Here is a 237654-nt window from a genome sequence, read left to right as displayed (position 1 = left end):
GACCAAACTGCTGATGCGGCCCCCGGTGAATTTTAGTTTGACACCCCTGCTCTGGATGTATACATGTGTAACTAAAACCATGTATTCTAAGGACACCACAGTCTGCACTGACCTTCATTCCAAGGAAACCGAACCCTGGGTATGTACAAACATCCCTGGAGTCTCTTGCTGCTCAAAGACTGAGGTGTGTGCAACACTGTTTAAGGGTTACAAGATCATTCAAGTTACGCATCATAGAGCGAGAATTCAAAGCAGGGTTTGTCATGGAATAAGCAATATGATGTATATAAATTAAACCTTGGTTCTCTGCGGTGCATACTGGGAAGTTCTGCAGAGGAGCCTGGGAGTGGGCTGGAGAAACCTGCATTCCTGAGAAGCTGTCCTTTTGCCCTTTAAAGGGGGGATTTCTCTCCTGTCAGCCCCCTCCCTCTTGATTTACATGCTAATTGGAGATCTGCTTTGGCTGTGAAAGGATGTCTGTTTTGAGAAGCGTTAGAATCACAAAAGGGCTGTGCCTTAATTGCTCGCACCCTCCCAAGCCAACTTTTTGTCTGAATCACCCTAGGGGTGTTCAGTGGTGACAGCGATACCGAGAATTCTGTGTATTGTAAAATAGAAGTGTGGGAGAGTGCACTTCGTCCTGCCTGCGGAGTCCAGCGGCACCTTGGATGGAGCAGGGAGAGACAAGAGAGGTGACTCCCCAACTTCATGACAGGGTTGCTCAGCTATGAAAGCAGCCCTGATACACATGGTTGAGAGCAGCACACAGGGCCGGCCCTACGGCCAGGCTGGGGCGCTGGCCCGCCAGGAGGGCGCATCGCAGCTGCAGCAGCCCGCCCGCTGGCCGCTCTTGCGCACAGTAGCGCCCTCGGCAGTAGCGCTGCACACTGAGCCCGCCCGGCGTGCAGCAGCGCCCTCGGCAGCCGCACTGCGCCTGCCCACTCGTCGTCATGCTGGGAAACGGGGCGGGGGGCGCCGGAGGGATCCGTCGCACCACAGCGCCAGAGGTGCTTAAGACGGCCCTGGCAGCACAGGTGGGCACAGCTCTCTCAAAGCACTCTTGCCTCAATTCTGATGGCAGGGCCAGCCCCCCATGGCCTAGCCTTGTTTCCCTCGCTTATGGGTGACCTCTTCACCTGTTCCCAAAAGCTTTCCCCAAACCACAAGCCCTGGACTTGTGGAACGAGTAAGGAATGAGACAGGAAAATGCACTGGAAACCATGGAACAATCACCACTTGATTCTTCATTTAAGCTGGCACCTTCTGGGCCACCTTTTAAACATGGGCTGAAAACCTGCCTATTCAGGCATTTAATAATACCTTCCACAATGGTTAATTGATGTCTTGTTTTAAATGCTTTTACATGGTGTTTATTGTTTAAAGATAGCATTGTGGTATAGAGGCAACTCCCTGTTTCTGCAGGGGTTGTGCTCCGCATCAAAGTGTGTGTCTGTGGAGCATCATAAGCCCCCCTCCCTCTTCTGCATCCAAAAGGACCCGTGTCTGTGGTTGCATGTCAATTGGATGTGCCTAAAATGGCTGACACCTGCATACATTTTTTAAAAAGAATAAACAACCTCCATGTACACAGATCAGCATGAAGTCTCCATGAATAGGTTGCCTGGAAGAGCCCAGTGCTAGTTGACTAAGATATCTTTCTTTCCCAGCTTTGGGACAGAATTGACAGACAGCAGCTGGTGAGAGTACAGATGTATGTCTAAGAAAAAAGAGAGGCCGTGCCATCAAAAGTTTTATTTATGGTAAATACAAAACAGTTTTGTGGGCCAGATAAATAGTGTACATACAGTGTAACATCAAGACGGAGTGTGCACTCCCTTGGTGCTTTTCCTTGCACAGGCGACCTTGCACAGGTGAACAGGAGCACATTGTCTCTGTCACCATACAAGTGTCTGAATCATTCAGAAGATCTTCGGTGCTCACACCAACATTCAGAGTTTGGCAATGTCAATAGTGGTTTTGTTGAAGAACAGAAACAAGGCTGGCAAGCAAGTCTTGAATCCCAATGGTTTGCAAATGAGAAATTTAACACTCTTCCAATGGGAGCAGGGGCGAGGCTTGGATTTGGGTCATTTACTGGAGGCAGGGGACTTTAAAGGCAAAGGCGGCGGTTCCTCGTGGAAAGATGCTCAGTTGCTAAACAGGCGTTTGCCACGTCACAATTCTCTTTAGAGATTCTTAGAGCACTTTGGGGGGGGGGGAATTTAATTGCCCAAGAAGAGCCATGCAAGGAGATCAGGTGATGGGGTGTCTGTGGAAATTTTTCCAAGTCTGCTTCGCTTTCTTGTTACCGCTGCAGGTGATAAAAGCCCAAGATGTTAAAACTCTTAATGTCAAGGTCACCTCTTCGCCAAGGCATTTGGGGGCTGGAGGCAGAGAACCAAAAGGGTCCTCTGTGCACAGCAACACTATCTATCCAGATGCTCTCCTCCTGTGCAAGCCTTTCTGAAGCCTCCCCTTCAATTCAGTGGGGCTTGTGTGCAGGTGACCCTCCTGATTCTTTGCCCTGCCTGCCTGCATGGAGGGCAATGGGTGTTTTCTTCCCACAGGCCCCAAATGCCTTGTGCTCGTTCTGCTCACTTTCATAAACATGCTTTCTGCAAGCTGAAGTTAAAACAACTCGCCCCCCCTCCAAACATGGCATTTTGAGTGGTTGCAGTTGCACCTCAAATTTTAAACACGCAGGGGCAAATGGACAGCATTCTGAGAGCCTCAGCTTTCAATTGTTAAGGAAAGCAAGTTTCCAGCCCTGAGAAAATATGCTTGGGAGTGTATGGAACATGTTTGCTGAAAGATCGGAAGCTGCAGAGGGGGTGAGGGTAGCTGAATAAGCTTCTCAGTGGCTGGGAGTGTAACAATGATGTTCCACAGAGTTCTTGGACCCTTCTCCATGATTTGGAGAAACAGAATAAATTATGGAAAGGAATTAAGCTCACAGAATGAATTATGAAATGCACTCAATCTGTTGCAGACTTTCAATAACGTTTTAAAATACATTGCCCTGGACAAAACCTTCAGAGATTGACAGTGGGGCCTCCCTCAAAGAGGGGTCCAAATCTGCCAGTACCCCAAACTTTGCTAAAGTTTTCTATATTTGCCAAGGATTCTGCAGTCTGACAAGACCTTAAAATCCTTCAGCATCAGAGATGAGACAAAGTCTTGAGAAAAAAAATCAACTGCTGGCATGATGCCATTTCCTAAGGAGAGGCTAAGATATTTTAAGTAATAAAACTTCAAATTATGTGCATTTCAGGCAAGGAAGTTTAAATACTTGTTAGCAAAATTGTACCACAAATTATAGCCTAGGCTTACAGCAAGTTGTTGGCAACTAGAATCCTGTCAAGGCTTGAAGTAGACTGTGGATTTGGAAGGGGAAACATCAGCCCCCTTTTTGTATTCCACCACCAACAAATCAATTTCCTGCCTCTCCCACAGTCATTTGGTCAGCCCTTGGAGAACAATAAATGAAACATGATGCACCCATTTTCAAGAGAGTGATAAGATGATAAAGATGCTCTGCCAGACTGTAGCTCATCAGGCTGCATTTGGAGGAACAGCCTATATTAAGGAAAAAGTAAAAAGAAAACCACCACTCACTTCTGTGGACTTGGAAAGCCATTTTTTTAGGGTGGGGAAGAAGAGCCCTCATTCAGCTTCCTTCCTGCTTAGTCAGCAACTGTCTTCATGGGGCTGATACCTACCCACAACTTCCCACCTGCTGTCTGAAATAATCCTGCCCACAGGCAGCTCTACCATTTCTTCCAGAGCTTTCTGTCAACCAGGCAACACAACCCCCATTTCTTCAGGCCCAGCCTGCATCTCACCACAGGCAGGCAAGGCCTCCGTGGAGCTTTTCATATCCCACCTGGCGCCCAATGCCCAAGATTTCAACTGTGTTCGGAGAGCATTATTTCTGCAAAAAGTTTAACTAAGCCAGGAAGCCTGCTTGATGCAATTTGGAGTAGGTGAGCTAACTTCATGGCATCCAGGAGGACTTGGGAAGGAAATCATTTTCCAGCCAGTAGACTGGGAGGCTTGTTCTAAAGAGTTTTGCCACAGTCTGAGCATGATAGATACTTATGATGATTCACAACCTCCAGTTTAGTTTCCCCTTTTTCAGTTATGTGGCAAAGTCTGTTTGTATGAGAAACATAACAAATGTAATGGTATCTTGTCTGAGGATTTATGCCACATTGGGTGAAGAGCATTGCAATACCTTTGAAATAGCATTTTCTTAAGTTTATTTTTTTATAGAATGCTGTTCCTTGGATAGCAACACAACGTTCATCTCCCAGAAAAATACTATTTTACTGGCCAGCCGTTAAATTTCCAGATATTTTTCTTCACAGTTGATAAAAGCAGCTTTTGATTTCCCCTGCAAAATGTAACATTTGTAAAAGTATGGGGAAGGGAGCAGTGGGTAGGAGAGATTCCACAGAAGTGGCATCCTCTCTGATATTACACCTCATGGATCACATCTAGGGATGTTCAAGCACAAATTCATAATATAAGCCAGTTCTTCACTAAAATGAGCGAGAAAAGCTGTTGAGATTAAGATTGAGATGTGTTTTGTATTAACAGACTGGTACTGGCTAGGGCTGATGGGAATTGTAGTCTCAAACATCCAGAGGGCAACAGGTTAGCAAAGGCTGATTTAAGCGAGAGGTATACTTAAACAAAAAGGCATTTTCCTTCATGAACCTGCTACTCTGCACTTTTTTAAAAAATGCACGTCGGTTTGTCTTTCTTGGGTTACTTTATTCCCACCAAAAGGATAAGTATTCTAATTCCTTGTGGGCTAGAAACCTGAATCCACGCCCCCCCCCCAAGAAAAAAAAAACCACTGCACAAAGAATGGGGTGACGCGTGGCAATGTGCCGATATGGATACTTGTAGTGCAAACAGTTACCGAGAAAGTTCCCCCAACATTTAGAGCGAAGCAGCCCTATATGACACTGGAGAGGACAAATACTTTCCCTCCATGAAGCCAACACATTCAAATGTCTGGTTTCTCTGGGACATGGCTGCTGCCTCAGTCTTGGAAGGAAAGAGGACACAAGAAAAAGAAAGAAAGAAAGAAAGGGAGGAAAAGAGGAAGAAGAAAAAGAAGAAAACTCAACAGCAGTTCCATTTGGGAAGCTTATTTGAATCATGGACTTCTAAACACCGTCTTCCTACATATTATAATACCAAAGTCCTTAACGCTAGTCAAAGAGAATAATAAATAGATCAAAACTTCTGATTATGATATAATACTGACTTTATAACCCTTGTGTAAAAAAAGTGAGGCTCTCTCTCCTGAGATACAGCAAATAAGGGCAGGATGGGGGGACGGGACCGGACCATAACACTGTACCATCAGACCAGTGCACCGTAGCTGAAGAGTCGAGAAACAACAGCCCACCCTCTGCTTCTCTCCTGCCCCAAAACCTATTTCAGGAAGTGCCTGGTAATTTCTTCATCTTCTTCCCCTTCAGTTCAGGTTTCTTTCAAGCAAAACCACCAGGGAAAGGTTAGCCTTCATCTTCCCGCAGTTCAGTAGGGAGAAATTTGTATTGCTGCTGACGAATCTGGGCTAGCTTTTTCCTCGCCTCTTCCAGCTCCCGTTCCTTCTTCAGCATCTCCTCCTGTGCTGCAATGATCTAGAAGAATAAAGGACAGTGATGGTGCCACAGAAATAAATCAAGGATGACATAAATAAAATACAGTATTTTACCCAAGGGTTCCACATATACCTGAAAACGTGTGTACTCAAAGCCATGTAAACGCCTCCACATGAGCATGCCTAGGACTCCAAAGCTGGAAAACCTGGTGCAAAAAGAGCTCTTAAGCTCTCTGCTTTGCTTACTGGGCAAGGCCCCACACAGCACACCAGGTCTGGGATGCTCTCATGAGATCTCATGGGGCTATCTGAGAGATCTCACACAACCACCACCAGGCTTCCAGAGATGGCGTGCTGAGAGGGCCTTGCATGGTAAGCAAGGCAGAGAACTCAAAGCTCTTTTCACACCAGGAAAACCTTGCAGGCATTTAATTCCTGCAATTTCAATTGGATGGCCTTCAAACGTGCAAGGTTGGAATTGCACAAGTTATATGTGCGTTAGATGTGATCATACTGTATGTTGAAGCTGATTGCAGTCGCTCTGCACATGCAGGGAACTGAAACCCAGCAGATTTCAGAATGTCATGCAGAGTCTCATTTACTTTCAGAGTCTTATTTTTCATAGAACCCAAGGTGGCAGGCAGGCATGAGGTCCTCCCTCCAGGCAGTGACCAGGCCCAGTGGGACACATTCAGCCCCTGGTCCTTAGGTTATCACTTTTGCCATCACATAACCTACTGTATTATATGGACTCTTCTCAACACGAGACCATGTTGAGAGAAAAGATGAAAATGACGGACAGGTGAAAGATTGTTGCTGACCTGTGCAATGCCTCCGACGAACTTTGTTTTCACCACGACATCGTCATCATCAGCCTTACCAAACGCCGCCTTCTGGGCTGCCCTGACCAGATTATCCGATGCACGTTTGACAGCATTCCCTGCGGCCTACAGAAGGAACAGATAAAGAAGTGAGCAGTATCAATGGCCAGGGATGATGACAGTTTCATTTCAGCAACATCTGGAGGGCCAAAAGTCCCCACACCTGGTATAAGTCAACCTTCTCCCACCTGACATGCTCCAGATGTTTCTGGACTCCCACCATCTGATGAAAGTCCAACAACATCTGAAAGACAACCGCTTGGGGAAGGCGGCTCTAAGCTTTCTTTGGGGGGGGGGGGCGTCCGGAAGGGCCTCATGCTCCTGCCTCATCTCTTCAGGTCATCTTTGGAGCCTTATCTCTGCACCCTTTCAAATCTAAAACCAGGCAGGGGTACTATATGAAAGCTGGTAACAGGGCCGTCTTAAGCACCCCTGGCGCCGTGGAGCGACGGATCCCTCTGGCGCCCCCGCCCCGTTTCCCAGCGCAGTGGGCGGGCGGGCAGGCACAGCGCGGTTGTTGGACCGGCCGGCCAGCGGGCGGGCGCAGCTCGCGCCGCCCTCCTGGCGAGCCGGCGCCGTGGTGCCCTGCGCCACCGGGGGTCTACCTAGAGCCGGCCCTGGCTGGTAACCAGATCCTAAGCCATTTCTGCCTTTACAGATAAGAATGAGGACCAAAAACTGAGCCTGGATAGGAATAGCAAATAAACCTACTGGAGTTCCACATAAAAAAGGGTCTCTTACAGGGGTCCCCAGACTTACCGGCGTTTGGGCCGGTTCCCACCGCGCCGATCGCGCGGCGGGCCGGAGGACGGGGGAGCGCGCGCCCATGTGCATGCACACGGGCGCTTACTGGCGCGGTAGCGCGCTTCCAGGATGGAAAAAGCGCCGAAAATCCGTTGTGTGCATGCGTATGGGCCTCCCCCGACCCGGAAGTGCACCAGAAATGACCTCTTCCGGGTCGGGAGAGGCCCATACGCATGCGCACAAAGGATTTTCGGCGCTTTTTTCCCGACCCGGAGGAGCGCTGCCGTGCTGCGCGCCGTAAGAGCGGGCGGCGGCGGGGGTCGTCGCGGGCCGGATTGGCAGGCCAATTGGGCCGCATCCGGCCCCCGGGCCGTAGTTTGGGACCCCCTGGACTTTACACTTGAGCCTGCTGACCATTAATGCCACAAAGCATCCAGTTCATTTAATGAACTTTCACAGCGAGGCCATTGCCACTTATAACGAGCTTTAGAGGAGCATTTGGAGCTACCATTAGAGGGCATAATGTAGTGCAACTCAAGTGTGATGTGGCAGTTCCCTTATTCAGGCATCACTCCAGCCATGAACTTGCTAGTTGGCCTTACGGTAGGCAATAGGTGGGAACCTTTTTGCCCCTGTGGGTTAGATCTTTATCTCACCTCAACTTTTCATCATTATGAAATCAGATGATTGACAGGTGGGTGGTCCTATCTACTTGGACAAGTGGGCAGGACCACATACCTATCAATCATCTGATGTCAAAATGATGTGAGGTGATTTGTTAGGGCAGCTGTCTCCCCAACCCATCTAAATTTGGGGGAAGATAGTGACCAAGCAGGACCAACCTCCCCATGGATCAGTTGATGGACAGGGAGTTCAATCCTGTCTTCTGCAGGCTCACCTATCTAGTTGCATCTCTACCTGCCCCATGTGTGATGTCTAGAAGGGGCAGGTACAGTGAGGGAAAAAAGTATTTGATCCCCTGCTAAATTTGCCCGTTTGCCCCCTGACAAAGAAATGACCAGTCCATAATTTTAATGTTAGGTTTATTGTAGCTGTGAGAGGCAGAATAACAACAGGAAAACCCCCAGAAACCCAGAAGACAGAAGTCAGAGATTGATGTGCATTGTAATGAGTGAAATAAGTATTTGATCCCTTTCCAAAAGATGACTTAGTACTTGGTGGTAAAGCCCTTGTTGGCAATTACAGAGGCCAGATGTTTCTTGTAGGTGGCCACCAGATTTGCACACATCTCAGAAGGTATTTTGTCCCACTCCTCTTTGCAGATCCTCTCCAAGTCAGTAGGATTTCGAGGCTGATGTGTAGCTACTCGAACCTTCAGCTCCCTCCACAGATTTTTGATGGGATTAAGGTCTGGAGACTGGCTAGGCCACTCCAGGACCTCAATGTGCTTCTTCTTGAGCCACTCCTTTGTTGCCTTGGCTGTGTGTTTTGGGTCATTGTCATGCTGGAATACCCATCCTTGACCCATTTTCAATGGCTGAGGGAAGGAGGTGCTCACCCAAGATTTGACGATACATGGTCCCATCTATCGTCCCTTCGATGTGGTGAAGGTGTCCTGTCCCCTTAGCAGAAAAACACCCCCAAAGCATAATGTCCCCCTCCATGTTTGACGGTGGGGATGGTGTTCTTGGGGTCGTAGGCAGCATTCCTCCTCCTCCTCCAAAAATGGCAAGTTGAGTTGATGCCAAAGAGCTCGATTTTGGTGTCATCTGACCATAACACTTTCACCCAGTCCTCCTCTGGGTCATTCAGATGTGCATTGGCAAACTGCAGACATACATGTGCTGTCTTGAGCAAGGGGACCTTGCGGGCTCTGCAAGATCTCAGTCCTTCACGGCATAGTATATTACCAACTGTTTTCATGGTAACTATGGTCCCAGCTGCCCTGAGATCATTGACAAGTCCCCCCCCCCCGTGTAGTTCTGGGCTGCTTCATCACCGTTCTCCTGATCATTGCAACTCTACAAGATGAGATCTTGCATGGAGCCTCAGACCGAGGGAGGTTGACAGTTATTTTGTGTTTCTTCCATTTGCGAATTATTGCACCAACTGTTGTCACCTTCTCACCAAGCTGCTTGGTCTTGTAGCCCAGTCTAGGCTTGTGCAGGTCTGCAATCTTGTCGCTGACATCCTTGGACAGTCAAGGTGGCTATTTTGGAATCTGCTGGATTGATTGCTTCTGTCGACAGGTGTCTTTTGTATAGGTACTGTAATGAGCTGGGATTATAGGTAAGACCTCTCCCTTACAGCAGGTGCTTCTGATCTCAGCTCCTTACATATAGTGAAAATACCAGGTAGCCCGACATCTGGCTGGTTGATAGGGGATCAAATACCGTATGTTCCGGCGTATAAGACGACTGGGCGTATAAGACGACCCCCCAACTTTTCCAGTTAAAATATAGAGTTTGGGATATACTGATGATGAGTATATCCAATTCACACCAAATAAAAATTAAAGAAAAAACATCAGATTTGAATTCAGTATGGTAATTTTAATTCAAATGCTTATGACATGCAGGTACTTAGCAGGGAAACTGTCACTTATAAACATAAGGCTGTTTGTCATCAAACATGTAAACATAAAACAGTGCAAGTGGATTAAACTTTTCCTAATTCACTCTAAAGCTGAAAGGAAGGATAAGACAATAAACCCATGGGAGCTGCTATGCTGTTTGTTTTCTAATCTGTCAACCAATCTGGAACTGATGATGATAGGAGGAAGGTAACAAACAATAGAGAGAGAGCAAGTGCCGGGCAAGTCCCTGGCGAGTTAGCAACGCCCATCATAACTGCAAGCTATGGTATTTTTACAGGTTTTGCTGGCGTGACGGTTTCCCTTTAAAAGCCTTCAAAATCCTCCTGTTCGTCATCTGATATCATAAGTACATCAATGACATCTTGTGGTACATTTGTAAGGCAGTCATCGTATGGATCGAATTCCGTATCAGATGATGTGGTCTCAGCTTCGGCTTCCTCTTCATCTTGCCCCAAGTAGTCGTCCTCCATACCATCTAATGAATTTGATATGCCACACTTCTTGAAAGACTTGATTACTGTTTCTGCATCAATATCATTCCAGGCTTTTATGACAAACTTGCACAAAACCTCCAACCGTGGAGCACGCATGTTTCCTCCTTTTGTGAATGGCATTTTGCCGTTAACCATCCATTCATTCCACTGTTCTCGAATGCGATCTTTAAATGGCTTGTTTAGGCACACATCCAGTGGCTGTACAAACGATGTCAATCCTGCAGGAATAACTGCCGCATCTGTGTTTAGTCTTGCAAGCCTTTGCTTGGTGCTGGGAGTTAAATGAGCCCTGAACATATCCCACACCAGTAGACTACGTTTTTTTAATAAGTCCACATGGTCGCCTGCTCCATACATTATCAAACCATAGCTTTATCCCTTCTTCATCCATCCAGCCTTTTTCATTCAATGTACAAAACAACCAACAGGGAACTTGAGTTTTTGCGTTGTTTTTCTTTTAAAAATAATCATTGGTCTCAGTTTGGCACCATCAGCTGTGCATCCTAGTACCACTGTAAAACTGGACTTCTCATGTCCTGTTGTTTTAATTAAAATGGTTTTTTCACCTTTTTGATGGACAGTTTTATTTCCAACCATATCAAAGTTCATTGGAGTTTCATCCATATTTCCAATACTACTTAACACATAGCCATGTTTAGTGCGCTGTTGTATTACGTATCGAAGGAAACTATCTACTTTGCTATCAAGATCTGCAGGTAATTTTTGGGCAATTTTTGTCTTTTGCCTCAGTACCATATTATGCCTTCCCATGAATCTAGTACACCAGGAAACAGTGGCCTTAAATCTGTTGCTGTGATCTGGGTTAGATTTGGCCCACTGAAGTGCAAATAAACGCAAATAACTGTTTTGGTGATGCTCATTCACCATGTCTGCTACATGTTTTTCGAGTTCTGGCCAATGTGGGGTGCCTCTTCTTCATGCACACTTACCCCTTGGCATACTCTTTAATGCTTTTTCATTTGCTTTCCAGTCCCGAACCATCTTTTCTGTTACTCCATATTGTTATTTTGCCTCTCACAGCTACAATAAACCTACCATTAAAATTATGGACTGGTCATTTCTTCGTCAGAGGGCAAATGGGCAAATTTAGCAGGGGATCAAATACTTTCCCTCACTGTAGGCGTGATAGGCTAAACCGCGCCTTAGGCTCCCCACCTCTGCAAGATGGAGGTAACAATACTGGCCTACATTGCAAGGCTGTTGCGCTGAATCAATGCAAGGCATGGTGAGGATACCAAATCTGACCTCCTGCATCAAGCTAAGCAGCTTTCACAAAAGGTGAGAGATTTGAGCCATGCAACCTTCCTTACCTGCAGCCTCCTCATGGCCTCCGAGTCCTGATCTGCTTTCACTTTACAAGCCACCAGCAACTGTGCTGTGGACGCTGCCACTTGCTTGGCAGAGGAGATCAGTTTCTCCTCGCTGGCGTGGCCTTGGACTGAAGCATTGGCAGCTTCGCAGAGGTTGCTGGTGGCAGCCGCCACCATTCGGGCCTGGAAGGGGCGACAACAGAATATCAGGCCTAGCTTTATTTCTGGGTCAGGCCAATGGTCCCCTAGGCTCAGGCAGGGTCAGATGGAAATAAAATCTAAAATGCCTGCCAACTAGTACATGGGATATGATGCAGTGGGTTGTTCTACTACTGAAATGGACAGGATCTGCGCTGGAATCATGTCCAGCAGCAAAATCCATCTTCTGGTCTTCTGCTTCCCTTGACCCCCAGTGAGACCCTGTCTGATCCCAGGGCCTCAAGATCTGTTGAGAAGGGTGGGCAGGAGAGAGAGGCAAAAAGTGTGTGACACTCTCTGCCTTTATACAGTATGCTGTATTCCAGTCAAACAAAACCCAGAGGTTTCTATTTCATAATCCCCCCTTAAATTTATATCCCACTTGATTGTAAAAACAAGCCAACCGTCAAGACAGTTTACAAAGGCTTCACACCTACCCACCCTTATCTCTATCCACAGAAGCAAGAGGCATTATCACAGTTCAAGAGAGCCAGAGTGGTGTAGTCAGTAAGGGTGTTGGACCATTTCAAATCCCCACTTTGCCACAACTGCCCCTCAGCCTAGGCTCCAGCCTAGTGGGCTGCTCTTAGTAGGCTGCTGTGAGGATGGAATAGGGTGTGGAGAACCATGTACACCACCTTGAGCTCCTTCCCGGAAAAGGTGGGATATTAATATTAATACAATAAATAACAGGTAGCACATCATTGAGAGTCCCATGGACTGCAAGAAGATCAAACCTATCCATTCTTCAGGAAATCAGCCCTGAGTGCTCACTGGAAGGACAGATCCTGAAGATGAGGCTCCAAGACTTTGGCCACCTCATGAGAAGAGAAGACTCCCTGGAAAAGACCCTGATGTTGGGAAAGATGGAGGGCACAAGGAGAAGGGGACGACAGAGGACGAGATGGTTGGACAGTGTTCTCGAAGCTACCAACATGAGTCTGACCAAACTGCGGGAGGCAGTGGAAGACAGGAGTGCCTGGCGTGCTCCGGTCCATGGGGTCACGAAGAGTAGGACACGACTAAACGACTAAACAACAACAACAAGCACATCAGAAAAGCCAAGCAGGGCCTGGTATGGTTTCAAATTGGGTGGGGGACCGTGTGCTGATATTCTTGCATTGCAGGGAGTTGGACTAGGTGGTTCTGATTCTATGAAAATAAAAAAGGGCACAATCCAGCCAGGCAAAAGTGCTCAAGGGCCCCCCAAAGCAGGGGTAGCAAGGGCCATGGCATATGAGGGAGTCCGAGGGAGGCTTGGTAGGCTGCATCCAGCCCCCTACCCTCAGCTTCAACAGGAAATATGAGGGCCTGCAATGCTTCTGTCCCAACTGCAAAGCGACAGGGGGTTGGGAGCATCGTATCAGACCAGCAGAGAGCAGGCTACCTTTGAAAAGGTGGAAGGAGAAAAATCTGGAATAACTCACGGCAGAAATAAGTCCCTGAGACCACTGTCCATCATCAGCTGCATTGGCAGGGCTGGCTCCAACCTAGAAACACAGTTCAGATAAAATTAATTAGCAGGAATTATTAATTACTTATGTGTGCTCTGTGGTGGGATAGCATTAAAGCAACGTTTCATAAAACATTTAGATGGCTTTTGGCCTTGCATCAACATTTGGGGGAAATGGGACATGGGACATGAGCAGCAGCTGCCTTATGACAAACGGCTGGGCAGCATTATGGACTTGCCCTCAAATGGGACTGGGAGGTTTAACCAATATGCATCTGGAAATCTGCTCAGGAGCTCTTGGTGCTTTTCACTACAGGAAAGGCTCCCCCAGATCCACCTGATGGCAGTTAAAAGTTACACCACAAAGCACTACAAGGCACCTTGGGGCACTTAGCTTAACTGTAAGGCCACAAGGAAATTGTCTCACAGATGCAGGGACCATAAGGGCTGCTGCATTAGTGTGTAAAGCTGCAAGAAAGGAAAGACGGCAAGCTATGTTGCACCTGAACAGTATCGGGAGACAGGCAGATGATGGGACAGCTGCCCCGGCATCTGTTCCCTGAACTCCACCAGCCGATGTGTCATCTCATAGTTAAGTGGTGACTTATATTTTCATGGAAGGAGACTTGCTCACTAACCTTGCCCTGGGCAACCAGCTCCCTCTGAGCTGCAGACGCGGACTTGACAAGCGCGCTGGTGGCAGCTGCAATGGATTTAGCTGCTTCGAGGATCTGCTCTTCAAAATCCAGGGTCTCGTCTGCCTGCTGTAACCAGAAGAGGAGACTGTCACCTACAGTTCTCTTGAAATTTCAGCCGTTTTGCCCTTGCCTTTGCTGGGGGGGTTGGACCAGAAGACCCTTTGAGTCCCTTCCAACTCTATAGCTCTATTCTATGATACCATTAAAATAATAATAATAAAGGAGCAGGAAGAGACACATTCCACACAAAGCTCGCTCAGTGTTCCTGTGCCAGAAGAAGAATGCAATAAGAGAGGAGGATTACGCAAAATACTAGCTTTATTTGAAAGAAACGTGGCAGGCATATTTCTGCTGATTTGCTGCTTGGTTAGTCCAGCGGTGACTTGTGCCCCAGGTCTAGGGCAGGGATCATGCTCAAAAGGCATCCCAGGCCAGAGGTCATGTTCTCACCATGTTACTTAGGTGCAAATGGACACCAGTAGTAGAAGAAGCTACCAGCATGTAGCCTGTAAGGCGCTGGGGTTCAAGTGGGGGGTTGGGATGCTCTATGGGGCCACAGCCTGATCCAAGGGCAACAGCAATACCACCACATACCAGAACATGTGTGTGTGTGGTTTTTTTAAAAAGTTCCAGAAACATGTCTCCAAATGCTTGGGGTAAAGGTGGGTCTGACATCTAAAAGGTAAAGGTAAAGAGGCCCCTGACCATCAGGTCCAGTTGTGTCCGACTCTGGGGTTACGGCACTCATATTGCTCTATAGGCCAAGGGAGCCGGCATTTGTCAACAGACAGCTTCCGGGTCATGTGGCCAGCATGACAAAGCTGCTTCTGGTGAACCAGAGCAGCGCACAGAAACACCGTTTACCTTCCCGCCGGAGCGGTCCCTATTTATCTACTTGCACTTTGATGTGCTTTCGAACTGCTAGGTGGGCAGGAGCTGGGACCAAGCAACGGGAGCTCACCCTGTTGCAGGGATTCGAACCGCTGACCTTCTGATCAGCAAGCCCTAGACTCTGTGGTTTAACCCACAGCGCCACCTGGGTCCCGGTCTGACATCTACTGATGACTATTGCAGCAAGTGATTTGATGGGGTTGGGTGGTGAAGCTCTGGAGCAGGCAGGAGAAACCTGTGGGCCATTCAGAGTGGACTGGCTCAAGTCATTCTGCTGCAGAGGGCAAATTTATTCCAGAAGCCAACTGGACTGGCTGCTGAATCTCACTTCAGCACTGGCAGCGGAACACTTGGGACAGCTTCCTCCACTGCACCCAAGGACAGCAGGCTTGTTTGGAGGGAGACCAGGTTCCTTACATATGCAGTGCAGAGGGGCTGGGGACAAAAGGCCCCGGAAAGAGGGAAGCAGGACCTGAAAGGGCAGAAGGCCAAAGAGGGCCGGAAGGAAGAGCCCTTGGAGGGGAAGGTGCAGGACTTGGGAGATAGAGGGTGCAATTAAAAGAGGGGAGAGAGAGGGGGAAAGAATCATCAGTAGTAAGAGCGGCCTCTGGCCAAGAGCTACTGATACAAGGACCTGTTTTTTTTTGTATACTGTATAGGATCAGCAGAGATTAGCACACAAAGAAAGCTGAGTTCAGCACTGTTAAGTCACCCCTGTTCTCTGTAAGCTTGCTGCCCATTACGTGTAGCTCAAGAGCAAAGTCATGTTAAGATCTTTTTGGCTGGGCCAGACCAAAGGTACCAGTATCATGTGCCTGGCCACGATCTGCCATGCGCCTCCAGATGCTTCCAAGCAAGGCAGGTAAGTGATGGATTTCCCTTCTTATTTCTCCCAGGAGGCTGCACTCAAGGGTATACTGCCTCTGTATGTGGGGGTTCCAGCGGACAGTAACAGCTGTTAAGCCGTAAAAGGGCCTATCTCTCCACCACAGTTTTTCTTATTCTTTTGGTTTATTTTACAAAGCCAGCTATGCTACAGAAGCCACCACTACTACCATGTCAGGTGGCAGGGAGTTCCAAGTCCGCCATCTTCCCACGATGCTTGAAAGAGGGAGCTTGGTTTTCTCCACTGTATGTATCCTCTTAACCAGATCAAAAGAAGCAGCAGAATCGGCAGGCAGTTCTTCTAAACCTTTAACAAGCCTCTTTGCAAATTCCGTATTGCCTCCTGCTACATTTTCTATATATTTATATATCTCTCATCTAAAAACTCCCCGGAGACAGAGCGGGACACTGTAGGAATGTTTGATATATAGTTGGACTAAATAACAACCTAATATATCAAACATATCACACAGAGTCCTGCAGAAAAAAGGCATCCAGGTTTGGACTCAGCTTGAAATACGGATTAGACTCAACAGCAGGAAGTCACAAGGGGGGGCTAGATCTCGATAAAACCTCCCCCTGCCCCTCCTCAAACACGGTCCTCCTCCTTCAAATATTGAAGCCAGCAGGGCAAGCTAGATGGGAACCTCAGGGGCACCAGGCTGCGTGCTTGCGGGAAGGCGGTCTGAAGGGGTGGCTGGGTGGGCAGCCCATCGCCAGAGCAGAGCATCACTGCCCTCTACCTGCATCCTAGCAGAAATTGTGGAAAGCCATTTATATCCCTATCGCAGAACACAAAGCAGAGACAAACTGATTTCATTTACTCAACATGAATAACTTCCTATAAGACTGTCATATCAGGAAGCATCTTGATAAATGAAGAATCGTATCGTAGCACCAACAGGCAATGCAGTAGCCCTCCACCGCCTCCCCTCCTCTCAACCTTGCTGTGCAAAATACTTTGACATTCAACAGAGGAGGTGATCTGCTGTGATGCAGACTTTGTGTACAACACAAAGTGCAATATAGAGTATAGAATATCCTATACTTCTGCAGTGAGGAGTCTGTGATGTGGAAATCATCCCTTTCAAACCAGCATGCTTTTCCCCTGATATTTTTACACAATGTTTTCTGATTTAGCTAGGTCTGGGGCAGGGGGGGGGACCTGCCTCTGATCACCAGGAAATCCTTCCCGGCCACTCCTCTTGGGTTTTGCCAAATGTCCCCCCCTAAAATGTTCTACGCAAAATCGACAATTTTGTCCCTCAAATCTCTTCTTTATTTTAAGCCTTTGCTGATAATATTGTGAGGATAATCTTTCCTTCTGGAGGGGCCTAATTTTCTTTATATATTTCCAGGACAGAATGGTTCTCTGGAGTCCCTGGACCACAAGAAGGATCAACTTTGCTAGGGGAGTTTTGAAGAGATGCAAAAAAAGGTGAGTCACCCTTGTACTTAAGATCTTCTGATGCGACCCTACTCCAGATTCCACCAGGTTTCAGTGATGCCTATTATGTCGTATTTAGTTTGCTGTACCAAGAGCTCAAGTTCATCTTGTTTATTTCCCATGCTCTGTGCATTAGTATACAGACATTGAAGACCATTGATCATCCCCCCATGTCTCTGGGAGCCATTTTGGACTCACAGCTGCCCATGGAGGTGCAGGTCAATTCTGTGTCCAGGGCAGCTGTCTACCAGCTCCATCTGGTATGCAGGCTTAGACCCTACCTGCCCGTGCACTGTCTCGCCAGAGTGGTGCATGCTCTAGTTATCTCTTGCTTGGACTACTGCAATGTGCTCTACATGGGGCTACCTTTGAAGGTGACCTGGAAACTACAACAATTCCAGAATGCGGCAGCTAGACTGGTGACTGGGAGCAGCCGCCGAGACCACATAACACCGGTCCTGAAAGACCTACATTGGCTCCCAGTACGTTTCCGAGCACAATTCAAAGTGTTGGTGCTGACCTTGAAAGCCCTAAATTGCCTCGGTCCAGTATACCTGAAGGAGCGTCTGCCCCCCCATTGTTCTGCCCGGACACTGAGGTCCAACGGCGAGGGCCTTCTGGCAGTTCCCTCACTGTGAGAAGCAAAGCTACAGGGAACCAGTCAGAGGGTCTTCTCAGTAGTGGTGCCCACCCTGTGGAATGCACTCTCACCAGATGTCAAAGAGATAAACAACTACCTGACATTTAGAAGACATCTGAAGGCAGCCCTGTTTAGGGAAGTTTTTAATGTGTGACCTTTTAATGTATTTTTAATCTTTGTTGGACGTCGCCAAGAGTGGCTGGGGAGACCCAGCCAGATGGGTGGGGTACAAATAATAAATTATTATTATTATTATTATTATTATTATTATTATTATTATTATTTGGGTGAAGTGAGCTGGACCTGTCTCTTGCTCACCTTAGGCTTGGCTCTTGGCTTTAACTGCTCCAACTTCTTTGCAGCAGCTTCAATCGATGCAGCAGCTCCCAACAACTCTGTCTCGGCAATGACTGTGGGGTCCTCTGGATCTACCCATTCGGTGCCTGCAGGGAGGTTTGGTTTTTTTTAAAAAAAGAGAAGAACCATCACACCAGTTACTGTAGCAGCAGAAGCTGGAACAGACCATGGCTCCTGCCTCCATGCCCCAAACATGATGTTAGAAGTAAAAAGGAAAAGGTGGAGTCAGGAGGGACCTCTCCACCCCACCCAACCCCCCTCTTGCTTATTAGGGGTTTGGACTGTGCTGTAAGTATGCATGCTGCATGTCACCTGGTTAAATAAATATTAGTTGATTAATTGTATGAGGCTGAGTTGAATTGTATGCAAACTTTTTATCATCTTTATGCATTTTCAGTAGTAAATATAGCCGAATCACATGCAAACTTGATTAATTAAAAACAATAATGTTGAAGCAGACACACATATTTGTTGCTTTTAGATGATGCATTTGGTTGTCCTGGCAAGTGCCATCTACCCCCCCCCCAAAAAAAGTGTGTGTGTGTATGTGTGTGTGAGTGTGAGAGATATCTTCTAAAATGCTGCTCATAGCTGCCACATTTTATACTTTTGTTAACTGGAAAGAAACCTCAAACTCAGCCTATCAGAGCACCATATCAAAACCGATTAATCTAAGAGACTAAGCCTTGCAGCCATACTTCTTATTAACCCCTGTGCTTATAAGGCCCAGTGAAATGAATGTGGTTGACAGGAGATTTCTATCTCTGAGCCCAGAAGGTGAGATCATTTGCATGTTATGACAGCAGAACAGCCAAACTCACCTTTCATTGCTTCGGCTGACTGTATGAGCTCTGTGACAGCACTAGCGACCCTCTTTGACAAGGCAGCCAACTGATGCTTCAGTTCTGGGGTGGGCTTCTGGAGAATCTGGAGGTGCAAATTAGAGTGGAGACTAACATTTTAGTCCTGTGCCAGAAGTTTGCAGATGTTCAATCTTGGTCTGCTACCCAAACAACAGCTGCTTAGGCACCATTGCTCTTTCTTTTGCAGAACAAGTCCTCCTTCCTGGGTACTTGAGCCCAGCCAATCAGGGTCCACAGAAGCATTGCTACTTCAGTGTCAATTCAGAGTGAGGGCAACCCTTGCTGGAGCAGTTCCTAATTATTTCAAATGGAGCTTCCATCAAATACTTAGTTGTATTTTCCTCTAAAATAAAAAAAGCTCCATATGTTTTAACCTCTCCTTATAAGGAAGGGGGTCCAACCTCCTCTTGATACAACAGCAAGTAAGGTTGTTGAGAGTGAATGAGTAGACCCACAACCTGGGAATCCTGGTATTCTGGGCAAGGACTTGCCCAGCCCTCGACTCCTAAACTGGCAAGGGAACTCATTGCTAGTTTGGAACGTAAGATGCTTTTCTCACCCTATAATTAACCTGACCTTAGGTATGATTCAATGGCAAATGCCGCACAGAACGCTAAGCCACAATTTGTTCTAACCAGAGTTTTGTCAACAAACCATAAATTATGTCAGAGATAAGCAGACAAGTTGGGGTTTGTTTCTCCAAAGCTTAGTTCATTCCCCAACTGTTCTTGCCTTGTGCCTTGTGCCTCTTGGTGAGAGTCTGGGGTGGTGTGGTGAAACAAACCATGGCTAAGCTGGGTCTGGACATAATGTCAAGCCATTGTTAAAGTGAGATATGGTTTTTAAGTCATTGCAATTTGATGCCAGAAAACAAACCATGGTTAGTCTATTGGACTGAGTTGGGATATTCGAATAAACTACACTTTGGTGAAACCAACCAAGTTATATGTGAACTGAGCAACAGGAATCTCATAAAATGCATTTGTATCCTTAAGGTCCAAATCAGTTTTTGGTTATGTCCCAGCGCTGAGGCAGAAAGGGAAATTACTGAAGGCTGGTTTTAAAAATATCTAGCAAATCCCTTTTGAGCAATCAAGCTCCTGAATATAAATGATTCTGCTGAGTAGGTTCCTATAATGATATTAAAAAGGTTTCATTCTTCTCACACTGTTTGCCTTGTTAGTGACAGGTGATAACGCAACTGTGCCTTTTGTTTCTGCTTTATCTCTATTCCAACACATGCCTGTTAATTCAATTTAACAGGAAGCTTTACAATACATTTAAAGCAAAATACAAAATACATGGTCCGCTTGTGCTCATCATTGTGCGGGCAATGCAGACGTTTCTATTCAGACGGCTTAACAGCCAAGAGGGAGCTTCTGGCAATTCACTGGCGTGATTGGACTCACAAATTACTTAGCTGCAGCTGTTTGGAACCCACACCCTGTATTGCTAAGAGTCAGAATGTCAATGGAAGACCACAATGTTCCGGGGGGGGGGGGATGGCAGAGGTGACCTTAGCTAAGAGATAAGCCAATGTGCTCACTTCAGTTGTGAGATCCTGGGCGCCACTGGGGATGGGGCAGTGTGGGAGTCAGGCACAGCCAGCTCATCAAGTCTATCAGGACCGGCCCAAGACATTTTGCTGCTTGGGGCAAAACAGAAAATTGTGCCTTCCCTGCTGGGCTCCTCCTCTGCCGCTGCCTGAGGCTACTAACTGGGAAGCCATGGAGTGAAGGCAGTGGGGGATAAAAAAAGGAGGCTGAAGAACAGCAGATGGTAGTGGCAGCAGTGGTCCTGCTCTTCCCAGGCAGTGTGAGGGCAACAAATGCAGGAGGTAGTGAATAATAATAATAATAATAATAATAATAATAATAATAATAATTTGTACCGACCGCCCAACTGGCTGGGTTTCCCCAGCCACTCTGGGCAGCTCCCAACAAAGATTAAAAATACATTAAAATGTCACACATTAAAAACTTCCCTAAACACTCTTGTGCTCCCTGGATCTGCCACCCCTCCCAGCTTCCCCCAATCTGCCTGAGGTGACTGCCTCACAGAGCCTAATAATAACAATAGTAATAATAATAATTTATTATTTATACCCCGCCCATCTGGCTGGGTCTCCCCAGCCACTCTGGGCGGCTTCCAACAGAAAAATGAAATAAAATATTCTATTAAACGTTAAAATCCTCCCTAAACAGGGCTGCTGCCTTCAGATGGGCCAGTCTTGGAACTTAAACCCTCTGCTGCTCCACAACACCTGGGTTTGTTTTAATAAAGCTTATACAGAAGGTTTCCTGCACCCATACTAGTTGTTACATGGTGCTACTGCTTGAAGTTTCATCCACACACACCAAAAATATCTTTGAGCAGCCGTAGAACATAGAAATGTAGAAATTGCCCTTGTTCTGAGTCAGGTCACTGATGGCTAGAACAGCATTTTACAAGCTTGGACTGGTGTTGCCAACTGCAGCCCTATCTGGAGAGGTAATCCATTCTCATCGCATCCGGTCTTGACTACTGTAGTGCACTCAACTACTTAGAGGCAGTCTAGACATGTTACCAGCTACAAAATGCAGCCATTCAAGTCCTGGTGGGCTGTGTGACACCATTATCGCATCAGCTGCATTGGTGGCCACATTTAAAGTGCTGGTTTTAACCTTTAAATCCTTGAATAGTTCGGGTTATTTGAAGGACGACCTGCAATCCTATCAAACTGCCTGAATGTTAAGATAAACAATGAAGGCCCTCCCTGGCTGCCACCCAGCAATGTCAGTGAGGCAGTGAGGGTGGCCCCACAACTCTGCAACTCACTGCTAGCTGACCTCAGCAAAGCTACCACTCTCCAGGCTTTTAGAAACCCCCCCAAAGACCTCTATCATTTGAGGTGCCCTATGTAAGAGAACTCTTGGGAGTGACTTCTGGTTGATGGCCTTGTTAAAATTTGCCGTAATTCATATTGTGGCCATTTCTTCTGGAAGCGTTTGTAACTTAACTGTTTTATTACTGTTTCAATTTGTATTTCAAAAATTCACCTTGAGTGAATTTTATTCAGGAAGACAGCAGACAAATATTTCAAAGTTAATTAAGAAATCAAATTTATAAATAAACAACAAATCTAGAACATTCCCCCCACTCTGACAGGCAGTGGCTCCCCAGCAGATGAGGCTTTTTCTGTCACCTGTTACCTGATCCATTTTAACTGGAGATGAAGAGGACCTGGAACCTTCTGCATGCAAAGCAGATGTTCTGCCACGTCCTCCCCTGCACAATGTACAAAGATGAGGAAGAACACAATGCTTCCAGGTTGGTACCTTCTGACCAAGAGTCATCACAAACTAGCTTCAACATACCTTTGCTGTCCTTTGGCAAAGGTGTAGAGCAGGCATCCCCAAACTGCAGCCCTCCAGATGTTTTGGCCTACAACTCCCATGATCCCTAGCTAACAGGACCAGTGGTTGGGGAAGATGGGAATTGTAGGCCAAAACATCTGGAGGACCAAAGTTTGGGGATGCCTGGTGTAGAGGGGTTTTTCCCCTTGTCCCTTACCATGAGAACATGTTCCAGCAGCTCCAGGTATCCCAGGGTGCACTCAGTTCCATAGTGGAGAGCTCTTGTCCGGACATCTTCGCTTACGTCGTGGTGGTACGAAGCTTGCTAAGGAGGCAAAAGAACATGCTTAGGCAAGAGAGAGGCAGTGGTGATGCTATGTTAAAACTCTTCATTTAACAAGACAACACAATCAAAAAGAAAAGCCGGTATCTGAAAACATAACTACTCTAGCAGCACTGGCTATAGTCAGCTAATTGGTCCATCTGGCTCAATACAGTCTGCTATGCTGACTGGCGGAGGAGATTTCCCCAACCCTACCTGGCTATGCCAGAAATCAAGCCTGGGACCTTCCTCATTCTCTGTCACTGAGCTATGGGCCCTTCTTCAGATAGGGCAATCTGTGAGGTCTTTTCTGTGGATAAATCTGCCAAAGACTCACTTTACAACCACCAACAGGCAGCCAGGCAGGATATTCTTGTGATAACTCACCTGCCTCTTAACAGACACTTCTGAAAAGCAAAGTTACATAAAGGAGGAGGCCTTTCAATTTTACCTGATTTAATTGCAACTCATTAGCTAAAATTCAATCAGTTGATTAAACTTATTTGCATATTGCCCAAACGGCAGCATGTAGATGTTTTTCCCTACATTTTGAAGGAAGTGCAAGATTGTGGCTGCCTTTGGACCTCGCGCTAAGCCATAAACTGCAAGCCAACTGGTGCCTCTCTACTAGTGCTGGGAAGAAACGAACCACGATTCCTAGCTAGCATTATGTCTGAAAACAGGGAATATGTTTTTGTTCTGCTCCAAACCACAATGATAAGCCTTCCCATGATGGGCCCCTAGTTGGCCCTTGCAAGAACTGGATGCTGGGCTAGCTAGATGACCCCCAGCTGCAGCCAGGTTCTTATTGAGGCCAGTTAGTGAGCTGGTGGCACGAGGCAAAATTCAATCTGGCAGCTTCCTGATCCTTGGGCTCAGCTTCTTAGCCACCAACAGTACAGCAGCTCTCCCTGTCCTATGCCACTTCAAGAAAAACAGCATTATAATAATAATAATAATAATTTATTATTTATACCCCGCCCATCTGGCCGGGTTCCCCCAGCCACTCTGTGAAAGTCTCCTTCTGCCCTCTCCATTTATCCCTTGAAAGAGAAATCAGAATTGGCCACTTGGGTCTGTGATACCTGAGAGTCAGGGCAACATACAAAAGCAGGAGAGGGAAATGTGGTCATCATAATGCGCAATTCACCACACAGGCTATGATCAGCTCAAAGGAGTGACTTAAAAGTGCATTCCCTATGTGTGTCTGCTCAGAAGTAAGCCCCACTGAGTTTAAAGGGTGTACAAGACTATTGCAATTCCACACAATAACTTTCCCCAACCTGGTGCCCTCCAGATGTTTTGAAATATAACTCCCAGTAACCCTAATCATCATGTCTGTTCGGCAGGCTGAGGAAGGCTGGAATACACACTTACCTGAAAGTAAATTGTAGCTTAGTCTTGGGGTAGACATGCATAAGATTGCACAGTCAATAGACAGGTAGATTAAAAAGAGAAGCCTGTTTTTTGAAGCAATGTACAGGAACGTTGTCAGTGTTCCCAATGCAGGCACATACAGAGAGCATCCACTGAAATAATTTAAGAATACTGCTGCTAAGTATTTATGTAGCACTTTGGAGTATTCAAAGCACTTTCCACACATTATCTTGCTGTAATCCAGAGCTTCCCAAACTTTTCATGTTGGTGACACACTTTTCAGACATGCATCATTTCGCGACGCAGTAATTCAGTTTTACTGGCAAACCGGAGGTTAAACTAACCTGGGAAGAGCACAGGGAGCATTTGTGTGACACACCTACCACACTGCAGCCGACACACTAACGTGTCACAACACACAGTGTGAAAAGCTCTGTTGCAATCCTTATAAATAATCCTGTAACAAAGTGTCAGCATTACAATTCCCTGGTTGCAATATTAAATGTGAGATTAAAAATTAAAATCTAAATTAAAATAATGTTCTATCTATCTATCTATCTATCTATCTATCTATCTATCTATCTCACCAATGACCTCGTTTCAACTTTCAGCCTTAAAAGCAGAAAGAAAACATCCAAAAGGGGTCAACAAACAACAAAAACTTATTTTCACTACCAAGGTTATTTAAATACAAATCTGTTTTGCAAGAACAAAACCCTTTCATTCAGGTATTGTCCATAAAGATCAACCCAAGCAACCCAGACTAACATACCAGTACCAGGATTTTTTGGGGGGAGAGGTGTTCAAAGAGCAAAGCTCCCATCCAGCTCAGCGATGCGCCTGTACCTTGCAAGCTGCCAGCATATCAGCTACAGCTTTGCGGCTCAGGTTGGCTGTAGCAATCACGTCCTCCTGTCGGCATGAGTTCCCAGCTGCTACGGCTTTGGCTGTCGCCATGGTGATGCCTTTCGTCATCCGGATCGATTCTTCAGGTGATGAGTTCTTTTCAGGAATATCTTTTGACTGAAACACCTACAAGCAAGGCCCCCCCGTCCCAAACACGATTGGTTTGGAAGGGTTCAACTCTGGAGTGGAAACAGCCTCCAAAATGTCAAAAAGCAAGGCTTTTAAAGTGGAAAACAGCTGGACCCCCCCCCCAAACAAAACCAGCTCCCAGCAAAGAGGTTTATGTTCCTGATATTCTTTGGACAGAACCACACATGCCTCCACTTGGACACAGGAACCAGCCGCTTCCTTCATTACCAGTCTATTTTACCCTGTTCTTTGCTCCCACTTAAATCTGGTTACCAGAAGGGGGTCTTCTCTTCCTCCAATGTTAGAGAGTGCATCCATTCAGCAGTATACCTGACTTACACCCCAACATGATAGCATATAATGTACCAAGATGGGAATCTCATGTAGAGGCTGAAGAAAGCCACTCCTAAATCAGAGTAATATTAGACATGGACCAATGACAGCCTACTATCTCTACTTGCCACCCACAGGGGCCTCCAGTTCTATGGACGGAAGGAAGCCAGTCTGCACACTGTGGCAACCAGATTTACAGTACAGTATTTCTTTAATGAAATGTTAATGCCTCCCTCTACCCCAACAACTTTGCATAATGATTTATATCAGGGATGGGGGATCTGTGGCTCTCATAATCCCTGACCACTAACAATGCTGGCTAGAGTTGACTTGCTCACATGCATCATTTAAAAATAAAAATAAAATCACAGCCTCTGAAGCAGCCTTTGCTGAGTAGGTGCCTTTTCAATTAGAATTGCAAATGGCCATACAAACAAATTTAGTTACAATAAAACAGCAATTAAGTACAACAAAAAACATGCAGACCTAACTATTTTGCACCATAATGCTACGCATGTCTGCTCAGAAGTTAAGTATCAATGAATTAAATGAGACTTACTTCCAATTAACTGTTCTAGGATTGTAGTTTAAACATTTTAACATTGTGCTGAACACGGCTTTAATTTACTGGTTGTTTTTATTACTTAAAAAAAAATAGTTATTGATATGTTAATTTTGTAAATTGCCTGGAACTAAATATGGTGGTGGGGCGCACATATTTTTATAATGTAGACATGCACAGCATTGCACTGCAAATTTTACAAAAGCTGAACTGCACTATATGAGGACAGAATAGGAGCTGGCCTGAAAAATAGATGCTGTAATCCCCAGTTTATTTGTTTTTAATGCAGGCACCCCCAAACTTCGGCCCTCCAGATGTTTTGGGCTACAATTCCCATCATCCCTGACCACTGGTCCTGTTAGCTAGGGATCATGGGAGTTGTAGGCCAAAACATCTGGAGGGCCGCAGTTTGGGGATGCCTGTTTTAATGTATTGGATTGGGGACGTAGAGTTTGCTTGCTACTTCTAGAGATTTCACAAGCATCATTATACAAAGCCTTTACCGTGAGTTCTTGCTTGATGTACTCAATCGTAGCCTCAAGCGCTCTTGTCCCTCGCGTTGCTTCATCTTCTACGGCTTTCACAGTCTTCAGTAGTGATGTGACGTTTGTTACCATTACCTGGAAAGTCAGGAGAAGGAAACTGCTCAGCTGCCAGCTCTCATCACAGAATGCTCAAGCAGCCATCCTGCCTTTGTAAATTATCCCAACAGTACCAAACTAAGCTTCAATAAACAAGTGGGGGAAACTCAAGAGAAGCAGGCGCAGATCTCAGAACACTCCAAGCAGCCTTTGGAAGGCACAGCCTATAGAATGATTCCTGCCACTCCCCAGAGGAGGAAGAGACAAGTGGTGGTGGTGATAGGTGACTCCCTACTGAGTGTGTGGATGTAATTTCAGAGCCTTTGTCTACGACCTTTGAGAATTCTTGGAGAACAGGTGAGGTCCTTACCGAGCTCAGATGGCCAGGTGTGGAACTTGCAAATGGAAAGCCAACACATTTCTTACCTTTGCTGCTCCCTTGAGCTGGTACATGGATGGGTCATCTGCAGGCTTGCTGGCGGCTCCTTTGGTTGCGCCTATGAGGTCAGACAAGGCCTTTGCCACATCCTTAATAGCATTGATCAGCACAACCTGGAAGGATGGGAAGTAAAGAACGTTGAGATACTGTGGCACTTTGCAAGCTTCAGAAGAGATGAAATGAAAGTGGGGTGTACATCTCAAGATGCACACAAATGAACATGGAAGTGGTACTCCTGTTGTTGTATTCACACAAGCTTCTCAAGCCTTGGCTTCTGTCTGAATTGCTGGTGTTATGTGGTCCCAGCGGCCACTTCCAGTCACCAGTCTAGCTGCTGCATTCTGGATTAATTGCAGTTTCTGGGTCACCTTCAAAGGTAGCCCCACGTAGAGCAGATTGCAGTAGTCCAAGCAGGAAATAACTAGAGCATACAGCACTCTGGCGACACAGTCCACGGGCAGGTAGGGTCTAAGCCTGCATACCAGATGGAGCTGATAAACAGCTGCCCTGGACATAGAATTAACCTGTGCCTCCATGGACAGCTGTGAGTCCAAAACGACTCCCAGGCTGCACACCTGGTCCTTCAGGGGCACAGTTACCCCATTCAGGACCAGGGAGTCTCCTACACCCGTCCCCCCCTGCCCCCCAAAAACAGTACTTCTGTCTTGTCAGGATTCAACCAAGCTGCACCTGGATGAAGTAGTGTCGTTCCGAGAGCCTGTCTGCAACCCGCGCTCTCTCGCTGCCTCTGGGGGCTAGCGGGAAGCGGGGAGACTCTTCCTAGCTCTGCCGGACCCACGTCCCCAACCAGCCCAGGCTGGGGTTTCTTCTGGGTTTTTTTTTAGCTTCCACCCCCCTATCTCCTCCAGGCAGGGGTCTCAAAACTCAGAGACCCCTTTGGAACGACTTTTTCCCCCAATGGCGACAACCGGAAGTCCCTGATGGGATGAAATCTGTCTTTGAAGTACCATAAAGCCTCTTGCTTGCCTGGACTGATGATGGAAGTGTGTATGTGTGTGTGTCACTTCTGACGTTTATGTGGCTGGGCTGATGTCTACACCTGTTGCTTCATCCATTTTTGCCTTTGGCCCTGTTTGCTACTGGCATGTGGTCCCTCAAGAGGATACTTGGCTCTCATACTAAAGAAAAAAGGTCCCCTTGTCATAAGAACAAAAGAACAGCCTGCTGGATCAGGGCAGTGGCCCACCTAGTCCAGCACCCTGTTCTCCCAGTGGCCAACAAGATGCCTGTGGGAAACCCACAAGCAGGATTCAAGCATAAGAGCCCTCTCTCCTCCTGCAGTTTCCAGAAACTGGTATTGAGAAGCATTGCTGTCTCCAACTATGGAGGCAGAACATGGCCATCATGGCTAGGAGCCATCAACAGCTCTCTCCTCCACTGTCCAGGTCCAAGGTAATATATGTTTTTTACCTTGGATCAAAAATGGAGCATCTCAGGAAGCTGAAAACTGCCAGCGCTGGACCATCTCACCTGTGTTTCTGGGTCACTTGATCCCAGGCTGGCTGCTCCCAGTTTCACAACCTCAGCCAGTTGAGTGATGGTGCTTGCGGATGACTGAGCTGCTTGAGCAAGCTTGTCCTGGCTTGAGGCAGCCCCAGATACCAACAGCTTTGTGTCTTCAACCAAAGCTTTTGCTGTCTTCAGAATATTTTCCCTGGAAAAAGACAAGAGGGAGGTGGGGTGGAAGAAAGAAAGAGAAGACTCAATTGGTACTCATCTGCACTGTTGCAGAGGACCTGCAAGAGCTTTTAAGTTAACCCTCCCAAAGAAAAGGTTGCAAAGTTAAGTTTGAGCAGATGGATTCGCTTTCTGAGCTTTGAACACAAGTTGCCAATATGGGAAAAGCTTCAGCTAGAAGGGAAACCTTGCCAAACCTGGAATGTGCTGTACCTATAAAGTGTGTAGAGCAGGTGGAGAACCTTTGGCTCATCAGCTGCTGCTTAACTACAGCTCCCATCGTCCTCCCCAACCTTTTGGGCATGCAGGTGTTGACAGGAGCAGAGTCCCAACAACATCTGGAGGTGTGCCCCACCATTCTTCTTTGTTGACTAAATAGTCTGGTATGAGACACTCTGACATGGACCAAGGAAAGATCTGTATTGCTTCATATCTGCACCATCCATTTAAAGCCCTCTTATACTACTATATACTACTATAACAGGACCCAGGTGGCGCTGTGGTTAAACCACTGAGCCTAGGGCTTGCTGATCAGAAGGTCGGTGGTTCGAATCCCTGTGACGGGGTGAGCTCCCGTTGCTTGGTCCCAGCTCCTGCCAACCTAGCAGTTCGAAAGCACGTCAAAATGCAAGTAGATAAATAGGAACCGCTACAGCGGGAAGGTAAACGGCGTTTCCATGTGCTGCTCTGGTTTGCCAGAAGCGGCTTTGTCATGCTGGCCACATGACCTGGAAGCTATACGCCGGCTCCCTCGGCCAATATTGCGAGATGAGCGCGCAACCCCAGAGTCGGTCACGACTGGACCTAATGGTCAGGGGTACCTTTACCTTTATACTACTATAACAGTCATGGCTCCCCCTAAAGTTCATGGGAACCGTTGTTTCTTAGGGGTCTTGGTCTCCTAACGAATCTCAGCAATCTTACCAAACTACAGTTCCCAGGATTCTTTCTGGGAAGCCACAGCTGTTAAAATGGCATAAGAAGGCTTTAAATGGACTGTGTGGATGGTCATTCAATACATACCATATGTTTTGTAAGTATGTAAGAAATGGGAGTTCCTGATCACCTCATCTGTCTCCTGAGAAATCTCTATGTGGGACAAGAAGCTGCAGTTAGAACTGGATATGGAACAACTGATTGGTTCAAAATTGGGAAGGGAGTATGGCAAGGCTGTATATTGTCTCCCTGCTTATTTAACTTAGAAGCAGAATTCATCATGTGAAAGGCTGGACTGGATGAATCCCAAACTGGATTTAAGATTGCCGGAAGAAATATCAACAACCACAGATATGCAGATGACACAACCTTGATGGCAGAAAGTGAGGAGGAATTAAAGAACCTTTAAATGAGGGTGAAAGAGGAGAGTGCAAAATATCGTCTGAAGCTCAACATCAAAAAAACTAAGATCATGGCCACTGGTCCCATCACCTCCTGGCAAATAGAAGGGGAAGAAATGGAGGCAGTGAGAGATTTTACTTTCTTGGGCTCCATGATGACTGCAGATGGTGACAGCAGCCACAAAATTAAAAGACGCCTGCTTCTCGGGAGAAAAGCAATGACAAACCTAGACAGCATCTTAAAAAACAGAGACATCACCTTGCTGACAAAGGTGCATATAGTTAAAGCTATGGTTTCCCCAATAGTGATGTATGCAAGTGAGAGCTGGACCATAAAGAAGGCTGATCGCCGAAGAATTGATGCTTTTGAATTATGGTGCTGGAGAAGACTCTTGAGAGTCCCATGGACTGCAAGAAGATCAAACCTATCAATTCTGAAGGAAATCAGCCCTGAGTGCTCACTGGAAGGACAGATCATGAAGCTGAGGCTCCAATACTTTGGACACCTCATGAGAAGATAAGACTCCCTGGAAAAGAGCCTGATGTTGGGAAAGATGGAGGGCACAAGGAGAAGGGGACGACAGAGGACGAGATGGTTGGACAGTGTTCTCGAAGCCACCAACATGAGTCTGACCAAACTGTGGGAGGCAGTGGAAGACAGGAGTGCCTGGCGTGCTCTGGTCCATGGGGTCACGAAGAGTCAGACACAACTAAACGACTAAACAATAAGGAAACGAAACAATGGAGCCAGATGTTATATGAAAGAAACTGGGATCCAGGGGAAGTTTCTGCCATTTCCCCCTGTGGCCCATCTCATGCTGCTCTGGATGGTTCTCCATCCCTCTGGAGCAGGTTTTTGAGGAGTAAAAGGGCCTGAGGGCGAAGGGCTGATCAGCGAAATGTGTGGCCTTCTGCACTGACTGGTGGGAGTGTTCCGTTACCTCCTGGCCAGCCAAGTCTGAGGATGAGATGTGATTGAAATGCCTATGTTGTTGCTGTTTAGTCGTTTAGTCGTGTCCGACTCTTCCGTGACCCCATGGACCATAGCACGCCATATCTTATGTCATATTTTGTAGAAAAAAATCCCTTGGGGAGGGGGCCATTTGCTCTGAAAGGCAGCATTAAAATATTTTAAAGAAAATGAAGAAAATATAAATGCTGCCCTAGCAGCACCTTGTTTGCCAGGTGGGTTACTGGTGTTCTACTATTTTTTTACTCCTTAGCAATTGATCATTAGCCAATTGATTGTGTTGTTTTACACGTAAAATGATAAAGTCCCTCCTGCTGCAACATTCACTAGACTCTACTGTGTCCTTAGCATATTAACTTCATTTGTAGGCTGCCAATAACTAAAACTTTTTCATATGCAATTGCGTCCATTACACCCAGTGGAAGGATGCATAGCAGCCCTCAAGATTTTGCTCACACACTTCAAAGCACACATTTGCAACAGCAAGGACTAATAGCATGCTCTTAAAATAAGCAAGGTGCTGAGATTCTCAGGAAGCTGAGTCTTATGTCTCTGAAAAACTCATGGTTCACATAATAAACTAGTTCTTGAGTGAAATGCTGTAACTTTCAAACAACAGTTTCCAGGATCAATGTAGATTAGCTGACAGGTGGGCGGGGGGGGGGAGTTCTGGCCTGCTTTCTGACATGGAAATGGGTGGAACTGGTAACACAACATTAAAAACCATCAGGTCCCGCCATTTCTCAGCTCATCGCCATGAGTGTGCTGCCACCGTCTGGTGAATGTGAAGAGTGGGAGAGATTTCATGTGAACTTTGAAGTTGCAGAGGTGGGCAGGAAGCATTTTGACAGCAGTGAGAGCATGACCACCTCTCACCGATTCCAAGAGAAGGGGCTGGCCATTTGCTGAGGTTCCATGGGTGCCTGAGCATGGCCAAAGTAGAAACCCCACCACCAAACATTCCTGGAAGACAGGCAGGGAGGCAGGACACTGCTGTACAGGGCAAAACGGGGTCCTAGCCAATGGACCAGAAGCTCCAACTAGCAGGACACATCAAAGTTCTGTGAACAAGAAGACACTGTCCCTGTTATGATATGAGCTCTGAACACCACTGCTTTACTGGTTTATTGAGTTGTGCGAATTCTGTGAGCAACTTTGCATTATAGGGAGCCAAGGAAAAAAATGTATTGACCCCAGGGACATATAAATACTGTTCTCCCCCAAATAGATACAGAACTGCCAAGAGAATCATTCTAAAAGGAGTTCTCTGGAATTATAATGCTCTGTAGGATGAAAATGTGAAGAAATTAACCAAATTCTTTTCAGGGATCTCAGCATGACAACAAGGGCTAGAGGAATGTTTCAAAAGTCAAAACAAAGGTTCCTGACATTTTGAAAATGCTATTACTGTATACAGTGATACCTCTAGTTACAGACTCAATCTGTTCTGGGGTGCCGTTCACACCCCAAAAAGTCTGTAACTAGAGCGCTGCTTCTGCGCATGGCGCAGAACGCTTCTGTGCACGGTAAAACCCGGAAATATACACTTCTGGGTTTGCCGTGTTCGCAAGCTGAAAAGATGCAACATGAACCTAACGCAACACAAGATATGACTGTATTCTGCACTGTGGACCATACACCCCCACATGAGAGCAACAGAATAGTCATACCTCATGTTACGTCTGCTTCAGGATGTGTCTTTTTGGGATACGGACACGCCGAACCTGGAAGTCTCGGAACAGGATATTTCCAGGTTCGACACACACACATGCACAGAAACGCTGAATTATGTCATTCGCCTGTGCAGATGCAGGGCTTCAGGATGCGGCCTTTTAATGTTGCGAATGGGCCTTCGGGAATGGATCCCGTTCGCAACCAGAGATACCACTGCACTAGACTCATTTCACAGATTGGGTGGATATTCAAGTTATCCTTACAGCCAAGGCACCAGCTGTTCAAGTAGTATAAAAACCTCATAAAATATGTGTATTGGGGTGGGGACCCTAACTTAGGCAAAAGGAGATTAAAACATCTTCCTCACTTTACTGGTTAAATGTAACTGTAGCTTCAGTTTTCTCTAGCCCATATTTATCCTATCAAAAAAACAATGCTGCTGCTAGCCTGATCTTGTTTTGTGCCTGGAACAGAATCAGTTTATTATTCTGAAACCAATGGCTTGGAACATGTTTTTCAAAAACAGCAACAAAGCTTTATTGAGTCCTTTTCCATTGAAAAGTACAATTTCAGAATGATCCAAAAAGCTGAGGAAGTTTCAGAATCCCCCAAATGTCCTTCAAGGCTTTCTGTAGAAAGCTTTCATTAAAGTGGAATTATGCATTGAAGGGAAATAAATAGAGAGGATATTTTAGAACTGTCTTTCCTAATAGGTTTTTGAAGCCATTTGCTTATTGGGCTCTGTCCCAAAGAGGCTTTTTCATCCCAGAGACAATACAGTTTTGTGTTTTTCAGAATCACTATGGATTTATTATTATTTCTGGAGTAAAAGTAATGGAAAGCAATTTGAAAACCAGAGGTACTTTTTCATCAAGGAACTGCTGTTTGGAGCTTGAAACAGACAATGGTTTATAAGAGCTCTGGGAGAGACTTCATTTCTCCTGGCAAATGCAGATGCTTCATCTGTTCCACCCTTTTAGGTTAGACAGATTTGGAACGCTTCTGAATAAAAACCTGTACAACTTATTTGAAAAATGGGATAGGCCTAAACACTAGCCATTCTTGAGCTACCGACCATGCTGGCTGGTGCAGACGGGAATGGGGAATCCAGCTTCTCAAGAGTCAAAGGCTGGCCACCCTGATATGTACAAAAATCCATGGTAACATATTGGTCTACTCAGAACAAGGTTCGTTTGCACTTCCAAATGTGCATTTGGCTGTGGTGCCCCAGGAGCAGAGTGCAGATTTGCTGTGGGGGGTGGGGCAGCTGAACTGAGAGCTAATGCATGGAGAGGGTGACTGAGCTGAGGTTAAGAGTGGAGAGGCCTTGTAGCCTTATTAGCTTCCAAGGGTCCTTTAAGTTGCGCCCAGGCAGGGACAGAGACAGCCAATAATGACACCAGGGGTTGAATCAAGAGAAAGAATTTAATTCTTAAATATTTAAGAGACTCTTGGTGGTCAGCTCCATGACAAGAGTAAAGAAACACAAATTTGCAAACATTCTTATACACTTCTTGGGCTCCTTCCCTCCCTCCTCTGTAAATGTGCGCACGCAAGGGGGTCACAAGTACATATAAGGATCTTCCTGTGTCTGGTTCTTCTTGTAAACACAAGCACATGCTGACTCAACAAAGCCTTCAGTAAGACTATGCGTCAAGCGTAGCAGCTTCCAGCATCAGGCTGGCAGTGCATCCGCTGATAAAGCCTCTCTCTGCCTCTCATTCTGTGTTCCAGACAAGGTCAGCTCTTAGCAAGCTGGGCACCCTGTCTTGCTATCAAATGTTTTTTTACACTTTGGCCTACTTTGATACAGAGACGCAGAGGCACTGAGAGCATCCACGGAATTTTGGGGGGGGAGGGGGCTCAACCATACACTCAGAATTATACAATGCAGGCAATGCAAACTATATGGTCAGATTTAGCTCAATAACGCAATTGGCAAATCTCTCCCTTCAGCCTCACTCTGACCAGGAAGCCATTCACTGGCTGCATCTTTTCAGTCTAGTTGGGATCCCTTTTGAACTCCATTTTCCATTTCATGTCAGAACACCTTACATCCTCCCTGAAAACTCTTCCAGGGTTCCTGCCAGCCCATGGTTCAGTTTTGCCTCTGACATCCCTGCCCCCCTTTGGACGTGCCCCTGATCTGAAATCCTGCGGCCACACTGACCTGTGGTCTGCAAAGGATTCGTTGTTCTCAGCATTCAGTGTTCCGGCCGTTGCGAACATGATGGTGGTGTCCAGGTCGGCGATGATGCCTGAGACGGCGCTAGCAGCCGTGATGCATGCCTGTGTGCCTTTGTTGCCTGCCTGCAGGGCTGACAGAACTAAGGACACCTGTCAAGAGGAACAAGCAAAATCCTACTCAGAGCAGACCCAGTGAAATTAATGAGCACAATTAACCTAGGTTCGTTCACTTCACTTTCACTGGGACACAACCCATAATAGCAATAAATAAACATCCCAGCAGGATGTCATGATAGCAAGAGATTTCATCCTGCCCTTAATATTGAGGAGGTTCCCTTTTAGAAGTCTCTACGGATGACTTCCAAGTATTTTAGGATGCCTCCAAAGCACCCATTATAAAAAGGGGGCCTTGATACCTGACTTAGCAGATGATGGCGGCGGCGGCAGCAGCGGCAAAGTGAGATTACTGGGGTGCTTTGGTGTGGGCAGGCTGCCCCTGAACCCTGTTTCTGATCAAAGATTGCTACAACCCTGTTGTAGAAGAGGACATTATTCTCAGTCTCGCACTGGGGACCAGGAGGGGTCTAAGCTTACACCACTGAAGTGGAGGGTACCCACCTTCTCGCTGACTGCCCGAGCACACTCTATCAGCTCCCTCTTGGTGTAGCTATCTGTGGGACATATCTGTAGAGCACCAGCCTTCTGGACCAGGAAGATGCAGCTGTGGCCAAGTTCCTGAACCCGTGTTCTGATCTGGAAGCCTATCTGGATAGCCAAGTGGTTGGTGTGGAAAGGAACAGAGGGGAGGAAAAGGAAAAGAAAGTGTTGCAAGTTATTTGTAAAGGAGGTAAAGGCAGCAGTGTTTGGCAAACCTTGGCACACCACTTTGATGCTTTCCCCTACTTATGGAACTGTTCCTGGACAGGTTTATAAGATGCCCTAATGACAAACCTGATGAATATTATTTGAGGGACAGGGCCTTCTCACTGGCAGCATCCTTTTTATAGAACTCCCTCCCAGTGCAGATCCAATTGTCTGCCACTTTTAATTGCTTTAGGAAACAGCTGAGCACTCAATTATTTTTCCAGGCGTTCAGTACCTAGCAGGAGTGGCCCCATCTTTTTAGCAGTTGCACCGTTCTACACTGAGAATAATAATAATAATAATAATAATACCCTGCCAAGTGAGGAATGGCTAAAAGAAGGTATAGGGATGCCATGATGAATTGATGGCAGTCAAAATCAAAGCTGCTGGTCTTCATGGGTCTCTTACCTTCAATTGGTTAACTGCAAGTGCGCTGAAAAGTGCGTCTTTCCACAGGTCTGAGAGACTCTGAAGGTTCCTGCTTGCAGAATTGCTATTACTGCTACTTATACCCACTACCTGAATTACAGGATGGGGCACAGGTTCAGAGGGCCCCCACACCCTTTCCACTGACTCCCTCTAGCTACTGCTTGTTAGCAGGACATGGGGTACTGCACTTTGATTAAAATTAGCACAATTTGGTTTGCTTACAGGCCATTCTACTTTTCCTACCCAGAAAGCCAGTGTGGGTGCAGTGGTTAGGACAGGCTTCCTCAACCTCGGCCCTCCAAGTGTTTTTGGCCTACAACTCCCATGATCCCTAGCTAGCAGTGTTAGGATCTCTTACTCTCGAGTAGGACCCTGGTAGAGACACATGCCTGACTGCCATGTTCCCTCCCTCCTGGTAGATCGTTTGGGAGCTTCAAAAGCAACTGCAACTGATGCCAACCGACATCAGCACACTTACGGATCCGCAGAGTTTGCGCAATTGCGTAACAGATCTCAGTAGCACAGCATTTGGCTAATCTATGTTCATTTACATATAAACACACATGGAGCACTGCAACATGGCTACCTGCCTCCCTAGCATCAGGCAGCAAAGAGAAAGAACAAAGGACAATAGTCCCACTTCAGGAAACACAGTAACACAAACATCCTGTCTTCGTCACTTCCGACTCTGTGGAATGAAAACATACACCATCATGTGATTGACAACAATCCCATGACAGTAGACACGGGGAATGAATCTTCAACAAGCAGGACCAGTGGTCAGGGATGGTGGGAATTGTAGTCTCAAAACAACTGGAGGGTCGAGGTTGAGGAAGCCTGGGTTAGAGTGTCTGATTAGGACCTGGGAGACTAGAGTTCAAATCCCTGCTTAGCCATAAATGTCACTGGGTGGCCTTGGGCAAGCCACCGCCTCTCAGCCTAACCTACCTCACAACGTTGTTGTGGGGATTAAATGAAGAGAACCATGTATGGCACCTTGAGCTCCTTGGAGAAAAAGGAGGCATGTATATGTGACAAAAAACAACAACAAATGAACAGATAATAAATAAATTCAAGCACTGCTTAAATTTATATTCTGCCTTTCTATTGGCTTGCTCAAGACAGCAGGCAAACCCCCAACTTTGCACAAATCAATGATACCAAATCAGTACAGAGATAATCAAGAGGCAGAGGATTTTTCTGCACAAGCAGTAAAGTTCCAATGGGGGGGCTAGTTTCTTTGGGGCATCAATTTAAGAACAGAGCGCATGAAAGGGGGGGGCAGGAGAAATCTGATGTTGCCTGGGCCCTCTCCCCAAAGTTGGTCCCATCACTGCATGCTTCTTAACCCCAAACAAGACCAAGGGCTCAATACCTCCTCCGGTTCTGCTGTAGTGGCTGCCATCCGTCCCTGAAATGCCAAGTGACCGTAGTCTGTGGTCATTTGCGAAGCGAGTCCTCCCAGCTCCTCTGGATTAGTAACCGCCTTCGTCATCTGAAGGAATGTGAAGAAAGAAGAGGTGAATGTGCCTCACTTGTGCAACATTGTGAGAAACAGGATACTGCACTAGATTATCCTTTGGTCTGATCCAGCAGATGGATCTTCTTGGGTTCCCCAAGGCTTCTGCTGGCCGTCACTTAAGTTGCACCTCAACGCATTTTGCTGCCATCAACAGATCTTACCATTTCTTGGGCTGTTACTGCAATGGCTTTGGAGTATTTGACTACGGTGGTCTGATAGTCAACGTAAGTTCCATTGGGTTCTGGTGGTGTGCCCTCGTCCAGCTGTGATGGGGGTTGAAGAGGAAGAAGAAAGGTGATCAAAATGGCAGGAAATCTAGACCCTGTTCCCATAAGTGGAAAAGGTCTACTGTAACCAGAAAACCCACAATGACTGGCCCAAATTATGCAAAATAGGAAAGGTATCATTAGTGTCTGGGACTGAATCTGCTTGTGTCTCCCCTCTCCCCCCAAGTCCTTGGAATCACAGACACCTCTATCTGTTATAAGGCTACCAAGGAAGGAAATTATTGATATAATCAACAACACGTTTGTGATAGCTGCAACCTCAATTTGAGTCTTGCTGGGTGCTTTGGGATAATCACATATTCCAGGGGCCTTGGGAAACAGCAACAATAAGGGATCCCAGGAGACTCTTACAGACCTTGCTCATGGCTTCAGCTATCGAGTCCACCATGTTTCCCACCATCCCTACTTCGCTGGCAGCTTCATTCAAGGTAACCATGATATCATCCACCGCTTCCTTCATCAGCTGGGCAGCTTCCGTGATGGCATCGTGAGTGTGTGACGCCTGAAATAAGTTGATGGAGAAAACAGGAAACATTGCATCTCCTTCTTTGTTTGACACAACTGCAACACATCCCAGTGTCCCTTCTGTTGAAAAACACAACTTTTGTGTGATGGTCGGCATGGAGACTTAAAAAAATAAATAAATAAATCTTCACTTTCCTACCTGAAAAATGGTTTTCCACGTGGGAACACAGAAAATAGGAGTTGACACCCACAGCTTTGTCTGCTCTGTCCGCCTTCACGGCATACATTTATGCAATACCACTTTAAACAGTACAATACCACTTTAAACAGTCATGGCTTCCCACAAAGAATTATGGGAGCTGCAATCTGTTAAGGGTGCCAAGAGTTGTTAGAAGGAGGCTCCCATTCCCCTCACAGAGATACAACCCCTAGAGTTTCCTGCAAAGAGGGACTGACAGTTAAACCACCCTGGGAACTGTAGTTCTGTGAGAGGGAATAGGGGGTCATCGAACAACTCTCAGCAGCCTCAACAAGCTGCAACTTCCTGAATTCTTTGGGGATAAGCCAAGGCTGTTTAAAGTGGTATCATCATGCTTTAAATGTATGGTGTGAATGTGGCCTCTGTGCCCCTCAACATTTGCCTCCTGAGGAGGCCAGCTCAATAGTAGGGCTGGTGCTGAATGACAGAAGGGATGAGAGCCTTGGTGTGTTAAAGAAAAAGGAGCCTAGTTTTAAAAGTAAAAAGCAATTCTTTAAAAAAGGTTCCATTCCCCTTCCAGCCTCCACTCCCCTGATTTGAGACTTTAAAACTAGACTTCCTACGGACACATTTAGCTTTTTCTTAAGGCAATTACAGTGTTTGCTTCATGATCTCATTGCGGGAGACGATTGTCAGACAGGGGTGATTACCGAAGGCAGGATTTTTTAATTACACACGTTTGTCTAAGGGCCATTAAAGAATATCTCCCAAGTCTCTCATCATCCATCACCATTCATGCTTGATTGCTCACAAGGACTGTATTTTTAGACCCCCAGACATGCAAATCACCTCTTCTTCTCTGAAAGCATCTTCTGACAAAATAAAAGTACTGTATATTCCTGCGTATAAGACTACTTTTTAACCCAGGAAAATCTTCTCAAAAGTCGGGGGTCGTCTTATACACCAGGTCGTATTTTTTATAGGGCGAGTATATCCCAAACTCTATATTTTAACTGGAAAAGTTGGGGGTCGTCTTATACGCCCAGTGGTCTTATACGCTGGAATATACGTATTTGAGGGAAACATGAGTGGCTGATCTACACAGGCAGGAGAATGAGGTGGTAAAACTGCTGAAATCCCTGACTGCTCCCCTGAAAACAGAAAACTAGCTCAGTAAGACAAAGGGCTAGCCTGGAACCTGTCTCCCTGACATGCTAGCTTTCCATTTCTGGGAGTTTGTTATATAGGGTAGCTTTCAAAAATGGGATTCCCTCCTCACTGCCATTCTCATAGTCTGGAATGGCACAGTTCATTCTACCTCCTCAAGAGACTTAGATGCAAACTACAGAACTTATCCTTTAAGAAAAACAACAGCACACTAAGCCACAATGCCAATGGGCCTGCTTAATCAGTGTGATTAGCAGGACAACATTTTTGTGTAATTAAAATCTCCCCACCAATTAAAATCAACAGGAAGGGCCATAGCTCAGTAGCAGGGCCTTTGCAATGTTGAAGCTTCTGGTTCTCGTGACTGCAGAAGGTCCCAGATTCAATTCCTGGCAAAGTCTCCAACTAAGATGCGAAGGAATAGACTCTTCTCTGTCAGACACTTTTGGAAGCTGTTGACTATCAGAGGGGACAATACTGAGGTAGACAGACAAATGCTTCATAAAGGTGGCTTCTTATGTTGCCATTGGGACAATTTTAAACACACTGTGTTTCCAACCTTGGCTCTCCTTTTCTGGCATCAGCAGGGAGAGATGGCAGAGCTTTTGAGGGAAGTTGAACAGGAAGATGCTTATGGGCAAGGAGTTCAAAATTAATTGACTGGAAAAGCTGAAACCAGTCTATTTTTACTCTCATAGACATTTGTGTTAGGAATTCAGAGGGCAGGATTAACTGTTTTGCTGAACATGCTGTAGTTTAACAGCCCAGGAAACTGGAAGCCCTCCTAGGCAATAATTATTGAGTGCCCTGTGGAAAGGAAAGAAGGGCAATCTTGAGCTGTCTGGTGGTTCTTAATCTTCCTCTGATGCCGGAATGTGGCAACTTTGCCACTGATCCCATGACATGGCCTCTGCCAAACAGGAACAGTCTAATGGCTTGAAATGTTGTGCAACCGTCTTATCCATATTGCCTAGTTACAGGTAGGTAGCTGTGTTGGTCTGCCGTAGTCCAAACAAAATTTAAAAATTCAGCTCCCTATATTGGACAAACAGGCCAAACCCTACACCAAAGGATAAATGGACATAAATCTGACATCAGGAATCACAAGACAGAGAAATTGGTAGGAGAACACTTCAATCTCCCAGGACATTCTATACAAGATCTCAAAGTAGCTGTCTTATTACAAAAGAATTTCAGAAATAGACTGGAAAGAGAAGTTGCTGAATTGCAACTTATTACCAAACTTAAAACCATGGAGAGACCTGGTCTGAATAGAGACATTGGATACTTATCTCATTATACATGATAAAGCTATTTTTAGCCATCTCACCCCTTGCTTTTTCCTAAGACAAATTGCAGTTGTTAACAGTTATCAACAGGTTTACCACACCTATTAGCCATCACCCATTCCCACCACCATTCTGAGTAACACCCCTCCCCACACTCTCACTATATATAAGGGTCTGGTGACTTCTGTTTCAGTGTATCTGAAGAAATGTGCATGCACACGAAAGTTCATACCAATAAAAAACTGAGTTGGTCTCTATGGTGCTACCATATTGCCTAGTTCAGGCAGAACTCTCCTCTGCTTATACTCACAAGTTTCTCTCTTTTTTAAACTAAGGTATGCAAGCTTAAAGCCCTTAAAATCCACCATTCAAATCTGATAAAATGATGACACTTTGAACTGGAGAGACCCAGGTTAAAATTCTGCTGCAAAGCTGGCTGTTCACTTACTCAACTGGACTTGGGAAACTTGTATGATCATCCATTGCTGTGATCCATCAAATCAGATCACCACCACCACACAATTTACCGGTATCAAATTAGTCTACAGCAGGCACCCCCAAACTGCGGCCCTCCAGATGTTTTGGCCTACAACTCCTATGATCCCTAGCTAACAGGACCAGTGGTCGGGGAAGATGGGAATTGTAGTCCAAAACATCTGGAGGGCCGAAGTTTGGGGATGCCTGGTCTACAGGAGTAGTCAATGTGCTTCCCTTCAAATATAATTAGACACGGAGCTGCCTTATACAGAGTCCATCTAGCTCAGCAATGGCTATAATGACTGGCAGTGGCTCTCTAAGTCTTTCACAGACCTACTGGAGGTAGCAGGGATTCAACTTGGGACCATCTACATGTAAATATGTGCTCCATCACTGAGCTATGGACCTTCCCCATCTATCATATGCCTGATCACTGGCCATCCTGGCTGTGGCTGATGGGAGTTGGAGTCCTACAACAATTGGAAGGTAACACATTTGCTATCCCTGAGAGTAAAAGGGAATACTTTTGCGGCTTGATGAACAATGCAATAGAGAACATGTAGGACCCTCTCTTAGGACACCACCTCTAAATATCAACATTCAATTAGTCATCCTGAGGGTGGCCTACCTTGGGGTTTCCTCCCCCTTCTTTGGCTGCGTAGAGCATCTGGAGGGCAGATTCCGCCAGAGTCTTGGTCTGGTCCAATAAGGTCATTTGTTGCTGGTGGCTCATCAACTTGGATACCACACCGACAGCAGCAAGAACTAGTGGTTCAAAATAGCTGGCTACTTGCGTCACCTAAGGGAGGAAAGGAAAGAAGGCAACAGAATCCATTCAATGTGGCTGTGCAAAGACCTCATTTGTTTCATCATGCATTCATTCACAACCCCCCCCCACCATGCATCTGTTTACCATTTGTCATCCATTTGTCATCCACATTCATATATTTAATTTGCTTATTTAAGCATTTCTGTGCTGCCCAATGAGCCATGTCCTCAGGGTGGTTAGAGTGCTGCTGTTTATGATTTGGGCAGCTGCCATTTTGTTTTCCCAGAAGGTCTCAGACATTATGTACTTCAAGAGCACCAACAAGCTGCACTAACAAGCACAAAACAACCCCTCCGCAGTGCCACAAATCCAACTTAATGGTGTAACATTGGAAAGTGTCGATCACTTTTCCTACCTGGGCAGTTATCTTTCCACTAGGGCCAAGATTGATGCCAAAATCCAGCACCCCCTGAGTGCAGCTTTCTCCCAATTGAAGTGCAGAGTGTTTGAGGACCAGGGCATTCACAGGGAAACCAAAATGCTTGTTTGTTGTACTACCAACTTTACTATACGCTTATGAAACATGGATCACTTATAAACGCCATCTCCAACCCCTTTAAAGATTCCATCAATGGTGTCTCAAGAAATTTTTACACATCACTTGAGAAGACAGGCGAATTAATATCAGCGTACTGGAAGAAGCAAAGATCACCACTGTCGAACCAATGATTCTTCAACATCAACTTCATTGGACTGGTCATGTTGTTCAGATGCCTGATTATCGCCTTCCAAAGCAACTACTCTATTCCCAACTTAAGGATGGAAAGCGAAATACTGATGGACAACAAAAGAGATTTAAACACACTCTCAAGGCAAATCTAAAAAATGTAGTTTAAGCACTGATAACTAACTCAACACATTTGCAACGTTGTCAGGTCTGCAAGTAAACTTTACAAAATCAGAAGCCATGTACTTCAACACCCCTCCTCACACCCAGAAAGAACTCACTAATATCACCAAGATAAAACTCTGTCACACCAAGTTCAGATACCTAGGGGTACAAATAACCAAAAACCTCAACAAATTATACCTACACAACTACAAGCCCCTGTGGCGACAAATAAACAAAGACCTAAAGAGATGGAACAATATGAATTTCACTCTCTCAGACAAAATGGTCATGATCAAAACATAGCTGCCAAGTTTTCGCTTTTCTCACGAGGAAGCCTATTCAGCATAAGGGAAAATCCCTGTAAAAAAGGGATAACTTGGCAGCTATGGATCAAAATGATCACCATCCCAAAATTAACCTACCTATTCCAAACCCTCCCAATCTGGATTCCCCCAACCCAACTTTGCAGATGGCAGAGAAAACTACACTCTTTTATCTTCTCACATAAAAAACCAAGAATAAGCACCAAATACCTGCACCTCCCTACCTCACAAGGAGGATAGGGAATCCCCAACATAGAAACATATTATAGAGCCAACCAAATCCGACATATAATCCCATATATACTGAAGAATGAGACAAAACAATGGATACACCTAGAGAGGGACTCAGTCGAAAGTATCTGCACCATAGCATACCCATTCCTCCCAAACAAACTAAGGAAAATCCCCACAACACTTAATAGGTACACACAAGCCATGTTCAAAGAATGGAAAACAGAAACAGGCAAACTATCCCCAACCCCATCCCCACTAACCCCCCTGGCTTACCACCCATTATTCCACCTCGCAGCACAAAATCTCCAGATAAAAACCTGGCAAACCAAAGGCTTATATCGCCTAATAGACTTTTATAAAAATAACAAACCTTTGTCAACACAAGAAATACAGGATAAACTAGAAGACACCCAAATACCCTGTTTAGCACAACACCAACCACATACCCTCTTAAACAATCCAGCAGTAAAATCAGCAGCAACTAGGCCCCTGACAACCTTCGAAAACCTCCTCCTAACGACAAAGGGACACGGCAATATATAAAATACTACTCCAAAATCTCACAAATCCCCTAGACACAATCAAAAGACAATGGGAAGATGACATAGGCTACGAGATTAACCCCACTCAATGGAGCAGAATGTGGTCTAAACCCCCTTTAAATCCATATCAAGAAAAAGGAAAGAACTCACTCTCTACAGGTGGTACCTAACACCAAGAAAACTAGTGCTAATACGCCCAGGAACCTCACCAAAATGCTGGAAAGGGAGCACCTCAACAGGCACATATTTCCACATGTGGTGGGAGTGCCCCCAAATCCAACTATTCTGGACTACAACCATAAGAGAAATATGCAAAATAACCAAGCAAATATTAGAAAAAAACCCAGAATTGGCTTACTTCAATAGAAGAAGATGCCTTCACCCCGGTATGGCTCCCCTTTATCACATACACAGCCCAACAAGACAATGACAAAAATCCACCAACAGCATACAAGTCAATATGGCTAACCTGATCCAAAACACTCACCCACCCCACTCACCCACAAAACAAAGACCACCACAGCCAACCACAAATGAACAACCATATCCTAGGCCAACCCCAACATCTCTCACCACCAAAGGAACACAAGCGAACAGCAGAGAACCTACACAAGCGACACTGACAATAAACCCCACATATATTAAGCAAAATAGAAACATCATCACCCGACCCCACCCACCATCCCCCCATCTACCTCTTTTCCCCTTTTCTTCCCAATGTCTCAACAAATGAAACTGGTATGTAAAAATGTTATGAGAGACATTGCACATATCTTTGTAAACCAAGAAAACCTTTAATAATAATAATAATAATAATAATAATAATAATAATAATAATAATATAAGCACTGATAAAGGGACCCAGGTGGTGCTGTGGGTTAAACCACAGAGTCTAGGGCTTGCTGATCAGAAGGTCGGTGGTTCGAATCCTTGCAACGGGGTGAGCTCCTGTTGCTCGGTCCCAGCTCCTGCCAACCTAGCAGTTCGAAAGCACATCAAAGTGCAAGTAGATAAATTGGGACCGCTCTGGCGGGAAGGTAAACAGTGTTTCCGTGTGCTGCTCTGGTTCACCAGAAGCAGCTTTGTCATGCTGGCCACATGACCCAGAAGCTGTCTGCGGACAAACGCCGGCTCCTTCGGCCTATAGAGCGAGATGAGCGCTGCAACCCCAGAGTCGGACACGACTGGACCTGATGGTCAGGGGCCCCTTTACCTTTACCTTTAAACACTGATAACTGGGAAACACTAGTCTACTTGGAGTTAGATACCATCTGTGTATCATTTTCATATAATTACATTTTTTCCACCTTTAGCTTTGGCACAGGATCGTAAGATAATAAAAATACAGAAGCGAATGACCCAATAATGAATAGAATTAATTGCTCTAAAACACTTGGGCTAAACAAAGTAGTTTTCTGCAATCAGCAGAACTTCAAAATGGCTGCCTGGTTGTGTCTCACAGGCCCTCTGTTCCCCTCAGTGGATCCCAAAGTTGCCTCCCCAAGTCCTCCTCCGTGGATCCCATATGGCTGCTTCCCCAAGTCAGAGTTCTTTTCATGAACCTGCCTTGGGCCAAAAGTCAGCAACATCACTTTTTCCCAGAGTGGCCATTTTGTGGCTTCCTACCTTGTGGCCCAGCTGAGCGGCTTCGCCTCGAGCGGCTGTAGCAATGGGGTCAATCAGATGCCCAATTTCCTGGACGACCGACGTCAGCTGCTCCTGCAAGGCCTGAGAAACAAACAAAATGGACATGTCGGACCACAGACAGAAATGTAATGACAATGGAGAGGTGCTTGGTGACATGAAAGACACACAGAGGCACTATTTTGAAAAGCACATTTGTTCTCTCTGTGGGGTGAGGGGGAACTGTAGCCCTATTGTTATATCTATATACTGTATATAAAAATGTAAACTGGCCATGTCTGTTAGTATCCACATTTCACCAAAACCGCTTGACCGATTGCATTCAAATTTTGACACAATGCCGCATGTGAATATGAGAGCAAGCCCATACCATTTTCAAAGACAGATGTCACACCTGTGCCATGTAAAAACCCCAAAACCCTGTGTTTCAAAACACATCACTCAGACGAAAATGTATTCTGGGAAAAGAACCAGGTTGCAAACCACCGCCCTCTAGCGGCGGCTACACTGGTACTACACCTATAGAACCTTCCCTCTCAACAGCATCTCAACTGCTGTTTACATACTAGGCTGAAGCCTTTACAGACTAGGCCGAATGGAGGTACTGACTCACCTAGGTGGGGGTTGGGGGGAGGAGGGGACGGGATACATCAGGACACGGTGGGGCCAGCCACAGGGATGACCCGGGGGGGGAGGGGGCGGGATACGTCATGGATCAACACAGGGTGGTGGCAGTCACAGGGATTAGCCATGGCAATGCGGGGCAGGGCCAGCTAGTATATATATAAATATATTTATTTATGTGGGATGTGGTGGGCTCTCCTTCCCTGGTGGTTTTTAAACAAAGGTTGGATGACCATCTGTCAGGGATACTTTAGCTCTGATTCTTGCATTGCAGGGGGTTGGACTAGGTGACCCTTTGAGCTCCCTACTAAACTTCAATTATCTGACGTATTAGCATGATTTTGATGTTTGGTTTTGGAAATATGAATAAAAACAGGAAAACAGGAAAACATATTTATTTTGCCATTTCTGTCCCTCCTATGATTGGCTCCCATATGCCAGGACAAGTTCTTTGCCCACCCAGTCCTAGTTATCTTCCTTGGGGGTGAGGAAACTTTGGCCCTCTAGATCAGGCACCCCCAAACTGTGGCCCTCCAGATGTTTTGGCCTACAACTCCCATGATCCCTAGCTAGCAGGACCAGTGGTCAAGGATGATGGGAATTGTAGTCCAAAACATCTGGAGGGCTGAAGTTTGGGGATGTCTGCTCTAGATGTTGCTGAGCCTAAGGAAAGCCTGTTGGATCAGGCCCTAAGCGGCCCCGATAGTTCCGCACCCTGTTTTCACAGGGGCCACCCAGATGCCCGTGGGAAAGCAGCAAGCAGGAGCTGAGCACAAGCGTCAGTCTCCCCTCCTGGGGTTTCCAGCAACTGGTATTCAGAAGCATTAATGCCTCCATCTGTGGAGGCAGAGCACAGTCATTATAGCTATGAGCCGCAGTTAGCCTTCCCTTCCATGAATTTCTCCAGTCCTCTTTAAAGCCATCCCAGTTGCTGGCCATTATTGCCTCCTGAGGGAGTGAGTTCCATAGTTTAACTACAGTGGTGCCTCGCTAGACGAAATTAATTCGTTCCACGGGTATTTTCTTATAGCAAAAAATTCGTCTAGCGAATCCCATAGGAACACACTGAATTTTTTTTGAATTTTTTTTTGCCCATATTAATTGAATTTCAATGCATTCCTATGGGAAACTGAGATTCGCTAAACGAATTTTTCGCAAAACGCATTCGTCTAGTGAGGCAAGCTCTGCTCGAAAAATCATTTTGTTAAGCGGAAATTTCGTTAAGCAGGGCATTCATTAAGTGAGGCACCACTGTATATGCTGCATTGGCCACACTTTCTGGGGTTGATGGGGGTTGCAACATTTGGAGGGCCAAAGGCCAGCCTCCGATCTACTCTGATGGTTAGCAGACTTCAGGGGGTCAGGCAGAGATGACTCCCCCCCCCATTACCTGCTGCAATCTTATCTTTTTTCAACTGAAGGTCCCAAGTTTGAACCTGGGACCTTCTGAATTACAGCAAATGCAGATGGCCAGATTTTTTTAACACAAAACTTAACTTCATGTTAACCTCTCTCTGTAAAAACAAGAGAAATAAGTTTGTGAAAACTTGTTATCTTTTCCTCCAAGTAGGATTCTAGTTTCCTGCTAGAATGAGGGAATGAAGCTGAGCTGCTTATGGTTGTTCGAAGGTGCTTCTTTTCTCCCCTGGGCTAAACTTAAGAGCCTCACCCTGTCATTTTGCAAATAAACCTATGCCAGTTTACCACCTGTGTTGTTGTACCAGGTTCACTCACCTGGAAGAGAGTTAGCAAGAGGAATGCAATGCATCATGGGAAAAATCTTCTGGTCAGTTTATAGCAGAAGATTTATTGGTGTGTTTCCTGTACAGTTTCCCCTCACACTGCACTGCCAACTACATTAATTTGATTCAGAGCTCTCTCTCTCTCTCTCTCTCTCTCTCTCTCTCTCTCTCTCTCTCTCTCTCTCTCTCTCTCTCTCTCCTCTCTCCTCTCTCCTCTCTCCTCTCTCCCTCGCACACAGACACACTCCTGGCTGAGAAGGAGGGTCAGCTTTTCCTTCATTGGCAATGCACAGCTTTGCTTACCTCAACAGAAATGTCATCCCTCGTGGCCAAGTTCTGACTGACAGCTGCAAGCGAGGCCTGCTCAATGTCCCTGATGCATCTATTGATCCCATCTATGGAGTAGTCACACTCCCGCTGGCCGGGGGCTTTGTCTCTGGATAATGTAGGGCAGATTGTTATGTCAAGTCGGAACTGCAACAAAATATTAAAGAACAGAGGATTCCAGCCCCTCCCCTCGCCCTGTCCCTGGTTTTCCATCTCTCTTCCCCCCCCATCCTTGCCCCCCCTCATCAGTCTGCATTCTGAGCATGCTCCATACACATCCAATAACTCCCCCCTCACAGATTCTTTTGCACTTCTTCAATCTTTAGGATATTCCCTAGCCGGCTGATACCTCTTTCCTGAACATGGTTGGCACCAATTTGCCTATAACAGGGAACGGCACTCACACCTCAAACGCTGGAAATAAAGGGACTGACAATCATTCACTTTTACCCCCCTCTTCTACTAATGAGCACTGAACAGTGTACATGAGAACAATAATCATAAGATATAATACAAAGAAGCAATTAAAACAAACACAACATAAAACATACATTAACATAGTACAGTACAGATCACACAGGAAAAGACCTGAAAAAAGGGGGGGACATACCTCAAAGAGGGGCCTGATTGAGAGAGTATTCTAGAGGGGGGGGAGGTCTTGACCCCTGAAGTCAGCCTGTAGTTATTGCAAAACTGGAAGCTTGGGAGCTTCTCTCACCCCACACACTTCCCACCATCCCTGATCCTTGCACCTCTCAAGTGCTTTTGCCTGGCTGGGCTGCATACTTGGAACTGTGTTACTGCCTCTTGCTTGCCTGAACAGAGGGCTGCGCATGTGCAGAAACACCTGACTTTTGCAGCGTTCGAATGTAGCCTACTGTATAAAAGGCAACTGTCACCTCTGCTGCTCTGCCTGCTTTTGCCTCTGGAGCTGCTGCCCACCGCTGAGACGTTGCCTCTGGAAGGTTGTCCAGGAGGGAAAGCAGGCCTTGGGTTGAGAAAGGTTCCCTATACAGTGGTACCTCGCAAGACCAATGCCCTGCAAGACGAATTTTTCGCAAGACGAATGCGTCTTGCGATCTGATGGTGACTTGCAAGACGCATTCGTTTTGCGAAAAATTCGTCTTGCGAATCGCGGTTTCCCATAGGAATGCATTGAAATTCAATTAATGCGTTCCTATGGGCAAAAAAAGAAATTTCAATGCCAGGGGCGTCTTAAGCATGCCTGGCGCCCTGGCACGACGGATCCCTCCGGCGCCCTGCCCTGTTTCCCGGTGTGGCGGGCGGGCACAGTGCGGCTGCCGACTGGAGGGCCGGCGCCCTGCGCCATCCAGCCTGGCTACCCTCTGTTGCGACACCCCTGCGCACAGCAGAGGCAGCCCCAGGCCCGCGTGCCTCCGGAGAGCGGCCTGAACAGCTGAGAGATGCGCCTAGGGCTGCATCCGGCGCGCCTGGGGCGGCCTCTGCCGCGCCTCTCAGCGGGCGCAGCGGCGCCCCTGGTGGCCTGGTGCCCCGCGCCACCGGACCCGAAGCTAGAGACGGCCCTGTTCAATGCATTCCTATGGGAAACCGCGATTCGCAAGACGAATTTTTTGCAAAACGAATTGACTCACGGAACGAATTAAATTTGTCTTGCGAGGCACCACTGTACTTGTTTTTACATATTCCAGCTTGCTGAAATAATAAGCATGAGCAGGGTGTGTTTTCCTGCATAATGGGGGAACGTGATATGGAGAGAGGGGCAAAGGTATCCACACTGCAAGTGCTTATAAAAACGAAAGGACTCACCTGATGGATGTGATGAGGCTCTTAATGGACTCGGACACAGTGTGTGAGTGCCCAGCGAGAATGGACCACGTGGGAGGGTCTTTGGGGTTGATTGCCAGTGAGCGAGCAGTTTTGATTAAAGAGGACGAGCTCTCTAGCATAGTCCGGGCGGAAGTCAGGATTGGTTCCTGTGCCCGAGAACCCTGCAAAGAGGGAAGCAGCTGGTTTTTATTTCCACAGCAACTCCCAGGTTGGGTTCAGGTGTAACAACCCCAGAGTAAACCATGTGAACCCATTTGCTGCTCCTTCTCTTCCTACCTTTTCTAGCATGCCTCAATTCAATTCTTAAGGTTCCAAACCAAGAGACTATGGTTTGAGTAATCCCTGTAAACCTAGGATCAGATCATAGCTTGTTGACCTGTTTTGTCCAGACTTTGCCAATGTAGTGCCCTCCAGGGGTTTTGGACTCCCATCAGCCTCAGCATCCTACAATTGTAATAGCCGAGGCTGATCCTCACCTGCTCCAAATTGCATGTGGAAGAACCCCTGGAGTGGGCTATAGTTTTACAGTGGTACCTCGCAAGACGAATGCCTCGCGCAACGACAAACTCTCAAGACGAAATACTTTTGCATTGCGCGTGGCATTCGCAAGACGACGAGGTTTCGTCTTGTGAAGTGCGGCTATAGAATGTAGCGCGGGAAGGTGGCAAAGGAAGATCAGCTGTCAGCACGGGAAGCTGACAGCTGATCTTCCTTTGCAGCCTTCCCGTGCTACAGCTGGCTTTCTGGGGTTTGCCAAGCAGGCTGCGACAAGCCCTGGCAAGCAGCGCCCGGAGCCGAAGCGCAGCGGGCGCTGCTTGTCGGGGCTTGCTTGTCGCCACCGGCCTTGGCAAGCCCTGGCAAGCAGCGCACGCCATGCTTCGGCACTGGGGGACGGAGCTGAAGTGCGGCAGTGCGGGGGCTGCCCCCGTCTGCTTTCCCCAAGCCAAGGGGAAGACAGGAGGCGTCAGCCTCTGCAAGCAGCGCCCACCGCACTTTGGCTCCGTCCTCTGGAGCCGAAGCGTGGTGGTGCAGGGGCTGCCCCTGCCTGTCTTCCCCTTGGCTCGGGGAAGACAGGAAGTGGCAGTCCCGGGAAGCAGCGCCTGCCGAGCTTCGGCTCCATCCCCCCGGAGCCGAAGTGCGGTGGTGCGGGGGCTGCCCACGTCTGTCTTCCCCTCGCCCTCGGGCTGCCTCAGCGCTGCCACCGCCTGGCTTCTCCGAGCCAAGCAACCAAGTGCCACCGCCGCCAGTCCCCCGGAGCCCATAGGAACGCATTAATTAAATATCAATGCGTTCCTATGGGAAACGGTGCTTCACAAGACGAATTTTTCGTAAAACGAATTGACCGGTGGAACGAATTAAATTCGTCTTGCGAGACACCACTGTACTTACAAGAGTTTCACAGGAAAGGGGAGGGAGGGAGTTAAATAAAACCAATGTGAGGTTACCATGTAGCTGACATGGCAATTGCGACGTAGATCAAGTAGGCAGCTTGCTTCTCTAAAGCATAGAAAAGGTGAGCTAAATTGTTGCAAACAAACATCCAAAATGCTTTGTAACATCCTCAAAGACCAGAAAACTGGAGATCAGATTGTAGTAATGTCACGGTGGCCGGAGAAGGCTACTTCAGAGTAACGACTCTACACAGCTCTGCATTTTGTCTTTTATTGGTGTCGAGTATTTACAGTGCTAATGGCAGTGCTATTTACAAAGACACATCTGTTCAGCTTGAATCAGAACCTCCAAGTGGCTTTTGGCGCGTCTTGCGCCAGCATAACAACTTGGGGAGACCCATCCTCTTCCCCCGACGCTTTCTGCGAAGTTCCGGAGTTGGGGGGACTGGCCTGCCCCCCTTCCTTCCCCCTTCCTGTCCCACCTGGGACGATGGCTCTTCTACCCTGCCAGAGCCTTGGACACCACTTCCTGTTTCCCCACTTGAGCTGGAGCTTTCCCTCTCTTCAGCCTCGCTCGGGGCTGGGCTGGAACTCAGGAGGGGAGGGGCTTCGCGATATCCCTTGCCCCTCACAAGTAAGTTAAAGACAAGCTCTGCATCGTTATGAAGTTAATTTAATACAGCACTTCTCTTACCTCGGCACTGATCTGGGCCGGGATGCTGACAAACTCCGGGTTTGATGCAAAGGCTGTTAGGTTTTCCACAGCTTCAATCAATGGAGCAGTTGCAATCCGGCACTTATTCCGGTTATCTTCTGAGAAGTCACCATCCAAGGCCTAGTGAATAAAAATAAAAACGGGTTCAAGAAGTTATTGTATACACAAAACATTGAAAGATGCTGCCAGGATCCCCCACCCGTTAAGTGCTGTGGTGTACTGGAGAGAGGGTGTCAGATTTAGATGTGGGAATCCTGGGCTTGAATCTTCCACACATCTGTGAAGTTCACTGGATGACACATCCCAGCCTAATTCCATCTCACAATACATTAAAATCGGATAACCCAGATCTTCCCATTCAGTCAGCTCGACCCCAGATTTCTGTATGATGCTTACAAGGGCCTGTCAGGTTTCCAGCTCATCGCCAGAACCATTCATGAGTTCTCTGTCTATGTTTTCCCAGGAACATATCCTGCAGGTTTTTGGCTGGCTCCTGAATTCCGTGACACCCATGCAAAGCGGAGATTATGTCAGCTCCTCATAGAGGCAAGTCCTGCATCTTCATGAAACAGCTTTTGGTGAATGCAGAAGATAAATCTCTTTACAACTTTGACAGCTGAGATGTGTGTTTTAAGGACCCACGCTGTTCTTGTGAATGCAATATGTTTTAACAGTTTTTAATTCTGGATTTTAAATTGTTGTCACCAGCCCCAAAACCTGCTGGTAAAGGGAGGTGGGTAATAAATTTAATAATACAAATACAAATAACATACAGATGAGTGTGAGAGGGGATCTGTTGAGATCCAAGAGATTCATGGCTGGCTCTTTACTTATCTTCACTTTTTAAAAGTCACACAAATAACTCATTTTCATATTTTCAATCAGACAATAATTATCTACTTTGCTACAATTTGCAGCAGGGATTGAGAAAGATATATTCTAATAACATTACACTTGAGATGTAAATTTTCAGGACTCACCTTATTTTTATAATTTTAAGTTTACATTTTTGTAAGTTTAAGTTTTTAATATTGTGTTATTAATGATGTTTGTAAATTACTGAAACCTGTCCTGGAACCTTGGGTTAAGGGTGGGTAAATAATAATAATAATAAATAAATAAATAAATAAATAATATGCTCTCTCAAATAAATGTTGGGAAATCCAAACTCCTGAACAGTTTTCTCCTTCCTCATTTTTGAAACCCGCACTTTCCCAAGAGCAAGGTCTTTTTTCTCCTGTAATGAAGACAGGAGGAACCTCCAGATGAAACAACAGAATTAAAATGTAACTCCCTAATCACAAATACATTAGGTTAATTGCAGTCTAGCAGTACAGCTGTTCTCAAGCATTCCAGGAATGAGGCGGATAATGGCTCCCTAAGAGATTCAAAATGGCAGTTTTAAAAAAGGAGCCAGAGATTAACAGTATTTAAGCCTTTGTCTGACTGAGGCTGTCTTAACAGTACAGCGGCAGGAGACTCTCATACCTTGATAGTTTTAACCAGGTTGGCAGTGCTGTTTGCCACTTCCTTTGCAGACTGGACAAAGTGCCTCTTTGCAACGGGGTTGGCTGTCTTGGACGAAGCAATGCGGCATGCATTACACAGTGCAGAAGTGTGCTTTGCCACAATTGTAGCTGCTGACAAGACCTGGAAAACAAAAGACAAACACATGGCCGAGGGGGCAGAAATAGAACCATAGACAGGGCCAGCCCTACCATGAGGCAGAGTGAGGCAGCCAATTCAGGCGGCAGTTGTAGAGGGGTGGGGAGTGCATAGAGCTGCATATGCCATGAGGCCTGCCCCTCAGGTGTACAGAGGAGGATGCTGTTCCACTGTCAGTGTCAAAATAGGATTCAACAGTTTGGTGAGCTTTTGCAGGCTCCATCTTCTCCCTTTGCCTCAGGCAGCCAAATGTCTTGGGCTGGCCCTGACATAGCTCAGCGATGGAATGGCTGCTCTGCCAATTCTCCACCTGTGTTCTGAAGCACCAGTGTGTTAGGAAGAAAGGAACTTGAGCTCTTTTGGACACTGTATTTTGGCCCTACGATGCGGCATAGACCAGGGTTTCCCAACCTTGGGCCTCCAGCTGTTTTCGGACTACAATTCCCATCATTCCTGACCACTGGTCTTGCTAGCTAGGGATGATGGGAGTTGTAGTCCAAAAACAGCTGGCGGCCCAAGGTTGGGAAACGCTGGCATAGACAGTAGACACATTTTAAAGAGCCATTTGGTTACAGTGTATTCCGGCGTATAAGACAACTGGGTGTGTAAGACGACCCCCAACTTTCCAGTTAAAATATAGAGTTTGGGATATACTCGCTGTATAAGGAACATGACCCGGCGTATAAGACGACACCCGACTTTTGAGATTTTCCTGGGTTAAAAAGTAGTCTTATACGTATTTAAATGTTTGGCAAGATCCTTAGCAGCTCTCAGGCATGGACTGTTTCAGAGCAAACAAAATACAGGTAGGGCTGGTCCAGGTCTCATTGCTGATTACCTGGACGCTGAGAGATCTAGGGAGATACCAGCAAGCTTTTTTTCCTCCTTGTAGCTCAGTCCTATTCATGTCTACTCAGATGTAAGTCCCATTCAGTTTAATGGGGCTCACTCCCAGGTAAGTTGGTAGAGAATTGCTGCTTTGATTACAGATCAAAATAAGATAAAGAGAAGATACAAATGGCCACTGACATATTGACAAGAGTTTTAAAAATGTTGGTTGTTCACATGCTTTATATATTTCTGTTAATGACTGAAGGAAATGCATCTTTATATTTTGGAAATTGACAAAAAAAGAGAGGAAAACGCATTCATTCACCTGTAAAGTACAAACATAACATTCCCAAACGCAACTCAGTCCAAACACATTTTAAACCTCTGAATTGGTATTCACAAATCCTTATTCTTCCCCCCCCCCAAAAAAAATCAAATAATAATCAGTGAAATAGATACTTGGAGAGGGAAAATTTTCCTCTGATAAATAAACTAGTGATTTTCTCCATAGGAAACAGTTGTTAATTTTTCTCTGTTATGTAACAGAGTCTGGTGCAACTGCTTGCTTCTATACTTTAGCAGTAGCAATAGAAATTTTTGTGCTGCAAGCTTAGTAAGAAACAGACCATAGCTGAGAGGGCAAAGCTCATGCCTTGCATATAAAAGTTCCCAAGTTCACACCCAAATAAAATATGAAGTGCACCCCTATTTTCAGGCCACTTGCAACCCAAGACTGCAACAAAGATGGACCTCTTATAGGCTGTGGAGCATGAGCCAGCAAAATGCCTCTGGCAACCTTGATGAAAGTTACCTGGGATGGGCTGCTTCCTGGGTCCACCAAGTTCTGACATGCCATTTGGATAGCTTGATTGGCCCTGGCAAACTGGATAGGATCAACAAGCCCCTGCTGACCGGCCTGGCTGTTGGGATCCGAGATGCCAACCAGGTAAGCAGCCTAGGCAAAAACCAAAGGCATTGTGACTACTCAGAGGTGGTTTTCAAGAAGCACACAATGAACGCCTATTAGTTCACTTGACATCATGCAAAACCGAGAGTGGAAGGAGAGAGTCATTTTTTCATCCAATGTTCTTCCTAGACAAGGCAGGTCTTGCATTCCAATTACAGGCACGGAAAAATGCAAAGAAGCCATTTAAGTATTATTTGCAAAACTGGCCTAATGCTAATGCCCACAGCTAAAGTCATTCACAGGTAAATCAGCCACTGCTGTGGTCATTCAGTGGGCCAGCAGCAAACTAGATAACTAGAAGGTTATTTATAAGTACATAATAAGCAGTCTAGCAGAAACTCCATCAAGACAGTGCTCCAAACACTCAAAAAGACCACCGAAGGTCCCTCCATCCTCACACTTTGCAAGGAGTTGAAACACCTTCATGTCCTTGCAGAAGCTTAACCATACCATCACCCACCAATGCACAAACCTTGCTTAGTATATTAGTCACCTGAAACTCACCTGAGCTGCTGCTTCAGTGAGGCCACAAAGGGCCTTGGAAGCCACCCCAACACACTCGCCAAAGACTGGGAGGTCCCCTGTCTTGGCATTCTGAGAAATTCCAGCCATCGCCTCTCCCAGAACCTGGGGGGGGGGCAATTCAAGACTTTCAATTCAATCCTTGCTTTAGAAATCACAACACCACTTAATAACCATATGCTAATATCTACTAATAGTAGGGACCCAGGTGGCGCTGTGGTTAAACCACTGAGCCTAGGACTTGCTGATCAGAAGGTCGGCGGTTCGAATCCCTGTGACGGGGTGAGCTCCCGTTGCTTGGTCCCAGCTCCTGCCAACCTAGCAGTTCGAAAGCACGTCAAAATGCAAGTAGATAAATAGGAACCGCTACAGCGGGAAGGTAAACGGCGTTTCCATGTGCTGCTCTGGTTTGCCAGAAGCGGCTTTGTCATGCTGGCCACATGACCTGGAAGCTATACGCCGGCTCCCTCGGCCAATAATGCGAGATGAGCGCGCAACCCCAGAGTCGGTCACGACTGGACCTAATGGTCAGGGGTCCCTTTACCTTTACCTAATATCTACTAATACTTCATACTTCTAATAAGCCTTATTTATTAGTATCAATACTTAGTAATAGGCAAGTCTATTAATATAGTTATTTATTTATTTATTTATTTTCTACAATGCTCTTCATCAGAGGAACACAGAGTGGTTGACAGTATAAAAACACAAAAATACATAACATAGTAACAAACAAAAACAAAACCACCCCCCCACCTAGAAGGCACATCAGATTGCTCAAAGCAATTCACATGTATTATCTCCGTAATACAATCACCTTCCTACTGGTTTTATCTCCAAACTGTGGATCAGGAGCAACATCATCAGGTGACTGACAGGTGGGCATCCCCCACCTGCCCAAGTGGCCCACTGAAGATTGGGGTGGGGTGGGGGCGGGAAGACACCAGGATCTGGCCTGCTGGCTGGAAAAGGTCCCCCTTCCCTGCTCTAGATTTTTTGAGGTTAGTTTTATGAAGATTTTCACTGCAGGTACTTTAGCGCTGCTAAAGTGTTGTTTTACACTGTTTTCCTATATACAGTTTTACACTGTTTTCCTATATATTTTCTTGAGGAAAATAAATATAAGACGGTGTCTTATTTTAGGGGAAACACAGTAGTGTTTTGACTACTATTAGCAGCCTGGACTCTCTTTGGGGAGGGAGGGTGGACTGTACTTTTGACATAACTACTAAAAAAATCTCCTTGTTTTTGGATGCTGGAGAAAGCTGTAGCTCCAGGATTTTGCTCCCCACCTCCCACTCCCCTGCCAGAAGGCTCCAGGACCCCACTTCAGGGAGTGCTGAATATGACTTTGTACAAATGTTCATGAAACTGAACACACAGATGGAAAGAAAATACAATGGCTACCTTGGAGTTTTCCATAACACCTTCAATGCAGTCAAAATAAGAGAGGTCGCTAACAGGTTCATTGGGGTTTTCCAGCATTTCTTTAACCGTCTGAAAATAAGAGGGGCACAAGTGATGGTTGGCAATGCAGTAAAAATCCTAGCAAAGCCCTTCTTGGAATGGGAATGAATCCATTTTAAATCTACTACTTTGAAATGAAAACCAGCTTTATGTGTCTGGCTTGTTATATTGATTAGAATGTTGAATTGCAATTTTATGGATTGATTGATTTTAGTTTTGTACACTGCTTTGTATGACACCCCCCTCCCAATAAAAGCAGCATATGTGTATTTATACCCTTCTTTTGTCTGTATATCTCTGGGTGGGTTGCGGGAAAAAATACAATTATCACATATGGGGTCAACAATATGAACACTTTTGAAACTTTGATCAGGCCCCTTCTCTGGCTGGAAGAATACACGCAAGGAGACTCATATCTTCCAGGCAGTTACCCAGGAAAAAGCAACTCACTGGCTCACTTCAGTCTCCAGTGTGTTATGTTACAAGGAATACCTGAAGTTTGTTGAATGTCAACAATCCCAAATGAATCTGGCAAACATTGAGAAATTCAGAAATGCGCCAAATGTATCTTGACAATAAATGCTCACTGGAATATGCCCCCAAAGTGGAGAAAAGTAAAGCTAATTTCAGAAATTAACAATAATGCCAACAACCATTGGTATTAACACATGAATCTGCACATGTGAATGACAATCATCTCAAAAACTGAGAACAGGCACTGTAATGAATATATAAATATCCAAGAACTTAACAAATAGAAGATTTTATCTGTTTCATCCAGGGGAAAGGGCATCAGGTCAACCCAGCCTTGAGTTCCCAGAGGCAGATGGGACAAAAACTCCTAGCAGTCCCAGCAAACATGGTGGCCAGGGGTCAGGGATAATGGGACTTGGAGTCCAGCAACATTAGGGGCTCAAGGACGGGGAAGGTTGATGTCAACAATAGTGTGGCCACTATCACAAATCAATGGAAACAAAACAGAGATTTTTGAATGATACTAGTTGGGAACAAAGCTATGCAGCTAATACAGTTTAGTATTCACTGTCTACGGAAGTAAGAGATGTAAGGTTCCCTGGGTTGTAAGCCATCAAAAAATCATGGCAGCCAAGCTTTGATGTTTTATCACTTGATCCACCAGGACTCTTGTTTAGACAGTTAGCATGGCAGACTCAAGTACCAGTCTGCTGAGCATTCAGTCAGCTGACCAGCAAGCAACTCTCCAAGTCCTGATGGGGCAAGATTTGAGGATAGCCACAAACACCCTTAATCATGACAGCATGCTTTGCCAGTCACATCCCCCAAGAACAGTGAGCCTGTGGAGATCTACCTCCAGTTCCCGGAGAGCGTTGTCACACTCTTTTTGGCCCGGCGCTTGCTGAGTACACAAAGTGATGAGCTGATTTATACTCTCAGTCACAGCCCTAGAAGACAAGAGACATGCACATCTCAGACACCAACAACATGGGTTTTATGTTCATTTGGAAAACAGAAGCTACTCCGAGAGGTGAACTGCACTTCTGCCTTGGCCCTTACCTTGCAGCCGCTGCCAAGAGGTTCTTGGCATTGGGAGCACCGGGATCCACCGAGAGAGACTTGGCAGCCAGAAGCAACTTGCTGGAAGCCATGGAGATGTTCTTGAGGTTCCCAACGACTTGAATTTGGTCCTCCTTTGTCTGTAAGGCCAAAGAGGCAAATCATGGCATGGATTTAGGGCATGGGAAGGCAGCAAAGAGGCTAAGCACTGCATCTGCAGCTCTGAAGAGTGTCTTCATGGAAGGCCCCGGCTTGCTTAGGACTGAAAATGGAGACTTACACTGGGCTACTCTCCATGCAAAGACAAAAGGAGTCGCATCCAAGTGTCTGATGCTCTGACAAGAGGGGGCCTTTGCGGAAAAAGTGGTGGTTGGGGTGGGTGGGGGAGAGAGGGAGGGAAGTGATTTAAAATCAACTTGTTGAACAAGGCAACTTGTTTGGCGAGCAGCAGAGGCCAGCTCACTCTGCACCACAGGCTACACCGATAATTCTAGCAAGTGCTAAAAGGGCTGCAGCTAATTTGCATGACTTGACTGCAAGGGATTAATTAGCATATCATTTCCATGAGCACGACAAGATGTCAAGCGACCATGGGTGGGTGCGCTGCTGTTAATGTTGGCAGGCCTGCTAGACAGGGCGGTCTTTGCTTAATACACAGGGAGGTTTTGCCCGACTCAGCGCTCGGAGCAGGTGGCCCTAGGTGAACCAAGACACACATTGTCACCCAGCTGCCCGCCCAGACAATAGCAGAGCGAATGAGGGCTGCGCTGATGAAGCAACACCTTTGAGATCTGCAGTGTAGCCTAATTTGGACTGGAGTTCTCAAGCAGACAAGCAAAGGCAGAGGACAGGCTAATTGCTCTCATGCTGCCCTTTGCTGAGAAGAACTTCCCTTGATGCTGCTGATCCTTAGGGAAAAGGCAGGTACAGATATTCATAGGGAAAAGGTTCAGAAAAGGGCAACCAAAATGATCAAGGGGGTGGAGCAACTCCCTATGAGGAAAGGTCGCAGCATACGGGACTTTCTAGTTCAGAGAAAAGACGCGACACATTTAGAAGTTTAGAAAGTTATGCACGGTACAGAGAAAGTGAAAAGAGAAAAGTCTTTCTCCCTCTCTCATAACACTAGGACTCAAGGACATCCAAAGAGGCTGAATGTTGGAAGATTCGGGACAGGCGAAAAAACGACCCCTTCATGCAGCATGTAGTTAAGCTATGGAACTCGCTCCCACAGGAGGCAGTGATGGCCACCAACTTAAATAGCTTTAAAGGAGGATTAGAGAACTTCATGTAGGAGAAGGCTATCAATGGCTACTCGCCACGTGGCTCTGCCTTGTCTCCACAGCTGGAGGCAGCAATGCTTCTGAATAAGTTGCTGGAAACTGCAGGAGGGGAGAGGGTTTCCCATCTGGTTGGCCACTGTCAGAACAGGAGTTCTGGGCATGATGGGCCACTGGTCAGATCCAGCAAGCTCTTCTTAGGTGGTTGTAATGGACATGCTGATTCCCTGCTAAGTGATAGCAAACGAGCCAGGGGGGTGGGAGTTGGACAGAGTGAGATGTGACAGGGTCATACACCATGCATAGAATCATAAACACTGTAGGAGGCTGTGGAGGTCATATAGTCCAGTGCAGGGAATTTAGAACTAGAGCAGGGGTCAGCAAACTTTTTCAGCAGGGGGCCGGTCCACTGTCCCTCAGACCTTGTGGGGGGCCGGACTATATTTTGAAAAAATATATGAATGAATTCCTATGCCCCACAAATAACCCAGAGATGCATTTTAAATAAAAGGACACAGTCTACTCATGTAAAAACATGCTGATCCCTGGACTGTCCGCGGGCCAAATTTAGAAGGTGATTGGGCCGTATCCGGCCCCCGGGCCTTAGTTTGGGGACCCCTGAACTAGAGCATCCTCCATCCCCAACCCCTTTAGCTTTCAGACAGCCCACCCACCACCCCTCTAGTAAATGGGTCTCTTTGCCCCACTGCTCTGTCAAGAGGTTTCTCTTAATGTTTGACCCAAGTCTAGCTTACTCCAACATGATCCCATGAGATCTAGTTCTGGAAGAGCATCAGAGAACAACGACTATGCCTTCTCCTACGTGGCAACCTTCAGGTGTATGAAAAGAGCTATTGTCTTCTCCTCTCCTGTTCCTTTGGACATTCCTTTCATTTCAACATTTACACCCCACTGTTCCTTTCTGAGGAAAGCTGACAAAGTAGCTGACAAACACCCCACCCCAACAACCACGACCAATCGCTTCCCCCCTCACCGCATCCTGCCCAGCCAGAGAGCAAACTGGCAGAGGAAGACGCCTCACCTGAGCTTGCCCAGCCATTTCAATCCCAGCATCAAGGAACTCGTCAAAGTCTTCACTGAATTTTCCGGAAGCAGCTGCCAGCTCCCCGCTCTGGCCCCGCGTGGCATGGACAACCTCCCCCGCTGACTGGTTCAGGTCAGCTGCAGCCTGGTTGAGTTCACTCTGTGCTTCTTGGAATGATTTTGAACTGGGAGGCAGCTACCAGGCAGGGGCAGGGAAAGAGAAAGAGAAAGAGGGGTTGTGGGTAAGTAACCTCAGTGCACGGCACTTTGCAAAGTCCCTGGCTCCATGGAACTCACAGTCTAAAAACTGTAGCACACAGAAGGGATGGAACAGAGGGAAATGTGCAATTGCTTTGGTCATGTGCACCTGGGTTTAGTTGCAGTAGGGGACAGGAATTACAGCAGTTCCTGTATCCCAACCCGGTGCCTTCCAGATGTTTTTGGCCTCCAATTCCCAACAGCCTCAGCTAGCATTGGCCCATGGCCACGGATGATGGGAGTTGTAGTAGTCCAGCAACATTGAAAGGGCACCAGGCTGGTTATCCAAGGACTAACCAAGGGTTATGCCAACTGTCCCAACCAAAGTGAGGCCAGGCTGCTCAAACTCTCTTGCAGTGAGCCTTCTGAAAGCTTGGTTACACATGAGGTGGAGTGAGGTGATGGAATGTACCACCAAATTACCACAGGTTTCTATGTAAGACGTAAGTCTACAAACAAGCAACTCTTTTGAGAGTAATGCTCTGCTTCTTGGAGGTTGCAGTAACCATTTTAAAGGCCAGCTTTGCATTAAATACAAAAACCTACCACCACCACCTTAACAACAACAACAATATACAAATATTAAAAAGTATCTCACCGATTCCACAAGCAATTTTTTGCTGGATTCACCAATGCTTTTCAATGCTACATCCACATCCTTTTGGCCAGGAAGGCAGTTCACACAGTTGTTCAAAGAATGGGAGACAGCTTTGGCCACCTTCAGGGGGAAAACATGGCAAAGAGAATCCAAATTAATGCAGCCCACAATCTCTGAGAATGTGTGCAGTGCATTCCCCACAAGCCAGTAGCTCCAACATTCCAGGAGGATGTGGGAAAGGGATGAAGCTTTCAGAGGCTGAAATTATTCCAGAATGATGGTGGAGACACATGGCAAGAACACATGACCCCATTGTTAAAACATCTGCACTGGCTGCCCATCTACTACCAAGCTAAGTTCAAGGTCATTGCATTAAATTACAAAGCCTTGATGCCTGCTTCTTGGGAGAAAAGCAAGGACAAACCTAGACAGCATCTTAAAAAGCAGAGACATCACCTTGCCTACAAAGGTCCGTATATAGTTAAAGCTATGGTTTTCCCAGTAGTGATGTATGGAAGTGAGAGCTGGACCATAAAGAAGGCTGATCGCCGAAGAATGGATGCTTTTGAATTATGGTGCTGGAGGAGACTCTTGAGAGTCCCATGGGATGCAAGAAGATCAAACCTATCCATTCTGAAGGAAATCAGCCCTGAGTGCTCACTGGAAGGACAGATCGTGAAGCTGAGGCTCCAATACTTTGGCCACCTCATGAGAAGAGAAGACTCCCTGGAAAAGACCCTGATGTTGGGAAAGATTGAGGGCACTAGGAGAAGGGGACGACAAGAGGACAAGATGGTTGGACAGTGTTCTCGAAGCTACGAACATGAGTTTGACCAAACTGCGGGAGGCAGTGCAAGACAGGAGTGCCTGGCGTGCTCTGGTCCCTGGGGTCACGAAGAGTTGGACACGACTAAATGACTAAACAACAACAACACAAAGTCCTGACCAACTTAGGTCAGGGTACCTTGGGGACCACCTGAACCCTTATATCCTAGCTCCTTTATTGAGATCATCTGCAGGAGCTTTGTTGGTTGTTCCCAAAGCTGGTGAAGCTCATGTAACAACAAGAAACCAAGCCTTTTGGCGTCATCGGCCCAGTCCTGTGGAATACTCTGCCAAGAGAGATTCATCAGATGCCTTCTGTGACAATTCTGCCAGGCTTATGGTTAGTTGATGGTCTCTGGTTTTAAATGTTTATTATACATATAGACATTACTGTAAACCACTCTGATTTTTTTTATGATATAGTGTAATATATATAGGGGTTGGGAGCTGGGGGCACTGTCATACAGTGGTTCCGCTCCTTCCTCCTGAGCAGTGTTCAGAAAGTGGTGGTGGGGGGGTGAGTGTTCAGACCCCTGGGCTCTCACTTGTGGGGTGCCTCAGGGTTCTGTCCTCTCCCCCATGCTTTTTAACATCTACATGCAGCCGCTGGGAGAGATCATCAGGGGGTTTGGGCTGGATGTTCATCAGTATGCGGATGATACCCAGCTCTACCTCTCTTTCAAATCAGAACCAGTGGAGGCGGTTGGAGGATGGATGGTGGCTAACAGATTGAGGTTGAATCCTGACAAGACAGAAGTACTGTTTTGGGGGGACAGGAGGCGGGCAGGTGTGGAGGACTCCATGGTCCTGAATGGGGTAACTGTGCCCCTGAAGGATCAGGTGCGCAGCCTGGGAGTCATTCTGGACTCACAGCTGTCCATGAAGGCGCAGGTCAATTCTGTGTCCAGGGCAGCTGTCTACCAGCTCCATCTGGTACACAGGCTGAGACCCTACCTGCCCACAGACTGTCTCGCCAGAGTTGTGCATGCTCTAGTTATCTCTCACTTGGACTACTGCAATGTGCTCTACATGGGGCTACCTTTGAAGGTGACCCGGAAACTACAACTAATCCAGAATGCGGCAGCTAGACTAGTGACTGGGAACGGCCGCCAAGACCACATGACACCGGTCTTGAAAGATCTACATTGGCTCCCAGTACGTTTCCGAGCACAATTCCAAGTGTTGGTGCTGACCTTGAAAGCCCTAAATGGCCTCGGTCCAGTATACCTGAAGATACGTCTCCACCCCCATTGTTCTGCCTGGACACTGAGGTCCAGTACCGAGGGCCTTCTGGCGGTTCCCTCGTTGCGAGAAGCCAAGTTGCAGGGAACCAGGCAGAGGGCCTTCTCGGTAGTGGCGCCCTCCCTGTGGAATGCCCTCCCATCAGATGTCAAAGAGAAAAACAGCTACCAGATTTTTAGAAGACATCTGAAGGCATTTATACCAGATGGGCGGGGTATAAATAATAATAATAATTATATATATATAGAGAGAGAGAGAGAGTGTGTGTGTGTATGTGTACACACACACACACACAGAGAGAGAGAGAGAGAGAGAGAGAGAGAGAGAGAGAGAGAGAGAGAGAGAGAGAGAGTATATATAAAAAAGACGTGGGTGGCACTATGGTCTAAACCGCTGAGCCCCTTGGGCTTGGCCATCAGAAGATCAGCAGTTTGAATCTGCACAATGGGGTGAGCTCCCATTGCTCTGTCCCAGCTTCTGGCAACCTAGCAGTTCGAAAGTACACCAGTGCAAGTAAATAAATAGGTAGCGCTGCGGCGGGAAGGTAAATAGTGTTTCCATGCGCTCTGGCTTCTGTCACGGTGTCCTGTTGTGCCAGAAGTGGTTTAGTTATGCTAGCCACATGACCAGCTCCCTTGGCCTGAAAAGCGAGATGAGCGCTGCACCCCATAGATCCCTATCTATCTCCTTGGAAGGCTGAACCAGAAACTGAGTTCCTTCTCAGCTAGTGACAGCTGGAACCTGTAGGCAGGGGGCTGTCTGGCTGTCTTCATCCATCGGGTATAAAGAATCTTTTAAATGAATAATAATCAAAGTAGGTTGTGGTACTCGCATATTAGATAGGCATCAGCAGTCAGAAATCCCTGCTGTCATGTTGCTTACAATCTAAATTTTGACAACGGAGGAGAGGCAAAGACCGGGAGAGAACAATGCAGAAGCCACACGGCACCCAGATGGACAGAGGAAGGAGCATTTCATTGGACCAGATTTTCAAGCCAACTGACCTAATTTGCAGTTCTTGGACTAATTTATGAATCAGAACACAATTCTCCTTTGATTTTCACACTTCTCTGAATTTCTTAGCTCAAAAAGATAATAATTTGGGTTAACAACCCCCACCATATTACAGTGGTGCCTCGCAAAATGAATTTAATTCGTTCTGTGAGTCAATTCGTTTTGCGAAAAATTCGTCTAGCAAATCCCATTGGAATGCATTGAATTTTTTTCTTTTTCTTTTTTTGCCCATAGGAACGCATTAATTGAATTTCAATGAATTCCTATGAGAAACCGCAATTCACTAGACGAATTCTTCACAAAACGAATTCGTCTTGCGAGGCAACCTCTGGTCACAAAACCCATTCGTCTAGCGAAAAATTCGTCTAGCAGGGCATTCGTCTAGCGAGGTACCACTGTATATGGTAAAAAAAACTTTAAGTAAGATGTACACTGAGATAAAACACGTGTTAAAAGCATATCTCTGCAACAACGTGCATATTTAAATATTAATATTTCACCAAATAATGTAGAAATCCTAGAATCATAGAACTACAAAGCTGGAAGGTATCCAGAGGATCATCTAGTCCAACCCCATGCAATGCAAGAATCACGGTTCCTGGGCCTTTTTTTATTGACTTCTACAGACTTCTTCTTGCCTTGTGCCAAGCACCTGTCTCTGAGCAGCTACTGACAGACCATCCATAAGAGCTCTCCTCCCCGACACCAGAGGGAGGCCTCCAGTTGAGAGGTGCAGAGGACACACGGAATGGGGACAGCAGTCACCTTGTCCTGCAGAACTGTGTCTTTAGCCACTTGAACCACATTCTTGGCCTTCAACACCAACAGGGTGTGGGCGTTGGCAACCGCTTTGGCAAGATGGAAGTGGCATGGACCACAAGAAACTCATCCATCCATCCCTACCCTGGTGTAGGTACAGATGGAGATCAACTTTGAAGGAGCTAAGACAAATGCTTCATGGGAATGAGACAGGTTGGAGAAAGAATGAGCCATTTGCCTTGGGTGGCAGATTCTAGGCACCGTTAAGGGCAGCAGAAGGAAAAAAGGATGGATGGGTGTCACAGGACACAAGCCACTGAGACAGTCTCCTGCACAAACTTTGCTGCAGTGAATGGGGGCTGAACAAGAGCACAGTGGGGGGCCCCAAATCCCTCTCCATTTCACCCAGCCTCACCTGGGCCAGCCTCTGTTGGCTTTCTGCATCGCCAGGAGCCACCAAAGCCTGCTTTGCTTCCTGGATTAGCATTGCTGAGCCTTCCATGACATCCCGCGCCGAGTCCAACATTGCGTGGGCTGCTGTTGGGTCACTGGTGGATGCAGAAACACCTCGGGCCGCCTGAGCCAAAGTCTTCAAGGCATGTGCCGTCTCTCTGGCAGCAACCCCTAAATTAAAAATCACATTGAGCATATTAGTAATACTCAGCTCCGGCCAGCTAACTTCTTATTTTAATTCACATTTCATGAAAACAACAAGAACCAAAACACAGCTAGTCTTTGAAATTTGCACTGTTCTGGATTTTGTGGTGTATTCTCCAGCCGAAAAAGGTCTACAAAAATGTAGTGAAAAATAATGCAGAGAACTCCATTAGGAAAAACTGCTTGCAAAAATGCAAGTTATGAGAAATGTGCATGAAAACTATTTTCATGTGGATGCAGAAAATAGGGGAAACTGGACTTAAACTTTGAAAAATGAGGAACTGAGACAGAAACTTATATTGACAGATTGGTCCACCCCTCTTCATGACGTCCTTTCAAGATCACAGAAAACAAATTTCCCCATTAGCAAGTGGGACAACCTCATTTTCAATTAGAATTCCTCACCAGCATCTACGAGGACAGAAACCCCTTGGGGATGTGGACTGATTGTTTATACATGCCCTTTCACCTTTTGACGCAAAAGTATTCATTTTTCATATATTTTCATATACTCAAGGCACCAAATGGGATTTGATGAGTTTGAAATGTGATAAAATCCAGCGACTCAGCTAGGTTCAATTCTTCCACAGCCTGGAGCACTCCAGATGTTTTGGGCTGCAACTTCCAGAAGCCTCGGCTGGCAAAACCTGTTTCCACTGATTCAGTCACCAACACAGAAAAAAAATCCCACCTTCCCTGCCAATCTGCCATACTCAATGTTGGGAGTAACACAGAGAGCAGACCTCAGCAGACTCTTAGTGGTTGACCAGGCTCATATAACATGGTCAGTGTTAGACTCAGTAGGGACTCAAAGCTTGTTCCCTGTTCCACTTCAGTTGCTGAACAGAGAAAGGAACAGCAAGTCCTTCAAGCCAGGCCACAGTCACCACAGCCGAGACTCCTTCTGGTCACCAGGAGATGCCACAGAGCCAATCCCATGCCCCCCCCCACTGCTATAAATCTCCAAGGTCAGTTGGATCCAACCCAGTGCAGAGGCAGCAGGGACACCAGGATTAGGACCACCTGTATTCTACCTGCCTACAGCCTGATCCTGGTGCTTGCCAATCCTTGGAATTGAGCTTCCCCAACAGCAAGCTTCTGGGTTAAACAGGATTCTTCAACCACCCAGCTTGACAGTAGTTTCTGTTTCACTGAAAAGCTTGCCTAACTACCACAACATCACAGACTGAAAAGTGATGAGCTAAAGATACTGGTAGCCTGCTTTGTTGGGGCTCTGATCCACAGAGTGCCCGAGATTTTGTGGAAGCTTCGACGCTCCACTCATCACACCCCCATAACCCTGTGTTAACCAGTCAGGGCCCTTGACATTGTAAACAGCTTTTTGAATCTCTTGTCCTGTTTCAAAAGCAGTTTGCAACATGGCACAGAGGAACAGCTATTTGGGAAAAATCTAACGGAAGGCTCCTTTGGGGCCATGGCATTGTTTCTTGGGACCCTGGCTGTTATAGCACTGAGCAACCACCAGGGACACTGGGAAAATTCGCTTCCAATTGCCCAGCTTTCCCCAATTTGGAGGTGAGCTTTCACAGGGAAGAGAACGCGAAAAGGAGGAGGAGGGAAGAAAGAAAGAAGGGGAAATGCTTCCTTTGCAGAGAGGAGGAAGGTGACAAAACAACATGGACTGTTTTGGTACATTTTTGCTTTCCAGATGATAAATATCTACACAGTTATAAACCCTTTAAGCTTGCAGCCTAACAAACACAAGAGCTGTCCTCTCCCAAGTGGAGAGCATTCAAACCACGTGGGAGCCTTACTGCTGCAATCCTGCACCAACACTGTGAGACTTACTACCAACTGGCTTTTCTCCAAGCTGAGCATTTCTGCTTACAAAAACAAACGTGCTCCCTGACCTGGATCACAACAAATAAAAAAATTCATAGCAGTGATAGCGAACAGCTTTTAGCCAGAGGGCCAACCCTCCGAGGACTTTATACCCCCCACATGCATGTGTGCGCACACACAGAGAGGGTCCACAGCCTCTCCTTCTCACCAGAGCTGTGCAAATCACCCTCTCTGCTGGTAAAATATGTTGAATGGAGAGGGAGCAATTTCCAGCTGCATCAGGGCACTGGAGTTTGCCCGCCTAAACTACATGCCTCCTTTAAAATCAGGTAAGTTTTCCTGCTGCTGTCGTAATTGGTGAGGTCACTGGGGTAGCAAAAAAAAAAAAAATTGCTGGGGGGGGGGGAATCAAGCCCCCAAGCTGGGAATTAACCATCCTTGATTAAGAGACAGCAAAGCATAGGTGTTAGGCCAAGCCAATGCTCCCAAAATGGAGGGGTCACTTAATGCCATATATATATTTAAACTGTTTCTTTATCTTTCACAGGTGATTCAGAACAAGAAATAAAAAAGCTATATAGGGTCCCTCCCCTTCCAGAATTAATTCCATATTTTAGGAATTGTTACTGATGCACAAATGTCAGCTCCCATGTGCCAAGAAGACTCTGCATCTGAAATGAAACACACAGCCATCTTAATCCAATTATATCCACTTCAAAGCCAAAGTGCAACCGAAATCTGTTCAGTCCCATTAACAGAAAGAAAGTTGCTCTAATGAGTTTTATCAGCTGGATTCAGAAATCCCCAACTGGACTAAGCACTGAAGACAGCATGTAATTGACACAAGAGCATTTTAATGGCTACAAGAGCCTTTTTGCCATTGAGCCAGCAATTCCCCAAGGGCAATTCCCCAAGCCTTTCATATACTGAAGGAGACGCTTTGGTATCGAATGCATTTTCATTTCTTGATACAGGGACACGACTAGCGTCCTTTAAGGGAGCAAGGTACATGGATATTCATGTCACATTGGAACCACACACGAGTCTTCTTGAGAATGCATATTTTTACCCCTGCCAGAAACTTGTTCCCAGTAATTAAAATGAAGGGTTTCGAAAAGAGGATAGTTAGCTAACCGAAGTCAGGAGCTGGACTTGTTGCTGAGGTAGCCAAATGTGGTTTCCTCCAGATGTTTTTGGATTACAAATCCCACCATCCTTGCTGGTGCTGATGGGAGCTGGAGCCCAGCGACATCTAGAGGACACGATCCTGACTACCTCTGATGTAGATCAACACAGTAAATCAGAGATGAGGCTACATTCAGAGCAGAAAAGTAACTGAGGGAGCACACGGGCTGCCTATACCGCCAGATCGTCAGAAGAACCACCCCTTCCACCCTAAGGCTCTTGGCGCAAACAGATGAGAACAGCTGGGCAGCCAGTTATCCTCCTTGAGATAATGTGCAGGATAATTTGCTGGGCAGTGCTATAAAATATTATTTGGAAACTTTAGGAATAATAGCTGCCAAGTCTCCCATATTCCCCGGGAAACCCCCCCCCCTTTTCCAGCTGTCCCCAGCCAAAAAAACGGATTTTTTTTGTCCCCCCCCCCCCGGTTTATTCTGGCGCGGTGGCCATTTTGGAACTGGGCGGAGCATGCTCAGAAGCGACTTTTGATGCTGCTTTGCCCAGTTCCAAAATGGTTGCAGCATGACTTCTGGTGCGACGGCCATTTTGGAACAGGGCAGAGCAGCATCAAAAGTAGCTTCTGAGCATGCTCCGCCCAGTTCCAAAATGGCGGCAGCGCTACTTCCGGTCTGCTACTTCCGGTCCAGTCCCTTATTTCTCAGGCCCGAACTTGGCAGCTATGCATGGCTGGAGGCAGCCATGCTTCTGAATGCCTGTTGATAGAAACCACAAGAGAGGAGAAGGGCTCGTGCTCTGGCCCTGCTTGTGGGTTCCCCACAGGCATCTGGTTAACCACTGTTCTTATAATATTGCTATTTATTTATACAAACACTGCTATGCCACTTTTCATCCCTACAAGCCCCCCCCCAAAGCAAGAAAGGGAAAAAAAAATTAGGAACCATCTTGTGCAATAACACCAGTACATTTGCCATAGTCAATGAGCTGCTGATATAAATAATGTGTGTTTTCTTCTGCCTACCTGTATAGTGTTCATTGCCTTGTGCTGCACAAGTCAGCAGTTGGGCCATTGAAGAACCGACTGCTTTGGAGGTGCTTCCCAGGTCCTGAGCACATTTTTCAAGCTGAATGCAAAAAAAGCAATGCTAACATTAAGCAAAGGTAACATCACGACCCACCACAACACACACATTCCTATCCCTCAGCCCATGGAACATTGCAGTCTCTGACCACACAGAAGTCTTCTTCATAGCAGTGCTTTCTAGGGGATGTGCCCATGCCATGGGATACAGTTCAGTTTTCAAGTTATCTTGGTTATTAGCTCTTTCAAATAAAATAGCCAAAAGGAACACAGAAATGGATCTAAGGAAACTATTCCACAGCCTAAGCTCCACTGCCGAGAAAGCCCATGTAACCTGCAAAGATGGGAGCCATCCAGATTACAACCTCAGTAAATGGATGGTCTCAGCAAAGGGCTGTTGTTTGAAGGAAGCATAGATCAGGGGTCAGCAAACTTTTTCAGCAGGGGGGCGGTCCACTGTCCTTCAGACCTTGTGGGGGGCCAGACTATATTTTTGGGGGGGGGGGACGACGAACGAATTCCCATGCCCCACAAATAACCCAGAGATGCATTTTAAATAAAAGCACACATTCTACTCATGTAAAAACATGCTGATTCCCGGACTGTCTGCGGGCCGGATTTAGAAGGTGATTGGGCCAGATCCGGCCCCCGGCCTTAGTTTGCCTACCCATGGCATAGATGGACCAATGGTCTGAATGAAAATAAGGCAACTCTGCATGCAAATATCTCAGTCTGACACTTTGGAGATGCACTATCTGGCAGAGCGGGCCATTCTGGGTGATCATTTATTTATTACTCCTCCTCCTGCTCCTCTAGGGGGAGGTGGTAATCATATCTGGCCTGGTCTAGGAATGGCTGTAGCTGGAAATATTTTATGTACAGTATATATTTTTGTGTTTTTGATATTGTAAACTGCCCTGTGATAAATTGTAAACTGCCCTGTTATCCTTGGTTGAAGGGTGGCAATTAAATTTAATAAATAACCACCCCTTGTCACTGAAGCCATTTGGGACTCAGGAGACAGCTTAGAATCCGGCAGAAGTCACAAGTCACAACATATTAGCAATCTGACTCAGGAAAGGGCTGTCCATAAAAAATGAGGAAAATGAAGACCCTTTTGTCCTATGGCTACTCGTTTGTTTCATTTACCATATTCTGTTTTAAGCACACTTGAAATTGTTCAACAATCTAGCACCCCCTTTAAATAAAATATATGTATGTGTGGTTGGAAGGGATTTTTTTTTGTTCTTGCTTTTATTATTTTTGTGTTTTTATTTTGTATTTTCATGCTGTGAATTGCCCTAAACTCTTCAGATGAGGGTGGTTTACAAATTCAACAAACTAACAAGCAATAAATGCTGTCCTGTTTACCGTTTCTCCTGGAAGTGGTTTCAACTGCCCATCAACGGCTGCCATCTTTGCATCCTGCAGCTCATTTTTGAGTGTTTGAACAGTGTTCAAGGCAGAGTCAATTTCCATGGGTCCACAGGCTTCATGCGCCTATGCAGGAGAAAGATGAAGCGGAAAATAGGCTTATTATCAAAGCTGTTCTCCAACCATTCTGACTAAGAGTCCTCCTCACCCTGTCCACACGTGACTTTCAAGAGTTGCCGCATTATAACAGAGACACATGTTGGAAATAAAGAATCACAGATCAAATGCTTCAGCTAGACACTTCCTCAGTTTTATCTTCATCAATGGACCCAGTTCTGGTGTTCAGCTACAATCCATGAGTTGTTGAATACGTGAAGAGTGAGCAATGGAAAAGAGGCACATTCAAGACATTTCAGCACAAGACTAATAATCAAAAGCCTGGCTGGAATGTTTCCATGAACTGGGATAATGTTTGCCTGGATGGAGAGAGAGAGTGTGTGTGTGTGTATGTCTGTACATAAAACATTTGTGTGGCTAAGATGTACCCTATGATATAAAAGTAAGAGACACACCTGTTGCTCTACTCACTTCTGCACCTGGACCCACCCACCTTTTCACCTCTGATCCCCCCTCTCACAGGAATGTGGCCCTCAGTAGGCTGTTTCTAAAAGAATGTGGCCCTTGGGCTTAAAAAGTTCCACCCTCTATCTAAAGTGACCTGTCCAAGCCTTCAAAGGGCCAATTACTTTGGGAATTAAGAGTCACAGGGATGGGGAACCTGTGGCTTGTTGGGATTTTTCCATTCCACCTTTAGTTGCAGACATGGGATTCTTGTGTGTCACATGTCTGTTTACATTCCAGCACAGTTTGCTGGTGTGAGCGGTACATCCGTTGTGGTGTTGTTACTTTTGCTTTACTCTCTCTCTCTAACTTGGAAGAGACAGCAAGGAGAGAGACGAACATGTTTCTTTGGTTCTGATTTATGATAATGAATCCGTAGTTTGCTAGTATGTCTTCACAAGCCTCAAGGCTCTTTTGTTGCGCAGGCTGGCCGTTGGACCCCCGGATGCCGACATGGCTTTCCAGTTGTTACGAAACTCCCGCCATCTTGATTACCGGTATTGAATGATGGCTGGGAATGATGGGAGGTGGGGTCAAAGCATCATCTAGAGGGCTACAGGTGCCCTATCCCGCCTGTAAATGCTTTACGTGAGAGTTGGGGTCCCTACATACCTTTTGGGAGGCAGTCCTTAGCTCGGCAAGGCTGGTGGCAAGATTCTTGGCACACTGGCTCAATTGCATCGCCGCAGCCTGGTCTGCCACTGTAGGCACAGCTGCTTTAGCGGAGGCCACCATTTTGCTCCCTGGCTATTTAAAGAATGACAGAAGAGAAGGCAGAGTAGCTATTGGCCATTTGTCCACAGAGCTTACGCATGCAACATCACCAGGGAGACAAACATTTCAAAGAATCCAGATTAGACCTGGCACCTGATTAAAAAAGCCTAAAAGTGCAATCCTATTTGCCCACCCTCAATCCAACTGAACACAGTGGGTTTATTTCCAGGTAAGCAGGTATAGGATTGCAACCTCTGTGAATTAAATTACTGTTTCAAAATGAAAAAAACTATTTCTGAATGATAAAGTATATTTTCTTGGTTTCTATACTACTACTACTAAATGTTTAGTCCACCTCCCTCCACCCACAAAAAATCCTCCAAGCACCTTACAAAAATGAACATAAAACCACCTAAAACATCCGTGTCAGATCCAGCTACACCCACCCCACTAGAAGGCAAGCAGAAGATTAAGAGCCAAAGCTCTGAGAAAATATAAATGTTTTTTCCTGGCACCTAAAAACACAGAGAGTGATGGTGCCAGGTGAGCCTCCCTAGGGAGAGCACTCCATAAGCTGGGAGCCACCAGTAAGAAGGCCCGCTCTCGTGTCGACATCTTCTGCGCCATCCTCAGAAAGGGTGCCCAGAGGAGGGCTTCAGGTGAAGAATGTTGGGTCTGGGTAGATTGACGTGGGGAGAGGCGTACTGGGTACCTGAGCTCAGAAGGACTCACAAGTCAAACCAGTACTTCGAATTGGGCCCAGAAACGAACTGGTAGCTAAGTACACTCAGGCTGGGGTTAGCGTTCTGTGCTCTTGTTGGCTGTACCTGGAGGAAGATTTGGCTGGAGTTTATCAGTGCAAGTTGAGCACTCAAGTCTTCTGCCTGGGCCTGGCTTCCACGCACACCCTGGACAAGCTGTGGAATGTGATCTGCAACATTCTGCAGGGAACAGAAAGAGGGAGGAAACGTTCAGGATCCAACAGGACCCCCAGCCACAAGGATGTTCCAAATAGTTATTTAAGATCCCACCATAAAATTCACCAGTAAAAAAATAAATTAATGGTTCCTTCAAAACATAGTCAACATAATTGAAACAAATAAACAAAGTTAAAATAGAATTGCGTACTCAGAAGAAGAAGCTTGAGGACAAATTGGGTTTGTTTCTTTTTACTACCACTCAGTGTCCTCTTAATTTTGCTCCAAAAGCTCCAGAGGAACTCTTCTGCAAATAAGTCAAAACTCTGCCTATAATGGTCCAGTCCAGTGAGGGGATATGCATGCACCACTGAATAGAGAACGATGCGCACAGGTACATCTGTTACACATTATGCCTTCCCCAGTGCTCAACCGCCCCTCAAAAAAGCGACACTGGGACCGATCTGCTAAGGACGAGATTTAGTCTTCCCCTCCCCACTTCCTGGACAGCTGATAGGGACTATCAGCAGTTTTGAGACTGGGGCTTTGTGTGTGCAGTCCTGACAGCTGTGTTTGTGTAAGATGGATTGGGCAAAGATGTGGCACATCGCCAGCACAGCATGTGTCCTTCTTTCTGCACCTCTGCAATGATCAGTTCTGGCCTCAGGATTTTCTTTAATTGCCCAGGCAACCATCGCCAGAAAAGGGAAAAATGCTACCCTTGGAGTGCGCTATGAGCTCATTTCACAGATTTGTTTGGATACAGCAGTGCTATCGTACCACCCAGGGATCTGAGATAAATGCAGAGCTGTCCTGTGCTGTCAGAGCATTAAGCCCTGGGATTATAAATATGCATCCAGCATGTTTCACATTCTCCCACTTTGCCTCAATTCCACCATGAGCTATTTGTTTGGAACGAAGACAGACCTCTAGCAGTAGAAAAACCAAATCTCTTATGCACAATGATCAACAGCATCTCAGAATTTCCATACTGTAACTCCTTGGAAAAAGAAGTCTAAGAAAACCACATGCAATGATTATTGGGGGGCGGGAGAGAGAGAGAGAGAGAGAGAGAGAGAGAGAGAGAGAGAGAGAGAGAGAGAGAGAGAGAGCGAGCTGGTGGGGTTTCCCTAATTCACAAGACCAGCCTTGATGGCACAGGCCTTTTCAGCAGCGGAAACCTAATTTTTTTGGGGGGGGGGTGACCCTCCTTAAAGAGACACACCTGGTGCAATCCTTTCAGCACTAGGTAAAGACTCCCTTGGGTACCGTGGCATTTTATGAGATATGTTTATGCCTTCCACTGCTCTTTCATTTTCTGATTTTGAGCTTAGCTCATATCTTTATGTTTGCTTGTTGGTTTCACAATAATGTATTTTTATGACATAAGTACTGTAGTTTATAGCATTAAAACATGAAACCGCACAATGAAAACCATTAGAAAGTTATGACATAAATTGATTAACCATTGTGGAAGGATGTATTCTTCATTGCCTGCATAGGCCTGGCGGCACAGAAACCTTTTCATTAGGTGTTTAAAAGTTGGCACAGAAGGCGCCTGCCAAATCTTTAGTGGCAGAGCATTCCACAGGACTGGGCAGGTGACACTAACGGCTCAATTTCTTGTTATTGTCAAATGAGCCTCACCAACTTGGGAAATGACCAACGATGCTCCTACAAATGATCTCAGTGATCAAACTGGGATAGAAGGGGTTCAGGTGGACCCTGGACCCAAGTTATTTAGAGCTTTGTAAATTAATACAAGAAACTTGAACCTGGCTCAGAAGTAGATAGTCCATCAGTGCAGCTGTTTTAACAATGATGTCACATGTTCTCAACCAGAAGCTCCCATCACCCACTTGATCTTAGCCAAAAGGCCGAGAAGCTCCCATCTGGCTGCCACGTTCAGCATCAGCTGGAGCTTCCAAACCAGGACCAAGGACCACCCCACATAGAGCACCTTACAGTAACCTAACCTCAAGGCTACCAGCACATGGACTACAGTAGTCACCCAGTAAATTGGGTGTGAATAATTTAATCCACATTTTGGTGTGCTGCCCTGGAAACTTTTGATGAAGAGCAGATTACAAACATTTACACATGGTACAAACAATGGTGTGAGGTTGCAAGTAGCAAGGGAAAAAATAGTGTCCATGCTCAATTGTGAATCAAGAACCAAAGTTGTGCAGATGTCTCCCCTAGTTCAGCTTAAGCCAGCTTTTTCCAACCTGTGCTGGCCAGGGCTGACAGGAGTTGCAGTCCAAAACATTGAGAGGACACCAGGTTTGGGGAACACTGACCTGGGCAGCACCCTCTTGCCCTGATTCCCTTAGACCAGGGATGGGGAAACTGTGACCCTTAAAAAAATGTTGCTGAACTCCAACTCTGAGCTCTGGTCATTCTGGTTGGGGAGGGGGAAAGTGGTGCTTAAGAGTATTTTGCCATCTCAAGCTAGCCTACCTTACAGCTCTGGACAAGTTGCTGGTGGGCTGCCGTGTTCTTATTTGAAATGGCTGCATTCTGTGAGGCTGCAATGGTCTGAGTTGCAGCAGCTGCTGCTTGCTTAGCAGCAACCTGAAAAAAGGAAATGCAATTAAACAGAGGGTAAGAGAGACTGAGAGCAATGGGAAAAATGGGTGATCTGCTGTAGATCAGTTTCTGTAAACACACCTGTAAGTTTCTGTCTTGCAACATATACAGTGGTACCGTGTTTCTCATATTATAAGACATGTCTTATATTTATTTTTTCCTCAAAAAAACACACTATGGCTTATTTTCAAGGGATGTCTTATTTTTTTCTTCCTCCTCCTGCCGCAGCCGGCATTGCTGCTGCGCCTATCACTATGGCTTATTTTCGGGGTATGGCTTATATTCATTGAATGCTTAAAAATCCTGCTATGGCTTATTTTATGGGTATGTCTTAAAATATGAGAAACAGGGTACCTCTACTTACGAATAACTCTACTTACGAATGTTTCTACTTACGAACGGAGCTCCGTCCGCCATCTTGGATGCAGTTTAGATAGGATTTTTTCTACTTACGAATTTTTAGATAGGGTTGCTTCGACTTACGATTTTTTTCTCCCAATGCATTCCTATGGGATTCGACTTGCATTTTTTTTTTACTTACGAATGTGCCTTCGGAACGCTTTAAATTTGTAAGTAGAGGTACCACTGTATGCATACATATATTTATTTGTCAAAATGAAGAAACCCCTGGAGGCGTTTATTTTTGTGCAAAAGGACAGAGAGTCTGTTATTGAAAAAGACAGAGAGCATATAGTGTACCTGATCACGGCTGAAAGTAGCATGGAAGGGTAAGGTGCCAAATTCAAGGCAAAGCCATTGACACAAAGGCATGTTCCTTTGCAGCTGCCGCTTGAATTCAGCGCTGTTTGCAGCTGTGGCTTTACCTGTCATGTGCCTGACATCAAGGGGTGGATGGGGAAGAGTGCTATGGCCAAAATAGCCTCACAGGTTAAGCAGGAAAGGGTGGAGGCCTAATCAGCCCCGCAGTGTGCAGTTAAACACATCTGGAGGCCACCAGGCTGGTGAAAGTTGGGATATGCCTGATTGGAAAAGGTAAACAAGGAGAGGTTCCCAGGCTGTATTCTGACCTCTAATCTGTTGACGATTTTCTTCTTGATGGCATTCTGAGCAGCTGCATTAGTGGCCACTCGCAGACCTTCAGCTGCTTCGCGAAGCCTCTGCTGCTGGTCCTCATTGTCTGGGTTTGCTGCAGCTCCCTGGCAGAATTGATCACATGCACATACACAGAGGAAATAGAAGAGAGAGAGAAAGAGAAAGAGAGAGTTTTAAGTGCTGCCACTTACAGTATTGAAAAGGAACACTTCCGATGCTCTACTTCAAACCAGTTAATGTTTTGCAGGGATTTCTACTTAGATGCTGCATGCAAATGTCATCTAAATGTATATGTCTATCTAATCCAGCCATCCCTCTAACTCATCAATCCATAATTCCCCTTCAACCTGGCAATAATTGTGCTGAGTACCTTTGCAGCTTCAACCATCCGGGCTGTTGAGTCAGCCAGAAGTTTCGCAGCTGCCAGAAGTTTCTTGGAGTTTTCCATGTCTATCTCTGCCTCAGCATCCGACCTCATGGCGTTCACGAGATCCGAAGTTGCTTGAGCGAGGACCCTGGCCTGCCGTACCATTTCACCTACAACAGTATCGAGTTAAAAATCTGCTTTTTATCTCTCCTTTATCCCTCAGTGTTCAGTTCAGACATATCCCTGTCCTTCCTGACCAAAGTGCTGCATCCTGATGGGATGTTTGGAACACACTGGAAAAGCTCCACAGGCTGTTTTAGTCACATCTATTTGTTTATGAAAACATTTTTGTAGCTCCTCCTCGCAACCATCTTTAGATTACAAGGTACAAAGACACATCTATAGGTGCAAATTCAAAGTGTTGCCAAGATAAGATGAAAATGCAACTAATAACTTAGGCAGAGAAAAGTGAATTAGAAGCACCTACATAAATAATAATAATAATAATAATAATAATAATAATTTATTTATACCCCGCCCATTTTCCAACAGAAAAATAAAACACAGTAATCTATTAAACATTAAAAGCCTCCCTGAACAGGGCTGCCTTTCGATGTCTTCTAAAAGTCTGGTAGTTGTTTTCCTCTTTGACATCTGTTGGGAGGGTGTTCCACAGGGCAGGCGCCACCACCGAGAAGGCCCTCTGCCTGGTTCCCTGCAACTTGGCTTCTCGCAACGAGGGAACCACCAGAAGGACCTTGGTGCTGGACCTCAGTGTCCGGGCAGAAAGATGGAGGTGGAGACGCTCCTTCAGGTATACTGGACCGAGGCCATTTAGGGCTTTAAAGGTCAGCACCAACACTTTGAAACTCCAGCAAAGGCATGGGAATGCAAGAGTGTGCCAAGATGTCATCCGGGGCAGGGCCAGACTGTGCTCTGAGGGGAAACAATCCCAGGGAAAGGGTGGGCCACCACAGAAAAGGCCCTACCTCCACAGGCTGTGGCAGCACCACCTGGAGGCACCCCCAGCTGATGGTGTGGCTTTTCACAAGAACCTCCCAAGAGCTCGTAAAACTCCCATCAGATCAACTTGCCATAATAGGATCCTTTCGTTTCCGTTTAAATTGTGCAAAGTTTTGATTTTCATATTAACCAATATCTAACCGTTACTCAAACTTTCACCATTCTAGACACGCTATATTTTCTCCCTCTCTCATAATACTCGAACCCAGCTGGGACCACCCAATGAAGCCAAATGTTGGAAGATTTAGGGAGGATGAAACATAGTGGTCAAGTTCTCCCTTTTTAAAAGGGAAATTCCCTTATGCTGAATAGGCTTCCTCGCGAGAAATGGGAAAACTTGACAGTTATGATGAAAGGAGCATAGCTGCCAAGTTTTCCCTTTTCGTGCGAGGAAGCCTATTCAGCATAAGGGAAAATCCCTTAAAAAAGGGATAACTTGGCAGCTATGGAAAGGAGGTGCTCCTTCACATGTAGCAATAGCTTTAAAAGAGGACTAGACAAATTCATGAAGCTATTGGTTGCCAAGTGGTTTTGTACTACTTCCAGATATCGCCTGCAAATATCACTTGCTGGGAGGAATCACAAGTGGGGAGAGGCCCTGTTCTTTTGTTCGGGTCCTACTGGGGGCTCCCCATAATGGCAACTGGTGGGCCACTGTGGAAAGCACAGTTGGATCCAGCTGCAGGGCTCTTTGTAAGCTCTTTGAGCATGGATCTATTTCCCTAAGGTCAGGGATGTAGTGCTTCCAAATAAATAACATCCCTGAATGTACTGTAACAAACATTGCTCTCGACTTTACACTCATTTAGCGCTGTATATACAGTATTTATCATTGTGTGCATACAATACTTGTATTCTAGCAGGCATTTTAAGTAAGTTGTACTAGGTCAACTTCACGTTCTTGTTGTTGTTGTTTAGTCATGTCCGACTCTTCGTGACCCCATGGATCAGAGCACACCAGGCACTCCTGTCTTCCACTGCCTCCCGCAGTTTGGTCAGACTTTGAGAACACTGTCCAACTGGTGGCTTCGAGAACACTGTCCAACCATCTCGTCCTCTGTCGTCCCCTTCTCCTTGTGCCCTCAATCTTTCCCAACATCAGGGTCTTTTCCAGGGAGTCTTCTCTTCTCATGAGGTGGCCAAAGTATTGTAGTCTCAGCTTCAGGATCTGTCCTTCCAGTGATGTCTGAGGGCTGATTTCCTTCAGAATGGATACTCTCTCAAGAGTCTCCTCCAGCACCATAATTCAAAAGCATCAAATCTTCGGCAATAAGTAGCACTGTATATAATCCTTACAACAACCTTGCGAGGGAGGTCAAGGGCAATACTAAAACTAACCCCCACCCCTTTGGCCCCAATCAAGGCTGACCTGGCACATTCAAGCAGCTTACCAGCATCCCCCATGGAACTGAAGATGCTCTCGGTGACACACATGATGGTGTCCGTGGCCTGGTCGTAGCGCCCAATGGGCTCCCCCCGGCTGGCAAATTGGCGGACATGCTGCAGGAGATCGTTCAAGGCCTGGCTCACCACACTGGCGGCTGCGCTGACCTGCTTGAGCAGCTCAGAGTCGTCTGTGGCCGCCTGGCAGGCTCGGACACAGTTTTCCACAGAACGATCCACCAGCTTCCCGGCCTCTATCAGCTGCTCCTGACACACAGGGGAACTGATGGTCGGGCTCACAACCTGTAACGGAAGCACAGCCGCCATGTTTGACACAGGAGAGCTGTCTGTCCTGCCCTCACTTACTCTTGACGACAACTCTGTGTGGGAATTTGGGCCGAGAGACGGACTGAATGTCCCAAGGACGCCCAATGAATTTTATTTATTAGATTTATATCCCATCCTTCATCAACAGATCTCAGGGTGGTTCACAAGATAAGAATACAAGATAAAAGCACAAATAAATAGAAACAATAACTCCCCTCCCACAAACACATTTAAAAGGCTGTAGAGTAGAATATTGATCAGCCCAAGGCCTGGTCGAAGAGGAACCAGGCCCGGCTCTAGGTGTAGTCCCGGTGGTGCGGGGCGCCGGGCCGGCAGGGGGGCCCTCGCGGCAAAGCTGCGCGGAAGCCGTGTTGCGCGCTGCGAGGGCGCCGGAGCGATCTCTGCGCCTCAGCGCCAGGGCGCCCGACCTGGTTGAGACGGCCCTGAGAGGAACGTTTTTGTATGGCGCCTCAAAATATATAATGAAGGCGCCAGATGAACGACCCTGGGGAGAGAATTCCACAAATGGGGAGCCATGGCAGAAAAGGCCTGTGTGTCTACTCGATTTGAGGGATGGGATCAATAGCATAAAACTCTGCTACACAGGATACACAGGTGGCGGTGGGAGGTCTTGGGCCTACTGCTGTCTTGCAGCCTAACCCAGAGGGAGCCAATAGGGGCCTCCAGATGTTGCTGGACTGCAACTCCCATCCGCCTCATTCAGCAGGTCCAATGACTGCAGTCCACATTAGGACGGCATCAGAATGTTGAAGGCTGTGCTAGATATTGTCAACGTCCATTGAGAAAACAGTTTGCACTCTCCGATGATGCTTATATTTTAAATAAAAGAGCACAGCCCCAGATGGGTTCATGGAATCATAGAACAATAGAGGTGGAAGGGATCCTGAGGGCCAATTAGTCCAACCCTCTGCAATGCAGTTATCACAACTCCTGGGGCCTTTTTTTATCAACTTCTCTGAGCCTCTTCCTGTCTTGTGCCAAACTCCTGTCTATGAGGAGCTACTGACAGACTATTCTGCAAGGGTTCCAACCTCCCACCGATACCAGAGTCGCACCTTTGCACAGGCCACCAGTTGAGAAGTGGAGAGGGCACACTGCGTGGCAGCAGCGATCACCCTGTTCTGCAGAACCGCGTCTTCGGCCACCTGGGCCACATTCTTGGCCTTCAACACCAACATGGCGGCGGCATTGGCGACGGCTTTGGCAAGACTCATCAACACATCCTGGAGAAGGCGGAGGGTCAAGGAAGAGATTCGTGCTCATTTCAGTTTTATCTCCAACACAAACACCTCATTTTATCATCACAAAGACTATGACAATGATAACACAGGAACCAAAGAAAGGGTTGCCATATTTTGAAGAGCATAAAATAGGACACATTTGCCGACTTCTGCTTTTAACTATGGGTCGCTATGGCGACTCTAGCCATGGAAAAAGGGGATGTGTCTTGAAAAAAGAGGACATATAGTCACCCTGAGTTCCATTGGTCAGTTGAGCTCCATACTGTCTACACTGACTGGCAGTGGCTCTCTAGGATTTCAGGCAGGAGACTTTTCACAGGCCTATCTGGAGATGCCGGGAATTGAACCCGAAACCTTCTGCATTCAAAGCAGATGCACAACCACTGAGCTACAGCCCGTCTCCTGTTCTGAAAGCTAAAAGCCAAAACACTCTTTTTAAAATAATAACGACAGAAGTTAGGAATAATTGTGGTGGTGGTGGTGGTGGTGATGATGATATAAAGCCAGGGGTCCCCAGACTTACCAGCGTTTGGGCCGGTTCCCACCGCGCTGATCGCGCAGCGGGCCGGTGAGCGGGGGAGTGCGCGCTTCCCGGGTGGAAAAAACGCCGAAAATCCGTTGTGCGCATGCGTATGGGCCTCCCCTGACCCGGAAGTGCACCAGAAATGACCTCTTCCGGGTCGGGAGAGGCCCATACGCATGCGCACAAAAGATTTTCAGCGCTTTTTTCCCGACCCGGAAGAGCGCTGCCGCGCTGCGCGTCGTAAGAGCGGGCAGCGGTGGCAGGCGGCGGGGGTCGTCGCGGGCCGGATTGGCAGGCCAATTGGGCCGCATCCGGCCCCCGGGCCGTAGTCTGGGGACCCCTGTATAAAGCTAAAGGTAAGAACAGAAAATGTACTTATGGTACTGAAAACATTTATATTGGGGCCACAATATTTAATTGATTAATTGGTTACATTAACCATTTTTAATTGACTAATTTTGCCCATATACAAATTTAAATCAACAGAGTAATGGAATAATAAGCTAAAATTCAAAGGAGTAACCAACTGAAAACTTATTCAGGGGAGCTGTGGCTCTGAGTTATACATGGTCACAGCAATGTTCTACTCAGATCCAAGCTGGAGAGGGAACAGCACAGGAGATGCCCTCACCTGGAATCGTTCATCGGTTTCATTTTCTCCGATCTGTCTGAGAAGCTCGCCGCTGGCTTGCCCTATGCTCCCGGCTGCTGTCAAGACCGTCTGGCGGGGCTAGTTATGGGGAAGAGAAAGAGATTATGAGGTTAAGCTACTAGGCTAATACAAGGAGGTGAGGTTCTTAGATCCCTTGTTTTCCAGAAGATCGACAGAGCATGTTGCTGCACAGAGGAGACCTCTTATCCAAAATGAGCTGATCCAACTACAGTATAGTCTAAATACACAAGGCATCATCATCAGCCAGGAAATTCTTTCTTCAAGTCTCAATCTTCATCTACCCATCCTCAGTCTGTTATTAACTTTACACCTTTTATTCGGTCTCTTTTCCTCTGAGCTTCCTTGTCCCATTAATGCCCCTACATCACTTCTTAGGTCTTCAATCTATAAATGTGCAAGGTTTTAATCCCAGCTGAACGGACAGCTTCCCCTTCCCTCATAGAAACCAGACTGCAAAACTGTTTGGTTCTTTGCACAACGGAACATGACTCTAGCCAGTCAGCACCAGAGACTTCACTGCCATAAGTGTGAGACATTATCAATTTTCAGGAAAGCAAGAGAAAACTATCGTTGTGTAGAGGTAGGTACTCAGTACTCATTCCAAACACCTTATCCCTGCAATACCTTTATTAGGTGAACCAAAATGTCACAAAACAATGTGTAAGCTTTCAGGTTCTCAGTAACTCTTCCCAGAACTCTTGCAGAGAACTCCAAAGCTTGCACACGATCTGTGAAGTCTTGGTTGGCCTAAAAGGCAAATTCATGGAGGAGAAGGCTATTAGTGCCTCTGCCTCCACTGTTGGAGACAGCAATGCTTCTGAATGCCAGCTGCTGGAACCCACAGGAGGGGAGAATGACTCTTGTGCTCAGACCCTGCTTGTGAGTGTCCCACAAGCATCTGGTTGGCCAATAATAGTACTACAGTGGTACCTCTTACGAATTTAATGCGTTCCGAACGCACATTCGTAAGTCGAAAAAATTTGTAAGTCGAATCCCATAGGAATGCATTGGGAGAAAAAATTTGTAAGCCGAAGCAACCCTATCTAAAAATTCGTAAGTAGAAAAAATCCTATCTAAACCGCATCCAAGATGGCGGATGGAGCTCCATTCGTAAGTAGAAACATTCGTAAGTAGAGGTACCACTGTACCTTAATATGGCACTTCCTGTTTTGATTATTAGCCTTACATCCTTCAGAATAGCGAACATGAAACAAAATTTCGGGAAAGGAATTATCAATGTGCACATAACCTGCATGAAATCGTGATACACATACAGGACTCAGGATTTGAGTTCCAGCAGGGAAAATACAGCTCAGGCCATCTGTAGCTTTACAGAAGCCTTGCTGGGTTGCATGCGTGGGCCCCTGTGCTGAAGTGAGAGCATGAGCAAATTCTGAGCATGCCCCAGTTGGTGAAATTCTGGAGAGCTCCATGGGAGAGGCAGAATGTGTGTTAACAGCTGATAAGTCATTTGGGGGATTGAGAGAAAGAGAAAGGCACACACAGCAGCACAGATTATTGGTTTCAAGACAAGATCTAGTAAGATGAAAATCCAAGGAAAGCCATTCCAAAGGGATGGGCTAAGGAGAAGGCAGGAAAGCACTAGTCAGGGCCAAAACCCTATCTACCCCAGGAGTAGTCAATGTGGAAAATAAGAACCCAAGAAGAGCCTGCTGGATCAGGCCAATGCTCCATCCATTCCAACATCCTGCTTTCACAGTCGCCAACCAGATGCCTGTGGGAAACCAGCAAGCAAGACCCGAGCACGAGAGCTCTCTGCCCTCCTTTGGTTTCCAGTTGGACCACAACTGCCATCAGCTCCTGCCAGCGTGGGCAATGGTGAGGGAAGGTGATGCAAGCTGAGGTCCAATGACGATTAGAGGGCACCAGGCTGGGGACATTTGACAAGAAGCACACCACATTGACTAACTCTGCTCTACCCAACCATTTAATAAGGAGCTACATCATCTTGCCATTGGGAAGTACCCTTGAAAAATGCAATTGTGCAATTTTTCACAGATTTCAACATATCTTTCCCCCAGTATCTAGTGTCAAAACTCTGTGCTTATGAGTCAGTTCACCTCTCCTGACGTTGGCTCCACAGCCTTCAGCAAGTCCGACACAGCTCCTGCAAGGGTGCGGGCGGCTTTCAGTAGGTCCTCCCCACTTCCAACGTCATCATCCATTAGCGCAGCAAGAAGCTTGACACCTTTGGACATCTCAGTGAGGTTTGAAGAGATGGTGGTGATCGCACACCCCACAGCAGTATAGTCCGTGTCAACTGGGTCACCTGCCAAACAAGAAGGATCAGCCACGGATGGGTCAGTAAATGAATAGCCCCTAAAGTCAACAGAGAGACCAGCAGTTAACAATGTTTTCTTTCTTTTTTGTTTACTAAGTCACAGTTTGGGAACTTGCTGCCTTCCAAATGTTGTCAGACTCCAACTCCGATCATTCCTGATAGCTGAACACACTGGCTGGGGCTGATGGGTGTTGGACTCCAACAAACACTTGGAGGTCCACAGGTTCCATGTCCCTAGCTTATATTTTTTAGAAGCCTTACTAAACCTGGTGCCCTGCTGTACTATGACTCCCATTGTCCCTCCTCACTGACCATGCTGCCTGAGGCTGATGAAACTGCAGTCCCAACAACTTCTGAATGGCCTTCAGGTCTCCATCTCTGCGCTAAGGTTTTAGTGCTACTGCCCTGACACTTTATTATTATTATAGTTGTATACCACTCTTCATCCAAAGATCTCAGGGTGGTGCACAGCATAAAATTACAGAATAAAACCACAAAGTACCGTACATAATAAAAACAAGGAGAAAACAAAACAAACCAGCTCCCCTTTATTACATAAACAGCCCAACAACAAGAACCCGCCGAAAGCATACTGTCACAGGGTGCTCGTTGCGACTACTCTAGAGTAACGACGCTGCACGTTCTGGCCTTTTCATGCTTTTATTAAGTGCAGTCTATTTACAGTGATAGAGCTATACAGGAGACATCCGTCTAGTCTGAACCAGAACCCTGGAATGGCGCGCTCCGCGTCTTCTTCCAGCATAAGAGCCTGGGCACGCCAAATCGCCTTCCGCGTTTCCTCCTGCGTAATTCCGGAACCGGAGGGAAAAAGGGCCTCCTTTCCCTGTTTTCCTTCTCCCCCTTTCCCCCCCCTTCCTCTCCCACGTGTAGCAGGGGCTCTCCTATGCTGCCAGAGCCCCGTCTCCTCCCTTCTCTTTCCTCACTAGACTCTTCCCCCTCCCCGCTGGCACCACTGCTGGTGGAGGAGCTGCTCCTCAGGATGGGAGGGGGCTCTCTGTACTGTTTGCCCCTTACACATACGAATCAACTTGGCTAACCTGACCCTACAATCCCCCCACATGCAAACAACTCTAGCTGCAGTCAACTAAAAACAACCAACCATGGCCTGCCCCCCCATCTTTCTCACTGCCAAGGGAAAATAATAAATGAATAGAAAGAGAACTTACCCACGTGACACTGACACAAAAACCTTGTGCACACACTTAAGTAAAAGAATATAAGCTTTACCACCCCACTCCCTCTCCCCCTTCCCCACCTTATACAGTAATACCTCGGGTTACGAATGCGATCCGTTCCGGATCGCAGTTCGTAACCCGAATAGTTCGTAACCCGAACGCGATGGGCGCCGCCATTTTGCGCATGCGCAAAGCGCGAGTTCCGCGCTTTGCGCATGCGCAGATCGCGCAATCGTGCGCGCGCCGCTTCTGCGCACACGCACGCGGCGAAAACACTTCCGGGGTTGCGCAGTTCGTAACCCGAACTGTTCGCAAACCGAGGTGGTCGTAACCCGAGGTACGACTGTACTGTACACAACACTAATGTCTCACATCAAATGTAACTGATCTGTAGAAAAGACTCTACAACCTGAAAAAGAGGCAATGCACATATTTTTGTAAACCAAGAAAATATATTGTATTTTATATTTTTAACTATGCGCTGCCAGTGGTGAACGGTGCCACTTGGCTACCTGGGGCGGCACCCCCTGGGAGCGGGGCGTTGCTCCGCAGCGCGCATGCGTTGTGAAGTCATGACGCATGCGCCAGGATGGACTGCGCATGTCCATACATGCACAATCCATCCAGGTGGCTGGCGCGCTCTGAAGCAGAGCACGCTACGGAGCGGTTTGCTGGCACCGCAGCCCGGCAACCCGCTCCGTAGCACGCTCTGCTTCTTCCTGCTCTGGCAGAGGAGGCGAGGGGCAGATCAGGGGCTGGGGGTGCTGCCCCTGCCAGAGTGGAGCTAGTGGCGACCCGCCCCCTATGCCCCTCCCTTCCTATGCGCCTGTGCGCTGCCTGAATAAGGCCAATGTCCAGCTTCATTGGATGACCATACATTCTAGTGTTATGAGACAGGGACAAAAACTTTTCTTTCTGCACTTTCTCCAAATCTGCAATGAGAAAGATTCTTTTCTGCCTGTGACCCTGGAGAGCTGCTGCCAGTCAGAGTAAATAACAATCTGGACTAATTGTCTGACCTGCTCTAAGGCAGCTTCCTACGTTCCTTAGGGTTGTTTGTACAGTTCCAAATGATGTTTTAGCATTGCCCTCTGAATCCACCCATAGTCTCCCATTTCTCCTGCATTAAGGTCTGCAGCCACCTGCAGAAGGGAAGGCTCTTGAATGACCCATAAGCCAGCATGACACTGCAGAGGAACCTGCACACCAGCGACTGCCAACTCACCTGCTGTAAGGTTCACAACAGAAGCCGTTCCTGCAGTGATGGCATCAACCTGAGAGTGTATTTCATGTTTGGATTCATCCACTTTGTTCTGAACCCAAACTCTGGAAGCCTAGAAAGCAATGGAAAAGGTCGGCTTCAATATGCATAGCCACCTGAAAGAAGCACCCATGAGACAGGGAAAGTGAGTATGCTCAAGTCAGAGGCGGGGATTGGGTAGGAATCCGTTCAGTCTGCTTTTGTAGTGCGTAGACCTGATTCGGTAGTCCAAATTAGCTCAAGGATCAAACACAACTGATGATGCATTTCTCCAGATTTAGGGTATGCAAAACAGTATTTATTTTACAGGAAAAATGTTTTATTTTATTTATTTTACAGGAAAGATGTGTATCTTAGGGGAAACTGTGTACAATCTAAATGTGGACCATTTGTGTGCATTCTGCCAGAAAATCTACACAGACGGGGTGGAGCAGACCTAGGACTTGAGCGCCAGTGAGACTGTTAACAAGAGCTGACAAAGGGCTTGTTCACAGATTGATGGATCTGGTTGTTTCCTACAGGGAGGGGCACCCAACTGCATGCTGCAAATTGCCAAAGAACATTTTCTTGAAAGTCCTGCCAAAATGCAGCACGGGCACCCGGATGCATGGGGAAATGAGCAAACTATCACACAGCCCACCTCCATTAGGTTTCTGCCTGGCCAGCCCAAGACATTTTGCTGTCTGAGGCAAAGGGCAATACTATGAGACCCTCCCCTGACACCCCTCAATTTCATGCTCAGAATGAGGTTGGCGTGGCAGCTGATTCCTCTTTCAGTAATGGCAATGGGATGAGATGGCATCCTCCACTGCAGGTTATTGTTTTGGGTGCATCACCTACCATGTGCAAAAACAGAGGGGAATGGCAGGTGCGTGTTGCCCCCCCTCCCTCTCCCTTCCCCTCCTCCACATCTGCCACCTGAAGCAACAACTTTGCTCTGCTTAACTGGCCCCAGATTCTTGAACTGCGTGCGTCTTGCATCTCCTCACTGCTTTGCTGGGCAGCCAAACTTACCATGTCGTTTCCTAATGGTGGGAGGCTGTCCACCTCGGTCAGGTCAGCCTGGGCCTGCTGAACCGCATGCATGCTGGTGTTGATCGTTCCCATCAGGGCCTGCTGGGCAGAAGTCTAGGGAGGAGGAAGGTGGGGGGAGAAAGTTGCCAGGGGCAGTTCACAGGCAGCTCTGAGCTCTTGGGAGAGATTTCCAGAAAAAGACACCTCATCCCCAATGACGAGTCGTGCGCAGCAAACATAATGAGGTCAAACAATCAAGAGCAACAAAGATCAGCCAAGCATGCTCTGAGGGATCCGTCCTGGGCAGTTCGAGGAGGAAGAGTCAAGGGAGGTTATTTTCGCTGGGGATTCTACCACAAATAAATCTGTCAACAACTGTTAGAGCAAGAGATAATATCTGCATCGGGGTGGGAAGATGGGTGGATGGGAGCGGCTTGTCATCCCCAGCACTATTCATTGGGTCACATCTAAAGCTGCCTCAATTAGAGACTGTCACATCCTACTCAGGCAGAAGCAGGGCTGGTGAGGGTTGTGACCGGGGCGGGGGCATGTTTGGCACAAGGGTCCAAGGCTCCCCCCCCCCACTGCTGGCTTTTCCTCTTTCTGAATAAATTTGGGGAAAGCTGAGGTGGGTCACCACCTTCCAGTACAAAGGCTGTTTGTGATGGATGAGCCTGATGATTGTTCACAGACGATGGACACCAACTCGGCTTTGAATCTCTTCTGGGATAAGTGACCGGAATCCTCCCAGAGTCCTGACACTGCACCAGGTTCATCAGCAAATGCTTTTCAATTGCTGATTGACATCTGCATTAAAAGGTTTTACTGAGGGAAAACTAAACGGAGGAAACACCCTGATGTTTCAATGTACCACTCAGCTGGGAATAATGATCCTTGGCTGGCAGTGGCAGTAAGAAACTGTGAACTTATAAGTCTGTTCCTTTACAGTTCTGTCTTCAGCTTCTTAGCTTTCGGAAGCATGACATGACAGGGATGTTTCCTTGTAAGAAGCAAGTAATAGGGTGGGAAAATAAGCCTATTCAGAGTTTTAACTCCTCTGCCCCACTAACCCAAAGCACAGTCGACCTTTACAGGACATTCTACAGCCAGTATCCCCAACTGAGGCACAACTCAAGCCATGGAGCTAGCCAGATGGACAAATGGATGGCCTGGCCCGTTATGAGGGTGGTTCCTGTGCTCCTAGCACCCTTCTGCCTGTGGTATGACTGCCCCCCCCCAAAAAAAATTGTGTCTTGAAGCTCTGAAAGAGCATTTTCAGAAGGGTGAAAACCCCAGGTAAAAACCAGGAAGTGGCTACGTATTGGTGAGGAGGATAACAAAAGACCAGAGGGTTGCTTACCAAGGGAGGCATGTGCCCTCTGTGCATTTGGCCGACTGTCACCTGCTGCTGCGGAGAAGGCATGCTGCCAACGTTGAAGGTCTCTGGCCCCATGGAGCCTGAACGCATGACAGCTGGCAGGGCGACAGAGCCATGCTCTACTTTCCCCGTTCGGTTGAACTGCTGCTGCAAGATGGTCGATCTGCAAAGGAAAGCATGGGACGCGACTGCAAAAAGTTGTGGATTTCCCCCCAGTTTGTTTTTACCTTGCTCCAAGAAGCTCAAGGCAGAAAAATCGTTCTCTTGCCCCTTTTTTCCTTGCAACAATCCTGTGAAGCAGGTTAGGCTGAAAACCTTTGTGGTTTAGTGGGGGGCTGGAACCCAGAGTTTCCAGCCAGATTGGGTGGGGTACACTGCATTCCAGCAATCAAAAGCCAGAGGTACTACACATATGCCCCTCCTTCCAAGCAAGCAAGAGGCATCTCCATTCCAGCCCAGCGAAAGCACTTGAGAAGGATGCAAAGCAGGGCCAGGGAGGGGCATGGCCTAGGGAGAAGCCTGAGGGTCTCAACCAAAATGCCTGAGGGGGCCACATGGACCCCAGGGGCCTAAGGTTACCCACCTCAGTCAATACTGAAGAGTTGGGCCTCTTTGGAAGCTCCAGTCAGTGCAGAAGCAGTGGCCAAACTGCTGATGGGGGCATCTGGCGGAGAGCCTGTGACCCCATTGTTTAAGCCCATCTACTACCAAGCCATGATCAAGGTCCCTGCATTAATTTACAAAGCCCTGAACAACTTAGGTCCAGGGTACCTCAGGGACCACCCAAACATTTACATCCCAGCCAGATCACGAATATCATCTGCAGGAATGTCACCGGCAGGGCTCATCTGACAACAAAAAGAAACCGAGCTTTCAGTGTCATGGGCCAAGCCTTGTGGAATGCCCTGCCAAGAGAGATTCAGCAGGGGCCTTCTGTGCCAACTTTTAAATGCCTGATGAAAATTCTTCTGTTCTGCCAGGCCTGTGCAGACAATTTGGAATACCTATATGTCTTTCCACAACACTTAGCTGATTTCTGATTTTAACTTGTTCATATGGTTTTCATTGTATGGTTTTATGCAAAATTGTTGTAAACATCGTCCAGCCTGGACACTGAGGTCCAGCTCCAACGGACTTCTGACTGCTCCCTTACTGTGAGAAGTGAGGTTACAGGGAACCAGGCAGAGGGCCTTCTCAATAGTGGTGCCCGCCCTGTGGAACGTTCTCCCACCAGGTGTCAAGGAAATAAATAACTATCCGACTTATAGAAGACAAGTGAAGGCAGCCCTGTTTAGGGACGTTTTTAATGTTTGAAATTTTATTCTGTTTTTAATGTTCTGTTGAAAGCTGCCCAGAGTGGGGTGGGGGTGGGGTAAAAATAACAAATTTATTATTATTATTATTATTATTATTATTATTATTATTATTATTATTAACCATGCTGATTTTTAAATGAAGGTATGCAAATACTTCTATAAATAAAAGTGCATTCCTTGTACTGTACTTTTGGAGCTCAGCTACACATTGAAGGGAAGATTGACAGCATCCCACTTTTTGTTCTCATTTTTAAACAAAGCAAATAAAAAGTGGTACCCCAAATATTTCATCCGCCTGCCTCTTTTGAGGGCGCTTCACCCGCCTGCAACTAATGACCTTCTAAATGAGGAATTTTTGTTAAGTTTCCAAGGAATTCCGAATTTCCATGGAACTATCTCAGAAAAGGGTTTTTGCTTGGTTTTGTGTTAGCTGGGACAATGCAATAGAGAGATAAGCTCCATGACCAACGGCTGCTCCTTGATGGCTGACACATTCACACAGCCTGGGGCAGTTACAGGATAGAAGTTATATAATTCAACACAGCAAGATTAAAGATTTTCATTTGAAATTGTGTTATGTTATGCAGAACAACATACTTTTTAGGCGATACAGATTCTTCCAACATTGTGGATTCCTCATCCCCTTCCAGTCCAAAACGGTCCTTACTTTGCTTCTGCAGAACAGGAGACACCAGAGAGGACTTCAGCTGTCACCTCCTCTTCGTAAATGCAGCCCATTTTGCAAGCTAAGGGTTGCTTGTCCTGAAACACTGGCATCCACCCCTGGCTGCAGACTCCACACTATGTGACTCTGAGAGTCACTTTGCCCACAGACGTTAATTGTCCTGTTTGTTTTAACTGTTCCTCTCCAACTGCACAGAGGCGTCTGCCTGCCCACATTCTGGCCAATTCCTCATGATCGACTGCACAGAAGCATGGCTGGCTGGGATTTTAAGGCCCAATTTTTGGTTGATGGCTGTTAGCTCCAACCGCTCTGCTCACTTCTTGCTCTCCATACCAGACCCCACTCAAGAGACAAAAAGTCACATGGGAAAGAGTATCCACTCATTCAACTTCCTCCTTCAGCTGTGTGCAGTTTTCAAGGGAGAAAAGAAGCAAACTCTCCTAGGGAGTTTGCGGTGGGGTCAAGGTTTGGCCAGCATCTTAATGGATGCCACACTGGCAACCTCTGGGCGACAGCTACACACCTGGAACCAGAATTGGGACCAAGATCCAGGTTGCCCCTGGACAGTTTTTCCGGGTTATGTAGCCAGCATGACAAAGCCGCTTCTGGCGAACCAGAGCAGCACACGGAAACACCGTTTACCTTCCCGCTTGGAGCGGTACCTATTTATCTACTTGCACTTTGACGTGCTTTTGAACTGCTAGGTTGGCAGGAGCTGGGACCGAGCAACAGGAGCTCACCCCGCCGCGGGGATTCGAACCGCTGACCTTCTAATCCAGGCATCCCCAAACTTCGGCCCTCCAGATGTTTTGGACTACAATTCCCATCATCCCTGGCCACTGGTCCTGTTAGCTAGGGATCATGGGAGTTGTAGGTCAAAACATCTGGAGGGCCGCAGTTTGGGGACGCCTGTTCGAATCGGCAAGCCCTAGGCTCAGTGGCTTAACCCACAGCGCCACCCATGTCCCTTTTAAATAAATACACCACTGTATTTATACCACTGCAATACCACTGACCCAGCTTCACACCCAGAAATCTTTCAACAAAACCGCATGACATAGTTTCTTTCCCGACAGTCATCAGAGCATTTACCTTCTTGAGGATGATATCAATGTAACCTGCAATTAGTTGAGAGATCTGCTCCCCTTCAGTGGTTTGCACCGAGTAGTAACTTTCTTGATACTCCCCAAAATCCTAAGGAAATGAGACATTTATTACTTCTAAAGTAATTTGCCCTGAGTAAGGTAAAATGGTAAAAGTAAATGACGCCTGGACAGTCAAGTCCAGTCAAAGGCGACTATGGGGTGCGGTGCTCATCTCACTTCAGACTGAGGGAGCTGAGATTTGTCCACAGGCAGCTTTCTGGGTCACTTATCTACTTTCACTGGTATGCTTTCGAACGGCTAGGTTGGCAGAAGCTGGGACAGAGCAATGGGAGCTCACCGCCATTGTACAGATTTGAACTGCTGACCTTCCGATTAGCAAGCCCAAGAGGCTCAGAGGTTTAGACCCCAGAGCCACCCACGTCCCACTTCACTATTAGTACCATTCGACAGATGATAAACAGAAGCAGAGTGTAATAGCCTAAAGATGGACAACGGAGGCAGAACAGGGTCCTCCAGAGTAACTGCCCACTCTGTTTTCACGAACTTGGCTTAATCAGACCAGGTTGCAATTTTATTTTCTATTGGGGGCTCAATACCAAGCACATCAGATTCCCATCTAGTGGGGTGTGGGAAGGGGCCACAGCTTGTTGGGCAGAAGAACACCTGCTCTGCATGCAGAAGGTACCAGGTCCAATCCCTGGAAGTGTCTCCGGTTCAAAGGACCGGGTAACTGGTGACAGGGAAGACCCTTGTGCCTGAGACTCCCGGGAACAGACCCCTGGGAGTGACCTGCTTCAGGGAGAGATGAAGGCAGGAATTGGCATCTGAATGATATGACAGGGCTTTTTAGAAAGAGTTGTCTGTGGGTGTTCTTGAAACTGGCCTACGCTGGCTATCCCTAGCCAAATGGGTTTGAAAAACTGGGACAGTATTGGCCTTGTTTCTGAAGTTTCTGAATCGTCTTCGGAGGCAGCCCCTCATAGAAAGTGTTGCAGTAATCTAAATTTGTTGGAGTTGGAGTCCAATGACACCTGGATAACCACAGGTTCCACATCCTTCCTGGAGGCCTCAAGACCTCGCTTGAGAGGAGACTGACTGACCATCAAGGTGAAAGCTTTGTCACCATGACGAGGTAACGCCTCCCACCCATCTCACATCCCCCTCACGAAGGGATTACCAGAGTGAAGCTTTTTGGCGAGGCCGCCCAGCGCTTGACAGTGGTCAGCGGCCACTCCTGGAGGACCTCCTTGGTCTTTTCATCCACCCGCATCACTGACTCCTTTGTGATGCCCAGCAGACGAGGGACCAGCTTGTTCTTCCCCTTCATTTTCTCCTGTGAAGGAAGAATGGATGAAGAACTGAGCAGCTGGTCCAAGTCTCCATTCAGAGTTTGGGGGGGGGAGGGGACCGGGACCTGTGGCCTGAGCTTTCGGTAGGCAAAATAAACATAACAATCTAAGCCTGCAGTTTCGTTTGCTCTGTTAGTAAGTATCACTGTTTTAAAATTACAAATTCCATTCTCTATTTCATAAATAGAAACTTGGTTTTAATCTCTGCTTTCATTTGTGTGTTTTTTTTTAATAAAAAATGTTCTACATTGTCTTTTGCAAAGCACTTAGGGGTCTTTTATTTGAGTCAGCAGCATATATTTTTTGTGAAATAAGTTAAAAATAAACAAACCCACAAACACTCGGAAAAACTAACCAACAGCTTTAGCTGTTCACCATTGTCTCCGCATGCTGCCTCTCTGCAAAGACTTATGCTCACAGTGGCTTACGACGTTTGAGAAATCATAAAAATTAATAACTGCAGGAATAATTTCTTAATAATGGCAATAAAAAAGCAATATACAGGAAACGTTGTAGCAGACAAAGAACAACATTCCATACTCTAAAGGTTGCAACACTACATCTCCTGGCAGTAGCAAAAACAACAAGGAAGTCTAGTCAGTTTCAACTTGGTCCTAGATGTTCAAGCCACAAATGAGCCTAGCAGGGCCGGATTTAGGTTTGATGAGGCCCTAAGCTCCTGAAGGTAATGGGGCCCTTTATATGTCCAGCTGTCCTTTCTCAACAACAAATTGTTGCTGTTTTTCATGTTGAATATATGCTATATGCTAATTTATGGACCTAATAGGTATCTAGAGCCATTTGCCCATGTTGCCATGCAACCAGTCCATGCAGAATGTAGGCACCTTATATACAGAAATGAGCAAATCAGTGATACTTTAGGGAGCAGGCTAGCAGGCGGGACCCATGACTTACATCATAAGAGCCTACACAACACAAAACACTGTTGCTGTATGTAGGTTTTATTTTATTTGTTTTTTATCTTATATTTTGGAAATGTACATCCAGTATTTGTTTTCCTTTCATTTTTTGGGGGGCCCCCAAGACAGTGGGGCCCTAAACTATAGCTTGTTTAGCTTATACATAAATCCGGCACTGGAGCCAAGGATCAAGTTAATTGGATCAAATGTCTGCCTCAGTTTCCCTAAGAGCCAATTAGACAGAACCCCCCCCCATAGTGTTACACACAGCCCTTCTCCTGCAGCAGCTCCTTACAAGGCTCCCAGAGGCAGGGAAGGCTACTAGCCATGATGGGTCTGCTGTGCCTCCATGATCGGAGGCAGTAATCTTCTGAATACCAGTTGCTGGAAACTGCTGGAGGGGAGAGGTCCTGCTTGTAGGTCTCACTGAAGCATCTGATTGGCCCCCGTGAGACCAGGAGGCTGGACTCTTTGGGCCTTTGGCCCAATCCAACAGGCTCTTATTGTGTTCTAAGGGGGCGGGATAGTTGGGAGTTCTAAGATGGGGTGGCCACCTATCGGGGTGCAGAAGCCGCAGATACCTGCGCTCTCAAGGGACTGGATTGCGCTTCGGTAACTCAAGCTCCAGATACTGTCATGGCCTTCCTTCACACATTTATCACAGCTATACAACTTGCAGCATGGCTACTGAAACAACTGGATGACAAATTGCTTTTGTCAGGACTAAAACAAGTTTAAGGAATTTAATAGGCATTTTTTAATTTAACACACCCCAGCATGTCACTGCAGACAAGTAATTATCCAAATGGTTGTGTTCCTACTGCCTGGGATGGTGCTGGCCTGAAGCCACCTATCATGAGGACCTCTAAGAAATCTCAGTATTTGAAAGAAGCATCACTTAATTAAGTCACAATACTGAGCATCTTCTTTGTGTATAAATCTTCCCTTTGCAGGCTGGTTTGAAAGAACATAGTGAATAATGTTCAAATGCCTCCTGTGAAATATGCTGCTATTTGAAATTCCTAGTGACTTTTCAGCTTTTAGGGAGAATATATCCTAATATTTGTAAATAAAACACATCTTTTAAAAAAAAGTTACCACTCACCCCCAGCAGTAATAGGGTGGAGTCTTTTTTGGGGGGGAATGTGAATGAAATGGCCCAAATTTATACGTGTGTGTGTTTAATTTTCATTCAGTTGTATTGCTTTTATTCATTTCTTTATTCTTGTATGTTATTGAAGTATATGTTCTTGTTTAAATAAATAAAAAGCGCCTTTTAATTAAAAAGCAATGTCAGCAGCTGCTGTTGAAGTGCCAAAGGAACCTCTGTCTGTCCGTTAATTTAAATGTTGAGTAGTTAAAAAAAATCATATTCTTCCTCCAATGAGCTCAGGACAGCGTGCAGGATCCTCACCCCACCCTGCTTTTATCCCCAAATCACACCTTAAAGGTAGATCTGGTAGAGAACATATGAGTGGCTCAGAAGCAGCCCACAAGCTTTGAGCAGAACCTGGCCATAGGCCAATATTCTAGAACTGCTTCCTCTCACCTGGTGCCTTCCAGATATTTTGGACTGCAAATCCCATCAGCTCCAGCACCATAAGGTTGTGCTGGGAATTGTAGTTCAAAACACCTGGAAGGCACCAGGTTGGCAAAGGCTGGGTTAGATATAAAATTATCCCCCAAATATTCTAATTTAAAAAAATAAATTACCACAATGTTTAAGGACCACCGCCATGATTTATTTTAACCTCTTTGCAAAAAACAATTCATTTTTTAACACACACACACACACACACACACATTCTTCCCTGCTTCAGTGACAACCCTACCTATTAATTAAACTTCATTAATTCTTATATCTTACATACACAACCATTTCTACATGTGCAAAATGAGAATTTGAGGTTTTCAGGGAACCATAAGTCTTCTGACTTGGGAAAAATTGTGCACCAGCTTCTTGTATGGGTAAGCCTTTCATTATAAGCAATAAAAACTGAATTGAAAACAAGCCCCTCCTACCTTAACAAGGAAAAAAGAGACTCCGTACGTCCTCAGAGACCGAGCCAACTTCACGTATTTCACCTTAGCTTCGATTTCTGTCATCTCCCCACAGTTTTTGTGTTCCTGCAAAGAGCCGCCAATTGATTATTTTGTTGTCATCAAAAAAACTATGAGGAAAAATAAGTCACATTCACTTTTTGTTGTTGTTAAGCCATGATGTCCTCTTAGCCTTCCTCCAAAGGTTTGGAAACAGAAAGTTTTCAAAACAACAATCATCCATGGGAATGCCCAACCTCTTGACATTTTTATTTATTCATTCGCAATCTTTTGCCTCCTCTGTCCCCCAAGAGATCAGGGCTGGCTGGGGTTTTATACAAAATAGAAAAAATAATTCTACCTGCCCAGCTTCCAATAGCAAACAGAACGGCCCAGCCCAAGTCATTTTGTAGCCAGAGGCAGAATAGCACATTTCCCTATCGTCATACTGAAGGCTGGCTGCTATTTTAGCACCCGTAGCAGAAAACCCCACAAAACACCTCCTCCTGGGAGTAAAAATGCAAACGCTGCAAGTCAAATGTCAATTTAATTTCACGACACTCAAAGCCAGCTGCCTGAGGCACTTGCCTCATTCTGCCTTATGGTAGGGCTGGCCCAGAAGAGGGACAAGAAAAACTATGAAACACCTTCCGATTTATTAGATGTAGCCTTACTGCTTCCACCATGATGGCAAACCAGCCATTCCTACAATTTAGTTCCACTGAAGGCTGGACGAAACCTTCCCTGCCCCTCCAGGGGGAATCTCTTCCTATCCCAACCCCCAGTGTGCCCTCAATCAAACTCACAATCCCCATTCCACCTTTACCTCTAAGCCTCCCCACTTCTGCACAATTTAAACTCACCTGTCTGAACTCCACACTTGCGTCTCTCTGTTCCAAGTGTCGGTTTTGCTCCATCCATCCACATTTCTGGAAGCTCTTCTGCCCCCCAGTCCACAATTCCTATACCACCCTTGGACCCTTTTCCTTCTTCTACCAATGTCAGAGAGAAAGACCCAGCAAAAATATTTGCCTTTTCTTATCCTAACAGAAATGAAACAATTGGGGGGGGGGGAAGCCCAGCTGTTTCCACTGAATTGCCCTTTTCTTTTCAAAAGCACAGCCATAATCTGTGAAAAAGTGTGTGTGTTTGTGTCAACCTTCATTACTCTCTGGGATTCCCGAGACATTCCAATGCTGAGATATTAGCATGTGCAATGACATTTTCTCACGCTAGCAGGATCACGCTCACGTTCTGCTGTTGGCTCTTTCCAAAACGGGCTGCAATAAATTAAACTGACACTGGGCATCTTCCTGGATGCCACTAACCAAAGGTGGATGATGTCTGTGCCGATTGAGAAGCAGAAAAAAGGATATAGGAACATTAGGGAGCGGGCTTACACTGAGTCCGACTGTTGTGTCCATCTAGCTCAAGTATCGGCTACACTGACTGGCAGCATCTCTCCTGGGTCACCCCCCCCCCCCAAAAAAAGCTGTATCTGGATATGTCATTGAGGATTGAAAGTGGGACCCTCTCCATGCAAAGCTGGTGTTCTACTGCAGAGCTATGACCCTTCCCAATATATATGCCAATGCTGATCTATACAGTTCTGATACCTTTCCCCCCTTTCTGCTCTGGATCTCTCAGGAATGTATGCCTAGATTTGCAGAAAACCTCTTTTATTAGGGTAATGTTACAGCAGTTAAGCTCCATAGCTCCATAGGCTCTGAGCTTTCCCAAAGGGTCTATAGCAGTCAAGCCACTTGGGTTGCGGTTGCTGCCATTCCTTTTTGGACAGTTCTAACTCCCGTTTCTCCACCCAGGGTCATTCCCAGTCTGCTCCTGGTTATGAAGCTTCACAGACAGAAGTTCTAAGATCAGCCCCCTTTGGAACTAAAATGTCCTTTGACACTGGCAAATTAGGGCTTTGCTAACCAGATCTGCCCCACCACCACTTATTATAGAAGTTTACTATTTGAACGAGCGTCTTTTGAGCCCTACCACCTAAACGTCCTCAATGAGCCAACAGAACTCACTAGGAGAGAAGACACAGGGCATGTAGGGTTCAGCAAGTGGGCAATCACAGAGGGGGCTATGTGGACAAAAGGACCACAAAAGCCCTTACATAACCATCTTTCCCTCCTTCAAACACTCTGCTTTTTGTATTCTACATTATAACTGAGAACTGCTAAAACATGCTCATTTCTTGGAGAACACACTATAAAAAGCAAGGAAATCTTCCAACCACACACAAAATCTGAATTAGGAGAGCAAGTTTGCCAAAGGGGGAAAAGCCGTCTGCTTCTTTTACACTTGAGTTGGTGCTAGTTTATTGCCAAAGAGAACACACAGGGTTATGAAAGCAAAAGAGAAATACCACATATCTATACAAAGCATTCTTAATCACCTGAAATATCCTCTTTTCAGCTCCTCTTTGCTTGATGTATTCTTTCGGAAGGAATTCTTTTAGGCTGGAAAAAACAAAGAGTCACAGTTTAATGAAGAGACAACCGCCTCTGCCTCGTTTTCAAGCGAAGTGGACGTCAACCATTCGTTAATATGGCTTCTAGACTCCTTAGCAGCCTCCCTCTTTCCTGATTGGCTCCTCCTCCCCTCCCCTTTGAAGACAGCCATTCAGGGGAATCCACCTCAGAAACCTAACTGAGTTGGGGAAGAGAGCAAGCAGCCAATAGGGAGCTCACCCACCCAGGCCCTCAGTGGGCACCTGACACCTCTCAAAGTCACCACCACCAAGTCAGCCATGCGCGAGGAGCCCATAGGAAAGATTCAGATCCATTCTGTTCCAGTGCCATGAGGCACTGAAAATCCACCTGCCCATTGAAGTTTCAGCAGATTCTGTTCTCCCATGGCCTCAATATCATCATTATTATTTAATTGCGCAGGTGGCCCCCCCTCCCCCTTGAGGTTCCAGGGGGAAGCTGAAGGACAGTAATTGTTGTTGTTTAGTCGTTTAGTCGTGTCCGACTCTTCATGACCCCATGGACCAGAGCACGCCAGGCACTCCTATCTTGCACTGCCTCCCGCAGTTTGGTCAAACTCATGTTCCTAGCTTCGAGAACACTGTCCAACCATCTCGTCCTCTGTCGTCCCCTTCTCCTAGTGCCCTCAATCCCCTTCATGGATCAATGCCTTGTCGTGGCGAAGGGGCTTGAATAACTCAGAGAAGCTATGAGCTATGCCATGCAGGGCCACCCAAGATGGACAGGTCATAGTGGAGAGTTTTGACTAAACGTGATCCACCTGGAAAAGGAACTGGCAAGCCACTCCAGTATCCCTGCCAAGAAAACTCCATGGACAAAGACAACAGGACAGCAATTAGAAAATGTCAAAGAACCTGAACGAGTATTGTTATTTTGAGATGCATGTAACATACTTCATTTTCCACAATGCAACATTTATTTCTTAGTATTGTTTTCATACCATTTTAAAAACAATTTTATTCACTTGTTTAGTCATTAAAAGTCTTCTCCTCCAGTATGGAGCACAGGGCACCTTCACATAATAAATCACTAAAACAACTGTCTAAAGGAAAACTGTTAAACTACATTAAATTACAGTAGAGCAGCAGTGTAGATACCTAAAGGGACCTCACCCCAAAGAAATTATGAACCAAATGCCTGGATAAACAAAATGTTTCCAATTGGCATGTAAATGGATCCACTGTGGAGGCATATAGAATATCCTCTGGGAGGACATCCATAAGTGGGGTGCCACTACCAAGAAGGCCCTGTCTTGTGCTATTATGTGCCTAGCTTCCGCTGAGGATGGATTCCCAGGCAAGGCATCTCCTGCTGATCATAACAAAGGAGGTCAGCTGGAAACAGGGAAGGGGCTCTCTCAGGTACTTTTCCTGTTTATGGGCTGTTACATTAGAAACTTCACAATTAAGACCAAAACAGGACAGCAACTTCACTGGATGGATGTACGTATTTTGGCATGATTGCTAGGATTTCCATCAACATTTGACCAGAATTCTTAAACTGCTGAATTTTAGTGGCAAGTCTTCAGTAAAGCATGACAGTTCTTGAGGTCAAACATGCAAAGTACATCTTCCTTCCACTTATAAGCCTGCACAAGACACGTGAAAATGAAGCAGAGCTGTGTGACAGGACGGTGTCATGGCCCTGCCTTGAACTCAAGAATAAGATGTGATAGAGTTGGCCAAGTCTGGGGCTGCTCCATCACCAGTTATGGAATTGGGGTAGGGCTTCTGATGCTGGTGGTTCATACCCAACAGTGCCTGAGGCCAGTGATTTGGAGTCCATGGAGGCTGAGGCTGGCAGCCCAGAGCCTGCAGAGTCTGAGACACAATCTTTGTAGATGCTGTCCTTTGAACCCAACCCACAAGAGCCACATGCCTCCCATACCTGCCCATCAGTGCAGAGGCCATATAATGGAGCTCATCTTCAGGCCTGGGGTTAATCCTGTAAGATCCAGTCTTCAGACCAAGTGGGTAGAGCTTGGGAAAATGGACTGGAGGAAGGAGACTCCACAGGCTTCAGTTAATCTCCAGGCTTTGTTGCTCAGCTGGAGCTAGCCGTGGTGCTGCACCCAGAAACCTGCCTTGCCCATGTGTGTGTACCTGACGTGCATGAGTGAGAATCGATTCTGCGGCAGGCTGGAGCGCGCAGGAACGCGCGCCCATACACAAGCGCACACGAGGTTTTCGGCGCACTTCCAGGTTGCTGGAGCATCGGAAATAGCTTGTGCGCATGCACCAGAGTCTTTTCCGGCGCACTTCCGGGTCGCCGGAACACCGGAAATAACTTGTGCGCATGCACATGGGCCTCCTCCAACCCGGAAGTGCACCGGAAATGATGCTTGCGCATGCGCACAAGCTATTTCCGATGCTCCAGCGACCAGGAGGTGGGCAGCCGCGCCACGCCAATAAGAGCGGGCAGCAGCAGCGGGCGGCGGGGGTTGCCAGGGGCCGGGTAAATGAGCCTCATGGGCCATATCCAGGCCTCTGGCCATAGTCTGGGGCCCCTGCTGTAGACATTCACTGCCCATAAATGACTGGTAAGAAAGCTGTGAAAGGGACCCTTCTTGACACTGTCTCTTGTTGCTTTGCCTTAACTCAGGCATCCCCAAACTGCGGCCCTCCAGATGTTTTGGCCTACAACTCCCATGATTCCTAGCTATCAGGACCAGTGGTCAGGGAAGATGGGAATTGTAGTCCAAAACATCTGGACGGCCGAAGTTTGGGGATGCCTGTCTTAACTCAAGGCTTCATTACTTACTGTTCATACCTGAAAGGGATGTATGAAAAACCCAGGGAGACACCTTCATTAACTAAAATGACTCCGCAGAAAAGCACAATGAACTGCCTTCTGTTCCTTTGGAAATGATGGTTAAGTATAACATCGGCCTTCAGAAGAGACTCCATCCAATTAAAAGGAAATCATTTGTACAGAGTGGGGAAAGGGCGGAGAGAAAACCCCCGCCCCCAAGAAATCATCCATCAGCTCTTTCTAATTTGAACTCTGAGCAGAATGGTTATGCCACTGAAGGGACTGGGAACCACTTCTGTTCAGAGAGATACAAAAATTCAATTATGATGCAATTACATTATTTAAATGTATTTAAATACAAAGACAATCTATGACATCATCTTTTGTTCCTTCCTATGTTGAGAGAGTGTTTTAACATCTGTAGCAGCCCTATGAATTATTCTGCTGTTGAAGCGCAACCATCAAAATTAAAAAGGTGACACAGGGCAGCAACAGCCCACTACCACTGCTAGGTACCTGGAGCTCCACTACGAGTTAAGGCTGGCCTCATATTTGCAAGGTCACACACATGCATTTTGTTATTATATCACTAGCCTGTGTATTGTTTGCTGAAGTACTCATATTTGCATGTTAGGGAAGACTCTGGGTGTGCAAAGGAGCATTCACCAGCTACAGAAAGAAAGGCTACTTGCCAGTACCTTGATTTTACTTTTCCCACTGATTGTGGAAGCTATCAAGGCATTTCTCTATTTGCTGCAGCCGGCAAAATTCTTGCAACGATCTTAGCAAACCGTCTGGTAACAATATCCAAGGTGACCCTTCCTGAATCCCAAAACGGTTTTCGGCCTTCTAGGGTGACAGTGGACATGAGTTTCACCGCTTGACAGCTTCAAGAAAAATGCAGAGAGCAAAACCAACTCCTGTATATGCCGTTTATTGACCTGACTAAGGCTTTCGACACTGTAAATCGTAATGCCCTGTGGACTGTCCTTCTGAAAATTGGCTGCCCAGATAAATTTGTAAACATCATTTGGCTCCTCCATGATAATTTGACAGCAACAATCACAGATACCGTGTTTCTCCGAAAATAAGACACCGTCTTATATTTATTTTTCCTCAAAAAAAACACACTATGGCTTATTTTCAGGGGATGTCTTATTTTTTCCTCCTCCTGCTGCTGCTGCTGCGGCCGGCATTGCTGCTGTGCCTATCACTATGTCTTATTTTTGGGGTATGGCTTATATTCATTGAATGCTTAAAAATCCTGCTAAGGCTTATTTTATGGCTACGTCTTATTTTCGGAGAAACGAGGTAACAATGGCTCTCAAAGTGAACCATTCACAGTGGGATCAGGTGTTAAACAGGGTTGTGTTATTGCCCCAACTCTATTCATTATTTTCATTGCCATGATCCTACACTTTGTCGATGGGAAACTCCCCACTGGAGTAGAAATCATATATCAAACAGATGGAAAGCTCTTCAATCTGAGCAGGCCGAAAGCAAAAAGTAAGGTTACTGTAACTTTCGTCATAGAGCTTCAGTATGCTGATGACAACGTAGTGTGCACACGCTCGGAGGATGACCTCCAAACCATCCTAAATATCTTTGCAGAAGCTTACGAAAAGCTTGGCCTATCACTCAACATCAAAAAAACCAAAGTGCTGCACCAACAAGTACAAAACAACCGCTCTGCAGCGCCACAAATCCAACTCACTGGTGTAACGTTGGAAAACGTTGATCACTTCTCCTACCTAGGCAGTTACCTTTCCACAAGGGCCAACACTGATGCCAAAATCCAGCATCGCCTGAGCTCTGCAAGTGCGGCTTTCTCCCGTTTGAAGTGCAGAATATTTGAGGACCGGGACATTCCCAGGGATCAACTCCCCACTGTGGAAGGATGTGTGGATCCAGAATTGGCCTCCACAGTCACTTACGGACCCATTGTTAAAACCGTGTTAAGGAAGACAATCTTACTTGGCTACGAGTGATCGCCAAAGAAGATTTTCTTTTTCAGAAAAACAATAACAACCCAACCCACAGATCCTGCAAAAACACTGCTTTAGCCCTTGAATAGTTGCACTGGGGGAAAAGGCATAGGCAAGGTGTTCTGGACAAATCCCCACCCATGGCTCATGAAGGCTCCCTGCTTCATCAGCAGAAACCCTTTGGTTTTTCTTTCTGGGCTGTCTACCACCACTGGCAGAGCACAGTTCAAAGTGTTGGTGTTGACCTTTAAAGCCCTAAACGGCCTTAGTCCAGTATACCTGAAGGAGCATCTCCACCCCCACCGTTCAGCCCGGACACTGAGATCCAGCGCTGAGGGCCTTCTCGGTAGTGGCACCCGCCCTGTGGAATGCCCTTCCATCAGATGTCAAGGAAATAAGCAGTTATCCTAATTTTAAAAGACATCTGAAGGCAGCCCTGTTTAGGGAAGCTTTTAATATTTAATGTTGTATTGTTTTAATATTCAATTGGGAGCTGCCCAGAGTGGCTGGGGAGACTCAGCCAGATGGGCGGGGTATAAATAATAAATAATGATGATGATGATGATGATGATTATTATTATTATTATTGCTGTGAATATTATTCTTGCTGCAGATGCTTGGCTGAGAGCCACAGTGTCCCCCTTGGTGGGAAGGAAGATTTCCAGCAATTCCACTGAAATATTTTCTACAGAAACTGTACGCAACTGCACAGAAGCTTGACGGGTAAAACTAAAGCAAGGAATTCCCAGCAAGAAGAGAAATTACCACATGAAGGATCAAGGTTCTAGATTTAGTCTATCCCTCTCTCCTTGCCATGCTAGTGTTCTGTTCAGAGCAGCCTTCACCAATCTGCTGCCCACTGGATGTTGTTGGACTACAACTCCCATAATCCTCGGTAAGCATGGCTATATTCCTATCAAGCACAGCAACGTAAGTTTATGCTGGCTGGGGCTGATGAGAGCTGTAATCCAAAGCAGCTGGAGGGAGGCCAGTGTTCTTCAATCCTGGGTTCCTGGATGTACATAAGGTGGTCTTCAGTCTAAACTGATATGGTCTTCTCCACTACCACAGGTCTCCAGCCCCTCACTTTACTGGGTGCATAGGTCTAGACTGTGAAGGAGCAGTGGCAACTACTGGCCTTTGGTGAAATTCTCAGAGAGCTTTGTAACACCATTATACCTGCTTTCTCAACAAGAAAGCCCAGATCTGCTTTTGTGGGATCTTCCACCGACTTCTCAGAACACAGCCTGAAAACCACTGGGCTGGAAGAGTTGTCGAAGCAGCACAAAACAGTTTAACCCAATGTGTAAAGATCGTTGGACCAACTTACTCTAAAAATCCAGGTTTGTGCTTGTGCTCAACGTGAGGCCCAAACTGGATCTGCGCTTGGAAACCTCCAAATTCACACGCTTTCTCAAACGACACTGGATGGGAACCATTCAGAATATCATCACGAGCCTGGAAAGCAAGTGAAGAAAGAGACCATGTTATGTGTCTGCTTCATCACCTGAAGAGAATGCTGACTCCTGACCTCTGACACCTGGATACCAAAGGTCCGCTAGTCATAGCAAATGTGATGGAGCTAGATATTGGCCTCAATGGACAAACAGTCTCTCCTGGAATAAGGCACCTTCTAATGGTTCTTGGTTACAGGTAAGTTCTGCTACAGAAACCCCACTGAAATACAGGAGATGTGCAAAAGCACTGTGGCTTGGTATTGCATCATCTGATGATGTCACTTGATGGCTCACATCTGAATGCACCACTGAAAGACATGTAGTAAAAAGCAACTTTTTAGTAGTTTCTGGGGAAACAGCAGAGCTGAACACAGCTTTGTACAGTAGAATCATAGAATCACAGAGTTGGAAGAGACCACAAGGGCCATCCAATCCAACCCCCTGCCAAGCAGGAAATACCATCAAAGCATTCTTGACATATGCCCATCAAGCCTCTGTTTAAAGACCTCCAAAGAAGGAGACTCCACCACACTCCTTGGTAGCAAATTCCATTTGTAAATACTGTACAAAAAGCATTAGGTGTTATCTGGAATATTTCTGATTTAATTAGATTATTTAATTTCTATACCACTTAATATATTTAAAATATATCTAAGTGGAGTACAAAAAACAAAAGCAACAACAGACAATTTAAATAAAATATTACAAAAAATGTAAAAATGCATTAATACTAAATTACTTGTGTGTGTGTGTGTGTGTGTGTGTGTGTGTGTGTGTGTGTATATACATACAGTGGTACCTCTACTTACGAATTTAATGTGTTCCAAATGCACATTTGTAAGTAGAAAAAAATTGTAAGTCGAATCCCGTAGGAATGCATTGGGAGAAAAAATTCGTAAGTAGAAAAAATCCTATCTAAAAATTCGTAAGTAGAAAAAATCCTATCTAAACTGCATCCAAGATGGCGGACGGAGCTCCATTCGTAAGTAGAAACATTCGTAAGTAGAGTTATTCGTAAGTAGAGGTACCACTGTATACAGTGGTGCCGCGCTTAACGAATGCCCTGCTTAACGAAATTTCCGCTTAACGAAAGGATTTTTCAAGCGGAGGTTGCCTCGCTAGACGAATGCGTTTTACAAAAAAATTGACTAGCGAATCGCGGTTTCCCATAGGAATGCATTGAAATTCAATTAATGCGTTCCTATGGGCAAAAAAAAAAATACAAAAAAATTTCAATGCATTCCTATGGGATTTGCTAGACGAATTTTTCGCTATAAGAAAAGACCCGTGGAACGAATTAATTTCGTCTAGCGAGGCACCACTGTATATGTGTGTGTGTGTGTGTGTGTGTATATCAGTTCATTTTTCTTCAGGCACACCCTCCCTCTCAGCCTCTCGGTTCTCACCAAGGGTCCAAACAAACTCTCATCTCACTCACAAAAATCTCACAATGAGAAGAGTTCCTGGAAACAGCGGACATCACCCTAGTCTCCCACACTAGACTTGCTTTTGATGGACAGGCCCAAGGTGGATGGCACTTCTTCAGGCTGCCCACAGCTGTGGCCCATTCAGCTGCACTCTCCACACCCAGTTCCAGGGGCAGCAGGTTTGCTGAGCTTCCCAGGGGGTCCAAAGCATGGGGAAATAGTACTATGCCGTACTATTAAATATGGACTCTCGCTTAGCACACTCACTTCCCCCAGTGAGCTTTCGCTTTTCTCTTTGTGTGCCCCACTGTAACATCTTAATAAAATATAAAGAGGAAACAACAACAAAAACAATGGCTTTGTGGTTCAGGGGATAAGAGAGGAAATGCGCGCAGGGTGAGTGTGTGCATGAGGAAATGCTATCTGTACTTGATTTGGGACAGCATGTTCACACATCCATGCAGTCGTCAAGTCTTGTTGTCTATACCCAACAGACATTACGATATAAACATAAAGTGTTTATGTGCAAAACACAGAGGGCAAAAAAGTTGGTCCAATATGGCAGGGATAAACCCTCAGAATACAAATACAGTAGACAGGATTTAGAAAATTCCTTTAGTTTAACACTTCCCCCTAACATTTAGCATTAATAATGATTCAAAAAGGCCCCTTCATCTTATTTTGCAGCTAACAGGAATAAAGGTACCTTATTAGCTGAAGAACTTATCTATACCAGCCAACAGCCAACTTATCTTAAAATTGTCTGATTTGCCTCCTAGGAAGGTCTGAATTGGAAGAATGAACTTAACCCTTCATGGATTACCTAAAGGACAGAAAGATACCGTATAGTGCAGTACACCTTCCATTTGACGTGTTCTACAGAAACAAAGAACATTCCTTTACTGGCCTATTAGAAAATCCATCCCCATGGTATTCACACTTGTAAGTCACCCCTGGATGTTGCTGCCAACAAGTGATAAACGTGTATGTCTGAACTGTAACTCAAAGGCTTCTTTCTGTTCTGAAGCTGGGATAGCGGGTAAGGAGAATAGGGCTTGGCTTGATGCACAGCTGGAGAGGGATTTCTTGATTCCAGCTCTAGCACACCTGAACATAAAGCAGATTTAGTTGAACAGGGTCTCTCGAGTCCACATTCTGGTCCGAGTAGAAGAATTTGCGTCTCAGCAGCAGCGTCTCGTTCTCGTCCACTCCTTGCTCCCGAAACGTTCGACTGTGATCTAACCAGTTTACTAAGCGGAGAAAGAAAAAAAGACTCACAATATGCACGTTACTATCGCTCAGTCTCTGCCAACCTGATCCCCTTTGGACTACAATTCCCATCAGCTGTGCTAGCTGGGGCTGGTGGGAGTTGTAGTCCAAAACATCTGGAGGGCATCAGGTGGGCACCCTTCTTTCTCCCTCTTCTTGCAAATGCAAGAGCCAGGCATTCCAACACACACACACACACACACACACACACACACAGGCATAACCTTTTCAAACGGGCTGAGAAGTCAGTATTTCAATAACATAGCCTTCCCCCACCAGGTACCCCAGGTGTAGCTTGCCTCCAACTTCCATCAGTCCCAACCAGCATGGCCAGCAATCGAAGAGGGGGGTCTGGAGCTATAGTCCAGCAACATCTAGAGGGTACCCACTTTCAAGAACATGAAATGAAGTGGCAAATGCCTTGTCTATAATTCGAAGTATATACTAATGATTGCTATATTAAAAAAGGTAAAGGGCCCCTGACAGTTACGGAAAGTCCAGTCGCAGATGACTCTGGGGTTGCAGCGCTCATCTCGCTTTACAGGCCAAGGGAGCCAGAGTTTGTCTGCAGTTTTTCTGGGTCATGTGGCCAGCATGACTTCTGGCGCAACAGAACACCGAAACCAGAGCAGCACACGGAAACGCCGTTTACCTTCCCGCCGGAGCGATACCTATTTATCTACTTGCACCTTTTGATGTGCTTTTGAACTGCTAGGTGGGCAGGAGCTGGGACCGAGCAACGGGAGCTCACCCCGTCGCGGGGATTCGAACTGCCGACCTTCCGATCGGCAAGGCCTAGGCTCTGTGGTTTAACCCACAGCGCCACCTGCATCCCTTATAACGATCAATATACAATTATGTAAACCTCTAAAAGAGTCCAAATTGTAGGTACAATTCCTGATAACTCCTCAAAAGGAAGCAAACTTCATTGTCTGCATCCATCTGTCTCAAGACGGTGCCTCTGGAGGTGAAGCATGAGCAAAGCGACCTCTCTGGGGAGCAAGCCTGGGCAGTGTGCATGGAGGTCCTGCGCTGCCCAGATGACAAGGCCCCACTCCTGGCTCTGATGTAGTCCAAAGGAAAGCAGAGCAATATGTTTGGCACCAGCTTGGCTGCAGGAGGTGCTGGAAGGAAGCGTACAAGGCGCCATCCAACCGTCTTAGGAACTCCACTCAGATTTGTGTAGGGTTTACTCCTTGGCCGTTTCTCCTCCTGAAGATAACCTGCAAGGCAGCGGAGGTTGAGGATCATAGCTTTCCTTCTCCTAGATGGGCTCCCTTCCCAGGTCGATGAGCCTCAGCCGCCCCTTACTTCCATCTACAGCACATGCAGAAACTGCCTGCTTATCTATTGGACCCACTATTGGTCTTGTCCGCTCAATCTGCCGCAGCCTGTCTTCACATGCAGGAGAAGTCATTAACTCACTGAAGGTTTGAGATGGGCCAGTTGAAGCCACTTCTGGGGTGCAGTCACTGTCGCTAAATATACAGTACAGTGGTACCTTGGGCTCTCAAACGCCTTGGTACTCAAACAACTTGGAACCCAAACACTGCAAAACTAGAAGTAAGTGTTCCGGTTTGTGAACCTTTTTCAGAAGCCGAACGTGCTCCGCTTTGAGTGTTACGCTTCCATTTGGAGTGTCACGCTGAGGTCTGTCTGTTTTTGCTATTTATTTTGCATTTTTGTGGCTTTTTTGTTTAGTTTTTGTGACTGTGTAGAGCCCAGTTCAGCTACTGATTGATTGACTGATTGTGTGACTGCAGTACATTGTTTATTGCTTTCATTTTATGGATCAGTGGTCTCGTTAGACAGTAAAATTCATATTAAATTGCTGTTTTAGGGATTGTTTTTAAAAGCCTGGAACGGATTAATTTTGCATTATTTTCTATGGGAAAGCATCGTATATAATCCTCACAACAACCTTGTGAGGTAGGTCAAAGGCAATACAAAAACTAACTCCCAGCCCCAATCAAAACTGAATCTGTTTTAATCAAATACCTGAGCAAATTCTTTTTATAGCACGTTCGCGGCAGCTTGTGGCCATGTGTGATGGCACATTACATATAAGCACACATGTATGCCTGTGTATTGGAACACACGTGTAATGAAATCTTTAGCTTGAAGTCGCACTGTTCTATGAGGATATTACACTGGGCGCTTTATACAGGTGTAGCCCTCCAGGTGGGTTGAACTTCATCTCTCATCATCCCTGGATGGGGCTAATGGGTGTTGGAGTCCAACAACAGATGCTGGAGCAGGGAAGGGGGGTGTATCAGGCTGAACACCCTGCATGGAGGAATTGGTCCTCAGATGCCAGACCAGAGAGTAATATGAAAGAACGTGCATTTTTATTATGATGTAGAAAGATTGTTTATTATGCAGATTGTTGCATAATGAAAAAGAATTCATTAAAATAAGACAGTTTTCAAAATGAACCAGCAGCAGAATTACAGCTGGGGCAGTCTGAGGTGGAAAGAGCAGGGGCAGACTTTGAGCTCTCACATTTCGGTGGTGCCCTGAGAGATGCTAAAATTCAGCACCCCCATGGCTCTTGAGCTCCATTCTACAGCATTGCTGTGGCAGCCGCTGCAGCACGGTGCTCAGTGCAGCTGAGCCGGTCACGCTACCATAAAACCGCCCCTGGAAAGCGTCACCTACGAAATACAGAGAAAAGACAGCATGCAAAGGAGGCAGCAGACAAACAAGCAGAGCCTAATTGGTAGACGGAGGGGGAATAATTATATAAGTGCCCCCCCCCGCAAGGATCAGCATGACTAAACTTAGAAATGAGAAAGCTAAAGGGGAAGGGGAAGCAACAATATTTCCTCTCCCAGGCCTGATAGAAAAATTCAAGGGCCCAATCCAGAGACCCTTCTTGGCACCAGGCTGACAAGAGTTCCCAGGCCTGGTTGCGAAGGGAGAGGTGGGCTATGTGGACTCTGCAGGTCCCTGAAAGCCTGTGAGGTTGCGAAGCTTCTTTGAACGGAGCGTAGGAGGGAATGCAGGCAATGGTGTACTTGCTCGCAAGGGTCTCTAACTGAACTGAGCTTGCGATGAGAAAAATGGAGAAGAGAAAGGAATGCCAGGGAGCCTGTAAGGAAGGGTGGGCAGGGGGTTGAGGCAGCCCAAGTGTCCTACAATGTAATCCTCCTCCTGGACCTGCAAAATAGAACTGGGGGAAGTGTGCCCCAAATCTAGCTAGGGAACTGCATTATAGGTCAATCATAGCTAAAGAGTCGCCCCCCCCCCCCCGCATAGCAAAGGAGAGCAGGGCTTTGATGGGCTCCTAAGAGTTGCCACAGGTGTGCGAGGAGCAGGGCGTGGTCAATTTCTTGTGTATACCTCCAGTGGGAGGTTCCTATCCTTAATCAATTCTAATAGTTACTAACAGATTGACAGTCAGAGCCAATGCTCTACAGGGGGTGTTTTGTTGCCCCTGGGCTCCAAGAGGGCTGGATCCAGAGTTCTGGATCCTTTGATTAAGTTAGGAGTTAGATGATTAAGAAAGATAATTTGCATCCCCAGGGTTCTCCTGGTATGCCTACGTCTTTAGAGCGCCCCATTAACCAATATGAAACTGAGGTCAGCAAATACTTTTGTGACCTTCTGCTTTGTCAGCCTTTCACAGACAAAACTGAATCAACTGAATCAAAAATGTCAAGGCATTTAAAGGGAGTTACTCAGAATGCCAGCAAGGTTGAGCACCTTGGTAACAAGTTTTATCACCACCAGAGAGCATGTTATTAGCCTACAGATACTTTACAGGAGCATTTTAAAGAGCATTCAGAGTTCATATTTTGGCAGGTGGGTGTTTATTTATTTATTTATTTATTTATTTCATATGGTGCAGTTTAAACTAAGGCCCGGGGGCCAGATGCGGCCCAATTGCCTTCTCAAACCGGCCCGTGGACAGTCCGGGAATCAGCATGTTTTTACATGAGTATAATGTGTCCTTTTATTTAAAATGCATCTCTGGGTTATTTGTGGGGCATAGGAATTAGTTCATTCCCACCCCCCCAAAAAAAACAGTCCGGCCCCCCACAAGGTCTGAAGGACAGTGGACCGGCCCCCTGCTGAAAAAAGTTTGATGACCCCTGGTTTATACACTGCTTGATTGTGAAAAACCTTAAAGCAGCTTACAAAAGGAATAAACCAATAACACCATTGTTAAAAACAACTGTTTTAAACTTTAGCGTTTTGAACAATAAACAAAAACCAGATTAAAACTGGTTTTGTAACTGGATTTGTAGCCAATGTTAGTTCTACTTAGAGCAGATCCATTGAAATGTATGGGCATGACTAGCTTAAGTACATTGATTTCAATGGGTCTCCCCTGAGTAGAACTTGGTTGGAAAACAACCCATAATTTCTACCATCCAACTGTAGGGGTGTTTTTTTTTCCTGTTGTGAGGAATGTTGCCACACCCGAGACTCATAACTACATATTGATCTATGCAATCCTCATGATTACGGCATTTGTCTAGAAAATGGAATTGGGCCAGTATCCTGTCCAGGAACTATCAAGACTGCAAAGTTTATTGTCATTGCGCCTAGGTATTCTGCACGTGCTAAGAATTACAGTACAGTATAGGGAAATGGATTTGGCCTTCAGAAGCCCTTTTAAAAAATTAAACCAAGAGGTGATTAAACGCCGCAGTCTCACTCTGCAATCATCAAGCTCCTTTGGCCTGAGGCCTGAGCACTCAAAGCCTCACAACACTTTCTCCACATTCCCACAGAACTGCATGACGCCTCGTTCTCCCTGGCTGGAAGGTATCCAGTTATGTGGGGAAAACACTCGGCCCTGACTGATTGAGCACGGCAGTCGCCTGTCAATGATGGGAAGGACCCTTCTGAGTCCCTGATCCTGGAGAGCAGCTGCTGCCAGTCAAAGCAACCAATACTGGGCCGGCCGGCCAGTCTGAATGGACATAAGGCAGCTTCCAAACTTCCTTGAAAGCAGCTGAATTGTTGCCACGAACGATGCAGCTAGTTCTAACCTTTAGATAATGCTTATTTATTTAGTTGGTTCATAAAACTTATATACTGCTTGACTGTAAAAAACAACAACCCAGCCTCGAAGCGGTTTACAAAATGAATGAAACAATGAAATTATCAGTAAAAAGAGAGTTAAAAACAGCTGTTCGAAACATTAATATTTTTTTTAATTTAAAAAATCCAACGGTACGCTAAAAACCAGATAAAAACACATGACAAACTTCTGCTTATCTGTATAGGCTTGCCTGAACAAAAATGTTTTTAACAAGTGCAAAAAATGTGTACAGTGAAAGTGCTTGCCTGGTGTCCATAGGCAGGGAGTTCCAAAGTGTAGGTGCTGCAACACTAGAAGATCAATTTCTTACAAATGTGCAATGAGTATTATGTGGGACTTGTACCAGGGCCAGTTCTGCAGACTGAAGCAGTTGAGTGGGCATCTATGGGGGTAAGGAGATCTAGCAGAATGTGGGGCTGTGCTATACATCATATATGCAGCTCATGCTGAATTAAAGTTAAAAATGAACAGGATCACTGCAGAAGCCTTGTTTTGGTCTCATTTGACCTCTTATAAATTTGCTTTGTTTCTCCTTTCCTCAGTTTTGATTTTTAACTGAAAAGCAACTTTAAAACCTGCATGGGAGGTGAAGCCAGGATACACCTATGAAATTAAAATAAAATCAATTAAATCAAAAAGTCCTTGCCCCTGCCAAGTTGTGCATGGTGAGCTTTCACCTTGGATCGCTGTCAGAGTTACAAAACAAAGCGAGGATTGTTTTAGCTTCCTTTGCAAACACTATTGATATTTTGGACTGCAGATTCCTGCGTATGAAAGCAGTTCACTGCATTGACCTCCAGCATCTAAGGTGAATAAGGTCACACACACACACAGAGAGAGAGAGAGAGAGAGAGAGAGAGAGAGAGAGAGAGAGAGAGAGAGAGAACCCACACCTAAATAGCACTCCTTACTCTAGTAAGAGAAGTGGGCAGCAAGAGACTCCAGGCTGGTCAAAAGCCAATTCTAGCAAGAAGGGGGGAAAGGAAGCGGGGGAGGCAAGGAGAGAGGAAAGGAGGAGGATAAAGAATATGTGAAGTTTTTGATGTAAAGAATTGAAATATATTAAGGTGAAAAATGTTTAAGGTGATGATTATGAAACTGCTAGTGATGATTGGAAATGGAAATCAGATAGGGGGGACTTGGGGAAGTCCCAAAGACAATGGTTAGAGAAGTTAAGGAAAAGTGAAAATGATTTTATATTTTGTTACTGTTTGTATTTGTTCTTTGATTTGTTATGTTGTTGTTTTCTGTGTTTATAATATTATAAAAGTAAGAAAAAATTCCTAAAAAAAGAAAGAAAAAAGAATAAGTGTAGTTGTTGCCTAGGAACTTCTATTGTTCCATTGCAATATATCAGGCATCCCCAAACTGCGGCCCACCAGATGTTTTGGCTTACAACTCCCATGATCCGTAGCTAAGAGGACCAGTGGTCAGGGAAGATGGGAATTGTAGTCCAAAACATCTGGAGGGCCGAAGTTTGGGGGTGCCTCCAATATATAAAGGATCCTATCCTTGCATGCCGTACGTTTTATCAAATCAAACAGCTGATTCTGGACTCTCATTCACTAACCTAGTTTAGTGCACACTTATAGGCACACACCAAATACTGTAGGTGGGGAAACTTCTCTGTATTTTTATGCTCAGAGTTAAGAGCACATGTGAAAGACGAAAGGATGATGTGATCTTGGCTGTGCAATTATATTTATATGGTGTCATCAGGGTGTCAGTGGCGGAGCAACGGGTGGGTGGGGCTGGAGCATGTCCTGGGGGCGGGGGGCGCTGCCTGTGGGGGCGGGCAGGGGGGCAGTCGTGATGGCACCCTGCCAGGATTGCGCTGCCGGGGGCGGGGCACCCCCCGCACTCCTTTTCCTCTGCCAGTGCATGGTGTGCCTAGTGCGTTGTAAAAAATGGAAGAGGATATTACCCTCAACCATGTTGCCCACCCACCCACCCACCCACTGCAAAGCTCGGAGGATAAACCTGGGCAAGGTGTCACCAACTCCTGCAACAGGTCCTTCTGGGCCAGAAGTCATAGCTTTGCTAGAATCTGAATCTGGAAAGAACCAGTCCTACGGACAGTCCTTATCACCCACCTACAGCTGCAGAACAGCTAGCTCTTTGGAGGGTAATGGGGGTCACACAAAGCCCAGGCCAGCCATCTTCCATAACAGCCTCAGCAAGGCTTCTGCAACTTGCTGAAGCAACAGTTCCCTTCTAGGCAGGGCTCTGTCCAGGGTCCTGACCTCACCTAGCTCAAATGGGGCTCTGCCGCATCAGCTGCTATGTTAAGAGGCATCACAACCACAGAACCTGCTCCCTGGGCAGGGCAGGACAAAGGATAAGTCCCAAACCCAAGGAGCACGCAGGGTAAAATATCAGAGAAAGCGATGAAGGCAGGGGTAAAATGATGGAAGCAATGGGCTGTTGTTTCTGCTGGATGGACTTTGGGGGCTTAGGATGGCGATTAGGGGGGTTGTGCAAAAGGCTTAATGGAAGCAACAGTCAGAAGCAGGGCTTACTGTACAGCAGGACCAATATTTATAAATAAAGTTAAAGTATTTTCCAGTCTCCCAACACAGTCAAACATCCATGTTCTTCAACACTGGACATTCTTCAACATTTATGCACTTAGGGAGACACAGGCCTGGTTCACACACAGGGTTCACCTGTGGTTTAGCAAACTGGTTTAATAAACCATAGCTTGCTTGCTTATCTGAATACAAAAAATGATATGGAGCCACGGTTTCTTGTTAGGTTTAATGAACCTTGATTTGTTTTAACTATGCCTTGGTATTGCAGATGAACAAAGCACCCTTCTTTAACAATGGTTCCTCAAAACCCAGCTTTTCTTGTAGACACATTCATCTCCTGGATGAACTGTTGAGGGCCAAGAGGAGCAAATTTCTCCTTTGTAGGAAATTGGGACTTTTCAAGGACCTTGGTCCATTATTTCCCCAATGCTTCCACTCCGTGATCTGACAACAAATCTAATCAAACATTCTTCTAAGTAGCTACAAATGGTATCAAGAAACAAGCTAAACAGGCAGGCACTTCCCCAACCTGGTGCCCTCCTGGGCTGATGAGAGTTAGCTGAGGAAGCCTGCAGGACTGCAGTGACCAAAGAGAGGCTCTGTTTGGATGTTACAGCATCACACTGCCATTCAAACCCTGGACTAACTACATGCTTAGTTGGCTGCCCGGTATCAACAGCTTTTTATATACAGTGGTACCTTGGTTTAACAGCCTTACTAGAAAAGCTAACCAACACACAGAAATTGATACGGGGATAAGTAGAAGAGGACACCTTCACCCCAGTATGGCTCCCCTTTATCACATATCACAGCCCAACAAGACAGCAAGTAACCACCAACAGCAGAAGAATCAATTTGGCATACTTGACCCAACAAGCCCTCCTCCCCTCCCAATTGCAACCGAACCACCCTGCAGGCAACCACAGACAACCAACCACACCCTGCCCCCCCCAATCCCTCTCATTACCAAGGAAATGTAATAAGCAAATAGAAACAGAACATATCCAGTTGACGCTGGCACAATCCCCCCCCCACTAAGTAGAAGAATATAAGCTTCTCCACCCCACCCACAGCCCCTTCTCTTCCCAGCCTTATACTGTACTGCAAAAAACACTAATGTCTCACAACAAATGTAACTGATCTGTAGAAAACACAACCTGAAAACGAGACAATGTGCATATTTTTGTAAACTAGGAAAACCTTTAATAAGAATTATTAAACACACACAAGTCTGACTTTCTCTAAGTCAGAGCTACTATTAATTCACTTCTGTTTTCAGGGACTTTCACCACCTTCAGATTCTATTTATTCCGACAAGTCATAGGTTGGGAACATGTTGAGTATCCTATGCAGGACCACAGTTGCCACCATTCCTGGCTGCTGGGCACACTGCCTAGGGCTGATGGGAGTTGGAGTCCAGCAAAATATGAAAGGCCACAGAGCTTCACTGGGGAACACAACTCACGGTCATCATCCGTGTGCAGCTTGGCCTTTAATTTCTCCATTTTTTTTTCATCTCGCAGCAGCGTCCGATCTTTCTTCAGGGTCCCTGTGCCCTCCTCTTTCTTTTCTTCGGTGCTCTCTTGAATTAAGGAGTATTCTTCGTAGTTGGTTATTCCTGGAATTGCAAGAGCAAGCTAAGTCTGCTTATTCAACGCAGCTATTTGGTCCCAAACCACATCCTCATCTAAACCAAGCAAGAAAACACCAAACACCGTTCTTCTAGAACACTGCTGCTCTGCCATGGGGAACTCCATGGCCTAGTTTGGATGTAATGCTAGCAGCGTTTCTCAAACTTGGGTCCTACAACTCCCATCATCCCTAGCTAGCAAGACCAGCGGTCAGGGGTAATGGGAGTTGTAGTCCAACAACAGATGGGAACGCAAGTTTGAGAAACACCATCCTAAAGTCTGTTTAAAAAAGAAAAGGCCTCACAGGCCAATTTAGAACGTGAGACTGGGCCCAGGTGCCTCACAAGGCCTGCATGCCCATCCCTTCTCCTCCTTTCTCCAGTACAGCCACGAGGAGGAGTTTGGTAGCTTTCACTTCTGTTTTACAAGCAAGCCATGGTTTATGAAGCTCACTTAGTTTTTACTAACCACAGTGCTTGGGGTGTGGCTTAGCTCATTATCATGCTAAGCCATAGTTCAGTCCATGGCATCACTAGGGAAGGGATCTTACCAGTCACAGAGCTGGGAAAGGCAGCCCCTGTGGCACAAAAACTCTCTCTCAGCCTGCAGGCATTCTTTCAGGCTGTGACAGTGGGAGATGTGGGAAGCAAGGCCCTTGCCATCAGCTCTGCTGAAAGACCAGCTCCATCAGGTGCATCCCACCCCTGAGCAGTTCCCATTCCAGCTGCTCATTATAATAACTAATATTTAACTTTAAGAATTGGCTCCTGAGTTGGCTCCTGCCTCCCTCTCCCCTGCCCATCCCTTTCCCCTTTTGTGCTGTGTCTTTTGGACTGTAATCTTACAGGCAGGAGCAACGTTGTTTTAATTGACCGTGCATAAGCTTCTGCAAGAGGCTTTGGGGCTGGAGAGTTGGGTACAGGTGCTCTAAAGAAACAACTAAGAGCACACCCCAGTAACATCCAGAGTGACCTAGGGAGTCACAGGTTGGCCAACATGCTGGCTGCAAATGTTCCACCTGGTAACACATCTTGGGGTAGTTAGTGGGCAGTTGTTAAGAACGGGAAAATGAAGCCATTTGTGGCACAAGTGGGGAACGTAAGTTCCAAGGGCCAGACGTGGCCCCCCAGGCTTGCCAATCTGGGCCCCAGAACTGCCTGCAGGCCATGCCCCTCCTCCAACCTGCTCTGCATATCTTCAAGGCCCTTTGCCTGGCTGGAATGCAACCCTGGACCATGGCAATGCCTCTTCCTTGTATGGACGGACTGTGGAGGTGCATGTGGATATAGAAAGTTTTGTGTGACTTGTGTGCTTTTAACTTGGGCATGTGGCAAAAATAAAATTGAGGTGGAAAGGGGCCAGGGTTGTGGGAGAAATGACTTGGGCTTTGATTATATGTGATCTTGGCTTTAGGTGTTACCCCTGGAACATAAATCCTGCATAGGTTGTGGGCTTATTGTACAAAGAGTCTGACTCATGGATCCCCCTCCATTTTTGCCTCAGACCCCCAGAATGTGGTCCACGGGAGAGAAATGCCATTCTCAACCTCCTGCTGCATAACCTGGATCAGAAGCTCAAGTTTCCAGGACAACCTTTTTTCTTAGAATGGAGATCATGCATCAAGGTTCAAGACCCCAACGGTTGTCCCCACCCCCCCACCCCCATTCACCAGCAAGTTCCATTTACATTCACTTAGCACCCTTTCTTTTCTTCTGGAGTTGTTATTCCTACCAGGGCAGGCAGTAAAAGGTGAGGTTTAGGCCTGGAGACCCCAATGGCTATCTATTTCTCCTCACAGGAAAAATCTATCCTAGGAAATGGAGTTAATGGCATCCTTGGCCTCACCTATCCGGCTGCAAATGGTCACCAGCAATTCTCCAACCGTTTTAGAATCGTCCACCATCACCGTCTTCACCGACCCGTCCAGCATCCGGATCTTCTGCGGCCTTTGCTTCTTCTTGTATTCCAAAATATCCTAGGAAGTGAGTAACAGGGACACTTTTAAGAATAGTCAGAGGCAGGCCCAGCTGACCCTCCTAGGAAGCTTGTGAAATTCCGAGAGGGTCTGGGTTTGACCCTTCTTCCATAGCCCTTCCCAGGGCTACAGAAGACTAGTGTGGGATCTTTGACAGCTGAGGGATATCTTTCAGATCCCACACTAGTGACAAACTGTTTTAAACTGATTTTAACACAGTATTATAATTATTTCCTTGTAACCCAGCCTGGGACTTTATGGTGAAGGGTGAGTAAGAAATCTTAATAAATGAAGTCAATAAATAAACCTGAGGCTCTAGGGCAGGCATCCCCAAACTTTGGCCCTCCAGATGTTTTGGACTACAACTCCCATCTTCCCCGACCACTGGTCCTGTTAGCTAGGGATCATGGGAGTTGTAGGCCACAACATCTGGAGGGCCGCAGTTTGGGGATGCCTGATCTAGGGGGTTGACTCCCAGGAACTTTCCCAATGCCACAAGGGCTTTCCAGGGATCCCTTAAGGAAATGCCTTCCTGAGGAGGTTACCAGGCACGTAACAGGGGTGCCTCTGCTTTGTTGCACAACCAACATTTGGGGAGGGGGGTGATTGTTCCGGGCCATTCCAGATTACCCCCAACATTCTAACCTAGAGTGGGGAGAAGGTAGATCTGGATCAAGCAGCAGATTTCTGGGTGCTCTGCACTATATCGGCAAAGGTTTCTAACTTGCAACTGTTTTAACAGTGGCAGCAATGAAATTACCCCCCCTCCCTCCCGCCTTAAATTACACCACTGGGATGACGAAAGCCTGGAGGAACCAGGTGTGGATGTTTGTATGGAAGAGCTGTGAACTGCATCCTGTCCCAGAATTCAAACAAAATCCTGGCCTCAGAGTTTTTAAATCTGTATATATTGCACCAGGCTCTGAAGGGTGAATCTAGAGTGGGGGAATCCCTAAGGGGGTACCATTCTAGCCCTACTCAGAGTGGAGCCATTGAAATGAATGAACTTAGTTTGGTCATGTCCATCAACTTCAATGGATCTACTCTTTTAAATGATTAGCACTGTATTTTCTGAAACCTTTTCCATCCTAAAACTCATTCGCAGTCTGATAATGTTGGTGAAATCTTCCAAAAATATGGGCCCTAATGAAGTTTTGTGGATAATTTATAATGTAAGAGTGGACATGCTAAGACCCACTTAGCCCAGCCTCTTTTACCCTCCTTACAGAGGCTACCTAGATGCTTCTGGAAAGCCAAGCAAGGCATGCAGGCAATAACCCAATCCTGCAGTATATTCGCAACACATTGTGTTCAGAGGTCAACTGTCCCTGCGCATGGAGGTTCCGATTCTACCACGACTCACAAATGTTATAAGAGGGCTGTGACTAGCATCCAACGCCATACTCCTCCTCCTGGGTGTGGAGTCTCTACCTAGCTAGCCCTGCTGCCCTGTCACCAACAGACCACCCCCCTATCACAGAAGCCCACATATCTCAGCCGTACCCCATTCCGCAGCATGTAGTAATCGAGGGTCCTCCCGGCTTCCAGCCAAATGCCTTTCCGTGGATCTTCATCAGACAGGAATAACCCATAGTCGGAGGCTGGGAAATGAAAGGCAGAAAAGGACAGGCTGCAGAGCAAATAGAGTGTATTCCAAATGAAGGTTTTCCCACTTGATTAGAGAGCCATGAAGTGCCCCTCCAGCTTCTCCCCTCCCCCTCCCCCTCTTACTTTCTCTTTCCCACAATTGGCTCACCTACCTCAACACAGCTCAAAGCACGTTGGAAAGCGGATTGTTCGCTTTGGAGAGGAAGGGAAAGTGAACACTGTATCTACAAAAGGGGGCCATTACAGTGTTCATTTGTTAAGAGAAAAGATAAAGAATTCTCAAAGGTTGAAGTATTTAATCATAAGACCCCGAACCAGGAACTTTAACATCCCTGTGACTAGAGTTCTGGGAAGAGGCTCTTGGATCAGGCCAGTGGCTCATCTAGTCCAGCATCCTGTTCTCGCAGTGGCAAACCTGACGCCCCAATGGGAAAGCCAGAAACAGAATCTGGACACAAGAACATTCTCCCCTCCTCTGGTTTCCAGCAACTGGTATTCAGCTGCATTGCTGCCTCCGACTGTGGAATCAGAGCATAGCCATCCTGGCTAGTAGCCACTGATAGCCCTCTCCTCCTCCATGAATGTGTCTAAACCTCTTTTAAAGCCATCCAAGTTGGTGGCCATCGTTACCTCCTGGGGGGGGGGCGGCAAATTCCATAGTTTATGTGCTGCATGAATAAGGACTTTCTTTTATCTATCCTGAAGCTTACAAAACGCAGCTTCTTCGGATGTCCATGAGTTCTAGTGCTATGACAGAGGGAAGGAAAAAAAATTCTCTATGCACTTTCTCCATGCCATGCATAATGAACCTTTTTCCAACTCCTTTTTGAGGTGAGGCGGCCAGAACTGTATACACTACAGCGTTCCAAATGTGCTTAGTCGCACCATGGTTTCCTGCTGGCAGAAACTGAGAATGCCGCAGCAAATGCTGTGACCAAAGGGACATCTGCGGAGGAGCACGCCGAGGGCGAGGTGCCCATAGGTCACGGGCATGTCCCTGCTGGAACCGCGGGAGATGAAGGCCGAAACGGCAACGCCAAAAGGCAACGCTCCAACGACGGCGCTTTAATCCCTCGCTGCTAATTAATGAAGGCTGCATTCAAACGTAATGAACCAAATAATACAAAGTAGTTTAGAGCTAATGCTTCCACTCCATCAGTGTCTATTAATCTGGCTGTTCGGCGGATGCCCTTGCGGAGCCTCCTTGCAATGGAAACGGTTGACAGTGAGGGGCAGAAATTCCCAGCTTGGATTCAAAGCCCCCGGGGAAGCAACAATTAGCTCCAAAACTGCATTGCCAATCAAGGCCCCATCTTGCCCGCATTATGGCATTGCTAATCTTGAATCCCAAGTTAATATGAACTTGCCTGTGGCCGCCCCAGACAGCAATGCTGCAATTTGTGAGCGATTGGTTGCCCTAAAATAAATCAAGGTTTCCCACTGCCCTGGAAACTGACATTATTTGTTGAAGATGATAAATACATAAACATGTTTGTTCTGAGTGGAAATGAGCAAAAGAGGGCCTTTTCACAATCCCTTTTTCCCTCTTAGAGAAAGTAGCAGCCCTTTGGGTAATTTTGCAATGGGGGTGGGTGCTGCAAAAACAGGGCAGAAATATTAACCCACTGGGTGGGTGGGTGGGGGCCGGAGTGGGTGGCAATGTAAAAAGAGAAGTTGTGAGTGTAGCAAGGCTTGCCTGCCTCAGTGACACATTTTCTCACTTCCCACCTGCTCCACACACATACAGAGTGAAGACGATGCATTTGCCCTCACTTCAGGGGCATCGCTCCATGTCCAATAAAATACCTGCCACTATTATTTATTTACATTCCATGTTTCTCCCAGAGTCAGGACTCAAGGCAGCTCGCAAAGATTAAAACACAGAAAGATAAAAACATACAGCAGATAACAGTTAAGAAGTATCTGAACTGTAACAGAATTAAAACAATATAAAAACAAATCTATTAAAATGCAAGTAGCAAAGAGTCTGGCCTCTCTAGGGAGGGAGTTCCAAAGTCTGCGAACAGCTGCTAAGGCAGCCCTCTGAGACACCACAACCTTTTCATGCTCATTATGTGAACCTTGATTGCTCATCAAGACACCCACTGCCTTATCTGGGGTGGGGAACCATGTCGTCGTCGTCGTCGTCCCAATGTGGAGGGACTCCCATCAGCCCCAGTCAGAAAGACCACCAGTTAGGGATGGTGGGAGCTGCAGTCCAACATCTAGAGATGGGGTGGAGAACTGGACCTGGTGGGGCAGCCCAGTTCATAATAATAATAATAATAATAATAATAATAATAATAATAATAATAAAAAATTATTTATACCCCACCCATCTGGCCGGGTCTCCCCAGCCACTCTGGGCGGCTTCCAACAGAAAAATAAAACACAGTAATCTATTAAACATTAAAAGCCTCCCTGAACAGGGCTGCCTTCAGATGTCTTCTAAAAGTCTGGTAGTTGTTTTCCTTTTTGACATCTGTTGGGAGGGCGTTCCACAGGGCAGGCGCCACCACCGAGAAGGCCGATTATCTCTCCCACTTGCCATGGGCCAAGTTTGAAACATGGGGGGGGGCACAATGATGTCATGTGACCCTTCCTTGCCCACAGTTTGAAATCAAGCTGTGCCGGCCCACAAAGTGAGGCCATTCAGCTGACTGGCGAGTCTTATCTGTAACTCAAATGTGGGGTTTGCCAAAACCAACCTTGTCCAGTTTGAGCCTCTGGCACTCGCTCACGAATAACACGGCAGGCGTCGTACACGGCTGTGGAGGGCTCAAACTGCATCGTCTTGACCACATTGCACTGGCGAATGCAGATCTTCAAGGACAGAGCAACCATCTTGCCAGATCTCTTGCAGGCTTCTCTTTATGTTACCTTGGGCAGAAACAAAACAAGACACATTAGATTGCTATTTTTTAAAACAACAACAACAACCCTGTCCTTTTGAAATCACAGGACAGCCAAACTTCTATGGTAGCTTTCTGTGTCTCCTAATATCATCTCCTGAAATCATGAGCACACAGGGGGCTGTCTTTGAGGTTCTCCAAAGGAAGACAGAGGGCATTCCCATCACCAGTTCCCTAAAATCCTCAATCATTTATTATGTGGTCACAGATACACTAAAACAGTGTGTGCAAAGAATAAGAACACGGGCATCAAAACACACTTGTTTAAAAAACAGTATGATACAAAGGTTAAAACATGCACACATTTATACTAGAAAGCGCGACACACACACACACACACCCCATTGTTCAGCCTGGACACTGAGGTCCAGCTCCGAGGGCCTTCTGGCAGCTCCCTTGCTGCAAGAAGTGATGTTAAGGGAACCAGGCAGAGGGCCTTCTCAGTAGTGGCACCCACCCAATGGAATGTGAAGAAGATAAGTAACTAAATGACCTTAAAATGCATCTGAAGGCAGCCCTTTTCAGGAAGCTTTTAATGTTTCATGTTTTGTTTTCTTTCTTTAGATTTTGTTGGAAGCCGCCCAGAGCGGCTGGGGAAACCCAGTTGGATGGGGGAGGGGGGAGATCACCACCACCATCACCTCCACCACCATTAGTAGAGAAATGCAGTGCATCTCTCCATAATCTGTGACCAGATGCCTGCTCAGTCTGCTGCCCAGATGGTGCCAGCTGTTGGGTGGGGCAACATCAAGGTACCACTTGCTCTCCCTTCACAGGGTCCTTGATCTTTAAGCCCTTCAACTGAGGACACTTTCAAACAGAGGATTCTCTTCTCCTCCTCCTCTCTCCTCTGTAAAGTACAGCACAGGCGCAAATCCCCCTCTTTCTGCCTTGCTTGCCATTCATGCAAGGGGAATGGCAGAGGGCAGACACCCTAAGCTTTACATAAAGTGTCATAAAGTGCATACCTGCCAAGTTCCTATGGGAGAAATAAGGGACCAGACCGGAAGTAGCAGACTGGAAGTAGCGCTGCCACCATTTTGGAACTGGGCGGAGCATGCTCAGAAGCAACTTTTGATGCAGCTCTGCCCAGTTCCAAAATGGCTGCAGTGTGACTTCTGGCACGGTGGCCATTTTGGAACTGGGCAAAGCAGCATCAAAAGTCGCTTCTCACCTAGTGGCAGGGGGTGCTCTGAGGGGGGAGGAGGGGGCGGAGGGAAGCCCAGACACAAAAATGGAACCTTTGAAGTGCTGCGCCCCGCAGGTTCCTCTTGTGGCAGGAGGGGACTTGTGGAGGGGCAGTATGAAGAAGGAGGAGGATTGAGTGAATATTATAAGGATAAGATTTGGAATTAGAATAGAAAATCCACCATAATCAATTAGAGAAGTTAAGAAAACCAGGAAGAAGAGAATCGAGGAAGTCATAATGACAATGTTAAGAAAAAAATAAGTGGGAATCTTTATTTTTATTTTTTTGTGTGTGTGTTTTTGTGTTTTAATGTTTGTTTAAGGGTTGTGTTAAAGGAGCAGCTGGGGGGAAACCAATCCTCAGAACCCCTCCATCCCTGTTCTTTCAGTGGCAGGGAGGGGATGAGGGGGGAGGGGGGAGGGGGAGGTCAAACCCAGCTTTACAATGGACCCCTCTGATTCTCAATGCCCATGGGTACTACTGGTGGCAGAAGTGGACTTGTGGGGGGAGGGAAATTGGAGGGACAGATCATATATTGTGTGTTTTGTTTGTTTTGTTTCTATAAAAAAAACCAATAAAAAAAAAGTCGCTTCTGAGCATGCTCCGCCCAGTTCCAAAATGGCCGCCGCCTCAGAATAAACCGGGGGGAAACAAAAAAATTCCATTTTTTCAGCTGGGAACAGCTGGAAAAATGGGGGTTTCCCGGGGAATATGGGAGACTTGGCAGCTATGCATAAAGTGACATGTACTTTCTCACGTTAATTTGCTTTGTAACGCAAGAAATATCTTTCATTAAAAAACTAATTTTTAAAAACTCAAATAAGCGCCATCAGTGCAGTTTGGTACACCTCACAATGAGACAGCCAATTTTACAGCCATATGATACAAAAGATAAAAACATGAGCTCTAAACTACAAGTAGAGTGAGAGTATCATCTTACAAGACCTTTGAACAATGAAGAGGGACTTGGACACTAACACTGTTATTAATTGGTTTGTATTAGCCATGAAATATTTTAGGTACCATTCCTGTATCCTTCCAGGGGCCTCTGCATAAGGGGCCAAAGTAGCCTCTCTACGAAGATGACATTAAAAAAGGGCGTGACCCAGAGCTTTGACTGCTTCGTTGGCTCCACGGGTGTTGTATCGTGGGTTTCTTAATAGTAGTCATTCAGTGACAACATCTTCATGATAACAGCTCTTTATTTAAGGCAACAAGACAAGACTGACTCTGAGGACAGGAAAGCTACATTTATAGGGACAGGGGACTAGCTAGAAAGGGATACATTTTGGAGGGAACAATATCAGGCAATCACAGTGCTGCCTTTTGGAGGGAACCAATAAGATAGAGGATCCAAATACAGCAGCTTAAATGAACCAATAGTAGCTGAACCAAAAGGCAGTTACTTTACCCTAAAGCACATACAGACAATAGTAATGCAGATATAAAATCCTTTGACTCAATACACAACAACGGGGATAACAAACGATCCTCATATGGGACTTCCCGGCTAGCCTTTTAACCTGAGATGCCTGGGATAGAAACCTGGGACACCTCCAAAAATCACTTGTAGTCCTTGTAGCACATTCCGGGCTCTGTCAAAATCTGGACCCATTCATAACAGCTGCAGATCTGACCGCTGGATTCTAATGAGGCTGGATGGAGTTTTTTGCTTTTGTGTCATTTTGGAGTCTGCCTAAAGGCACAACAATGTTGTCAGAAGCATGCATGCTAAGTCCCAAGAGATCTTGGAGTTATCCATGCCCCTTCCTTGAGGACTGATACTTCCTTCCGGCCCCACTGCCAACTCACATGATTCCACTGGAGGAGGGAAGGCAGTGGAGGGCCAGACCTTTGCTGGAAGAAGCATTGTCAACTCATATGCACTCATTTGGGGGGGGGGGTCCTGCAGGGATTGTTTGTGGGGTGAAGAGAAAAAAACCCTGAAAGGGATAGAAGGCTAGCTTCTCTCACACACACAAATAGAGAAGAACAGTGCATGTTTCAGATCCTACAAATGCTAGAAACAACTCTTTTAAAAGCTTGGAAAATTTATTTATTTAGAGCATTTCTTCAGTCAGAAAGCCTCCCAGAGTGGCTTACATACAATTGATTAAAACAAGACAGTCCCAGCCTGCAGGCTTACAATCTTTAAAAAGTGGCACATGAAGAAAGGGGTGGAATATTTAACCCAGACACCAATTCTTACACAGTTCTTATAATTGCTGGCACAGTTCAGGGGCAGTTCAGAAAAGCTGATAGTTCAGCAAAGCCCTGCTTCATGATATGGGGGTTAATGTTCACTGTCCTGCACTGTAATGCACCCATGGATGCATTAGCAACACAAACGCCAGGAGCATATCAATGTCTGGAGCAGGAATGGGGGGCCTGAGGCCCTCCAGATATTGCTGGACCACAACTACCATCATCTTTGATCACTGGCTAAGGCTGATGGGACCTGGAGTCAGTAGCATCTGCTGGACCACAAGCTACCCACCCCTGGCCTGTCTGGAACCAGCTAGGAACACTTTTTTTAATGCTGATCTCTAAACACTCACTTACCTAGGAAATGTAAGCCAGAAACCAAATACCATCCCACTTTTAAAACCATGGCTGAATGGGATGCCAGGACAGTGTGTTACTCAGAAAGAATGTAAAAAACCCTGAAGGCTTTTATTGTTTTCAGGGTCCCCCCTCCCACCCCCCACAGAGCAATTCACTTTATAATTTCCAACAGCTGGCAGAATGGCCGCGCCACTTGCGAGAACAAAAATCAGATCTGGGGACCTTGCCCTGCAAGGAAAGGAACAGATGAGCAACAGCCTTTGCTTCTCTAGAAACAGAGGGAGTATTCAGGCTTGACTCCCTCTTAGAAGCCAGAGGAGAGACGTTTCCCATAGCCAATGAATAGGCGTCAAATGAGTTCAGACTTGAAAGACAGCATAAATATTGATTGCATCTGTAATACATGTAATGCAATTCTGCCACAGGGCTGAAGCTGGTTCACAAATGGGTGGGAGAGGATAATATTCCCCTCTCCCTACTTTAAAAAAATCTTTGCAAGAATCCTAGAAGGCTGCTTGGGCCGAGAGAGATGGTTTATTGAGAGTATGAATCTGGCAACAGGACTGCATCAACTTGCAAAAGTACCTAGTTCCCCTAAGTACTTTATAAATAGAGTGACTGGCCTCAAATCCCTGGCTGTGGCTGTGCAGGGATTTCCCTAGCTGAAGGGGCTTCCTGCTTGGGTTATCCTGTTCACATGCCAGGGAAATAGCAAGATGGGATTGATTAAACTATGTGCACCAGGATGCCATGTGCTCAGAGTAAATAAAAGGCAGAGAATCCTGGCTTACCATTACAGTCATACCTCAGTTTAAGTACGCTTCAGTTTGAGTACTTTCAGTTTAAGTACTCTGCGGACCTGTCTGGAACGAATTAATCCACTTTCCATTACTTTCAATGGGAAAGTTCGCTTCAGGTTAAGTACGCTTCAGGTTAAGTACAGACTTCCGGAACCAATTGTGTACTTAAACCGAGGTACCACTGTACATGTTATTGCTGCCAGCAGGTGAGAGCAATGCCCTCTGTACATGCTCCAAGACCCTTTAATATATTTTCACTTCATATTCTTAGGCACTGAATACATATCCCAATCCCAAACTGCATGGAGAGAGGAGGGGTGGTCATGTTGTGTGGATGCCTGATGATCGTCTTCCAAAGCAACTACTCTATTCCAAACTTAATAATGGAAAGCGTAATGCTGGGGGCCAACAAAAGAGGTTTAAAGACTGTCTCAAGGCAAATCTTTAAAAATGTAGTATAAACACCGACAACTGGGAAACACGGGCCTGCGAGCGCTCCAGTTGGAGAACAGCCTTGACCAAAGGTATCATGGGCTTTGAAGAAACTCGATCTCAGGATGCAAGGGAGAAATGTGCTAAGAGGAAGGCACGCTTGGCAAATCCACACCGTGATCAACTCCCGCCTGTAAACCAATGTGGAAGGACGCGTGGATCCAGAATTGGCCTCCACAGTCACTTACGGACCCATTGTTAAAACCGTGTTTATGGAATCTTACTCGGCTACGAGTGATTGCCAAAGAGAGAAGAGAAGAGAGAGAATATGCTGAATAGATTTCTAGTAAAGTAATGGTCTGGCTTGATTCTCAGAGCCTTAAATGAGCTGTCTGCCTGATACCATCTTGGTACCCAACCAGACAAGAAGGCACCAACGGGGAGGATGCAAAAACAACAAAAACAAAACCCTCTCTCCATTTTACCCAAGACTGGGGACGAGAACATTTTAACAAGAATTATGAAAAGCAATCCATTTGAAATGGAAGGATGGGCGGTGGGGGCGGAGGAGAAATACCTGCTTTTCAAAACACCAAAGGCAATACAAATGAACTCAATTACAACCAGAAAAGCTAAGTTCTGCTTAATAGCAAGTTCATCCCAAAGTGACGTCTGGACGTGTGGAATGCTGGCAGGAACCACCTTCGTAATAAAAACAAGCCACTTCTCAATTCCCAGGCCAGCCATTGCTCATCTTAAATTTCTGTCTCTCCCCAGCCCAGTGTGTTTGGAGAAGGAAGCCCAGCAGGAAACTAGGAGGTTCCTTCTTCTTCCTATGAATCAGGAATTTGCACAGCCAAAAAGGCATGCAGCTCTGACCCTGTAAAGGGAGCAAAGTTTGATGTGTGTTTTCAGATTCACAGAAACTTGCTTCCTCACTGCAGAGCCCCAGATCTACTGGAGCCAAGGAGTTGAAGGAATCATTCCCTCTAATAGCAAACTCAGGTGGTTGAGTGCTGACAGATTTTTAGAATAAAAAAGGGACTATCAAGAAGAAAGATTGGGAAGTTACCAGTAGGTCTGTGTGAACACCAAGGTACAGTGGTGCCTCGCTAGACGAAATTAATTCGTTCCACGGGTCTTTTCTTATAGCGAAAAATTCGTCTAGCGAATCCCATAGGAATGCATTGATTTTTTTTTGCCCATAGGAACGCATTAATTGAATTTCAATGCATTCCTATGGGAAACCGTGATTCGCTAGACGAATTTTTCGTAAAACGCATTCGTCTAGCGAGGCAAGCTCCGCTCGAAAAATCCTTTTGTTAAGCGGAAATTTCGTTAAGCAGGGCATTCGTTAAGCGAGGCACCACTGTATACAGAAGTAGAAAGTATTTTTAAGACCTTAATGGGGGCAACCCCACCCCCTTCTAAAGAACAGCTGAGTGGGGAAGGAGCATGTGGAGTAGCTTTCAAAAGCCAGAGAATGTTGAGTGTCAGTTGGGAAGTGTTACCAGAGAACTGGCCATTGTGTGTACCCCCACCCTGATTCTAAGGTGTCAAATGATTAGGATAAATGTTCAAAATACACATACTTAAACCATAAACATACATAAACATACATAAACCATCTTCTGAAATGACACTGGTGAGCAATCATTAAGCCATTTTGACTCTCTTAAATTACCCTAAAATATTTATCTGCAGTAGAAGGAAGGAGATGGGGGGGGAAAATACCTCCCCCAAAATAGTTCTTTTCATTTGTAAAACCTGCTAATAAATAAACAGCTTGGAACAGAGGGGCTTATCCCTCCCTGCAAAACTAGGCTGGCAAGTATCCGTTAAGCAGACTGTCAATAGAGCATCTTCTGAGTAACAATAGGTGTAAGTTTGTAAAAGGGATTCAGGAACCAAGATACTGTATTTTTCCATGTATAAGATGACCCTTGTTTTTTTTGAACCCCAAATTAAGAAAACAAAACCCTAAAATAGAAGTGAAAATTCAGGTGATCGGCGGCAGCAGTGGGAAGTTGTTGATCTTTTCTTGGGTGATCACCCTCCAAGTTTACAGCACAAGGTGCATGCAGCACACAGCAGCTAGAACACCCCACACTCCCCCTTGGCAGCAGCAGCGGGGAAGCGAGGGGCAGGAGGCTCCCAAACAGGATGCTGAGGAAGGCAGTGCCCGCTCTGTGCCGGGCCATGTCACAGCAGGCAGGGAGTGGGCTGGGGCTGGGGGTTTGAGAGGGGAAGAGATTTTAAAAAGGAAAGCCATAGCTCAGCAGTAGAGTACCTGCTCTGCACGCAGAAGGTACGAAGTTCAACCCCCCAACACCTCTGCGCTCCACATCTCCCATTGATTTCAACTGGGCTTAGTGGTCAGTTATGCTTCCACTTGAACACAGAACAAAAACGCACGTTTGCATTTAATTCTGATACCGTTGTCCCAGGTGGTGTTGCACAGCCACCCTCTTAGCAATCAGTGTGAGACTCATTATAGCAAAGGCATTCTGATTACGCATTAAAGAGCATATATTAAAAAATAATAATGCTTCAGCTGTGCTGGGTTCCCCACCCCCTCTATCCCCTAACTCATAATCAAACAGTATGACACATATACCTCTACCTATTTCCACAGGAGGAAATAATTTTCAGTGTGACCTGCCCTCCACGCTCATTAACCGAACTGAGCCACTGAATGCTATCAGGATCCCACATGCAACTCCAGTGAAAGGAGAGATCGTCCATGTGATTCCCTTCAGGTGCTGTGGACTACAACTCCCACCAGCCTCAGTCAGCATGGCTAATAGTCAGGATGATAGGAGTTTTAGTTCACAACATCTGGAGGGAATCACTCCAGCATCACTGACTCTGTTTTAAGCCTCCTGCTCATGATTTCCTCTTGTTTATTACTCTTTCCGGAAATTGTAAAGCATGCAACAAGGGCAATCTCTAGTTATCAGACATTCAGCTTTGGCACCTCTTCCCCATAGCATTCAGTTGGCATCCGTCTGTCTTGGGATATAATGCAGGCATGAAGTCAAAATTGTTGGAAGGTTACAGTGCCTGACTGATATGGGAGAGACACATTTTATTGCAGCTGGGGCAAATGGAGGTATCTGGTTGTGCTGCTGAAGATGCCCCATGGCGTTTCTTCTCTCTGTGCCCCACCCAGTGGCCATTCATTCTCTGGACACTGCTGTGGATGCACAACCTGCCTGTCTGCAAGGGATTCCCACGCAGTGTGGCTGACATTGCCAGCCTTCATGTCACATTTGCAGACAGATTTGCAATACAAAGTTGGTCTGCCAATGGGCCTGGTACTTGAAGCCAGCTCCCCATAGAGCCCATCCTTGGGGATGTTGCCATCTTCCATTCTGTGGACAAGACCAAGCCAGCATAGACGTCACTGAGACAGAAGTGGAAACATGCTCGGAATGTGGGTTTCAGAGAGCACATGCGTGTGAGAATTCCGGCCACTCTAGGGTTTTAAAGTGAATAGTCAACTCATGAAATAAATAAAAAGGTGTGTGCATGTAAAGGCAGCAAGTCCATTTTCCTCAGTCACAAATAAAAATGAGCAGATGCCTTGTGTTCCAGTTGACTCTCAAGCTGGCCCACAAAATATGGGGCCGCAGTATCAGAAAACAAAAGGATGATCCTAGACAAGTCTTCTTCTTGGAAGGGAGTCTCACTGAAGGCCAGGGATGGAAGCAGCACTCTTAAGGTAGAGCATCTGCTTCACATGCAGTAGGTCACAGGTTCAATCCCCGGCATCTCAAGGTAGGGCTGGAAAAACCCTGGGCCTGAAACTCTGGAGAGCTGCTGCCAGTCTGCATAGGCAGGACTACTCTTGGGGTTGCCATATTTTGAAGAGCAAAAAAGAGGACACATTGGCCGACTTCTACTTTTAACTATGGATCACTATGACAACTCTCATTTCACATACTCATGAAAAAGAGGGTGTGTCCTGAATAGAGAGGACACATGACAAGCCTACGATGGACCAACAGGCTGACTCAGTTTACGGCAGGCATCCCCAAACTGCGGCCCTCCAGATGTTTTGGCCTACAACTCCCATGATCCTCAGCTAACAGGACCAGTGGTCGGGGAAGATGGGAATTGTGGTTTACGGCAACTGCCTTTCAACCACCCAGAGTTGTGAAATGGATTTCTGCATTCCAGCACCCTCCTTGACACTAACAATATTGTTCCTTGGGAAAGAAATGAGTTTGTTTTTTGACTCAGAGAAAAAAAACTTCTGATTAAAATCTCGTTTTGAAATCTTGAAGAGATTAATCTGTTCCATGACAAGTAACGGCTAATTCCCACATTCTGGGTCATGGACTGCATAGCTGGAAACAAGCAAAGGGCTGGCCCAAGAAAAGCGATCCACACGCCCAGCAAGATTTGGCACAAACATCTTTAGAATCCGGTGCTAGGGAGTGGTTAAGAATTTGGGGGAATCACATCATTTCCATATGTGCAATGTTTTAACAGCTTTGGCGCATCTTTCAATAAATTAGCCGGGGTTGGGCCAAGAATGTATTCACAGACTTTTCAAGTCCACCAAGAGCTGTCTGGCACAGTGTTTCTCAGGCATTGGGTTGGGAGCCACCAGTGGGCTTGGCGACACTTTCAGATGGGCCTCAGTGCCACAGCCAGCCCAGGGCCTCCTCATTTGGCTGTCCCGCCCCCTGGATATGACACAGCCCTTTTGCATGCCAAGTAAAAGTGGCCGGGAGAAAATAAGGGAGGGAGAAAAGAAAGGGGCAGAGGAGGTCTGGAAGGAAATTAGAATGTAAGACCAAACATTATTTATTCATCTCAAAAACTATTATTAATAAATATTAAAATGGGAATAGAAAGCAGGGAGACAAGAGGGAAAAGCTGTTTAGGAGGAACGAGTGGACGTAAAAGGACCGCCACAAGTTCTGAGGGACAGTGAACCGGCCCCCCACAGAAAAAGTTTGCTGACCCTTGTAGTGACTGCAAACTTTCACTACTTTTCCATAAAAATCCCACCCAATGTGGGGCATGCACTGGTAAGACAGACACCAAATTCCAAGCAGCTTCCCCAACCAGATAGCTTTGACTGCAACTCCCATCATCCCCAGTGGTGTTGAGGAAAGCTGTTGTCTCCATTTCAAAGGAAAGCGAAACAGCAAAGGAAAGCACTATTAAGAGTTCCATCTTATCACAGCTCATATCTGGGCTCCTGGAGGGTGCTTTTGTTGAAAGGGAGCAGTCCCTTTAGCTCCTGTTTCAGAAGACTGGGGGGGGCACCATTTCCTCCTCCTCTTTTCAAGGACCACCTGTCCCCTTACCCCAGGCCTGGATCTCTCCCCCACATCTCTGTGGCTGGCTGAGGAAGGCGGCCTGAATTACATTTGTTTACTTCCGTTGCTTATCCAAATACGCCCATACTCCTGGTCCCCTATCTTTTGTGAAGGCTTCCTCCAGCTACCATTTTCAGACTCCTCCTCTTCAGCAAGCGAGAGAGCAGGCGTTTATGTCTGCATGATATGGCGCTACTACTGATACTACTGGGGGCTGTGCCCCTGCTCGCTCTGCCTGCCAACCCCCCTGCCATTCCCCTCACAATCCAGGATCGTGATGAGGTACTACAAATCGTCCAACGAGGGCTGCGTGACAACATTCTTACGTTTTTATTATATACCAAGATCATTATTATTCTTGGACAGGGTTCCAAAGCAAAGCTTGCAAGATAGTACCCCTATTCAAGGGAGAGGGGGGATTTTGCCTTTGGAATGCTGCTGCCCTGAACGGTATGTTATCTTGGCAACTGTAACACAAAGCCGACCCCGTGATAGCACTACAGCTGCGTTTGAGTGCCCCACGAAGGGGCCAAGAATCCAGCGGATGCAAAGCGCCACTACAGGCACCCGGACAGCAGTCTGCTGGCAAGGACTGCTACAGACAGCTACCTCAGGTCTTACGGACCTGACAGTAAGTAGCAGGGGTCTGGAATCCTGCTGAATTTGGTGACTGATACCCTTGAATTCTGCTCCTGGGCTGAGTTTTGCAAGCGAGGAATGTGTGATATAAAAGCAAGCATTAGATGTCACGAGTGATGAAGAAAGGAACATTTCTGATCACTTGCTAAATAAGGGTGCAAACTTTAATTGTATATAAACCAACAAAAGTTTTCATCGATTGCCTGGTGAGATCATAAACTAAAGGAATGAGTTCTTAAGGCTATTTTTAAGTTGGTAATGAGAGCTTTTCCATTTATATATTTAAAATGTGCAGCTTTTGTTTATTTAATGCTAAATTGTCTTGTACTTATTTTAATGTTTATAGAAGGCAACTAGATATGAGATTCTGGCTGTGCGAAATTGTAGTCAAACATAACTATAACTATGAATGAGTGCTAGTTAGTACATGAAGGGATTAAGATCATAGACCTGTGTTCCTAGACACAGTTAGGTCACATGCCCTCTTCTCTGATGAGGAAGAAAGTGAATCATTCTCCTCCTGTTCTCTCCCTCTCTCCTCACCATGTAACTGACTAAAGAAGCATGCCTAAATGAGCTCCAGGCTTAGAGCACGTTTGAAGTTATCTCTCTGTATTATTCAAGAGTATTTTGCCTATGTTCTCCTTGCCTCTGCTTGGATAAATGCATGAATCTGACCTTTGGAACTTTTTGTAAGTAAAGCACTTTAAACTTATTTAACAGTGTGTGGTCTGTTCACTGCCAGAAGGGCAGAAAGTGGGGAGTGCTTTGCAAGTGGACTAAAGGGATATGCAAAAGGTTTAACAGTCAACATTCCTGATGCTTCTTTGTGCTGCTTGACTTGGTGAGTTTAAACTCGACTGCTGGGGGCTCTCTCCTGCTAGAGAAAGGATTTAGCTCTGAGATTATTATCTAGGCTCACAGCCATTTCTTTTATTATTTACCCCACAGATGTGGGTCACAGGGATTTATATTTTCTCCTCACATCAACAACATATGTATTGGAATGGAAGTCAAAAAAATAAATAAATAAAATCCTTCCAGCAGCACCTTAGAGACCAACTAAGTTTGTCACTGGTATGAGCTTTCGTCTGCATGCACACTTCTTCAGATAAGTGTGCATGCACACGAAAGCTCATACCAATGACAAACTTAGTTGGTCTCTAAGGCGCTACTGGAAGAATTTTTTTTATTTTGTTTCGACTACGCCAGACCAACACGGCTACCTACCTGTAACTTGAAATGCAAGTGTTTAGGATGCAGATGATCAACCAACCATTTAAAAAAGAGAGTTGGCAATATCCATTTTGTGTTTTTAATAATAATACATTTATCAACCTTGAGGTACAGTGGGTGAGAAACCTTTTATAACTTTACACATTATACATGGATAAAGACAAAACAGCATGATGTAGTCCTGTTGTAAGAGTAACCATTGCCAAATAGTTATTTTATGAAGAAGAGGATATTACACATGAAGACTGCAGAGAGACCTGGAATTAAAGGGACCCTTTAAACTCTCTCCCCCATAGCCGTTAAAAAAGAAAAGTTACAAGGAGTATGGCAATGAAATGGGTAAAGGGCTGAAGGGGTTGGGACAGGTGGAATGTGGTCGGATTTTCATTAAGCGTGCTCTACTTTTCCAACTCTTAAAAACACTCAAAAGTGCCAATCAGACACAGTCAACCCTTTATAGGTAGAATTACTGGCATTTAAGGTGGAAATGCCCCCCTCATTTTCTCCTTACAATCCATAAGGACTAGTAGTTCCCTCTCTTTACAGCGAATCAATTAACCTCCATTCTCTCAATTTCGTAGGAAGTGGCAGTTTCTGAATTCCGCATTTTGCAGCATGAGACTGTATGATTGCTTGCATTTTTAAGGCCTACGAAAAGCTAAATATTAATCTAGAAAATGGAGTGCTTGTTATGATGGATGGCAGTCAACAGGAGGGAAGAACAACATATTTTCCCCAGTTGTGGTGCGACACTGCTGCTTTTGAATCACTTCAAACCTAAGTAAAAGCTCTTTGCTTCCAACCAGGAAGCTAAGAGTTATTTTAAGGGGTTTTTTTCCCAACAGGGAAGGAGGCGGCAGCTCCACAGCCAGACACAGAAGATGCCCAGGCTCAGCATAGTTGTTAGGGGTGTGGAAGTTGGAGAAGAAGAACACTCTTGCTTTTGTTAAATAATTTTCTCCTTCAGACGTAGTTCAGCGCCGTCTCAAGCATGTCGGGGCGCCCTGGCGCCGTGGTGTGGAGATTGCTCCGGCGCCCCTGCCCTGGTGGGCGGGTGCAGCGCGTGGCGCCCCCCTGCCGGCCCGGCGCCGCCCAGCCTACCCCTAGAGCCGGCCCTGGTCAAGTTTCTCTGCTTACCATAGGTTTAGTCTAGTCCCACAGGTCTGGGGTGCAGCCTTCGAAGTATCACGTGCAGCTCAAATGAAACCACCAGAACAGTCCTTCATGAGGCGGGGACGGGGAATAGCTCCAGCATTCACAGTGATATACTGGCCCAAACAGAAGATCAACTACTTGTGAGGACCTCTGTGGAGGTTTTGTTGCAAATGCTGGCAATTGGTAGTCATTGCTACCATACTTTATGGTATTTGTGCACTATTTATTTGGTACATAAATAAGACCACGATGAATTAGACCAAAGGGGACCCATCTAGTCCAGTATCCTGTTCTCACAGTGGCCAAGTAGATGCCCATCATGGGGATCCTCCAAGCAGGACCTGAGGGCAACAGCCCTCTCTGCTCATCTGTCATTCCCAGCAACTGGTATTCAAAGGCATTGTGCCTCCAGCCTGGGAGGCAAGACAAACCCACTCTGCCAAGCAGTCATTGCCAGCCTTATCATGCTCCATGGGTGTCAGGTCAGTGTTCCACCTGTGTGTAAGGTCAGTGATAGCTGATAGCCAACCCTTCAACCCAGAGGTTTTCAAACTGTCCAAACAATCTCAGCATGCCCTTGGCCTGCCCACCACCTGTCTGCCTTCTCCTCCTCTTTAGTCTCAGTGTTGCCCTTGTAGAATTTGGCAGGCAGAAAGATGGGGAGAAATCTAGAATGAGCTGGGCCATCCTGTCACTGGCTCTAACACCACCTACTACTCGGCTCCTTGCCTTCTGCCCTACCAGTCCCAAAGGCCACCAGCCACCACTGGTCACAAGACTATTGTTGTGAAATACAGGACAAACTAGAAGACATCCCAATGCCCTGGTTAGCACACCATCAATTACATGCCTTTCTAAATAACCCAACAGTAAAATCGGCAGCAACTAGACCCCTGACAACTTTTGAAAGCCTCCTCCAAATGTTAAAAGGAGATGGAAAAGGGACAGTATCTGCAATATACAAAATACTACTCCAAAATCCCACAGACCCCTTGGACAACCTAAAAAGACAATGGGAGGATGACATAGGATATGAAATCAACCCTACCCAATGGACTAGAATGTGGTCGAAACCCCCCTTCAAATCTATATCAATGAAAAGAAAAGAACTCTCGTTGAAACTAACTTACAGGTGGTACCTGACTCCAAGGAAACTAGCATTAATACGTCCAGGAACCTCATCGAAATGTTGGAGAGGATGCACCTCCATAGGCACATATCTCCACATGTGGTGGGAGTGCCCTAAAATCCAATCATTCTGGATGACATCCATGCAGGAAATCTGTAAGATAACTAAGCAAGTGCTAGAAATTACCCCAGAATTGGTTTTACTAAATATCTTTCAAGATAACAACGCTCACTCAGAACACAAAGAACTTATAATCCACCTATTGTCAGCAACAAGAAACATCATAGCCAGACACTGGAGGGACCGGTCAGGAGTAAGCATGGACCAATGGTACCAGGTTGTATGGGAAACGGCCCTACTAGAAAAACTAACCAGTAAGCTGCAACTGACACAGGGACAAACAGAAGAAGACACCTTCACCCCAGTATGGTTCCCCTTCATCACTTATACAACCCAACAAGACAACGACAAAAATTTACCGTCAGCATACAAATCAATATGGCTAACCTAATCAAAACATCCTCCCTCCCCACTCACACAAGAAACTAAAGATCATCACAGCCAACCACAAATGAGCAATCACATCCTAAGACGAATCCCGACCTCTCTCACCAACAGAGAAGCTGCACAAACAACGCTGACGCTGAACCCCTACACATATCAAGAACAACAGAAACATCGACAATCCACCACACCCAACTTCCCATCCTACCCACCTCTTTCCCACCTCCCTCATAATGTCTTAATAAGTAAAATTGATGTGTAAAAATGATGCATGAGACACTGCACTACCTTTGTAACCCACGAAAATCCTTAATAAAAATAATTATTAAACTAAAAAAAAAACCCAAGACTATTGTTGTAAGGGGTTACTTGGGACTCACTCTTAGCAGCTCATACTCAGGGAGGTGGAAGAGGAGGAAGGAGCTCCTTGCATTCTCCAGCAAGCCAGGTACCAGCCAATTATGGCCAATTATTTGGAGTCAGTGGTAACTAGGTCTTTAGCAGCCCAGCTAGAGCAGAGCAAGTGTCCAACTGGTCCAGGTCCAGGATCTAGTTTCTGCAAGTGGTCAGCCAGATGCCCCTGGGCGAGACACAAGGGAAACAGACCATATCTCCGGCTCATCCCCACATCTCATAATCCGCCTGTCAAGCAATTATTTTTATTTCTCTTCTCTTATAACAGACAAAACATAATGTGAATTTTAAAAGGGGGACGTTGTTTCTGCCATAAAAGTAAGCAGCTGCACTGAAAACAATGATTTAAATTCCCTGCCACTTTGATTACTCCAGGAAGGAAGCAACATGAAAAATCAATACAGGGAGTAAATATTTTATGTCCCTTACATGTGCTGAGAAAGAGCGAGCAAGTTACTGGAGGATGGCAAATCTCCTTATAAATGCATGCCACTCCAATTAAAAGACTATGCATGGACTAACATTTCAGATTATGCATTTATTTAAAATAAAAAGGTTACCGAATGGTACACAGGACAAATGAGCACGGGACAAGATCTTATTCCAAAACAGAAGTGGGTTTTAAACTTTTTAAATTGGGCTTACATATGAAGTGGTAGCCTAGAAAATAAGCAAAGTAATTGGATATTTGAAGAATGTTTCTCTTAACCAGCTCTGACAGCTTAGAGGCTCACACAGACTTCTGCAGAGATGTGTTCATCAGATGCTCGAGCCCAGCATGTGCTGGGTGGGACTGCAACGTGTAGATGGAGACCTGTGTGGGCAGAGGTTGCTACATGACTTACATTCCACATGGGTGCTTCACCTGCAAATCACAAGAGCAATGTGTAGACCTGCAATAAAGTGAATGCAGAAGCTCAGCATTTGATTCATTTGATCCCATTTCTCTACCAATATTCAGGCAGCTTCCGAGGATGGTGACGACTGCATCTCAATGCCTAAGTTTGCCTCCTTCATCAGAGAACTACAGCCTCTCCTGGACAATGACAGCTCCCTTTCTCAAGCTCTGGGAGGAAGACCTTTCATTGCCTACAGACAGCCACCCAATCTTAAACAACTCCTCACCCACAATAATACAACCACCAGACTTAACATGGACACTGGTACCAGAGCCTGCAATAAACCCAGATGCCAACTTTGCTGCCACATACACCCGGACAACATCATTACTGGCCCCAACAACATCAAACATACCATCTCAGGGCTATTTAATTGCTCATCTTCTAACATTGTATATGCCATCAAATGCCAACAGTGTCCTTCAGCTCTCTATATTGGACAAACAGGCCAAACCCTGCGCCAAAGGATAAATGGACATAAATCTGACATCAGGAACCACAAGACAGAGAAACCAGTAGGAGAACACTTCAATCTCCCAGGACATTCTATACAAGATCTCAAAGCAGCTGTTTTATTACAGAAAAATTTCAGGAACAGACTGGAAAGAGAAGTTTCTGAATTGGAACTCATTACCAAGCTTAAAACCATGGAGCCACCTGGGATGAACAAAGACATCGGATTCTTATCTCATTATGCATGATCAAGCTTTCTTTAGCACCTCAGCCCTTGCTTTTTCCCCGCAGGACCAATTGCAGTCATCAGCAGTCGTTAACAGCCATCTACAGGTTTACCACTCCCATCAGCCCATCACACATTCCCACCCACCCACCCTCTGTATATACATAAGGGTCTGTTTCAAGTGTATCTGAAGAAGTGTGCATGCACACGAAAGCTCATACCAAAATAAAAACTTAGTTGGTCTTTAAGGTGCTACTGAAAGAATCTTTTTATTTTGCTTCGACTCAGACCAACACGGCTACCTACCTGTAACTTTGCCTACCTTCAGTTCTGGAGGTATGCCCAGATCCCCACTCATACAGAAATATGTGGGTAGGGGTGGTCAGTGGGTGAATCTGACTTAAAACCAACCATGGCCTCAGTGGCAAAGCATCCGCTTTTATGCTGAAGGAGGACCCAGGCTCATTTCCTGGAAAGAGCTCCAGTTTAGAAGGATCATCTAGAAAGTGACAGGAAAGACTTCTGCATGAGAACACAGGAAGCTGCCTTAGACCAAATGGGGCCACTTGCCCAGCTGCCCAGCGCTGACTAGCAGCACTGCTCCAGGGTCTTGGGCAGAAAAGGGTCTTTCTCATCACCCCCTACCCACTCCAGATATACAGCCAGGGACCTTCTGTCATGGTCCCTCCCCAGAGGCCTCCTTTCCCTTTCTCCTTTAGAAGTTGGATCCAGATATTCTTCTGTCTCTCCCCACTCCAAAAAAACCTCACAGGTTCTGCTTCTTCCATTCATCCAGTGCCGTGTCACTCCACATCAGGCAGAATATGCCCATTCCTGACACAAGGTGCCCTCCGATGAGTTCCAGGTTACATCTGCCCAGCAAGGGACCCTTGGAGCCTACAGAGTCCAACTAACATATTCCTCAGACCATTGGAAGGAGATGCTCTAAGAATCCCTTCATTTTACCCCCGCTGATGTGAATTTAAGATGCTAATAAGAAGAACAATGTTACACCCTGCCGGGACAAACCCAAAACTTTGTTGGCTTTCTTCTGTCTTTAATTGGGTGTGAGTGTGTGTGTGGAATGCATAATGTTCCATCATCTCTGGGATATTATTCTAAGCAAACAAATCAGTAACGTTTTGGGTGTGTTTCCTTCAGTGGAGTATTTCATCCACTAAATGGGAAACAGATTGGGCTTTGTGCTCATAGTTGCAGTTTAGATCCCTCCCCCATTCTAATTTGTAGAGACTAATGATGAAGATGAAGATATAGCGTGCAAAAGTGAACCAAAGTACTCCACCAAAAATGCCACGCAGTTTCTGACCAGTTTCATTTGATAAATTCAAAAAATTAAATGTGGATGCCTGCTTTAGAGTGAGGAAGGCGGTATAAAGCATAAAGTGATATTTTGCAAAAGAATACGCGTGTAGTAAACAAAACAAATCAAAACACCTTTTTCCTTTGCCTGAAAACGCACACACACCCCAACCAATAGGAAGACCAACTCTTCTGTGAATTGGCTGGTCATCAGTTTAGGATTTAATGCAAATGGAAACCCAACGTGCTTATCTACAAAACTTGCAAGATGTACAGCCCAGTCCCCTCTCTGCATATTTACTCCCAAGTTGGTCCAATTGTGTTCAGCTGGCTTCCTGCCAGGTAAGCTTGCACGCAGCTACAGCCTTCGTTTTAATTCCTGCTGCAGCAACTGAAGCCAATGAAGTAAGGCAGATGGAACTAGCTTAAATGGAAGGATTTCATGCTTTATCTAATACATGAACTGTAGCTAAGTTAGCTTTCTATTCCAGGGAGATGGACAGAGTGCAGACCCCATGGCTTTGCTGAAGGACTCAGCTGTATAGGGAGGGCCTAAACTGTTCCCATTCCAGCTGGTCACTGTAAGAACTACTCTCTCTGTAACTTTAAGAACTGGTGCCTGAGTTTGCTTATTTCCCTCTTCTTTAGACTGCAAGCCTTCAGGCAGGGAGTGTCTTCTTTTTATTGATTGTCTGAGTGGGTCTATGGCCCTTTTCTGCTGAAAAGCAAGGCAAAAAAGAGATCAAAATATTTAAGCAGTCTTTGACTTCAAGCAAGTCTTGCTTGACTTCAAACAAGCCAGTCAAGGTCCCAGGTTCAGCCCCTGGTGGCATCTGCAGGTAGGGCTGGGAGAGACTCCTGCCTGAAACCCTGGAGAGCCATTGCTCCCAGTCAATGTACACAATACTGAGCTAGATGGAACAATGGTCTGACTTCGTATAAGAAGGCACCTTCCAAGCCTTAAGACAAGTGGCACAGTTCAGTGGCAGAGCATCTGCTGTGAATGCAGAAGGCCCAGGTTGACTCTCCAGAGTCCGCAAGTACTGCTGGGAAAGACTTGTGTCTGAAACCGTGCAGATCCACTATGTTCTACATAGAGAACAGTTTTATAAACGTCTAGCATGGTTTCTCTTTTCTCTCTCTCCCCCCCCCTGGTTATACATTGCATCTTAAAAATAAAATAAAATAATAATTTAAATTATAACAAAATAGAAAACATTTCACAGATTATTCAATATTAGTTCTAACATTTCAAACCTCGACTTCTCTCCCCCCCTTTCTGTGGTTCCTTAAAATTATTTTCATCTTTCCCCGCATTTCCTAATTTACCTTAACTTATTCTTTTATTCCTCTGTTGTTATATATGTTTTAGAAACTGCAAGTTCTTACAATAGTCCTGTTAATGTCTTAATCTGTTTGCAATTTGTTTGTAAATATTCAGTAAACCATTTCCATTCCTTAATAAAAAGTATGTTGTCTTGATTTCTACTTCTTCCGGTAAGTTTCACCATTTCTACATATTCCATTAATTTCTAATTGCATCTTTATTATCAAGCTTTCTATTTAAGAACCATAAGGTAAAGGGACCCCTGACCATTAGGTCCAGTCGTGACCGACTCTGGGGTTGCGCGCTCATCTCGCATTATTGGCCGAGGGAGCCGGTGTATAGCTTCCAGGTCATGTGGCCAGCATGACAAAGCCGCTTCTGGCAAACCAGAGCAGCACATGGAAACGTCGTTTACCTTCCCGCTGTAGCGGTTCCTATTTATCTACTTGCATTTTGACGTGCTTTCAAACTGCTAGGTTGGCAGGAGCTGGGACCAAGCAACGGGAGCTCACCCCGTCACAGGGATTCGAACCGCCGACCTTCTGGTCAGCAAGCCCTAGGCTCAGTGGTTTAACCACGGAACCATAACTTCTGATTTATAAGTTATACCTGAAGGAGCATCACCACCCCCATCGTTCAGCCCTGACACTGAGGTCCAGCGCCGAGGGCGGTTCCCTCCCTGCAAGAAGTGAGGTTACAGGGAACCAGGCAGAGGGCCTTCTCGGTACTGATGGCCGCCCTCCCACCAGATGTCAAGGAAATGAACAACTACAGTTGTACCTTGGGTTACGAACACCTCGGTTTGCGAACAGTTCGGGTTACGAACTGCACAAACCCAAAAGTGTTTTCGCCCCGTGCACGTGCGCAGAAGCGGCGCGCGCAGTCTGCGCATGCGCAAAGCGCAAAATGGCGCTTTGCGCAGCGTTCGGGTTACAGTTCCGGATCGCAGTTCGTAACCCGAGGTATTACTGTATCTGACTTTTAGAAGACATCTAAAGGCAGCCCTGTTTAGGGAAGTTTTTAATGACTTGTTTTTTATTGCTTATTATTATTATTATTATTATTATTATTATTATTATTATTATTATTCTCTTTGGAACTGCCCAGAGTGGCTGGGGAAACCCAGCCAGATGGGTGGGGTATAAATAATAAATGATGATGATGATGATGATGTACAGGTGCTCACCTTTGTGCTTTTTCTTTTCTTTTTCTAAAATAAAAAGCCCCTTGACAACTTAGCCTTCCCTCTAAACCCATGATCATTTTGGTTGCCCTTTTCTGCACCTTTCCCAGCCAAGCCTTCCAATTTCAGGTTCTCTGTGCCAGACACCAGCTAGTCCCACACTCATAAGCTTGGTATACAGAGACTCAACATGTCCAGTCCAAACCACAACCAGAATACCAAATCAGGGGCTACATAAGAGTTTTGGCAACTGGGAGAAGGATCACCCAACATCTTTTATTGGCTACTGCAAGTTGTTGTTGTTGATTAAATTTGTATACCACCCTTATCCAAAGATCACAGGGCAGTTCACAACATATAAATACAAAATGAGAACACCAAATGCATAATAAAACAAGAACAAAAGCTGTTCAACGGTGGAACAGAGGTGGTGGAGACTCTCCTTCCTTGGAGGCTTTTAAGCAGAGGTTGGATCAGTCTGCTACTTAATATCTTTCAAGATAATAATGCCCATTTAGACCACAAAGACCTCATAACCCACCTACTTTCAGCAACCAGAAACGTCATAACCAGACTTTGGAGAGACCTGTCAGGAGTAAACATGGACCAGTGGTACCAAGTAGTATGGGAAACAGCCTTACTAGAAAAACTAACCGGCACGGGGACAAATAGAAGAGGATGCCTTCACCCCGGTATGGTTCCCCTTTATCACACACACAGCCCAACAAGCTAATGACAAAAATTTACCGCCAGCATACAAATCAGTATGGCTAACCTGACCCAAAAATACCCACCCACTCCACTCACACATGAAAACAAAGACCATCATAGCCAATCACAAATGAACAACCACACCCTTGGCCAACCCCAATCTCTCTCACCATCAAAAGAACACAAGCGAATAAAGGAGTACCAACACAAACAAAGCTGACATCAAGCCCCACATATATTAAGCAAAACAGAAACATTGTCACCTACTCTCAGCCCCATCCACCTTCCCACCCCCTATCAACCTCGTTTTCCCTCTTTCTTCTTAGTGTCTTAACAAATGAAACTGATTTGCAAAAATGCTACATGTTAAAATATGAGAGACACTGCACACACCTTTGTCATTCAAGAAATCTTTAATAAAAAATATTTTAGAGGATCAGGATGTTCTAGCGCCCGTTTACTTAACGGGCTGAATTACACTAGTAACATAATAATATTCTTCACAACTGTGAGCAGGGCAGTGGGGTGGGGTAAAGTGAAGACAAGCCACAACAATTAAGTATAATGTTGTTCACTGCTCCTGCTCAGGCTGCACAGAAAAAGCATTTCAGTTCCTGAAATTCAGGTCAATTGTGCAGATAAAATATAACTGATAGAATTCTATAGGATGTGGTATTAGTGTATGAAAATAGTCCAGATTCAATTATCCCCAGGCATGCACCTCCAGATGGTGGAGATGTCAGGTGCCACTCTTGTGCCCAGGCATCTTCACTTGGTTGCAAGTGGTAAGGTGCAAAATGTGCCTGGCGCCTGTCTAATTTCAAACAATGCACAAGGCTCAAGTGTTTTGTTACCCTCTGAACACTTGGCCGAGCAGCAGCACTCATAAAATGTAGAGAAAGGGCATGCCTGGCTGCCAAAAGCAATGCTCCTTTGGCTCGTAAAAAACAATATCAGAATGCTGCCCTGGCACCTACATTGGCATTTGACAGCAGAGCCAAACCTGGGACCTCTCATGGGCCTGATGCTTTTCCTACTGTAAATCTGCTTGTAGCACAACTCACCAGAGCATTGGCAGGGCCAGAAGAAGTCTATGTTTGGGTCTATGACAGCTTAATGAAGATCAGGCCTTGGTAGAATTAGTTCTTGCAAGAGGACTTCCATCTTCTGGCTGGCAACTGGCCAGGAGAAGGGCTGAAGGTAGCTCTGCTCCTGGCACAACTGAGCGTAGGGGGCAAGTCCTAGTCACAGGTGGGGCAGGGGGAAGGGCAGGGCCCTGCTGGCTGACCGCCCCTCCCAATCACAATCTCAAACACGTACATCTCACTTGACCATAATGAAACCCACCATGTGACTTAGGCAAGGCTTCCAGAAGGCCTAAGTACAGGTATGAACACAGTGAGACTTTGCCTTAAAGGCTGGGAGGGAAGGCTGCAGCGTTTGGGATGTTTCAGTTTAGAGAAAAAGTGATGTCACAGAAATTTGCATGGAGAAAATGGATAGAGAAAAGTTCTCTTTCCTTCATAAGACTAGAACTCAAGGACAACCAATGAAGGTGAATGATGGAAGGTTCTGGATAGGTAAAAGAAAGTACATCTTTGCACAGTGGAACTCACTCCCACAGCAGACAGTGATGGCCACCAACTTGGATGGCTTTAGAGGAGGATAAGACAGACAGTAGCCATGAAGACTATGCTCTACCTCCACAGTGAGAGGAGCAAATGTTTCTAAATTCTAGTTGCTAGAAGCCGCAGAAGGGGAGAGTGTTCTAGTGCTTGCATCTTGCATGCAGGCTTCCTACAGTGTGAGAAGAGGACGCATTACAAGATGGGCCATTGGCTGTGACTGACAGGAATTGGAGGTCAACCCTATCTGGAGGGGTTCCATGTTGGCTGCCCTGATGGAGAAATAGCCTGACCTGCGTATTGTAGAATGGAAAGAGGACAGCATGTTCACTGTTTCACTCAAGATAAGACACACAAACAAAAGGGAGCCAGGCAACATGCACCGGAGCTTATTCAGCAGGAGTCTGGCATTCCCAGAAAGCAAGCAAGTTGCTCTGAGCAGTTGATCAAGAAAAACTCATTTAGAATTCCTGTCTATAAAAAGGAGAACCTCATTTCAAAACGATCGTTTGCAGGCCTCACCATAAGCCTGAACATGAGAACTGTACACAGCTTTTAGCTAATGCAAGGCAGCAGCTGCATCCAATGCTGGGGCTGAAGGCAGAATCAACACAAAGAGCAGAATTAGGCTGATAATGCAGCTCAATTTTTAACTTTTGACACACTCAGGGTTTAAGGAACAAACAAACATCTTCCAAAAGCCATAATTTGAGCTACTCAAAATGCCCAAGGTTCCTCCCCCCTAATGCATTCTGGAAAATACCATCAAGCCCTGAGAATAAATGCTTTCGTTTACAAATAAATACTAGGCCTCATTGCTTCACAGATAAATGATACCTGTGGTTGTTTGTACAGTATGTACATCAGAAAGGAAATAGTAGGATTTTACACTTGGAAGGGACCAAAGGAGTCATCTATTCCAACCCCCTGCAATGCAGCAAAATAATTCCTGGGGTGCGTTAATTTCTCCTTCCCAACCACAGTCTTGGAGGGCACCAAATCTGCTCCCATTTCTGTTTTTGAACAGAAATTACCTACATGGGCAGGGGAGGTAAAAAAAAGATGCTTTGTGAGAAGTACACTGCAGGAATATCCACCATTTCTGGATCCTGTCCACTGCTGCCAATTCTCACATCATGCAGACAGGAAACCCATGGCCCCCCAAGCATTGCTGGACTGCACCATTTCTGCCCTCTGACTTCTGGATTCAGGAATCTTTGACTTCCGATTTGAGATCTGAAGCCGATTGACTGTCTGGGGGCAAAGATGCTCATGATGGCAAAGGGCAGCTGAGAGGGCACAGATATTCCCCCCCCCCCACACCGCATCAATCTCTTGAACACAGAACAGAATGTTCAACGCCTTTGGTTCAAATGAGCCCAAACACAAAACTTGCAAATTACTTGCTTTTGAAACATGTGGATGGCGCATTTAAGGGGCTGTTTAGCTAGTTTAACTGCTGTTTTCTATTAGATCAGCAGCAACCTGTTGTTTTTTTAAAAAACAAACAAACAAACAAACAAACTCTGCCTTGTTTCTCCAAGTGAGAAATTTCATTTTAGGAGAAGAAATCTGGCAGAGAGGGGGTTGCACAAGCAGAGATAATTACATGCTCGCCATAAGCAAAACTATATAGCCTGGAAAGGCATCAAAACCTTAAACGCCAACATAACACAACATCCCCAGCATGCCTAGGAGTCAAACAAGAGTTTCTAAAACAGGCCACAGTAGCTGACTATCAACACAGTCATGGGCTTTGGGCACCTACTACTAATTATCTCCTCCATGTTTCAGTGTGGGAGCAAAAGCATAGCTCAAAATAGATGCTAATTTTGGAAGAGGGTTCTCTCTTCAAGGGCAGATAAGAGAGAGGAGATGCAGCGGAAAGACAGGCCCTTCAGGTGGGTGGTTCCTGGGCCTGGGAGACAAGAGAGTTACCTCTTCTGGATACCGTAGCGTCACATCTTCTCTGAAGGAGCAACTGCTAAGCTTGGGGTACTCCTGGATGTCCTGCCATTGATACCCCAGTGTCCCCTGAGGCCAGGTGGGCCTCTTAGCAGCTTTATCTGGTTCGTCAGCTCCAGACATTCCTGGATAGGGACAGCCTGACTAATGAAGTTTTACCAGATTAAAACACTCATCAGCTTTCTAGATGCCTGGATAGGCTTGTCTTAATGAAAAAGTTTTTATCAGGTGCTGAAAGAATACAGTGGTACCTTGGGTTGAGTACCCAATCCGTTCCGGGGTGCCATTTGCACCCCGAAAAGTACACAACCCGAGCAGCGATTTAGCGCATGCACGAAGCACCGATAGAGTGCTTCTGCACATGCGCAGAAGCACTCTATCGGCACTTTGTGCATGCGCTAAAGCACCACTCAGGTTGAGTACTTTTCAGGGTGCAAATGGCACCCTGGAATGGATTGGGTACTCAAGCCGAGGTACCACTCTAAAGCAAAGTTGCCTGCCTGATGTCATTAGGCAGGGAGTTCCAAAGGTGCTTGCCACAGTAAAATATTCAATTTCTTACCGATTTGGAACGGTTATTATGTGGCAGCTGTAACAGTGCCAGTTCCGCAGATCAAAGTGTTTGAGAGGGTATTTACGGGGCAAGTCAATCTCACAGGTAAACTGGTTCCAAGTTGTTGGTTGTTCAGGGCTTTACTGTATATGCTAATAGTAACACCTTGAACTTGGCCCGGTAGCAAATCAGGAATCTGTGCAGATCTCTGAGCAAAGGTGTTATAGGCTGACAAGGCCTCACTCCTGCCAGCAATTGTGTTGCAGCATTCCACACTAACTGCAGCTTCCAGGTCAAGCGCAAGGGAAGCCCCAGTAATCCAGTCCTGGGGGAAAAGGAAGCGTGTTCAAATAGCCAATCTGCCACTTGCTACATGAGGCGCATTCATTTGGTCACACAGGGCTCCTGCTCGCCTGTTCTGGCTCAGAGGCAAACCAAGGGCAGAGACATTGTTTTTACACTGATGCATTCACTTCCCTTGCTTTTAACATTTGGCCCAGTTTGGGGGCTCCCTTGCCCCCACCCAATTTTGGAAGGGGGCGAATTGAAAGTGTGCAAACAGGGCTTCTTGCTACACCAGTTCCTTGCTTGATCAACAGGGAAAGATTCAACTCCCCTTGCAGGATGGGGGTGAGCTGAGCTCCATCCAGGGGGGCAGCTGGTCAAGAGGGGCCGTCTCCTTGAAACTACTGGCCTCTCCCCTGCCAAACAAAGCCCTGAGCTGTTGCGTGTAGGTGGCTGGGATGAGTCATCTCCCTTGCAGGCCATATTTACAGGCTAATAGGAGATGGGTTTGGTCCCAAGAGGCATCTTTTGCTAAGCAGCAGAGCTGTAATTTAGGGACTGGAAGGCGGCATTCCCAGTCACTGCTGATTTAACCGCATGCCAAAGGGACTAACAATGGGACAGAATTCTCCTGGAAATAATTCTGCATCCCATCTCAGACATTCAGCAACCTTTAGCTAGGCTCTTTATTGTGCTGGGGACCACAAACTCAGATAGCTGCAGGAGATTGAACCCATGAGTGGAAGAGGTCAGGGCAGAGAGGTCAGTGATGATGATGAAGAAGATGAAGATGATGAAGAAGAAGAATTTGTTTGCCACCTGCCTCCATACCCCCACCCCCGGATCTATCAATGGTTATTTGTCAAGATGACTCTGTGGAGCCTCCACCCTCAGAAGTAGTCTACCTCCAAGTACCCTCTGTAGAGAGCCACAAGAGGAGTTGGCATTCATGTCCTGCTTATGGGCTCTTCCAGAAGCATCCAGCTGCAGGGCCGGCTCTAGGTATAGTCCTGGTGGCGCAGGGCGCCAGGGCGCCGGGCCGGCAGGTGGGGCGCCTGACCTGCTTGAGACTGCCCTGTCCAGCTGACCACTGGAAGATGGAGGAGGAGGTAGACCTCAGGTCTGACCCAACAGGGCTCTTTCGTCAAACATTTTTCAATGCAACCCTCCTTCCACCTGGTGCCTGTGCTTGCTGGGGCTGATCAAAACACCTGGAGGCCATCAGTGCCAATGCTGTTACTGTGGCTGTTTGTTTTTTTTAAAAAAATGTTTTTAAAATCAGTATTCATAAAATTATGGTTTTTAATGTTTATTGTTGCTCGTAAGTCATCTGACAACTTTCAAAGAAGTATGAAAATTGGGACAGGATTTTTAAAAGAGTAAAATTAACTCAATTAAGATGAACTAACTGCAACGTATTTGTGCTGTGCTAAAACTGTCATTTAAAAAAACAGCATTGACACATAATCATAGCAAGTCGTCCAGAAACAATTCCGAACAAATTCCATGTTGGTATCCTGGGAATATCCAGCATCCCTCAGAATGGAATCCTTCTATTCTCTGCAACTGGATGGGGAGCCAGCTATCATCAAGGGCCATTTAATAAAGCAGGTATATTCTGCGTGGGCTCCTGGACGCTAATTACACACACACACACACACACACACACACACACACACACACACACACCATCAGATGTATTTAAAGATGAGCTTTGATTCCGATTCCAGAACAATGGACACCTTATTCAAACCCCTGCTGTGCTGTCCAGTGATGTACCAACAAAAATCCACCTACACACATAGCTGACAACCATCTCTCCAAGACCCCCTTCCTCACAGAGAACATAGAAACCTACGTCTGGGTTGCAGCACTTCAAACTGCAGTCAAGTGGGCACAAAATTAAATGCTTCTCCCTCGGAAAAATGTTCCTACCCATAGAAGACTATGGCATGATGTGGGGAGATGCAGATCAGAACACCTCTCCATCTAGCTTTTCCATGTGAAGGAAGCATGGGTGAGCACACATCTGGGAGCATTTCGCCCTGTGAGCCCCAGTGGTATATTTTGAAGTCTCCATCATGATAGAGTTCAAAGCCACACACTTCAAGGAGACTCCGCGGTCCACCCCTCCAAAATGAGCCCCCAATGCAGGCAGTTGCATTGATGCCCGCCTTATACCCATTCCAATGATGAGCAAAGCTGAGGAGAGCATGGCGCCCAGTTTATTATGATCAGCATGGCTTTGCAGTGCTATGCATAGTCACCCGGGGGGAAATTCCACTGAGCTCAGCGATGTCTCCCCTGCTTTGACAAAACATCTTCAGCCAGCTGAAATGTAGTCATTCTCATCTTGGAGCAGCCATTCCGGTAGCAGCAGAGCTGGGAAGCAGATCTCATTCTGTGGCAGGCCAGCTCCTTCAGGCTTCCTCTCCCCTCCACTGTCACCTGGAGGCAGCCATTCCTTCAGGGCACCTGCTGTCCATGAACTGTGCCAGCTGGTCAATATTTGAACAACTGTTTAGAAATCGGTGCCTGAGTTTTGATTTCCCTCTTCCCTCCCTGTCCCTTTCCCCTTGTGTGTTACGTTCTTTTTTAATAGAGCCTAAGCCTGCAGGTACCTAAGCCTGCAGGGACCCAGGTGGCGCTGTGGTTAAATCACTGAGCCTAGGGCTTGCTGATCAGAAGGTTGGCGGTTCGAATCCCTGTGACGGGGTGAGCTCCCGTTGCTCGGTCCCAGCTCCTGCCAACCTAGCAGATCGAAAGCATGTCAAAATGCAAGTAGATAAATAGGAACCGCTACAGCAGGAAGGTAAACGACGTTTCCATGTGCTGCTCTGGTTTGCCAGAAGCAGCTTTGTCATGCTGGCCACATGACCTGGAAGCTGTACGCCGGCTCCCTCGGCCAATAATGCGAGATTACCTTTACCTTTTAAGCCTGCAGGTAGGGACTGTCTTATTCTGATTGTATATACAGTGGTACCTCTGGATACGTACCTGATCCATTCCGGGGTGCCATTCACACCCCAAAAAGTACATATCCAGAGCGGTGATAGAGCATGTGCACAAAGTGCCGATAGAGCGCTTCTGCGCATGCATGCGTGGCGGAACCCGGAAGTAAACACTTCTGGGTCCACCGAGTACGCAAGCCGAAAGTACCCAACCCTCAGCGTACTCAACCCGCAGGTATGACTGTAAGCCACTCTGGCAGCCTTTTGGGCACAAATACTCCAAATAATAAAATGAAACAAAATATATACGCCCACTTTGATCAGCAAAACTGGCACTTTTCCAGGTGCCACATAATACCCATTCTACATTTGAAATAATTCAGTCTTTCAGTGTGGCAGCACATGCACTTTGGAACTCCCTGCCTCTAGATATCAGGCAGGCAACTTCACTGTACTCTTTTTGATTTTTGTTTAGATTAGCCTACCCAAATATTTAGAAACTTGATGCGAGTTTTAATATATTTTTTGTCTATTATTTTATCTTCCCAAAAGTCTTAAATTATTGTTACGTAATTCTTCTCACTGCTAATGTTATTGTTCTATCATTTTTTGTAAACCACTTTGAGCTTGTTGGTGTCATGTTTTTGTTTTTTTGCAATCAGGCAGTGTGTATATTTTATGAAAAAAATAAATTAAATATAGTTAAAGAGTAGGAAGCTGGCAGATTGGTGTCTTTGTGGTTTGTATGAAATGCAAATTGACTAAGACCCCCCTTTTTCATTGAATGGGCCATTCAGCTATTGTACATACACACAAGCACACAGTTTCACTCAGAACTTAACTGCCTAATTATCATCAGACTTTGGTGACACAGTATCTTACTGCAGCTATGGAATTCCCAAGTAATCAGTCCATTAGCACCTACCTCTTATAAGAAGCTCAGGAGAGCATCAGGAATCCCATCCAAAAGGAGCAAAACAACCGGACAGCATCCTAGGCTTTTGTAATACCCCTTTAGAAGATTTCCCAGCCATCTATTCCATCAGTTACTTCTGGTGCAGCGCTGCCTCCCCCAGATCAAGATGCTTTGCTTCCATGCTATAAGCACACGGGTCTTCAGCAGCTTTGGGCGCCCAACCTGACAATAACGTTCATTTATATATTATTGCAGCATTCATGGATATATTCTCTACAGTGTTAAGGAAGTTCCACTGGGTGCCCTTTTCCCTCTGCAAAGTGTGATTCCTGGAGCTGCCAAAGTAGATTTAGCTGCTGTACTACAGTACACTGGGGCAGGATCTCAGGTTGCAATGCTATTTATGTCTGTTCAGTAATGCAGGCGCTCGTTTCAGCCCTTACACTAGATGTGCAGTCTTGTAGGGAAGAGATGACCGGAACTCCACTGAAGCCTACTTGTCCAGGTGCCTGGTAACACCTAGTGCAGTCAAAGATATGCTGCACATATATTTCTTTACTGAACTCATGTAGTGCTGTGTGTGGACGCATAATGTCCACATGCAAAGCTAAACCGGAGCCTTTGGTTATGCAACCATGTTTCACGAGCAACAATAAGTGCATGCCTACTAGTCAGGTCTTCTTTGAACAGTAGAAAGGTAATAGCAAAAGGACCCCTGACCGTTAGGTCCAGTCGCGGACGACTCTGGGGTTGCGGTGCTCATCTCGCTTTACTGGCCGAGGGAGCCGGCGTGCAGCTTCCAGGTCATGTGGCAGCATAACTAAGCTGCTTCTGGTGAACCAGAGCAGTGCATGGAAACGCCATTTACCTTCCCGCCGGAGTGGTACCTATTTATCTACTTGCACTTTGATGTGCTTTCAAACTGCTAGGTGGGCAGGAGCTGGGACCGATCAACAGGAGCTCACCCCATCGCGGGGATTCGAACTGCCGACCTTCTGATCGGCAAGCCCTAGGCTCAATGGTTTAGACCACAGCGCCACCCGCATCCCTCTTTGAACAGTATCTGCCTGCAATTGTGGATTCAGTTCAGTCACCTTCTGCAATCACTTCCTTGACACAGACAGACAGCATGGTGTAGCAGTTAGAGTGTGGGACTAGGACTTGAGATTGTTGTTGTTGTTGTTTAGTTGGTCCAACTCTTTGTGACCCCATGGACCAGAGCACGCCAGGCACTCCTGTCTTCCACTGCCTCCCACAGTTTGGTCAGACTCATGTTGGCAGCTTCAAGAACAATGTCCAACCATCTCGTCCTCTGTCATCTCCTTCTCCTTGTGCCCTCCATCTTTCCCAACATCAGGGTCTTCTCCAGGGAGTCTTCTCTTCTCATGAGGTGGCCAAAGTATTGGAGCCTCAGCTTCAGGATCTGTCCTTCCAGTGAGCACTCAGGGCTGATTTCCTTCAGAATGGATAGGTTTGATCTTCTTGCAGTCCATGGGACTCTCAAGAGTCTCCTCCAGCACCATAATTCAAAAGCATCCATTCTTCGGCGATCAGCCTTCTTTATGGTCCAGCTCTCACTTCCATACATCACTACTGGGAAAACCATAGCTTTAACTATACGGACCTTTGTCGGCAAGGTGATGTCTCTGCTTTTTAAGATGCTGCCTAGGTCTGTCATTGCTTTTGTCCCAAGAAGCAGGCGTCTTTTAATTTTGTGACTGCTGTCACCATCTGCAGTGATCATGGAACCCAAGAAAGTAAAATCTCAAATCCCTACTTAGCCATGAAGCTCCCTTGGTGTGGCTTTGTGGGCCAGTCACTGCCTCTCAGTATAACCTACCTCACAAGGTTGCTGCGAGGATTAAATGAGGAGGAGAACCGTGTATGCAACCTTGAACTCCTTGGCGGAAAAAAATAAAATAGTGCTATAGGTACTTGTGGGTCATTTCCAAACTTGTGATCCTGTGACTGTGAGATTAGAATCCATGAGAGGAAACCTGCTGAACAGTTCAAATTAGTCTCTTTGGAAGACAAGGGCCTCAACCAGCCACTTAAGTGCTCTCATCAGCTTCTCAAGGAGTGGGCTAGGCTGCCTAGGGGCAACTATGCGATGGTGCTCTCCCAGGAAGAGGGAGGGCATTCCGGCCACCCCCTCCCCTGGCTGGATGCCATGTCACCCTAGGAGGGAGAGCAATAGGCCAAGGGGGCCTGTGTGAGAAAGTTTGGCTCATGCTGGAAGTTGGAGAGAGAGTGGCTTGTCTTGCTCTGTGCTGGACCCAAGAGCTGTGACTTGGGGCTTCCCTGGAACCCTAACAGGGCAACACCACCTGTTGGATTGTTAATGTGAAGCCAAGATCTTTCGAAGGGTTAGGGCTGTGAGCCCCTCACAGGGGTGGGGGGAATTTATTGGTCAAAGTGAATGGTTTTTGGACTAGGGAGGAGATCGAGGTTTTGTTTCTCTGCTGTTTAGTGGGTGGAAGTTTTGCTTTATTGTTAAAATATTGTTACAGTATTATATTATCCCCCCTCTTTCCTCCCTGTTATTTATGGGCATATATATTTATTTAATAAAAGTTGTTTGGAGACTTTTAGGTGACAAGCGACTTATAAGTTTAATAAATAAGAATAAGAATAAAGGTAAAGGTAAAGGGGCCCCGACTCTGGGGTTGCGGCACTCATCTTGCTCTACAGGCCGAGGGAGCCGGCGTTTGTCCACAGACAGCTTCCGAGTCATGTGGCCAGCATGACAAAGCTGCTTCTGGCGAACCAGAGCAGCACACGGAAACGCCGTTTATCTTCCCGACCGAGCTGTCCCTATTTATCGACTTGCACATTGACGTGCTTTCAAACTGCTAGGCTGGCAGGAGCTGGGACCGAGCAACAGGAGCTCACCCCATTGCAGGGATTCGAACCGCCGACCTTCTGATCAGCAAGCCCTAGACTCTGTGGTTTAACCTACAGCGCCACCTGGGTCCCTAATAATAATAATAATGTGCTATTTGATTTCATTTCAGCATTAAAAGGCCTTAAGTAAATGAAACTGAGAATGGTGATTCAGGCCAATCCTGGCCAAGCCACTGACTCTGCCCACAGCACTGCCCCCCGCCCCCTACACCTGCACCTCTCTTTCCGATACACCCACAGAACACGAAGATGACACCTAAAATGTGTGAGGGGACCTGCTGTCATGCTGAAGGGTGGCCTAATGGCAGCTGCTGGATAAAGGCACCACAGGAACAAAAAGGGAAAAGCCCAACCAGAAAAAGCCACCCTGGTGCATTGCATTATAGAACATCCAGTCCTGAAATCAAAGAAAGGTGGATGGATATAGGACCAGGCAAGAAGCAGAGTCTGCCAAGGCTTGTTTCATAAAAAGGGGGGGGGGCTCCCAGAATAACTTGACTGCAGCTGGAAATAAACTTGTACAGAGACAGCCAGGAATAAATAGGATTCTGTCTGGTAGGAAAGGCATCAGCCCAGCGGAGTGAGCCTCATCCTGCACGAAGTAACAGTCATAATAGTGGTTGGGTTACAGAGGAGCCCTGTTTGATCACCAGGCTAGACTACCTGCTGACCAGGTGTGACATGGCTGGCCAATCCAAGGTGGCTACATATCCAACATTGGGGACATGGGTGGCACTGTGGGTTAAACCACAGAACCTAGGGCTTGCCGGTTAGAAGGTCGGCGGTTCGAAGCCCTGCGACGGGGTGAGCTCCCGTTGTCCGGTCCCAGCTCCTGCCCACCTAGCGGTTCGAAAGCACATCAAAGTGCAAGTAGATAAATAGGGACCGCTACAGCGGGAAGGTAAACGGTGTTTCTGTGCGCTGCTCTGGTTCCCCAGAAGCGGCTTAGTCATGCTGGCCACATGACCTGGAAGCTGTACGCCAGCTCCCTCGGCCAATAATGCGAGATGAGTGCCGCAACCCCAGAGTCGGTCACGACTGCACCTAATGGTCAGGGGTCCCTTTACCTTTACATATCCAACTTTACTGAGGACAGCCCTCTATTTGTTTTCAACACCCATTCCGAGCAGTCATTGTTTGGTGATTTTAACATTTTTTTAAATAATTTGTAAGCCGCCATGAGGTTTTATTACAATCAGACAGTATATGAATTTTGTTAAATAAAAATGTCCAAGCACAAGTCAAGATGGACTTCCCCTCCTTTGGGCCACCAACCTTTGATCTGGAGAAATTTCTGCCTCTGCACATTCCTTAACACAGTCTAGCCCAGGCACCCCCAAACTGCGGCCCTCCAGATGTTTTAGCCTACAACTCCCATGATCCCTAGCTATCAGGACCAGTGGTCAGGGATGATGGGGATTGTAGTCCAAAACATCTGGAGGGTCGAAGTTTGGGGGTGCCTGGTCTAGCCTTTGCGAATCCATTTGGACTACAGCTCCCATCAGCCTCAGGCTTCACAGCCTTATGGTGCTGAGGGCACCATAGCCAACAGCCACAAACCACCTGTCTAATCAAGTGCTGTAGTACAAAAGCTGTCCTCCAAAGTGGTCTTCTCAGCCTGACACAGCCAGGAGGAGAACCAAAGGCCCTGTATCCTCACGGTGCTGGAGAAATGCCCAGTAGGTTAGCCTCATGAAAAATGCCTGTCAAGGACTATCTCCCTCCAGGCTCCCAGGCTCGCTTCTTCCTCCATCTTCTCTCTGCACAACTGCGTTTCACTTTCTGAAGTGAGCTCACAAACCTCCAGCTCCTCTGAGAATGAGGAGTGGAAGGGGCTCCGAAGGACTGCGCCAGAAAAGAGGAAGGATGGGAGAAGACATCAGAAGGATTGCTCCCTTCAAGCCAACTTTATTGGGATGACAACAGAGGCCTAAAAGCAAAGGCCTCATGCCAAGGAGGAGTAAAACGATGATAAGCCAAGAGATCAGGGTACAGGGTAATTGAGAAACCCCACTCAGAAAGGCACAGAGCATGACAAACTATAGCACCATCAGAAAAGTGGAAGCAGGTACTTCTTATCTACAACTACGTTTTCATCTACACCCAAAGATTCTGCTTGTTTGGATCAAGGAGTAGCCTAATTTGGGCAGCGAAGCTGCACACAACCCAGCTGCCTGGCCAAATCTCCGCTGGCCTCTTTCAGCTTATTTTGCATCCAAAAGTGATGTCAGCTTGGCTTACTCCAGAGAGTAAAAATTGTATCACTTTAAGATCGCCTGTCAGTTTGCAATACTGTTTGCATCAGGCCGTCTGGCAGCCCAGGAAACAAAGAAAATTCCATCTTCACAGTGAAGCTGTGACCTAAGAGCACGTAGGAAGGGGCAGTTCTTAAGTTTGCTTTTTGTTAGGAGGTTCGTCTGCATTATATCCGCAAAGCAGAAGTGCAATACAGGAAACCAACGTTAGAAAATGCATGGAAAAGGTTTATACACACATGCAGAGTAATTGTAGACAAACAGTTTCCTATGGAAACCCAGACTTCAACTGCCCCATTCTGCTCCTTCAGTACCCATCCTTGGTAAGTCACAAAGAAGAAGAAGAAGAAGAAGAAGAAGAAGAAGAAGAAGAAGAAGAAGAAGAAGAAGAAGAAGAAGAAGAAGAAGAAGAAGAAGAAGAAGAAGAAGAAACTCCCTAAAAGCAACTTTGGCATACCTGCCATGTTGCTGTCAGAGAAATAAGGGACCGGGCCAGAAATAGCAGACCGGAAGTAGTGCTGCAGCCATTTTGGAACTGGGCAGAGCAGCATCAAAAGTCGCTTCTGAGCATGCTCCGCCCAGTTCTAAAATGGCCGCCGCGTCAGAATAAACCGGGGGGAAACAAAAAAATCCGTTTTTTCAGCTAGGAACAGCTGGAAAAACGGGGATTTCCCGGGGAAAACGGGAGACTTGGCAGCTATGAACTTTGGGCTGGATCCAACACTTTCATTCTTTTCTAACATCTTTTTCATACAATTCATAAATTTAAAGCAATGTTAGGCATTAGCCAGGCGCCAGGCACATTTTGCGACTGGTGTGGGTCCAATTGCTACCATGTGGAGATCCTTGGATGCCAGGCTGGCAACTGACATCTCCACCTGGCTGGCTCCTCCAGCTTTCTTAGGCAGGTCAGCTGAAGAGTTTATTTATTGCATGTATATCCCACCTTTTTCTCGAAGGATTCATCCCCCTCCCCAGTTAATTCCTACAACAACCCTGTGAGGTAGGTTAAAAGGCTGTGACTGGCCCAAGGTCACCCAGTGAGCTTCATGACTCTGGGTATTTGAACCCTGAACACTGGGTCTCTAGAGTACTTCTGCTATGGGGGCAGAATGAAGTAGTATAAATGAAGTAGACAAATACATATGAGGAAAGCAAAATGTCACTTAGAGAAAAGGATGTGAAATATTTTCCTGGAAGCTTGTTTTTTTATTCTGGATTGTTTTATTTGATGTTTTAATGTGTTGTAAATCACTCTGATATTTTTTCTTCAACATATCAAGCAGTATAGAAATTAAATTTATAGTGAAATAAATAAATGTCATTTTAAACAACAACAGGGCCTAGGCCAGGCATCCCCACACTTCGGTTCTCCAGATGTTTTGGACTACAATTCCCGTCATCCCTGACTACTGGTCCTGTTAGCTAGGGATCATGGGAGTTGTAGGCCAAAACATCTGGAGGGTCACAGTTTGGGGATGCCTGGCCTAGACATTCTGTTGTGGCAACCGTAACCTAGGTTTAGGTACCATTGGCGATGAATTCATTTACTGTATCTTAGTTTCTAACACTGACTTAAAGAAAACACCGTAGTACACTTTTTTTAAAAAAAAGTTTATAATTGCTGGCTTTTCTAAGTAACGTCATTTATCATTATGTCAAATTACCTGTGATGCTGGAATGACATCCTACAGATACGTGCAAAACAAAAATCTCAAAAACAGATTGTTCAATGACACAATGAACAAAGAATCTCAAATCAGACAGACGCTCTAGTCTAGACCAAAGACATGGCTAGTTATTTGAAATATTTAGGAATACTGTATTTAGGGCTTCTTACGTCTCCATTTCCCATTCACCTCTGTCCAGATTTCCCTTCAATTTTTCTCTTCTTGGTGTCTCCCCCAATTTACAAATCCTTCATTTGACCTTTATCATTCTCCTCTTTCACCCCCTTCCATAGGAAACGCCCGCCCCCCGCAACTAGCTACTTTCTTTGGCTCTTGCCTAATTTCTCCTTACTGCTTCTGCTCAAGCAGCCAAGAGGCTCAGCACAAGAGACAGGACCTTCTTGCTGATGACCCCAAAGCATCCTGGGAATTGTAGTTCATTAAGGGTGTTCACCTAGGGGACCCAGGTGGCGCTGTGGGTTAAACCACTGAGCCTAGGGCTTGCTGATCAGAAGGTCGGCGGTTCAAATCCCTGTGATAGGGTGAGCTCCCGTTGCTTGGTCCCAGCTCCTGCCAACCTAGCAGTTCGAAAGCACATCAAAGTGCAAGTAGATAAATAGGTACCACTACAGCGGGAAGGTAAACGGCGTTTCCATGTGCTGCTCTGGTTTGCCAGAAGCGGCTTTGTCATGCTGGCCACATGACCTGGAAGCTGTACGCCGGCTCCCTCGGCCAATAATGCGAGATGAAAGCGCAACCCCAGAGTCGGTCACGACTGGACCTAATGGTCAGGGTTCCCTTTACCTTTACCTTTTTTAAGGGTGTTCACAGAGTTGTTAGGAAACCCCTCCCCCCCAAAAAAGAGCTACAATCCCCAAAGTTCCCAGGGAACAGGAAGTGTAGCAATTCTTAATGAACTACAGTTCCCAGGATACTACTTCAAACACATAGTGCAGTCGGGGCCTCTGCCACCTCTGCTTGCACCTAAACAGAAGAGGAGTAGAATCTCTCCAAGAAGGATCAATATCAGCCTGGTAAGAGGCCATGCCAGAGGCTCCCACACTACACAGACAGGCTATTGTTGACGGCTGGACAATGGCGAAGACCCCTTATTGTTATCCTGACGTCAGCCCAAGTGCAGCCTTCCGGAATCCCAACAATGTGATCTTTCTTTCCCATTTCCGTAATTCCAGATGCACAGCCAAGTGTCAAAGATGGCTTTGTGTATTGTCTGTCTTTTTAAAAAAGTAATTTTTAAAGAGGAAATTTGAGAAAAGCCTTTCCGACATGCATATTTTCCTGAGAATGCAACAAAATAGAATGGCAGTGCAGGGAAACACCATGACGCTTCTAAGTCAGACCCTGGAAGATAAGAAAAGGCCAGGCCAGGCCTGTAGCCAGGAGGAGGAGGAGGACAAATCCTGAGCCACCCACCCAGAATGAAGCGTAGGCTGGAAATCTATATAAACGAGGCTTCCCCAACATGAGGGGCAGACTGTGATGGCAGTTCCACTCAGCAGTACAGTCATACCTCATGTTGTGTCCGCTTCTGGTTGCATCTTTTCAGGTTAAGAATGCGGCAAACCCAGAAGTGTTTACTTCCAGGTTTCGCCGCGCGCATGCACACAGAAGCGTTCTGCGTGGTTTGCGCATGCGCAGAAGCGCCGCTCTGGTTGCGGACTTTTCGGGGTGCAAACGGCACCCCGGAACGGATCGTGTCCGCAACCAGAGGTACCACTGTATATCAATGCCAGCGGCAAGGGAGAAACAAGCTGCAGCCGGGCGCTCCTTGGCAAGGCTCCACTGTGGGCAGCTTGTTTCTCCCTTGGCGCTGGTAGCAGAGGGACTCAGGCGGTGCCGGTTTCACCAGCGATATAGCGCTGAGTGAAAGCGCCATCGCCTGCCCTCATACTGAACAAACTGCATTGGCAAGCTTGTTCCTCCCTCTTTAAACTGCTTAGCTGAGGAGCGTACCATTGCCCTGGCCTCAGCCAAGCAGTTTTAGAGAGCCCCCGACTCACCACCAGCCTGCATGAGCCAGCGGCAGGGTGGGGGCTTCGTTAAACTCCAGCCTTCCTGCCAAGGCAGCTGTGGCAGAGGAAGGCCCGTGCCCCTGCCTCCAGGGCCTTGGCATGGGGGTCGGACTTAGCCAGGCACCAGCAGCATCAGGCAGCCTTGCTTGCGGATTTTGCCCTGGGAGGGTGGGCTGCATCTTTCCTCCTGGGGTGAACGACACGCATGGACGAAGGTGACGCCTGGTCCGTCTTTGAGGAGTGGGGGGTCAAGCGAGCGAGCGGGGCAGCTCACCTGCATTGGTGAAGGGAGCGAGGCAGCTCACCTGCATTGGTGAAGCGAGCGAGGCAGCTCACCTGCCCTGGTGAAGGGAGCCTCAGGAAGGGGCCCTGGCATTCTTGCTGCTTGTGAATGAGCGACAGGGACACGGGGGCCGGGCAGGAGCCTTCTGCCCCCCCAGCTGAGCAGCAGGCTGGGGCCAGCTGCATTGGCCTCAGCCTGTGAGGTGCTGGGGTGAAAGTGCCTCAGCTCCAGCGGTGAGATCTGAGGCAGTTTCACCCCACGCCTTGCCCAGCAGGGGCCAATGCAGCTTGTTTCAACATCACGGTTTATCGCCAAACCGCAATGTCCTACTGCTGTCATCTCTAAACACTGGCCATGCTGGCTGAAGCTGATGGGTTCTAATTCCAGGGCTGACCCGCCCATGAGGCAGCCACCTTGGGCAGTGGAACACCAAGGGTATTCTTGGGGGTTCCCAGGAGGGTTCTGTTATGTATTAAGTTAACTGCAGTATTCCTTCTGGCCACCGTGGCTGCAGTTCTTACCCTGCCCACTGTGGCTGCAGTTCTCACTCAGGTCCACAACATGCAAATGAAGGATTGAGAGTGCTGTTCACGGATTGGGTAGCTAGGGGAAGTTTGTTACTGCTGCAAGTTACTGAGTACTATATAAGCCAGTTGGCTAAGCTGCTGTTTCAGTCTGGACTCAGAGCTAGAATAAAGAGCTGGTTGTTTTGAGAGCTGTGTCTTCATCCTTCTTACCCACTATTCTACAGGTTCCCCATTTGGTGCCCCCCCCCCCACTCCCCTGCATCTAGCCAGTCCATGACATGCTGGATGTCAGAAGTGGGCAAGGGTGAAGCCCCTGGTGCGTGGGACCAGAGTGAAAAGGCCCCCCCCTTTCCACTCTGCCATTAGCTTATTCCCCTCCCCTTTTTCCTCCCCCACCCAACAGGGAGTTGGCGGGGGGGACAGCCCACCCTCGCTAGAGGTCTCAACTGACAGCTCGCCGAGCGCTTCCAATGTCAGGCGCCAACCCCTGTTGCGCAACTAATTTGTTGGTGATCAACAAGATATCTCACCTGGCACCCCTGAAATTGGTTAGAAGGAGGAGCTGAACTTGAAGCGGAGACTTGTCCTTCAAATGCCCATGTCATAGTTCACTGTGATCTCTCAATGGCCAAGAAGGGGTTTTTCCTGCAATCTAAGAAACAGGAAGCTAAGCTAGCAAAAAGCCTCTTCTTGGCTCAGTGAAGAACAGTTTTTTAAAAAAAAAGATGCACAATTGGTTGTCGTCCCCCAAATGCGGCCTTCACCCTTGTCAACAATAGTCCTACAGTATTTATTTCCACATGAAGAGTGGCAACATATGAACACACAAAAACACATTTCAGCTGTGCAAATTTGTTAAACAACAGAGTTGATACAGCAAGATAGAGAAAGTTCTCTTTACTGATACCGGTAGGTGTTAAACTGAACATGTAAGCTCTAAAAAAGCTGATTTAGCACTGCCTGTTACTTTCCCCTTTTGAATTTTTTCCCAGCTCAGCAGATGAAAATTTCATCCATAAAAGGCAATCCAACTCATGCGTCGACTTTGGTACACCATTAAGGATAAAACTAACAGGCACCTCTGGGCCAATTATGTGCTTTAGTCAATGACCCAAGATGCTAACACAATCGGAGTGAGGTGAGGAAATATGAACTGGTGGCACTTTGGAAAGACGCTCTTCTTGCAACCTGCAGGGGATTGTCACGTCCAGTAAAGCATCTTGAGAAAAAACAAATCAAAACAGACCCTTGCGAATCTTCGCTTCGAGCTACATCCACTTTCCCTGAACTTCACAATTCAACTAGTTTAGAAATGAACAACTACAAACCAAGGAAAACCACAGCATAAATCTGCTCCTCAGTCCAGCCCTGCCTGAGGCAAAAAATACCCCGAAAGGGTATAGAATCATAGAATCATAGAGTTGGAAGAGACCACAAGGGCCATCCAGTCCAACCCCCTGCCAAGCAGGAAACACCACCAAAGCATTCCTGGCATATGGCTGTCAAGCCTCTGCTTAAAGACCTCCAAAGAAGGAGACTCCACCACACTCCTTGGTAGCAAATTCCACTGCCGAACAGCTCTTACTGTCAGGAAGTTCTTCCTAATGTTTAGGTGGAATCTTCTTTCTTGTAGTATAAATCCATTGCTCCGTGTCCGCTTCTCTGGAGCAGCAGAAAACAACCTTTCTCCCTCCTACCTCCCTCTGAAGGAGTAGAGCCCCTTCAGTTCACATGTAATTATTTAATTGTCCTCTTTAAAATATATAATGAATCTCAAGGCAATTTACAAAAGTGAACTTTAAAACAAGGAGAAAACAATCTAAAACATGGAATATATATAGCCACCCCCAACTCCACTCATCCACCCCACCTATAAACAGGAATTTAAGACCTAAGGGCCTAGGGGCAGAAGACTGTTTTTCCCTGGCACCTAAAACAGATAGATAGTAATATATAGAAGATGGCTGAAGCTGACTTCCATGCCTAGCCTGGTATTATTACTACCGTAATAAATTCACTATTCTACACAATGGTCTCAACACAACGTACAACAGCAAAGGGGGGAGGGAGTTGAAAACCACCAAATCCCAATTCAGAACAGACACGCAAGGCAAAGACCCATTCATCCATCTGGGAAAGCCTGTTGGAACAAAAATGTCTGCAACTGTTTCTGGAACGTACAGAGAGTGGGTGCCTGTTATAGTTCAACAGGAATGCTGCTCTACAGAACAGGGTAAAAGGTAAAAAGACCCCTGACCATTAGGTCCAGTTGTGACCGACTCTGGGGTTGCGCGCTCATCTCGCATTATTGGCCGAGGGAGCCGGCGTACAGCTTCCAGGTCATGTGGCCAGCATGACAAAGCCGCTTCTGGCAAAACCAGAGCAGCGCACGGAAATGCCGTTTACCTTCCCGCCGGAGCGGTACCTATTTATCTACTTGCACTTTGACGTGCTTTCGAACTGCTAGCTTGGCAGGAGCTGGGACCGAGCAACGGGAGCTCACCCCATTATGGGGATTCAAACCACCAACCTTTCGATCAGCAAGCCCAAGCGGCTCAGTGGTTTAACCCACAGCGCCACCATGTACCCATTCCCCTTACAGGGCTACAATCCCCAGTGGTCCCAGGGAACAGGGCCTGGCTTTTAAACCAGCCTCAGCACCCTTAACCAATTTTAGAAACTCAGATATATAAGCTAAATTGGCAAATGACACCTTAGACTTAGGCTACAGTTCCCACGACGGAATGTCTAGGTGCATTTTTTGTTTTTACAGTTATATTTATTACTATACTACATCCCTGTGAGCTGTAACGGCAGCTCTGAAAACCCAGCTAGGGTTGCCATAATTCAAAACCCGAAAGTTGTTGAGCAGCCCTAAGGTACACCATCTTCATGGGTAAATGGACACATTGGCAAAGACCTTGCTGAATGGCTTATGCTTCTCTGGACAGTTGAAAGCAGGGGCCAGCAACCTTTTTCAGCCATGGGCCAGTCCACTGTCCCTCAGACCATGTGGTGGGCCGGATTATATATTTTTTTTGGGGGGGTGAATTCCCATGCCCCACAAATAACCCAGAGATTCATTTTAAATAAAAGCACACATTCTGCTCATGTAAAAACACACAGATTTCTGGACCATCCGTGGGCCGGATTGAGAAGGTGATTGGGCCGCATCCAGCCCACGGGCCTTAGGTTGCCTACCCCTGGTTTAAAGGCTTCACACAGGTGCTCTTTGGCAAGGACTGTTCTCTCTCCCCCCCCTCCTGCTTCAACTGTTACAAGAAAGCACAGCTGTCCCAAACATCAGCTGCATGAACTCCCATTCCAAACTGTCTCTGTTCCGGATATACAATCATCAGATTAGTTGGTCTTGGGAAGACTCTGTTTTTGGTTTTTCTATAAAGAGAACCTTGATGTGCAACACCTGCTTGAGCCTACATTGTTACTGAATTTCTCACGGTCCACTGGGAAATATCTCTGAACCAAAATGTCTATTCCATTGAGGTTCTGATTCTTGCCTGCAGCATGCAACAGCTAATCCAAGAAAATTAAAGGAGAGTATTGAGAAGAACCAGCCAAAACGTTGCCACTGGCAAAAATTGGGGATTTCTCCCCCCACTAGAATGTTAGCGCTGCTTGAAGCCAGGAGTCAAGACTACTGGCCGATTTAGCTCAGGATTGTCCACACTGCCAGGGGCTGAACCAGCAGGCAAACCCAGAGAAGCTCTACCATGGAGCTGAGCTAGAAGTAAAGTAAGACTCCAGTCCTCGTGGTTTTGACTAAAGGGCTGCCTTAAAAACATACAAAGCTGATTTATACTGAGTCAGATCAACCCATCTGACCTAGAGATGCCATTGGGGCTGAACCTGAGACCTCCTGCCTGCAAACCAGGCGCTTGACCACTCAGCGGGAGCCAGTGTGGTGGTGTGGTTAGGAGCAGTGGACTCTAGGGAACGATTCCCCGCTCCTCCACATGCAGCTGCTGGGTGACCTTGGGCTAGTCACACTTCTCTGAAGTTTCTCAGCCCCACTCACCTCGCAGAGTGTTTGTTGTGGGGGAGGAAGGGAAAGGAGATTGTTAGCCACTTTGAGACTCCTTTGGGTAGTGATAAAGCAGGATATTGAATCCAAACTCCTCCTCCTCCTCTTCTTCTTCGCTACAGCCATGGCCAGATACTTATATGCATCAGTGCAAGTAGAGAAATAGGTACCGCTCCGGCGGGAAGGTAAACGGCATTTCCGTGCACTGCTCTGGCTCGCCAGAAGCGGCTTAGTCATGCTGGCTACATGACCCGGAAGCTGTATGCCAGCTCCCTCGGCCTATAGAGCGAGATTAGTGCCACAACCCCAGAGTCGTCCGTGACTGGACCTGACGGTCAGGGGTACCTTTACCTTTTAACAATTTCTGCTAAAAATGTGATATTAACAATGTGTCACTTATGTGAATTGCGTATTAATTCATGCTTATAAAAAAAGTATTGCCAACCTCCCCCCAAAAAACAACTAGACCAGGGGTCAGCAAACTTTTTCAGCAGGGGGCTGGTCCGCTCTCCCTCAGACCTGGGGGGGGGGAGGGGGCTGGACTATATTTTGAAAAAATATATATGAATGAATTCCTATGTCCCACAAATAACCCAGAGATGCATTTTAAATAAAAGAACACATTCTACTCATGTAAAAACATGCTGATTCCCGGACCGTCCGCAGGCTGGATTTAGAAGGCGATTGGGCCGCATCCAGCCCCCAGGCCTTAGTTTGGGGACCCCTGAACTAGACATTCTGTTTTGGTACCCACAACCCAGGTCCTAGAAGCCATTTGGCCCCTAGCTTTTCTACCCCAGTTTCTAACACTGCTTCCAGCAACTCCTGCAGCTAAATGTCTAGCTCTGCTTCTCTTTGAACAACGTTAGTGAGGCTGAGGGGGGGGGGGCGTCTCATTTTCTGGGCAGCCTAGGACCTCCATATACACTGACCAGGCTTGCGCCCTGGGGAGGTCACTTCAGTGCTGCTAATGCAGTGGTTTGGCTTCACCTCCAGAGGCGCACTCCATTGTCTCTCGAGACAGACAGATGCCAACAACATCTATATATCAATGGGTTTTGCACCCCCAGGAGCTGTAAAAACAGACACACACAGCCTGTATGCTCAAGACATAACTCTTGAACTATGCATGCTCTGCCGGAGACCTTCACGTTCTCAATCTCCATATTCAATCGCTGTTCCTTTTAACAACTCAGAATTTCAAGAAGCACTGCTCTATTTAATTGTTCTTCTTACTGAGCATTTTTTTCAGAATGCATGACATTTTCACTGTAAAATTTGCATTAAATGCAGTGTCGTTGGGAAATAGCATGTTTCTTATATAAGTGGCGCTTGCCCTTTGCAGAATCACCTTCACTTAACCTGCACAGGCAGTTATGGAAAAGCTCTCCCTCCCCATTAACCCCACTTCATCTTAATAAAAGAAAGGAGAACCTTTGCAATGAAATCGAGCCTGCAGCCTGGGAATAGTCACATTAGAGGTTTTCTTGTGGCTGAAGGCAGGGGGGCCCAAACAGGAGTGGCTAACCCCAAGGGTGGTTGACTCCAACTCCCATCAGCCCTGACCACTGGCCATTCTGGCTGGAGGCTGATGGGAGTTGTAGTCTGTAACGATGGAAGTGCCTCACTCAAGTCATCCCCACCCCTGACAGCTAGGAGACCCCACCTTCCGCACAAGAACCAGAACCACCCTCAACAGGACCACAGCCATGGGCCAAGTCCCGAGGGTTTCCAAGCCTTCATTGTGCCAATGAGGCAGGTATGGCTATTTGGCTCCACCCTAAGTCAAGACAAGGATCCCACCTGAATCCTGAGTGCCTGCACATGAACCTTTCAGACGGAGGCTTATTGATTAAATGTAACTTCCATTGACCCGCCACCATCCTGCTCTCCAATTAATTGCATTTGCTCTGGAGGGTTGATTCTATTATTCAAGGGCTTCACAAGGGCAATGAGTGTCCATTTACATCAGTTCCAAGTCTCATTTGCATTGCAGTCAGCGGGGAGTTAATTTAAGCCAAATGGAATGGAAGGGCCACTGTGCTGTTTCTCTTGGACATGCCTCGTCCAACGGATTGCTCTTAAAAACGTTTCAGGGGAGGCGCGCCGATTGAGGCAGCAATTCAGTCGACCTAGAGGAAATCCTAAGTAATCAAGACAAGGCCTGGCTGTTTCATTGTTCGCTGGATTTTCCTGCTCAGGATAAATAAAGAAACTCCTGGCTCTTTTGTAATCAATGAGGACTGAAACAAAGTTAGAAAATGGTAGGGCTGTGCACCTCATGAGAAGAGAAGAATCCTTGGAAAAGACCCTGATGTTGGGAAAGATGGAGGGCACTAGGAGAAGGGGACGACAGAGGACGAGATGGTTTGACACTGTTCTCGAAGCTACGAACATGAGTTTGACCAAACTGCGGGAGGCAGTGCAAGACAGTGCAAGACAGGAGTGCCTGGCGTGCTGTGGTCCATGGGGTCACGAAGGGTCGGACACTACTAAACAACAACAACAAGGGCTGTGCACAGCTACTGCCACCCTCGATCTGCGCCAGCCCAGGAAATACTCGACACGGATCTGGCCCTGTATAAGAATCTAGGAACATAAAGAGAGTCTGCATTGGGGGGGGGTCCTGATCCAGCAAGGGAATTCACGCAGATCCCCGCCCCCCGCTACCTTGCTTGCTGGATCAGGGCTAATGTTACCCAAGTCTCTTATGAGGAGCAGTTGCAGCGTTTTGGACTTTGCGGTTTAGAGAAAAGGCAAGTAACAGGAGACATGACAGAAGTTTATAAAATTAAGCCCGGCGTGGAGAAAGGGGATACCAAAGAGTTTTTCTCCTCTTCCTATAATTCTAGGACCTGTGGACACGCAATGATGTTGGAAGATTCAGGACTGATCAAAGAGAGTACTTCTTCATGCAGCGCATACTGCAGTTAAACTATGAAACTCACTCCCACACCAGGGAGGCAGCGATAGCCACCAACCTGGGCAGCTTTAAAAGAGCACTGGACAAATTCATGGTGGACATGAGGCAGTAATACTTCTGAATACATACCAGTTGCTGGAAACCCACAGAGGGGAAAGAGCTCTTGCACTCAAATCCTGCTTGCGGTTTCCATGCAGCCTACTGGTGGGCCATTTGCCTGATCTTGTATGCTACTACTACTATTGGGACGCGGGTGGCACTGTGGTCTAAACCACAGGGCCTAGGGCTTGCCAGTCAGAAGGTCGGCAGTTCGAATCCCCGCAACAGGGTTCCCTTCCGTTGCTCGGTCCCAGCTCCTGCCCACCTAGCAGTTTGAAAGCACATCAAAGTGCAAGTAGATAAATAGGTACCGCTCCGGCGGGAAGGTAAACGGTATTTCCGTGCACTGCTCTGGTTCGCAAGAAGCAGCTCTGTCATGCTGGCCACATGACCTGGAATCTGTCTGGGGACAAACGCTGGCTCCCTCGGCCTATAGAGCGAGATGAGCGTGCAACCCCAGAGTCGTCCACAACTGGACCTAATGGTCAGGTGTACCTTTACTACTACTACAGTGGAACCTCGGTTTATGAACACCTCGGTTTATGAATTTTCGGTTTATGAACACCGCGGACCCATCTGGAACGGATTAATTCATTTTCCATTACTTTCAATGGGAAAGTTCGCTTCAGTTTATGAACGCTTCAGTTTATGAACAGACTTCTGGAACCAATTACACCCATGCTTCAGTTTATGAACGCTTCAGTTTAAGTACTCCGCGGACCCATCTGGAACAGATTAATCCACTTTCCATTATTTTCAATGGGAAAGTTCGCTTCAGTTTATGAACGCTTCAGTTTAAGTACCCCGCGGACCGTCTGGAACAGATTAATCCACTTTCCATTACTTTCAATGGGAAAGTTCGCTTCAGTTTATGAACGCTTCAGTTTATGAACAGACTTCCGGAACCAATTGTGTTCATAAACCGAGGTACCACTGTACTACTACTACTACTACTACTACTACTACTACTACTACTATTCCTGCTCATCTGGCTGAGTTTCCCCAGCCACTTTGGGCAGCTTACGGCATATATAAAAACATAATGAAACATCAAACATTAAAAACTTCCTGATATAGGGCTGCCTTCAGATGTCTTCTAAAAAGTTGTGTACAGTGGTGCCTCACTAGACGAATTTAATTCGTTCCACGGGTCTTTTCTTATAACGAAAAATTCGTCTAGCGAATCCCATAGGAATGCATTGAATTTTTTTTTGCCCATAGGAACGCATTAATTGAATTTCAATGCATTCCTATGGGAAACCGCGATTCGCTAGATGAATTTTTCGTAAAACGAATTCGTCTAGCGAGGCAACCTCCGCTCGAAAAATCCTTTAGTTAAACGAAAATTTCGTTAAGCAGGGCATTCGTTAAGCGAGGCACCACTGTAGTTCTTTATCTCCTTGATATCTGGTGGGAGGGTATTCCACAAGGTGGGCGCCACTACCAAGAAGGCCCTCTGCCTGGCTCCCTGTAACCTCACTTCTCGCAGTGAGGGAACCGCCAGAAGGCCCTCGGAGCTGGTCCTCAGTGTCTGGGCTGAACAATTGGGGTGGAGATGCTCTTTCAGGTATACTGTACCAAGTCCGTTTAGGGCTTTAAAGGTCAGCACCAACACTTTGAATTATGCTCGGAAACATACTGGGAGCCAATGTAGTAGGTCTTTCAAGACCAGTGTTAAATGGCCCCAGCAGTTGCTCCCAGTTACCAGTCTAGCTGCCGCATTCTTATGTTCTGAAGTCACTCTCTGTTACACAGCAACCATATGACACAAACCAACTTTTAGCCCATGTTGCAGTGCAACATTATTTTAGCTTAAAAAACGAAGCAAGAAAGTAAGGTGGGCAAAAAGCAACCAGCCATGAGCTTGCCTTGGCAAACGGGGAAGATTCCTCTCACAGTGTCATACATACTTGCAGGCTACTGTAGTACATACTGGATTCCAGTCGTCAGTTCTTGCTGTTGTGTCAAGTTAAATCAGCCCCCTCCCCGCTTCTCCCAAGCAAGCAAGAAAGGAACAAAGAGGGTTAGCTATCTCTTGCCCACCCAGGGACACTGAGGTGTGCTGCCCTTTAATTACAGCTCATCAAGTTATTAAAGAACTAATTGCTCTTTGGGAAACATGACAGGGTATAAAAAAATTAATTATAGTTATGTACTGTCAAATCCCCGACTGCATCTACTCAAAATGAGGCAAAACCAAACTGGCTAGAACTTCCATGACGTGGTCAAAATTACAAGCCGGGTTTAAACTTTTTTTTGATGCATGATTGCAAATTGGAAAGTGTGCCTCAAGGGAGGGATTAAGATACATTTTTTTAAAATGAAAATTATAAGCAGTTCCTCTCTTGCTTGAATGAATGAGAGGGGTGAGAAGTTCAAATGCTCAATCCACATTTTAGGTGCATCAGGGATTTTCAAAGTAACTGTATCTGGGTTCAAATCCCCCAGACAGCAATAAAGCCGGCTGATTAACCTTGGACCAGCCCCCTCCCTGCACATCTGCATGACTAGCCTACCTCACAAGGTTGCTGTGCAAAAAGGGGAGACCTCTGTGTACAGTGTTCTGAACATCTTGGAGGAAAGACAACAACAACAAAACTCAAACCTAACAGAAAGGAAAGCTGGTCCTCATGAGGGAGTCCTCATAGTTTCCTGCCAGTATCACCTGTGGGCAAAGCCCGGGTACAAGTAAACAAGGTAATTTACAGACCTATCCTGAGGGTAATAATAGTAATAATAAAGTTATTGCTCTGAACAGTATTTAAGACACAAAAGGTACGTGTGCGTGAAGCCTCCCAGCTGCATTTTAGTTGACGTCTTGTTCCCACATGCAGAACAAGCCCTACCATGAGGCAGAGAGAGGCAAGTGCCTCGGGTGGCAAGTGATGGCAGGGCGGCAGTGCCAACCCCAGTTCTTCCTCCTGAGCTGCCCAGCTTTCCCCACCTTTCTTCCCAAAAGCTCATAAACTGTTTTGCTCCTTCCCATTTTAGCCTCACAACAACCCTGCAAGGCAATGCCTGGCCCAAGTGAGCTTCATGGAGGAGTGGGAATTCAAACTGGCCTCTTCCACTCTAACCACTACGCCCCCCTGGCCTGTTCTGGAGCCCTTCATCAGGTGGGCTGGAAAATGCAACCCCATCGCCAGTGTGGACGTAAGTGTCAACTGCCCATCCATGGAATGGAGCTGGAGCATAAGAACGCAATAAGAGCCTGCTGGCTCAGGCCAAAAGGAGCCCCTCTGGCCCAGCGTCCTGTTCTCACAGTGACCAGCCAGATGCCTGTGAGAAAACAGCAAGCAGGCCCTGAGCACAAGAGCCACACTCTCCCCTCCTGTGGTCTCCGGCAACCAACATTCAGAAGCACCTGTGCCTCCAACTGCAGGGGCAGAGCACAGCCCCTCGGCTAGTAGCCAGTCGCCCTCTCCTCCATCTTTGCCTCAGGCCAGGCATCCCCAAACTGCGGCCCTCCAGATGTTTTGGCCTACAACTCCCATGATCCCTAGCTAAGAGGACCAGTGGTCGGGGAAGATGGAAATTGTAGTCCAAAACATCTGGAGGGCCAAAGTCTGGGGATGCCTGCCTCAGGCAGTAAAATGTCTAAGGCCAGCCCTGCTAACAGAAGAATGCGTGGTGTGAAGCACGCTTCCACAGGCACCTGAAATTTAATCTTGCCTCTGTCTTAAAAAAATAAACCCTTTTCTAATGGCTAAATCTGCAGCCAAAGGCAAAGACTTGAGCAGCTGCAACGGAACCTGTTCCTCCCCCCCCCCCCGAAAATCTGTCAGGCCCGCTTACTCTCCTTGTCTGTCCATCAGGCGCGTTCTGCTCTTTGGGTGCACAAGAGAGAGAGCCGCTGCTTTGCTCTGTGATTTGAACAAGCTCCTCTCTCCTCAAAAGTCAGTCTCCTTGGAGCAGAAAGAGCGGTTCAAATAAGCCCGTTAGCATACACCGGGGAGATAAGCTGTGTGGTCCAATCCTCCCCCAAATCTGTGCATGTACGCAAGAGCTGAAACAGCAGCAGAGTTTTCTACACTGGCCTTCTTTCCAAAGTTCACCACCCAAAAGTAGGTACCACAGTGGAGTTCAGTTGCAAGACTGAAGCTCTTCGGTCTGAGGACACTGCAATCTGAGGAACTGACTTGGTATTGCGCAATTCCAAAAAGGCAAAAAGGGGCAAGAAAAAAAAGCTGAGTCTAGAAGCTAAGGGCAGCTGGAGTCCTTGGCACCCAGGGATACATTTTGTACATTAGTTATGATGGACTACCCCTCACACACACCCCAAATGAGAATGCTAATCCCACAACTGCTCTAATTCTGCCAGTACAGAACTCATGCCTGATCCTCCCACTGGCCTGGAGGTCAGCAGGAACAAAAAGGAGGAAGAGCTCCAAGGCAGCCTGAGGGATGGGTTGCTCACACTGTCAAGGTAGCTTAGAGCAGGCATCCCCAAACTTTGGCCCTCCAGATGTTTTGGACTACAATTCCCATCTTCCCCGACCACTGGTCCTGTTAGCTAGGGATCATGGGAGTTGTGGGCAAAAACATCTGGAGGGCCGCAGTTTGGGGGTGCCTGGCTTAGAGCCAGCAATTTTATAGAATCAGATGGAGTCCAACGGGACCGTTGTATCCAGTGTTAGAAATTAGCCAGGTGCCAGGAACATTTGGCGAATGGCATGGGTCCAACTGCGACCACGTGGAGATCTCTGGGTGCCAGGTGGCCGACTGACATCTCCATCTGGCTGGCCCCTCCAGCTTTCTTAAGCAGGTAAGTAGAAGAGCTTATTCATTGCATTTATATCCCACCCATTTCTCCAAGGGGTATATGCTTCACCCCCTCCTCAGGTAATCCCTACAACAGGCTTCCTCAACCTCGGCCCTCCAGATGTTTTGAGACTACAATTCCCAGCATCCCTGACCACTGGTCCTGCAGCTAGGGATCATGGGAGTTGTAGGCCAAAAGACATCTGGAGGGCCAAGGTTGAGGAAGCCTGCCCTACAACAAACCTGTGAGGTAGGTTAAGAGGCTGTGCCTGGCCCAAGGTCACCCAGTGACCTTCATGACTCAGTGGGGATTTGAACCCTGATCTGCCAGGTCTAACCACACTGGGTTTCTAGAGTAGTTCTGCCATGGGGCAGCTATAGAAATTAAGTAAATAAATACCGTATGGGGAAAGCAAAATGTCAATTAGAGAAGGATCTGAAATATTTTCCTGGAAGCTTGAAATTGTTTTATTTGGATTGTTTCATTTGATTTTTTTCTTTAAAATATAAAGCGGTACAGAAATGAAATGATGGTGTGGTGGCAGCGGCAATGATTAACCATACCCCATTGGGAGTAAAAATGGCACCATGGTGGTCGTGACTGTAACCTAGGTTTAAGGTGCTATTTGGCAATAGCTCAGTTGGTTAGAGCATGATGCTGATAACAGCAAGGTCACAGGTTCGATCGCCATATCAGACAGCTGCATGTTCCCGCACTGCCGTGGGTTGGACTAAATGATCCTCAGGCTCCCTTCCAACTCTATGATTAGCTTATATATCTGAGTTTCTAACACTGCTTATATCACCTGATCCCTTCCGAGTTGGCAGCTGCATAAGCTCCCCTCTGACCAGCTGCAGCAGGGGCTCAATGGTTCTCTCCCCCAGCACACAAGGCAAGGTGCATGGGCCCAGATTTGAGTCACTGTGTAGAGAATCACATCAGAAGGAAAGCAAACCATGCAAATCACACATTGTAGAGCTATTTGCTCTGTAAAAGATATCCCAGAATCTCTGTAATATCCAAGAACGGGGGCAGTGTGGTGGATTACATCTTTGTTTCACATGCTATTGACTAAAAAAATCAACTATTTTACTATGTGGAAGGCAGGATCATCTTTCACTGGTGGCCCAGACAGGCTACCCAAAAAGCAACCAAGACCCCATGACCACCCACTCAATGCAGGAAGTGCACACTGGACAACAACAGTGGCAGCTGAAATAAAACAAATACCAGGGAATCAGGCTATGATGAAATCAAGAGAATTAATAACAGACAGGTGATGAACAAACTACAAAATCTATGCCAGCAAACTTTAGAAGGGACTTGGAATATTTCTGAGTTATATCAAGAGATATCCAGGGAACTCAAACCATTTCTGATTCCTACCTCTCATCCTAAAACTCCTGCCAAGTACTTGGAGCTGGTTTGATAGAGACTGTAAACTTAAAAGCCACTGAGTTACATCTAGTTCCCCTTCACATTTGCAGGTACTAATTTGCAAAACGTGTGTGTGTAGTAGAGAGAGGTGGGTTGGGCACTGATGTGTGAATGAATAAATTGCTTTTTCTTTTCTTTTTGCATGTGTGTTCCTAACTAATGTTGGGGTGAGGAGGTGACTGTAGATCCTCAGAGCTGAGTGGAAGGTTTTCATGTGGCTGAACATGAACAGCTTTGTCTGCTCTTGGACCTCTCTTACAGCAAGCATGTATCTCAGTCTTGGTTGCACTGACTGGCAGCAGCTTTCCAGGGTCTTCCACAGCCTTGCCTAGAGATGCTGCTGAGGACTGAATCTGGGACCCCTCGGCATGCAAATCTCATGCTCTTCCACAAAGCAGTGGCCTCCCCCGCCCCCGCTTCTCTTGAGAATGGAAATTCCTCTGCATAAAATGTCACACACATAGAAGAGTTGCAGCAAACTGGATTTTGCTGACATTCATTTGCAAACAAGCATATGCTTTGTTCCTCAAATCCATGCTACAAGATTTCCGTCCCAGGAGCCAACCCCATGGGCAGCTTACACAAGATCGCACCACAGATTATTTCCTTGCCTTAGTTTGCCTCCCACAAGTCGCTGCAACTATCCCAAGTGCCCAGGAGCAGCTCCTGTTTCCTCATGACGGTCCCTGTAGGGCAAGCGGGAGAGAGTCCTCTTCTGGCCCTCCAGATGCTGCTGCTGGTGAGCTCTACCTCCCACCTGCCACCAGGCAATGGTCAGCAACGGTGGGAGCTGCAGTCCAGCAGCATTCGCTAACCTGGTGCATTCCAGATGTTTGGCACCACAGCTCCCATCGCTCTAGTCAGCACATCTGGGGCCACCAAATTCACAAAGTCTGCTCTGAATTTTGCAGGGCTACAACTCCCATCACCCCATCAGCCACACTGGCTGGACTGATGGGAGTCCAACAACATCTGCAGGGCCTCAGCTTCACCATCCCTGGTTTAATCAGTCCTGATAAACACACCAAAGCAGCTCATTCAGTCATAGCAGGGAGCCTCTGCTTTCTTCACTCCCCAGAAGTCTTACTCTAGGGATGGGGCATTGTTTAGGGGGTTTTGTTGGGGAAGATGTTGCTGTCGGTTTTTTTGTATTTGGATCTTGTGATTTGTGTGGAGGTTGTTCAATTCAGTTGAATACTTTTTCATGTTTTGTTTGTGACTAGTTTTGTTGTGTTTGTAGTTATTTAAATTCTTGTATGTTGTAAGCATACAAGGAGAAGGGGACAACAGAGGACGAGATGGTTGGACAGTGTTCTCAAAGCTACCAACTTGAGTCTGATCAAACTGCGGGAGGCAGTGCAAGACAAGAGTGCCTGGCGTGCTCTGGTCCATGGGGTCATGAAGACTCGGACACGACTAAACGACTAAACAACAACAACAACAATGTTGTAAGCAGCCTTGAACATTGTTTTAACTTTGGAAATGACATGATTTATGATTGACTGGGGCGGGGAAATCTGTGCCCCCCTCAAAAAATGTTGCTGGACTACAACCTCCAGCTTCCCTGACCATTGGTCGTGTTTGCTGAGGCTGATGGAGGAATAGAAGAGGGAGAGTTAAACAAGCACATCTATCAGCGTTCATTTTTAAGGTATGAGAAGTTAAGAGGAAAGGCAGAAACAAGAATGGGAACCAGTTTATTGCTAGGTGCTAGGTGGTACATTACATTACAGGGACCCAGGTGGCGCTGTGGTTAAACCACTGAGCCTAGGGCTTGCCGATCAGAAGGTCAGCGGTTCGAATCCCTGTGACGGGGTGAGCTCCCATTGCTTGGTCCCAGCTCCTGCCAACCTAGCAGTTCGAAAGCACGTCAAAATGCAAGTAGATAAATAGGAACCGCTACAGCAGGAAGGTAAACGGCATTTCCATGTGCTGCTCTGGTTTGCCAGAAGCGGCTTTGTCATGCTGCCCACATGACCTGGAAGCTATACGCTGGCTCCCTCGGCCAATAATGCGAGATGAGCGCGCAACCCCAGAGTCGGTCACGACTGGACCTAATGGTCAGGGCTCCCTTTACCTTTACCTTTAGGTGGTACATTGGGTTAATCAAGAGAGGCAAGAAATGGATTTTGCAACTATCCTGGGATGCTGGTGGCAGAAGGAGGCACCCTGAACAGCACTATGCAAGTGCATGGTTGCAGGCTGGCTAATCATCTACACTGATCAGCATCTGGCACCAGCAGCTGCATCAGCTAACCCACAGTGGGGAACCTTTTCCAGACCAAGGGTCACATTCCCATCTCGGCAACCTTCTTAGGGCCACATGCCATTTGAGGGGCAGGGGAGAGGCAAAAGTGGCTGAAGGTGTGAATTTTACCTTTGTACAGTAGACAAGTTTCGATACACACTGATGCTTCTCTATCCTCCATCTAGGCAGGCGAAAAACATTTAGGAACTGAGCTCTTGCATGGTTCTGACCGGGACACTCCTTGTCCCCAGCATGATCACTTCATCAAATTGGTTACTGATAACAGCACGAATTCACATCGTTTTGAATGCCTTGCATTAGCAGCTGGTGGTTCCTACCAGTGAACCACTTCACTGGTAAGAAAAATTCCAAAATAGTGGAAGAAAGAGTGAGAGGTAGCACTGGATATTACCAGCACAGATTTAGCATTGGAGATCAAAGGAATGTCTGATGGAAAAAAGAGCTAAAGTGCAAACAGCCCTGAGGTTGTAAGCCATGGGTTCCTCACCCCTTCCAGAGGGTACGCCTCCCCAATTTTTGTCAGTGTGCACCTTAATGGGCACTTAAATTCTTCCCGCTCAAGCCATTTCTCTCCTTAAATTAAAAATCTCCGAGACGCTTCTTGACATGGCTGTGCATGTGTGTGAGAGCTGTAAGAACAGAGACTGAAAATACCAGGGCCTCACTCCCTTCCACCCTCTCAGCCTCTCCATGACAGTCAATATGATGTGTTGCAGCCCTTCTATGAAAAGAACCAGATCCATCACAAGATTAAACGTTCTGCTTGCTTATTTGCAATGGGAAGTTGTTCTGGTCATATGACTCACATGTCAGTGCATGGCAAAACAAATGAAGGCAGCCCACATCAACAGGAGCCATGAGGGCGGCAGGGCACCTGGGCAGATATTGCTGGGTGAGAGGACAGAAATGGCACATGCCCTGCCCTGCTCTGGTGTGGCCAGGCAGGATATAAATGCATTTGGGACGGGCAGATCTGTCAATTCCACTTTATCTCAGTTTCTCCTGTTTCCCGGAAAGTTCAGGTCACCACATTTCCACATCAGTTTGAATTGTAGAGTCAGAAGGGACCCCAAGGCTCATCTGGCCCAAACCCCCACAATGCATGAAACACAGCTAAAGAATCCATGAGAGATGGCCGCCCAACTTCTGTTTAAAAACCTTTAATGAAGAAGAGTCCACCACCTTCCAAGGCAGTGTGTCCCACTGTCAAACAACCCTTACCATCAGAAAGTGCTCCCTAGTGTTCAGTCAGAATCTCCTTTCTTGTCATTTGAATCCATTAGTTTGAATCCTTTCCTCTGGAGCAACAGGAAACAAGCTTGCTCTGTTTTCCATGTGCCAGCCCTTCAGGTATTTATGATGGCTATCTGTCACCTCTCAGCCTTCTGCCACATTAAAAGATTTTTAAGTAGTTCTGGTAATTGGGTGAAAATTGGACATTTTGACCCAGCAGCTGCTTATGTTCCTTACTGTTCAAACGCAGTCCCAAGTTGTTGAGGGGCATCATATGCTAATAGTAACACCTTGACCTTCGCCTGGTAGCAAATCAGCAAACCAGTGCAGATCTCGGTGCACAACTGTCATATGCCGACAAGGTCTCCCTCCTGTCAGCACAGCAATCGTGCTGCAGCATTCTGCACTAACCGCAAGCAGAAAGGAAGCTCCACAAGCCAGCTTTCCTGGATGGACTGAAAAACACACAGTCCAGACAGGAATTTGAATATTGTACACACCATGTGACATCTCCATCCAAGAGTCATCAATATACCCGCAGTGACACACACTCCATTAACAGGCTCCCTCCCCATAAGGATTGCCGGCATATAATTCACCATGACAGATGACGTTAAGTTCCCCCCCCCATACATATTCATGAACTGGCTGAAAGCCAACGGAGCCCCCGTTTAATTAACAGAGATTATTTGATTAGAATGGAAGCTGTCTTATTAGTTAAAATAGATAAATGAACGCAAACTCTGATAGTTTAATTTATTAGCTCAGTTACCCTTCATCAGGATGCTGGAGACGGCAGAAATTGTAGCCCAGCAACATCAAGGAGGCCAGAGATCCTCCTGGCTTAGGTCAACCGCTTACTGTCCACCATCCCTTTGTGGTCCCTACCCCTGCAGGATGTGGTTCTCCTCCTCTGCACTGCAAGATGCAATGTACCATACAGGATGAATAACACTTGAAGACAGAAGTTCAGTCAGAGCAAACAAGCCCTGCCTGGGAGCAGCACATTCCATGATGCTCAGTGGCAAACTCACTGGCTGCAGCAATACAGGTGCCACCTGAAACATGAACCTACTACCTGCAACATGAACCTGCAACATGAACCTACTACCACAAGCAGAGGCACCCGCACATTGGCCAGCAAGCTCGCCAGGACCCCCAGGCCAAAGACCCATCTAGCCAGCACCCCATTTTCCACCTCAGCCTGCCCCGTGTCATGGGAAGCCCTGAAGCAGCACATGAGTGCAGCAGCCCCTCTCCCTGCTTGCGATTCCTAGCACACTGCCCCTGACAGCGGAAGAAATACTTGGCCATGTTGGCTAAGAGCCGTTAGAAGATAGGGACCCAGAATTCTGCCTTCTACGGAGTCAGACCACTGGACCAATGGCTCCCTGGCGGCCAGCTGCATATCACCTGCCTCTCCCTCTGAACTGTAATTAAGCCAGTGCAGCAAGACCAGTAACAGAAACATTATTGTTGGTTCACTCTTGTTTTTCTTTGTATTTATGTACTTAAACCCACACAACTATTTTCTTTCAGTAATGCTGAATTTACTATGTGTTTGCTAAATTGTTACGTTTTTTCTCATTTTGAATTTACTGATGTGTTCTGTATTTTGTATATCTGTATTTCCAACACTCTGTGTTTGGGTGCCTTGAATGTTTGCTGCAAGCTGCTTTGGCTGCAACTCATTATGGAAAAGTGGCATCTAGGTTATATACCCATTCAATCAGCATTACACACTAGTGTCCAATGGCACTCTAGGATTTCAGACAGGGGCCCCTCTCTCTCTCTCCAGCCCTAACTGGAGATGCCAGAGATTGAACTTTCTAGATGCAAAGCAGATGTTCTGCCATGGAGCCACAATCCATCTCCAGGGGCAGTCTTACTCTCCATGAATTTACACTGAGTCAGATCTAGCCCAGGGCAGCCTCCACACTAACTGACAGCAGCTCTCTAGGGTCTCAGGCAGAGAACGGTTTTCACATCACCCAACCCTTTTTAATTGGAGAGGGCAGAGACTGAACAATGAGCTTTCTGCATGCAAAGCAGCTGCTCTAGGCCTGAGCCCTGGGCCTTCCCAAGCAGGCACCAGGGAATCAAATCCCGTTCCTCCTCCTCAAGCAACCTGGTCCTGCAGGGACAGAAACCGTGTCATGGAACTGACAGCTTCCAAGAGCCATGGCTCCTGCACAAATAACAGACTCTCAGAGGAACACAGAGGCCTGTCTGTAGCAGGCAGGCTGTAAAAACCCCGTAAAGTCATCTCAGTGATGCCTTGCAACAGCCTGCAATCTGGAGACCTTGCCTTGAGTTTAAGGTTTTCCAATAAGTTGGGATTAGGGGGAAGAGCAGAAACACCTTCACTTGCTTCAGCAAATTTCTTGAGACAGAGAAATGTGATTCCAGGAGGTCCCGGGATCAAATTTCACCTGTGCAATAAAATTCACAACATAGCTTTGAGAGTCTCAAACTTCAGCCACCCAGCTCAGAAATTAGTGTTGCTGTATCTTGCAGGACTGTTGTAAGGATTGCTGGTGTGAAGCACTTGGAAAAATACAGAGCTATGGGCACCCACAGGAATTTCTACTGAGTGTTTGTGCAAAGTAAAACACTGAAAGGAGTGTGATGGAGCAGGGTAGTTCCATAACTCACACACAAAATTGAGAAGAATAGTGCCTGTACATTCTGCCCCATACCTCAGATTCTACAAACGGTAGAAAATTACTGTTTCTAAAATGAAGCTTGTGCACCCCTTCTCCATTCTTTCAAGCGCACTTCTGATGCTGCCCTCATGCAAACATATCCAGAAAAAGCCTTAGGTCCTAACATCAGGCAACGCAAGTTGACTTTATCAAGTTGCTGGTTTTAGGTGCTGTGAAAGAACATCAAATTATTAGCTATCTAATGCATTACTGTATTATAATTACTTCCAAGGAGAGGCACTTGTGGAATTTCCCTTCCTCCTGTGCCAGAAGAACTTGGCTCTGCCTCGGCTGGGACACTTGGGAAAGGGGCATCGCCAAGCCAGTGAAACAAAGTCCTAGAGCCCTGAGGTGAGGTAGGATGGAGTGTACCACTTCAGGATTCTGGGGGGGGGGATGCTTCTTCTTCGTTTGCTGGAGGATGCTACTTTTGAGCATAAGCCTCAATTGTTTTATTTTCACAAAAACCTCCCTAAAGATATAAAGTAAGCATATCATGGGGGGAGATCCAACCCTTTCAGGGATGTTGTAAAAAGTAAACCCCCCTAAAACCAGCAAAGGGGCACTTTAAAAAAAGCAACAGTCCCCTGCACTTGCACTCCAAAGTGGCACGGCCCATCCTACCAGCTCAGGGCTCTACCACCTTGTTCTGGCTGTATGCCTAGAAACCAGGATGCATTAAGAGGTGCCACCTCCTCCGGCCCACCCAGCCTCCTGACAACCGCCTTCCTCCCAGGCCAATAGTAGCTCCAAAGCGAGGGAAAGCCAACAGCCGGGTTGTTTCCCACCTTAAAGGAGGGAAGCCAAGCCAAGCGGTGGGGCAGTCACCCAGCCGCGTCCACCCACCCCTCGCTCAGGCAAGACCAAGCAGCCAGCAACTCCCAAGGCGCGCATCGCCCCCTTAAAGCAAACGCCCATCCGCGACGCCCAGATCTGCAGAGATCCGGCTGCTCCCTTCGCATCTCCCCAGGCCGGTGGTGCTTTAAAGGTCACATCCGCCAGAAGACCCACATCTCCTCCTCCAAGAGAAGCCCCTCCATCCATCATCCCCACCACGCCACGCCAGGATCACCTTTGCGGGGCCTTCGCCCACCTCCACAGCCCAGAACTGAACTTTCAAAGGTCTTTGAAGCAGGGAGGGAGGGAGGCGGCTCCCCCCCCCTTGCAGGGACCATGCAACCCGTTTATTAAAATCACCACCACGAGAACACAGCCGGCAAAGCAGCAAATATGGCTCCCCAGCGCAAGGAATTTCTCCCTGATCCAGCGTGTCTCCAAAAAGGCTCCCCCGATAACGCACAAGCAGATAAGGGTGACTTATTTGGAAGCTGATGGATTTTCAGCCCCCTTCCTTCCTTCCTTTCCTTTCCACACCAGGATTCTTGGGGAAGGGGGAAAGGAGGGGGAAGGGAGGAGGAGGAGGAGGAGGTTCAAGTCTGGGCAAACCGCACTGAGCCCAAGCCATTTGCAAAGCGGGTCTGACCTGACACGAATCAGCAGCCGGGTTGTGAAGATGGGCGGGTGCGGCCGTGGGTGCTGTGCGGAGCCAGCACGAGACCGAGCTCTCGGGGAGCAGAAATGGACACGATCCCATTCTGTTTCACCTCCGGCTGCCTTTATAGAGCTCCCCACCCGCTAACACCCAATTGCCCAGCCTGCTTGCGGACGCTGCGAAGGGGGCCGGGCGGGGCGGAAAGCAACAAGCGGCGGGGAGGGGTCGGTAGGCTTGCTCAGTGAGGATTGGGCCCACCTCCGATCGCCTCGCTGTCTTGCCTGGGGCCCCCGATCGCCAGAAAAGCAGGTCAGGAAGCGGATTTTTTTTTTGGGGGGGGGAGAAAGATGCAAGGGAGAAAGGGCGGGGCGAGGGAATCCTTCTGCAGAGTCAGCTGCATTCCCATGCTAAAGGACAGGTGGCCGTGCCCGGGAAAGGAAGCGAGGGGGAGGCGTGCGCGGGCGAGGCAGTGAAGGTCCGTTGCAGCTCATCCAAGGAGGCGCTGCCCTCTCCGCAAGCTCGCCTTGTTCCTCCGCGCGCGCCGATGGTGCAAATATATTCCGAAAGCATTTAAATGCAAAGGTAACAAACCATGCGCATAAATATACACCTGCATATATATCGAAAGGAGGGGAATCCGCCTTAAATGCACGCCTGGAAGCGGTTCCTACCGGGAGAGGCGAGCCTTAGCCGGGCATGGCGCGGGGCATCGGAGCGCCGCTCTCCTCCTCCGCTCGCCGCGGCTGCAGCAACCTCCTGCCTGCTCGGAGGCGCCGCGTCTCTGCCAGCCTTTTGCAAAGCGCTTCTGCTTCCCAGGCTGAGAGAGCCCCCAGCCCAGTGAGAGCAGGAAGCGCGTCATCACCCCGGGACCGACCGGCCAGCTGGCCTTCCTCCCCCTCCTCCTCCTCCTCCTCCTCCTCCCCCTCACCCCAAGCTGACTGGACCCACCATCCACCCAGCGAGCTTGTTCTGCACGTTGCTGGCGCAGCTTCCCAGCAGGTCGGCAGCTGCAAGGCGATCCGCATCCCAGAATTAGCTCATCCCTCTCCCAAAGCAAAAGCAAAGGTATCTCCCAGGCTGCAGCCCGAAGCATGCTCAAATCCTCCTGAGCTCGGCAGGACTTACTCCCGAGTAAACGGGACCGTGTTCGTTTGCGCCCGAGAACCGTGCGTGATTCTCCCAACAGGCAAGCTGCCACCTTCTTCTCCCCAAAACTAGTTCTGCTCCTCCTCTGCTTTCAGACAGCGTTCCCCACGTGTAGAATATAATGAAAGAAGGGAGGCTTCTTTCCATCCTTGCTGGGAAGAAAGCTTCAGCTACAGTACTTGCTTTTTCTGCACCTCCGTTTCCTGTTAAAAGCACCGGAGAAAGGCTGGTGGACAGGAAAGCAGGCAACCTTTTTCACCTCTCACTATGTTGGCTTGGATGCTTTCTAGATCAGTTTCCAAATGGAGTAATTTTGCTATGTGCTGTCCTGAACTATGCTGTAATTGTTGATTTGGTGCACTATGGAAAATATATTTTTTTAAAGCAAAACTTGTCAGGGTTGCCCACTGGAAAAATAGCAACAATATATTATCCATATATGAGACTATCAGACCAAACCAAAATCTCACAAAATAACGTTCCAGCTTTTGAGTTCTCCAGAGACCCTGAAACCAGAACAGCAGCCACCTGAAAGCATCATCAGAATGTTTGCTTCATCCAGATTCCACCTGGTGACTCAGCAGATGCAGGAACTGATGACTTGACTACTAGCTAGGGCTGTTTCTCCAGACACACTGCATGTCCCATGGTCTTGTCTAACTGGACGAAGAATTCTGGGTAACTTGAAACCTCCTACATTATTACAGTATATGACATTCTGGAAGGCCTTATAAATCCTCACCTGAGGATTATGTCGCTGCGCAGTAGGACCCAGGTGTACCAGTATGCAGGTTTTTTACTACAGGTATTGAAGAAAAGAACAATATTTTGTTTCGTTGCTGCAATCTTCTTTTGGGAAGGGTTGTAGCTCAGCAGTTGAGCTCCTGTTTACCATGCAAAAGGTCACAGGTTCAATCCCCCTGTATCACAGGTTCAATCCCCAGACATGGCAGGGAAAAGACTCCTGTCTGAAACATTGGAGAGCTGCTGCCAGTCACTGTAGACAAGACTCTGCTAGAAGGACCAAGACTTTGGCTTAGTACAGGGAGCTTCCAACGATCTTATTTAAATCAGCTCTTTATTCAGAGGGCAATGAGGACTGGAATCTTGGTTCATCTTTAAGGGAAGGACCGTAGCTCAGTGATGGAGTGCAGGCTTCATGTGCACAAGGTCCCGAGTTCAAACGTGGCCTCTCCAGGAAGGACTGGGAGAGACTCCCTGCCTGAAACTCTGGAGAGCTGCTGCCAGTCAGTGTAGACAATACTGAGCTATGGTGTTCTGACTTGGTATAATAAGGCAGCTTCTTCCTTTCTTCACTTGCTGAGGTTCTTCCCTCTCCCCTCCCGTGCTCCTTGCCTCCAGTCAGGGATTGGGGGGGCACCACTGCTCCCCCCTCACAAGGGAGCATCATGAACTTGGTTAGTCAAAGCAAGGAGGCCAGTCCTGGCCAACCGCTCTTCAGTAAATTCAATCAGGTTGAGGCAGGCAGATGGAAGTGGAGGGACAGTTCATATTTCATAGAATCATAGACTTGGAAGGGACCCTGAGGGTCATCAATGAGAGGAAAGAGGCTCAGAGGCAATGGCTTCTTTACACTGCCATCCTGCCCCCTGTCCCCAAAATCCTCCTTGTTGTGGCACAGGTGATGCTCCAGGCCGGCTGCCAAAGTGCCCTCCTCCCCGTGTGCTGGGGGAGGCAGCAAGTCCAGGTTCTGAGGAGGGTACCACAGCAGCTCCCTGCCCCTCACTTCTTCCGCAACCGATGTCACCAAGATGGTGGCGGCCAACACACTTGGGGGAGGCTGGATATGCCGCCTGCCTAGATCCTGCTGCCTGAGGCAGTTGCCTCATGGGCAGGGCCGGCCGGCCCTGGGCACCTGGATTTAAGATTCATTTAACCAGAGTTTTCCTTAAAGGGGAGGGAGTTAAAAGTGAAATGACAGCACCATCCGCTGATAGTTAAAGTGATAGGTGTGTTGATTCAGATAGGGCATGATTACCCACTACCCTCCTAAGTAGTAATGGAATTTGTAGCACAATCTCAGCAAAATATCTTTGTGAGTTGGTAGAGCATGAGACTTCATCTCAGGGTTGGGGTTCAAGCACCACATTGGACAAAAGATTCCTGCATTTCAGGGGGTTGGACCGGATGACCTTTATATGGGCACTTCCAACTCTACAACTATGATTCTATGTTCAGAACGTAATGAATACCTGCTTCCTGATGGTATTGGCTTGTATCCTAGAAAGAGGTGATGCTAGATTTGTGTGGCTTCTCTGCGTTGGACCACATCTAATTTATCAGATTGGATGGGAGGCTCACACAATCAAGGAATCTGAAAGGCTATCAGTGGCTATTATAAGGCTATCTCCTTCCACTGATGGAGGAAGGAGGAATACCAGTTGCTCAGGACTGCAAGTGGGGAGAGCACTGCTGTTGTCCTCACTTCCTCCTGGCAGGCTTCCCATAATGGGCAGATAGAATGAAAACTTAGCATCTTAAATGAAGCTCTGCAGAAGCAATTCAGAGTTGGAAGAGGAGGAGCCTTAGCAACTGCTTGACAACCAAATAGCTGAACGGATACATTGTGTGTGTGCATATTTTAAACCCCCCCTTTTTTGTTGTTCCTTTCAGAGACTAAGAGCAAAGAGGCAGGGTGGGGTGAGCAGGTGTGAAGATCAAGCTGGAACTGAGATATGGGCAACTGAACTTTGCTGCTTTAGTATGCAAAGATGCTCGGCCCACGTAATGGATGTTCCCATGCATGTAAAGAGGACAATTTGGAGACATTTTTTGATACCTAGAAAACAGATTTGGGCAATGACATTCTGGATCCTCTGGGATAGGACTTTGCTCTCCATCCTTGCAGTCTATAAAAGCAGTTCTCTCTCGGTGCCAAGGTGGAAGAGGCTACACAGAGAACCCCCAAAGAGGCAACATGCTTGCAGCACTTTCTTCTCTCATGCCTCAACCTTTCCCCACTTTTGCTTGTTACAAGGATCCCTGGCCAAGATCCTTCGTACGTGTATCATCACAGCCTTGGCATCTTTTTGGGTTAGGATTAGTCTGCTTCAGTAGGATAATTCCTGTCCAATTTCTATTTCCCTTGTTCCAGGGTAACTTTCCATAAGGGAGGGGATACCCTGGCTGTGTGGGAATTTAAATGGAGGTTCCCAGGTCCAGCCTCTTGGCACGGAGGGGTCAAAGCAGGCAGCAGAGTGGCAATGGATCCTGCCAGGAGTCAGAGAGGGCAGCAGTTGCCCAAGGCTGCTGCGGATCAACACCCACAGGCCTCCTATAGGACCACTGCCTATAGGAGGAAGACTGGCCCATTTCTGGTAGATGGCTTAGGGCAGGCATAGGCAACCTTGGCTCGCCAGATGTTTTGGAACTACAACTCCCATGATCCCTGACCACTGGCCCTGTTAGCTAGGGATCATGGGAGTTGTAGTTCCAAAACATCTGGAGAGCCAAGGTTGCCTATGCCTGGCTTAGTGCCTGGTGCTTGCAGCAGTTATTAGAAGGAAGGATGGCCAGATAGATAATGACTTATCCTCTGCAGCACCAAAGAGGCCTTGATAAAGTCAGCTGATCATTCTAGATAATTCCAGGAGTTGCAGAAGCCTTCCTTTTTATCTCTGGTTTATTTTATTTCCTCAAAACAAAACTTCAAAGAGCAAAAAAATTGACAAGCTCAATGCTGTTTCTGGGCCTGATTTTAAGCAGTCAGGAAGCTGACAGCATAACAGAGAGAGATGGGAGAGATGGAGGGCCCCTGGGAGCAACAGGGTTTAACCGTTAAATCATTTAGGCCCTTAAAAGGGCATTTTATGAGTGCTCCAACTCATTAAACTCCCCTGAAAACTTATCTGGTCAGAAACTATGAAACTGCAACCCTTCTACTAGAATAGCCTTGGAAAATATAATCAAGAGATTATCACCAGTCCGGAAAATAATGGCTTCAAAACTAGTGGATACTGATGCAGATACATGCTAGGTTCAAAGACAGAGTTAAATTAGATTAGCATTTCTCAAACCTTGTGAAATATTGTTCGCAGCCTCCACTCCTGGCTCCTTTGCCAGGGACTTCTACCAAGAAGAGCTGGGAAACCTACCCTGGTGAGCGATGATTGTGTCACTGCCCTCAAGTGCAGAAGGGCAAAGCAGAGAGCAGCATTGCCTCTCGGATATTAAATGTTCGGAAGACTTTCCTGATGGTAAGAGCCATTCAGCAGTGGAATGGGCCACCTCAGAAGGGGGTGGACTCAGGGGCAGGGGGACCGTGGCCTCAGGCACACAATTTTTGTGAGGGTGCAAGCCAGGCGCGCCCAGCACAGCTCAGCCAGAGGGCTGGGCTGACCACCCACCCAGTGCATGTGCACGATGCACACACCCCGCCCCAGGTGTGCACACCCCGGGCACCAACAACTGATGCTATGCCACTGGGTGGACTCCCCTTTTGAACAGAGGTTGGATGGCCACCTGCTAGGGATTCTCCAGCCATGATTCCTGCATTCCAGGGGGTTGGTCCTGATGACCCTTGGGGTCCCTTCCAACTCTACAATCCTGCCATTCTGTGATTCTGGTCTTCTGCCTTTTCCTGGGCAACAAACAGAGCAGTACTTTCAGTACAATAAAAACACTGTATTTAAAAGCCAAAATATAAAGCCAGTTCGAAAACAACAATAAAAGACAAATCAGCAAGCTCAGATTAAATACTCTAAATACTGTACTTAAAAGCGGCAATGATGAAATGCACATCTGAAGCAGATTAAACATCATCTTGGATATATATATATATATATATATATATATATATATATATAAGCAGACTTCTCTTTGCAGAGTTCCAAATCTTGGTTGTAGCCATAAGGAAAGGGACATAGCTCAGTGACTGAGCGTCTGCTCTGCATGCAGAAGGTCCTAGGCTCAATCTGCAGGCAGCATTTGGAAAGAATTCCTGTCTGAAACCCAGGAGAGTTGCTGCCAGTCTGTGCTTGGAAAAGTTGAATACTTGCTCACAAATTTATTGACATTAGCACGAGATACTATAGCTAGGAAGTGGAAGGGGCAAGGTGAATATCCAATGGAAGAATGGTATAAGGAGGTGTGGGATATAGCTATAAATGATAAATTAACGTGCACTATCTAGCTAAGATGGCGAATATGGAGGATAGTGGTCTCGGGAGTACACATTTTTATTTTTATATTTTCCAAAAGAAAAGTTGAATAAGCGGAGACATGATAACAGGAGTGCAAATTAGTCATGGTGTGGAGAAAGTGGACACAAAAAAAACTTTTCTCGCTCACTTATAATAGTAGAAGTTCATAGGCTTCCAATGAAGCTGAATGCTGGAAGATTCAGGACGGGGGGGGGGAACAGACTTCCTCATGCAGCACAGAGTTAAACTATGGAACTCTCTCACACAGGAGGTGGTGAGGGTCACCAACTTAGACAGATTTAAAAGAGGATTGGACAAATCCATGAAGGAGGAGAAGGCTATCAATGGCTACCAGTTGCAATGGCTATAGTCCTCTTCCAATTTCAGGTGCCAGTTGTTGGAACGTCACAAGTAGGGGGAGTCCTGCAGCTGCCCTAGGGGCCTGCTTTCAGGCTTCACAGAATGAGCACCTGGCTGGCCACTGTGGGAACAAGAGGCTGGACTAGATTATGTTTTCATGTCAATACTGAACTGGGTGGACCCATGGTCTGACATCAGGACAGATCGTGAAGCTGAGGCTCCAATACTTTGGCCACCTCATGAGAAGAGAAGAATCCTTGGAAAAGACCCTGATGTTGGGAAAGATTGAGGGCACTAGGAGAAGGGGATGACAGAGGACGAGATGGTTGGACAGTGTTCTCGAAGCTACCAACATGAGTTTGACCAAACTGCGGGAGGCAGTGCAAGACAGGAGTGCCTGGCGTGCTATGGTCCATGGGGTCACAAAGAGTCGGACACGACTAAATGACTAAACAACAACAACATGGTCTGACATGGTATAAATCAGCTTCCTAAGACCCTGGCGGTCATTCCTCTTCTGGTCACTGCTATAGACAGTTTGTCTCCAGGCACTGCGGTTGTCTGCAGTGGATTCCCACCTGGCAGGGTTGGTTGATGTTGCCAGCCTTCATGTCACATTCACAGTTGGTCTGCCAACAGGCTTGGTGCCTAAAGCCAGCTCCCCATAGAGCACGTCCTTGGGAATCCTGTCATCTTCCATGCTGTAGACAAGACCAAGCCAGCATAGACGCCACTGAGGCAGAAGTGAAAACATGCTGGGAATGTGGGCTTGGGAGAGCAGATTATTGTTTGAGATTCTGTCATGAGGTGCCCCAAATCTTCCTGATGCAGCACATGTGGAAAGCATTGAGGCATCGCTCCTGGCAGGTGTCAGTTGCCCACGACTCACTACCATAAAGCAATGTGTTCAACATGCAAGCCTGGTAGAGCTTCTTGCCAAACAAGCCTTTCTAGCCTTTACTGGCAGCCACATTTGGTCAAAAGGCATGGAGGCCATCTGTGAACATTATTCCCTCCCAGCTTTCTCCGCTCTGATCGCTTGGGGCAATGATAAAATCCGTTAATGGATTCTAGATAGGGACGAAGCGCTGGCCCTGGCCCTATCTAATGCAGCCAACCTATCCACGTGGTATCCTCTTGTGAAGGCAGTAAGAACTATGGCTCACTATTTGAGCGACCTGACGAACCCTTCACAAAGAAGGGCCTTCACACTTGCCCGCTTCCATTCCATTCCCACAGCATTTTTACAGGGTATATTTTCCAACACTCCCCCTGATCTCTGACTATGCCCGTGCAACAAGGGAAAGATAGAGGATTTTATCCATTTTTTCTTTCACTGCCCTCTATACGACGCAATAAGACCAATGCTCCTCATACTAATTCCTTCGCTTATCGCCTTGGAAGACGACCGCATGAAATTTCTATTGGTGGACGCTAACCCCAGGGTTACCCGCGGAGTGGCCATTTATATCTTGCAGGCCCTGAAACTCAGAGCTCTCTCGACTGGCTAATTCTCTCTAGACGCAGATTTCACTAAACATTCCCCAGTGGACAAAACACACATGGTATTGGTTGTTAGCACATTCTTCCCTGCCCTTTTGGAGAGACAAGCCAGTGCTGTAGTAGTTGTTGCAGTCAAGGGCTTGTGTGCACCCACCGTCCTGCACCAGAGAGCATCTGGCCAGCTCATTCTGGACCAGCTGAAGTTGCCACTGCTTTTTAAGGGCAGCCTCATATGGAGTGCATTACATTGAACCACTAGAGATGTGGCAGAAAGCAGCCTTGCCCAACCTGGTGTGCCCCAGATGCTTCAGGCCACAACTCCCACCAGGTACACAGCTGATGGGAATTGTAGTTCAAGGCAGCTGGAAGGCACCAGGTTGGGGAATCTTGGACTAAAGCATGTGTCACTATAGCCCAGGCATCCCCAAACTCGGCCCTCCAGATGTTTTGGGACTACAATTCCCATCATCCCTGACCACTGGTCCTGTTAGCTAAGGATGATGGGAGTTGTAGTCCCAAAACATCTGGAGGGCTGAGTTTGGGGATGCCTGCTATAGCCAGATCTCACCTCTCCAGGAAAATATTTAATTGCCTAATCAATTAATGATACAACCCTCTCTAGGTATTTTCAGAAGTCCAACTATCCTCAGTGATACAGACTGTAATGGTAAGCTTTCTTCCATCCGACAGCATGCTTTATAAGTCAACCATAAAAATGTAATGTGCGATTTACACTCTGTTTGCTTGCTTTGATGATAAATGATGATGTATTACAACCACACATCTCTTATTCCCAGCCACTTTATATCCCCCGTGTTCACCAGGACTACAGTTTTGTTGTCCTTATGAAAGTGGAGTGCTGGCCATATATATTTGTAAACAGAAACCATTGGGGTTAAAAGTCCTTGCCTTTAGCAGCATCTGCATCGTTCGGCCCTTATCTTCAGAGGAGCTGTTACCAACAAGAGCTTGGGGTTACGATGATGCACATTTATAGGCCTGCTCCAGTAGCTGGTGCAACATCTGGGCTTTCCTTTCGTCTTGTGGTTTTATTATTCCTTGTTGCAGACCCTGCTTGGGATTGATCCCACCACAGTGGTGGAGGCATGAACAACTTGAACATCGTCTGGTTCCTGTGTGGCTTTGAAAGGAAGAGTTGCAAAGCAGAAATGCGGATTTTCATTCCTGGAGGACTGCCAGGGGCTAATTGGCGAGATTCATGATTAGAAGCCCTGCTGTATGTGTAGGTTTAATAAACTGTGAACATCTGGTTCCAGCAGGGCCAAGGAGGAGGAGGCCTCACTTTGTATTGCTTTTGTATAAACCCTATAAATCCCATTTGAGATGAATATTTAGTTGTACTTCTGTACAGTTAGGAGAGGAAAAGGTGACACAAACCTACTTTGATGTTTCATTTGCTCTTGTGCAATAAATAATTCACCTTCTAAGGTCCAGAAAGGAGGTCAGTGTGTGGCAGGAACCACACAGCATTAGTCAGACCTTCCTCAATAAAGCACTAGGGAGTCAGAGTTGCCGAGGAGGTACCGGGTTCCTCCCAGTCTATGGAAGAGCAGCAGTGGAAGAGCACCTTCTTTGTCTGCAGAAGGCCCCAGCTTCTGTCCTCAGCATCTCCTGCCAGGGCTGGCTGTGTCCACTGCTGGAAGAATTATCTGGGAAATGCAACATCTACTATGCATAAACATTTCGGCTGGAGATGAGTGGAGAAAGGATGGCACATACTACAGAAAAGAAAAGCGAGGAGGAAAGACCTGGATTTCTGTGAAGTTTACTCCTTAATGCGAATCTTGTAATTCTAGCTACTGTACTGACCAATATCCGAATCCCTGTGTTAACTGCCTGGTCTTAGGCAAGGCCTCACTGCATTTTTCCAACTTCACGGCAAACGTGATCCAAGGATGGTTGAATCTATCAATTCTGGTTTCTCGCAGTTTCATTTTCCAATCTTAAATTTGGTTCACCACTTTACAACATTTTTTTCTAAAAGTCCTCATGAAATTCATCAGCATTTCAGTGCAATTTTCCAAGCTGTTATATTCAATTTTTCCTGATATGCACATTTTTGCAAAGCAATTTGCCTGAAAATAAAAGAGTTTTCATGGGATATTTTCAGACTTTCCTGTAATATTTGTGATTTTGTACCCGTTACTTTTCTGGAGCACTGCCTTGCAGAAGTCAGGGAAGTGTGGGTTTTGAAGCATGACTGTTTTTGAAGGATGACCGTGAGTAGACTAAGCCTACTCACGTTGTGCTTAGTGGAACATAGGATCTCATTCTTAGACTAAAATGAGGAGCAAGGATACTAGGTTCAGCCCATCATTCTTAGCACAGAGAGAGACCATAATGGAGTGGAGGAAAGCGCTTGGCAGATCTTTAAAATTAGCTATATTCCCTTTGATCCCAAACGTCCCTTCTGTGTTGGTTCCTTAAATACCAATATGTGAAGTCTGAATAATTCTCCCAGACTTGCTGAGAGCCTAGCACGCCTCTGGGGAGCCAGATGGTTACAGCGATTAGTAATGGGATCGGGCCTTTTGCTTGAAGGACACAGCCTGGATCTTCCTCCAGACTTGAAATGGCTAAATCTTAGCCTGGATTATCTGCCAGGAATGGGAACTTGAGCCAAGTGCAGACATTACAATTACAACACACCTAAGTCTACCGTCAAGTAGCTATTTTTGTTTGTACTGCCTTAACACGCAGCTGGCAAATTGGGTCCTTTGCTCTCCACCTCCCAAATCCCATGAGGTCTTGGTGTCGTAAATTTTTTTCTTGACAGTCTTTGGAATATTTCCTTGGAGTTCATGGCTTTGACTAACATTGTGTGCCTGCCAAAACAGTTGATGTGAGCACAACTGTGGTTCCGCTGGACAGGATCAAAGATGCTCCAGGAGAGAGAGAGAGAGAGTCTGGGGTTGCACGCTCATCTCGCATTATTGACCGAGGGAGCCAGTGTATAGCTTCCAGGTCATGTGGCCAGCATGACAAAGCCGCTTCTGGCAAACCAGAGCAGCACATGGAAACGCCGTTTACCTTCCCACTGTAGCGGTTCCTATTTATCTACTTGCATTTTGACGTGCTTTCCAACTGCTAGGTGGGCAGGAGCTGGGACCGAACAACGGGAGCTCACCCCGTCACAGGGATTCGAACCGCCGACCTTCTGATCAGCAAGCCCTAGGCTCAGTGGTTTAACCACAGCGCCACCTGGTTAGAGTGACAGATTAATACTGGGAGACCAGGGTTCAATTTCCCACTTAGCCATCAAGCTCATTGGGTGACCTGAAGCCAATCACTTTCTCTCAGCCAAACCTACCTCACAGGGTTATTGTGAAGCGTGTGCTCTGCCTTGAGCTCGTTGGAGGAGAAGTGAGGTATAAATGTCATGAATCAATAAATGTGTGCTGTGTTCTTGCTTGAGGAAAGAAAAGCCTCTTCAGTGGAATTATTTTGAAGACACTGAGGTTTGCTTTCTTTCTGCCCAGCTGGTAGCTCAGCTTCCATATTCTGTCTTCAGTAACCGGAAAGACAATGCTGATTGATCAGAGAAATATATAAATAACCTGTCTTGTTGAGATAAGGATTTTCTGATCTCTGGGGCACAATCTTTATGTTTGAATCAAATCTACTGGGGAGTTTCAACTGTGCAACCCCCCCACCTGCCCACTGCTGCTTCCTTAATTCAGTTTGACCTCTGCAGGAGACCTCTATTGTGGATTATGCTCTAAATCAGGCATCCCCAAACTTTGGCCCTCCAGATGTTTTGGCCTACAACTCCCATGATCCCTAACTAACAGGACCAGTGGTCAGGGATGATGGGAATTGTAGTCCAAAACATCTGGAGGGCCAAAATTTGGGGGTGCCTGCTCTAAATGACTCTCACTGACACAGAATTATCAAGGCAAACTCCCAAACTCTCCCAAACACCCAATGCCTGCCAGAGAGGGCAAGAAAGCTGCATATTCAGCTAAATTCCCAGAACAGGTGTGGAGCCGTTGAAAGCAGAGGAAGGCTCTTCCAGATGTTGGCAGCTGCCGCAGGAGAGGCCTCCGCATTATCTATGGTAATATTTTATGAGAAGCTGTTTAGAGTTTTGTTTCTGAGTGGGGGAAGGGGGGAAGGAGACTTTAAATGCATGCAACCCCTTTTTATAGTGCATAGATGTGAAGCAAATGTTGCTTCCATCTGTCCTGTCATTGCTGAGTCTGGTGAATGAGGTTCTCCACTTGCCTCTGCCCCACTGCCTTTAGCTCAACTCTGGGATTGACATAGGAAAGGGATCCTGTTTCCTTAGTCAGGGCAGCATACTTGTTCATTTCGGCCTGTAAAACGACAATGGAGCCAACATTTTTGGACGGCTGAGCCAAACTGGACATTCTTCCACGTCTACAATCAGATTCCGATTATGAATCAATTCGATATGCACATAGAGGCTGCTCTTGATTAACATGGAGGGAGGGAGCATTGTCATCCCTGTTTGGGTGCTTGCCTGTCCAGAAGGAGGAACAAAGTCATCTCCCCTTTTGCCTTTCCAAGAAGACCATCGCTGGGTGAGTGAGCACCCGCTTTGCATTCAGAAGGTTCAAACCTTCAGCCACTGTCCTGAACCCCACAGAGGCATTGTGGGAAGGGGGGGTCAGCGGAGGAGGAATGGGAGGATATCGGGGAGATGGAGGAGTCGGACCCATGGGAAGCACCTAGAGCAGAGGTTTTCAACCTTTTTGAGTCCACGGCTCCCTTAACCAACTACATTCTTTCTGCAGCATCCCTGTGGGGCCCAGGAGCCCAGTTATGTTACCCCTTTCCTGCAGACCTGGCAGCCCCTCACCCGTCCCTGCTGCTGCTGTCCCTGGTCTCCGAGCTGCCTCCCACCCCAAAGAGAGGTGCCTCCCAGGGGCACCATTTGCCTGCAGAGCTTCTAGCTAGGGTAGAGGGCATCAGGGAAGAGGGAAATAAAGAGGGACAGAAGCCAGTGTTCCCTGCAGCACCCATGACCGTCATTCAAGGCACCCTAGGGTGTCACGGCACACTGGTTGAAAACCACTGTCCTAGAGCAGGGGTGGCCAACTCTGAAGAGGCTGCGATCTACACACAGAGTTAAAGACTGGCAGTGATCTACCCCCCTTTGGGGTGTTCAGGTCAAAGTTGTTAAGCTTTTTTTAGGAAGGAGGAAGCCCCATTTGTTCAGGGTTCAGGTCAGAGTTGTTGAGCTCTTCTGAAGCAGGAAAGCCCTGTTTTGGGGGGGAGGTGAAGGGCTAAAATGTTGAGCATTTTTTAGGGGAGCCAAAGTTGTTGAGCTTCTTTGAGGGGAGCCAGTGATCTACCACAGACATCCAGTGATCTACCGGTAGATCACGATCTACCTGTTGGACGTGCCTGTCCTAGAGGATTGGAGTATGCTGATTCAGGACCTCGGGACAAGACCGACCCTTGGGAGGATCCCAGCAGTCTTGGGAGTGGAGACTGTGATGCAGGGAGAGGACCACTGCTGCCTCAGTGCCATGACATCCCTCAAGCACAGACTAGGTGGCTCAGACACCTTCCCCTGTCAGTGGGGAGCCCTCCTTTTCAAGGAAGGTGCTAGGATGAATTTGACATCTCCATCTCCTAGGATGTGGGGGCGACTGTGCCAGTGTGAATGTGTTATTAGAACCACCCCAACCCCCAAGTGGTGAGTGATTCCAAGGGTTGCAGACATGTACCCCCCCCCCCGAGTTCAGTTTCCTTGGAATTAAGGTCAGTAGAGACCTGTGGTGTCTACTATAGGATATATGATTTATTTACCCATATATACAACAGCCAGAGCCAAAGGGAGTGTTGCTCATAGCATTAGCACCCTAACATACCTTGCTTCCAGGAGAGTCCTAGAGCCCAGCACAGAGCTAACATGCCTCTGTCTCTCATCTTCTCAGCCTGCAGGCTGCTTTGGCTCAGCTCTCACACACAACTCCTCTCCTACTGTTCCTTATCAGCCAGTGCAGAGAGAAGCAACGCCGTGGTGCATCTGCAGCAGCACAACCTGATGACTTCATCTGCCCCAGCTGCAGTAAAACATGTCTGTCCCATATCGGGCTCTACAGCCACAGCAGGCGCTGTAACCTTCAAACAGTTCAACTTCACCTGCAAAGGCACATTCCTTTATTGTCTCCCAAGACAGACCGATGCAGACAACCTGCCAGGTGAGGTGGGGAAATGCTCACCTGTTTGCCCAGAGGGCATAATCACTTATTGTAGCTCTTGCAACCCAACTCGCTCCTTGGGGATGCTGCCCATGGGGCTTTACTAGCTGGCCACAACCGTTGACTAGACCAAGGGACTCATTTTTGCTCTCATACCTTATGCGCCACAGGAACAGGAGCCCAAGAACTGGGAGAGACACAGCTGATCCTACAGACCAACCCCCAACATGCTCGGCCAACTTGGAGAAGTGCTTGCTTACTTGCCCAATCCCAAGACTCAGGATGGCCCCACCCACTCTTCAAAAGGAGAGCACTGGGGAATGTTTCTTAAGGACTGGTTGTCAGGAGTATGGGCAGGAGTCAGGCTCTGGGGCCTGTAGTGCTTTGCAGGACTGGGGCCTGCCTCAACTTGTGCTGGAGAAGCAAGGAGTGGCCACTCAGGTGAGGCCTCAGCTTGTGTTGGAGAGGGAAGGAGTGATCACTCAGGTGAGACCACTTGATATCTCACTGCACCTGGTGGCAGGAGCTGGGAGGGATAAAAGCTCAGCATTTCCCTTTAGCTCTTTGCCACAGCAACGCTATCCCTGCCTGGTTGCATCTGGCCTCTTACTCCTTGCTCCTTGGACCCTTGCCTTTGCCAACGCCTTGATCCTCGACCCTTGGACCTCTGCCTTGCCGATGCCTTGATTTTCAACCCTTGGACCTTTGCCTTGACGACGCCTTGCTCCTTGACTCCCAGACCTTCGCCTCTGCCTTGCTCCTTGACCCTGTGACTGCCTGCTGCTGGACCCTCAACCCTGCACCTGCTCCTGCTTCTACACCACCATCTTGCCTCGGGTCCTGACGTCCTCAGCCAGGGCTTCAACCGCCCGCCGACCGGACCGTGACACTGGTGTCTTATGGGGTTGCTGTAATGATTGAACCCCCTAAAAGCTCCTTACAAATGCCAGGTAATATTACTGTATGTTGCACAACTTCAGATGAACTTGAATGAACCCAGCAGAAACTTATTTCTGCAACTGTCAGCTAGTGGAACTATTGAGCCAAACATATACAGGTATCCTGACATAGTCCTGCCAGAGGGTTAAGACTGGCTGGGGAGGCCCTCTGCCAGTGATGGGTAGGCAGCCGTTCTCCATGGTTTTGTAGTGGTTCTGATGAAGGACCCCCAGCTGATGGTGCCCACCCTATTTACTGAAGAAACGGGACCAACCATTTTAATCCATTCCTGTCTTTGTCTTGAAATCAGGACGTGAAAGCAACAGTTTGAGCATCCCAGTAAAACCCAAAGTTCCTGGGCTGTCTCAGGGGCTGTCTCTGGCCGAGGCATGCGAAGACCATGGACGTACAGGTGCTTTTCTACACCTGCAGATCTTTCACACCCTCTCTCTGGGATGGTTTATTCAGTTCAGGGAGCGGCACAATCTATTATTGTGATGCTGAAGGTCCTTGGCCTACTTTGGTGGCCAAACAGCACGGCTCAGGACTTATATAAGCCTTTCTAGAATGTTTCAAACGTATAAAAATAACACTGTTCTCCCTTCCTTCCCAGCCTGCAGGGGAAAGAGTTCGGAACACTTTGCTCCCATCCAAGGCTAAACTCAGCATCTGGCTGAAGACTCACCAGCCTTGTTGTTGTCTGTGACACCTTTTTTGCATTTCTGAGTGCATATGTTCAGGGAGCAGGCATGCGGGGGGGGGGAGAGGAGGCAGGTCCTGAGCAAATGACCAAAGCAGGGTGTTAGCAAATTTCTTGTTTGCATGGAAGAGTAGTTCACATGCTCCTGTGGAAGAATCAGATCTGAGAGTCAAGGAGAGTGAAGTGGTTAGAGCATCAGGACCCGAGAGAGACCTAGTTTCAAATCCCTGCTCTATTAGGGCATGCTGAATTTTTCAACTTTCAAATTCCAAAAATGAGGGGTGCAAAAAGTTGTAACATGACTTGGGAATTAAAAAGGTTAAATTAGTATAATTTAGTTTTGCTTGGTAAATAACGTGTGTAAAATTGTATAGAAATAATTAAAAATAATTGTCAGGTACTAGCAGTAATATATTTATATTATTTATATACAGTGGGCCCTCTGGTTATGTTATCTTCGGGTAACATAACTTTCAGGTTGCGAACCCGGCAAACCCGGAAGTGTATTCTTCTGGGTTTCGTCACGTGTGCATGCGCAGAAGCACTCTATCGCGCTGCGCATGTGTGCCACCTGAGAGGTGCCAGAACAGAGTTTTGGTGAGTTCTGGCTGAAAAAAAACCCTTGATTATACATATATTACCTGACACTTTCAGAAGGTAAAATTTAAATTATTTGGTTTTCTAAAAGCAGTTTATGTGCTTCTTAATCAAATGTAGACTTAGCAAATTAAATGCTGTCCAATCACAGAACTAATAGCAGATTGGAATTCTCCACACCCATATTATTGAGACCACTCACTGAGGAAATTTGCAAAAAATAAGTTTCACCCCCTAAAATGACACGTCCTACTGCTCTAGGCATGAAGCGAACCAGTCACCATCTCTCTGCCTAAACTACCTTACAGGGTTGTTGTGAGGATGAAACAAGCTTCCTGGAGGAAAAGGAAATATAAGTAGAATGAAAGAATGTAGTCCCGAGCCTCAAGAGGATACCAACCAACTCCATCCCTTGAGATGGGCACAACAAGATGTCCATTCATCACTCAGCTGTGTCCTTCATTGGGGTCACAGCTTGTCCAGTCCTTTGTCTGTATAAGGAAGCTGACAACCTCTCCACCAAAAGAGCCAGCCTCTGTCTTAGTGGTGGGTCTGTGGAGTGGGAAGGGCTGTAGATTTCTCAGTGGGATCATCAGGTGTCTTTAGCATGGTGGTGTGTATAATTCTCTATTTCTCCTTTACATCTCCAGGTATGGCAGTGCTGGACCGGTGTCTTGCCTCAGTGGTGGACTGGATGAGAGCCAATAAACTGAAGCTCAATTCAGATAAGACAGTGGCACTGTTGGGAGGTGGCCTGCTCTTCAGGGGGGTTACACTTCCTCTTAAGGAGCAGCTAAATAACTTAGGGGTGCTCCTGGATCCATTACTGTCGCTTGAGGCCCAGGTGGCCTTGATGGCACATAGTGGCTTCCATCAGCTTCGCCTGGTGGCCCTGCTATGCCCCTATCTGGACAGGGATGGCCTAACTTCTGTGGCCTATACTCTGGTAACCTGTAGGTTGGATTACTACAATGTGTTCTACGTATGTGAGGCTGCCTCTGAAGATGGTTCAGAAACTTCAGCTGGTGCAAAATGCAATGGCCAGATTGCTCACCAGAACAAGATGGTTTGAGCATATAACGCCAGTCCCGGCCCGACTGCACTGGTTGCCATTTTGTTTCCAGGCCCAATTCAAAGTGCTGGTGCTGACGTATAAAGTCTTACATGGCTCAAGAGCTCAGTACCTTAAGAACTGCCTCTCCTCATACAATGACCCAGATCCTGCTCTTGTCATCTGTGGTCCTTCTCTATGTCCCTCCTACTTGCGAGGTTTGGAGGGTGGTCACATGAGAACAGGCCTTTCCTGTGGTGGCTCCCCACTTATGAAATGCTCTCCCTAGAGAGGCTCGCTGGGTGCCATCATTACATGTTTTCAGGCTCCAGGCAAAACCATTCCTCTTTACCCAGGCCTCCAGTCATTAAATGATCTACGCCATGGCTTGTTAAAGGGGGGGGCACTGTTATGATTCTTTTATTATTGTGCTATTATTATGTTTGGTATTATGTTTTACTTATTATGCTCTGTAAAATACATTTTTTAATGTCTCACACCACCCTGGGATCTTTTGATAAAGGATGGTATATCAATCGAATATCATTATTGTTAATCATCATCATGCGGCTGGGATGCCTGGTGCCCTCCGGATACTGTTGAACAAGGCCAACGGTCAAGGATGAAGGGAGTTGTGGAAGCAGGTTCCAAACCCTTAATGCATAAAGCACATCAGAGGAGCCCTTTGCTGTCTCTAGTCAGGACCCAGATGGGAAAGACTACCAGCAGCACAAGAGGGTTCCTGTGCTCTTGCCACTCTTATTTCCCAGTAACTCTATAAATACTTATTTCCCAGTAAACTCTGTTCTTAGTGATAGACTGCCTCTGAGGCTGGAGGTTCTATGCCGTAGTTTCCATAGCTCTGGTTACCACATCTCTTTTCCACGAATTTGTTGAATCTCCATTTGTAGCTGTCTAACCTTGTGACTGTGCCCTGTGAATCTTGTATGTGGTTTTCTTAAAATTAAACCCACAAAGCTCTCAAAACAGCATAGAGAATACTGAAAGTAAAAATTACAGTGGTACCTCGGTTTAAGTACACAAATGGTTCCAGAAGTCTGTACTTAACCTGAAGCGTACTTAACCTGAAGCGAACTTTCCCATTGAAAGTAATGGAAAGTGGATTAATTCGTTCCAGGCAGTCCGCGGAGTACTTAAACTGAAAGTACTCAAACCGAAGCGTACTTAAATCAAGGTATGACTGTATACTGTGTGCGCTCTTGCCAGCGCAATCCTCAGCATGCCTGCTCAGACGTCAGCCCCGTTAAGTGCATAGAGGGTTGCAGCCTGGAATTATGGACAGATTGAGAAGCACAGGTGGAGGTGAGCAAGAAGGAAAGGGACAAGGGATGATGGTGGAGCGAAAGTCACAAGTGGGGATGTAGCCCTGGATAATTCTGTAGGAGAGAATGGTGTGGTTTCCTCTGAAAGAGTGGCCAATAGGTGGCGCACTGCAATCAATTACTGGGTTCACCTGGAAGGCAGGATACAACTGCAGCTGGTCAGTCCTAGGCTACAAGGACAGAGGCAGCACCAGGTTCAGCATCAATCAGAATTAGGCCAAGAGAGGTTTGCTGATGCCCCAGGCTGGAAGAGGCTGGTTAGTCAGCTGGAAGTGATGTTTTGTTGTCTTGCAGTGCTGTGATGGAAATGAGATTTATTGTTGTGATGGTTTGACTTTTTTTTAATGGTTTTATTTTATGATGCAGGTTATAAATCACCCAAATAGAAGGTTGTGATGGCTTCTTGTTCAGAAAGCAGATGACTCAGGGTGGATTAACATGGCCATGACTTTTTTCACAAGGGGACTGCAATCCTTGCTTTCACCTGGCCATTTAAAGCTCCCCTCAGGTGTGTGCCTCAGAGGTCACAGTGCTTGTCAACAGGAGGGATGGATACTTGATACGAGCATATTACTGGATATTACCACCTACAAATTCAGCCACCTACTAGAGCAGCAGCTCCCCAGCCTGGGCGAGCGCCAGTGACTTCTCCTGGGAGGCCGGGTGGAAATGAAGGAATTTTGGTGTCCAGGTCAGAAACAGGGGGGGGGTGGAAGTTCAACAGGTACAGTTGGAAATGAAGTCTCAGCACAGAGGTGAAAACATGGGCCCAGTGTGTAGCAGCTCTGGAAACGGTTGCATTTTAATTTTTCGCTTTTACAAATTTCATTGAACCCTTCGCAGTATAACAGTTTTTATTTTAAAAAATATTGCAGACAAAACTTTAACATCTGATAGGAACCAATCAAAACATTCCAAAGACCACATGGGGATGGGAAATACGTAAGTGAACCATGTGTCCTCATTACATACTTTGGGAATAATATACCTATAAATGCCAAACATAGGGTCCATTAGGACAGCAAAGCTAACAGCAACCTTCTTTAAGATTTGGTGAGAGCAATGACAAGATATCTAAATAAAGAAAATCCAAACCAGCTTTTTTTGTATGTTTTTTTTCTTTCCTTTTATAAATGTATGTGAACAGAAAGAACAGTTATAACAACAGATGAAAATCAAAAAGTGAAAAGCAAAACTATAAAATAGGCATGTAAAATGAGTTCAGTTCCACATGGGTTAAAGTAACCAAGTAGAAAATCAGAATATAGAGGTAAAGTTCAGGACAACGTACCTCTCCAAAAGAAAAGTCTAGGTTCTTCAGGTGAGGAATTAATGAAAGAAATGAAGTGGTGGAAGTTAAGCGGGTACAGTTCCTGCAGGTATCTGTCTATATTACTTCCTGCTTCTCAAAGGGCACCATCAGGGATGTGCTAAGCTAGCTTGGTTAGAGGAAGGGGGAGGGTTAGAAGTCCAATTAATACCTGCAAGAATTTTTTTCTGGAAAGGACATCAGGGATTCTGTTCCTCACTGGCCATTTCTCCGTATTGCCCTGCAGGTTGCAGCAGCAGCAGCTGCATTAATTGCTGTAGAGTGACAGTGCTTGCTTGGGGGTTTCAGTTTTTAAAACAACTGCTGTAAGGTGATAGTCCTTAAGGCTATGCAATCTCAATGTGTGATGGGAAACCTTGCACCTTCCTGTGAGTGTCATCATCAGCAGAATAGGCAATAAACACACACACACACACACAGAGAGAGAGAGAGAGAGAGAGAGAGAGAGAGAGATTGAAATTGAAATTCTTCTCCGGCATGGCGCATGGCTGTGGTCCAGATGCTCCAAAGGGCGCTAGATTGGGGAAAGAATATCAGCTTGTTCTCCTAAGCCAAAGCGCTCGAACTGCAAGGCTATCCATCAATGGCTAACCAGGAATGGTTATTGAATAACATAACAATTTGTCCTGCCCTCCAATGATGATATTGCTGCTACAGTTCTTAGTTAAATTTCTTATTCTTTTATGGTGTTTCATTCCGCCGGACCTGTATTTTAAGTATTGTATATTCAATTAGTATATTGACTGTTAAAACCCCATATCAGTCGTTTTTATTGTTTATGTAGAGAATTATGCAGAATTTCTGGTTTAATATGCTGGCTGTTTGCCGTAATAAACATTGACACACTGACTGGCTAACCAGGAATGATGGGTAGAACCTGCATCCAGGAACAGGCAGGGTGCCCCCAGCCACCATTGGCTGGGCATCACCAGCTCTGGGCTCCCGTCCTGCTCGTGGGCTTCCCATACTGGGCACCGCCAGAACAAGAGGATGGGCTCCCCTTTGCTCTGACCCTGCAGGGCGCTTCTGCTGCTCTGATTCAAGAGGGGCTACGGTCTAGATTAAGATCTAGAAAAACGACACAAGACGGAGAAACTTGGTGCTGGCTGCTGCTAGAGCTGGCGGCGGCGGCTAGCTAGCTGGCTGGCACTGCCCTGGTTGTTTGCGTGCCCCGGGCAGGAGCTGGCGCTGCCGGGAAGAGCGCCCCTGAGCAAGCGGCGCCAGCGCGGCTCCTCCACCTTTACGCGACTGGCAGCTGCTGGCACTGCGGAGGCGGGAGGCGGGAGTGGGGCTGTGGGCCAATGGCAGGCGCCTCCGCGGCAATTCTCCCTCTTCCGCGGCTCGCGATTGGCTTCGGCGCGCCGCCGCTTGCCTATAAAGAGCGAGCCCGCGACGTCGGGCTGCAAACTCGAACGGAGTAGCGGCTCGAGTGTATAGCTGGATGCAGCAGCAGCTCTGTGCGCGCGGCATCCTGAAGCAGTTCTTGGGAAGCGGCCAACCCTGCAAGGTAGGTGTGAGGTGGTTTGTGCCATCAGACTTGCGGGGTTCATCAGGAGCGAGGCTGGGGACTCCGATCATGGGCTTGGCATCTAAGTGCGCTGGGTATCGCAGCCTTGAAAAGGCGGCCAAGATGAATGTCTACAGACTGGCCGAAGACAGACTGGCGTTTGGAGTTCTGCATAGGGGCTCTCCCCTTCTCTCTCGTTCCTCCCTTCTTAAGCAAAGAAACCGGTTTTAGTAAATGGAATGTATGTATTGAATTCTATCTAAAACTACCGGGAATTCTTCTGCACAAGGGAAAGAGTTTAGTGGGAGCCTGGGAAGGCTTGCTGGAGCCCGATCCTGTGCTTGTTGGCTCTGAAGCAAGGCGCACTGGATTCTGTGAGGCTTACTCACAAGTAAGCATGCCTGGATTTTTGCAGCTGTGGTGTGTAAACAGGCTTTAGCTCAGGCACCCCCAAACTGCGGCCCTCCAGATGTTTTGGCCTACAACTCCCATGATCCCTAGCTAACAGGACCAGTGGTCAGGGATGATGGGAATTGTAGTCCAAAACATCTGGAGGGCCGAAGTTTGGGGATGCCTGCTTTAGCTATTCAAGAGTAGCATTCAGCTATGTCCTACTTGGAGTAGACTGGAAGGAACAAACATGGCTGTTAATTTCAGTGGGTATACTCTTGAGTAAAAAGCTGAATGCCACCCATCACCTGCTGCCTACATTTAAGAGGGCTACCGGTATAAGATTTGAATGTTAGTTGGCTCAGCAGGTCCTGCTCCCTTGCAGGGTTGTTGCGAACAACCCAGAGCTATTAACACCTTTGTATTTCCCTTTTTTGGCAGGTTCTTCTGATCTCCTTCAACTCTTCTGTGGGACTCCTGAGAAGTCAGCTGGACTCAATGTGGTTCTTGGAGAAAGTGGGGGCATCCCCTGGAGAAGGCAGCCCACTGGGTCCGTCATTCCTGGGCTTGCCCCCCAGCCACCCTGTCAAGCCGGGGGGCCCTGCTGCAGCTTTTGCCAACATATTGACCCCGGACAGGATCCCGGAGTTCTGCATCCCCCCCAGGCTGGCAAATCCTCCTCCAGCGAAGAGTCCTAGTGCAGCCTTCCAGCCCCACCGCTGCCTCACGGAGCCCGGCTTGCAGCAGGCTGCCACTTCTGCTGGCGTGGGTGTCGACCGCACCCCCAGCCCATTCCTGCTGCCCCACCTCATTCAGGTGGAAAGTGTGGAGGAGATCCCAGGCCTGGAGGAAGAAGAAGGCACCAACTCAGACCCCCAGTCTCAGGCTGCCCTGTCCTTGCCTCACTTCCCCAAAGCGCAGACGTCCTATGGTTTCTGCACGCTGCTGGAGAGCCCTCACACCCGGAGGAAGGAATCCATCTTCCACAGTGACTCTTCTCTCAGCCTGGCCCTGCCCCGGCCCCGAGCCAGCAGCTATGGGGGCAGAGAGCTCCCCTCCAGCCACTCCATTGCCATCCAGTCGGTGGCCTGCCAGCGCCACCTGCTCAGCCGGCAAGGCCCCTGGGACAGCGACACGGCTTCTTCCAGCGAATCCTCGCCCTTCAGCTCCCCGCTCCTGGGCCGATCACCTCCGCTGCGAGGGCCCGGCTTGCTCTTCAAAGCCCGGAGCCAGGAGGGGCTGCTGGGCAAGGCCTGGAGGTCCCAGAGCAAATTGTCCAGCATGGGAAGAGCCAATTCCTTGTCCACCGAGGACAGCAGCTCCACGGACAGCAGCCCCAATGCCATTCGGCGGTCCTCAGACAGCCTCTTTGACCCGCTGACCTGCCGAGCCTACAGCCTGTCCCCGCTGCCCATCTTCCCGCTGGACGTGCCCTGTGGCGGCCGGGAGAGGCTTGGCCGGGAGAGCACTGTCTGCATGGACAAGGGCGGGCTCCTGCGGCTGTCCTCTGAGTACTGCCCCGAGAACCGGCGCCTGCGGGTCCGCCTGATCAGCGTGGAAGGACTTTACGAGCCCTTGGCGGAGCCCAAGAGCATCAACTGCTGCATCACCTTCTCCCTTGTGCCTGGCAAGACCCAGAAGCAGCGCAGCACAGTCATCAAGAGGAGCCGCGACCCCATCTTCAATGAGGACTTTTTCTTTGTGGGCATCGCCGAAGATGACCTCTGCAGCCTCGCGGTGAGGATGAAGGCTGTGAATAAAGGGTGCAGCTTGAAAAGGGACCTCGTTTTGGGGGAGAGCGAGGTTCCCTTGATGAAGCTTTTAGCAGGTTAAAAAAGAGAGAGAGAGAAACGACTCTGTCTTGCAACCTGAGATATTTTATTTATTTTTTCGTACTTGGTGTGTTTTTTTGTTTTAAAATAAATATAATTTTTACTGAAACTTGCAAATGCTTCTCTTTTGGTAGATAAATAGGAACCGCTACAGCGGGAAGGTAAACGGCGTTTCCATGTGCTGCTCTGGTTTGCCAGAAGCGGCTTTGTCATGCTGGCCACATGACCTGGAAGCTATACACTGGCTCCCTCGGCCAATAATGCGAGATGAGCGCGCAACCCCAGAGTCGGTCACGACTGGACCTAATGGTCAGGGGTCCCTTTACCCTTTACCTTTAGGTCAGTAAATGACTTTGACTTGAGCGAGACTTGCAAGTTACACACAAATGCACAATTCATGGTTCTATTAATCCTATGCACCTGTGCTTTGGCAATGTCCCATTGAGCTCTCCATCAGGCTTGCACCCAAGGAGGTGTGTACAGACTTGCAGCTCCAGGGTTTGTGTATCATCCAGAGTGCTTTACATTATCCTTAAAACAATCCCCACACGGCAGTTGTGGCTGAAGGTGGTTAGTTTCAGCCTACAGCTGGAGAGTCCCAGGTCATCTCTGCTCAGCCAAAGAGCTCACTCACTCAGGGCCTCTCCTACCTAAGAGGATGGCTTTGAAATGTAATTTATGAAAATATATTTGAAGTTTTCTCTCATTTGAACACAACGGGGCTTACTTCTGAGTAAACACACACAGGGTTGTGCTGTGAAAGGTAGCAGTTTACCTTAGACCTCCTAGTGAGTTCATAGCAAGTGAGGATATTTGAACTGGGTTTTTTTTTTAGGTTCACAGTTATGGCGGCCTAAACAGTACACAAAATTAGCTCTATTTTTATCAAGCCATCGGGGTACATTAGCCTTCCTCAATCTGGGATCCTTCCAGTACAGAGTGCTCTACTTTGCAGTGTAAAATACAAATGCCTGTGAGCTTTGTATAGGAACATGGCAGAGTACCTCTTGCATTTCATCACCCTTTTAGCATCATAGCTTATAGTTCATACCCATTATAAAGAATGGCCAACTGAGGCCAGCACTCAGTGCATCTGATGAAGTGGGCTGTGAGCCATGGAAATTTAAGCTACAACAAGGCTATAATCTCAAAGGGATTTACATACCGGTAGTACATAGCTCTAGCGAACTCACTAAGGTTTACTTCTGAGTAATGGGTAAAGGATTGCACTGTCAATCTATTAGACCTGAGGGTGCCACAATGTTTTGGGGCTATACTTTTGAGTAAATATAGCACTGGCTGGGTTGTTGGGTTTTGTTTCAGTAAGAGGTGATGATGTGAAGAGTTAATCCAGAAGTTCCCAACAGGAATTGGATCAAAGAAGAAATGTGTACAAAATAATCCAAGCAAGGGTCCATTTCTTCAGTTTTGGCAATATGTGAATGTTCAGGCTGAACAGAAAGAACTCTTCCATCAAACAGAATTTAAAGGCCGCTTGCTTTTAGCTAGACACTGAGGAAGCAAACAGTTTTGAAATCTTACGTGATGATGGCTATGGCAGCTTGCCTGCTGAATCTGTGAGGGAGTCTGAGTGGAACAGGAAGGGAGAGCTTGGGTGTGTATTTTGAGCCATAATCCAAAGCTGCAGTTGTGTAGGTTCCTAACTGGGGAGGGGCTGACTTTGTGCACTACCCCATTTCCTTTAAAAAATAGATAAAAATATTTGTGTTTTTTTTAAGTGCACAAATAACAAAAAGAAAGAAAACAATGAAAAATAATAAAGCTTCCCATCCTGGAAGGACAAACGCACAATTATACAAAAGCACAAATAATAATAATATTAACAATAATGATATAGCACAACTCCAAAGGGATAAAAATGCGAGTTGGGGGTGGGGAGTAGGCTGTCTGCCAAGACCTTTCTAATTCCTGGATCCAGCAAGTGTTAAGCATTAATTCAAATTCCTGGAATATCCAGGCTAGCTTCCTGGTGAGGTAATGGGTCATTAAGGTAGCAAAGGAAGTGGCTCCAAGGCTGTGGCTATGGGGGAAGCAAGACCCCTTTGGGGTGTTCATGCTGTGAACCCCTCCATCATAGGCTCAGGTAGTATACATGTTTAAATAAACCATAAAGACACCACAGTCTCTGCCTGGAACCCATGGAATCTCACACTGCTTGGAGAATGGGGTGGCATGCAACAGTATTGACTGGTAGAAAAATTCCCTTGAAAGATAATGAAGATTTATAAAAATCAAAGTGTTTTCCACCTGCGTGTTCCATCATTACTGACAACAAGGTTTCTAATATAGTCCTAAATGAGCCAGCCTGATGGCAAATGCTGGCAGCACTGAGTGACCACAGGCCTCAACATTTGTATGAGAAGTGAAACCATGCCATATGTTACTACCCCATTTCCCACTTCTTGTATGCTCAGCAGGGAGGAGGGAATTCCGTGCCATCTCCACATCCTGGAGACCTTTGTTCTGGGGTGCAACAGGCCAGATCAGGAAAGTTGTGAGTGTGGCAAATTGTCAGATCCCCCCAAACAACGAACAAGTTCTTGCTTTGCACATGCACCCTAGAAGTCTGGCCAGTGCTGGCCATGTGGGAGAACTCTCAGCCCTGCAGAGCCCCACCTTAAGGGGAGCCTCAGGGGGCAGGGAGAGTGCTCTCATGAGCCCCATTTGGGCAAAAGGGTTCCTGAATTGCAGGGAGTTGCAGTGGGTGATCCCCGTTGTTCCTTCCACCTCCACAATTCTATGATTCTATCCTTGGGTCCTGCTTGAGGGTTCCCCACAGGCTTTGGGTTGGCCACTGTGAGAACAGGGTGCTATGGCCTGATCCAGCAGGCTCTGCTTAGGTCCTTACATTCTTAAGTGTCTTGCCTGAGGTTGAGGGTGCCTCAAATCCTGGACAGGGCACAGATGTATTCAGGGGCATAGGAGGGGGGGCAGGGGTAGGTGGGCCGCCTCGGATGCCATCATGGAGGGGGTGGGGTGACAAATTATCAAGGAACAATTACTGCCCTACTAGGGCGGTTCATGAAAAACTTTTTTTAAAAAATGCCTGCTCCAAAGGTCTTATCTTACTACACTGGGGATTATAAAGCTATACAGTGGAACCTCGGTTTATGAACGCCGCGGACCCATCTGGAACGGATTAATTCACTTTCCATTACTTTCAATGGGAAAGTTCGCTTCAGTTTATGAACGCTTCAGTTTATGAACAGACTTCCGGAACCAAATACACCCATGCTTCGGGTTAAGTACGCTTCAGGTTGAGTACTCCGCGGACCCGTCTGGAACGGATCAATTCACTTTCCATTACTTTCAATTGGAAAGTTCACTTCAGTTTATGAACGCTTCAGTTTATGAACAGACTTCCGGAACCAATTGTGTTCATAAACCGAGGTACCACTGTATATGAAATTTCATGCATATCAGTTAATATCTTGACCCGAATCACTCTGCTTATTTGCCAATGTTTTTCTTTTGAAAAGTTTGAGTTGTTTATATTTCTGCCATAGCTGCCAAGTTTTCCCTTTTCTCACGAGGAAGCCTATTCAGCATATGGGAATTTCCCTTAAAAAAGGACAACTTGGCAGCTATGATTTCTGCAGAAGAAACACACTTCCTGCCTACAACTCCCTAAGGGACTGGTTGGATAGGAACAACATTTTTTCAGGAAGAGACTTTATCTTTGCTCAGAGGGAAATGGGGAAGATGCAAAGACAGATTTAATGTCTTTATCTTTATTACAGGAAGATGGTGATAGATGATTTTCTGAACTTTCTGCAGGACACCAGGCCCTGAATTACTCTAAGGAAGAGGAAAGCAGCAGCCTTGGCTTCTTCACTCTTAAACATTTTCAGTTTGGAATCTATTTGTTTCAGCCCATATTAGTGACCATAGTAGAATCAGTTGCTGCATCAAAAATAGCATGAAGTAATATAAAAAATAATCAGCTTCACAACATTATAGATATACCATAAAGAATCACAAAATTGTAGAGTTCGGCGGTTTTTTTTTATTTATCCATTGCTGTATTAGGTAAAGGTAAAGGGACCCCTGACCATTAGGTCCAGTCGTGACCGACTCTGGGGTTGCTGCGCTCATCTCGCGTTATTGGCCGAGGGAGCTGGCGTACAGCTTCCAGGTCATGTGGCCAGCATGACTAAGCTGCTTCTGGAGAACCAGAGCAGCACACGGAAACGCCGTTTACCTTCCCGCTGTAGCGGTTCTTATTTATCTACTTGCACTTTGACGTGCTTTCGAACTGCTAGATTGGCAGGAGCAGGGACCAAGCAACAGGAGCTCACCCCATCGTGGGGATTCGAACTGCTGACCTTCTGATCGGCAAGCCCTAGGCTCTGTGGTTTAACCCACAGTGCCGCCTGCGTCCCATATTACCATAGTTCTAATTTTACTACCGTACTAACTAGACCAGGAGACCATATCCAATAATAGGCAAGATCAGATTAAGTCAGGGTAATTGTATCTTGTCTTTTCCTCATCATCTTCTGAAAATGGATTCTACTCCCATCGCCCTCAGCCTCACCACATAGACACTTGGAAGCATAGCTGCCAAGTTTTCCCTTTTCTCGCGAGGAAGCCTATTCAGCATAAGGGAATTTCCCTTAAAAAAGGGAGAACTTGGCAGCTATGTTTGGGAGCATTATATATTTCAGCAATAGCTGCTGCAATACAATTGACAATGCTTCCCCGCCCCTCACAATTCACAATTAAGTGATTGAAGCTTTCCAAATATTGAATTTTGCAGTGACTTAACGGTACTGGAACTGATTTTTTTTTTTAAGCAAAAGACATACAGCTCCCTCAACCTGTGATTCACAAAGGCACAAGATGCAGCTGAGCTACCTTTGTGATAGCCATTTTTATCATAAAAAAATTTCTTCAGTAGCACCTTAAAGACCAACTAAGTTTTTATTTTGGTATGAGCTTTTGTGTGCATGCACACTTCATCAGATACACGAAAGCTCATACCAAAATAAAAACTTAGTTGGTCTTTAAGGTGCTACTGAATGAATTTTTTTATTTTGTTTCGACTCAGACCAACACGGCTACCTACCTGTAACATTTTTATCGTGATAGCCATTTTTATTACTCCCCAGTGCAAGCCTTGAGACTTTTCTTTTGTTTTCTAACAGGACCAGGTTTTTTTAAAGTTTTTTTTAAAAAAAAACAGGTCTTATTAGTTTAAAGAAAAGATGAGTAAGAGGTGACACAATAGAAGTTTGTAAAATTATGCATGGCATAGAGAACGTAGATAGATAGGGGAAGTCCCCACCCCCTCCTCACACCAGAACTTGGGGGCATCCAATGAAGCTGAATGTGGGAAAATTCAGGACAGATAAAAGAAAGTCCCTTTTTACGCAGCACAAAATGAAAATGCCCATGCATTCAAGGGCAGCTGCCCTTCCAACCAACCAAAATCAATACAAATCTGAGTTAACAAAAGCCTGCCCCCTAAGAAAAATCCTGGCTACACCCATGCTTGGATCGCTTAAACAAATTCATGGAAGACAGGGGTAGTGAAGGCTCCTAGCCAGGATGGCTCTGCTCTGCAGCAATGCTTCTAAATTCCAGTTGCTGGAAGCTGCAGGATGAGAGAGGGCTCTTGTGCTCGCGTCCTGCCTGTGGGTTTCTCCCAGGCATTTGGTTGGCCACTGTGTAAGGTTGCCATACGTCTGGATGTATCCGGAATACTGCAGTTGTAGCCGATAAAAAATGTGGTTTTGGCAGTTTCCCTTTAAAATAGCTCATCAACTTTTCCTACCACTGTGAGAACAGGATGATGGACTAGATGCGCTAATTGCAGGGCAATCTTGAGCAGGTCACGCGCCCTGGCCCTGAGGGGCGAAGAACGCTCCGGCGCCCCCGCCCTCACAGGGTGCAGCATGGATATTTAATGTTGTCTATTTTAATATTTTATTGTACGGAGCCCCCCCTCCCCCTTCTATGACATAATCTTCAGCTGGCTCCTGCTGGGCTGAAGCTTGCAAGCTGCATGCACAGTCTTCTCCCCTCGCCCCAAATATTTTATTGTCACATATTTATACAGTCTTCTTAATATATATTTATTAAATGAAAGCCACTCTCACCCACCTGGAACCTAAAGCCCTCCTTCTGCCACCTAGAGGGGGCCAGGCACACCTGGAGGTCTGGTAACTCTAGAGGTGAGATATAATTATTTCATAGAAATGAAACATTTCCTCCAGCTCATCTCCACCCTGCCCTCCTTAGAAACGGCCGTGTAAACACCATTGATCCTGGGCTCTGCTGAGCCACCATCACCAACGCTCAGATGCAGGTAGGGGAGGGTTGATGGTTCGGGGGCAAAGGTTCCCTCCTGCCTGTTTGACTGCCAGCATCCTCAGTACGTCAGCACCAGTTGCGCTGGATGAAAGGATGTAAACAGGTGAAAGCTTAGCGGTGGCAACAGCACGTAGGTTTCATTTCTGGGAAGATAAACAGGCTTTCAAGGGTTCACAGAAGTAAATATCCAGAGCAATTTGAAAAACATTAAAGTTACATAATATGCAGTAAAACAGCCTATTGATCTATAAAACAAACTGCAGCTGCTTTTAATAACCCGCCCTGTCACCCCCACTCCCCACCCTTGGCTCTTGGCTTCGCTCATCCGTGGGCTTCAGCGATTTGCTCAGGGCGCCTTCGCCATTGTAGCCCAGTCTGATTTTGCTGGAAGTGCTCCATGACATCTATTTGTCTGCTGCTGATCTCAGCAACCCAGTGTCTCTTCGTGGAATTGGTTTGATATGGATGAATGTTTTTATCTTGTTTTTCCAAAAACACTACCGCTGTGCAAGGGTTAATTTCAATTGTTGTGGGTATTGTCAACATGCACAAATCAGAGGAAACTCCATGAACTTCTATAGCTGTCATGTTTCTCTGATGCCATGTTGTGGAGGCCCCTTTCTGTTGGTCCAGCTCTTGGAAATAACTGATGCAGGCTGATCCTCTCACTGTATTAATCTGTTTGTTCATTTTAACTCTCGGAATGCCATGAGTTTTGTTTCCCTGCTGAATTTATGCTGCTTTTGCAGGGTGTTTTTTGTCCCCTGTGTAGTCAAATTGTTCTCTTACACATTTATTGCAAACCATCCAGAGAGGCCCTTTTGTTTTCGGGCGATTTATAAATTGCTGTAAATAAATAGTGTAGGAAACAATTCTTAAAACAAGAAAACCATCCATCAGCAGAATGGTGGCAGCACATTAATGAGCCATAGCTCATTAGCCACAAACTCAGGAAATCATAGAATCACAGAGTTGAAAGAGACCACAAGGGCCATCCAGTCCAACGCCCTGCCAAGCAGGAAACACCATCAAAGCATTCTTGACATATGCCTGTCAAGCCTCTGCTTAAAGACCTCCAAAGAAGGAGACTCCACCACACTCCTTGGCAGCAAATTCCACTGCCGAACAGCTCTTACTGTCAGGAAGTTCTTCCTAATGTTTAGGTGGAATCTTCTTTCTTGTAGTTTGAATCCATTGCTCCGTGTCCGCTTCTCTGGAGCAGCAGAAAACAACCTTTCACCCTCCTCTATATGACATCCTTTAATATATTTGAACATGGCTATCATATCGGCCCTTAAACATCTCTTCTCCAGGCCAAACATACCCAGCTCCCTAAGCCATTTCTCATAAGGCATCATTTCCAGGCCTTTGGCCATTTTGGTTGCCCTCCTCTGGACACGTTCCAGCTTGTCAGTATCCTTCTTGAACTGTGGTGCCCAGAACTGGACACAGTACTCCAGGTGAGGGCTGCTTTCTCCTCCTTCATACCTGTCCCCCTGCCACCGACAGGAAGGACAGGTCTCAGGGTTCGGAGAAGCGCTGCACAAGCGCTTCTCCGAACCCCGGGATGTTCTAGCGCCCATTTACTCAACGGGCTGAATTACACTAGTTTTGAAATAACTGGGGTTCTTGCTGCCTTTCCCAGAAGAACCAGGAACAGGGCAGCTTGACAAACAAATACCCCTGTGCTTAAAAGCCAATGCAGGAGGTTGCCAGGCTACTAATGACAGCGTGGAGAGTCTGGGCGAGGGGCTTGAGCTGGCTGGAGGTGCAGCAAATGAGAAGTGTGGGTGGGAGAGAATGAAATTGGATCAGAAGTAGGGAGTGGGAGAGGTGGGGCGCTGCTGCATGAGAGAATATCTAGCCAGGGAGCTTTTCTGTGTGCCCAGAGCAAAATCTTGAACGTGCTGCAGGGCCAGTAGCTGGTGGCTCAGCCCAGATAACTTGCCCATCCAGCTCCTATGGGTAAGGCAGAGGGGGAAATGGTCTCTGATGAAGCACAGTGCTTCTCAGCCCACTGGGCAAGCTTGGAATGGGTATGGGAGGAGCAGTGGCCTGTTTTGGCCAACCTATGCAGTAATGTTTTCATTGGCTAGGGTGCCATGTGCCCTGCTTGACAGAGGACAGACCTCTGTTTGAAAGGGTTTCTCTCTTGGAAGGGCTGCCCAGGGCCAGCCTGGTTGAAAGCAGGCAGAACAACTCACAGCTCACCTGGTCTTCTCCACAATGGGGATGTGTTTTGGATTCCCACTTAACATTGCAGTAAGTCTTTCTATATCTGTATCTCTGGTTGTAAATTAGCATATGCAAATTATATGCAAACATGTGTCCTCTTCACTCCTCTTATTTGGGTGATGTATTAAGGGCCCAGCTAACTTCTCTTTCCACAATTTCATCTTTTGGCTGGAGTCTTGGAGGGAGGCGGGACACAAAAACTGAATTGCTGCTCAGGTTTTTTATTCAGGGTCTGCAGCAAATTCAAGTTCTGACATAAGCTTTTCTAGGCCTGCCACTCACTATTTGCATCATTTTATTCCAAGGAGCTCAAGACACTGTATGTGGTTCCCGACCCATGTTCTTCTCACAACAGCCCTGTGAGTTAGGCCTGACTGGGACAGACTGACCTGCAAGGGCGTCACAATGGGGGGGGGAGTGATGAGGGCGGTACGCCCCGGGTTCCACTCTGGGGGGGGGGTGCCACTTGGCGCCCCCACCCCCACGACTCCCAAGCCAAGCCTCCAGCCTCCCGGTAAAAAGTCCGTGCCAAGTGGTCTCCCCACTTCTACTCTGATACAGTAGAACCTCGGTTTATGAATTTTTGGTTTACGAACGCCGCGGACCCATCTGGAACGGATTAATTCACTTTCCATTACTTTCAATGGGAAAGTTCACTTCAGTTTATGAACGCTTCAGTTTATGAACAGACTTCCGGAACCAATTACACCCATGCTTCGGGTTAAGTACGCTTCAGGTTGAGTACTCCGCGGACCTGTCTGGAACGGATTAATCCACTTTACATTACTTTCAATGGGAAAGTTCGCTTCAGTTTATGAACGCTTCAGTTTATGAACAGACTTCCGGAACCAATTGTGTTCATAAACCGAGGTACCACTGTACTTTAACCACAACACCACACTGCCTTTATGAGGTAAGGGGCTCAAATAATACACAGAAAGCTTTCTGGGTAGTATTTTTTTTATGGGGACAGAATGAATAAATGAACTTTTTAAAATTCCACTTTCCTACACAGGGAAACAAAATGTATCCAGGGCAGTGTACAAATACAACCTCCCCCCTTTAAAAACAAAATCAGTTATAAAAGAGAATTTAAACAAAATAGCAGTAAAAGCAGTCTGAAAGCAGTTTAAAAGCAAGAGTGCTGGGAGTGAGAGAGCCTGCAAGGTTTCTCCTGGGAGGGTGTTCCATAGATTTGGAGCCACCACAAAAGAGTTGTGTCCCTCCTGTCCACAAATCAGCTTTTAAGCAGGTATTTAAAAAGTGGGGGGCAAGACAGAATGGTGGCACCCACAGTCCAAGGTCCTCAGGTGGGTGGGTAGCATGTCCCATTTTGCTGCTTGAGGTAAAACGGGAAGTCCTGCCCCGCCCTGCCCTGCCCCCCCTGGTGTGCCACCCACCCTGCCAGCCAGCAGAGAAGTTCTCTCTTGTGAGATCTTGTTGGAAACCAGTGCCTGAGCTGGCATGGCTTCTTCACAGGTGGTGGAAGTGGCGGGCAGGGCAGGGCACCCGTGGGTGGCTTCATCCTGCTGGACCTGTGTGTTTGTGTGTAGGGCTGCCATATGTCCATTTTCCCCTGGACACATCCTCTTTTTCAGGATTAAAATTAGTGTCCGGGCGGATTTTTTAAATTTGGCAAAATGTCCGGGTTTCCTTTCTGGGAGAAATGCAGTTGCATGGAATAATTGCCTTGAATTGACACCTTCTGCTTTGATCTCAGCTCTGTCCTCTATCCATCAGCTGATTGAAACAAGAAGAAAGGCCCTCACTTTCTCTCTAGGAAGTGCATCTCACTCCCTTTAACCCTTGGAGAGCCAAGGTGAAGAGCTGTTTTCTGATGCATTCTGACTTCTTGTCAGTCTCATAGAACTTTCCCACAGTGTGGAGGGATTTTTCTTATGAACAGCAAGCAAGCAAACAAACAAACATACATAGAGACAGCTGCAGCTACAGAAGGGGAAGAAAAAGTCAATTGTTATGCAAAGGATCATTAGGGAAATGATCGGAAACAAGATTGCCTATTTTTATGAACGCACCATTGCAATATTACTTGGGGCCCCTGCTAAAACCATTTTTATTTAGGTAAGTGTTAAATAGTGAGTAGACAACACATCAGTTCTTCAAAGCAGCTCTTTATTTGGAAGCTGGAACAGAACTGAACTGATTGCTGAGCCGGCCTGCTTTTATAGACGGCTGGCTCAAACAATGTATCAAACCTAATTCAAAGTTCCCTCCTAAAGTTCCCTCCTAAAACAACTGCCAAGGACCTGAGGGAAAACTATATACACCAATACAGGGGTCAGAATACTTTTTCAGCAGGGGGCCGGTCCACTGTCCCTCAGACCTTGTGGGGGGGCTGTACTATATTTTGAAAAAATATATATGAATGAATTCCTATGCCCCACAAATAACCCAGAAATGCATTTTAAATAAAAGGATACACATTCTACTAATGTAAAAACATGCTGATTCCCGGACTGTCCGCGGGCCGGATTTAGAAGGCGATTGGGCCGATCCAGCCCCCGGGCCTTAGTTTGGGGACCCCTGCACCAATACATAAGAGAAAGCCTACCTAGACAAGTAGAGGTGACTTATAGTTTTTCCTGTACTTTTAGTTTAAATGCTGGTTTTATTCATATTCTAGGTTTTCTATTAAAAAAAACCTTAAGCCCAATTGTTTTTAATTTTGTTGATCATTTTAATGTATATTTTATGTTCTTTGTAAACCACTTAGAGGTGTTATCTTCAGTTAGCAGTATACAAACTATTGCTAAATAAACTTGCTAGCTGCTTGACCTATTCAAAAGTCCCCAAGTGACTTACAAAATCTGATGTCATGGCATGAAATCCGGGTGTGTGTGTGTGATGCATTACAAAACTGTGTGAAAGTCATACAATTGCTGGAAAAGAAACTCAGCAGCAATAATACACCATCAGTTGGTAGCAAAATCATAGCCTTCATACAGTAGGGGTGTTTAAAATGAGAGTCATAGCAATCTGTAGTTAAAAGTAGAAGTTGCCAGATGTGTCCTCTTTTTCGCTTTTCAAAATATGGCAACCTCTACGGTAAAATATGGCAACCCTGTAAAAGGGCTTCTAAACACAGCCTAGCTCATGTTGTCTAGGCTCTGGTAACCTTTAGGTTAGATTGCTGCAACATGTTTTACATGGGGCTGCCTTTGAAGATGGTTCAGAAACTGCAGCTGGGGCCAAATTTGGCAGCCAGGTGGCTGACCAATGCAAGATGGTCTGAATGTATAACACTGTTTCTGGCACAACAGCACTGGCTTCCAATTAGTTTCTGGGCTAAATTCAAGGTGCTGGTTCAGGAACCCAATGTCTCTTCCCACATGAACCAATGCAGATCCTGCATTTCTCAACTGAGGTTCTTCTCTGTGTTCAGTCTCCGAGGGAGGAGCAGAGGGTGCCAACATGAGAACGGGCCTTTTCAGTGGTGGCCCCCTGCTTGTGCAGAGCTTTCCCCAGGGAGGTTTGCTTGGCTCCATCATTACCTCTATTCAGGCATCAGGCAAAAGCATTTCTCTTCTACCTGGTTTTTGGTCTTCAATTATCTGCAGCCTCCTTCAGTGGGTTGGATGTCTTAGTTTTGACTTTTTATGGTTAGGAAGGATTAGGTTTGACAGGTGAGAAGGCAGGGAAATACCTCTGTGTGGTATGTCTCTGAGGGAATGGATTGGTAATGTGCAGCGGAGGCGTTTTGTCTTTGCCTCATAGTATGGAGAGGCAAGACTTGGGGGGGAGGCCTCTCTTTTTTTTATTTAATTTTTATTGCTTTTGTTCATTGGACAAATATTCTTATACATGAATAAAGTTATTTCATACAAAGAACATTCAAAAAACAAAACAAAAACAAAAACAGAAAAATGTAATGTTAACATTTCTTAAATAAAAATATTTACAAATAAGTGTTCGGTCTCATACCTTATTTACTTTTCTTTTCCTTCCTATGTATTTTCCTTCTAGACTTGTTCTTCCGAACTTGACTTCCTCTTTCCTCTCCCTTGGTTTTGTTTTTTCCAATTCTCAGTTTTCGGTGCTCTATTCTTTCTTGCCTGTCCTAATCCTACATTATTTTCACATATATCTTTATGACAACGGCTATTTATATCCTTGTTGTATTTTCAAATAAACCTACTGGTAGTTTCAAATTTTACAGTAATCTTTTAAATATTCAGCAAATTTATTCCATTCTTTTTGGTACCTTGGGGGGAGGCCTCTCACCCCCCCTTCCACTTTCCCAGTAACACCAGTAAAGAGAAAGGCCAGAGGCAAAGTGGGTGTGGCCTGAGGTAAAAATTAGGGTTGCCATATGCCCTCTTTTACCAGGACAACTCCTCTATTTCATGGGTATGTAAAATGAGAATCGTCATAGCGATCCATAGCTAAAAGTAGAAGTCGGCCAATGTGTCCTCTTTTTTGCACTTCAAAATATAGCAACCCTACTAAAGTGGATGGGGCAACAGGCATGACTTTTTCTGTACAGGCTATATGTCAGCTGCATGGAAGCCAGAGCCACACGTTTCTCTCTCTCCATCCTCTATCTGGGCAAGCAGGGGACACCATCATACTACAACAACACGTTCAGAGGAAGGGTGCAAAGCAGGGCTGGGGAGGCAAAATCCTGAGGGCTGGACTGAAGTTCATTCATCTTAAAGCGCATCCAACACATGTTCAAAGCACATGACTCCCCCCAAAGAAACTGTAGTCCTGTGCTTTAAATGTGCATCGAATGTGTTTTGAATGCACGGTGTGCCCCTAAAAAGCATGAAGAACAACAGGTGCCTTTGGTCTGTATCCAGAAACACAACCCTTGTTCTTGCTCTGTTTTCAATTCTGCAGCATGGGGTAAGGGGGGGGGGGAATGACTCACGGGCTCTGCACGTGGATGGATGCTGTGGGGGCAAACTTGCCCCTGCCCTTTATCGGGAGGGATAATAGAAATGAATATTCAAGAGGTCAACATTAATATGTCCTCTTTGTGACGTTGGCTTGTTTGCTATTCTCAAACATCCTGCCACAGAGAGATAGCCTTGCATGTTTGTGAGTCATTTATTACCCTAGCTACCATTTGGCTTTAAGAGGCCCCCCCTCTCCTTGCTTGCTTCACCGGCTCCTTTGGTTTAATGTGTTTTCTGTTTGTTTCCCTCTTTTCCGCCTTTTGAAAGGCTAACAACACGCAAGTTGATGAGGTACAAATAAAAAGTAAATAGTACAGGTTGGTTGCTAGCCCCCCCAAATGTCCAGCTATTTGCATTTGAAAACAATTTTCCCCCTCTGAAGAGCAGAAGCATGAAGCAGTTTCAAGTCAGAGCTTAGGGAAACTGCTGCAATAATTCTATAATTTTTTAAATATAATTTTTATAATTCTATCATTTTTATAATTCTGTAATTTTTTAAAAAACGTACAAGCCACCCTTTGTGCAGAAATTGCTATCGACAAAGGAATGTAAAGATGCAAAAACTTTTAAATGCAAGCCAACAGTATAATCAAGTGAGGAAGAAAGCAGCTGGATCTGGTAAAAAGAAGAGGACGACCATAATCCAAAATGCCTGAGCAAATAAAACAAAGTTTTAACCTGGTGCCAAAGAGAAATGTAGTGTTGGCAGCCGACACAACTTCCTTGAGAGGGCATCCTGCAGTTGGGGCACCACCAGAGGAGAAGGCTTTCCTTCATAAATGAGGTACCTTGTGTAAAGCTGGATCTTGGCCAACGATAACTCTGTTGTGGGAAGAGGTGCTCCTTCTGATATCTGGGCCCCAAGGGCAGCACTACTAGCACTTTGAATTGGGCTTGGCAGCAAATCCAGAGCCAATGTATTATAGACTGTCTGGCAGGAGTGGGGGACACCGGCAGCCCCCAGATGCTGCTGGACTCCCAGCTCTCATTGGCTCCAGCCAGCATGGCTACTGGTCAGGGATGGTGAGACTTGGAGCCTGGCAACATTCACATATGCTGTTATTTAATAATGTTTCAAGTTTTTAAATTTCTTTTTAATTAATTAAAATTTATGTTTTGTTGATCCTTTTGCAAGCAAGCAGGAGGAATAGAGCATATTTTTTAAAAAGGATATGCTTTGCCTGGCTGTCCAACACTTCAGCTGGTGTACAAGATGTTCCAGCTTCTTTCTCAGCTACTGAGGTGTAATGATTTTTCCTGTAACTTGTCCTCACCTTGTCTGTGCTATTCAAGTGCATGAATAAGAGGCTGTTTGGTCAATAAGTGCCAGAGCACTATTTCGGTAAAGGAGTTAAGTAGGGATGTTGGAACAGCTGAATAGGAATTGTATATTAATGACTCCAACCAGATAATGATGCAACAGTAATTTGAGTTCCTTTTCTCAGTCCTCTGCGGACACAGTCCCATTTAGAAGGAAGCTATGTGTGGCCGTTCTTTATGGTTAATCAAATTTGTATAATGCCCTGTGCCTGTAGATCTCAGGGCAGTTCTCAGCATAAAATCTCAATATAAAAAACACAAAATACATAATACAAATAATAACATTCTGTTCCTCAGGTACTTGTTTAGGACCAGTGACAGCCACCCTATCCTGAAGGATGGTAACAAAGGGGGAAACAAAGCCATGCATTTAAATAAATACTGTACTTCCAACAAAAGAGAAAACAACCTTTCTCCCTCCTCTATATAGCATCCTTTAATATATTTGAACATGGCTATCATATCGGCCCTTAACCTTCTCTTCTCCAGGCCAAACATACCCAGCTCCCTAAGCCATTTCTCATAAGGCAGGCATCCCCAAACTGCGGCCCTCCAGATGTTTTGGCCTACAACTCCCATGATCCCTAGCTAAAAGGACCAGTGGTCAGGGACGATGGGAATTTTAGTCCAAAACATCTGGAGGGCCGAAGTTTGGGGATGCCTGTCATAAGGCATCATTTCCAGGCCTTTGGCCATTTTGGTTGCCCTCCTCTGGACACGTTCCAGCTTGTCAGTATCCTTCTTGAACTGTGGTGCCCAGAATTGGACACAGTACTCCAGGTGAGGTCTGACCAGAGCAGAATACCATGGTACTATTACTTCCCTTGATCTAGATGCTATACTCCTAATGATGCAGCCCAGAACTGCATTGTTTTTTTTAGCTGCTGCATCACACTGTTGACTCATGTCAAGTTTGTGGTCTCCTTTTCACGTGTACTGCTCTCAAGCCAGGTGTCTCCCATCCTGTATTTGTGCCTTTCAATTTTTTTTGCCCAAGTGTAGTACTTTACATTTCTCCCTGTTAAAATTCATCTTGTTTGCTTTGGACACGTGTTTGGATTTTGTGACCTAGTTGGAGTGGAAGTGACTTCCGTGGTTGGGGAGCAGACACAAAAAGTGCCTCTACGTCAGAGTTTTCCAGACTTTTCATGTTGGTGACACACATATTAGACATCCATCATTTTGCAACACAGTAATTCAGTTTTACTAGCAAACTGGAGGTTAAACTAACGCGGGGAGCATTCATGCGACACATCACACCACAGCCGATACACTAATGTGTTGCGGCACACAGTTTAGAAACCTCTGCTCAATGTGTTTATTGTCTAAACCAGGCGCCAGCAAACATTTTCAGCAGGGGGCCGGTCCACTGTCCCTCAGAGCTTGTGGGGGGCCAGACTATATTTTGAAGGAAAAAAATGAACGAATTCCTATGTCCCACAAATAACCCAGAGATGCATTTTAAATAAAAGGCCACATTCTACTCATGTAAAAACATGCTGATTCCTGGACCATCCACGTGCCGGATTTAGAAGGCGATTGGGCTGGATCCGGCCCCCTGACCTTAGTTTGCCTACCAATGGTCTAGGTGTATCATTAAGAGGACACCTTTGTTGACTTTCACAGAGCATAAAGGAACAGGTTGGAGGGGAAGGCTTCTCAATGTATTTCATGCTATTTCATGCTTTGCTAGCATTTTTAATTTACCACCCTATTAATTGCTTTGGTAGCATTTTTAATTTACCACCCTATTAATTGCATTGCTATTTTGACAGACAGGCAGTGGTCTCACGGAGAAGATGCTGAGGACAGGCAGGAAGTGACCAAAAGGTATTGAAGAACACAGCTGGGTGTGTCACCTCCCAAGATAGCCTGTTGTTTGTATCTAGTGGCACACACTGTCCTCAGATTCAGCTGCTTGTCTAGTTGGCTTCTGTATGTGACCCTGCATCCCACTTCCCCCCCAGGGAGTTTAGAGCAGCACCCACAGATCCTTGTTCCATCATATTCTCACAGCAGCCAGTGAGGTGGCTTTGGCTGAGAGGTAATGATTGCCTTGAAGTTCCTCAGCAAGTTGGGTTTTTATTGACAGAGTGCGGCCACCAGGCTCCTCTGATCCTGACTCCAGCTGGCGTGTTGTGATGGTTGAGATCAGAACTACCTGTTGTGACCCACAAACCAGGCTCCTCCTCACGTGAGCGGCTGTGGGATAGTGGTTAGAGTGCCAGACTAGGGGGCCATGGTTCAAATCTCCACTTGGCCATGAAACTTACTGGGTGTGACCTCAGGCTGGTCACTGCCTCTCAGCATAACCAGTCTTATAGGGTTGTGGGGATTAAGTGAGGAGAAGAACCATTGGACGCCACTTTGAGTTCCTTGGAGAAAAAGGTTGGATATAAATACAGTAAATAGAAACTAAAAATAAAATGATCCTGAGGGAGATACAGGTGGCAAGGGAGCTTCACCCAAGGCCTTTCCTGTCTCCTGTCTCCTTCAGACATGGATGGTGAGGTGCCAGTAAACTCCCCTTCTCTTTCATGGTGTGAGGAAGGACCTGAATGCCCAGTCAGCTCCTCGATGAGCTGGGATCAGTGGCAGGATAAACTCTCCAGCCTCCACAAGGCCTTCCATGGCCCCAGCTCTTGGCTCAGATAAGATCTTCAAAATCCTGGCCAGGTCAGCAGGGGTCACTGGGAGCTGCTGAGGGTTTCGGCCCATTAGGAACGTAGGAAACTGCCTTATACCGCAAGACACCCTTGGCCCATCTAGCTCAGTATTGTCTGCTCTGGTTGGCAGTGGCTCCCTGGGTTTGGGGGCAGCTGTCTCTCCCAGCCCTACCCAGACATGCTGATACCAGTACTGGAAGGAATTTTTTAATTTTTTGTTTCCTCAGGTGAAGGTCACCGGACATTGTGGCATCCTTAGGATATGTGACTTTATTCACACATATAGACAAGCTGAGCATAGGGCAGAGGGACTCACGAGCATTAATACCCCAACAGGTTTTGTTTCCCCAGAAGGTTTCCAGCGAAGCCAGGACAGAGCAAGCCAGGTCTCTGGGCTCACCTAGACTTCCTTTTGTGCCATGTTTCTAAGCCCAGGTCTGGGCTTTAAAGCTCCATGTTTGAAATGATTTATTTTTTTGTCCTGGTGTTTCCCCCATAATTTACTGCTGAATCAGAGCAAACAGCCGTCGGGTTTTCCATGGACTGCCATTTGCTCTGATTCAGCAATAAAACACAGGTTTTCTCAGGGGAAGTGCCAGGACAATAATTAAACCAACTGCTGCAACACCAACCACCTTCACAAAAGAAGTTGGTCTTTACATCTGAAGAAGTGTGCATGCACACGAAAGCTCATACCAAAATAAAAACTTAGTTGGTCTTTAAGGTGCTACTGAAGGAATTTTTTAATTTCACCTTAACAAAGTAACTGGCTTGGCTGGTTTCCACTCATAGATTTGAACCTCACATACGCAGGATCACAGGCTTGGAAGGGACCCACAGGCACCATCAAGACTGATCCCCCGACCCTTATCACTATTTCACAGGGTTGGTGGCGGCTGCTGAAGTGTGCAGGGGGACTTGGGAGAAGAAGCAGAGCAGACTTCTGTGGGCGGAGGGGCGGAGGAAGGGATGCATGATGTAGAGCTGCCATTTTGGGGGGCAACCTTCCATTGTTTGTAACATGTGGCCCTGCCCTGAAACTTCATGACAAGGGAAGAAGAAGGGAGGGGAATGTTGAACTGGTTGCTCACAGCAGGCAGTATTCAGGCAGTATTCAGCAGTCATATCCTTTCTGGGCTGGCTCTACTAGGAGGCTGAGTGAGGCAAGCAACAGCAGCTGGAGGATAGAGCTGTGTGCGTGCCCCATCACATGGGCTGCCCACTGCACCCACTAAGCAAGCCTGCTGCTCTCAGCCGTTGCAGATGATGCAGTCCAGTTGCATCCAACATTGGAGGAAGATTCAGGTGCCGGTTTGCTTGGCTTTTGTGCATTGACTGGAGCAGGATGGGCAAGATCTTGTCCTTGGCTTCAGGCAGCAAAATGTTTGGGGCCAGCCCTCTCCAGGTGAGACTAGAGATTTGCCCTAAGTCCCCTTTAATGATGACAGGAGCAGGCTGTCCCTCTTTCCAGAGTTTCCTGGGGAAATCCTTATGTCTGTCGCTCACCCTTTCAACCTTGGAGTCCTCGTTAGATTTCAGGAAGCAGAGGAGGAAGAGAGGCAGTCTCTCCAGATGTGTACATTTGCATTTCCCAGCAATGGCACACCGTCACAGAACAAATATTTTAAATAAATGGAAAAGCCCACAGATAAGATGCACAGGTGGGGGAGGAGGGGGGGGGAGGCTAGGATGCACGCAAACCACCCAGCAGATGCCTGATCTAACTTGATTCTTTGTGTTTCCACCTAATGTAATTATAACAGGCAATGTTGCGCTAGTTGGTTGAGAGCCCAGCAGCCTGTACACTGAGATAAGACAGGGTGGTTTTTTTTTGCATTCGTGTAAACATTCAAGAAGGTTGCTTTGACATATGCTAATCCCTCACGTATCCTTTGCCCTAATTTAATTACTATAGCCTGCATAACCTACCAACGACATAACTGAGTTTGACATGGACGAGTTACAGTGATTGGGCCGATTGGCTCAGAAGCAGCAGTGAAGGGCTAGGAGCACCAGCCCTGATATTCAAGAGTATTCCATTTCCCTACAGTCATAGAATCCTACTGTAGAATCATAGAGTTGGAAGAGACCACAAGGGCCATCCAGTCCAACCCCCTGCCAAGCAGGAAACACCATCAAAACATTCCTGACAGATGGCTGTCAAGCCTCCACTTAAATACCTCCAAAGAAGGAGACCTCCGCTTAAAGACCTCCAAGGAAGAAGTCTAAACTGGCTACACCAGTGTTTCCCAAAGTGGGCAATACCACCCCCAGGGGGGGCACTGGAATGATCCAGGGGGCAGTAGTAGCCTCAGGTGCAATTGGCGGGCATTGAATAAAAATAAGGGGGCAGTGGAAGCACAAAGAAAGAAGAGAAGAGAATAAATTTTTGAAAAACCCTTTCTACATGTTTCATCTTTGTGTAATGACACTTACCACCCAGTCGGGTGCCATTGTGGGATGGTGACAACGCCTCCCCTTGATCCAGCAGTCATACTGGAGGCGAAGGTTTTCCCAGGTTTGGGTGAAGCAGGTTGCAGCTTGTCTGCCTATTTGGCCAAGGGCAGGCAGGCTGCACCACCCACATTAACCCCGAGGGGGATTGGACTGAACTGGTAAGCTTTACTCTGGCTCTTCCCTTGATTTTCTAATCCCAGGGCCAAGTCCGCCTCCTTGTCCAGTTTTGAAAAACCATCCATATATGTTTTATCTGTTGTGTAATGACTATGTTGTAGGACATAGGCAGAAATATAGATACATAAAAGAACTACATATTTCTATTTGTTTGCTTAAAGCAGGTAAATTTCCAGGGGGGTGCTGAGTAATTATTTTTCTGAAGTGGGGATAGGTAGGTCAAATAAGTTTGGGAAGTTGTGGGCGACACTATCAAGCTAGGAACATGAGAGTAAGTTTCACCAAAGGTACTGATTTGATGGGCAGGGTGCCACCCCTCTGAAATTATTTACTCATTAATTCAATTTCTAGCCTGCCCTTCATTAGTTCATGATCCCAGGGTGATTAACAACAAAATAACATCTGTGCCATCAACAAAACCCATTAAATTTCACATGTACCAATTAAAACCTGAGGTAAAAATATACAGTCTGGACAATACAGCTGACAGACACCCATCACTTTGCAAGTTGGCCACATCAACCCAGCTCCTGACAAAGGCCTGAGAAAGGAGGTATGTCTTCAGCTAGTACTGGAAAGAATCCCCAAGGGAAGGTTGAGGCACCACACACCAAACTTTACTCAATGGCAGGACATTGAGAAGGGCCTCCCTTGCAAAACTCAGCACATGGGCTGGCTGGTAGAGCTGGGAGCTGGAGTCCAGCAGCACTGGTTCTCTCTGCCCACCCAGGAAGACCCAGGATCTTCCAGAGCAAAAAGGGCTGTTGTGTTCCTGCAGCCTTGGTGTTCTTCAGTTCTGGTTTGCTGCATCCCAGCAGTTCAGCATCCATTCCTGACTTGCTCTTCAGCCCTCCTGACTGCTGGCTTTGTGCCAAGGCTCCAGGTTCCTAGTTCACCCAGACCTAACAGTCTGGGGGGGGTGATTTCTGCTTCCTCTCCTCCTAATCATCCGACCCTCCCTGCAGTCCAGCCTTAGTAATCTGCAGGGAAAAAATGCTTGGGGACAGCCATGGCCAAAGTCGATAAGGGGCAAATCTAATAATGGAGCATTAAGCACACAGAACTCCAGCTAATCTCTCCTATTTATATTTCCACTTAATGTTCACGGTGTAAACAAATATTACTTTAAGGTGGACTACCTGACAGCACATGTTGTAGGTGGCTGAAATATTTTTTTTTTATTTTGTTATCCCTGGTTCCTGATTGAAAGGTGTTTTGAATGTTCTAGCCACCAACTATTTGGACTCCAGTCTTCCTAAAAACGGAAAGTCTGCAAGTTGCTGTTTGCACTATAGTACTTTATCTTGCCTACTCGGAATTCACTCCAAGTCTCCAAACACAAGGGAGATTTTGATGGACACACTTTTCTCACATGATGCTGTTTAGTTGCTGATTGTGAATGGAAGGTCAGGTACTGGTACAACCTTCCTCCTCTTCAAGGTCACAAGAGAGGAAGGTCAGCTTGCTCCCTCCATTGGCACCATGGGCAGAGATTTGGGACCTTTAACTAAACTCTCAGCACCTGCAGCTGGGACCTGTCAAGACTGCCAGATCTTATTGTTTACAGCCTGTCAGGGTTTGTTGTGACTACTCTTGAGTAATGACCATCCACATGCTTGTCTTTCAGACGTTTTTATTGGTGCACATATTTACAGTGTAACAGATTGCTCATTTCATGTCTACCCGCTCGAGTCAGATTCCTGCACTAAATGCTTCCGCGTTCGCGGCCAGCATAAAAGCCTCGGAACTGAGAAGCGCCTCCCTTTCCTCCTCTTTCTGTCTGACCTATTCCTGTCCACTCTTCCCGCCTCCCTCTCTTCCTGCCTATGGAGCAGAGGCTCTTTAGTGTTGCCAGAGCCCTGCCACTCCCTCTCCGTTTCCTGACTCACCCCTTCAGACCCTTCGCTCTCATGACTGCTTGGAGACGGGCTGCTTCTGATGAGGGGGGGTTTCTCTATAATCCCTCCCCATTACACAGCCAATTCCCATTTCTATATAAATCACAAAACAAAATATATGGAAACAAGGCAATACATCCAGGTATTGTGTATACACTTTTCAAAAATGCAAATAATCAAAACTTAAAATGGTAAAATTCTCCTGATCAATTACATTGAAAAACAACAATAGCATTAGAAGGCAGCACCAGTAGCACATTCAAAGTTCTGCTATAGGTGGGGCCTAGTTTAGCAAGCTACCTGGGACTAGGTCATTTGTCTTCCTCAAGGGGAAGCATTCAAACATGCAACCCCATCTTAGCCACAGTGGCTATGCCATGTTCAGAGTCAGTTGATATCAGATCATAGAAATATAGAATCACAGAGTGGTAGAGTTTGAAAGAACACCAAGCCAAGGTCATTTAGTCCAACCACCTGCAATGCAGTAATCCCACTCCTAGATACTGGGAGAGGATTATTGCCTTCCTGTCCTGCTTGTGGCATTCCTTGATGACCACAGTGGGAAACAGGATGCTGGACCAGGTGGGTGTTGGATCTGATCCAGCTTACATTCTTAGCAGCTGCCTCTACAGTATACTGGTCTTCAGATCCCCTAACTCACTTGCAGAAAAGCTGATGCATGCCCTAAACATGGATCCATTGGATGCAATGAACTGTAGGATATCAGTTGTGTTTATTGGCCGTAGTCGTTCATTCATTCGTTACTTCAATGGATCACTGCAATGTGCTTAATGCGAGGCATCCTTGGGGCTTAACTGAGAAGCTGCAGCTCATGGAGAATGCAGCAGCACGATTGCTGACAGGAGTCACACTGTCAGCATAAAACACTGCACAGAGATGTGCACTGGTTGTCAATTTGCTACCAGGTCAAGTTCAAGGTGTTATTATTAGTATGTAAAGCCTGTAACAAGTTGGGACCATTTCACCTGCAAGATCACCTTAATCCATACATGCCCACTAAATCACTTTGACCTATTATAGGCGCTCCATAACACCTTTTTCACATTTGCAACAAATTGGCCTTTCAGTGTGGCAGCAGCTGCACTTTGCATTAAAAAGATGTCTGCAAACATGACATGAAGGCTGGCAACATTAACCCCACTGCGTAGGAACCCCTTGGAGACGACCACAGGGCCTGGAGACAATCGGTCAGGCTGTGTATCCACAGCAGTGACCAGAGGAAAAATGACCACTGGGAAGAGCGTAGAGAGAAGAAACGCCATGGTGCACCTGCACCAGCACAACCAGATACCTTCATCTTCCCCAGCTGCAACAAATCATGTCTCTCCCGTATCAGCCTCCACAGCCACAGCAGGTGCTGTAACGCTCCAATAATTTGACTTCACCTCTGAAGGCACACTCTTCCATTGTCTCCCGAGACAGACAGATGCCCACAAAAATAAGCATACACGTTGGAACTCTGCTTATTGACATCAGGCAAGTGCCTTTGCTGTAATCTTTTCAGTGCCTGCTAAAAAATATTTTTGTTTAGGCAAGCCTACCTGAATACACTGTGCTGCTTGGGCTTGCCGATCGAAAAGGTCAGTGGTCCGAATCCCCGCGATGGGGTGAGCTCCTTTTGTTCGGTCCCAGCTCCTGCCAATCTAGCACTTTGAAAGCACGCAGTGCAAGTAGATAAACAGGCACCGCTCCAGTGGGAAGGTAAACGGCATTTCCGTGTGCTGCTCTGGTTTTGCCAGAAGCGGCTTAATCATGATGGGCACATGACCCAGAAAAACTGTCTGCAGAAGTGGACAAACGCCAGCTCCGAGCCCCTCGGCCTGTAAAGCCCAGAGTCGTTCACGACTGGAGTTAATTGTCAGGGGTCCCTTTACCTTTACCTGAATATGTAAAATGTTGATATGTATTTTAATTGGTTTTTGCATATTGTTGATTTTAATTATTTTTGAATGTTTTAAAAAGCTGCTTTTAACTTTTAACTTACTATTTTATTTTATTTTATTTTATTTTATTTTATTGTAAACCACTTGGACATTTCTTGCTTTTGTTTTTTAGGGTCAATATACATCTTATGAAACAGAGAAAATGAAACTGATTGATTTTATAGGGACCTTTGGACACTGGCTATTATACCACTGCAAGGTACGTCAGTAGTTCTAGAGGGCACATCTCATATAATATGGGAAACCCCTTAAAAATGTGGGATGGAACACTGGGGCAGACAAGTCACAACAGTTCCTAGAGTGTCCACCAACAGGAACTCACCTGGGGAACACCTGACTAAGTTCCTGTTCCCCCAGACATGCAAATGAGATGGATTAGCTGGGACAAAAGCCCCTGGCCAGCAGCCATTCTCTCTCTTAGCCTTTTCTCCTCCGATGGGAACACATCTCCAGGGAATCTCCAGTTAGGATGGTTCTCCCTCTTGGCCTGCTGCCAAGAGTGAGACCAAATGGAGCCTTACCTTACTAAGTAGTCTCCACATGTATATACTTGTAACTTTTCTACGTAAGCCTGCCTTTCTGAGATTATGCTGTTAACTCAGGATGAAACTGTAAGTAAACTCTATCTTATTTTATAAACACTGTGTTGTGTATTTCTTTTAAGAGGGACAAAGGGGATTTGCCAGGAAGTATAATATTGTTGTATAGGTTTTAACAAACCTGAACGCACACGTTTTGCTGCGCACAAAAGGGGAATGTCACTCTGCTGATATTGGAAGCTTGCTAACACAAGCTTGGATAGGATCTATCTAATAATATATCCTAATCCACATCCCTAACATTCCCACAAAAAATTCCTCTGGGCATGTCCCTCTGCCACTCAAGCAGCAAATCTATCCTCACCTGTGGCAAGCCCTCTTCCATGGGGGTATGCGGACCTGGGAGATACTGCTCAATTTGGTTGGCACAAGCAAAGCATTAAAATAAAAGATGTTATCTATCCCTCTGCTAAAAGCCAGACAACAGCCAGCTTGTGAGATGAGCGTTTCCTGCAAAGGATTTGAATTGAAACCAGCCTTTGGGAAACAACAACTGCCTTGTTTCATCTGATAAATCGTCATTGTAAAACAATATCTAGGCCTCTCTGGCCACTGTTACAGCCCCCACGCCTCTGCGAAAGGCACACCCCAGCAGCAGGTGCAGCTGTAGAATGACAACAATGCGCACCATGAAAACAACTCACTTGCCACTACGGATACTGTATATCATATATCAATATCCTAGCGCCCTTATTCAAATCTATGGTATGACCGCATTTGGAATACTGCGTACAGTTCTGGTTGCCTCACTTCGAAAGACATAATTCAAAATGGTCAGAAAAGGGCAGCCAATATGATTGATGTGGTGGAGTGTCTCTCACAAATATAACAATAAGAAGAAGAATAATACCTCGCCCATCTGGCCGGGTTCCCCCAGCCACTCTTGGCGGCTTCCAACAAAACATTAAAATACAGAAATCCATCAAACATTAAAAGCTTCCCTAAACAGGGCTGCCTTGAGATACCTTCTAAAGGTTTGGTAATTGTTGTTCTCTTTGACCTCTGGTGGGAGGGCATTCCACAGGGTGGGTGCCACTACCGAGAAGGCCCTCTGCCTGGTTCCCTGTAACTTGGCTTCTCGTAGCGAGGGAACCGCCAGAAGGCCCTCGGTGCTGGACCTCAGTGTCCAGGCAGAACGATGGGGGTGGACTGAGGCTGTTGCAACATCCAGGGCTTTTTAGTTTAGAGGAAAGGCAAGAAAGAGGAGACATGCTACCGGTAGAAATGTATGAAATTATACACAGCATGGAGAAAGTGAATAGAGAAATCTCTCTCTCTCTCTCTCTCTCTCTCTCTCTCTCTCTCTCTCTCTCTCTCTCTCTTTCTCCTAACAGAACTCAAGAACAACCAAGGAAGCTGAATGTTGAAAGACTCAGGAGATATAAAACGAAGTACTTCTTCACACAGCACATGGTTAAAATAGAATTTCCTTCCACAGGTAGTAGTGATGGCCACCAACTTGAAGACTTTAAAAGAGCATTTGGACAATGTCATGGAGGATAAGGCTACTAACCTTGATGGCTATGTTCTGCCTCCATGACTGAAGTCAGTAGTCCTCTGAATGCCAGTTGCTGGGAATCACAAATGGGGAGAGAGATGTTGCCCTCAGGTCCTGCTGGAGGGATTCCCATAGGCATCTGGTTGACTTCTATGAGCACAGGAGCTAAACTAGGTGGGCCCTTGGTCTGATCCACCTTGTCCAGAAGACTGCCACAGGAAGGACAAGTCATTCTTTCAAGCAGCATGAATTAATTGCTTGCAGAAGGCTTTTGAGATTAGGCTGGGAGCCACATGAAACTAGCCTGTGGGCTTCATACAGCTCTATGGCCACCTGTTTAGTCCAACTATTAAAACAGAAACGATGATGCATGCATTATTAAAAAGTCAGTAAAGTCCCCCACAAGACTGGTGCACAGTCTCACCTTGACCAATATAGCTTGGAATGATCATTCTGTGATGAAATAAAAAACCTCTAAAAATAATAACAGGCGATGAGGTCTGTTCCATTTGGGGGGGGGGCATAGCTCAGTGGTAGGACCCATGGTTTGCTGCAGAAGGTTCCAGGTTCAGTCCTCAACATCTCCAGTCAGAAGAATCACAGGTAGCAAATGAAGACTGGCCAGTCAGAGGAGGCAACACATAACAACTACACCACATTGGCTCTCACCTGTAAGCTCACACAGATCTCATGTATAGCTCTTTTGCACAAATAGTGAAATGGATTTTGTGTTTAATGGTTCTGATGATCCATTCTGTCATGGTGCATCAACAAGTCTATGGAACCAGGTATGCTTTTGCACATGAACTTTGGATAAGGTGCTGGGAAGGAAGATGAGACACACCTACTAATCAACTATCACAAGAGGTGCCAAAGAGGTGCTGACCAAGGTCCTGAGGCTGGATTAGGTTGTCTGAAAGACTAACTGGGCAAGTGAGCTCCACGAGAGAAGGGGAGGGGATCATACACATTCCACACTCAATAAAGTTCAAGGGAATGATAATATATAATATAATAATAATACCAATAATAATAATAATAATAATAATAATAATATATTTATACCCCACCCATCTGGCTGGGTTCCCCCAGCCATTCTGGGTGGCTTCCAACAGAAAAATAAAATACAATAATCTATTAAACATTAAAAGCCTCCCTGAACAGGGCTGCCTTCAGATGTCTTCTAAAAATCTGGTAGCTGTTTTTTTGTTCGACATCTGATGGGAGGGCGTTCCACAGGGCGGGCGCCACTATCGAGAAGGCCCTCTGCCTAGTTCCCTGT

The 237654-nt window shown here is 46.6% G+C and overlaps 2 protein-coding genes and 1 long non-coding RNA gene across 5 annotated transcripts; 2 read left to right on the top strand and 1 right to left on the bottom strand.

Moving 5' to 3' along the window:
- Positions 1–2213: 2213 nt before the first annotated feature.
- TLN2 (talin 2) lies at positions 2214–187103 on the bottom strand. Of its 3 annotated transcripts, none has more exons than XM_060282859.2 (57): positions 186921–187103; positions 125599–125770; positions 122786–122883; positions 121153–121282; positions 119142–119294; positions 109931–110073; positions 107270–107397; positions 101110–101173; positions 98685–98789; positions 95571–95726; positions 94380–94481; positions 93200–93276; positions 91269–91449; positions 89909–90022; positions 88859–88967; positions 86217–86425; positions 84094–84192; positions 82754–82921; positions 81359–81653; positions 78948–79114; positions 78553–78681; positions 77396–77509; positions 74846–74959; positions 73917–74051; positions 72681–72809; positions 71250–71352; positions 67041–67249; positions 62786–62905; positions 61928–62125; positions 59606–59745; positions 59400–59493; positions 58013–58102; positions 56588–56710; positions 55928–56071; positions 54109–54270; positions 52600–52740; positions 50494–50675; positions 48682–48814; positions 45995–46096; positions 42237–42407; positions 38367–38513; positions 37886–37987; positions 37578–37697; positions 35528–35674; positions 34893–35059; positions 28535–28718; positions 27031–27156; positions 26527–26643; positions 24940–25125; positions 22612–22719; positions 19018–19123; positions 18158–18282; positions 13917–14042; positions 13253–13315; positions 11628–11810; positions 6442–6567; positions 2214–5660 (listed from the first exon to the last, which is right to left on the bottom strand). In XM_060282859.2, the coding sequence occupies exons 2-57, from the start codon at positions 125732–125734 to the stop codon at positions 5532–5534; spliced, it is 7629 nt and encodes a 2542-aa protein (XP_060138842.2). In that variant the 5' UTR covers positions 125735–125770; positions 186921–187103; the 3' UTR covers positions 2214–5531. The 3 variants fall into 3 exon arrangements, with proteins under 3 accessions (XP_060138842.2, XP_060138843.2, XP_088513587.1); XM_060282860.2 differs by having other exon boundaries at positions 186860–187061; XM_088657461.1 differs by lacking the exon at positions 186921–187103 and adding an exon at positions 186241–186568.
- A 952-nt stretch (positions 187104–188055) lies between these two features.
- Positions 188056–190115, top strand: LOC148683611 (uncharacterized). The gene is made up of 2 exons (XR_015946939.1): positions 188056–188200; positions 190030–190115. It is a non-coding gene; the product is annotated as an uncharacterized LOC148683611 (long non-coding RNA).
- Positions 190116–207984: 17869 nt separating this feature from the next.
- Positions 207985–210412, top strand: LOC118092850 (C2 calcium-dependent domain-containing protein 4C-like). Its single transcript, XM_035131478.3, has 2 exons — positions 207985–208081; positions 208913–210412. The coding sequence occupies exons 1-2, from the start codon at positions 208016–208018 to the stop codon at positions 210302–210304; spliced, it is 1458 nt and encodes a 485-aa protein (XP_034987369.1). The 5' UTR covers positions 207985–208015; the 3' UTR covers positions 210305–210412.
- Positions 210413–237654: the final 27242 nt, after the last annotated feature.

Source organism: Zootoca vivipara, chromosome 13, assembly GCF_965207765.1.
Source record: "Zootoca vivipara chromosome 13, rZooViv2.hap1.1, whole genome shotgun sequence".
In the NCBI taxonomy this organism is placed as follows: domain Eukaryota; kingdom Metazoa; phylum Chordata; class Lepidosauria; order Squamata; family Lacertidae; genus Zootoca; species Zootoca vivipara.
This window is presented reverse-complemented; position numbering and strand designations above follow the sequence as displayed.

Coding starts and splice junctions, on each gene's coding strand:
- TLN2 (XM_060282859.2), bottom strand. CDS start 125,734: ATGGTTGCTCTGTCCTTGAAGATCTGCATTCGCCAGTGCAATGTGGTC. Junction 54,271..55,927: donor CAGGAAGCAGCCCATCCCAG/GTAACTTTCATC, acceptor TTTGTTTTCCAG/GTCTTGTCAGCAGCTACAAT. Junction 14,043..18,157: donor AGCCAAGAGCCAAGCCTAAG/GTGAGCAAGAGA, acceptor TTCTGGTTACAG/CAGGCAGACGAGACCCTGGA.
- LOC118092850 (XM_035131478.3), top strand. CDS start 208,016: ATGCAGCAGCAGCTCTGTGCGCGCGGCATCCTGAAGCAGTTCTTGGGA. Junction 208,082..208,912: donor GAAGCGGCCAACCCTGCAAG/GTAGGTGTGAGG, acceptor CTTTTTTGGCAG/GTTCTTCTGATCTCCTTCAA.